Genomic DNA, 245,659 nt, shown 5'->3' on the forward strand with positions numbered 1-245,659 from the left:
AGTAACAAAAATTACTTATATATGGGATACATCAAAGTGAAGCTGAAATATACCAAGGAATTTATTGGTATCAACAAGTCAGTAAACACTATGACTCTGGTATTTCCAGATTTGCTCTCTTTCAATAGAATGTCAGGACTGATTGAAAATAATTTCAATCAACATTACAGGATATGGTAACCAGAAAGGTACAATGCAATACCTATACACTTTGACCATCTGTGCAACTTACGCAGAAGTCTACAGAAGAAAAGACAAGTTGTGATCGTGGACTACCAGTCGAGGAAGAAATAAGCATGCAGATGCCTTGTCCAGAAATTCCATGTGACACAGAAGTAATGATGATACCTAAAGAAGGAATGAAGACCACATGTGATACCTAGGGAGCTAGGTTATAAGCAAATGGCAATACTACTGAGAGTTTGGAACTTCTACCAGACAGAATACCAGTAGCATATGTGAACCATGTGTAATGGAGGGGAAATATTGTGATTTCCATCCCAGCTCAGTTGATGTAGTCACAAATTTTTAACATGTAAACAAAATGAGTCTGCATCCTCATCCCTTTAAGGGGTGTGAACCCTTTAGTGAGTCGGAAAGGGGAAAATTCCATTGTTTGAGAAAATTAATAATTAGTTGAGATGGATTCCTGAATGATAGAGCCCCTAGCTCCAGCAAAAACATTAAATTCATACCAGTCTGAATAATCCTCAAGAAATCCAATGAGAAACTATGGTAAGTGCATAATTCCACCCTAGAACTGCACAAAAATGCAGCCAGCAGCTCATAGCCAGTTAGAAAGGGGATCCCAATAAAGCCAGAAGCAACAGTAGCACTAACTCAGGCAAACAAATCTATAGCTTCCTAAAAAGACCAGAAAAGAGTCAAAGCCACATGTGGACTATAAGACTCTGTGTCTAGTCACAGCAAATGAAGGATTCCCCTGAGAAAAAAAAAAACAAGGAGACTCTCTAAGCCCCAGGCTGGAAGCCTTGAAAGTTCCAAAAGCAAAAGTGACCAGTGCAAGTAAACTTCAGATCAAGCTACCCTAGGGTTCTCTGCCACTCCGTCCTAAGACAACAAAGGGGGACCTAAAGAGCCAGCACTTCAAACCTCAAAGATTCAGGTGAGGTCTGATTCCTAGTCCATGCAGAAACAAGGAAGACCTAAGACTATAGCTAAAAAATAAAATAAAAAGTCTGGGGTAAAGAACTGGAAGGGAAATAGGTAGCTTGGAAGAAATGGTAAATCTTACCCTGAAAACCTTAAGAGACCAAACAGAAATGAATGGTTCCACAACACAGCAAGAAATACTAGAACAACATTTTAAAAAATTTAAAAGAAGAAAATGTAACATATCTGCTATCAAAAACAACTAATCTAGAAACAGGCCTAAGAGAAATAATTTAACAATTATCACATTGCCTAAAAAATATAATTTGGGGGGAGAAAAGCATGAACATCACACCTCAAGAAACCACAAATAAAAACTGTCCAGATCTATAAGAACCAGAGGGAAGCATTATGAAAAAGAGAGAATCCTGGAAATAATTCCCAAAGTAAAGATCCCAGGAATATCAAAGCTAAAATTCAGACCTCTCTATTCAAAGAAAAAAAAATGCTGTAAGAATCCATGAAAAAAAGCTCAAATTGAAAGAAAACAGTCAGGATCATACAAAACAGAGAAGCTTCTGTTAAAAACAACAAACATTTACTAAGCATTCACAATGTGCCAGATACCACACAAAGCACAGGGTATACAAACACCTCCTGTTCTCAAGAAGTTTACATTTTAATTAAGGAAGTCAACATATAAAAGGAAGATTTAAAAAAGGGGGGGGGGAGGAGATGATGTAAAAAATAGAAGGCAGCAACATTAAAAAGGACAAATCATTAAATCATCAATCATTAAAAAGAAATCTAGAAAGATAAAAAATGTTGAGCAACTGGAATGGGCTATGCAATATAATGGAAACTTTATAACAGGGAGAACAGAAGGGTCCCTTCAGAACCCTGTCTTCCAAGAGTATTGAGGGAATGAAATAAGAAAAACAGAGGGCCTGGAGGTTATTTCGTTCTGTTCTGAGGATTTTAAGAGGGGGGAAGAAAAGGCAAAATGAAAGAAATATGCTAGTGGAGGAAAGTGGTGGAACTTGTTATTTCTAATAATAAGCTACATGACAATTAGCATATAAAAATACGAAGGGGAGAGGGGCATCAGATGAACCTTATCTGAAAAAAAGGAGGGTTGAATATAGAGTTTGGTGTAAAAATTCATCAATTCAACTAGAAAAAAGGTGGAGATAGGGGGAGGGGAGAGGAGGAAATTTATTTATTTATTTATTTATTTATTCATTTATTAATTCATTCATTCGTTCATTCATTCATTCATTCATTCATTCATTCATTCATTCATTCATTCATTTATTTATTTATTTTGGACTTGTTAAGAGGAAAGAAAATAACCAGGAAGGTAACAGTTGCAAGCAAACCAAACTTCCTGATCCTGAAGGCCAGATTAATTGGGGGTGGGGAGGTGGGGAGGGTGGTGGAGAGAAACAAAGGCCATTAATTGGGGAATGGCTGAACAAACTGTGATGTATAAACATAAAAGAATATTATTTTGCCATAAAAAATGATGAGATAATTGAAGAAAATCTTGAGTGAACTGATGCCCAGTGAAGTGAGCAAAACCAAGTGAACACTTTATAACAGGACAACATTGTAAGAAAAACAACTTTGAAACACTTAAGAACTCTGATTAATAACTAACCATCGGTCTCCAGAGGACCTAATCATGAAACATGTTATCACCCTCTTGACAGAAAGATGACAGACTCCAAGTTCAGAAAGAGAGGTACATTTTTTGACAGTTATTATATGGCTACATCATTTTGACTGTGTGGTTTTTCCCCCTTTCAGTTTTTAAGCAGGGAGGGAAGATTTAGAGGAAAGGCAGGGTTATTATTGCTTCCCAAAAGGAAGAAAAGTTCAGAAAAAAGCACAGAAAAGCAGGATCATATTGAAAGTATTATGTGGAACTATATACTTAAAAATATGAAATTGAGATTCACAATTTCACATACAATACTCCTTTTGTCTTCTGTTGTGTATATGCACGTGTTCTTTTTCTGGTGCTTAAGTTCAAAATTTTTAAAAATTTAAAGAGTACAGTAAGTAGAACTAGGAGAAAGATTTGCAGAATATAACATTTATAGCACTTATTGAACAGTATATCCCAGATAGACATTATGCTTATGGAGAAAGTTGGCTTCACACTAAAATCTAAAATGTTTAGCTGGTAAATAAATTAATGTCTCTTAGACCGAAGAACTAAGGTTGTTAGACTGGGCAAGTAAAATATCATTAATATCAAGTAGAAACATTCCTCAAAAAATAAATTTAAAAAGAATAAGAAAGCAAAATTAGGTACCCTGCCTCTAGCATCTTAAATTCTAAGAACATTATCTCTCTAAAGTGCCAACCCTTGAATGCAGCTGCAAGTTGAAGGATTAGGCTAGCTACTGTCGGGTGGAGTCTCATCAGATTGATGCAGTTTCAAGAATTCACTGAAGAGATTCTCCATTCAGGATTCTTCTTTTTGGATGCTCTAGTATAACAAGGACCCCCTGGGAAAAAATCAGTTTTTTTTTCTTCTTTGTTTTAGATTATAATTGGTCAGTCAGTTTCATGGTGCATATTGTTTAAAAGTCAGATCTGTCTCTAAAATAATTATCTTGTTTAAATGCTAATACTGACACCTGTTGTATAACTGTACTCAATGTTTATATGGATGTTAGTACAGACTACTCATGCCCAGCAATTCACCTAGGACACACAAAATAGGAGATAGGTTTTTTTCTCCCTTAACTTTGAAGTAGACCACTTGCTTTATTGTTACACACACCCAGTTAGCCAGTCAGAGATCCTTATGGATCCATATGAAGAGGTTTGCCGAGTGACCTAGAATCCTTGAGTAATCTACAAAAAATACATAATCCCCTTTAGGGACTACCATCCATAGCTTCTTTGAGGTTTTTCTGGATTTGTTATCCTATTTAAGTTAGCCTGCTTGTCCCAGTGAAGGATGAGTTTGGACCTCTACTAGGATTCACTGTGTTTCAAAGATCCCTGGAGAAATTTTGGGTGCCCTTAAAGTTTTAAGGATACAAATGACTTTTTATTTTTCTCCCTAAGGAGTAGAACCTACTTAGTTCATGTGGGTCCAGAACAGAGGTGCCCCTCAGTGAGAGAGAAGTGTCCCAACCTCCATTACCAGCCCAATGATGGTTTGTTCTAAGAACTGGTACCTAAACTCAGAACAAAGGGCCTTCTCAGTGGCACCCTTAGTGTCAATAGGCCTATAACACAACAGTGAAACAAAGTAATTTTTTCATATGAAGGGTGAAGGAGTGATTTCCAGGTACCTAAAGGACCCTACCCCAATGGGAAGAGCCCAGCATGTTTTAGAGCTCTGAAGGGACCAGGATTTCCTTCTGATGAGAATCTTAATTTTTTTTTCCTTTTCCTTTTCTTCACTTTTTTTTTTAGTGGGTGAAAACCTTTGAAAGATGGGCAGCACCACAAAGTAATTTAGTAAAATGATATCTCTTTGTTAAATTGTATCCCCATGTATTTTACATTATAGAAAAGTGTTAATGTCTTGAATCGTGCCACTTGTACAGAAAATGTTTAACTAGAGGAAGAATATAAGGGAAAGGACATGAGACCCCCCCCCCCCCAGTTCAGATGATGCTGTCAAAGAATATACTCACAGATCAGGTTTTAATATGAGAAGAAGAATCCTCTAGAATGATGTATAGTTATTACTGGAACCCTTAGAATAGACACTGTTCAGGAGACCCAACCCTTGAGTTTGAGTGCAGGCTGAAGGAGCAGGCCAGAGGGGATACTATACTTGCTTCACTGAACCAAACATCTTTTCCTCAGCTGTTTATAGATTACTAGGGGCTGATAAAAGACTTTGAGGAATGATACAAGCTAAGACATAAGGCAGTAGTGCTAAAAAAAGATTCAAGTTCTAGTCTCATGAAGATATCATGCTTCGGGGACAACAGCAAAAGCTGGAAGTATGCAAAGAAATAATGTACTGGATTGTCACTGATCCAACATACACTAGGAAACAATAGGGGCTACCTACCCAGTACTTAATGTTCTATGGCCATTAAAACTCTACATGAGTTTGGATCCATAGGTCAAGGGAGAACCCCTAGAGCTAAAAAGAAACAGATTTTACTTACATAAGGTGACAGATGATGTTGCTAAGAAAACACAGCATCACAAGCTGGGGTCTAAAGTCAAGAGAATCTCAGTTCTATCCTGTCAGAAAAACAGCACACAAGAGCATGTTCCCAAAGCATAGGGCGACAGGACCAGGCAGAACACAGCACTTGCCTGGGGCCTTTTAAGAGCTCTGAAGGCAGCTGCTCTAGCAGTCACCTGAAGAGAAGGGCCACTGTAGTACCCAGGCAGCCTGCTTCAGTGGGCAAGCAGGAGATAAACCTGAAGATTCCAGATAGTCCGTGCAAGAGCCACAGCAGGACACAGGGACAGCCTAGCATCCAGTAACCTGAAACAAGTGTATCTAACAAAATAACCACAAAAGACAGGGTCAGCACAAGACCCAGACAGCTTGTGTACCAGGAACCCACCATTAGGCCTATAGCCAGTGCTAGTAACACCTGGGGGCCCTGTGGGCCAGTACAATGCTTATGTAGATCTGGCTCTGGGGAACTTTATAAATGGGCCAAAAGTCACTCTCTTATTGGAACCATCACAAGAAATGTGTAGCACAGCAGCCAGGCAGTCCCCACGACTGGAGACCTTGCAAGAGGCTCATTACCAGCACAATCTACAATACCCGGTTGGAACAGTTGGGATTTGTGGAGAGAGACAGAAAGAGAGAAAGAGAGAGAAGGGCTGAGACCAAAATCTGTGTTGAGACATCAGGAGGCAGATTCTGAAGTCAGGGTTCCTGGAGGAGGGTGGGGCTTAGTTCTAGCCACCCAATTCAGAACTGCAGTGGCAACAGAAACAAGACTGGGCCTCCCGTGCCCATCCAAGAATGTGGCAGTGGGCAGCATCTAGCCCTAGCACAAAATTCCTATTCAGAAACGGTGGGAGGAGACATTAGTAAACAGAAGAAAATGTCAAACACAATTAAGAAATATTACCAATTACAAAAAGCTAACGAGGTACACCAGAGAAGAGAATAACTACACAAAAAGTATAAGCAGAGCCATATAGGAAAGAATGGTTTGTATTTCTCAACTAATAATGGAGAAAGGATATGAATAGGAAGTTCTTAAAGAAAGCAAGTCATATGAAAAAATGCTTCAAATTAGGATTAGAGAAATACACATTGGGGCAGCTAGGTGGCGCAGTGGATAAAGCACTGGCCCCGGATTCAGGAGGACCTGAGGTCAAATCCGACCTCAGACACTTGACACTTACTAGCTGTTTGACCCTAGGCAAGTCACTTAACCCTCATTGCCCTGAAAAAGAGAGAGAGAGAGAGAGAAATACAAATTAAAACAACTTTGAGGTTCAACCTTACACCCCTCCCAAAAAGAAAATTATACATGTTGGAGGGCTGCAGGAAACAGGTACCTTGCAGGTGTAGTGGCCTATGTCTTTAGTTTCTGATGCTGAGGAAGCTGAGACTGGCAGAACATTTGAGTTCAGTTCTAAATTGTAGTAGGGGAAAAGCTGATCACATGTCTGAATGAAGTTTGGTACCAATATGGTGAACCTATAAGAGGGAGGAACCAACTAGGCTGCCTAAGGAGGGGCAAATCAAATAAGGTCAGAAAAATGGAGCAGGTTAAAAAGCTTCTGTGTTGATAAATTTTGGGATTAGGCCACTGAGTGGCTGATATTCTTCCAGCCCGGACAAGCTAGAGAGACCTAGTTTTAAAATAAAAAAAAGGCATAGGTACATTCATATGCTATGAATTGGCACAGCAAGTCTGGAAAACAACTTGGAACTACAGTTATTCCCAAAATGCTATTGAACTATACATATCTTTTGACCCATAGATACCACTATTCAAGCTAACCAAAAAGACATAAAAGAAAAAAGGGAAAAGACCTGTATGTACAAAAATATTTATAGCAGCTCTTTTTGTAGTGGCAAAGAACTGGAAACTAAGGAAGTGCCCAACAACTGGGGAATGATATATGAATGTCATGGAATTCTATTGTGCCATAAGGAATAACAAAAGGTTTCTGAGAAATAGTTTCTATGAAACTATTTACTCGAAGTATACAGAACCAGAACAATTTATACAATGTCAACTCTGTAATGACAACTTTGAAAGATATAAGAACTCCTACCAATGCAATGACCAACCATGATTCCAGAGGGCTGATGACAGAGAGGTGATGGATCCAAGATCAAAATGAAACATGCTGGAAATATGTTGTTTGGCTATATATATTTGTCACAGGGTTGGCTTTTCCTCCCTTCCTTCCAATGGGAGTGTGGGGGGAAGGAGGGTTAAAAGAAGGGAAAATAAATGCTTAATATGAAAATAAAAGTGTAGTCTTGTTTCTAAACCTCTTCCCTTGTGTTGTTACATACAGCTCCCATTTGCTTCCAACTGGCTAGCATTCATATGGTTCTTTAAGACTTGCATAGGGGCAGCTAGGTGGCACAGTGAATAAAACACCAGCCCTGGATTCAGGAAGACCTGAGTTCGAATTCAGCCTCATACACTTGACACTTACTAGCTGTGTGACCCTGGGCAAGTCACTTAACCACCATTGTCCAACAAAAAACAAAACAAACAAAAAAAGACTTGCATAAAAGCTTTACAAATATGTATTATCTTATTTTTGTCCTCACAACTCTAGGACCCTCTTACTATCTTCATTTCACAGATGAGGAAACTGACACAATGAGAAGTTAAGGAACTTGCCCAGGATCACAAAGCTAGTATCTGAGGCTGAATTTATACCCAGTCTTCCTGATTTCAGGTCTAGTGCACCACCTGGAAATTTTTCTCTCTGAAAAAATGTTAAAAGGGCTGGGGAGTAGTATCAACACTTTTATAAGACAGGAGAGGAGTCACTCTTAAGAAAAGAGCTCATAATAGTCTCAGCCATCGAAATACTTTTAGGGGCAACTTCAATCACAGAACCTTAATCAGGATAAAATTTCAAATAAAGGTTTTACCCTGTCAATAACTTTACAGCATAGAAGAACTCCAAACTATAAGTAGGTAAAAGAATAAGTCTTCAAAATTCATATTCTATCAATACTTTTTTCACTTCCCCACCATACAAGATTTTATAGAGGAGGAAAACTGAGTGAAGGGACCTGCTCATGATCACAAGCAAGTAAGAAGAGCTGGAATTTGAACCGGGGTCTTCCGATAATGAAATCCCAGTGCTTTTTCCAGCTGTCCAGGACAGCTCAATACAGGGTATCCCAAAAGTCTTAGTGCAGTTTTAAACCATCTTAAACTTTTGGGACACCCTGTATTTTTCTATTACCATGCTTTTGTCGCCAAGTTCATCTTCTTTATTGGAGATGGGAATGGGGGAGCAAATGCACTAAGCAAAGATTCTACAAATACCTCAAGGACTCACCTGCCTACAAGAAAACGTAGCAAACTGGGGAGGGGAGGGATTGGGAAGGGAGAGAGAAGGCAGGTTTTTGATGACTTAGAAAATAAATTATAATAAAAGAAAAAAAACAGCTTTCTATTCTTAGGGGTTGGACAAAAAATAAGCCCCGTTGGTAGCAGCCTCAACTGCTCCCCAGCAGTTGGTAAGAAACTCTAAAGCAGTTTCCCAGCTCCCCCAAGGAAGGATTGCTGGGGTCACTCCTCTCCTCTCAGCTTCTCTGCACCTCTCTTCAATGCTGGTCTCTTCTTGGTTCCGAGGACCTTCTCGCTCCTTTCTCCGCCCCTCTTGTAGGGCTCGAGGCGGGAGGAAATACCACGTGACATGTGACCACCGACCCTGCAGGCCCGAGGGTAGGCCATGACTTTCTAGCCAGACATTCCCTTCATCTCTATGGTTCTCCCTGTGGTCGAACGCGTTTTCTGCTTCTCTCCCACCCTAGAGTCTTCCGAGCCGGGAGGGGGCAGTAGACTAAAGTTCTTGTTACGAGAGGAGCCGGGCTTTCGGCCTGCTTGTGCGCGGGTTGGGGAGGAGGAGCGCCGGGAGCTCGGAGTGGGCGCCTGCGCTGTCTTGGGCTCTGCGCTCGGTGCCGCGGTGTGTGAGGGCCGAGGTCCCCCGACGCCGTCTCGGTGGGCGCCGCCGCCACCTTCGTAGCGGCGATGTTCCGCAAGGCCCGGCGGGTGAACGTGCGCAAGCGGAACGACTCGGAGGAGGAGGAGCGGGAACGCGATGAGGACCAGGAGGCGCCGCCGCTGCTGCCGCCGGGCGGGGGGGAGGAGTCGGGCGCCGGGGACAGGGCCCCCGGCGGCGAGCTCCAGTCGCCCCCCCTGGCCCCCGGCCCGCCGCTCCTCTCCTCCTCTTCCGCTTCGCTGTTACTGAACCCAGGGGCCGATGCCGGGCCCGGCTTCCCGAGCAGCGCCGAGCAGGGCAACGGCCTGAAGCCGCGCAAGAGGCCGCGGGAGAACAAAGAGGCGCCCCGGGCCAGCCTGTTGAGCTTCCAGGACGAAGAAGAAGGTAACCGTCATCCCCTCCGCCAGCGCCTCAGCCCCAGGCAGCCTCCGCGCGCGGGGGGCGGTGCGCGGGGAGCCCCCCGGGGGACCCAGGTTTCCCCGACCCCCCCCCCCCATCCCACACACCCCGAACTTCTTTCTGCTGCTTCTCGTGTCCCGTCGGGAACGTGACAGATTCCCCCTCCCCCTCCCTCTCCCCGAGATGATTTTAGTTCTTAATCTTAAATCTTTCCTTATTTCCTAAATATTTCCCACCTCGAAGAAGAAAGGCTACATTTTAGCCCAGCTCCCCGGGATGAGAAGCGCTTGGCCTCTGCCTCCTCTCAGCTGGAGCCTGGTGCAGCAGCAGCAGCAGCAGCTTACTGTGGGTGGCCCATTAGAGGCATGAGAAGGGGGAAAATACATAGATGTGTCACGAGAAGGAAAAATATAGCTATAGAGACATAGTATCTCTACTAGCTCTCTATAAGAATACACGAGAAGCCTGGGGTGCCTTTTTTAAAACTTCGCGTTCTTTGTACTTTTTTTTTTTTAAACTGAATCTGCCCAAGTCCATCTGATAGGTCGGCTGTGAAATTAATTTCCATGCTTGAGGCTAATGAAAGTGACTTTATATAGAATGAAGAGTCCAGCTTCCCCCCCCCCCCCATTGGGTCGTCTTTTGCTTCTTTGGAATTTTGAGGGCGAGATTTGTTTGAGCTAGAGATTGCTTTTTCTACAAATTAAATGAAATAATATTTGTAAATGGCATTTGCAGACCTTAGGGTGCTGTATACATTATGCAAGTCAGAAGAGTTATTTCCCCCCTTTTTGGCTAGGGTACACCAAATTGTTTTTTTAAATATAAAATTGATGAGCTACGGAGTGTAGACTCCCATTTGAAATACCAGAGGCATAAACTAGACTTGGAAATTAACTGACAGATTTTGAGTTAATGAAATTATTTTAAAAATTTAATAGTTGGGTTGTTAAATTATTAAATTGTTAAATTATTCTGGAGTCTTTTTTCCACTAGCATAGAGTTTTAAAGTGAAATAGACAGTTTCTTAACTGCTGTGCTATGGGGGGGGGGGGGGGAGAACACCAAAAAAATCCCGATTACTTTGACCTTGGTGTTTTAAATAAGTGAGAGATTCAGAACAGCTTCAGATTGGGTTAATGATTGCAATGCACAATTGTTGATCTGAGCAACATGGTTGTTTAAACTGAATATGACATTTGGCAGTTTTGAATATGACAAATACAGATGTCTTACATGAATTTTTTTTTCTTTTTAAAGAAACTGAAGAAGTTTTCAAAGTGAAGAAATCAAGTTATAGTAAAAAAATAGTAAAACTACTAAAGAAAGAATATAAAGAAGATCTTGAAAAATCAAAGGTTAAGACAGAACTCAATTCATCAGCTGACGGTAAATAGGATTATAATATGTTGACTGCATAGTTTGCATATTCAGTGAATTTGAAATAATTTTGGGGGGAACCACTTTACAGTAAAACACATTTATTACATAATAGTTATGAAATCATAGTGTGCCTATTTAAAGAAAATATTAAATTGTTGACCGCCACTGGAATTCTCTCATTCCCACGGCATTTTCTCATCCAAGTTTGTCAGTGAAAAATACTCGTGATGTGAAAACAGAGAAGATTGACACTTTAGTTCCCCTCGTCTTTCCCTCTCCCCTTATTTTGCAGATGTGTGCAGATGATCTTGAATTTCAAGTTGATATAATTCAGATTTTCCAAGTTATTTTTAAATGCATCTTCATGAGGATGATGGCTGATTCCATGGAAGCTGATGAAATCACCAAATGAGAGGGGGAAAAAGAAAAGGGCATATGGCAGAATTTAGTATATGTTCGCACATAGGTCATGGATAATGACTCTGCAGGAGACTGAAAAAGATCTCCTAGATTGGTAGGGGGGATACAATGACAAAGTGACAAAAATCCCAGAAGGTGAGAGTAATTAGAATGAGGGTTTGGTCAATAGTATCAAATGACTGTAGGGAGTTAGGAAAGATGAGATATGACCAAAAAATAATATAGTAGGTTTAGCTATAAGATCACTGGTGACCTTGTAAAGAGAGGTGAAAAGGGGGTGGCAGCAAATGTAAAGAGCTTTTTCAAGGAGTATGGCAGTGGAAAGGAGAAGAAGCTAGATGTTAGGGTTAGGTGAATTTTTTTTAAGAATAAGGTATTATCTGGCCCTGGATTCAGGAGGACCTGAGTTCAAATCCAGCCTCAGACACTTGGCACTTAACTAGCTGTGTGACCTTGGGCAAGTCACTTAACCCTCATTGCCCTAACACCCCCCCCCCAAAGAATAAAGTATTATCTGAGCATGTTTAAATGTAGCAGAAAAGGAACCAGTGGATAGGAAGAAATTAAAAATTAGGAAGAGAGGGAATGATTAAAGGGGCAGGCCCCCAGAGAAGATGGGAGAGGATGGAATAAGGCACAGAAGTAGAGGATATTGGCACTGGCAAGACGAAGGACTACCACTTTCTCTGAAGAATGAGCAAAGGAGAGAATGGCAGAAAAAATTAAGATGATATGAAGTGTAAAATTGGGGGAGTCAGTTAATAAACTTTTATTAAGTCACTACTATATGCTAGGCACCATGCTAAGTGGTGGTCAAAAAAAAAATGGTAAAAGACATTTCCAGCCATGTAGGAACTAAAAAGCTAAGAGGGGAGACAACATATGAACAACTAAGCACAAACAAGCTATACACAAGATAAAATAGGAAATAATAAAAGAAAGGCAGTAGAATGTGGAAGTGGAACACTTGTGGGTGATAATTAGGTCAAGTGTGTGACCAGCCCCCAAAGGTACTCGTCAAATCAGGGGGGTTGAGGTTGATGAACTGGGAAGCAGAAACATTTGGAGGACATCAGCAGGTAAAATTGACGTTCTCAAGAATAAGGACAGAGATGGAAGGAAACATTGTAAACCTTGAGAAGAGAAAATGAGAAAATTGTCATGAGGAATTGGATTGAGTGATGTAACTGGATGGGGTGAATCTCAAAGAAGGAGAAGTTTCTGGTGGTAAAGGAAGGCAGTGAAAAACAAGAAGCACACTTATTTCTCTTTGTGACTTAGGATGTTGGGAAAGCATGAGAGAAGGTACTTTTATTACTGGAGAAGATGGCCAGGGATATAGTATTTTTGGTGGGTAGGAGGAGCCAGATTTTTCATGATTGCAAGTGTATAGAGAGTAGAAAGGAGGAAACTACTTAAAGGTGACTCTAGTAATATAGGTATGGGGTGATAACTACTTGAATTAGAGTAGTAATAGCCCTGGAAATGGAAGAGAAGGGACTGATTTGAATATACTTTCCAAAGGAGGAAATAGTTAAGTGACTGATTAGGTATGGGTGGTGAGGAGGGAATGTTAAAGAAGTTTTTTAAAAATGGACAAGACTTTAAGATTGAGAGTAATGAAAACATCAAATCAAAAGGGAATATAGGAGGGGGCGGCTAGGTGGCGCAGTGGATAAAGCACCGGCCCTGGATTCAGGAGTACCTGAGTTCAAATCCAGCCTCAGACACTTGACACTAGCTGTGTGACCCTGGGCAAGTCACTTAACCCCCATTGCCCCGCAAAAAAAACCCAAACAAACAAACAAAAAAAAGGAATATAGGAAGAAGAGCCAGTTTGTAGGAGCAAAGATTATGGCTTCAGATTTTTAGTCATGGTGAGTTTGAGATTCAGATAAAAATATCTAGCTGTGGGGGGCAATGAGGGTTAAGTGACTTGCCCAGGGTCACACAGCTAGTAAGTGTTAAGTGTCTGAGGCTGGATTTGAACTCAGGTCCTCCTGAATTCAGGGCTGGTGCTTTATACACTGCACCACCTAGCTGCCCTGCTTGTTTTTTTAAGATAGAGACTCATCATATATGTTCATAGTAAAAAAGAACCAGTGGAGATGAAAAATGCTAGGGAGAAGGGATAATTGATGGAGCAAGGTTTCAAAGGAATAAGAAAGCAGTTGAATTAAAGGAAATAGTGCATACCTCTTTCTGAGACTGGAGAGGAGGAGGAGAGAATGGGTATAAATAGGTCTTTTGAGGAAGATAAGCAAGATAATACATTCAGGAAAACCTGGATCCAATTTAATTCAGTTCAGTAAGCATTTAAGTGCCTACTATCTGCAAGACGTTGTACTAAAGACTGATGATTTTTTTGTTTTTTTGCAGGACAGTGAGGGTTAAGTGACTTGCCCAGGGTCACACAGCTAGTAAGTGTCAAGTGTCTGAGATCAGATCTGAACTCAGGTCCTCCTGAATCCAAGGCCGGTGCTCTACAGCTCCCCCTGATGATTTTTAAAAATAGATTCATGGCAGGGGCAGCTAGGTGGCGCAGTGGATAGAGCACTGACCTTGGATTCAGGAGGACCTGAGTTCAGATCTGGTCTCAGACACTTGACACTTACTAGCTGTGTGACCCTGGGTGAGTCACTTAACCCAAATTGCCTCACTAAAACAAAACCACCACCACCAACAAAATAGATTCATGTTTTAAGCAACTTTCTATTTGGGGGATAAAGTACATGCATAGAAATGTGAATGCAAAATACATAAAAGTAATCTTTTGGGGGGCCAGGAGGTGACACTAACAGCTGCCAGGCATCAGGAAAGGCTCCTGTAGGAATGAACACCTGGGCTGAGCTTTGAGGGAAGCTAGAGATCCTAAGAGTTAGCAGTGATGAGGAAGATCGTTCCAGCCGTGGTGACTAGAGATGAAATGTGGTGTATTGGAAATCTCAAGTAGGCCAATTTGTTTGTCAGGTAGAGTGTTTGAGAAGGAGCAATAATGCTAAGGTCATCCTATTGAGAGCATTAGTTTTCTGTTTTTCTTAAAGTGGAGTGGGGAGATTTGGAAAGAGTTAAAAGAGTTGTGAAGTTGAGAATTGAAAAAGGCTCCTATTATGAAGAATATAATTTAAAACATATAATAGTAAATGCTTACATTAGCTATATATCAGATTCTTACATTTTTCACTGCTTAAAATATTAACTGTAATAGCATTATACTCATCTCCTTAGAAATCTTCTCAGAACAAAGATTATAACAAAGTTGCCCTGGGTAAGAAGATTAGATAATGGTCTGGCTTCCAGCACAGAGGTCATTACAAATGACTGAGGAGGAAGCATTGATACTTGTGTGTGCAGACTGACCAGGCCCAAGCCTTACTGAAGGAACATAGACCTAGAACTTGATAAGCAGAAGGTGAAGCTATAATCTAGTTTCCAGATTACTAGATGGCTAACATATAGCGCTTCATGGTAGGACCTCCCAACCCACAATACAGGTCATAGAATCATATATTAGACCTGGAAGAAACCTAAAAGGTCATATAATTCAGGGATTCTTAATCTAGGGTATAGAAAATACTTTTTAAAAATATTTTGATAACTTTCAATAGAATTGTTTTCCTTTGTAAGACTCTTTAATAATCACTGGGAGGGATGAAAAACCTTTTACCGAAAACTTAAGATAAAGAGCAAACTACATAATAAAAACTGGAGCATATGAACTATATTAACTGGTATTCAAGATATTCTGTACAGATCATGGTGGGCAGTCGAGGTTGGGGAAGCTGTTAGAAATTGGGGAGGCAGCCTTCATTATTTTCAAAGCACAGTTCATTAAGGAAGTCCTTTTCCTGCAGTGTATCCCTTTGCCTCCTCTAATTGTTTCTGATAATGAAGTTTGGGGTAAGGAAATGTATCCTTTTAGAATTATTTTTTCCCCTTCAGCTGAACCACCTTTGGACAAAGCAGGGCAGCCTAAGGATCCAAATCTAGAAGATGGGGCTATTATCTGTGAACATGGTGAAGAAGAAATGGAAGTGGAGAGTGAGAAGGAAGAAGAAAAGCCAAAAGTTGGTGGAACTTTTTCAAATGCTTTGTCGTCTTTGAATGTTTTGCGTCCAGGTATGTACTTACTAAAAATTTATAATTAGTGTTTTTGTTATGGAGTGGTCTCTGCCAGGTTGCTTGAGATCTCTTGTTTCAGGAAGAAAGGACAGAACTGCAATCAGTTTATTTTTTGTAACATTTTTTGAAGATAGATGGGAGACAGGAGGTTGTAGTCTCATTTCTAGATGGGGTTGGGGGAACCAGTAATGCTTGTCCAAGATAGTGTGCATCCAGCCAGTTTTATTTATCTATGCAGATAGAGGCTATGCATAACATGAACAAAAGTTAGCATTGAATTACTAGAGGATTGATTACCTTTTCTCTGTCCAAGAGAAATCAGAATTCTTTATAAAAATCATTCATTTTCAGATGTCCTTCACTGTCTCCTATCTATCTATCTCTTGTAACAAAAATGTTTTTTAAATGAAAGGGGGAAAAGCAGCTCAGCAAAACCAACCAACTATATAATGTTCTAAGCCCATAGTTGCCCCACCTCTACAAAGCAGGGAAGTACATTTTCTCTTTTCTAGGATGGAGCTTTTTCATAATAATTACACAGTGCTCAGTTTGTTTTGTTTTGTTGATGGTGTTGCTTTGTACATATTCTCCTCTTCTCCCCATGCTACCATTCAAAGCTGCTTGAGAGCAAGCAGAAATTGTGTTATTTTTTCTTTGTATCCCCAGTCCTTAGTACAGCAAATAATAGATGTTTAGTCAATGCTTGTTGATTGCTATTTTCCCTTATTATAAACATACATATTGTTATTCTGCTTTTGTTTACTTTGCATCTGTAAGGCTTTCTGTACTTTTCTGAATTCTTCATATTCGTAGTTTCTTATAACACTAATGTTTTATGATGTTCCTGTATCTCAGTTTGTTTAACCATTTTCTAATCAACAGAGTATCTACTTTTTCCTGGTTCTTTGCTACTACCAAAAAAAAAAAGTACTGCGATGAATATTTTAGTATATTAGGGATCTTTTTTTCTGTCTTTGACCTCCTTAGTGTATATGCACACCACAGGAAACTCTGGATCAAAGAATATGGGCATTTTAGTCTGGTTTTTTGTTTTGTTTTGTTTTTGCATAATTCCCATTTGCTTTCTAGAATAATTAAACAAATTTGTACTTCTAATATGGTACTTTTCTTAACTGTAAAGGGCACTGTGGTATTGGCTAAACCCAAACTAAATAGTTAATAAATAAATAGGAATAATGAGCAAGGATTGAAACCCTGCCAACTTCCTATATTGAGTCCATCAGCAGTTTGATCTGGATTGAATAAATAGGTGGTGTGAGTATTGATGATCAAGAGAAAAGGGTTATATAGTCAGCTAGTACTAGAAAGTAGTTCTAACAGATTTGAAAAGACTATGTGCCCCTTGCTGTGCTCCTTAGCAGTAACTTGTACAGTGGTCTACATATAATGGATGCTGGATAATTGCTTTTTAACCAACTTCTAAAGCTCTAAGAGTAACTCCTGATTTCTGTCCTATTTTACACACCCCTTTCTTTAAAATGTACAAATCTGCACTTCTAACAAGGAAGGCTTTCCCCACTGGATTATATTATTTAAAAAACAATTATTTGTTTCTAGGAGAAATCCCAGATGCTGCTTTTATTCATGCTGCTAGGAAAAAACGTCAGATGGCCCGTGAACTTGGTGATTTTGCACCTCATGATCATGAACCTGGTAAAGGCCGCCTTGTTCGAGAAGATGAAAATGATGCCAGTGATGATGATGACGACGATGAGAAACGTCGAATAGTTTTCTCTGTTAAAGAAAAGTCACAGAGGCAAAAAATTGCAGAGGAAATAGGTAACATTTTAATAAATTAGTAATCCCATTAAAATGCTAATAAATGATTTTTATAATAGCACACATTTTTAGCAACCATGGTGGTCTTGTCACCATGGGTATTCCCATACAATTGGAACAAATACCTTGTCATCCTATACATTCCATGATCCTCCAAAGCATATACCCAACACCCTCAAATGCTTCCTTTAAGTGTGGGGGTGTTTAAAAAACAAAACAAAAAAACTTTGATAGGTTTTAGTGCCGCTCTTAGACTGTCCATTTGGTCTGTCGTTCCCTTTACCTGACCTACGTACCTCTTTTTCTGATCCTGGATACTATCTTTTATACAATGTCTTGTGCTCTAATCATCATTGCTGTTATCCTAATACCTACTTTTTGCCTACCCTTTCTTTTATTTTTTTAATCTTTCATTTTATTTTATTTTTCACTTAACAGTTATTTCTTTTTTTCTTCCTCTTCCATGTCCTACACATCACCCACAGTTTTAATTCTTTAGGGGTTGTCTTGTTTGGAGGAATTCAGTATCAATAGACAAATAAAGTGGTAAAAAGATAATGTATCTGTGTCAGGAGTAAGCCTGGGAAGGCACTGCAGAATTTTCCAAATGCCATTTGTCCTGCTGTTTTACTTAATTTTAGAATTGGGAGATGTTGGAGGGCCTGTTCATATGGTTGTACATAATAATCTGGCAAAAAAACATTTTAAATTCATTTGTTTTTTCCTGTGTGGGTTGTTGAGCTGATCTCATTAAAGGAGCCCTTAGGATTTTTTTTTTTTTTGCGGGGCAATGAGAGTTACATGACTTGCCCAGGGTCGCACAGTTAATAGGTGTCAAGCATCTGAGCCCTGATTTGAACTCAGGTCTTCCTGAATCTAAGGCCGGTGCTTTATCCACTGTGCCACCTAGCTGCTCCTTGAGTCACCTAGCTGCCCCTGTTGCACCACCTAGCTGCACCTTAGGATCTTGATAATGAAGCAATGAAAAAGGGGAAATCTTTCTGAGTCAGTTTTGTGAGACAATTAAGATGTCTTCTACCAAATGTACAAAAGTCTTCTTGTTTCCTTCTCATTCATGAAGTAAAGCCAAATGTGTACATGGTGCATCATTTTCTTAAAAGTTTTTTATATAAGAGAAAGTTAGAAACTTGGATCATTAGTTCCTGATGTCCACAGTCACCTTTTAAAAAAAATACCAGGGGCAGCTAGGTGGTGCAGTGGATAGAGCACCTGGAGTCAGGAGGACCTGAGTTCAAATCCAGCCTCAGACACTTGATACTTACTAGCTGTGTGACCCTGGGCAAGTCACTTCATTGCCCTAAAAAAAAACCCAAATCAAAACAAAACAAAAAACCTACCATCTTGAAAGTTGGTTTCACGGTGCTTTTAAATTGTCATTGCCAGCGTGAATTTCTGTTTTGTGCATTTGGTTTGGTCCAAATACATCCCCCTGTGGCACTTTAGGTACCAAGTTATAGTTCCATTCACAGTGATAAGAGCAGATCACTATAGAAGTGCTGACAGATCCATTCTATTTGTATTTGTTTGTTTTATGGGTCTACCATTTGTATTTGTCTTATGGGTCAGCATAATCAAAGAATATATAACTCAGTAGCCAACCTATTGGTGATGAGATTCTGGAGCCTCTTTGTACTTAGAAAGACTAATTTTTGAAGAACAAACTTTGTAAGTGGGAGCATACGCAAAATCTTTCCAGCATCATTGAACCCACCAGAGCTTGCTGACATAAACTTAGAAGCCCCAAGGATACTTCCATATTAGGTAACAGTGTAGGACATTTATGTAAGTTTTTTCTATATAAATGAAAACCTAAACTAAGAAATTGAACTTAACATAGGTAAAATAAGCATTATTGTCAGATATTTCATTTTGTTCTTTTTTTCAAATGGTCTATTTGTTTAGGTATTGAAGGGAGTGATGATGAAGCCTTAGTAACTGGGGAGCAGGATGAAGAGCTAAGTCGATGGGAACAGGAGCAGATAAGGAAAGGAATTAACATACCTCAGGCAAGTCCTAAAAATTAATTTTATAAAGGTTTCTTATGTAATTTTTTTTTAAGTCAGTCAAAATCATTAGTTGTTTTTAAAAATTATATGGAGTATTCTTTCTCAAAGTTTGTCAGCAACCTATATTACATAAAGTTGTTAGCAGTGTCAAGAATTATCTGATTTTGAAGGGAATCCTATTAATACTTAGTACTCTTGAAAAAAGAATGTTGAAATTCAAATAATTCTATTTCATTATCTGAGTCTGGCAGCCATTCAGTGAGTTTCTAGTAAAATTACATGAGACCAATAGAGAAATATTTATTGGAATTTTAAAAGAGGCTGTTTTGTATTTTGTTCTTTCCAGCCAGAAAAAAGATTTTGTTTCCTCAGATAAAATTGTTGGATAGGGATAATACTCATTCCTGTAATGCTAGCTCCTGCTCAAAGAAGAAAAAAATGACTAATTTGCCCTTATAGAAAACTGAAGACTAACAGAAGGTAGTCCTAAGTAGTTGATTCAAAGTAATGATATCTTAACTTGGAATATAAAGACCTGAATTTGAGCTCTGACACTCTGTGACCTTGGGCAAATGACTTAAATCTCTCTGAGCCTTAGTTTCCTCATCTATAAAATGTGACTAATAATATTTGTATTATTTGTATCACCAGGGCTGTGGTAAATTGAAAAGCATAATATGTGCATGGGCAATTATTTAATAGTCATCTTCCTTCCATTTAAAATATATGTTGTATAGAAAAAAAAAGTATATTGTGAAAGATTTATGACTTAAGTAATATAAACAATAACTGATATCACCGTTCCAGGTAAAGGTGTACTGGCAAATGTTGGACAACCAATTGTTAGTATGGGTGGGGAATATACCCATAATACACCTTTTAAAGTTTAATTTGTGTTATTAACATTTTCTCCATTTTCTTAAGTCTGGACCATGAACAAAACAATAAATCGAGCCCTGATTTGTAGCATTGGCTCTCTCTGAATTAACAGTCTGGCACTTGCACACCTCTGGTTCCTTATAAGTGTAGTTCCCTCCTGGAAAAAAAGGTGAAGGGACTCAAGTAACACCTACCCACACTCCATGTTGTTAGGGACAATGAAATGTTCTAAAGAAAGCTGAGGCAGGGCTTCACTGGGAAGAAAAGGGAATCTGAGCAGGAAAAATTCTTGACTCTAGTTAGGAGGTTGGAGAACCGATAAGTATCATACAGAAAAAGGAGGAAAAGAGAGACAGCTATACACTTAGTCCTAAAAACACAGATTTTAGGTTCTTCCTGAAGAGGAGGGAGTTGGATGTTCTGAGGAGAAAGTAGCTATCTGACCTCAAAAGAATGAAAGAAGCACAGGAGCTATCAGGTGAGAGATCATCCAGTAAGGGTCAGAGGAAGAAGTGAAGAATAGAGGTGGTGGCAGTTAGGGAGACCTTGTTCAGGGGAACTGATAACAATCAGATCCATTGTCTTTCTGGGGCATTTATTCAAGACATAACAGAGGGGGCGGCTAGGTGGCGCAGTAGATAAAGCACCAGCCCTGGATTCAGGAGTTTCTGAGTTCAAATCCGGCCTCAGACACTTACTAGCTGTGTGACCCTGGGCAAGTCACTTAACCCCCATTGCCCTGCAAAGAAAAAAAAAAAGACATAACAGAACCTTCCAAGATTCATCAAAACAGATGATTTCCTACATGCTTTTGGTGATTCACATGGGTACAAATGATACTGCCAGAAGGAAACTTAAAAGTATTACCAGAGTTTATGAAATCATGGGCAAAGGGCCAAGGTTGTATTTTCCACTGAAGGCAAGGCATACAGAAGTGAGAAATTGAGTTAAAAAATGAACACCTGGTTAAAATGATGGTGTCTGAGAATGAACTTTGGATTTCTGGACCACAGCTTAAAATACTGGGATGGAGTATACATAGCAAAGACTGGTAAGAATGTATTTGCTGGATGTCTTACAGATCTAATCAAAAGGACTTTAAAAAGTAGAGATGAGGGAGAAAACTGCCCATGTATATCCACCAAGCTAGACACCATAGAGAGTAGCTACAATGAAAGTAGAAGAATAGTAGTTGGAACACCCAGAAGTTCATAGGAGACAAAAATCTAGGAACGAAGCCAATACTAAAACTTCACAGCTTGAAAACTTCACAGCTGTTCAAATGCCCACAGAGTAGGCAACAAGCAAGAGGAGCAAAAAGTTCTAACAAAAGGTGAATTTGACGTCATGGGCATCACTGAGACTTGAGGAGATGAAAGCCATGACTGTAATGTTCATCTGGATGATTATACTGTATTCAAAAGAACAAGGCTAGGTAAAAAGGGGAAGAGAGGAGGAGGGTTAGTATCTATCATGTGTTAAGATGGTATACTTATGTGGAAATCAGGAACCACAAGGAGGCATGGTAGAGCATCTACCGTGAAACCTCAGAATCATAGATCTAGAACTGGAAGAGACCTCAGAGGTCATCTAGCCCAACCCTCTCATTTGACAGATGAAGAACTGAGACCCAGGGGGGTTAAGTGACTTGCCTAATGTCATACAGTTAAGTATCAGAGGCAGGATTTGAACCCAGGCCCTCTGACTCCAGTGCCAGTGCTCTTTCCACTGTACCATGCTGCCTGGTGAAGATCAGTGGAGAGAAAAACTAATGTCATTAGAATATACTGTAGACCACTGGAACAGAAAAGGAAATAGATAAGGAGATAGGGACATGGATCACAAGCCTAGTGCAGCGGCTTGATTAGGAGGCTTCACCCATCCAGACATCACCTGGGGTCTGACAAAAGCAGAGCAGCTAATACCTTCTTGACTTCTTGAATTGTCTTACTGATAAATTTATCCTTAAAAAGATCGAGGAGCCAAAAAGGAGTAATTGTAGACTGCATATTTCTCGCAGATAGAGGTTGTTGAGATGGAAATGATGGAGACCTTGGGGAGGCCAGTTTGTTCTAGAATTTGGGATAGAGGAGGGGAAACCCAGGAAGAATCTGGCACGCTGTCTGGATTCTGAGGTAGGAGATTTCAAAGGAAAAATAGGTAGGATCCTGTGGACTAAAATTTAACAAAAGTGTCAATCTACAAACTCAAGAAGACATTTTGAAGACATAAAGTGAGAAGGAAAAACAGGCCGTGTCAGAAGATGGTGATACACAGGGAACTTAACAAGCAACTTAGATTTCAAAAGATCAGTATAAAAGATGGAATCATGAGAAAGTAACAGAGGGTGAATGGAAGAGCCTGACAGCCCTATGACAACCGTGCCAGCAGGGCCGTTGGCCAGAAAAGCAGAGGGCAGCACAAAGGGCTTCCCTAGCCATATTGGGAGAAAAAAAGAGGATTCAAAAAGGAATAGGGCTTTTGGGGTGAACTGGATGATGATGACTGACAACAGAGAGGGCAAAATTGTTCTCATTTTATTTATTTTTTCTGTAAAGGAGAAACACTGAAAATAACAGTAAAAATGAGGAACAGGAATTTTGCTACTCAAGATAAGTAAAGGAGATAGTAAGAGAGCACCTGGCTGTCTTTGATGAATTCAGGTCACTTGGCATACAAAAATCACATCCTTTTATACTGGAGGAATTGGCAGGTGTGATTGCTGAGAGGTACTACAAGGTTAGAGAAGAACAAGTGTCCTGATTTTTCTAAATGAAGAGAGAACAAAGTTTATAAATTATAGGCCAGTCAATTTGACCTTGATACTTGGAAGCATTTTAAAATGGATAATTAAAGAAATGATTAGTGAACGTGTAGCAAAGAAAGCTTTGATGATAAAGAACCAGCATGGCTTGCTTCATTAAGGCCAGGTTGTGCCAAACTTGCCCCTTTTTCCTTTTTTTTTGGACATTATTATTAAACTGGTAGATGGAAAGGTGTTATAGATAGTTTGCTTAGATTTTAGGAAAGCATTTGATAAAATCTCACTCTTGTGAGAAAAGTGGAGAAATATAGACTAGGTGAAATAATAAAGTTAGATGGATTCAGAGCAGGTTGAATGTCTGGTCTCAGAGTGATCATTAATTTGTTTTCAAGTTGACAGAACATCCCAGGGTTCTGTATTTGACCCTGTGCTGTTTAGCATTTATCATTCACTTGGATACTAACATAGGTGGCATACTCATTAGCTATACAGAGGTTAAGGGATATAGAACTAACACTAGGGCTAGGGGGCATCTAGGGGGCACAGTGGATAAAGCACCGGCTCTGGATTCAGGAGGACCTGAGTTCAAATCCAGCCTCAGACACTTGACACTTATTAGCTGTGTGACCCCGGGCAAGTCACTTAACCCTCATTGCCCCACCCAAAAACAACAACAAAAAAAACCTAACAGTGGATTACATTTAGCATCTCAAAAAGATAAGGCTAGTTAGAGCATAGAATAAGGTTAAAGTCAACAGGGTTCAAAAAATCAACTTCAAGTTCTGGATTGGGGAGAAATAGTTAAATAGGAGTTTGTCAGGAAACATTCTGAGGGTGTTGGACTATAAGCCCCACAGTCAGCAGTGTGATGTCAAAAAAGCTATGACAATCTTGGGCTTCTTTAAGAGAGGAACACCTTCCAGGAATAAGGAGATCACAAATAGCACCTCTGTGCTCTGCCCCAGTTAGACCACGTAGGATGTACTGTTTTTACATGATTTGCACAGTGAGTTAAGAATGATACTGATAGACTGGAGAGTCCTGAGGGAGGCACCCAGAATAATGAAGCACTGAAGTTCATATTATATGAGGATACACTGAAAGAACTGGAGCTAGAGGAAGAGACTCAGGAAGAATATGATAGTTATCATTAGGTATTTTAAGGGCTGTCATTTGGAAGGAAAGATTATATTTGTTTGGTCCCATAAGGCAAACTTTGGAACAATGGGTGACTGTTGCAAAGAGACAAATTTAGGTTAGATGTCAGGAAAAACTTGTGACGATTAGAGCTTTCCAGAAGTGGAGTGACCTGCCTCAAGAAGTTAAAGGTTTCCCCTCGTTGGAGATCTTCAGGCAGGGCCTGGATGACCACTTGTCATGTATGTTCATAGTAAGGCCTTTTGGCTGTGGGGTAGCTAAATGGCTGCTGCTAACCCTGGAATTCTGTGACTACTAGTTGATGTTTATATGTGACTTTAAGGTTTACAAAATGGATACACATGGCAACTCTGTAAGGTAGGTTAGCTACAAATAGTATCACTGAATACAACTTGATACAAGTGCTATCCTAATTTTACACTTGAGGAAACTGAAGCCCAGGTGTTAAGTGACACCCATGATCACCTGACAGGTAAAAGACTTTAAATCCAGATCTTTTCTGATTCCAGTCCAGTACCCTTTCTGCTACACAATGCTGCCTCCCACTAAGGAGAGCAGAAGAAATACTTTGGATTTGGTTTTTGTTTTGTTTTGTTTTTTTCATAAACCATACTGATAAAAATTATCTTAGTTTTGGATAAATCTTTTTTGGTGACTCCAGAATTTTCCAAGTCCTTAATTGGTATGCTATGCTAAGAGCACAGGAATCTCAGCAAGGAGACCTGAGTTCTAATCTTGACTGTCACTAAGCAGTTGTGTGAAATTGAGCAAATGATGTCACTTCTCTGAGCCTCAGTTTCCTCTGTTATATACATGGAGTTGGACTAGATAATTTCTGAGGTCCTCTTCACCTTTAGCAGTCTCTAATAATAATTCTGTCAATTCTTGGCATCAATTGAAGGTCTGTTACAATGGGGAAAAATCTCTGTAGGCTCCCTCTCTTATTCCCTGATGGTTTTTGTTTGTTTTTGAAGAAATGTGCAGCACTAAATTTAACTAAATTAAAATTTTAAATACACACTAGATAGAAATTAGAAGCATTTTCTATTGAAATAGTATTTTGCTCTCTAAGCATGTATTGATAGTTACCATTGTTAGTATTTCATGTATTGCATGCCTTCTTTTATAGGTTCAAGCAAGTCAGCCTGCTGAAGTGAATATGTACTACCAGAATACTTACCAGTCAATGCCTTATGGTTCATCGTATGGCATTCCTTACAGTTATACAGCCTATGGATCATCAGAAGCCAAATCTCAAAAAACAGATAATACAGTCCCTTTCAAAACTCCCAGTAATGAGATGACTCCTGTTACTATTGATTTGGTAAAGAAACAGCTTAAAGACAGGTAGGGCAGATCAGCTTCTTAAAGACCTGTCTTCTAGCTTTCTGTTTCCTCAGGCAAAATTTGGTCTGAGGTAGCAGATGCAGAATATCACCGATGAAGAGCCACTGGCCCATCTTCAAAAACTAAACAGAAGATGACATCATACTCTGTTCTGCTACCTCCTTGGATTACTTCTGTGGAAGCCTGGAAAAATTATAAAAATGTCACCATATGATCTTGTTGAAGACAGATCTGATTTTCTACCTTCTGGACACTGAAAAAGTGTAGTCAAGATTGGGGGGGGAATGCAAAACAAAGAATGAGAATTCGGTTAGCCTGCCAAATGTCTTTGAAAAGGCCTTAAACTGCTATATTTGAAAAGGGGAAAAAAAGCAGTACAGATGAAAAGTGCATTTAAAATTTTTTCATACTCTAACATTGGAACTAACCGCATTATAAAATAATATTGCAAGTGTCCTGACATCTTAAGCTTTTGGATATAAATTTGCTATATTTATCCCTTTTTTTTTTATTCCTAAGGTTAGACTCCTTGAAAGAATTGCACAAAGCAAATCGACAGCAACATGAGAAACATCTGCAAAGCCGAGTGGACTCTACCAGGGCTATTGAAAGATTGGAAGGGTCTTCTGGGGGTATTGGTGAACGGTATAAATTTTTGCAAGAAATGCGAGGGTATGTCCAAGACTTGCTTGAGTGTTTCAGTGAAAAGGTAAGAATGCAAAAATATTAATCTCTTTCAATAAATCAAAAGTAGGGAAATCTAGGTTTTATTTAGCACCTTTCTGTATTTTTCAAAAATTGTTGCTTTTGAATTTGGTTTTAGAAACGATGAGAAGTTATGCCACTTTATTTTCATGATTTTGTTAATAGTTTTAATAGTATAACCTTTGATGAGTAACTTTCCTCAAAGAATTTGAAGCACTTTTAGACTGAAGGTTTTTTGATTTAATCAGAGTAGATTACTGATTGGCTTGCCCTAAAGCATTAAGTCAGGTACTGATATGATGTGATTTTTTTTTAAGACTAGATTTAAACTTTGTTTATTATAATTCTATGCATAATTCCAAATATATACAAAATGATTTAATGATGTTTTTATTTGTTAGTATAGATTTGGTTATTTTTGTTTCCAATAGTATTTCGCTTTAAAGTACAGCATCATCCATTTCAAGAAGCATTCATTTTGAACTACCATTCTTTTTAAGTTGTCATTTTATTCTAAATGTTTGCTTTTAGAAAAATAGGGTATTGGACCCAATTTTAGCATTTCATTTTATCACTCATTGATTACATTTCTGATAATTTTCTCAGAATCTCCTTTCTTTACGATTGTCTTTTTACTTGATTTTTCTTCCGAATTAGAAATTACGATATAGCTAATTATTTCTTCTCTGAGATAATGGAATTTGCAAAATGTATTGCTTCATACATCAGTTGATAAGCACCACACAGTATTTTATGGACCTTTCATTCTTAGCTTTAAAAATGATGGTCCCCACCTCCTCCTTTTATCCCCTTTCCCCCTTGGAATGAGTGGTTGGCAGAAAATTATATAAAATCTCCTTCTTTATAAAGAGATTGAGAGAAAGCTTTTCCTTTTGTCATTGTTTGTGTGGATCAATGGATAATCTACTATATTGTGAAAACACGTGGCTCAGCAAAACATTAGCCCTTAAGTATTTGATTTCCCTGCTATTTGGATGTTATTGTAATATCTAAAACTAGGGATTATTAAGAGATAGTTTTCAGACTGGATTTGGTTCCTTAATGGGCCCAGGTGACCTGTGATAAGACCTAGTCCATGACTTTTAGCAGAAGTGATGTCTTGATTCAATTTTAGGGCTTTGTTATGTGCCTGGCCTTGCAACTAAATTTCTCGATGAGTGTCACCCTTAATATCTAGTATACATTGGTCCCTTGTTACGGCATTCTAGTGAGTAGGGGCAATACATAAAGGATAGCTGGAGCTTGGACATAACCATCAGAAAGCAGAGTGACGTTTTTCCTACTGATAGAACTAGTCTAAACTTAGAAATCATTGTGGGGAGCAGCCTTCCCTGACCTAAAGGTTACTGCTTCTTAACCTTTATTTTTCACTGAAAACAAATAAGTAATTTTGGGGTTGGCTTTTGTTACACAGAGAATTGCATATTTACACATATTGAGGTAAAGCCCTATTTGAGAACATGAAAGAAAAATAACTTTGACAGCTAAGCTTAGATTATATGATATTCTCATTAGTAGGACATCTTTTCTGTAGATAATAAATATGTGAACAAGTAATATTCATTAGCATTAAGGACACTTGTTTTTTTAACACTTTGTTACCTAAACTTAGTAAGTGTGAGTTGAATCAAACTCTATAATTAAGACAAATAAAGACATACAGTTTTGTAAACTACTATAGGATAACTTTTCAAATGTAGCTAATTTCTGGGAGTTTCAGGCTTCTTTTAGCTCTTTTCCCCACTTAAGTCCTTTCATCTATTTGTACTAAGTGCTTAATGAATTGTGCCAATTACAGAAAAGTTATAGTCTGGTGCTGTGTTTTGTAGAAATTATTCTTCATACTTCATATTGTGCTTACCGTAGGCCACACATGAAAAACATTAGATAAATTGAATTTACATTTATCTGATGTCTTACATATATATAAATATATATATCAGACTAATATTTTATTTTAATTGATCTCATGTAGGTAGTTTATTTTTTTTTGCCAATGAATATTGTTTAGTTTTGAATAATTGCATATATACAAGTTCATTATGAAAATGCTGCAGAATTAATGTTGTCATGAGTCATCTATCTTGAAACTATTTTTGGAACAGAGTTGGATTATAATCTTGAAGATTCAGATCACTGATGACACTGCAAGGACATTGCTTCAGTGCAAGACTACAAATTTGATCATTCCTCTTAAAGATGAAATGTACAACAGTATAAAGTTCTAATGCTTACAGCTTTGAAACAAAGTCAGAATCTCTAGCTTTTGTTCTAATTTCTAATTCTAATTTCTCAGTGTCTTGTTTTTCCTTCTACATCTAGCCATCATCCTGTCTTCCAGCTTAGTAAAAAGACATACTACTAAAATAATACTCAGTCGTGGGGTTTTGTTTGTTTGCTTTTTGAAGTTTGAAGAGGGGGAAAATTGTCTTGGTGAAAGTCATTAAAAGTAAATCTAGTTACACTTAAGCTTTGAGTTATATGGATTCTTATGTTTGGTAGGATTTCCTTTAGATTTTGTTAAAAGGCATCCAAAACTAGGACAATTACAGTATCAGAAACTTTGAAAAATATTTGTTTACATTAATCCCAATAGAGAAAGTGGTATTATTAGAAGTAAAGGATGACTTTTATAATTCTTTACAAAAAATGCTTTGTCTTCAATCCTGTTTTTTGTGAGCTTAAACATAAGTCTTTGGTTGTTTTTTTTATTGTTGAATCTATATACATTTTTTCAGGAAGTAGGGTGTTCTTTGTCAAAATGTAATGCAAAATTACTTTAATCTCACCTGTAAAAACAACTGGTTCATAGTCAATCCCAAATTATTGGGTTTAACTCTAACAGCATTAAGTGAAGATTTGGGCACATTGTTGCCCCATCATAGGACTTGTTCAGGAATAAAATGACTACATCATTTTCACCTTTCCGTGAACATTTGCTTTTTTTTTTTTTTTCCCCTTGCAATGGAATCATGCAAATGTGCAAAATCTTGTTTAACAGAGATGTTCTTTGTACCTGCCCTTTTTTGTTTTTTTGTTCCTTTTTTTAATTATCCATTTCCAGTCCATTTCATTCAACAAGCTGATTTAATGTTTGGGACCAATATAAAAAACAAAAACCAGAAACTCTTAAGTACTTTCCATTTGTACTTTATTAAGAAACCATAAGTTCTGGCTTACTTTTGTGTAGCAGTTAGCTTTTTGTGGATGCTTAATGACACTTTTTGAAATAATAAGATTATGAAGAAATAAAGTTCATATTTCATTGTATTAGACTGCATTAACATGCTTTTTATAAAAGCTTTTGTGCTAAAGGAGAACCAGTGACATATTTTTAACTATAAATGTTTTAATAAACTAAAAGCAGAGTTCATTGATTTCTTAAACTGCTAATTCATGTGAAAACTCACTGTCTTATAATAAAATAAAGGAAATTAATTCTTTGGTGGCAAGAGGTGGAACTTCTGACTATGCTTTTAAGCCATTAGTGGCTCATAACAGGAAATCCTGGTTTCTAACAGAGAGGTTAGTGAAACGTATTGTAGTAATTATCCTATTTGTTGATGGAGTTGCTTAAAAGTTCAATAAATCACTTGAGTTTTTTAGTGTCTGTAAGTTTTAGGGCAGTATTAGGGTTCTCTTAAATTATTCAATTGCCTTTTGGATTGATATAAGAAACATAGATGATAAACATATGGCATAGCACATTTTTTTAGCACTGCCAAGTGATAATTGTATTTTTTTGTATTTTTGAAAATTGGAACTTACTGCTGAGAAATTAATGATGCACTTAAAAAAAAATAAGATATTCCAAAAAATCTGGTAGGCAAATTTTATCGGAAAACAGATACTCAAAGAGACTTTTGGAATTGTGAACAGAATTTATATGTGAACTACAGAAACACAATTAATTTCTTGTATTTTTTAATTACATTTTTTATTCTGACTAGAGTTAGGATACTTTTTCAGAATTCTTGGAATAGTATGGAACCCCCGAATACTTAAGCAGCTAGAATTTGATGTTACGTAGTGTGTTGTATTTTTGCAGGTGCCACTGATTAACGAACTTGAATCATCAATGCATCAGCTGTACAAACAGCGAGCTTCCCGCCTTGTCCAAAGACGACAAGATGATATTAAAGATGAATCTTCGGAGTTTTCAAGCCATTCAAGTCAGTCCATCTTGAAGGTTTTTATTATTCATTAAACAACCTTGTTTACTTAGTACAGCTTAATTGAAAAGTAGATATCTCAGAGTACTTTTTAAAAACAAGTTTCCTTGCTCTTATGACAGGTAGATCTAAAAATAACATCATAGAATCAAAATGTATTTTTAAAATTCTGCATCACACAAGAACTCTGAGATTTTCACTATTACCTTTTGTCTTGTTATTATTTCTGTCTTCTCTAGTCATATTTCCTCTTTTTTTCTTTAGAGTTTGGTGACTACCTCATATTCATAATGTTTTAACTTGAAACCATCTTATCTTTTTTTCCCCCCACTTTTTTCACCCTACACATAATAAGACTAATATTATGTTAACTTGATCACACAAAGGAAGCTTGAAGATCTCAAATGCTTGATAGAAAAAAATTTTGTTTTTGCAGGGCAATGAGGGTTAAGTGACTTGGCCAGGGTCACACAGCTAGTAAGTGTCAAGTGTCTGAGGCTGGGTTTGAACTCAGGTCCTCCTGAATCCAAGGCCAGTGCTTTATCCACTGCGCCACCTAGCTTCCTGATAGAAAAAAATTTTAAAACACAATTTTATTCTGTTAAAATTGTTACAGTATGAATCAAATGTCAAAACTACAGCTTTGTGGAGTTCAGTCTTTATTTAAATATGTCTTGGATAAAGCATTTCTCCATATCTTTTTTTTTTTTTTTGGTCCCTTTCCCTACTATGCTAAATGAAGCATACTAAATGCTATTCAATACTTGAAATTGTAGGATGAAACACAAATGTTAATGAATTTTAGTCTTAAATATTTATTCACTTTGTAAAAATGTTTTTAAAATGTAGTGGAGATATTTCCATATTCATTTTTTCTACCATGATATGGCCTTATTCATATAGTGTATCAGCAATACTTTTTTCTTTTTGGTCAAAAAATAGTTTAAATTAAAGAAAAATAATATTGCTAACTTGAAGGGAAACCATAATTGTTTTTTGTTTTGGTTTTTGGTTTTGGTTTTTTGTGGGGCAGTGAGGGTTAAGTGGCTTGCCCAGGGTCACACATCTAATAAGTGTCAAGTGTCTGAGGCCGCATTTGTACTCAGGTCCTCCTGAATCCAGGGCTGGTGCTTTATCCACTGTGCCACCTAGCTGCCCCGAAGCCATAATTGTTAACCTCTGGTTAGGTAGCCTGAGCTGAGACTCATATATTTTTTACAGACAGACAGACACACATACACACACATACATAGACACATGCATAGTTATAGTTCAATCCATAAAAATACAGGTTTCTTAATTGTAAACCTTTGAGACCTTTTCTTTTTGGCCATGCATTCTAATATGTTTTTAGATAATCAGAATTTTTGCTGATGTGAAAATCTAATTTCTGTTGCCATTTCTTTTCTCTTCTTTTTTTTTTTTTTTTGGTCTGTATTCTCTGATATCACTAAACATTCATGGTGACTGTCTCTTTCTGAAAGAAGTGTTGGATTAGCAAAATAGACGTGTCCTGTGAATTTGGGAGAGGCAAAGAAAAGAAGTGGTAACTGCAGTGGCTTCCAGAGTAAACTAGCCTGAGCTGAGAGCCACAGATGACTTTGGAGCATCTGTTTTGCTATGTCAGTATTCTGATATTTTACAGATTTTGACTTTGCATCCTACCCTAAACATTTTGCACTGTACTGAGCTAGATTTCTATAACCTGGGCCCTTTTTCATTCAGTAATTACTAATTTGTTCATGGGAGAAGTTTCCTTCTTAAATAAAGTCATTAACATGAATTGTACATTTTAGAACCTCTAAGCAATTTCCATTGCTGCTTATAACTTGCTCATCAAAATGTATTCACACTAAAGTGTTGCTTGTAGTATGTGTGGGATGGTATGTGATAATTAAACTGAACGTTTTTTAAAATAAGAAAAAAGAGTCAAGGAGTGAACATTATCAGAAGATTTATGGGAAATGGTGAAAATCTCTCTAATACTTCCCAAAGAAGTGTTGACATCCATTAAAAAGATTTTGAAAACTTGTCATATAGATTGCCTGTGTAAATTAATACTTTTGTGTAATCCTTTCTACCTCAAAACAAACTGAGGGATAGGAGCAGAGACAAGGATCTTTTAACTCAGGTTTTCCTCAAACTTTTACTTTTGTAAAGCCTATAAATGGCAATGCTTAAAATGTTATAGTGCTATCCATACTTTAAATCATTTGTTTATTGACGTTTGTTTTTAAGAAGTATGACTATTTGGGTGTCAGGGAGTTTCTTCATTGAAATAGTCTGTAGATTTGGGAAATTTACAGATTTAGTCAAGCTATAGTCGGGGGCATTCATGATTAAACAATTCCTCATTATTTATCCTAGGAGATAGGAAAGGAACTGAATCTATTATTGCATCAATATAGGAAATTCCCTGTACTAATGCAGGCCAGTACCCTCTAGTATTAAAAGATTTTTTTAAAGCATGAGGAGATTAAGTGTCTTGCCCCAGGAACTTTTTAGAAGCAAGCTCTGACAGTGATAATCTAAAAAAACTTGCAGACCTATCTTATGGCCTTAAAAATTTTTTTTTTTAACTTCTACCTTCTTGGACATTTTGTGTGAACCATTTCTTTTTTTGTTTGTTTTGTGTGGTTTTTTTCCTGCTTTTGATTGTCATGGTTTTGGAGAAGACCAGAAAACAAGAGGTGGGAGGGGGTATCTCTACAGACTTTAACTGGTACCTTTTTATTCATGTGTTGTTATTTCTTTTCCCCCAGTATCTCCTCATTTATCTCCCTTCCACTGCTGTGTCATTTCCTTTCAAAGACTCATACTTTAGGAATTTGGAAATAGGTATGAGAAAAGTATAAAAGGAAGAATATTTTGGGATGGTGAAGTTGGACTTACTCAGATTCTGAACTTCAGGGATGAGTATTGCTTCTCTCCTTCATGATTCCAAAAGATAATTGTAATTAAGAAAACCAATAGTGTTAGTAGAGGCCAAAATTTAAATAGTAGTTAGACCACAAAGCTGGTTTCCTCCTGTGTCCTTCCCTTTCTTTCTTTGCTGTTTTTCACACAACATTTAAAATCTTCTTGCTTAAGAAAAACATGTTTTCTTTGTTCAGTCTGGCAATTTGAATTTTTTAATTTTTTGTGTTCATAATAGCATGCACCATTTTCAGTATTTAAGACCTGAAAAAAAGATGAAAAATATTGTATATGCCTAGAGTTGTTGCCTCTTCTAAAAGGGAATTCAGTTGTTCTACTGTTTCCTCTGCCCCTTTTCCCAGGAACACAGAGAACTATTCAGGTTTGTTAACTGGAACCAATCACACTGTATTGAGATTAGCAAGCAGTCTGTCATACTAGTTTGTTCTATGCAAACTCTTTCCCCAGTATTGTTGATAGGAGGCTTTTAATTTGAGTCATTGATGTCTTGCAGATAAAGCTCTGATGGCACCAAATCTTGATTCTTTTGGACGAGACCGAGCCCTGTATCAGGAGCATGCAAAGCGTCGGATTGCAGAACGAGAGGCGAGAAGGTAATGCTTTCTTTTCCATCCTTGTGGTCATTGTATATGAGCAGGTGGTATTTGTTTTAGCTGTTTTGGGGAAACTTGATACTGTTTATGTTTAGGACCCGTCGCAGACAAGCCAGGGAGCAAACCGGCAAAATGGCAGATCACCTCGAAGGTCTTTCCAGTGATGATGAAGAAACATCAACAGATATTACTAATTTCAGTCTGGAAAGAGGTTAGATATTTGTGTATTTAAATATGCAGTTTGGAAATTTTCTAATTGAGTACAGTGGATAGCGAATTGCCTCAAAGCTAGGAAAGACCTGGGTTCAAATCCAGCTTCTGCCTCATCCTGGCTGGATGACCCTGTACAAGTTTAGCTCATAGGACTATAGGAAGCTCTGTAAGATTGAAGGTTTCACAGAAGGTACTGACCTGTACTGGTGGAGGGAGTGTCCTCAGCTGGGAGCTCCTTTTGCCAGTGAAATCACAGTTCTAATCCCTATCCTCTTTCCTGTTTTTTAGTCTTTTGTTTGTTACAACTGTAGAAACTGGTTGGTTTGGTTTTTTTAATGGTGGGTTTACGTTTTGGTTTTGGCATTGTTGTGTTTTGTTTGTTTGTTGTTTTTTAGCTAAATGCTAAGCTATCAATTATTGAGGAGGTGGGAGAGAGATCTTATTTGTGTGTGTGAAGGGCAATGCTAAATTGTAAATAGTGCTGTTAAAAGTGGCCTGTGCCAGATCAGAAGAAGAGCCCTAAGACTAGTTCAGATTAATCCTGCAAAAAAGTTCCTGCTTAGGATAGTATTGTATGATTTAGTGAAACAAGAAGAATCAATGCTAAATGGATAAATTGTGTTCATATAATGCAAGGTGTTATCCATAGGGATGCTTAAATATAGTGGTCTGTTTTCCACTAAAATGTTTGCTCCAATTACATAGGCTTTTTTGTCATGGATTTAGTCATCTACAGGGTATCTATCCTTAAGGTGCCTCTTAGAGTATATGTAGCTAGCTCCTGACCCAGAGGAACCAAAGGAGGGGAAAGTCATTCAAGATGCTTTTTTTTCCTTGCTCTTCCCTGCTTCCTCCATATCTCCAGTGAAAAACAAGGATCCCAGGGCAGAGCTAGGAATCTAACCAAATCAGCACTGCGCATTAGTGTGAATAGTGTCTATCCTATTTTATATCAACTCCACAATTATTTCTACTTCTCTTACTTTCCTGGCATATGCTGATTAACCATGAGAATTCCTATATCTCATAAATCCTGAAATCCAGGTTATGGGAAGGTAGTATAATATCCTATCAGGCATGCCAGCCCCAACTAGACAACTAGCACCTAGGGTTTTCCATAACTTCTTTTTTTTTTTGGTGAGGCAATTGGGGTTAAGTGACTTGCCCAGGGTCACACAGCTAGTAAGTGTTAAGTGTCTGAAGGCAGATTTGAACTCAGGTCCTCCTGACTCCAGGGCTGGTGCTCTATCTGCTGTGCCACCTAGCTGCCCCCCTCATAACTTCTTTATTGATGATCTTCACCACATTGGTTTTGTTAGGATACCCAGGGGTGTTGTAGGAAGACATCGAGTAAATAAGGTGCCACTGCCAGACTAACATAAAGAAATACAATGTTTGGGGGCAGCTAGATGGCACAGTAGATACAGCACCAGCCCTGGATTCAGGAGGACCTGAGTTCAAATCCAGCCTCAGACACTTGACACTAGCTGTGTGACCCTGGGCAAGTCACTTAACCCTCATAACCCTGCCCCGCCTTCTAAAAAAGAAAGAAATACAATGTTGCCACTGCTTATTATAAAGCCAGATGATCTGTATTTCTGATTTTGACATCTGAAGAAAAGAAATGATGTGCCTCAAATCTTTCTCATTTGTGTATTGCTGTGGCCAAAACTTTATCGCATAGCCACCTCTTTTCGTGTTCCATGTGAATAAAAACGTGGTAGCCTTTTTTCCTTGCAAAAAAAATAGTAATATTGGTTGGTACAATTCCTCCAGAATACATGACCGTTCTTATCATGCATATAATTCAACCACAAGCTAAGTGATTTAATCTTTTCAAGAGGTAACCATTTAAAATATCCTTTAACCTGATTAACCCTACTTTAAAATTTTCTTTGAAATTCTAAGTTCTTAAAAATGCACTGACAATTAGTGTGCACAGGAAGCTCTCCATTCTAGTTTAGCCTCAAATTCTGAGCCATCCGGAGTATCATAACGGGTTTTCCATCGATTGCTATAATAGAATTGTATCACCAGGTACACAATCCCTTAGTCATTTCTTGTTCATTCTTGATCTTTCTGTGCATTTGACTCTGTGTAGGACCTCTCCCTTCTCCTGAATACTTGCTCTTCCCTGGATTTTCATGAAACTTTTTCTTAGTTCTCTTTTCTTTATCTTTAAAATAAAGGAGCAGGAACTGATAACCTGTTAGCTCTAGATCTCTGAATCCTGTGATCCTTTTACCTGTCCGACTGTTCCTCAGCCTTCTTTGTAGGCTCATGTTAGAGCACTATTCTAGGCCTTCTTCTTTTCTCTATCTATACTCTCTCTTAGTAATCTTATCAGCTCTCAGAGATTCAACTATCATCTTTGTGCAAATGACTCCCAAATCTACATATCCAGCTCCCATATTTCTCCTGAGCTTCAGTTTTGCATTTCCAAATGCCTGCTGAGCATTTTCATCTTATGTCTCTTTTAGACATCTCAAACTCAACAGGTCTAATATGGAACACAATCCCCTCCCCCAAACTCACCTTTTTTCTTAGCATCTCTATTTCTATCAAGTACACCATTGTCTTTTACAGTCCCCAGTTTTACAACTTACAAGATATCCTCAACTTTTCTCTCCCTCACCCCCCATCTAGTTATTTTTTACATTATAAAAATTTTACCTGCAGAACATCTGTTATCCATTCCTTTTTCTTCACTCATACAACCACCATTCTAGGAAGTTCAGGCCCTTACCACTTTTTACTAGGGCTTTTGCAAAAGCCTCCCAGTTGGTGTCTAGTTGTTTCCCTCAGTGGATCACTCTAGGTTAAAATAAAAACTTTTCTAACATTTGGAGCCCTTTGCATTCTGTCTCCAGTCTATCTTTTCAGGCTTAGATGATACATTATTCTTTGTCACACAATCTATGACATAATCATACTTACATACTTGTGCTATTGCCTGTCTTCTTTACTCTTGCACAGATGTCCTTCATGCTTAGAATACTTTTTCCATCCTTTGGAAACCAAGTGTTACTTTCTTTTTTTATGTTGGGGGGGCAATGGGGGGCTAAGTGACTTGCCCAGGGTCATACAGCTAGTAAGTGTCAAGTGTCTGAGGCCAGATTTGCTTGTTTTTTGTTTTTTGTTTTTTTGCAGGGCAATGGGGATTAAGTGACTTGCCCAGGGTCACACAGCTAGTAAGTGTCAAGTGTCTAAGTTCAGATTTGAACTCAGGTCCTCCTGAATCCAGGGCCAGTGCTCTATCCACTGCACCACCTAGCTGCCCCCCCAAGTGTTACTTTCCACAAGAAGGTCTTTCCTGATTCCCCCAGTTGTTATTGCTTCCCCTCACCCCAAAATTATATTGTATTTATTTTGTATATACTTAACTGTGTACTTGTTTTCTTTACTAGAATGTAAACTTCTTTAGGGTAAGGACTGTATCATTTTTGTCTTTGTATTATTGGTGCCTAGCATAGGGCCTAGTTCAAAGTAGTCTAGCAGCTTATTGAATTGATTATGGAATTGGCAAAAACAAAATATTGAAATGTTTTAATTGCTAAAAGTTTGTTAAATTAATGGAGTATTTAAAAATGGTAATAGCTGTTGAAAAGAAACCAATAGTAAAATAGTTGAGAGGAATTTGAGTTGTTCACTAAGAAAAAAAACGCCTGATGGCTGAAAGCATTTAAATTTTTTTATTATTATTATTTTTTTTAAGTGAGGCAATTGGGGTTAAGTGACTTGTCCAGGGTCACACAGCTAGTAAGTGTCAAGTGTCTGAGGCTGGATTTGAACTCAGGTACTCCTGAATCTAGGGCTGGTGCTTTAACCACTGCGCCACCTAGCTGCCCCAAGCATTTAAATTTAAGTATATAGTCAGTGCTATTTCACTTGCAGTTAAATGATAATATGCCATTCCCATCTTATATACACACATATACACATGCACTTTTTAGACTATTTTATCATAGTTCTTTGCTTTTAGGTAACAATAGACACTTTTATTTGTACTTCTTTAATAGCTAAAAAGATGACTTTCCAAACAAAGCTGATCAGGGTAAAAAGAATCTTAAATGAATTTGAGAACTTAATTTAATTTGCTAGTTATTGCCATCATATTGTGTTGCTTTGGAGTTTTGCCTCCTTCCTCATTATGTTTTGTATTTGTGTAGTACTTTCCAGTTTATAAGGTGCTTTATATCCATTTTCATGTGATCTTCACAATAGTCCTGTAATATTGATCACACAAACATTATCTCCATTTTATAGTTCAGGGAAAAACTCCTTAGAACAATTAATTGACTTCTCCAGGACCATGCATCTAGATTGTCTGTTCTAGTGCATGTGCAGAGAGCAAATATGATAACTTGTTCTTTGCTTTTTCACTTTTCAGTTTAGTTTTATGGTATGAGGCTAAAGATTAGAAAGGTATAAAAGCATCTGATGAAATGCCTCTTCCAATTATGGCATTGTAGATGTAAAATATGAATTTCTGCTATTATTCTACTTGAAATTGAAGTATCAATACTTTATTCCCCCTGGATAGATACATCACTAGCAGGGACCTCTTCCAACTCTGGACTAACCTTGCTGCCAAAAACCAAGGCCCCTTAATCCCCTCCTGCAACTTCCTTGCTGAAGTAGTTATACCTGGGAGAGACCATCAGAAGGGAAACTTTCACACTTATGTTCTTAAGAATTATTCATTCAGTGAGCATTTACTACGCATCTTCTTTGTGGCTGGTTTAATCTATAAGCTTTTCTGTATTCGGTGTTCCTCCTGTCCAGTGGCTTACAAATTTCCTTCTTTCTGCTCTCTTCCAAACCAGTATTGGCATAGGCACCTTTCCTCACCCCACCCCACCCCATATCTCCCTTGTTCGTAGCTTCCAACAACCTTTCTTTAAATATGTGTATGTGTGTGTGTGTGTGTGTGTGTGTGTGTATATATATGTATGTGTGTGTATATATATGTATGTATGTGTGTATATATATATATATATATATATATATATATATACATGTTTTTAAGTAAACTCATTGAAAGAATAATTTTATTTCTGGAACTTTTTGGGGGGGGGTGGGGCAGTGAGGGTTAAGTGACTTGCCCAGGGTCACACAGCTAGCAAGTATCAAGTATCTGAGGTTAGATTTGAACTCAGATCCTCCTGAATCCAGGGCCGGTACTTGATCCACTATGCCACCTAGCTGCCCCCTGAAAGAATAATTTTAAACTTAATATCCCCACTTCCTCAATCCCTGTTCATTTCTTCTTCCCTTGTGGTCTGGTTTCCAAACCTACCGTGATACAGATATGGGACTCTCCAAGGTTGCCAGTGACTTCTTATTTGTTAAAGTTGATGGTTTTTTCTCAGTACTTCCTAGACCTCTCTACATTCAACATTGCTGATGTCTCCTTATTTTTACTTCTTTTGGTTTCCTGGTTCCCACTTCTACTTGTCTGACTGTTCCTTCTCAGTTTCTTTTATTATTCATCTTCTTGGAAACCTTGCCTGTGTCCCAACACTTTTAGGTGGTAGCACTATCATCTTCCCAGGCACAAAACTTAGAGTCATCTTTTACTTTTCCTTCATCTCCTACCCATACCCAGTCCATTTATTGCCTCATTTACTCAGTTCTTCATCCACAACATTTTCATATCTTTCCCCTTAACTCACATGGTGAGTTCTAGTTCAGGTACTTAAATCTTTCCTGGACTGGACTCCCTGCTTCTAGTTTCTCCTCTCATCATCTGTCCCTTCACACAGATTCTTTCAGAATAATTTTTCTAATGAATAGGTCTGGTCATGTCCAGTGGTGAGTTCTAGTTCAGGTACTTAAATCTTTCCTGGACTGGACTCCCTGCTTCTAGTTTCTCCTCTCATCATCTGTCCCTTCACACAGATTCTTTCAGAATAATTTTTCTAATGAATAGGTCTGGTCATGTCGTACTTGTACTCAAAAGCCTTCAGTGGTTTCCAGACAAAATATAAACTTACTAACATAGCTTCCAAGACTTTCCAATATGCTTCTAGCCTACCCTTCCAGTTCTTTCTTTTTTTTTTTAATCTTCTATTTTTATATTTACTTAGATCTTCTGTTAAATTGTTTTTCTCTCTAATTCTCACAGTCATCTGAAGAAAAAAAGAGGAAGGAATAAACAGTTCATCAAAACTTACCAACACACACTTCACCAAGTCTGACACTATATGTAGTGTCCCATACCATTAGTTCTCACCTCTGCCAGGAATAGAGGGAAGCCAGATCACTAGACTGTGCATACCCTACTACAAGGCTGTACTCAAGGTATACTCAAAAGTGTATTCAGAGAGATCAAAGAAACAAGGAAAGGGACGTATGTACAAAAATAGGCAGTGTAGCACTTTTTGTTCTAGTAAAGAGGGGGCTTGAAAATATTATGGAATAAAAATGTAAGTGTAATGTCATTTTGTCCTAAGAAATTCTGGGAAGGGGACAAATTTGGAGAAAGCTGGGAAGATTATATAAACTGATAACAGAAAAATGACCAGAGCTAGGAGAAAAAATTATATGTGTTATGACTTTTTGTGTGTGTGTGAGGCAATTGAGGTTAAGTAACTTTCCCAGGGTCACACAGCTAGTAAGTATAAAGTGTCTGAGGTCGGATTTGAACTCAGGTCCTCCTGAATCCAGGGCTGGTACTCTATCCACTGCACCACCTAGCTGCTCCTCAGTTATGATGTCTTAAAGAACATCTGTGAAATAACGGAAGAACTCTGACTAATGTAACATCCAACCAGAACTCCAGAAGATGTATGATGAAACCTGTTTCCTACTTCTTGGCAGAGAGGTGATGGGCTAGTGGTACAAACTGAGTCATATGTTTTCAGACATGGCCTATACATAGATTTGTTTTGCTTGACTAATTTGTTGTTGGGGGGGGCACTTTTGAGAGGTGCAGGTTGAGATGGAAGAGGATAAGTTAACCCAACTACTGCCTTCAAAGAAGAGAAGAAAAAAGCATCAATAAAAACTTTGAATGTGCAGGAAACAACAAAAAGAAATTTAGAGGGAGACAGTTCTTTCCTCCATGCCTAGAATTAATTTTCTCCCCATTTTCAGAAACCTTTTCCTTTAAGGCTTAGCTAAAAAGTGGCATTTTTTGTGTAAATCCTTTCCTCATCAGTCCAAAGGGAAATGTTTTCTCCTTCTAATTTTCATAGAGCACCTTTTCTGACTCTTGTGTCTCCTATCAGTGCTTTGCACATTTTCATTCATTTTTTTCAGTCATGTCTGACTCTTTGCATCCTATTTGAGGTTTTCTTGACAATGATACTGGAATTGCCATTTCCTTCTCCAGCTCATTTTACAGATGAGGAACTGATACAAACAGGCTTAAGTGACTTGCCCAGGGTCACATAGCTAGTAAATATATGAGACTGAATTTGAACTCAGGAAGGTGTCTTTCTGACTCCAGGCCGAGAACACTATCCACTGTGCCACCTACCTGCCCATTTTGCACTCTTTTGGGGGGGGGAGGCAATTGGGGTTAAGTGACTTGCCCAGGGTCACACAGCTAGTAAGTATCAAGTGTCTGAGGTCGGATTTGAACTCAGGTCCTCCTGAATCCAGGGCCAGTGCTCTATCCACTGCACCACCTAGCTGTCCCCGTAGGCTCTTTTTGAATGTTTATTTAAATCAACTCTAAGACTAGAAATTAAATGCTTAAAGTAATGGTAAAGATCGACTGTTAAAATTTATATGGCACTTAAAAGTTTATGAATCACTTTATATAAAATATCTCATGTAATTTGGCCAATAGCACTATGAGGCAGGTACTAGAGGTATTATTCCTGTTTTATAGATGAGGAAACCGAGGCAGAGTGTAAAGGACTTGTATATGGGTACACAGATAGTAAGTGTGAGAGATGAGATATTAACCCAAGTTTTTAACGATGCTACGTCAAAGGGTCTTTTCAACTATAACACACTACCTCTCAGAAATGTATTTGTTTTATTTGTGGATGTAAAATGTCTTATTCTTGATTAAATTTCTTCAGGGTTCCAATACTTAGTAATAACCCTGGTGGTGTTTCTTTCCTAGATCGTATCTCAAAAGAATCCAGTAAGATTTTTGAAGATGTCCTTGAGAGCTTCTATTCAATTGATTGTATTAAATCACAGTTTGAAGCATGGCGTTCTAAATATTTCACTTCTTATAAGGATGCTTATATTGGTCTTTGTTTGCCAAAGTTATTCAATCCTCTAATAAGGTTACAGCTTCTTACTTGGACTCCCCTGGAGGTGAGTGGATGTAAAAACAACTTATTTATTTATTTTTGGTAATAAAATAGTATGTTTGATTAAATTTAATCTTTGAGTAAAAGTTCAAAAGTTTACTCAGTATATAATTTATTTCCTTCCTGGGAATGTTATATATGCAATGTTACTCTGGGAAGAGGGCATTGTGTTAGTTGCTAAGGATTATACTCATTATAATCTTGTGGTCCCAAATGATAAACTATTCATCACCTTACAGTTTTTCAGCAGTTTGCCCATTTATAGCCAGGCTATGAGTAGCTGTGGTATTGTCTTCCTTTACTTCTATTCCAATATGGTAAAAGTTAGAAATCAAGTGTTCTATCCACCTCGAGGGTAAAAATGTTTAGAAATACTTTTGAAATTACAGATAACAATTTCATTCTTAAGTCTTGATTAATACTTAATAAAAACCTGATATTTTGAGGATAACAGTAATGGGTACATTATATAACTATCATTTGGGAATATCTCGAAGTGGCCAAATTTTGAAGACATACCTTGATATTTAGTTGCTCCTAATAAAATATGATGCCTTATATTTCTGTAATGTTTTATACTCTTCAAACTGTTTGCATGTATGCTAATTAATTTGATTCTTGGCAAACATACATATGTATGGGGTAGGTAGGACTAGTACTCTCTTCTATTATAATAGAGGAAAACTAAGGCACAGACTAAAATGACTTGTCCAAGACCTAACATTTATTTTAAGTAGCAGAACTAGAACTAGAATCCAAATGTTTGTTTTTGTAGCTGTTGATCCACTGCTAAATTTCTGCAATATATGCATACAGAGTAAAAGTTGCTGTTACTGTTATGATAAGTTATCTTGGTAAAGTGTTTTGTGTACTGAAATCCTTGTATTATTCTACATATGATAGAATGATTTGACTATTTGATTCTAATAACATTCTAAATTCTTATTCAAGGCAAAATGTCGTGATTTTGAGAGTATGTTGTGGTTTGAATCATTGCTATTTTATGGCTGTGAAGAACAGGAGCAAGAAAAGGAAGATGTAGATGTTGCATTACTACCTACCATTGTGGAAAAAGTGATTCTTCCTAAACTAACAGGTATAATTTATTGACAGTGGCTTTTAAAGTGTGTGTGTCTGTCTGTCTGTCTGTCTCTCTCTGTGTGTAGGTACATGTGGGGAGGTGGGATCAGTTCTCAGTTTGTGAATAGGTGGTATTCCTAAGTTTTATTTGTAACTTGTTGAGAAAATCTTCTCATCTGAAATAACATTGTAGATGTACTTAGGTTCACCACCCTCTGGTTTAGTCCAAAATACAGGACATAAGTGATAATCATACTGTGCTTTCCTCTTTGTTTATCTGAGAAATAGTCCCCAAGTTTTAACTGGAAATTTGGTGTTCTGATGACAAATCGACCTTCCTGCTATCCTAGTCATTATTTATTTATTTATATTTTTATTCTGATGATTTATTTCATGTAAAAAGTAAAAATTTTTATACTGATCTTCAAAAGAAAACCATGTTAAGCAATTAAAAATGTTTACAGCCTTTTGTTTCCTTAGTTTGCTTTTTTCTCCTTGGTTGTTGTCAGCAGAACAGATATTTCTTGAAAAATTCCACACTGTTAGATAAACCCTTGGCATTCTTAAGTGTTAACGAGTATGGCATTTACCCAGCTGGGAAACCTTAATTGTGGTTTAGGGTAGAAAACAATTTTCTGCTAATGTCAACGAGTCGAATTGATTAATAATCTTGTTCTATAGTTAGTTTTTTTCTAATCATAGGAAGGTATCCTGCCCACTCCAAGATAAATCAGGAGACAGGAAATCAAAGTCACTTGTAAACCTTTGAGCAAGAAGACCAGACTACTATCTGATGACAATTTTTGAAAACAGGATTTAGCTCAGGGGATGGGGATGTCCTTGTCTTTAGAGAGGAACAAAATAATACACCTCTTCTTTGATACCTGCTGGTATCAAAGGGATATATACCAAGGATGGGATTATTTAAAGTAGGAGGTTAATGATCTTTGGGAATGGGAAGAGTTTAGGGGCATTTTCTTTGCATTCAGAGTGGATTAAGGTGATGGGACAGGCCAGACCAGCAGCAAAGAAAAAGAGGAAGCAAATCTCTAAGGGCAACAAGGAAAGAAAGAGGGAGTTCCTACAGCTCCACCAGCTGGGGGAGTTAAGTCCATAGAAGGTATTGAATGTAAAGAATATTTGTGAACAAGGATTTGTGGTTATTAAAATTTACTAAGTGGTTTTGTTTTGTTTTGGCTACTTAAATGTTTTGATATTTTTAACTTTGTATATGGTTTGCCTTTATCTCTGTATCCAATAAGACTCATTTTTACCCAAATAGGAATAGCTGAAAATACATGGGACCCCTTTTCTACAACACAAACATCTAGAATGGTTGGGATTACATTGAAACTGACAAGTGGGTATCCTTCAGTAGTAAATGCAGAAAATAAAAACACACAGGTAATTTATTTTCGTTTCTAGTTGAGAAGCATTATGTTTAGATGGCTTTTTATTTCCCTTTAAAATATGAATTGTTGTTACAGATTATACTTGATAACTGATCTCCCTTACAGTAGAAGAAACATTATTTATTACTGGCATCAGTATTTTCAGTCTTAAATAACTTCTTTGAAAAATCACTATCATAAAAAGTAATACTTAGCAATTTCCATCAGTTTAAAGTATTGTAACATAGTTCACACATTCAGAAATGTGATTTCTTATAAATTCTCACAATTTAACAAACCCAGTCAAAGATTATAATTGTAAATGGCCATCAACTTTTTAAAATATTTTCAGCTATATTTAAAGGCACTCTTACTACGAATGAGAAGAACTTTAGATGATGATGTCTTCATGCCCTTGTATCCCAAGAAGTAAGTAAAACTTTCTCATTTATTTGCTGCTACTTTGCTGTTTTAAAATAGTTGTCATTTGACTTTACTAATTTAATAACTTTCAGCAGCCCAAAGAGACTGATAGTGTAGCGGGCAAATTTTAAACTTTTTAAATAGATGATAATATTTGCTTATTAATCTTCCATCAAATAGCCCCCAAGTAAGTTAAAATGTATTCTTAAATGTAAACAACTTTCTTGAAAAATATAATTAATTGAAAACCGTTTGCTGCCTTTTAAACCTTTTTTGCCTGTTTTCTTGTGTCATCCATAGTTATTGATGAATGTTTTGTCATCTGGCTTTTAGAATAAAATATTTCAATTAATGTTTTTCTCTCCCTTTTGTACATAGTATCTTGGAAAATAAAAACTCTGGCCCTTATTTGTTTTTCCAGCGACAGTTCTGGTCTTCAGTTAAGGTAAGTGACCATAGCATTTTAGGGATTTGTAATTAATTCATAAGTGCTACCTCTCTGAAATAATTTTATTAGTTAATAAAATGACCTCCAATATACATAATTACATACTTATATGTAGGAAAGCTTCCATTTGAAACAGGCCCATTTGCAATTTTGTTATTTAAAACTCAGAAACTTTTCCAAGAGAAACAGTGGTGGTTAGTTTTCTTTGCTAACCCAGAAAAGTCTGTCAATTATAGGGTGACTGAACTAATTTTCTCCCTTTTTCCTGGGCATAGAGGTGCCCCTCAGAAATTTTTAAAAATTGATTTTAGTACCCTCACCACAATCCTTTTTCCATGTCACTTCAGTCTCTAAATATATGATATTTTTGTAATTTATCATGTATACATTATTTTTAAATGTGTTTAATGTTTCAGAATTACTTAACCATCATCCTGCTTTCTAAATTACCTCAGTGTAGCTGTTCACAGACATTAGGGAATGGGTTTGCAGGGAGGACTATTCTTAATGACCTCATTCATATCAATGTAAATGACTGATAATCACCTTTTAAGCTCCCAGAGTGAATTAAGGTATTTTGGATTTGATTTGTTGACAGAGAGAGGAGCTATTGAATGGTCCATGAGTCTTACTAGATAGTCTGACTCTGAAATTAGTTTCTATTAGCTGTTCCAGTTTTTTAAACTGTGATAAGAAGCATAGTTTATTGATAAGAGCTCTGAACTTGGAGTTGGGAAAGGTGTTCAGTTGTTTTCAGTCATGTCTGACTCTTCATGAGCCCTTTTGGCATTTTCCTGGCAAAGATAATGGAGTGGTTTGTCATTTCCTTCTCTAGCTCTTTTTACAAATAAGGAAACTGAGGCACACAGGCTTAAGTGACTTGCCTAGGGTCACACAGCTATTGGGTGTCTGAGGGCACATCTGAACTCAGGACGATGTCTTCCTGACTTTAGGCTTGACACTCTCCACTGCACCTCCTAGCTGTCAGCCTGTAGAGACTTGGGTTCAAATCTTTACTCGTCTGTAAAAGGAGGATGATGCTGATAATAGGAATTGTAACTTAGGGCAGTTTGTGAAAATCAGTTGTAATAAAATATATATAGCACTTTGTGTCCTTTCTTCAGCCATTGAACCTGAACAATCTCTAACAGCTCCAAGTTTTTTCAGTATCTTTTCATGAGTAGTAACAGCTGGTTCCCTATGTATATGTTGGTGGAGAGAATAGCCATTTGTATGTGTTGGCTATAAATTTGTGAAATGTTTTAAGTTTAAAAAACTGAGGCCAGAAAGGTTAAACTCATTCAATTCAATAAATAATTTGTTAAAAAAGATTTTATGATTGAGACTTTTCTAAATAAACTACATTTCATTTTATATTTCTTGTAAACCCTGACAAAATTCCTATTTAGTGTATTTTCACACTGAAATTGGGAACTTTGTGTAAGAGGAATTTATAATCAATATTGCTAATTCATGTGTAGGCAAGAGGGTTTTCTATATTAAAGCAGTAACAAAATTGTACTGAATATGCCTTATTTGTTACTAGTGAGTTACAATCCAAGATATATCAATTTATTTCACCTCAAATTCTTTAAAAATTTTTTTATTAAATTGTCCCCACTTAAAGTTCTCCATTGCTTCACAGTGGCATGAAAGTGGAAACTTGGATTCTCCACTCAATGGTAGCACAGCTCAAGTTTTGGTGAGACCTACCAAGCTGGAAAGGCTTCAGAAACCACCTGTTGAGGGCCTCTGTACCCTTAAATCAAATCCCCTAGTGAAATATACTCATTCATCGTTTCTTGACATAACATAATTCTAAAAGGCTTTTGCCCAACACCAGGCTTTTAAAGGTGTTCTCTACAGTGTATGTATATATATGTGTATATATATATATATATATATATATATATATATATATATATATATATATATATATATATATATATATATGTGTGTGTGTGTGTGTGTGTGTGTGTGTGTGTATATATATATATATATATATATATATATATATATATATATATATATATATATATATATATATATATATATATAGAACTTAACTTCTTATATTGCCTCATTTCTTCAATTTGCTTTTCTCCTCAGCTATTAGGAAACTTTCTCCAGTGGTATGGAATTTTTTCCAACAAAACCCTTCAAGAATTATCCATAGATGGTTTGCTAAATAGATACATCCTTATGGCTTTTCAGAATTCAGAATATGGGGATGATAGCATCAAAAAAGCCCAACACGTAAGTTAACTGAGATATTTAGTATTTTATTTTAATTCATTTTGAATTTTAAAAAAATTTTGTATAAACCTTTTGAGTATTTTATAAAGTCCTCACAACACCTTGTAGAGTACATAAAAAGCTATGATTGGAAATTAATTTACCTAGACAACTAGTTTTAATCCCCCTGTGCACTACATTATTTATAAATAAATTTTTATGGTAATTAAGGTGTTTTTAAGTAGTGCCAAGAAGATTAGTAATCTCTGGTTTTATTTTTGAATATTGATCTTTTAAGTAGTAAATAATAATTTGTTAAATACCTATACAATGTGCTAGGCAACAATGTTTTAATAACCACTTTATTAAATGACCGTTTAAACTAACTAAATATAGTAAAATGATCATAAAATAAATTGGTTATTTTAACATTTTTAAATATGTAATTTCATTTGTGTGTTTCAAACTCTGCAAGGGAAAATATTGTAGTCCTGTTTTCTGATGATTGTGCAGTTGACATTGAAAGATGCTATGGGACAGCTTTGTCCTTATATTAGTGGTATTTTCTTTGGGACAGTTTCATCAGTTCGGATTCTTTTCTTGGCTTTTAAGAAGTATTATGGTCTTTTCATTTCAGTTCTAGTAATCAGTTTGTTATCCATGATTTACAGAATATGATTGTTAAAAAATATACCATAACTATACCTACATCAAAAAATTAATTATGGCTTATCTAAGTTTTGGAAAGTCAACACTTTTGAGTTCCAAAAATGTATATGTACCTGTAATTTAACTGTGTGACTTTTACCAAGTTAAACTTTTTTCCCAAGTTTTTTTAAAAGCATCATCCCTTTAACATAAACATCTTTATGTAAAACTATATAACAGGATTTCTAGTTGGATAATTATTACCAAACCCAGATCACCACTTTTTTTTTTCCCTACCTTACAGGTAATCAACTGTTTCCCCAAACAGTGGTTCGCAAATCTGAAAGGAGAAAGGACTATATGCCAGCTAGAAAACTTTTGTAGATACCTTGTTCACCTGGCAGATACAATTTATAGAAACAGCATTGGATGCTCTGATGTAGAAAAAAGAAATGCAAGGTAGTTATTTATAATCAATTAATGAAGTTGTAAAGTAGGCTTCATTTTATCAACTAGTATTTAATTAGATATTTTAAAGTTGGAAGATGTCTACTGTTTGGTTTTGAATAATTGCATGTGCATGTACAAATACACACACACACATACACATGAGGCATGGCATAGTTGGCTTTGAAGTTTTGAAAACCTGAATTCTTATCGTAGGTATATGATTATGGTCAAGCAAATCTCTCTGTGCTCTGTGTTCTGTTATGGGAATTTCCACAGTGGAAGTTGTCTATAGTAGTGAAATCTTAGGTTTGGATCTCCTGCCCTAGAGAGAGGGAGACAGAGATAGACACAGAGATTTGGTTTTGATTCTACTCCTAATTAATTTGTAATTCTAATAAATTGTATCCATACATTAAAAAAATTATATATAAACATAGGTATATGAATTGTGTTGGTAAATTATGAAACCATATGTTTTAAAATTATGTCCCTTTCATGTTTGCAAGATAAAATTTAAGAATGACAAAGCAAACCATTAAGGCCAGATTTGACTAGGGTACAGTGGTGGAAAGGAAACTGTAACTACCCAGAAGTCACTGGGTAAGGGGACATCTTAAGGATCTTTTCTGGGCAGATTATCTACTTGGTGTGTTAACATTCATGATCCCAATTTTGACTAGACTGATACTTAGATATTAATAATAGCTAATATTTATGGAAAGCTTGCTATTTGAATACAAATCATATTTGCAGATGTAAATTGTATTAAATTCATCAGAAATCCTTCTAGTAATTGTGAACTCTTTTCCCAGAATAAATACACTTAGTTTTTATTTTTTTACTTTTATTTTTATGTACTCAAATCAACAGGGCCCACCTGTCATGATTTAATGAGACCAGTTTACTCTAATTATTCCAGGTTTATAAGGAAAAAAACTTAATCCTTTCTCAGTATGGATTTCTAAATGGAAAAAAAATATATGATTATAGTATGCAGTCAAGTTTCATACAGTTTTCATTTGGAAGAAAAAGTATGGACTATATACATAAGCTTTTTTCTTTCTTATATAACAGTATATTAATGGATGAATTTTAAAACTGATCTGTAATCAAAATGTTTGTCAATAAGTTTACTTATGAAAATTAACTAATCAAATACTGCTTTGTTACTTAAAATGTTTTTCTTTTTTTAGGGAAAACATAAAACAGATAGTAAAACTTCTTGCAAGTGTTCGAGCTCTGGATCATGCTATGACCGTTGCAAATGACCACAATATGAAAGAATTAAAGACTTTAATTGAAGGAAAATAGAACTTTCATACTGAAAAACCTAATATGAGCTTTAAAAATCCATTCTTGATGTACAATTTTTGTATATATGTAAAGTTTCTTAAACTGTAAAATATTGATTCTTGTTTTAATAGAGCATTATTATATATATAGTACTGCAACCTTAAACACAGGATGAGGAGCTCAGAATGATTACATGTGGGAATGCAAGAGTGTTTTCCTTATTGCCTATCATACCTCTCTTACAAAAAACATTTTATAACCACATACATATTAGCCATCTATATCATTCATTGTTCTCTGGTACACCAGTGTGTGTGTATCTGTGTGCGTGTGTCTGGAGTGTGTATGGGTATGTGTCTGGGGGTGTGTGTGTGTGTGTGTGTGTGTGTGTGTGTGTGTGTGTGTTTGGTGTAAAATGTATAATTATGCATCTATTTATACCACCTGGAAGTTACTTTCACACTGGAAATTTTTGGCATTTTTCTACTAAGTAAGGCTTTTGATAGCAGAAAACTCTTCCATAGCAAATCATCTTAGGAAATTGCTGCATTATTACAACAAAGGGCTTGGCATAAGAGTCACATAATTAAATGTTAAAACATCCTTCAGGTAGAAACAGAACAATGACAATATCCCCTTGAAACTGCAATGGTTGAACTGTGGAACTTGTCATTGAATTAATATGAGACTTTCCCCCCCTAAATTAGCTCTGTAGTCAAATGTGGGTTTAAAAGGAATACTAATAAATGTTATAGAATAGTTTGCAGTTGGAATATGTAAATTGAACTTTAAAAAACAACAAAAACCCATTATTTAAATTTGAACAATCTGACTGCCTCATTCATGCTTCCATTAGCTGACCAGCTCAAAGATAAATATCAGTAGTTCGTTGTTTAAATCAAAATCCCACATATGTGAGAAATATATGCAATAAATACAGAATTACACATTTCTGGTAAGTAGGTATATAAAATTTGTAGATGACTGCCCCACTATGGCAATTTAATATGCCCATGGTCTTCTTTAATGTTTATACCACAATGTAAATATTCAAAAATTTTGTTTCAAAGTTTACACTTATTCTGTGATTTTTTCAAGAAAAAAAACACATTTTTTAAAATTAAGGAACATTAGTTTATATATAATCAGACATAAAATTACTCTTTAGCCAACTAATTTTTAAATTTCCCTTTTAATGTATGTGGCTATTTTGGTTAGAATTTATGACACTCATTTGGTAAGAATATTATATTTCCAGGCAAAACACTGGACAAATGACAGTATCAGAAAGCACAGTGCTGTGCACGTGCTCAGTGAATTCTAACATGAATTCTGGAGGCTTTTGTAGGAAACATGCCTATCCCTCCATATACAACTTAATGGGGATTTTTGTACCTCTTTGTTGACCTACAGACATTAGAATCAAGGTACTTCTTTACAGCTTGTATAGTGTAAATGGTTATGTTAACATGTATGGTATGGATGACATGCACACCAATTGGAACCTAAACAGAATGTTTTTATGATCCCATTGGATTCCCATTTCCCAGTATCTGCTTTTAAGAATCCTTTCAATAAATTGACATTGAGACTTTTCTTTTTGTGCAATTCATCCAGTTACTTTGGCTTTAGGAGTTGGGAAAAAAGTTAGAAATGCCCCCATAACATTACTTTAGTAGTATAAAGTAGTTTTGCTTTTCCCCTTATCCATAGTAGTTTCATTAAGGACTGCTTTATAATGTGAGATCAGCCACCCATGCTGAAAGTCTCTAAATACTACGAACATAGCAGAGTTATAGTTACATTGTATTCTATAACATGTTCACATCTCAACATATTTTCCTTGCAACAGCCCTCTTGACTGGTTCCCATTTTAAAAACAGGAACTTCAAAGGGTAAGTAATTTAATTGATGTTAGTACTTCCTCCACCAACACAGATCACCACTTTTCTGATACTTGGTAGATCTCTGAGAATTTCTGTGATTTTAAAAAATTCTCCCTGCAGTCAGCTTGGTTTTAGGAACCTTGAGCAGAGATAGACTTGGTCTTCAGACAACAGCACATCCCTGGGCCTCTACTGAAAACCTTTCTAGCTTGATTAATACCGTCAAGATACCGCCACACCATAATGAAACAATAGGATTATAGTGGAGGATCTTTAGTAAGATAGGCACACTGAGGCATAAATGTTTTAGTAATATAATCTATGGTCACAACTAGCACTGTGCCTGATACATAGCATTCACTCAGTAAATTATTGTTGATTGACTGGTTTAACCTAGTTCTTCATTCCTAGTTTTTATGCCCTTTGCAAAAGACCTTTAAGCTCTAGTTTTCACAAAATTTGGTTTTAGCTCTTTGTATTTAATTGAAATTGTTTCATTCTATTAGGAAGTCCTTTTGCTAACTGAAATATAATTCAACCTCAAAAGTTAGGGTGTTAACTTTGGAATTACTCAGAAGGCAAAGGTTGTTTGGTTTAATCATAGCATCAGAGATTTAGAGTTGAAAGACACCTTAATGGTCATCAAGTCCGACTCCCTCATCTTACAGAGGAAAAACTAAGTGGCTTGCCCAGGTTCACAAAACTAGGAATTATTCTTGAAGCAGGATGCAAACCCAGGTCTTTCAGACTCAAGTCTAGCACTCTATCTACTAGAACATGCTGCATTTAAATGCAATGCATGTTGACTTCCAGGAATACCGTGTAGGATAATTAAGCTTATCACTAAGGAAAGGGAATAGTATACTTCTTTTAAAACAAATTATAACTTCTTATATTAAACATTCTCACAGCACCCAAGAGCAAAAGTTTCTTAATTCTAAATCTAGCAAGGTATTTTTAAAACAACTATTCTGAATGGTGTGTATATAAAAGTGCCAGACTTGAAACCTATTTTTACACCATTGGATTCTTCATAGATAATTGCCACATGTTAAGAAATATATGGGCATAATGTGAGTCCTTAAAATGAGTTTTAACATCAATAATATCTACCAAAAAATTGTATTCCGTTTTAGAAGCATTGTGCTTTTCCCTTTGTTGATATGATCAGCAAGGAAATGAACCAAGTTTCCCAGTCATTGTAAAGATGATCTAATCACATATAATACATTTTGATACTGTCTAGATAGCTAGCATCTGCAGACAAGGCACATGACTTGGTGTTTTGACTTTACTGAATCTTAATGCTTTTGTTAACCCACTCTCTTAGATCAAAGTTCTTTGCCCTCCGTGCAGTTGAATAAAAGGTCTGGTACTAATAGAATTCACAATTGCGAGCCTATCTAGATTCATTTTTTTTGGTAATGCTTTACAATTATTAAAGTACTTAAACATGTATTGAATGTTCTTGTAAGGCAATGGGCTGCATGCAATAGGGAAAACAAAAATACTCATTTGAATGTGTAAAAGAAACAGAAAATAGCGAGCAACATACAAGAGAAAGAAGACAGAGAAGTAGTCATTAACAAACTCATACTGTATGTTGGAAGACCCACCTTAATTTTTTCTAGACCCTGGGCACATGCTTATTTTTGTGACTTGGAAAAACTCTGAACCTGATTTGTGGAAGCAAGTTAATATCCCAGATAATTGTAAAGAAATTGTACTAGGTTGAGAAACTTCAGCTCCTATAAACAGTTCAACGTTTAAAGTATCCAAAGGTAGGAGAGGAAATTTCCTGGAGTGAGAACTTTGCAGCATCAGTATCTCCCATCTCCTAAAGTAAAGAAAGCTTTAGCTGTTTGCCCAGGATCACAGTCAGTGGTTGGGTTTGAGGCTTTAATATGCACTTAAACAAAAACCCTATATAATAGAAATTCACAATTTTATATAATATCCTCTTTCTGTTCTTTATACATTGAAATATGTTAATAATAAAGAAAAATTTCAAGAAAACCTTCCCACGCTTTAAAAGCTGGCTTAGTTGTGAGTGCTGCAAGGAAACTTACCTAGGACCTCTAGTCATAGCTGGTATCTTCCCTCGGGTCTCTCAAAGCTTTGTTTCTCTACTCTGTTGCACAGAATGATAATTATTGACATTTCTAGAACATTTTTATCATTCATAAAGCACTTGGCATTCAATAAAGCTGCTTTCTGACGTCCAGTCATATTTTGGAAGTCATTCTAGGTTCTCAGCCTAAATTCTTAAGTTATGCTAAACAGATCACAAACTCTGGGAAGTTTTATGGTATCGATACGATGACAGACTATATCTGGAAGAAAATCAGCATAATTAAGGGAAAGTTCATCCAGGCTGCAGGATGACTAATTTTTAACTGAAAGACCATTTATGAAATCCTAAAGGTGATCTAGTGCTGGAAAGTTGGCACAATTCTTTATATGAATTATCTTATTTGGTCTTCATGACAAACCTATTAAATGCATTAATAAATATTTGTTGAATAGAACCTTGTGAGATTTCATAAGCGTTAGTTATCACCATCCTTTGATGAAGTTAAGGCACAGAGAAAAATTAAGTGATTTGCCCTCCGTTGCCAGGTGCTAGTAGGTGTCATAGGTGAGATTAGAACCCAGGGCCTTTTCCCCCTATACCACATTACCTTTCTATGGCTTGAACGACCTTACATAGTTACCACCCTAGTTTAGGCTGTCATCTCATACCTGGACTATTGCAACAGCTCTCTAGTCTCCCTGCCTCTAGTTTTTCATCCCTCTCCCTCCAACCCACCTTCTACACAGCTGCCAAATGTATACTCTTTTTTAAAATTTTAACTCTTTTCTGAACTTTAACACTAAAAAAGGGATATTCCCTACAAATAACAAAAGATTCGCTATTAAACAACAAATCTGCATTTCATACTACTTGCTTTAAAAAAAAATCATAAGAGCAGCTAGGTGGCACAGTGCATAAAGCACTGGCCCTGGATTCAGGAGGACCTGAGTTCAAATGCGGTCTCTGACACTTGACACTTACTAGCTGTGTGACCCTGGGCAAGTCACTTAACCCCCATTGCCCTGCAAGAAACAAAAAGTATATAAATTATAAATGTTACTTTTGCAACTGTCATACTTAATCTGCTTCCTTCTGAACTATACATATTTTTTAAATGTTTCAAAGGCCTATTTTGGGCATCACAATAACTTTGCCCCTGTTAACTCCCGTTACTAACCTTACCCTTCCCTAATAACCTAGAGAAAGAAAAAAAAATAAACTTGTAACAAGCAGTTAAGCAAAACATCCACACAGTGGCCAAAAGTATCTATTTCTATGCCTCATGTCTATCACTTCTCTGTCAGGAAGTGAGTAAGTAGTAATATGCTTCATCATAGGTACATGGTTGGTACTACATTGTTAGAATTCTCTTTACAATACTTCTTTCCTTGTTTAAATAGTTCTGCTTCTGCTTACTTCATACTACCCAGAATTCCCTGAAATTTTCTCTTTCCATTTATTATGGTGCAATAATATTCCATCACATTCATATACTAGGATTTATTCAGCCATTCCCCAGTTGTCTAAGGAGATCTAAGATTGGATTCTAGTTCTTTGCTCTCCCCTCTATTTAAATCCCCCCCTTTGTTATGAAGTTTGTTTTGAATATAGCTTTTCTCTCCTGTAAATGATCTTAATGCCCTCCATTTCTTTTTTTCTCTATTTAATTTGATGTATTTATGCACCAAAATGTGTTCATGTGTGTTTAAACATACTTTTGTCCGTTTTAGGTAAGGCTAAGGGTCACCTGATGCTTATTCCTCCCACCCCTTCCTCCCTGTTTTTATGCACAGCTCTTTGCAAATTTAAATGCTTTGTAAATGCTGTTATTTACAGTCTTCTCCTATATACCAGTTGTGAGAAACAGTATTTAACACTCTCAATACCATTTGAAAACATTTGTTTTCTTCTCCCTTTTTAGAATAGGAGCACTAGATCGTCCAGCTTCTGCTCAAATATGTTTGCCATTCTAGGTTTCTTTGGACTCTTGAGTTTGTATTTCAAAATACTTACTCAGCTATTTTTTTTTCATCAGAAAGGCTTGATTAAATGCTTCATTAAAGGTCCATGGTCCTTCCCCCCATCATTGTGTCTACCCCATGGAATTATTCTCAACCTTGTTGGAAGTTATTTTTGGTTTTAAGCCTGTATCATTTGCCTTTTGGAATTCAATATTTTGTGATCAGACTTCCAGATCCTGTGTGATCCTAACTGTAGTCTTTGTAGTACTTGGACTGTTTCCTTCTAGATCCTTGAACTTTTTTTTTTTTAGTTTTAGGAGATAAGTGGATTCTTTCCCTTTTTATGTTTTTTTAAAGTATTTTATTTTTCCCAATTATATGTAAAGACAATTTTTAACATTCAGTTTTTAAAAATTTTGAGTTTCAAATTTTCTTCCTCACCCCCCGCTCCTTGAGATGGTAAACAATTTGATATAGGTTATATATGCTCAATCATGTAAAACATTTCCAAATTAGTCATGTTGTGAAAGAAGAAACAGATTTAAAAAAATCAAGAAAGTGAAAAATAGTATGCTTCAATCTGCAGTCAGACTCCTATCAATTCTCTGGAGGTGGATAGCATTTTTCATGATGAGTTTTTTCGGATTATCTTGGAACATTGTGTTGCTGAGAATAGCTTGAGTCGTTCACAGTTGATCACCTTACAGTATTGCTGTTACCGTGTACAATGTTCTTTTGGTTCTGCTCACTTCATTTTGCATCAGTTCGTGTGAGTTGAGGTTTTTCGGAAAGCATCCTGCTTGTCATTTCTTATAGTACAATAGTATTCCATTACTATCACATACCACAACTTGTTTAGTCATTCCCCGGTTGATGGGCATTCCCTCAATTTCCAATTCTTTGCCACCCTTGTGGTCTGCAAAGCAGACCTAGTAATGATACTGCTTAGTCAAAGAGTATATACAGTTTGATTGCCCTTTGGACACAGTTTAAGTGGATTCTTTCTGTCATCATTTTACCCTGTGATAAACATCTGGGCAGTTTTCATTTATGACTTCTTGAAATATAGTACTTAGTCTATTTTTTGGTCATGGTTTTCACAAAGCCCACCAATTCCTAAATTAACTCTCCTTGAATTGTTTTTCATGGCTTTTATAGATAGATATAGATAGATATACATATAGGTATATGTGCATGTATATCTGATATGTATTTTTAAAAGTTTTTAATTTTATTCAAATATTTCTTATTTTATAAAGTCATTTATTTTCAGTTTGACTTATTCTAGTTTTGAATGAGTATGTCACTTAGGTGAGGTTTATCACTTTCTCTTCTAGGCTACTTATTCAAATTCTTTTTTCCCTCATTTCATTTCTTCTATGTATTTAGTCCTTGTGGAAAGTCCATTTTTTATTTTGAGTGCAGTCTTCACAGTTCCTTTCTTTGGGGAGATCTCTAGATTTACAGTAGTTCTTTTTAAAATATTATTTAATGTTTTCCTTATTTCATCCTTCCAGCTTTAGCCTGACATTTTGGGTAGGGTAGTTAGTTGGTCTTTCTTGTTCTAGCTTTGAATTCTCTGGGTTTTCTTCACTGGCTTTCAGGGGTTAGGTCTCCCTGATTTATTTATTTATTTTTTGTGAGGCAATTGGGATTTAGTGACTTGCCCAGGGTCACACAGCTAGTAGGTGTTAACTGTCTGAGGCCAGATTTAAATCCAGGGCCAGTGCTCTATCCACTGTGCCACCTAGCTGCGCCCTGGTCTCCCTGATTTTTGAAGTTTAGAGTTCTGGATCTTCAAGGCCCTTGATGGTGTCTCAGGACCGTGTTGGTTACTGCCTATTGCTACTCTTTTGGACATTCAAGGACCCCACCCTGAGGCTATTTGATCACTTTAGGCTTTTTCAAGGGATCTCTCAGCTCTTGCTGCCTCCAGATTCAGTGTCTTGCAGGTTACTCAGTTCCTTGACTTATCTTGGATTAGACTAGAAAGCTTCCTTGAATTGGCTCTTTTGCTATTGGCCTCAAGCTTCTGCATGTCCTCTTGTGCAGTTCTAGGGTGGGAGAAGACGATTACAGTTTTTCATTGTATTTCTTTATCACTGGAGGCAGCTGATGGCATAGTTTATTGAGCCCTGGGCCTGGAGTCAGGACTGAGTTCAGATGTGGCCTCAGACACTTACTAGCTGTGTGACCCTGGGCTAGTCACTGGTGTGTTAGTTTCTTCAACTGTAAAATGAAAATACTGATAGTACCTACCTTGCAAGGTTGTGAGAATCAAATGAAATATTTGTAAAAAGTGCTTAGCACAGTGCCTGGCACATGGTAGGCTTTATATAAATGTTAATTCCCTTCCCTTCTCCACTATTTAATCTGGTGTGAATTTAAGGGTTTTTTCGGTGTAGGTATGTATTGTAGAAGCTGGGCAGTTTGCCTCCCACAGAGACAGCTGTCTTGACTGGAAGTCCGTATTATACTGTTAAAGCACAGCTCTGACCATATCATTTTCCTGCTCAAGAAGCTTCAGTGGCTCTCTGTTGTCCAAATTTAAAGCCCTTGGCAATCCCACTCCAAACTATCTTTCCAGATTGATTTCATATTTTTCCTTACTGTATCCTAACCAAATTTTCATATTTGGTGCTTCAGAACATGGAATTCCACATCTTGCTTCCTTGGCTTTGTACACAGTTCTCACCTCAGGCCCTTGAAATCCTTGGCTTTTATCAAGGCCAACCAAGGACTACCTCCTTCAAGAGGCCTTTCCTTATTTCCCTTCTCTTCCAGTTGCTAGTAATCTCTTCCTCAAATTTATTTATTTTGTATGTTTTGTATCCATATGTAAGTTATTTCACCTTCCTCCAATGGTCAGGGACAGTTTTTCTTTTTGTCTTTTTATCCCCATCTCTATAGCATACTGCCTTGCACATGGTGGGCCTAATAAATGTTTATCAAATCAGTTGATATTACACCAAGGTAGTTTCACTTATTCCCATTTGAATTTGTATTAATGCTATGTCCTTCATTGTCTTCCTTACTCAATTGTAAGCTTCTTCAAGGTAGAGATTATTTCTTATGGATTGTTTCTTTAGGCCTAGCACAATACCTACTAGGTACTGTGTAGGTTGGTTCTTACTGTGATAAAAATGATCAAAGTGTCCATTAATCAAAGATACTCTTGCTAATCATGCAGTAAACATTGAAAGATAGTTACCTGCAGATTTTATTTATGCTCAGAGCACAGGTTTATCAGCATTAAAAGTCAGAGTTCATGCTGAGTGAGATGAGCAGAACCAGGAGAACATTGTAAACAGTATCAACACCATTGTGTGTTGATCAACTTTGATAGACTTGACTCTTCTCAGCAATACAGTGGTCCAAGACAGTTCCAAAGGACTCGATGGAAAATGCTCTCCAAATCCAGAAAAAAAGAACTGTGGGATCTAGATGCAGATTGAACCATACTATTTCTATTTTTTTGTTTGTTTTTCTTTTTTGAGGTTTTTCCCTTTTGCTCTGATTCTTCTTTCACAGCATGACTAATGCAGAAATATGTTTAATGTGATTGTACATATATAACCTATATCAAATTGCTTGCTGTCTTGGGGAGAGAGAGAAGGGAGGGAGACAAATTTGAAATTAGAAATCTTATAAAAACAAATGTTGAAAACTATCTCTACATATAACTAGAAAATAATAAAATACTTTTATGATTAAAAAAAAGTCAGAGAGCCTCAGCTTCAGCAACCTTATATAGAAAGTGATGACATAAAGTAGCAAAGAACAGTGGAATTTTACTGAGAGCATGAGGGGAAGATAAGGCTATGCATGTCTGAGAACAAGAACAAACAGAAGGGGGAAGACAGGCATCTTACAGCTGACTTGAGCTTCCAGGAACAATATCTGGAATATCAAAATAGGGACTGAAATAGTGTAACCTTCATATAGTAATAGCAAGGAGTCTGAGCCAGAGTTTCTTTCCCATCACAGTCTTTCTTTTATCACAGTGGCAACAAGAAATCTGAGCTATAAATTCTCTTGCTATATCATAAATGTTTGCTGAACTGGATTGACTCTAGGCTCCAACAAAATACCATTTGGGGTAGAATAAGGAAGCATTTTTATCTTTTACATGGGGGGGCAATATAGTTTCCATTATTTTTAACAATTTTTTTTTACATGTTGGGTTCTGAATTCTACCCTCCCCCTCAAAAGGCAGGCGATACTATATCAGTTATACATGTAAAGACATGCAAAACATTTCCAAATTAACTATGTTGTAAAAATTAAAAGAACAAGAAAAATATAGGGAAAAAAGTATGCTTCAATCTGCACTCAGTGTTCATCAGTTCTCTCACTGGATATGAATCGTATTGTTCATCATGGGTCCTTTGCAATTGTTTTGGATTATTGTATTGATTAGAGCAGCTTAGTCCTTCATAGTTGATCAATTTTAATAATACTGCAGTTACTGTGTATAATGTTCTGGTTCTGCTTGCCTCACTTTGCATCAGTTCATCTAAGTCTTTAAGGGATGATATTAAAATTTATTTGACAGCCTTATATAAGCACACTGTTGGTCTAGATTCTGGGCAACACACCCAGTGGATGTTTTATAGTCTAAATCAGCCTTTCTTCACCAGGGGTCTAGAGACCCCCTTTGTGTTAGTGTAGCTAGCAATCAGGGCCTGGGTGAATCTAAATGGGAAAAATACATTGATCACATCTGAACAGGCTCCAATTTTGACTCTCTCGACTTTTCCATCTCTGTCTTTTCCAAAACCTTCATTTGATGGAATACCCAGTCTGACCATACTTCTAACCTAATTCTGCTCTTGACTTTTTTCTTCCCCCTGGGCAGGGCATTGGGGGTTAAGTGACTTTCCCAGGGTCACACAGCTAGTAAGTGTCAAGTGTCCAAGGTCGGATTTGAGCTCAGGTCCTCCTGAATCCAGGACCGGTGCTTTATCCATTGCACCACCTAGCTGCCCCATGCTCTTGACTCTTGACTGAACTTTTTATACTTTGCTTTCTCTTGGGCACCTTCCATCTGAGGGTAGAGACTTTTTGGTTGTTTTGAATTCCTAGTGTTTAACACAATGCCTGGCACTTAGTAAGCATTTAATAAATGCTTTATCTATAATTGTATTTCAATATAGTTGGTTTCCTTCACAGTCTTGTGTATTTTTATATTATTCTTCAGTAGACTGCCAAAGGGGTCCATGACACAAAATAGGTTAATAAGCCATGGTCTAAATAAACCATTTTGGTCTCAGGATCCCTTTACTTTCTTAAAAATTCCCGAGCACACTAAGGATTTTTTCATTTATGTGGGTTGTAAACATCAATATTTACCATATTATAAATTAAAACTGACAAGATTTCAGATGTCTATTTTAAAATAATAAATCATTATATATATATATATATAAACTTTTTTTTTTTTTTGGTGAGGCAATTGGGGTTAAGTGACTTGCCCAGGGTCACACAGCTAGTAAGTGTTAAGTGTCTGAGGCCGGATTTGAACTCACGTCCTCCTGAATCCAAGGCCAGTGCTTTATCCACTGCGCCATCTAGCTGCCCCATTATATATTAACATAACATTTTAATGAAAAATAACCATACCCAAAATTTAATTAGGTGGCAGTTTTGCATATTTTTGCAAATCTCTTCAATATTTGGCTTAATAGAAGACAGTTGTATTCTCATATCTGCTTCTGCATTCAGTCTGTTGCAACATGTTTTGATTGAGGAATGTCAAGAAAATCCAGCCTCATCTCAAAGATGTAATTGGAAAAGCAAGGAGTAGTTTAATATGCAAATAGCTTATTAGTATTGTTATGAAAATAGTGTTGAGGGGCAGCTAGGTAACACAGTGGATAGAGCACTGGCCCTGGATTCAGGAGGACCTGAGTTCAAATCTGGCCCCAGACACAACACTTAGTAGCTGTGTGACCCTGGGCGAGTCACTTAACCCCAATTGCCTCACCAAAAAAAGAAAAAAAAGAAAATAGTGTTGAATTTGCAGACCTCTAAAGGGGTTTTGGCATCAGTTCCCACTTCCCCCTCCCCCCCACCTTGGGGCCAGAGGTCCAGATCAAACTTTGAGAACTGATAGTCTAAATTATAAAACCTTTTGAAAAGCTTTTAGACTAGAACCTTTTTAAAAGATGGTTTGTCCTAAAGTAATGCAAGTTTTGAAGTAGCTCCCCTTTACTGATTGCGTGGCCTAGGTTTTAAATTAATATATTGAATGATTCAAGTTCAGTTGATTTTTTTTTTAATATTCTTAGTAAAAAGGTTTCTTTCCACAATGGACTTAATAAATTCATTTGCAGTTGACTAGAGCAGCTAATTTCATCCCTTTCGTCTAGGCTAATGTGGACACCACCTCCCATTTTCGGTTTTATCTAGTCAGCAAGCATTCTTTAAGTATTATTACTATGTGCCTGGCACTTGCTAAGCACTGCGGATACAAATATCAGCAGAAAAAAAAAACAATACCTGCCTTCCAGAAGCTTGTATTCTAATAAGGGGAAGACCGCTAAAAATGAAACTGGAAAAGGATCTGGGGAGGGCGGGGAGATAAAGAGACCTGGTTCTAGACAAAAACAGGGACAGTTCGAAGTGCATCCTGGAGGGGAACGAAGGGTGACCTGGATCGCCTCTTTAAAGAGAAGTTCTGGGAAGAACCAGCCAATCAAAGGGAGGAGCCTCTTCTAAAGTGTGAAGTTCAGGAGGAGGGGAAACTTCTAGGGTAGAGAAGTTTCTGCGGGTATCGATCGCAAAGTCAGGGAGTAGAGTCAAGAGTGCAGCCTCGGGAGGAACCGAAGACGGACAATAGTTTTGTTATCTGTCAAATTATGGGGTTAGACAAGGTGGGGAGAGAATTTAGAACTCAACGTTTTTTAAAAATGTTAAAATTGTTTTTACATGTAAATTGGGGGGAAACAAAATATATTAGAAGGTGGAAAAAAGATAAAATCATATGATGCCCTTTGGAGAGGGAACAATGCTTAAGATCTCCACACATAAGAGGAAAAAGGACAGCGCCTCCTAATTCCAGCACCCCTAGGAGAGGGAAAGAGACCCGAGAAGGTTGGAGGACTCGGGGTCTGGTCAGTCACAGATTGCGGGGAGGAGCAGGAGAGATCGACGCCTCCGGGAGGCAGGGCCTCGCCTAGCCGTTCTCTTCTGTCAGCACCCCACCTCGTGGGGTGGGCCCTTCCGACTCTGTAGGCTGCGCAATGCGGAAGAGATGGCCCCTCCGGAGCGGAAGTGACGCTTCAGGCGGCGGCGGCGGCGGCGGCAGCGGCAGCGGCGCCAGTGCCAGGGACACAAGCAGCCGGGGCGGCTGGGCTGCAGGAGCCGGCGGAAGGAGCGAGAGCGAGCCCACGGCAGGCGGGCTGGCTGGGGCGCAGCCGGAGCCTCAAGCCGCCTGAGGAGAAGCCTGACAACTCCTGAGGTGGCTCAGGTAGACGTCCGGGGAGGTCCGGGCGGGTCCGGGCGGGGCGGCGGCGGCTTCTCCGGCGGGCAGCGGGAGGAAGGGAGCCGGCTGCGAACGACCGCGAGGAGAGAGGGAGGTCGTGACAGCCGCTGTCAGGGGTGGCCGGGCGGGCAGCTAGCGGGCGCGCCTCCGGGGTCCTCTCGCCTCCCTCAAAATGGAGGGGTTCTCCTGCCCTGCCTGCCCCTCGGAGAGCTGGCGTCCCCGAGTGACAGCCCCGGGAGGGGGGGTCGGACGGCGCGACGGCTTGTTTTCCTTGTTTTACCCGATTTCTGGGGGGAGGGGGAGGAAGAGGGCGAGGGACGGGCAGCCCTTCTCCCTCTGTCGGACCTTTGCAGCTGCTTTCCCTGGAATCTCAGGGGTCGGGGGTCCTCGAAACGGAGCTGGTGACCTCTGCTCTCCCGCCTGTGCTTCAGCTCCCCCGGAGGTTTTGTTGGATAATCTTATCTGTCCCTCCCTCCTCCTCTCAGGAGATTCCTTATTTTCCATTTTAACCTTCCGAGTCAACTCCTTTTCTTCCTCTTCCTCCCACTGGGTCCAATTGAAGTTTCCTTTAAAATATAAATGTATACACTCATATTTATAATGTGTTAAGCAAGAAGCCGATAAATCATTTCCTAATAAATGAGCTCCGTAATGTTCCCTTTCTGCATGCATCCCTAATTATCCGTCAGAACAGCACTGGGGCTTCTAAGTGATTAAATTAAGCCCTGCCTTGTCATGGGAACTGAGAATCATCATTCCACCCCCCCCACACACACACACACCCGCTTCATTTATTTATTTATTTATTGTAAAGATGAAGTGGTGGTGGTGCGTGGTTTTTGGTTTTGTTTTGTTTTTTCCGTTATCTCTCTTCTCTCTTCCTTTCCCTTCCCCATCACCCCGAACAGACAGACAGACCCACGCAAAACCTGGCAGGCATTTCTTGGTGCTTTGCGGTCAGTACTGCAGAGAGGAGCATCAGCTTCATTTGCTGCTCTTGGCTTTCCCAGGGCTTCCTCTGAAGAAAGAATGGCGTTCAGCAAAGGATTTCGAATCTTTCAGAAACTGGATCCTCCACCATTCAGTCTCATAGTGGAAACTAGGCATAAGGAAGAATGTCTCATGTTTGAGTCCAGTGCTGTAGCAGTGCTCTGTAAGTCTCTGCATATATATTGTTAAACGTTGTGACATCGAGATTGATTTGGAACCATGCAACTCCAACCATTTTGTTTTATAGACCATTAACAAAAGTCCTAAATTGTCTTCGATTTAGTAACTTATTTTAATCTTTTTTTCATCCTAACACCTGTCCAGCGAATTTTCATTTTCTTTTCTTCCACGCTGAAGTATTTTTTTTTGAAGTTAGATTTTTATTGTACCTTCTAAGTAAAATTAATCATTCGTACTGTATCAAACACTCCGAGTTGAGGTTGCTGATATAACGAATCACGTTAATTTTTTTTCTCTGCTGTTGATATTGAAATCTACTGGAAGGGTCTCTGTACAATTTTGAAAGTATCACTCAATCCCCAGTCAGAGTATCTTACTAGAATTCTTTCTTTACATTTCAGGTTGCATAAACATTTCTGAAATTTAATGAGTTGTTATGTGGTTGCTGATCTTTGTGTTTTTTAAATAGCTAATATTAACCAGTTAATAGGAAATAGCTTAATAGACTATCAGGACAGCACCGATTACTAAAGTTATTGGAGAGGGAGGAAAAGGTTAAATGTTTAATTTGAATATTTGTCAGCTCTTCTAATGTTATAGTGCAGCCTGCAAATTCAGGATATTGTCAGTCACTCAGGTCTTTAGAGCTTCTTTTTGGTAACAGTTACTGCTCATTTAGTGAGATTTTACTATTCTGAAATCAGTTTAGGACTTTATCTGGTTTATTACATTTTTTTTAAAAGCCATATTTAAATATTGGCTCTTTTCAAATCCAGCCTCAGATACTTGACACTTACAAGCTGTGTGACATGGACAAGTCACTTAACCCTCATTGCCCCCTTTGCCCCCCCAAAAAAATTGGCTCTTGTTTTTCAGGTATTATTGAAACGTTGAGCCAATTGATAACATATCTTAAGAATTAAGACTTCATTGGTATTAATGATAGTAGGTTACCTTGATATTATAACAAAACTTTATTAGTTTATACTCTTTGGGAGGAGAGGCAAGAAAATATTTGAAATATAGCTTTATTTTACTGTACTGGAGGAGGATCTCTACTTTTAGACTCAAGTTCTTTAATAATAATAATAATAATAAATAATTAACATTTTCACTGGCATTCATTTATACCAATTATGATAAAGTAGAATCAAGGACAGGGGAGGATAAAGGTTCTATTATGTATCTAAAAGCTCAAAATGTTTTTTTGCAAACATCTCCTAACATTGCCCTTGCAAATGTTTTAAATTATGACTTGTCCTAATAATCTTATCTGAATGTTCCTATAACTTAGGGCTAAATTTTGTCACAGTTACTGTTTTCAGCCATCATGCAGTAATATTTAAAGGTGCCTTTCTTTATATCCCCAGCACTTAGCACAGTGCCTGGCACATAATTTGGGCTTAATAAATATTTCTTGAGGTCACTGGAAGGAACCTCACAGATTATCTAGTGTTACAAATGAGGAAACAAAAGTCCAGAGAGGTTCAGTGACTTTACCTAGAACTCCACAAGTAGTAAGTAGCAGAGTTGGAATTTGAACCCTGATTCTCTGATTATAAATCCAGCAGTCTTTCTACTTCACCTCTTCTTCCTCCATCTTATAATTGTGAGATTAATTTTTTGAAATCAAGTGTAAGACTTAATATTTATTCCTATTAAGTTCCATGTTAGACTTGACTGCTGTGTTGTAATTGTTGATTTCTTTGGATCCTAATTCTGGCATCCAGGATGTTAACTATCCTTTAGAGTATTGTAATCTGCAGATTTCATAAATATGTCATCTATTCATTCTGCTCTTACATAGGCATTATAGTTGTGGATGGGAATCATCCATTCAACAAATAGAAGGAATTATAGTTGACAAAATATATTTTATTCTTCCTTAGCTATCATTTTTAAGAATGATGAGATAGCAAGTGCCATATGCTAATAAAAAAGACAACTATGATTGTTGGGAGGAACTTTATCATTTTGAAAATAAAGTCTCTTTCTAGGAAAGATCAAAGACTTTATCCATATCTCCTTCCCTGTTCTAAATCATGTTGGAACTTGTTTTATGAATTGAATGTGTATTTGCAGACCTTTTTTTTTTTTTTAAATCTTGAAGGATTCATGTTAGATTTTTCAACCTAGGACAGAAAACCTAGAAAATCCTGCCTACTAACTATTAGAAGAATCTTCCCAAAACAGCCAGTCTAGTTCGTTCACTGCCCTAAAACTTTAGTGGTTCCCAGTTGGCCACAGGATAAAGAAACTCCTCCACCTGGAACAGAAGGTTCTCAGTAATCTGTATGTCCCTAAGTCAACAAGCATTTATTAAACACCTGCTATGCGCCAGGCACTGTGCCAAGCCTTGAGAATATATAGAAAAGTAAAAACAATTTCTGCCCATAAGGAAGGAGCTCACAATCCAATGGGGAAGACAGTATGCAGACAGTTATATACAAACACAGCATACAGGATAACTTGGAGATAATCTCAGAGGCAGACACTAGCATTCAGGGAGACCAGAAAAAACTCCTTGTGGAAGGTGGGCTTTGAACTAAGACTTGAAGGAAGTCAGGAGGATAGAGATGAGAAGTGAGCCAGCAGAAAATGTGTGGAGTCTGGACAGCAAAGAGGCTAGGGTCAAATGCCACAGATATGGAGGGGAGTAAAATCTAAGAAGATTGGAAAGGTAGAAGAGACCCAGGTTGTGAAAGGCTTTAAAATCCAAAGAGAGAATTTTATATTTGATCGTGAAGATGATAGATATTAGAGTTTATTGAATAGTATAACGGGCATCTAGGTGGCACAGTGGATATCATGCTGTGCCTGAAGTCAGGAGGACTGAGCTTCATGAGTTCAGATATAGCCTCAAGACACTTTTAAATACTACACTACACATCAGCAACAATTCAGTAATCTGTTTCCATTATCTAATAATGTGCTGCACAATGATTTAACCTTCTTATTAGAACTCTTCCTCTCACATTCCTTCCATCTTCTTACATTCACAGAAATCTGTCTCTTCCCAGAAGAAAGTGCATTATACATTTTCTTTCATATACATTTTCATTTGTTGCCTGGCATTCTAGGACAGTAAAAAGAATAGGTATATTCTTTGCTTTTTACTACTTTTTATTTTAGATTCTGCCTCTTTTACCATTTTAGCAACCTCTCCTCCTTTGATATTCACTTCATCTGTCTATCTTGCCCTCTCCAGATCCTGCTGGCTGTTATCTCTAAGTGCCCAGGTCATTCTCCCTCCTTTCTTAGAGAGCTCAAAGCTTCAGAGTCTTCCTCTCTGCTGCAAACCCCGCTCTCATTTGCAGACCTCTTAGTTCATCAGTCTCTTCAGCTTTCATGATCGATAGTCTTATTGCATCTTAGCCACATACTGGACAAGATAGTGTGTGTGTGTGTGTGTGTGTGTGTGTGTGTGTGTGTGTGTGTGTGTGTGTGTGTGAGTGATACATATATAGGCTTACATTTCATCTCACTATCATATGAAACATGAGATGTGAAACTGAAATTCCTCTCTCAGACCATTACCTCTTACCCTGCTGTCACTTCTTCCTAAACATAGTCTCTGTCTTCATTGGGAACCAAAGGCACTTCAGCCCCTCCTGGTCTTCCCAGCCCATTATCCCTGCTCTGGCTTAACTTTTCTTTCCTTGAAATCTTGATCATATAGTTAGCTATTTCAGTTTTACATTATCCTCTGCCTTCTTGTCCTTTTGTTGCTCATACCTTGCCAAAGGCCAACCTCAGGGAACATATACCACATACTTTCTCTGTTGCTACCATGTGCTGCTGAATAGTGCTGGAGGAAGTAAGATAAGTATGTTGAAAAAGTTCCATTACAAAGTAATTTACTCATGGTCATATCACTACTAAGGGTTAGAAGTTGAAATCAATCTCATGTCTTCCAAACTCTAAGATTAGTGCTACTCACTACACTATTGTTACCTCTGTAACAACCTCCCCATGGAGTAGGTTCCGTAGGTGTTGTTATCCTTGTTCATTGTTGAAGAAATTGCAGGGGCAGCTAGATGGCACAGTGGATAGAGCACCGGCCCTGGAGTCAGGAATACCTGAGTTCAAATCCGGCCTCAGATACTTAACACTTACTAGCTGTGTGACCCTGGCAAGTCACTTAACCCCAATTGCCTCACTAAAAAAAAAGAAAGAAAGAAAGAAAGAAATTGTAGTACATCGAAATTAAGTGATTTACCCATGATTCCTCAACTTTTAACTTTTTTTGTGTGTGTGGTAGGAAAGGGTTGGAACACTAAGAGCCATGGAGGAGTCCTATAAGAGTAGACACTCAAACTGAGACTTAAGGGATCTGGAGATTTTAAAAGACTGAGCTGGGAAAGGAGAAGGGCGCTCTAGGACAGGGGAGTGTCAGGGCTGGTAGCTATGTGGACAGGGGAATCCTGAAAGTAGAGACAAGACCAAATAGGAGGTTATTTCAGTAGAGGTGATGAGGGTCTGGAGTAAGGTAAAGGATACTAAGTAGAGAGAAGGCAGAGAACCAGTTTGGTATAATAGAAAGAACGCTGTTTTTAAAGTCAAAAAGAGACCTGGGGTCTTACCCCATCTTTGATGCTTAAAAGTTGTGTAATCAGGGCAGCTAGATGGCGTAGTGGATAGAACACTGGCCCTGGAGTCAGCAGTACCTGAGTTCAAATCTCACCCTCCCCCCCCAAATTACTTGGTATTTACTGAATTGTGAATATATTGTAACACTTCAGTAACTTAAGAATGTTCTTCTAGGGTTCCTCTAAGAACTGTTGTGTGTTTGTATCACTAGTGCCTAGCTATCCAGGTAACTGCTTAACAAATGCTTGTTCATTGAATTGAAAAATAGTGATGTGGTGGAAAGAGAGAGCTCTGGGGACAAGTCCTAACTCAGCCACTGTCATGCTGTATATCCTTAAACAAGTCACTTAACATCTCTGGGCTTAAAGGTTCCTTCTTTAAAATAGACTTGGATAGTCTGGCACTGTATTCTGACTTGATCGTTTCTGAATTCTGTAATGCACAACCTTATATGTATAATTTCAATGGCAATAACTTCATTTAGGGGGCAGCTAGGTGGCGCAGTGGATAAAGCACTGGCCTTGGATTCAAGAGGACCTGAGTTCAAATCTGGCCTCAGACACTTGACACTTAACTAGCTGTGTGACCCTGGGCAAGTCACTTAACCCTCATTGCCCTGCCAAAAAAAAAAAATCAGAATAACTTCATTTAGGGCTGCTGGGTGGCATAGTGGATAGAGTGCAAGACCTAAGGTAAGGAAGACTTGAGTTCAAATCCAGCTTCAGACATTTCCTTGTTATGTGACTTAACCTCTAAGTTTCCTCAACTATAAAATAGGGATAATAGTAACACCTACCCTGCAGAGTTGCTGGGAAGATCTAAATAATAGTGGTAAAGTGCTTAGTACTGTGTTTCACACTTTGTTGTTGTGCATTCATTTCAGTCTGACTCTTTGTGACCCCATTTGGAGTTTTCTTAGCAAAGATGCTGGAGTGGTTTTCTCTTTCCTTCTCCAGTTCATTTTACAATTGAGAAAACTGAAGAAAACAGGGTTATGTGATTTTCCCAGGGTCACAACAACTAGTAAGTATCTGAGGCCAGATTTGAACTCAGGAAGATTAGTCTTCCTGACTCCAGGCCCAGTACTCTCTCCACTTCACCACCCATCTGCCCGATTGGTTCCCTTTACTGCCCCTTCTCTCTTATTGTGAATTTTAAGTACCTCTCTTTGCCTATTCTGGGAACATAGTTATTATCTGCTAAGAGGATAACAAAAGGAAACTTTCCAGGATGGGTGTGAAAGAATATCATATATAGCAAGGTTGATAGTATTGTTAATTTTTTTTTAAAGATCTTTGTACATATGAAAAAGCATAGAAGAGTTTTTTGGTTCATTTTCTACATCAAAAAATTTGCTACTTGTAGGGCAGCTAGGCGATGCAGTGGATAAAGCATCGGCCCTGGATTCAGGAGTACCTGGGTTCAAATCCGGCCTCAGATGCTTGACACTTACTATGTGACCTTGGGCAAGTTACTTAACCCCTGTTGCCCCGGAAAAAAAAAAATGCTACGTGGTATAAATTGTTGATTTGTGATTGCTATAAGTATGGACGTTTCATATGAGTACTGGTTTGGTTTTTGGTTTTTTGATATTTTTTCATTATCTAAATTTTTAATTGAAAACCCTGTTTGAAAATAACTATTATTAAGTTTTCCCTGAATTTTTCTTTGACCTAAATTGATTCAGAATCTGATTTTTGTGTTTGCTTTTTCACTTAAAGGATCTCTAGCATCATTGGTATAGTGGGTACTTCCTCTACTGATATATTGAAATCCCTCTGCCATTTGGTAGATGGTCTTTGAGAATTGCTGTGAAGAAAAAATTACACCATGTTCATCCTAGTAAAGAGCCTCCCTGAACCCCGCTAGGCTGGTTCCTGAGCAGCAGACACAAAATTCATTATAGGGACCATACATCATACCTTTTCAGATAGGTAGAAGCTACCAGAGCAAGCTCCCATTGGATCTGACCGTCTGTTAGCCCCGAAGTGACTGCCTTCTTCCATTACAATCAGTACACTTTCTAGATACCCTTTTGGCCAGTTCTGTGCAGGTCCTTTGCAGCGTGCAATAGCTTGCTTATTTCTACCTTATTCTCTCTGTTGTTTGCCATTAATTTATGCTTATTATGTTAACTGAAATATATATTATAATTTCTTTTTTTCCTTCCAGATTGATGACTTTGGTATAGGAAATTCTTGATGATCCCACTCTTTCTACCAATGCAGATTAGTTATTCAGCTTATAGTCTTCATGTTGCCTGATGCCTATGGTAGCACAGCCAGAGTTGGAACTTAAACCAAGGTCTTCCTAATCCTAGGCTGTCCTTCTATCCGTGATGCCAGTATTTATTGAGGAAAAATTAGCATTACTGATTTCTATAGTATTATTTTATATTTCTGGTGATCTTTGAAAAAAAATTCTTAGACCTTGGTTTGTTTGGTTGGATAGGAAGTAAAATTATTTTTTACCCTTTTTATGTTGTCCACCTAAATGTTATTCCAGTAAATTGCTCAGTTAAGTTGAAAACTGATGCCTACAGCTGGATGGTTAAAGAAACAGGAACAAGAAACAGGAAGCCAATGGATCAGCATAATCAGAATGTGTTATTGTCAGCAAATTTTAGTTACAGCTATATATGTATTTTTTGAATGCTTCATTTTTTTCCCTAGTAAGACAGAGCTACCATTAAATTATGCTGTGTTTAATTTCCTACCCTTCTGAACTTTTACTAAGAAAAAATAGTTGTGGGGAAAGTAGAAGCAATGTGCTAGATGAGTGTATCTTACTATTCACCTAAACATGACTAAAGTAAAAAGACTGATCTTCATTTTTGGCTTTGTGACCAGTTTTATTGCTCAATCAGATCATATAGTAGGACAGAAAAAAAAACCAACTGAAATATAAAGCTACTAAAATACCATTTTAGATTCTTTTTTTAATAAATAGGAGGTTTGGGGGCAGCTAGGTGGCTCAGTGGATGAAGCACCAGCCCTGGATTCAGGAAGACCTGAGTTCAAATCCCACCTCAGACACTTGACACTTACTAGCTGCATGACTCTGGGCAAGTCACTTAACCCTCATTGCCCCCCCCCCCAAAAAAAAAAGAAAAGAAAAGAAAAAATAGGAGGTTAAAAATAAAATTTTATAATATGTATCAAAATTGTGCTTATGTATTTTGCCAGGATCATGCTTTTATCTGCCGTTTTTTAAGGTAAATGACCATACTGCTGGTTAATGATATGAAAATAAATCTATGAGCTGGCCCAGACCACTAGAGCTGTCCCTACTCCTACTGACAAGGGCCCACAACCCTCTTGTTGGGGCCCACACCACTGGGTTGGTACAACAGGTATCCAGAGGGGAAAACTATATAAGGTGAGACCAGGCGGAATGTCCTACTTGCTTGCCTTCATCAGTGGAGCTTTTCCATTTACTTTTTACTGTTTTCCCCAAGTGGTTATCAAACTCTGATCCCTCATATTTGCCCCATCTCTGTGCCGAAAGGAATCCTACCCCCTCCCAGCCTCTACTGTCATTGATAAGAACCTTTTCCATTAAACTTTTCTTTGTTGTTCTCTTTAAGTTTCATTTATAAATGTTCTTAGAATAATTTGCCTTAGTTGCATCTCATGGTAAATTTTCCACACACCTGGTTTCCCCCTCCTTTTTTAATGTTGAAAGTTGCTCCTAATTTTCCATCTTCCTTCATAACCTTATATTTGTAACTATTTTATATATTCTATTCCTTTTTATTCTTGACTCATGATTTCTGGTAAGGAAAATCAGGTATTTCCTCTTAGTCGATTTTTAGGCTTTTTTGACTTCTCCACTTAGTGACTTTAAAAAAAAAAAATGACAATTTTTAGACAGCTTTAAGAAAATCAGTACATTAGCTTTCCCCCCTCCCCCGCCCCCCGGGGGCAATGAGGTTAAGTGGCTTTCCCAGGGTCACACAGCTAGTAAGTGTCAAGTGTCTGAGGCTGGATTTGAACTCAGGTCCTCCTGAATCCAGGGCCAGTGCTTTATCCACTATGCCACCTAGCTGCCCCCAGTACGTTAACTTTTATTCATTCTCATTCTAACTAAATTTGTCTTTTCTTTTATGAACATGTCCCTCATTTGGTTATGAAGCCCATGTAGTTGTTAATGCTACCTTCTTTCATTTTCTATTATTTTTTAATGTTGTAAACCCCTTTATATTAAGACCTTGTTGTGATATTTGATATAAAATCTATATAAAATTGCTGCTAAACCGCTTTCTAATTTTTTAAAAGTTCTTGTATAATAGTTTCCTTCTCCAAATAGTTTGGATTGAGTTGATTAAACATTGGACTACTTCGATGGGTTGGGTTTTTTTGTTTTGTTTTGTTTTGCGGGGCAGTGGGGGTTAAGTGACTTGCCCAGGGTCACACAGCTAGTAAGTGTCTGAGGCCAGATGTTAACTTTGGTCTTCCTGATTCCAGGCTTGGCCCTCTATATACTATGCCACCTAGCTGCCTTCATAAGACAAAAGTGACCCCTTAGTGCAAACTTGCTATATATCACATTGCGCTGGGATGGAAGGTGGTTTTTAGCTTAAAGACTTCTTCTGATATATGGACACAGAGTTTTTATGAGCATTGGACCATGAGTCAGGGAACCTTATTCTAAGTTTGGCTCTATTACCACCTCTCCAAGCCTTAATTTCCTAATTTGTAAATAATGGATAATATTTCCCTATCTACCTAATAGAGTTGTTTTAAGAATCAAATAAGATAATAAGACCCATGAAGATGATTTATAAAATGGCAAAGAGGTATTTCTTATGTGCAAGCCCCCATGGAATACTGCTTAAACTTAGTGTTTTATGTCCCCATCTCTATTACTAACTTGTATTTGTAGCTACTCACATGTATCCTGTTTGTGATGTATATTATACACTTTAGATGACTCCAAATAGATAAGAGGCTTTACTTCTCGGTTTGCTACTTACTAACTGATCTTGAGTAAGTCATCATACTTCTTTAGATCACTTTTCTCATGTCTAACATGATGTCACTGGGATAATGTGATCTCTGAGGACCCTTCCAGAAATAATAGTTCATGAGTCCTATTATCAGCTACAAAGTTGTACATTCTCAATTCTTTTTCTTGGGTTAGGGATGTGGAATGTCATTGATGGGAATAATCCATATAGACAAGGCTACCTTTATGTCAAAGAGCAGTTATTGATTACCTACATATGATTTGAAGAGGATTAGAGAGGATCTCCCCCAAATGCTTGAAACTGTTACTCCTGGTATAGCTAGGTAACACAATGGATAGAGAACTGGGCCTGCAGTCATGAAGTCCTAAATTTAAATTTAACCTTGGATATTTAATAGCTGTGTGACCCTGGGAAAGTCATTTAACCTCTGTCAGCCTCTGTCTCTAGCTGTATAATGGAGGTAATAATAGCAACGACCTCCCAGGGTTATTGTAAGGATCAAATGAGATTATATTTGTAAAGCATTTTGCAAGATGCATGGCACATAGTTATTTAATCAATGCTTGTTTCTTTCCCTTAATATTCAGTGAGACTACACTGGGGCAAGGTTATGAAGTTAAAAGTTAAACATAGGGATTCTTGTATCGTCCTACAGGAAATAGGGAACCACTAGAGTTAATCAAGTAGGGAAGTGACATGGTTTTAGCTATACTTAAGGAAAATCACCTTGACAGCAGTTTGTCGGATGGATTTAGGTTGTATTGGGGCAGCTAGGTGGCGCAGTAGGAAGAAAATTAGGCCTGAAGTCAGGAAGACTCATCTTCCGCAGTTCAAATCTGGCCTCAGATACTTACTAGGTATGTGACTGGGCAAGTCACTTCATCCTGTTTGTCTCAGTTTCCTCATCTGTAAAATAAGCTGGAGAAGGAAAAGGCAAACCACTCCAGTATCTTTGCCAAGAAAACCCAAAATGGTGTTGGGAAGTCAGTGACTGAAAAACCACTCAACAATAACAAGAAAAAAGGTTATAAGAAATTTGAGGCAGAGAGATTATCAGGAGACTTTATAGCAGTAATCAGGTGAGAGATGAGAGAAGGAATTGGATGTGAGAGATGTTGTAGAGGTAGAACTGGTAAAAATTTGTCAACTGATTGGCTTTGTAGGGTGAGGGAGAGTGAGAATATGAATATAATGCCAAGGTAATGAATCTGGTATACTAGAACTATGGTGGTACCTTTGGGAAAAATAGAGAAGGTTTGAGAGAGCGGATGGCTTGAGGGGAAAGATGATCAATTCAATTTTATACATTTGAGTTTGAGATCTAGTAGGTAATAGAGATAAAGCTCAGATCTGAGACTTATTTGCATAGATATAATTAAACCCATGGAAGTATAGAAGGAAAAGAGAAAAGGGCTTTGGATAGAACCTCGAGGTACACCCATAAACAAAAACTATAGTTCTATGTCCCTTTTCAAATCTCTTCTAATACTTTTTGGCTTTTATCTTTTTTTTCCCCTTTAATGTGCTTATCGTTGTAGCTAATTTATATACAATTCTGATTCTGCTTATCTTGACTTGGATTATTTTGTAAGTTTCTTTCCATGTTTCCTTTCACAAGAAAGAAAGAATGTATTTTTTTTGTTGTTGCATTAATAGTAATCATTACAACAATGTGCCATAATTGGAGACAGCTAGGTGATGCAGTGGACAAAGCACTGGCCCTGAATTCAGGAGGACCTGAGTTCAAATCCAGATTCAGACACTTGACACTTACTAGCTGTGTAACCCTGGGCAAGTCACTTAACTCTCATTGCCCAGCAAAAAAACACACCAAAAAAACCCAATGTGCCATAATTTATTGGCTTTTTATTTTAAGAAAAAAATACATATTCTAAGCTTGACAAGCATGAATAGACGTGAGCCTTTCAGTTTAGAAGAACAGAATATATATATATAACTGACCTATTTTATAGTTTGATTTTTATTTTAAAAAACTATATTAAATTTAACAGAATAGTAATAGAATGTCTTGTGTCTATCTGCATTTCCTTTTTTTTTTTTTTTTTTAAGGCAATGGGGGTTAAGTGACTTGCCCATGGTCACACAGCTAGTAAGTGTCAAGTGTCTGAGGCCAGATTTGAACTCAGGTACTCCTGAATCCTGGGCCGGTGCTTTAACCACTGCGCCATCTAGCTGCCCCCTATCTGCATTTCTTTATGAACATCTTTGTGCTCTTGTTTATTTTTTAAATGATTCACTGACTTTTTTGTGCCATTATCACTACTCACCACATCTGCCTCTCCCCACAGAAGCCCAGCCTTGTAACTCCCTAAGTCAAGTCAAGCAAAATGAATGCACATATTGGCTCCATTTTAAAATATCTGCCTCAATCTGTACCTCCAGTCTGTCACCCCTCTGCCAGAAAATGAGAAGCATGATTCAGTAACCTTCTGGAGTCATGACTGCTCCTTACTTGGGTGAGAGTACTTCAGTCTGTATAAACTGCTATCCTTTACTATTTTATAGTCACTGTGTAAATTATTCTCCAGGTTCTGCTCAGGTCACTCTATACCAGTTTTTATAGGTTTCCCCAAGATTTTTTTGAATCCATCATTTTCAATTTCTTTTAGAGCAGTAGTATTCCTTTACACTGATATACCACAATTTATTTAAGCTTTCTCCAGTCAATCAAAGCTTTGTTCTCAACTCTTTGGTGTGACAGAAAGTGCTGTTATAAATATTTTTCATATCTGAATCAAAGAGTATTCACAGTTTAGGGACTTTTCATTTGTTCCCAAGGTTCCTAACCTTTCCACTTCAGCAACCAGTTTTTCCTTATAGGTCAAAATTAGGTTCATAGTAGTTGTTTGACTTGTTTTCTCTATATTTTCAGATGAAATTATTACTAAAGCAAACCATCAATTTCTCAGCTGCTCTGCTTTGACAGCAAACATCAGGGTAGTTGATGTCTCCTATCATGACTCCATTCTAACTTTGTGTTCTGTTCTTTGAATTCTTTCTCTATTTTTCCTCCTTTCTAGGTCATCTACAACTATATTTAATTTGTGTATTTATTTATTTTTCGGGGCATTGAGGGTTAAGTGACTTGTCCAGGGTCACACAGCTAGTAAGTGTTAAGTGTCTGAGGCTGGATTTGAACTCAGGTCCTCCTGAATCCAGCACCAGTGCTTTATCCACAGCGCCACCTACATGCCCCCATCATCTACACCATATTTAAATGACATCATTTCTTTTTCTCCTTGCAACTGATCCTCGACCAACACTCTTATGCATGTTTCTTCCTTCTGGTTCTTGGATTTCTTCACACGAGTAGATCATCTTATATACAAGTATACTCTACCAGCCTTCTTATCTGGTTCCTTTTGAACAGGGTACAATGGAGTTGCATTATACGTGCATTTAATTTGCATGAATTTAACTGTACTCTTTTCACCAGTAAGTTAAAGAAATAAAGGAAGAAGTGTACATTTAATTTATCACCATAGTTACAAAACTGCCTTGCTTGTCTCAGTCTCCATCTGAACTGAACTCCTTCTACTCTTGGCTATATACTTTTTAATTATTAGTGTGTTTTATAGAGGGTTTCACTGCCACTACCCCTCACTCATCTCCTTTCTACTCTTCTTCCAAAATAAAAGCAATTCCTTGTTACAAATAACTATAGTCAGGCAAAACAAACCCACACATTGGCTGTGTCTCAAAACATATGCTTCATTCTGCAAGAAGAGGAATTTTAAATGTAGTCACAGGTAAACTAAAATGCAGTTTCTTTGGACTTTAGCAAAGCATAATAAAAACTCTTCAAAAATTTGACACTAATAGAAAAATAATGTTTTGTCCCTAAAAAGGGAACTGGTTTAGAGATGAAAAAAAAATGTGAAGATCAGTGCATATTGCAAATGGAATATTAATGAGATGCATTAGGGCTGTTTTGTTTAATAGTTCTCTAAGTACTTTCTAGTGTAAGTACATTTGAAACTTACATGTTTGCTAATGAAATTCAGCTGTGCATATTGAAATGGAAAACAAATAGAATAATTTGCAGAAATGCCCCCCAAAGACTGTTTAGCTTGTTAGGGAAATGTCAGATGAGCTTTTTCATAGGCAATTTTAAATAAATCTAATCAGGGGCAATTAATACAAAATGTTCCTAGAAGATGTAGAACTCTAAACTGTATAGACTTTTAAGGTTAGGACCCAGAAAAAGTGTCTGGGACTCCTTGTTGACTTTTCCTTAAAAGTTGGTTGATTGATTATTGTTCCTCTGAAGTCTGTAGTTTAATAACATGGGCTTCACTTCAGGCAGCTATTGCTCTATTTTGTTTCCAATAGTCTGCCTGAAGCCCAAGTTAACAAAGAATCCTAGACACTCGATAAATGCTTGTTGACTGACTACCATTCTGCCTCTTTCATGACTTTGGTCATTTTAGTTGGCCTTCTCCCGATCTATTATAGCCATATTTGTTTTTCCTAAGTTGTGATAAGCACGAACATCCTGAGTACTTTAGGATCACTATTGTTTTGTACAAGAGCAGACTTAACTTTGTGCCAGGCATTGTGCTAAGCACTGAAAACACAAACAAAAAGATAAAAAACAGTCCCCTCCTTCAAGGAACTCACATCCTAATAGGAAAGACAAGTATGAAACTGAGTCCATACAAAATTTTATACACACACACGTACATATAAATACACAATATATATATGCATATACACACATGCATGCACATATATGTGTGTATGTATGCATACAGAGAGAGAGGGAGAGTAGATGAAAGATAATTTCAGATGGGAAGGCACTAGCACCTAGGGATACCAGAAAGAGCCTCCTTTAGAACAAAGCTTTTTTTTGGGGTGGTGGGGGGGGCGGCAATTGGAGTTAAGTGACTTGCCCAGGGTCACACAGCTAGTAAGTGTTAAGCGTCTGAGGCTAGATTTGAACTCAGGTCCTCCTGAATCCAGGGCCGTTGCTCTATCCACTGCGCCACCTAGCTGCCCCAGAACAAAGCATTTCTGAAGAATCTTGAAGCAAGCTAGGAAGACCAAAAGGCACAGGTGAGGAGAAAATAAGGATTGCAGACCTGTGGGACAGCCAAAAGAAATGAGCCAAATTAGGAGATGGAGTTTCATGTGTTAGGAACAGCAAGTATGCCCATGTGACTGGATCACATTGTGTCTGGAATTGAGTAAAATGTAAGAAGGCTGGACAGGTAGGAAGTAGCCAGGTTGTGAAGAGCTTTAAACACCAAGCTGAAGACTGTATTGGATCTTGGAGGTGATAGGGAATCATTTGATTTATTAAGGGGGGTAACATAGCTAGACCTATGCTTTAGGGAAACTACTTCAGCAAACGAATGAAGGTTGTATTTTAATAGGGTAAGATGTAAGGCAAAAAGGCTATTTCATTAGAGATGATGAGGATAGGCATGTGAATAAAGAGAAGGGGGCTTATATAAAAGATGTTGTGAAGGTAGAAACTACAAGATACGGATATGGATTGGACATGTGAAGGGAGTGTAATGGAGGAGTCAAGGATGACACCTAGGTTTTGAGCCTGGGTATGAAAATGGTTCTGATAGAAAAAATTTTGAAGAGGGTAGAGGGGTTTTTTGGGGGTTTTTTTTGGTTTTTTGTTTTTATTCTGAATAGAATTTTATTTTCCAAAATATATGTAAAAACAAAATTTTAACATCAATTTTTAAAAAAACTTTGTGTTCCAACTTTTCTTCCCCCCCTCCATTCCCATCCCCCACCCACAAGAACTCAATCAATTCAAAATAAGTTATACATGAGTAGTCATGGAAAAATTCCCATATTAGCTAGTTGTGAGAGAAAACCGTCAAAAAAACCAAAACTTCAGATTAAGGAATTGTCAAAGAGGAAATGAAAAAAAAATTTTTTTAATGTGTTTCCATCTGTTTTCAGATACTATCAGTTCTTTCTCTGCAGATGGGCTGCAATCTTCATAAGTCCCTCAGGGTTACGTTAGATCATTGCCTTGCTGAAAACAACCACATGCTTCCCAGCAGATCATCCCCCATTATTGCTGTTATTTTGTATACAGTACATTTCACTCTGCTTCAGCTCATGTAGGTCTCTCCAGGTTTTCCCGATAGCATCCTATTCATCACAACCTCTGTATAGTACCTTAAGCTTGACAGAGAATCTTCTTCACAAAAGCCCAGCAAAGTAGGTACCATACATTTTGCCTTTATAATCAATCATCATAACTATTTCCCTCCATCCCACTCCCTTCCCATGACATTTACTCTCTCTTCTTTTTACCTATTCCTCCTCAGAGGTGCCTTACATCTGACTATCCTCTCCCTCGCTCTGCACTCCCTTTTTTCACCCTTCCTTCCTTGTCCACTTCCCCTCCTATTTTCCTGCAGGGTTAAATAGATTGCTCCTCCTAATTGAGTATGAAAGCTATTCCCTCCATGAGCCCACTCCAGTGAGATCAGGGTCCCTGAGCTAATTCTGTGTTCTAAATTTTTCTTCCTCCCTCCCTCCTCAACCCTCTCTATGAGATCAAGCAATTCCATATGTCATACTGGTGCAGTAATGCAGAACATCTTCATCTTCCTTGAAAGTGTTTTGCTTTCTACTGCTCTCTCCCCCAGTCTGTCCTTTCCTCCTTCCCTTCTCCCCCCACCCTTTTCTCCCTTCCCCCCACCCCCCACAAAAGTATATTACTATACCTACTTGAGTATGTATGTTAGTCCTTCTTTGAGCCAATTCTGATGATATTAAGGTTCACTCACTCCCCAACTCCTTCCCTCTCTTCTACTGTCCTCCATACCTCTCCCCAGACCATCTCTCCCTTTCTCCCTCCCCCAGTTTATTTCTCCTACACCTCAACCCTATTTTAATGATGTCATCATGGATTAGCTAGGTGGCACAGTGGACAAAGCACCAGCCCTGGACCCAGGAGGCCCCCCAAGCTCAAATCCAGCCCCAGACATAAGACACCCCTCCCCGTCTGCCCTACAAAGAACAAAACATAAATGCTTTATAGATATCATCCCTTCATATTCAGTTCAGCCCTGTCTTCTGTGAATTTCTTGTGAAGAATTTTTGTTTTGTTTTGTTTTGGTTTTTGGTGAGGCAACCGGGGCCAAGCGACTTGCCCAGGGTCACACAGCTATCAATTGTCAAGTGTCTGAGGTCACACCTGAACTCAGGTTCTCCTGAGTCCAGGGCCGGCGCTCCATCCACTGTACCACCCAGCAGCCCTTGAATTTCTTATTGAGATAGTTCTTATGATTTCAAAGTATTATCTTCCCATGTAGGAATGTAAACCGTTTGATCTTTTAATATCCCTCATGAAGTCTTTTTCCTGTTTACCTTTTTATGCTTCTCCAGGATCTTGTATTTGAAAGTCAAATTTTCTATTTGGTTCAGGTCTTTTCATCACAAATGCTTGAAAGACCTCTTTCTCATTGAAATCCCATTCTTGCCTCTGAAAAATTATACTCAGTTTTGCTGGGTACATGATTTTTGGCTGTAGTCTCAGTTCCTTTGCCCTCTGGAATATCATATTCCATGCTCTCTGGTCCTTTAATGTAGAAGCTGCTAGATCTTGCTTTATCCTTATTGGAGCTCCACAGTATTTGAATTCATTTTTTCTAGTTGCTTGCAGTATTTTCTCCTTGACCTGGGAGTTCCGGAATTTGGCTATAATATTCCTGGAGGTTTCCCTTTTGGGATCTCTTTCAGGAGGTGATCGGTGGATTCTTTCAATTTCTATTTTAGCTTCTGCTTCTAGAATATCGGCAATTTTCCCTCACAATCTCTTGGAGGATGGCGTCTAAGCTTTTGTTTTGGTCATGGTTTTCAGGTAGTCCAATGATTTTCAAATTATCTCTCCTAGATTTATTTTCTAGGTCAGCTGTTTTTCCAAGAAGATATTTCACACTGCCCTCTATTTTTTCATTCAGTTGGATTTGCTTTACTGTGTCTTGGTTTCTCATAGAGTCACTAGCTTCCATTTGTTCAATCCTAATTCTTAGGCAGTTATTTTCATCAGACAGTTTTTTAATCTCCTTTTCCATTTGGCTTTTCAAACTGTTGACTTTTTTCTCATGACTCTCCTGCATTGCTCTCATTTCCCTTTCCATTCTTTCCTCCTTTTCTCTACATCTTCTTTCTATTTCTCCTATTTTCTCTTCAAAGTCCCTTTTGAGAGCTTCTATGGCCTGAGATCAGTTCATATTTTTCTTGGAAGCTTTGGATGTTGGAGCTTTGACCCTGTTATTATCTTCTTCGTCTGAGGTTGTATTATGGTCTACCTTACCCCCAAAGAAGTTTTCAATGGTCTTCTGCTTTCTCTGCCTGCTCATCCTGGCTTACTATTTCTTGGCTTTTGACTCTTAAGTGTGGTGCTGCTTCCAGGACACACTGTTCAAGCTACAGCGTGGCCTGGTGGGCGGCCCCCCCCCCCCCCCTGCTTCTTGGCTCCACTCCCATTCTCAGCTTCTGAGGGTCCCAGGTGTTTTGGGTTGGGGGGGGGGCAGGCTTTAATCTCACCTGGCCTGTTCTCAGGTCTGGAGATAACCTCAGGCCTATTTACTAAGAAACCAACCAGCAAAGCTTTCTGTGGTGTGGTTCTCAGCTTCCAATGAGACTGCTACCCTGCTCACCTCCCCCACCTGGGTCTCCCGCCACTCAGGATTTCTTCCTGGTTGCCCGCTGGGGTGGGACAGTCGAATCCTTCCCCCCAATCCACTGGTACTCCTGCACTACCGCCCCCCCTGCCCGCGCCAGCCATTCAGTCTCACCGCACGCTCGGTTCCAGAAGATGCCCGTGCTGTAGCCGATTCAGAGGCACTGGGGCAAATTCCTCTGGCGGGTGTCTGGTGTGTTGGCCCGATTGTGGGGTTAGGCTTTATTTGTGGCCCAGCACAGCCCCCTGAAATCTATCTATAGCTGGAGAAAACACTCAGCCCGTATTTTTGTGTGTTTTTCTGCCCCAAGGGTTCTTTTATTGCTATTTTTGGGGTTATTGTATCAGGAGCCCTGTGAGCTTAATGTCTTTCCTCAGCCATCTTGGCTCAGCCCCAAGGGTAGAGTTTTGTAGAAAGATAATGAGTTCTGTTTTGGACATTTTTAGTTTCAGTTTGCAGCCAATGAGATGGTGTGGAAGGAAAAGGGAAGAGGGTCTTGGACAGAGCCTTTAGTTAATGAACATGACATTTATAGTCCCAATTATAAACTTCCATGGAGCAACTTAGGTAGCTCTTTGGGGTTCAGAGCTGTCCAATCCCTGCCTAGAATCCATCAATAAATTTAGGATACACAAAGAAGGGAGGAAGAGCAGAGAGACTGAGAAGCAGGGTATAGACTAATGGAGTGGCAAACTACTGGGCCTTTCCTCTGATGACCAACAATAAGATAAGAATGCAACGGCTCAATTGGTAATATACCCCTCCCTCAACACCCCCACCATGTGGCTGCAAAGTACAGTGGCTGAGGCATCTTCTTCATCCTTCCCTCTGTACTCATTCCATCAGTGGTAGGAAGAACTGAAAAAAAAAGATAGGTAGGTAGATAGATAGATAGATGATAGATATATAAATAATCAGCATTATATATGTGTGTGTGTATGTGTGTATATATGTATGTATGTATGTAGTATTCCCCACCACTGCTGGTAGCATTTTATAATGCTGATTTTCCTTTTTATAAATTAGTTCAATCCCACTGTCTTCGGACATGTCTTTTCTTGAGATTAATGTGCACGGAGGGATGTCCCTGAGGAGTTTTGTTTTTCACAGACTATGTGCTTGGATCCTGCAGTTCTAGTTGGGAAGTTAAAAGATTTCCCTGAATGTTACTCAGTCACAGTTTAGTTTTTTGTGGGTTTTTTTTTTGAACCCTAAAATTTGCACTAGGGTCCCACTAAGTTTCTCGTGGAAGAATGAGCCCTTGGAAGATAGTGTTGTTGCTAAATATGGAAGTGTAGGTCCTAGAAGGCTAAATTCTGCCTCAGATTCTCCCCCAAAAGAGGGGACATATGATATTAAATGTGGATGAAGAACCAACAAAGGAGACCGAAGAGGAATAGTTAGATAGGTAGGAGGAGAACCAGTGGTACAGTAGAATGAACATGGGATTTGAGAGGACCTGGGTTTGAATCTTGGGTCTACTCTGCTGTTTACTACCTATAATAACCTTCAGTAAATCATTGAACCTTTTTAATTCATGGTATCTTCATCTGCTCATGGGGGGAGGGGGGGACGGTTGGACTAGATAGCATCTAAAGTCACTTCCACCTCTGAATCTGTTTTATGTTCTTGAGATAAAACTTCTGTGGTCAACAAATTCAGCAAACACTGGATCTGAACAAAGGCACTGTGCTAGGTCTGACACATATATAGATGAAAACCGACACAGTTCCTGCTGTGAAGTATTTCAGTATCCAGTAACATAGATAAAATGTATAAGGATAACCTAAAAAAAATAGAATTTAAATTTAGAAAGGCAAATGTGAGTTCGGGAAATTCATTTTTAAAAATGAAGGATTTGGGGGCAGCTAGGTGGCACAGTGGATAAAGCACCGGCCCTGGATTCAGGAGTTCCTGAGTTCAAATCCGGCCTCAGACACTTGACACTTACTAGCTGTGTGACCCTGGGCAAGTCACGTAACCCCCATTGCCCTGCAAAAACAAAAACAAAAAATGAAGGATTTTATGTCTATATATAGCTTTAAGTCCTACTGAATAAATTCTGGAATATTAGAATGAAAGGAAACCAAGGAATTGCTACTTTTCACAGCAGGTAGTACATTTTTGGAGTACATATTCCAAGTACTACAAATACTTAATTACTGCAAGTTTAAGAGGATAAATAGCTTTTAAAAGAATTAAAAAATGTATGACTTAAAGATCCATAATGAGGTAATAAAGGACTTGAATGAAGGCCTTTTTCTCTAATGGTGTGTCCTCTATGCCATATTACATCATGGACTTGGGATGGCAAGTTTTAACAAAACGTTTTTGTATGATTTGTTTTTGCTTTGTTTTACAAGGAAAAGTTATTTTTTTTCCCTTGTCTTTAGAACTCAGGCTCTTAGAGGGGGAACTTTTGGTTTTGGTTTTAGTTCTAGCTCTTCCACTAAGTAAATTGTGTAATTTTAGGCAAATAAGTTTTTTTCACTTCTGTTGGCTTCATGATTTTCATCTCTAATAAAGGAAGTTGTAATAAAAATAATCTCCAAGCTTTTTTCAGCTCTAAGATTTTTTTTTTTTGCTTTATTTTGTTCTTCTGAACTTAGATCACAAAATCATAGAATGTTAGAGTTGTAGGGAGCCTCACTGGCCAATTAGTACAAACCATACAAGAAAGGAATCCATGCTGTGACACATTTGATAAGTAGTCATCCAATTGTCCTCTGCTCAAAGCCCCCCAAGTAGGGGGGTATCTATCACCTCTTAAGACTGCCCATTATGCTTCTGGACAGCTCTAATGCTTAGGAAGTTTTTCCTGACATCAAGCTTGTGTTTGCATCTTCTACCCATTGCTGCTGATTCTGCCCCTCTGAGGTCAAACTGGGCAAGGCTAATCCTTCTTCCAACTTGACGGACAGCTCTTATCTCCTCTATGAGTCTTCTCTTATCCAGGCTAAAATTGCCCATTTCCTTCAGCTAATCCCTGCATGACATGTACTTTAACTCCCTTCCCCATTCTGATTGCTCATCTCTGAACTCCCCAGTTTATCAGTACTCCCTTAAACTGTGACTTTCTTGGTATGACAAAAGACTCATTTTACTTGCTAGATACATAAATCAATTTTTGCTAAAGTAATACTTATACATAAAAACAATGTTATGAAATTGTGATAATTTGGAATTAAGTTTCTTTATCTTAATTTCTAGATATTTACATGCAAATCTGTTTTCTCAATTTTCTTGAGTCTAATGGTTATAGTAAAGGGAGATAGTGCCAAGTTGCCCAATTAAGCTATGAGTAATGCTAGAATGACTACCCCAGCAGAAGGGGAGGCTAAGTTCATATGATAAAGAAAAAACTGATGTATTTCACCCTGTGTTCGCTTTGCAATCTTTATTCCAACTTATGCAACTTCTATTTTTATCAAATTGTTAGTTTCTTCAAAGTGAAAAAGTCATAGCTAAAATAGAAAAGTTGTAGATAGACCTCTCTATAGACATGACTGAAATAAATGTTCTTTCCTTGGCTAAAAAGACCTGGTAGGCGGGGGAAGTTGAGAGACTCAATTAATAGTCATTATTAGACACATTAATAGAAATATTTTAAATAAGCTTCAGTTTGAAGATTTACTAAATGCATCTAGTTTATGTAAGAATTAAGTTCCTAGTGGAAAGAAAGCTCAGGGAACAGCTAGGTGGCGCAGTGGATAAAGCACCGGCCCTGGATTCAGGAGGACCAGAGTTCAAATTTGGCCTCAGACACTTGACACTTACTAGCTGTGTGACCCTGGGCAAGTCACTTAACCCTCATCACCCTGCAGAGAGGGAAGGAGGGAGGGAGGACATTTGAGTGGTGTCATGACATGCTATATGACCTTGGGGAAGTAACTTCATTTCTCTTGACTTCAGTTGCTTTAGTCATAAAAATGAGGAGTTAGACTAGATATCTTTTTTTTTTTTGGTAAGGCAATTGGGGTTAAGTGACTTGCCCAGGGTCACACAGCTAGTAAGTGTCAAGTGTCTGAGGCCAGATTTGAACTCAGGTCCTCCTGACTCCAGGGCTGGTGCTCTATCCACTGCGCTACCTAGCTGCCCCTAGACTAGATATCTTAAGAGTATAGATTGAGAGCTGGAAGAACCCTAAGGATCATTTAATCCAATCCCACCAGGAGTAAACAGAATCTTCTCTAAGGCTCCTTTTCAGCTCTAAAATTGTATATTTCTATGTTCAATGAACCTTCAAGTGCTAGTGATACAAAAATGAAACAAGACAGTCTCATGTTCTCATGGATTTTACCATAAAGTAGGCTGACGTGTTTTCAGATAAATATAATTCATTAGACTACAAGTACATAGGTATAGTTTTGGGAGGGAGAAATCCCTTTTAAACTGGAGGGGGATTCAGGAAAGGCTGTACAATCTATCACATAATACTAATAGGTGTTTAATGAATCTTTGATTTGCATTCTTGGAGGAGGTAGCAACTGTGAGATTTAAAATTGGATATTAGATCATAAATCTCCCCTACTTAACCCTTCCCTTAATTTATCTCCCAGACTAGTAAATGGAAGAAGCTTCTGGTTTTCTAGATAGAGCCTTCATTGTATATAAGGTGTTGTTGATTAGAAGGATAGGAAAATAGAAATACAGTACAAATCGTCTTAAATCTAGGCTTAGTCTATATTCCTTATAAAAACTCACCAAACCAAAAAAGGCCACCTTTGGAGTGAGGGAGACCGTCTGTGCCTCTCACGTATACTATTATACAAAAAACTTTTTGCTGCCTGAATGAGGAAAAAACCAATAATGTTATGAAGGACCATTGAGTAAACTATTCCTCTAAGTCGGGATGTTATGCTGTCCCAATACATTCCAATGAGAAAAATCAAAGGGATAGTAGAATATTCGAGCATCTTGCCCTTTAAACTGGGCTGGCTTTTCTGTTTAAAGCAAGACTTTTAGAGGCTTAAAGTCTTTAAGGGAGATTAGACAAAGGGAAAGTCCGTGGGGGGGGGGGGTATTTGGAAAATCCACCGAATTAGCCGGCTTATGGCCAAACTAGGGAGGGTGGGAGGGTCCTTAAGGTCCCTTCGGGGTCGCCAAACTGTGAGATTTAAAATTGGATATTAGATCATAAATCTCCCCTACTTAACCCTTCCCTTAATTTATCTCCCAGACTAGTAAATGGAAGAAGCTTCTGGTTTTCTAGATAGAGCCTTTATTGTATATAAGGTGTTGTTGATTAGAAGGATAGGAAAATAGAAATACAGTACAAATCGTCTTAAATCTAGGCTTGGTCTATATTCCTTATAAAAACTCACCAAACCGAAAAAGGCCACCTTTGGAGTGAGGGAGACCGTCTGTGCCGCACCGCCAGGAGTCCCCCCAAGCCGGCAAAAAAGGCTACTCTCGTTCTCTCCACCCCGGAAGTCAAAAAACCCGGCAGGCAGTCTGACATGCGCAGCAGGCGGACTGTTCATCTCCTCCCCAAAAGGGTGGTCCTTGAAAAACTGGCGTCTTTCAGTTATCCTAACCGACTGTTAAAAACTTTCATATTTTACCACACCCCATACCTGGTCATTAGGGTTTCAATAGATAGAAATGTAGGGAGAGTTCATTCCTGGAAAGGAATAGTGTAGTGAGAGGTAGAAGAGGCACCAGATTCCCAAATAAACTTCTGGGTCATGTAATTCAGAAGATGAAGGTCTAGACAGGATCCTTTCCAAAACAGGAATTATGCACAAGAGAAAGCAGTTTTAACTGTCTCCACTGTTTAAAATGCCAGGAACCCTAAGGAGGTCACAACTCAATGAAGTAACTGCAGAAAAGACTAATCCCTAATCCTTAACCTGCTCACTCAGGACTCCCCTCCCCCAGCAGCCACCACAATCTGGCAGTTTGGTACAACCTGACCCGTAGACATACAGTAAGACTCAACTCAGCCATTTTTCTGGGAGAAAAAGTAGGATGCTTACTCTGTTCGGGATGGCAGTGTAGTAACTCATTCTGTTGAAACACTGGTTAGCTAGAAAGGAATCATAGACAGCAAACCAAAATCAATATTAAAACTTATGTTCCCGGGCAGCTAGGTGGCGCAGTGGATAAAGCACGGGCCCTGGATTCAGGAATTCCTGAGTTCAAATCCGGCCTCAGACACTTGACACTTACTAGCTGTGTGACCCTGGGCAAGTCACTTAACCCCATTGCCCCGTAAAAAAACAAAAAAACAAAAAAAACTTATGTTCCATATGCTGAGCATCTAAATTCATAAAGAAGAAACTTACTGAATTACAAAAAGGCATAGAAAATTCTACATAGTGGCAGGAGATTTTAATATTCTTTTAATTTTGGACAAATCTAAGATGAACAAAAGGAAAAATATAGAATTAAAGAAATAGAAGACAGGATGAATTCAAGGAGAAGTTCAGTTTGGCCAGAATATAGATATTTAAAGGAATTAAGTGAGATAATCCTAGAAAGGGAGGATAAAGCCAGCTTGTAGAGAACTTTAAATGGTAGGCAAGCTAGCAGATTTTTAAAAATTTTCTAGGCTATTTCTTGTTGCCTTTGGGAACATGAAGAAACTTTCCCTTTTGTGTGGCTTTCTGAGAAGAACTTGTCAGCCCTCCTTCTATTTAGCTTCTTATTCCTTCAAAGTCTTCTGGTTTTAATTTTCTCAAATATCAACATAAATATGCTTCATTTCTTCTCCTAGTATGTCAGTTCTGGGTCATTTGAAGTAGCAGTATTTAAGTTAAAACTAAAGGCCAATTTGGCATACCCTCCAAGCTGTCCCTTCTGAACATTGCCTTTGTAGAATATCACATGACTAACCACTGCTAATAACTTCAGCTGGATCCTCACGAATCACCTCTCAGCCCTAGGCACTGATAGTTTAGCCTTAATAGACTTCAATACCATAGTCATAGAAACCTGCAAAGGGGAAAATGACTTTCGGTACAGGAGGATCCCACATTCAGATAGAATGAGTGCAGGCACCAAGCTAGAGGTTTTCCTTTCTAGCTGTGACCTGGAGTCAAATGCTTTTCAGTGAGATTTAGCAAGCATAGATTAAGTGCCCACTATGTGTCAGGCTCTGAGTTAGGTACTGGTAATACAAAGGCCAAAAGAATTATTTTCTATGCTCAGGAAGCTTATGTTATATTTGAGGGCAGGGGTGGGGGGGAACAACATGTACTTGAAAAATTAAATACAAAATACCTTCTGAGGGAAGGTACTGGGAGTTGGGGGAGAAGGGTTCCAGCAAGAAAGGCTTCCTATAGGAGATAGCATATAAATTGATTTGGGGGGAGAAGCAAAAATTATGTAAGGTTGGTGTGAGACATGGTGTAGGGATAGGCTACACAAAGGCATAGAGATAAGAGAAGAAATGTTGTGTCTGGAGCATAGCAAGTTAGTTTGGCTGGAATGTCGACTATCTATAAAAGAGTAATAAGCAGTTAATCTGAAAGACAGGATGGAGCCAGAGATTATGAAAGGGTTTAAAAGCCAAAGAGAGTGGTCTATACTTTAGCCTAAATTCAAAAGGGAACTACTGATGATTCTTGAGCAAAAGAGTGACATGGCCAGACTTGCCACTTAAAATAAACAGTTTTACAGCTATGTAGATAAAGGGTCTATGTAGAGGGAAGAGTCTAGAGGCAGGGAGTCCACATGAGAAGTGTTAGGGCCTGAATTAGGGTGGTTGTAGTATATATAAGTAGAGAGAAGACAGATTCAGATACATTGTGGAGGGAGAATTCACAACACTTTGTAAGAGAGGTGAAGAAGAGAACAATTAAAGACGACCCAGAGGCAGCAAACCTGGGAAGAGGGCACCCTTATTTTGAAAGGGGGTGGGGAGTCAGGAAGAGGGGAGGGTTTGGGGGAAAAGATAATTGTGACAAAAATCCACTGATATTTTGAGAATCTATTGATAGGTACTGCTGCCAATGATAATAATCAATAATCAAAGCAGAGATATAGAGAAACAGTTTATTATGATCTGAGCATAGGCATCACTGAAATGAAAATCAGTGAACCCTGAACAAAAGTTTCAGCAACCTTATATAGATTTTAGTTACATAAACAAGATGAGAAGAATGAAATTTCAAAGAGAGGGAGATGATGCTATATAGACCAAAGAGCAGATGGAAGAAGGGAAAGATCTATATCAGATAAAAGAGGACATTAGCCAGTAAACACTAGAGCTATAGATATGTCGAACTGTAAATTTGCAGACAGACAGAACAGGAACTAGCTAGTTAACACTGGGGCTATAGTTCATGTCTCACTTTGATTTTGGAGGCTCTAGCTAGTTACATGACTTGCTCATCTTAAATAAATGATGGTAATAAAGTTGAGTGAGAAATTCTCTTTTCACTATAATAATTTCTTTCTTGGACATGTAGGACTGAAGTTTAGGAGCCAGACTGAGGCTGCATATATATTTTGGAAAGAGTCTGCATTAAAGTGATAGTTCAACCAATAGAAGCTGATGAAAACATGTAAAAATAGGTGAGATAAGGATGATGATTTTGCAAAGGAAGCAAAGCTAGAATACCCTGTCAGGTAAAAATAGAATTGGTTGGGGGCAGCTAGGTGGCCCAGTGGATAAAGCACCGGCCCTGGATTCAGGAGGACCTGAGTTCAAATCTGGCCTCAGACACTTGACACTTACTAGCTGTGTGACCCTGGGCAAGTCACTTAACCTCCATTGCCCCACCAAAAAAAAAAAAAGAGAGAGAGAATTGGGAGAGGACAATATCATGAAAACCCAAGGAGGAGGGCTGTGGTTAACGGAGTCAAATGCTATAAAGGTCAAGAAGATTTAGTCATTGGAAAATGACCTGACCTGAGGGTAAAAGTTACTGGATTTGGCAATTAATAAATCATTGGTAACCTTGGAGAGGCAGTTTCAGTTGAGGTTAGAAGCTAGGCAGCAATGTGTTCGGGAATATGAGATGAAAAAATGGAGTTTATAAGTGTAGACAGATTTTTCTAGAATTTTAATTCTGCAAGGCAGATGAAATGTAGGATGGTAGGATCATATGAAGTTTTTCTTTTTAAGGATCCCAGCCCTAACATCAAGTCTGAAGTCAGAAAGTAGACTGGAAGAATAAACAAACAAAGAAGGAATCCACTATAAAGAAGTATTATGGTAGCTATGAAGCTCAAGACACAAACCTAGAAGAAGAGAAAGACTCTAAACCATTTATAAGAAAAGCCTCAGATCAAAACACAACTTGAACACAAACTCAATTAGAATTCCTGGAAGAGATAAAGCTTGAATTTTGGTGTGTTTTTGATTTTAAAAGAATTTAAAATGTTTTTTATAAATGAAATGAGAGTCCTGTAAGAAAAAAAAATGGAAAAGAAATGAGAGCTATGAAAGAAAGAATTGGAAAGGGAATTAACAGCTTGGCACAAAAGGCACAAAACCTTGCCCAAGCAACAAATTCCCTGGAACATCATAGCCAATATATACAACTTCCAGGTTAAAGAAAAAACATCAGCTTCCAGAAAGACAGAATTCAAGTACCAAGGAGCCATAGTCAGGGTCACACATGATTTATAGCCACCATTAGAAAGAAGTGGAGAATTTGGAATACAGTGTTTCAATAGATAGAAATGTAGGGAGAGTTCATTCCTGGAGAAGAATAGTGTAGTGAGAGGTAGGAGAGGCACCAGATTCCTAAAGGATATAGATAGGTACATAGACAGACAGACAGACAGACTATAGGGAGAAGGGATGGCTGGAGGGGAGGGGATTAAGAGTATATGTAGAGGGCAGCTAGGTGGCGCAGTGGATAAAGCACCGGCCCTGGATTCAGAAGTACCTGAGTTCAAATCCAGCCTCAGACACTTACTAGCTGTGTGACCCTGGGCAAGTCACTTAACCCCCGTTGCCCCCCCCCCCAAAAAAGAAAAAAGTATATGTAGAAGAGTTGCATTTACAAACAGAAATGCTGCTTTTCCCCTTAAGAATGAAGCCAAGATAGGTAAATTAGGAGAAGGAGTAGTCTACCTTTCAGATCTTTGGAAAGGAGAACAGTTTATAACCAAACAAGAGATAGAGAATACTATGAAATGCAAAATGGATGGTTTTGATTACATTAAATTTAAAAGGTTTTGTACAAACAGAAGCAATGCATCCAAAATTAGAAGGGATACAGAAAGCTGGGAAACAATTTTTATGGCCAGTACTTCTGATAAAAGCCTCATTTCTAAAATATATAGGGAACTAAATCAAATTTATAAGAATCCAAGCTATTCCTCAATTGAGAAATGGTCAAAGGATATGAACAGGCAATTTTCTGATGAAGAAATCAAGGTTATCTATTCCCATATGAAAAAATGCTCTAAATCACTATTGATTTAGATGCAAATTAAAACAACTTTGAGGTACCACCTGACACCTATAAGATTGGCTAATATGACAAAAAAGGAAAATAATAAATGTTGGAGAAGCTGTGGAAAAATTGGTGGAGCTGTGAACTGATCCAACAATTCTGGAGAGCAATTTGGAATTATGCCCAAAGGGCGATAAAGCTGTGCATACCCTTTGACCCAGCAATACCACTTTTGGGTCTTTTCCCCAAAGAGACCATAAAAAAGGGAAAAGGACCCACATGCACAAAAATATTTATAGCTGCTCTTTTTGTGGCAGCAAGGAATTGGAAATTGAGGGGTTGCGCATCAATTGGGAAATGGCTGAACAAGTTGTGGTATATGAATGTAATGGAATTCTATTGTGCTGTAAGAAACAATGAGCAGGAGGAGTTCAGAGAAACCTGGAAGGACTTGAGTGAATTGACGATGAGTGAGATGAACAGAACCAGAAGAACATTGTACACAGTATCATCAACATTATGTGTTGATCAACTGTGGTGGACTAGATTCTTCTCACCAGTTCAATGGTACAAGAAAGTTCCAGAGGACTCATGATGGAAAAGGCTCTCCAAATCCAGAAGAAAAAAAAATAAAGGAACTTTGGAATATGGATGCTGATTGGACCATACTATTTCTTTTGGTTTTGGTGCTATTGTTTTTCTTTTTTGAGGTTTTTCCTTTTTGCTCTGGTTCTTCTCTTATAGCATGACTGGTGCAGAAATATGTTTGATGGTATTGTATATGTATGGCTTATATCAGATTGCTTGTTGTCTGGTGGAGGGGGGGTGGTAGGGGAGGGAGAGAGAAAGGTTTGAGATTGGAAATCTTATGTGGACAGGTAGGTGTTGAGGACTGTCTCTGCATTTAGCTGGAAAATAATAAAATACTTTTATTAAAATTTAAAAAAAAATGAAGCCAAGGAGGATTGACTGGAGAATATCTATTGTAATCAAATTGTTTTTATGCTTGTCTCCTACCAAAAAAAAAAAAAAGATCAGAGAACATTATTTTCATAAGTCTCCTATGGGAAAAACCCAAATCAGAGACAGACAGGAAAACATAGTAGCAGTTTATTTGTCCCAAGAACAAAGAGGCATGATCATGCAGAGTCTCTTTCCAAAGAAGGAGCTCAAAGACTCCTTTTTTTGTGAAGGTATATAAACTTTCTCTGCTCACTGGTTACAGAGCTTAGTTTAGGTCTCTATTGATAACAGGTTGTTACCAGTTTAATCAGCATGACACAATTCAACTTAAAAGCAAATACTTTGAAAAGAATGTATGAAGTACAAATCAGTTTAACAATTCAACTTAAAAGCAAACATTTGATAAGATTATATGATGCAAAAAAGATTTGTCAAGGACATGGATGCCCAGATGTTTTTACAAGGATGGTGAGAGAGCCATAAAATCTACTTATTATCCTGGGGAAAGAAGTCAGTAGATAGGGATTTATCTGCTAGCTATCTGGGTTCAGTTTGGAGTTAAGTTGGAGGGCATCTTGATCTCATTAATCTGAGGTTTCACAAATTTCCCTTGGATAATAACACATCTCCATCAAATCCAGGCAGTCTGTACATTCATCATAACGTTATAGATGTAGAGCGGGAAGGAACCCTAGAAGTCGTCTAGTCAAACCTCCTCTTTTTACAGATGAGGAAACTGAGGCTTAGGGAAGCTAATGTCAGAGGAGGAATTTGAGTCTATCTCCTCTTCTTCCAGACCCATTGCTCCTTCTTTGCACCACTCTGATGTCCAGATGATTTAGAGTGTAGAACTGGTGAGAAAAGGGAACTTTTGATAGATGTCTTCAGTTTTTTTCCATGAAGTGTTTGACATCTTCAGTAAGGGATTTAGAGGAAGGGGGATTGTAGGTAGGTGACTCAGAAAGAGAAGCTTTCAAACAGCCACATAGTGTAGTGGGGTAGAGTGTTAAGCAGAAAAACTTTTCTCTTCATAAACAACAAGTAATTGGAAGATTAACATTAAACACTTTTTATACAAATAAACTCAGATCTAAATAATTTTTAATTATGTAAAGTAATATTTATTGTTCATGCATAGGTAAAGCCAATATAATTTTTAAAATGACAAATTTTACATAACTCATCTATTTATTTAATGTCATCCCAATTAAATTACTAAAACATATCTTACTGAGTTAGAAAAAATAATAAAGTTCATTTGAAAGAACAAAAGGTCAGAAACTTAAAAAAAAACAGGAAAAAAAAAGATGTAGATTCAGCAGTATGTGGTACATTTGTATTCTGAATAACTGTCTCATTTCAAAAGACTGAGTCCTTTAAATTTTAGATCCAGTAGAGAACTATTGTTTAAAGTTAGTTGTTTTTCCTAACATTTTATAACTTTTTTTTTGTAGCATCTGCAGAAAAAGAGGCAATCAAAGCCACATATTCCAAAGTAATGGATGCATATGGACTCTTAGGTGTACTACGACTGAACCTTGGTAAGTCTATTAAGCAAAACTTTTCCATATAGGGTTTTTTTTTCTATCCCTATTTTTATAGATTTTTAACAAAGAAAAACTGTGAAGTAAGATCTACTCTAGTCACATTATTTCTAAGTTTAGTGATATTTAGATGAGGGGTTTAGATTAGATGATGTCTAAGGCCTTGTCTAACATTATGTATAGTGTTCTTCAGATTTAAATGATACCATGTGGGGCGGCTAGATGGCGCAATGGATAGAGTGCCGGCCCTGGAGTCAGGAGTACCTGAGTTCAAATCTGGCCTCAGACACTTAACACTTACTAGCTGTGTGACCCTGGGCAAGTCACTTAACCACAATTGCCTCACTAAAATAAACAAACAAACAAACAAAAAAACAAATAAATGATACCATGTATTTGGAATCTCTTTCAAATATTAGTGTGACCTGACTAATTATTTGATCTTGATTGTATAGAATAAAGCTTTCAGACTTAAAAGGGACTGCCATGTGAACAATAAACATATATACCTATTATTAAGATGGAAGAATAGCTTCTCTATTAGAACTCTCATAAGGCATTATGATTAATGGTTCTTCATTACAGCATAATTTTTTTTTCCTTTGTGAAAAAATTGGCAGATCCAACTGGGAAACTGCATACCAGTAGAGAAATTTTGTTTGAGACTCCTTGAAAGATTTGGACTGCATGTCCGCTGATTAAAGTACTTTCCTTATATATCTAGCTTAAAGTGTTCTTTCAGGAACATTATATTGATGTTTCCTGGGACAAGACATCTAATACTAGGCACTTCTTTCTTTTCTTTCTTTTTTTTATTTTTAGTGAGGCAGTTGGAGTTAAGTGATTTGCCCAGGGCCACATAGCTAGTAAGTGTTAAGTGTCTGAGGCCGGATTTGAACCCATGTACTCCTGAGTCCAGGGCCGGTGCTCTATCCACTGTGCCACCTAGCTGCCCCTAGGCACTTATTTCTAATGCCTTAATTAAAGGTTGAAGAAAACTTCTTAAGGCTGCTATGAATAATTTAATAAAAATTGATACTACTCTCTTTATATTTTAATATTTCAAAGCCATGTAAGTGTTAAAATTAAATTTTTCTCTTTTTGTGAGTATGTTAGTGAAACTTAGAATTTCCCAGATGTTCTCAATAAAAAATAAGAACTTTAGAAATGAGGAAAAAAATAAGACTACTGAAAGAAAATTTAAAATTGTGTTTGAAAACAACTTGGAATTCATCAAATATCACTTTGGTCTTATAGGTGATGTAATGGCACAGTATCTGGTTCTAGTCACAGGATGCATGTCTGTTGGAAAAATTCAAGAATCTGAAGTTTTTAGAGTTACTTCCACTGAGTTTATATCTTTAAGAATTGATTCTTCAGATGAAGATCGCATTTCCGAAGTTCGTAAAATTTTGAATTCAGGAAACTTTTATTTTGCATGGTCTGCAACTGGATCAAGTTTAGATTTGAGTCTTAATGCCCATCGTAGCATTCAAGACCGCACAACTGATGATAGATTTTTCTGGTGAGTCCATGTTTCCCATTATATTCATGTACTATAAAATTTTTCTGGTTAATATTAGAAATTTGATTAGATTAATTTAATTTAATTAGATATTGTTTATATTATCTGATCTTTGATATAGAATATCATTTTAAATTGAGAAATGATTTTAAAGTATCTAAACTTGAAATGTCATCAGTGGAATTTCTGTGATATTAATAATGCCCTGGCTTGATAATTATAATAATACCCCACTTATCCAGCAATCAGATTTCTGGCAATTTAAACCTTCTGGAGCCAAAGTCTCAGTTTTATTTATTTATTTTTTTGGTCGTGGAATATCATGTTACATGAACAAAATGAATTTGAGAATATGAACAGAATTTATTATTTTAATAAAACAAGTTATATTGAAATGATATATGTAACTACGGTGTCCTTGGTAATTGGACATAAATGATAAGAAAATTATTACAGTTATTGTTATGCAGCCAAAAAATTTATATCGTTTTTCTCATCTTGCTTTCAATTCTCCTGTATCTATAATCAACATCACCATGGACACAGAGGATTCAAACCAGAAAGAAGACACACAGAGAGGTGGAAATATCTTTTTTCCCCCACGTATATCTATCTCTCTTTATATATGTAAATATGCATATCTACATATACAGATGTATATGCATAAGTACATTTTCCATATATCTCAAAAGCCTTCCCAGGATTTCTTTATATGCTCCAGTTATTAAGATAAACATACTTATTCACTATCTCCTTTATTGATACTTTTCCTATGAAGTATTACATTTGGCACCTAAATTTTCTTTTTGAGGATGACACAAAAAGACTGTCTAGTATTTAGTAAACTTTTATATTTGTGTAGCACTTGTATTTCACATCCATTATCTTATTTGGTTTTTACAACAATCCTGTAAGGGCTGTAGGGAAAGTAATAGTCTCATTTTTAAAGTGAGAAAAGAGAGATCAGGTGATTTGTCTAAACTTACAAAGCATGGAATGCAAATCACAAAATAGCCAAATGTATGCCCATCATTTACCCAGCTTTTTTTGCAGCCTCATCCCATGTTTCCTAATTGGACAGTGTACTCTCTTAATGATGGATACATGTTGGATGAATGAACTCAGTTATACTGTCATTCATTTTGTCTACATCCACATTTTAAATAACAATGTGTATGCAAATCTACCCATTGAAGAGCACTTGGGTTGAATTGAAACTTTGCTATATATTTTATTTTCAATAACCTAATCTAATTTTTTTCATTAGGAATCAATCACTACACTTACATCTCAAGCACTATGGTGTGAATTGCGATGACTGGTTATTACGCCTTATGTGTGGAGGAGTTGAAATTAGAACCATTTATGCTGCTCACAAACAGGCAAAAGCTTGCCTTATTTCGCGTCTAAGTTGTGAACGAGCTGGGACCAGGTTTAATGTTCGGGGAACAAATGATGATGGTCATGTTGCTAATTTTGTAGAAACAGAACAGGTATTAGATTTTTTTTAAAAATCTCTTATTTCATTTAATGTTTCTAGAAGGCCTTAAAACAATCTAATTACATATTTTCTATGTAACTCAAAACATTTTTCATAACTGTAACAAAGTCATTCCATGGTCTTTCATTGCTTTACTGGTCATTGTACTATGGGTAAAAAGTTTTCTTTAGTTTTTCCAAAATGAGAGCTTTATAATTTTCCAGTTATATGTCAAGTTGTACATAATACCACAAATTACTTAACTATTTCCTTAGTTTAGGTATTGTCAGATGAATACTGAATCATATAGTGCTAGTGAATTTTTTAAAAGATTGATTTTTGGTTAAATCAAACACACTTTGAAACATTTTTTTTTAATGACACAGGTATTCCATGCTACTGTTAGAAATTCAAACTGAAATTTAGCCCAAAATATTTTATAATCCTGGATTACACAGGTGTTTGAACATAAAAACATACGCTCAGCAAATTAGTTTTGCAAAGATATAAAAAGCTTATTTTTAAAGTATAAAATTGTAGGACTAAAGAAAACCAAAGCCAGAAATCATCTATGGTTAGGATACCAAATTGGAGAGTTCACAAGGATATTGTTTCTCTTAGAAAAGTAATCAAAATACTGTATTTACAATGCAGCTTTATTAGTTTTAAGAATTTTCAATCCCTATTTTTTACTGCCTTAAGTTGTTTTTGCAAAATTATATATTGATTTTTAAGCAGATAAAGCTATTAAATTTTAGCTTATTAAACATATTATGGAACATTCCTAAGCATCTTGATTATAAAAATAATTTTGTCCAAAAGCTCAGGAATTTTAAATTAAAAGAATCAGTTGCCTTATGAGGTAAAGGAAGTATAAAATTTATCTAGCATGCAAAAAAATTTGAATTTTAAAAAATATATGAATATGGTTGACTACGAAACTTTGTTTTTTCCTCCTCAGGTTATATATTTAGATGATGCTGTATCTTCTTTCATACAAATCCGTGGATCTGTACCATTGTTTTGGGAGCAACCTGGTTTACAAGTATGTTTTTGACATTATGAAACATTTTTCTTGAGGAAAAATTCCCTTGAGTCCAAGAGCTTCTTTCTTCTCTCCTTTCTTTCTTTTTTCTTTTTTTTTTTGGGGGGAGGAAGGACAGGGCAATGAGGGTTAAGTGACTTGCCCAGGGTCACACAGCTACTAAGTGTCAAGTGTCTGAGGCTGGATTTGAACTGGTCTTCCTGAATCTAGGGCTAGTGTTTTATCCACTGCGCCACCTAGCAGCCCCTTCCTGTCTGCTTTCTTTATCAACAGTACCCTCAACCCCAGATCATTTAGTGTTATTTTTTTGCTATAATTTCATTTCCTTTTGGACATCTTCCTCTAGTTGGAACAAAGCACAGTGCCATTTCTTCTAAATATTTTAAAGTAATACCTTTAGGGTTTATGCTCAGCAATTTATAAAACTTAATAGCAATGTGATCTTGTAGAAGTCACTCAGCCTCTCTGAGCTTCAGTTTTTCCATCAGTATAAATGAGGTAAAAGTCACAGTAATTACTACAGAGAATTATTATAAGGAAGGTACTTTGTAAATTATAAGGATCTGTACAAATTTGAAAGGTAAATCAGTAAAATCACAGCGGTCCTCAAAGTGGCATTTTGCCACAGTAATTTTTGTGACGTCTAGTATACTGACTGAGTCAAAGTTCAAATTGTATAATGTGATCTTTGTCATTATGCTATTAAGCTGTCCTTGATAATTTCATTTTCTTTCTATTTAAGGGATGTTTATTCATCAGAATGTGGTGGATTTTCTTTTACTTAATACATGCTTATTTTACAGTGTTTTGATCTATTTTGCAAAGGAATTGATTAAGTGGTCTTCCTTTCACAAAAAGACATATTTCTGTTGGAAGCTCATAGTCTAGATTACTGTGATCCACCTACCATTGACATAAGTGTTGTTAATCTAAATGTTAGAGCCTATTCTCTGACAAATGAATCTCCTGTCAATACTGACATTCTTGCTTTAAATGAAACCAAGTCAACTCAGCAAGCATTTACTAAGTGCTTCCTATGTGCCAGGCACTGAGCTTAGTGCTATGTATACAAAGAAAGGTAAATGAAAGAATTCTTGCCCTCAAGAAGCTCATAGTCTAATAGAGGAGACAATATAAAAGCAACTATTTACAAATAAGAGGTAGGTAGGTAAGTAGATAGATAGATAGATAGATTATATAGATAATTTGTATTCACACACATACACAGGATAAATTGGAGATAATCTGAGAAGGTGCTCACATTAAAGGGGATCAGAAAAGTCTTCTTGTAGAAGTTGAATTTTAGCAGGGACCTGAAGGACTAGCAGGGACTAGCAGGAAGAGATGAGTGGGGAAAGAATTCCAGGCATGGGTGTTAGATAGCCAATGAAAATTCCTGGAGTTGGGAGATGAAATGTCTTGTGTAAGGAACACCAAGGAGGTTAGTATTACTGGATTGCAGAATACATGGTGGGGAGTAAAATGCCAGAAAATTGGAAAGGTAGGAAGGGGTCAGGTTATGATAGGCCTATAAAAGCCAGAGGAATTCATATTTGGAGAATCAGGGAACCACTCAGTTTGACTGGAATAAGGAGAAATGTCACTCAGGAAGACCTACCAGAAGGCATATGTCATCCAGACTTGAGGTGATAAAGGTGTGAACCAGGGTAGTAGCAGTGTCCATAGAGAAAATGGGGGCATATACAAAGGTAGAGTTGACAGTACTTGACAACTGATTGGTTATGTGGAGGTGTTGTTTAAAGAGGCATAAAGTGAAGATGAGATCTAGCATTTGAACCTGGGTGACTGGGAGAGTGATGGTGCCCTGATTCATGATAGGGTAGTTAAAAAGTAGGGAGGGTTTAGAAGAAAGATAATAAGTATAAAAAAGAAGTTATAGTTAAATAGAAAGATGGCCCAGGTCCTTCCTGGAGGTGAAGTAACTGAGTTTTGTCCACATTGTTTCATGGGACATTTGATCTTCTGATGATGATGAGAATTTGTGGGGGGGAAAACTACCATGAAGATAATTGATCTAGTTTCTATTGTAAAAGATGAAGTAGAGAAATCATATTAAGAACTTGATAAAATCCTCTGAATTAAATAACTTTTTAAAAACAACTCAGTAGGGGGCAGCTAGGTGGCGCAGTGGATAAAGCAGTGCCCCTGGATTCAGGAGCACCTGAGTTCAGATTTATGCCTTAGACACTTGATACTTACTAGCTATGTGACCCTAGGCAAGTCACTTAACCCTCATTGCCCTGCAAAAACAAACAAACAAACAAACAAAACAACTCAGTAATTTCAGTCCAGTGGTTGGCATAAAAGAAAATGGTACAAAATTAGAAGCCAAAGGCTTGTAGAATATTTAGATATTTTATACTTCTATTTAATTAATATTGTCATCAAAAAAGAGGAAGTTAGAAGGAGCAAGGGTGCAGGAAACACCACAGAAAACGAAATTTATTGTATCCTAAGATTCATTATTAATTTGGTAATTTTCAGATAGGCTATCTGTAAGACCACTGACTTGTTAGAGTAGAGAGCAAATTAATGCTAAAACAGAAGAAAAAAGTAATAGGCAATGTATGGTTAAGAAGATTGAGTTCAAATCTGGCCTCACACCCTTCTAGCTATGTGATACTCCTCATTTGCAAAATGAGAATAATAATAGTACTACACACCTCAACCCACTTTTCAGGGTTATTATGAAGATCAAATGAGATAATTGCAAAATACTTAGCACAGTGTCTGGTACATCATAAGTGCTATATAAAGGTTAGGTACTATTCTTATTATTATTAGCAAAATTAAAGCAACTCCAACCTGACCGATTCAAACAAGTTGCTGATTCTGAAAAAAAAAAAATGGGAAAAGGATTGAAGAACTGACGGACACAAGGGTAATTTTCTTGCCATATGGAGAGAGGCAGCAGCCACTAATTTTGATGTATAATCTTAATAAGTACTTGTAAAATTGAATCTTACAAAAGAGGAATGTAAGACAATTTATCATTATTATCCCTTATAAAATAATGTGAAATTGTAGAGGAAAAAAACATTGCTTCCTGAACTATCCAATTTCTACTTATCTCTAAATTCCCAGATCTAGTGTGTTCTGTTTTAACCATCCTATTCCATGTGAGTATAAAAATAACCATATAATAATAAATGATGAGTGTGCTTCATGTCTATAGTCCAGTGTGAATCAATGGGAAAAATACGCTGAATTTCAAACCAAAAATCTACTTATACAATCCTCTTTTTGATTTTACTCCTTCATCATCTACTCTTGCTCCTTTCTTCTGACAACCAGAACACTTAGTCAACACTTAATCTGTCAACTTCTCTCTCTCTCTTTTTTTTTTTTTGTGGGGCAATGGGGGTTAAGTGTCTTGCCCAGGGTCACACAGCTAGTAAGTGTCAAGTGTCTGAGGCTGGATTTGAACCCAGGTACTCCTGAATCCAGGGCCAGTGCTTTGTCTACTGCGCCACCTAGCTGCCCCTGTCAACTTCTCTTAATCCCTCTCCCTGACCTTGTTTGTTTTATTAGACTATCTAGGACTGCTAGTATTTCCTTTGTTTTTGTTTTTTGGTTTTTGGTTTTGGTGAGGCAATTGGGGTTAAGTGACTTGCCCATGGTCACACAGCCAGTAAGTGTCAAGTGTCTGAGGCCGGATTTGAACCCAGGTCCTCCTGAATCCAGGGCCGGTGCTTTATCCACTGTGCCACCTAGCTGCCCCCTAGTATTTCCTTTGAAATGTAGATGACTCTTTGGTTCTTTATGAATGGAATGTAAAAAACCTGCCATTTATCCACTTTATGTAACATCGTCCTTCCTTGGGGTCTAAGGAACAAGAAGGGAGCATACGAAAGAGTCTATTTTTTTTTTTAATTCCCTATGGCTTATATTTGACCACTAGTAAAAAATAACAGCCTCAAAAGGATCTGTATAACTCTGCTCCACTGTGGTCCTTTGAAAGAAAAGCTTTGCTTATTCAGAAGCAATAGATTTTTCTGAAAGATTTTTATAGAGATATTAGATGAAAAAGTAGACAAGTCCATGGAGTTTATGGAAGATAAGTATGAATGGCTAGTCATTCTAGGAGTAGCCCCAGGAGGATAATATTGTCAAGAGGCCTGGGCAATGTTCTGACTCCCTGGAGCCTTGTTTTCTGTGGTTATTAGCTCCTCAGCCTCCTTTCATATGGTCATCCCAGTGTTTACTTTCTGCCCCCCCCAAACCTTCCAAACTACTGAAGTGCGTTTCTCAGCTTATGGAAGCCATACTGACTGAAATAAAGGATATTTTCTTCCTACCCCAGATACTAGGGGTCCAGGCTATTATGCCTCTTGACCTCTTTTTTTTTTTAATAAAGTATTTTATTTTTTTTCCATTACATGTAAAGATAGTTCTCAACCTTTGTTTATACAAGCTTTACAATTTCAGATTTTTCTCCCTCCCTCCTCTCCCTCCCCCCTCCCCTAGACAGCAGGTAATCTGATATAGGTTTTATTTATATATATATATATATATATATATACACACACACATAATAACATTAATCCTATTTCTGCATTAGTCATGTTATAAGAGAAAAAAAATCAGAGCAATGATGGAAAACCTCAAAATAGAAAAAAAAACCCAACAGCATCAAAAACAAAAGAAATAGTATGGTTCAATCAGCATCTATACTCCGCAGTTCTTTTTTTTTTTTTTCCTGGATTTGGAGATCCTCTTCCATCACAAGTTCCCTGGAACTCTTCTGTGCCAGTGCATTGATGAGAAGAATATAGTCCATCACAGTAGATCAACACTCAATGTTGATGTTACTGTGTACGATGTTCTTCTAGTTCTGCTCATCTCACTCATCATCAGCCCACGCAAGACCCTCCAGGTTTCTCTGAACTCCTCCTGCTCATCGTTTCTTATAGCACAATAGTATTCCATTGTATTCATATACCACAACTTGTCCAGCCATTCCCCAATTGATGGGCACCCCCTCAACTTCCAATTCTTTGCCACCACTCATGACCTCTTTTTACCTATTTATGGTTCTTTTCAAGTCTTTGTGTGAACTCAAGAAGTCTTAGATTTGGAAAGGATGTTCAACAGAGTATTCTTTCCCATAGGGCAGCTAGGTGGCACAGTAGATGGAGCACCTGGCCCTGGAGTCAGGAGGGACTGAGTTCAAATCTGGCCTCAGACACTTGACACTTACTAGCTGTGTGACCCTGGGCAAGTCATTTAACCCAATTACTTCAAATATCCAGGGCCATCACCAGCCATCCTGATATATACCTTACTATTAGACCCAGATGGCTCTGGAGGAGAGAGTGAGGCTGGTGATTTTGCACAGTGCTTCCTCACTTAAATCCAATTCATTGCGAGTCATGACATCTGTCATGGGCCTCTGCGAGAACAAAGAACAAGCAACAACAACTAAAACAACAACAATTCCTTCCCATAACATGGAGGACTACCAGACACTACCATCTTTCCTGCCAACATCTTCTGAGATTCTTTGGGCCTTACCATCTGTTCTGCTTTTATATCCTGTAGTCCTCTAGCACTGTCATCTGACCTACTTAATGAAGCCTAAGAATCCCCCAAACCTTGCCATGTCTTCCACCTTAGGACTTGGGGGGGGCTTTCTGTCTACCCTGAAGCTGAACTTTGTTCATGTGTTGTTTTCTATATTTAAATTGTGAATTTCTTGAACACAGGGGACTATCCCATTTTTCCTATTTGAATTGTCAGAGCTTCACACAATACTTGATGCAAAATAAATTTAAATGCTTTTTCATTTGCTCATTCAAATAAAATATATTTACATGGGAGAGAAGTGTAAGCCTAAAGTTAAGTGCTCTTCAAAGTCCAAAGATCATTGCTAATATAATTAGGAAAGGTTATATAGAGAACCTATTATTTGAGCTAGGCCTTGGTTCCACTACTACCTCTGACATTTGCTACCTGTATGACCCTGAGTAAGGCATTTAATCTTCCTTGCTCATTTTCTTCATCTCTAAAATGAGAGCATTAGACTAAAGAGTCCCTTCCAGTTCTAGGTCTGCCAATTTATTTCACGTTCTTTTCTTATATGATTAAATATAACATTTTTTCTCAAGGTGGGATCTCATCGTGTTCGAATGTCAAGGGGATTTGAAGCCAATGCACCTGCTTTTGACAGGTAAAATTAGCTTTCATTTTAGTTAGGCTTTTGGCGTGGGGGGGGGTAATTGTTTCATTTTTGTAAATTTAGAAACTAAGTATTTTTTAGGCAGGGGTTTCATTTTAGCTAATTTATATGTAAAGTAAAATCTGTAATTCAAATTTTATTTTTCTGTGAATGTTCATTTAAAATGGAAGCTCCTGGCATTCAGAGCTATTATCTCTAAGGGTAGCAGAGCTGGGTCCCTTTTCTGTTACTGTTTTTATTTTGTTTTATCTCTGTCTCTTTTTCATTGGTCCACTGTTTCTGTGCTGTTACCAGTAGCAGAGGTTTGGGCTCTTTCTTAAGAAGGAGAGCCTGTGGGATTGAAGGTGGAACTGACCTTCTATGAGTTAATTAATGAATTAATTTCCATGCAAGGAAAAGGTTTGTAGGGATGTAGCTATGTGAGCTTGCCTATTTCTACCTGGATAAGATACTTGATGGCCTGTGGTATCTGCTGATACAAGGCATAGTCCACAAGCTCAAGAGGGAGCTTACAGAGGTAGAAGTAAACCAGCATCCTGCACTACTGAGAAATAACTACTCTTCACATTTATAGAGCACTTTAAGGTTTACAGAGAACTTTTCTCATAGCAACCTTTTGAGGTTGGTAGATCGAGTATAATTGTCCCTATTTTATAGGTGAGAAAAATGAGATTTGGATCTATCATCACACAAATAATTAACAGAGACAAGATTCAGGGCCAGGTCTTCCTATTACAAATTCCATTCCTGTTCCTTCCACTATAGAACACATTATCTTTCATAGTAGTAGGGCCAATGTCCGAACCCACGTCCTCTGATTCCAAATTCAGGACTCCATCAGCCAACATTTTATTAAGGGCTTACCATGTGCCAGCCATTATGCTAGACATTGAGGATCCCAGTACAAAAGTTAATTCATCTCTCCCCCTAAGTGTCATTTTACATGGGGAATCTGTTTAAAGATAGTTAATATAGGCTCTATACAAAGTAAAGACACAGTTGTAGGGACAGAGCACTGAAAAAGGGAAGAAGTCAGGGAAGGCCTCTTGAAGAAGGTGGACTTTGAGCCCCTGAGCCTGTCAGGGAGCTAGCAATTCAAAGAGATGTGGCTGAGGAAGGAGCACATACCACATATGAGCGACAAAAACTGTGGCAGGAGATAAAATAAGGAATAGCAAAGGCCAGTTCTCCTGAATCGGAGAATATATGAGGGTTAGGATTATGTATAATTAGCCTAGTAACATAAACATAAGCCAGACTGTGAAGGGCTTTAAATGCTAAGCAGAGGAGTTTGCATTTTATCCAAAAAGTAGTAGGGAACCACTGAAGCTTTGTGAGTAATGGACTGATGTGGCCAGACTTCACCTTTAGGGATGTTTGGCAACTGTGTAGAGGATGGGTCAGAGTGGAGGCTGGGGGCGGGGGTGGTGGAGATAATATGATAGAAAGGAAAAAGCATTGGATTTGGAATTAGAAGACCTGGAATCAAATCCTGTTTCTGCCACTTTCTTAACCTATGTGACTTACAGCCCTTAACCTCTCTTAGCTTCAGGTTTCTCATTTGTAAAATTAAAGGATAGAACTGGATGATATCAGTGGCCATGTCTAGCTGGCTCTAAATATGTGATTCTTTTATCTGCAAAAGGATGAGGTGAACCCATGGGAGGCAGTAAAGTCATCAAGAGAGTTCAGTGTAGAAAAAGAAGAAAGGCCTTAGAACAGAGCCCTGGGGGTGTACCAGTGCACAAAGGCAGAGAAATGGGTGATGATGCTTCAAAGAAAACAGAGAAGGATTAATCAGATAAGTAGGAAGGGAGCCATGACAGAGCTGTCTCATGAAAACCCAGGGAGAAGAGGATCCAGAAGGAGAAGGAGTGGGGTGATCATCTATGTCAAAAACTACTGACAGGTTAGGATGGATAGGATTGAGAACAGTCTGTTGGATTTATCCATAAAAAGATCATTGACTTTGGAAATAACAATTTCAGTAGAGTGACAGGGATTAAGCCAAATTGCAAAGGGAAAGGTGAGTGAAAAGTAAGAAAGGAGGTAACAAATAAAGCTTTTTTCAAGGAGTCTAATGGTATAAGAGAAAAGATATAAGATGGAAATTTGAAGGGATGATGAGGTCAAGGGGAGATTTTTTTAAAGATTAGAGATGCCTGCATATCTTTGAAGGCAACAGAGGAAGAGTCAGCGGCTAAAGAGAGGTTTAAACTGGAGAAAGGGGAGGTTTACAAGGGCAACCTTTCAGAGGAGATGAGAACAGGGGTAAAGCTATAAAAATAATAGTAATAGCAATAATAATAATAGCTAGCATTTATATAGTGCTTTAAAGTTCAAAGAGTGCTATACATATATTATTTCATTTGAGAGGGGTTGATGTTAGAAGGAGAAATGTCATTTCATCCTTACTAGAGCAAAAGAGACAATTTGAAGTATGGAATTGGGAAGGAGCGGAGCTCACAGTGGATGGCATCTTTTCTCTACCTTGCTACCTGCTTGTTTTACTGAAGAGTTCTTTGAGTGTCAGATTTCAAGCCATGGGAAATTATATGGGCAAAAACATTCTTGTGGATTCCATATCACACTATTTCTTAACTGGAAGTCCTTCTCTTTTCCACAACTACCATCACTTTGTTTTAAGCCCAAAACTCATCTCCCTGAGCTATTATAATACAGATAATACAAATTCCTCTCGTCTCTCTCCTGTCCAGGTAAATCTTCAAACAGCTTCTGAAATGATTCCTCACTTCTAGGCCCTCATCTCCAGTTGCATGCTAGATATTTCCCTGGGAATCCAAAATTGGCTCTTCAAATGTTTCACATCCCTCCAGAATCATTATTTTGTGTGTGTCCCCTCCCCCAATCCCTCCTCCAAAATTCCATACGTCTTTTTTGTTTGTTTGATTTTAATGTACAGCCATTCACTTGGGTTTGCAGCTTTGGAGTTGCTTTTGATCATTCACTTTTCCTCACCTTCCTGCTATCTGTCAAGTGGGCCTCCAAAACGTCTCTCCTCTCAGCTCACTAGCCACCATCACAGTTAAGGCCTTCAATCACTTGAGGACTATATTGCCTTATGACTGGTTCCTCTAACATCAGTCTCTCCTTATTCATAATACCCCACAGCTGTCAAAATCATCTTCCTAAAACATTACTTTGACCTGGTCAATCTCCTGTTTAATCTTCCATGGTTCCCTATTACCTATAAGATAAAATACAAATTGTTAGCAATTAAAGCCCTTCGCAGTCTTGTTCCAGTCTACTTCTCCAGGATTATTTCACATTTCTACTCTTCATTCAGCTAAGTGGTACACTGGAAAGAGTGCTAGGCCTGGAGTCAGGAAGACTTGAGTTCATATCCTTCCTCACACACTTGCTGTGTGACCCTGAACAAGTCACTTAACCTGTCTCAGTCTCAGTTTTCTCAACTATAAAATGGGGATAATAATAGTACTTACCCCCCAGGGTGGTTGTGGGAATTAAATAATAATTGTAAAGCTCTTAGCACAGTGCCTGACACATAGTAAATGCTATTATAAATGTTAGCTATCATCATCATTGATTCTGTTTTGGCCAAATTGACCCACTTGATCTTCCCCACATTTAGCATTCTGTTTTTTGCCACAGTGTCTTTGCCCAGATTTTCCTACATAGTAGAAGTCACATTCCACACCCCCACCTTTTAGATGATTTAGCTTCCTTCAAGGTGCTCCTCCTATAGAAGGCCTTTCCTAATCCCCCTGGCCCTTCGTGTCTCTCCCTCCTCAAATTATCTTTTATTTAATTATCTATTTCTATTGTTTATTCCCCTAGTAAAATGTAGCTTCTTAAGGGCAGAACTTTTTTTTCTTTCTTTTTTTTTTTTGTATGTGTCTGTCCCTAGTGCCCAACACATAGGTACTTGATATATTTGTTAAATTATATTAAATTAAAGCCTCTTAAAGTTGGGCTTTAGCCTGTCTTTCTAGACTTTTTTCATACTGCTCCTCTCCCCGTACTCTGATTCTTAGAATTGTTTGCCAATCTTATCCTAATTTCTTCTGTTCCCATGAATTAATGAGAACATTTTGCCCATATGGCTCTTTGAATTCTTTTCTACCTTCAGTGCCCCATCCAAGTTCTCATACTTCTTTAAGGTCTTCCCTGACTCTGCCTTCTTCTCCTTTCCCCAGCCCCTAACTGAAAGTGATCTTTCTCTCTAAATTTTCTTGTCACTCTTTTTTTTAACTTTATCACATTCCATCCTGTGTTTAACTTTTTTGTGTATGTGTTTAATTTCCTTTTCTCATGGGCATGGAAGTTCTGTTGACTATTACTCATATTGGTATTCCACGTGCTCTGTACATAATAGATACATAATAAATGGTTAGAGATTCAAATAGAAATGAATTTGAAATGGTTTTTGCCCTAATTTATCAGTTCCATGTTAGACATACTGCCATATGAGTGTTTTGTATAGATCGACATATCTATATATTGAATTTAATTATATTAATATATTGAATTAATATATTGAATTTTAATTATATTAATAGTATTGGATATACTGATTTTATCTTTGTTTCTTCAATAGGCATTTTAGAACACTTAAAAGTTTATATGGCAAACAAATAATTGTAAATTTACTTGGAACTAAGGAAGGTGAGGATATGCTAAGTAAAACTTTCCAGGTATGTATGATTAGCTCTTCTTTTCTCTGGTTCTTAAAAATCTAAGATTTAAATAACCATTATAAAATAACCTGAGTAGGTGCTTAAGCATGTAAGTCACTTCCTGAGAGAAGTATTGGAAGCTACATTAATGATAATTGCAGGCACTTATGTAGATTACTATAAGATTTAAGGTTCTTTTTTTATATACATTTTGTTTCATCCTCCCAACAACCTTGTGAAAAAGGGCCATCAGGAGACCTTTAATCTTCATACAAAGCTTGTCAAAGTAGAGGGTTAGAAATTTTTTAAAAGAAGATTGTCAGAGTTGTCCCTGATCCCTTGATTCTTCTCATCCCTTCACTATGTTCCAGATATGTTTAAAAACGAAAGAATGTGCTGTTCTCTTTGCTCTGCTTATTTAAACACTTCTTTGGGACAGTGAACTCATAGATATAGGTATATCATCCATTCATACTTAGTGCAATTTGTATAAGGCCTTCCATAAATTCACAGAGTATATACCCAATGGGCTGGATACTTTACCTTAGTTTTTTTTTTTTTAACATTTTGTGATTCAAATATCCATATAATGAACTTTGTGCTATTACCAAAAGGTTAAAAGAGGAAAGGCAGAGAAAATTAATCCCCTGACAGTGGAATTAGTCAATTTCTCCCATTTGTTTTCACTTTCTTACTTCCTTCTTAGAAACCACAATATTTGGCTTTTCCATATTGTAAAAATAGAAATAAATCCTTCTCTGAATAGTACAATAGTACCTCAAAATAATGTCTTTGGTTTTTTGGTTTGGGGTTTTTTGCATCTTAACTATTGGGAATGCAGTTAGACAGCATTATCCAAATTTAGTCAGCAAAACTTCCAAATATTGATTATGGGCATATTCTGATAGAAACTTTTAGGTATGCGAACAGAAATAGAAAAATAATATAAAGTGGATTAGAACTATGGGGGCAACTAGTTGGCACAGTGGATAAAGCACCTGCCCTGGATTCAGGAGGACCTGAGTTCAAATCTGGCCTCAGACACTTGACACTTACTAGCCCTTACTAACCCTCATTGCCCCCCCCCAATAAAAGAAAAAGAACTAATTATAAGGAATAACAAAACAAGGTTCAGCTTTGTTGTACATTAATCCCTCTGGGAAAATAATCAGGATGGATAAATAGCAGTGTCAGAATCACTATCATGTTAACAATGGTTAGCAAAAAGATAATTTATTCTTTTTTTTGTTTTGTTTTTGGGGTTTTTTTGTGAGGCAATTGGGGTTAAGTGACTTGCCCAGGGTCACACAACTAGTAAGTGTCAAATGTCTGAGGTCATATTTGAACTCAGGTCCTCCTGAATCCAGGGCCAGTGCTTTATCCACTGCGCCACCTATCTGCCTCAAAAAGATAATTTATAAACTTGAATTACAGTTGTAATATAAAAATCAGAATTGTAGAATAATAACAAATTTCAAAAATCATGAAGGTGATAATACCTTTCTGTTACCAGGGAAAACATACTTAAAATCATTTTAAAATCTCACTATCTCTTAGAACCAGAGAAAGAGCTCAAGAATTTCAAGTAAAAATAACTAAAATAAAAGCAAGCCAAACCAACTCTGTAAGAATGTTGTTCACTAACATAACAAAAAGAAAAAATTTGCTTCTCCATTTTAAAGAGGAGAACTATATAAAAGTAAAAATAGCTAGGATAATGGCTAATTAGTGAAAAATTAGAAAATGTTCCCTAAAATTCAATTTAGTCTAATGATTAGAAGAGGGAATTATTTCTCTATTTCTGTATTAATTAATAAATGATTATTAAACACCTACTATGTGCTAGGCATTGTGCTAAGCACCAGGGATATAGATACAGAAAAGAAAGATGGTCTCCACCCCAAGGAGCTTGCAATTTAATTAGAAGACAGTGCACAAAAGGAAGCTGAAAAGTAGAAGGTACCAGATGGTGGAAGTCCCAGAGTAATGTAGGCAGGTAAGAATTGAGGAGATGGATGCAGCTAGGTGGCGCAGTGGATAGAGCACCACCCTGTATTCAGAAAGGACCTGAGTTCAAATCCAGCCTCAAACACTTAACACTAGCTATATGACCTTGGGCAAGTCACTTAACCCCAATTGCCTTACCAAAAAAAAAAAAAATAAGGAGATGCTCTGAGCTGAGCTCCCACTTCCAATGGAAATTTTGAAGTTCATGGCTCCACCGTCTAATCAGAAGGACAGAGAGGGGTGGTGGTAAGATGGAGTAATAAAACTGATAGAATCTTAGATATTGAGGTTTTCCTAGGAATGAGCTTCCTGGGTCATAATAGGAAAGTATTGCAGCAAGATGAGAAATGAGGAGGAAGTTAAATGTAAGAAATCAGCATTGAGTAAACAAGGATAAAGATTCCAAAGTATTTTATATAACTTAGAGTTTTTAATCTTTAATCATTTAAATGGGCAACAGAAATAACATTGACACAGACTATAATAGTTTCACCTAAAAGTTTAACCTGTGTAAATTAATTGAAAACCAAGAACCCAGAAAGCACCTTGGTGTGCATATAGCTGATTTACTTACCAGATGAAGACAGATGGTTGCAAAAGGTACTACCATGTTAAAATATAAACTCATTTATAAAATTTTATGGAGATCAATGATGGATAATTATGAGCAATATTATCTTATAAAGTAGAAAGAGGCAGTAGAGGGCAAAACCAGTTTAAAAGCTTAGCAGGATACCCAGCTAAGCAAAATCATCCCAAGGGCATTCAAGCATAATAATGAAAGGAGGATGATAAACATAAGAAATACGGAAAAGATTTGCAAAAACCACTTGAACAGACTTTTCTATGTCAAGGATAGTCGAACCACTGTTCTTAGATCCTGACATGGAAGTCCTGTAGTGCTTATTAATGGGCCATAAATGGCACTAAAGAGCACAAAGATAGAAAAAAACCATCCAGATTGGATTGAATATCAATAAAAAGAAAGGTCCATATTGGAAGCAATACAATTGTGAGAATACTGAGTGACCAATATACAAGGTAGCTAAAGGATAAAAAAATACTAAGGACATAGAAAAAAAGCATCTCATACTTCATTAATACTAAAAAAGCTGGCCACTCACTTATCTATAAAAAGTCTTGGAATCATCAGTATGGGAATCGAATAAGCAGCCATTCCACAAGCAGTAGTCAACAATAGACTACATCTTTACTGTTTTACAATTAGCTTAAAGATGTAGGGAATATAAGATCTCATTGTGCCTATTTTTGATTACAAAAAAAGCACTTGATCTAGTAGAACAAAACAATTTAAAGTCTCTTTTACACTCCCCCCCACCCCCCCATCCCCGCCCCGCCCCCAAATGCCTTATATCTCCTCATCAAGATCATTTAAGATTCTCTGGAAGATTTAGCAGAAATAACTCTGCAGTGATCCTTTAATAAATATCAGGCAAACTAATACATGGATTTGCACTGTGGTGCACTCACTCCAGGGAGGAGGTGGTGAAGTTCTCCCAATTCAGTGGAGAGAGGCCCTGGAGTCAGAGGACCTTGTTTCATATCCCCCCCTTACAGATTACTGTGACCATAGTCAGATCATTTCACCTCTCTAAATCTGTTTGTAAAATGAAGGTGTGTACTCTGATGGCCTTTGAGGTCCCTTTCAGCTCTAGATCTGACTTTTTTATTATTCAGTGAATATTGGAGAGCCTCCTGGGAGAGAGGTATAATTATTTAAAAGAGTTTGGCCTATCTATCCAAGCAGGAAAAACAAAGAGGATGAAGAATGTTATTGCCCAGATTTTCACACTGCATTTGGATGAAACTTCTCTGACAACATGTATACCTAAAACAGGACAGATGACAAAGAGCTGTACAGAGTTGAAGAGGAAGAAGAACATGGGCTGGATTATTTTCAGGAAATTTCAGGGAAATTATAGGAAATTTTCAGGAGTTCAGGAAATTCAAGAATTTTCTGGAAATTATTGGGCTCTCTTACTGACTCCTAGCTTCCAATGAAATCAAAAGACTGTCTTTTTTTTTTTTTTAGTGAGGCAATTGGGGTTAAGTGACTTGCCCAGGGTCACACGGCTAGTAAGTGTTAAGTGTCTGAGGCCGGATTTGAACTCAGGTACTCCTGACTCCAGGACCGGTGCTCTATCCACTGCGCCACCTAGCCGCCCCAAAAGACTGTCTTTTAACAGTAACATTTTTACCAATATTGTTATATGGCAGTAAATCAGTGAAACCCCTGATTTTGAAGAACTGAAAATGAGTATCTCACAGGGCAGTGGAGAGACACCTCATGGGTGTAAGCAGGCTGCAATATATAACCATTGAGGAGCCCCAAAAAGCAAGAGTAAAGGATATCATCAAGCAATTGTATAATGTAGAAATTGTATGTTAGGAAGAGAAATGGACTTGCCATGTGGCAAGAGTGGGAGATAATAGCAATTGGACAGCCAGAGGGCAGAGGAGAAAGCAAGGAAGATCTCCAGCATGTTGGGTGGCTCCCCTGTGTTGAAGTTGGGAGAACATAGACAGTAAGAGTCACCCAAGATCAGCAGTCTTGGATAGGTTTTGATGTTTGTAGTTGGAGCTGATGTTTAAAAGCTTAGCAAGATATCCAAACAAGCAATTAGTCGATGAGATCACAAACTCATTTGAGTATTTTAGAATATATAAGTGAAGGAGTATTAATTTATATTCCATTAATTCAGCTGAAAGAAAGGCTTTTTCCTTCTTAGAGGAGAAGCATTTGACTCTTGTCTTTACCTTTAGGTATATCTAATTATTAAACTTTCTGAACAAATTGGAGTGCCGGTGGTTTAAATCAGGTCTTACTTTATTAATCCTGGCAAGAATAGCATGTTGGGTTCTGTGATATTAATCATGTTATTGCTGAAGGTGTTATAGACCACATGAGTAGTTATAGTTAGACACTGGACTAACAAGTAATTTTTCAGTTTACCATCAAGATGCTGATTTTATGACTACTATGTAACGATTGGAATGACGCCACCTGCTGGAGACTTACTGTAGAAGAGTTCTGCCCATGAAGCGAAGGTCTTTGAGGGCAAGACCAGGAGTCTTTTCTTTGGCGTCAGGAAGTGACGCGGGCTAGTGGGAGGAGGAAGGAAGAGACTGGCGCTCGCTCTCGGTCTCATGCTCTTTCCTTTGGACTCTGGTGGAGAGCGGAGCTAGAAATGTGCTCTCCCTTTAATAGATAGGAATCTAGGCCTTTTCTTTTCTCTTTACCAAATTCTTATTCTCCTTAATAAATGCTTAAAAGTCTAACTCTTGCTAAAGCTTATAATTTATTGGCGACCACTCATTAGATATTTTAGACAGACTAGCTAGAATTTTAGCCCTTAACAACTATAAAAATTAGAATGGTTTGAAGATAGGTTCTGATTAGAATTTAAAGTGACAGATTAGCTTTATATCAATATATAAATAATCCATCAGTGTTTGATTGAATCTTTGTTGATGAGTTCATATTTTAATAGAGTATTTCCCCTTTTTTTCCAGAGCCACTTGAAAGCTTCTGAGCATGCTGTTGATATACAAATGGTCAATTTTGACTATCATCAAATGGTTAAAGGAGGAAAAGTAGAGAAATTACAAAGTGTGCTTAAGCCTCAAGTCCAAAAATTCTTAGATTCTGAGTTTTTTTATTTTGATGGAGTTAAAGTTCAAAGGTTTGATTATTTTATTTCTGTATTCTTTGTTAGGATTGCATTATAATTTTAACTGCTATTACATTTTTCATTAACATAAATGTTTGCATCAACATTTCACTTATGGTGAGAAGTTGAACTATTCCTCTTGTGATCTAAAATAATTCTGATTTTATCGTAGGTGAAAGAATATATTGATAAACTCATTCAACCTAATAATACCTCAATTCTGAGTTTTCTATTTGATAGAAAGTATTAAGTACTGATTCTTTGGAAAGAGGCATATGCTACTTTCCCTCTCAATATAGGGCAGTTTGAATATACGAGATGTGAGTTCCACTTATCTCAATATAGGTTCTACAAAGTAAAAATATTACCATGAATATCTCAGTTTTATTATTTTAATTAGCTTAGTCACTAGTATTGTTGTATGGTTTATAAAAATCAGATTTAGTCTGTTCCTTGTTTAAGGAACTTGTAGTTTAAATAGTATTGGTCAGGTTTATGTAGCATAGGACTTCCCTACTGCATAGGCAGCTTAGTGTCAAGGGAAAAGACCAAATAAAATGGTCTTTAGCTGATCTGCATCAGAATCAGGTCTGTTTTAGTCTCCCTTCCCACCACACACACACACACACACAATTTTTGCCATTAAGTAAAGTATATCAAAGTGAAAAGTTAAGATAGAAATATTAAATTAGTTTGGTTTGAGTTTGGGTTGTTTTGGGTTTTTTTTACTAGACTGTGACTTCCATCAGTTTAGGGAGTGCTTTTGATGAAAATATTAGTAATATAGCCATCATCTCCGACGAGCTTTTGTCAGATGCCTGTGAAAATAAACTGTTGCCATAGTGTCAGTTTTTAATTTAATCATTTTGGCTTTGGAAATAAAAAGGGAAACTGCTATGGGATGTAAGTTCAGAGCAAAACTTATTGGTAATCATTTTTCCAAATTGAGACTGTTGTGGATGATATTCTGATACCATTTAAAATTTATTTTGTATCATTAGCCTGGAAATTGTTCAGGCATAGCTAGAAATTTGAAAACTTCCTAACATGGTATATGAGTATATATAAGTATTTTTGAGTATGTATTATCTATGCCAAACAAAGTAGGAGTGTTATAAAAGAAAAACTTGCTGTGAAGTGGCAGAAGATAATTTTTTCTTAGTGAAAATGCCAGGCCTCTAATTTTTGTATAGCTCTCTAGCTACAACCCACTTTTTTGTCTTATTTTTATTTTTAAAATTTTATTGATAACCTTAAATTTTTATATTGGTAATTTTTGAATGCACCCCTTCCTCCCCCTCCTCAGGGAACCTATCTCTGCAATAATTTTTTTAGAGCCAATTAAACTTAACCAACTGATAAATCAGCTGTGTCTGACAGTCTATTGAACATATCCATAATTCTCCCACCCTTCTTTGTATGGATAATGGCCAAGATTGGTCATTATGGTTACAGTACATTCAGTTTCTTTATTCATATTGTTGTCATTGTACAAATTCCTAGTTTTTCTTACTTCATTTTTTCTTAAGTTCATTCAAATCTCCCTATTCTCTCAATTCCAAATATTTGAGGTTTTTTAATGACACAATGATTTTCCATTAAATTAATTTAACAGAATTTTTGCTTAGCCATTCCCAAAATTGATGTAACCCACTGCCTTTTTTGTGTGTGTGTGGGTAACCCACTGACTTTTAAAGATGAGTATATAATAATACTATGAATTAATTAGATTACCTTGATTTTCATCTAACCTTTGCCTTTGTATTGTTTATATTGATGAATCTTATTGATTTGCCTTATTTCACTTAATTTGATACAGATCTCAGAATGGTACTATTCGAACAAACTGCTTGGATTGTCTGGATAGGACAAATAGCGTACAAGCTTTCTTTGGCTTAGAGGTAAGAAAAACTTAAAACACTGATATCTTGAGTTTGTAATCACATGACTTTCCATTGATTTTCTTTCATTTTTTTTTTCCTCTCCATTTATTTATTTATTTATTTGGGTGGGGGCAATGAGGGTTAAGTGACTTGCCCAGGGTCATACAGCTAGAAAGTACCAGGTCCTCCAGAATCCAGGTCCAGTGCTTTATCCACTGCACCACCTAGCTGCCTCTCTCCATTGATTTTTTAAAAATAAAAGTATTTTATTATTTTCCAGTTACATGTAGAGATTCCATTGATTTATAATAATCAATTATATTCCTGTTCAAATATTTAATATATAAGCTGTGCTGTAGTAGAATGAGTTTGAAAAAAGAGTGGTAGGCTTGACCATTATGTTGTTATGTGACCTTCAGTGAGCTACCATTTCTCTGTTTTGGCTTCCTTATCTATAAAATTAAGAAGTAACAACATGATCTTTAAGGTCCCTTTTAGCATTAACATTCTGTGATCCATCTGTGAAGTACATCTTCTTTAAATATGCTGATAAAAAATATATATATATAGTCATCCTTTAGCATTGGGATGAGGGGGTGAGGAGTAGGTTTTAGGGGTACAGGATCCTCACCAATGTCAAAAATTGTGAATAACTCTTGATGATTCTGACCATATTTATTTAACTCAAAAAATAAGTAAAACACCACACTGCACCCATATAATAGTTGCAATTTCTAAGGGAGAGAGATTGGTATCTCACAAACTGTGCAGATTCTTTGGAGCTGCTGGTATGGGTACAGCACCTGCTTCACAGATTTCCTACCAAGATAGGGCAGTCACTATGAGAGAAACAGAGAGACAATGAGTACCAAGCTGGTAGTTCTTTAGCACACTGAAACTTTTAACAAAATTTAACTGTTTATAATAAATTTATGTATATGTACTTATAGTATTAAATGATAAAATAGATCAATAATATACAGTATATATGTCTTAGTAAATTTTTCTTTTAGTTTTCTTTCCATATGCATGTCATCTGTGATTTTCTGCAGTCTGCTACAAATCTCCAAAAATTCCCATTTAATTATCAATAGCTAACCTGAGAATAACCCAAACTGGGGAAAGTAAAACTTGGGGATGTGGAGACATGACTATAATAGACTTTGATACAAAATTATTTAGGATTTAATATATCATAAAACCATAGATTTAGAGTTGGGAGGAGCCTTAGAAACAATCTGGTCTACTCCCTTCGCTTTTGTTGTTGAGACCAGAGGTTGTGATTTTTACAAGTAAGAGGCAGAATGGGGCTTTGCATGTCATTCCTGCTTCTAGCACAACCCTCACAGCCATCATCTAAGAAAGCAACTCTTGTAGAAAAGGGCCCAGCCATGTCTACCAACCGACTTCTAATGTAGTACTTTCTTTTTGTGTGCATTCAGCTAGATAGTTCCTTTCCTACATCCATTTTCTTATATTATCAACAATTTCAGTGATTACTTATTTTAACATTTTTGTAAAACATTGTTTTTCTTATGCTCTCATTATTACCTGTAATACATTTGTCCTCGGAATTTGGAGAGGGTCCATTTTCTTATGAAGAGACCTTAACCTGGTGTTGCAAATCTGTGGAAACACCATGACAGCAGCTATTCTCGCTCTTAAGTGTCCTGTGCTGTGGCTATCTGCACCAACTGCCATTCATAGGACAGAGGACAGCCTATCTCAAGCAATGAGGCACTCTGAAAGGAAAGACAGGATGTGGCCGGCAAGTCAATTTCATCACCATCTTGACTACCATTTGCCTTCAGATTCTGGTGGGAACAGTCCAGGATCCTGAACCCAAGAGACTTCGGAATAGCAGTGTCCTCTTCCCCCTCTCCTAACCACTAGACTTTCTTCCAGTCCAGCCCCACAACCGTCATCTAAGGAAAAAGTCATTGTGGAGAGGGAGCTCATCTTCCTCATCACCATGAGCAACAGTTGCTGACCAGCTGCCACCCAAAGTCAAATAGGCACCAGTACCTTGGAAGTGGCAGCATCTCTCCAGTCTGTCATTCCTTCTTTTAGCTCTGTCCTCACAGCCATCATCTGTGGAAGCCTCTTTTGTTCAGAAGGGTCCAGCCATCTCTACCAAGGGTCACCTGCGAAACAGGCAAGACAGGCTAGCTGAAGTAACATGGCACCCTGAGAAGCCACGTGCCAGAAGGTAGCTTGTACCAGACAAATCAAACCACTGCCACCACCTTGATCACCATCTCCCCACAGATCTTATTGGAGACAACCCAGGACCCTGATCTCAAAAGTCTTTGGAATAGCAGTGCTTCTAACCCATTTTTCTCAGCCATTGTCCTGAAAATCAGCCCTGTGGTGATGCAGCCTGGCAATTGCTCTTGCAGGTACTACAGCCACAGCTACTGAAGACTGAGAAAAAAAAAAATGGCACAACATCAGAAACTGATCATATTTTATCACTGGAAATGATACTAAACAAGAGGTATCATGTCTGTTTAACTGCTGCACCCTTAGGACCATGGGACTTTTGAATCTGACCTTCATCTGAAACCTGCCCCATCTGTTGTCTCTCCTCCATTAGAATATGAGCTCCTTGAGAGCAGAAACTTTTCTTTTTTGTATCTCCAGGGCTTAGCGCAGTGTTTTGTACAGTTAGTGCTTTTAAAATGCTTCATTTATTCTTCCATTAGGATGTGAGCTTCTTGGGTGCTTGGCACAATAGTAAGTACTACTGAATGAATACTTGGTGCATGTTGCCTAACGGACAGTTACCTAGGGTTACAATCTCTAGACATCCTTGAGTCTCTACCTGTTATCCCCCACATCCAGACATTTGCCTAATCTCACGAATCTACTCTCCCATAACTTTTTTCAAATATGTAGTTCAGCACACTTTCCTTTCCTCATCACCTCTGATGCATTCTATTACAAAAACCTCATAATTAGACTTTTTCATCTTCAATCCATCCTCAGCATAGCTACCAAAATAATTTTATAGCACAACTATGTCCATAGCACTGTCCCACTCAAGAATCTCTCCAGTGGTTCCCTCCTGCTTCTGTTCTGTAGCTTGGCATCTAAAACCCTTCACAGTCTGGCTACTGCCTCTCCAAGATTATTTTACTCCATTCCCTTTTACATTCTATTGTAACCTCTAGCCAAAGTGGCCTGTCTGCTCTTCCCCAGTTCTGTATTTTCATGTATGCTGTTCTTCCTCTGCAGTTATTAGAATGCCTAGCTTCCTTCTGGGCTCAGCTCTTGTGCCATCTCCTGTGGGAAGTCTTTTCTGATTTCTCCCTGGTTTTAAGGGTTTTCCCCCTTCTCAGATTATCCTGTCTTTAATTATCTATTTGCCTTTTATCTCCCTAGTTGGTCTTAAACTCCTTGAAGGTAGGGAGTGGTTTTGGTTTTGCCTTGTAGATCCCTCCTTGCATGTAACAGGTGCTTAGTAATTATTGAACTGAGAGTGTCTGCCCACTTTCTTGGTTTTTAAAATGAAGTGTTAGGTCTACTGCAGCCTAAGAGTAAGTGGTTTTATTTTGCTTTGAACAGTTAACATTTACATTACAATAGGATCTTATTCAAGTTTGCAAACACTTCATTCAGTTGGTAGCTTTACCTCCCTAAGCCTAGGAATTGAACCTACGAATTTTCATTTAGAGTGTTTCTTGTTCTTCCATAAATCTTACCTGGAGGACCTATTCAGTTAGCTGGAGTCCTTCCTCTGGGTCTTTTAATGTTTTTTTGTAGGTTTCAAATGGCCTTAAATTAGGGGTCCCCAAGTAAAAGTTTGGGATTTCTTAGCAGATTTGACTAGTTATCATTGGCATATTCCCTTCTGTGCCAAGATTCCCAGCTGGTCAGTCAACAATCAGTAAACATTTTTTAAGCCCCTACTGTGTGCTAGGTACCATACTAAGCCCAGAGGCAGAACCCTTTCCATCACTGTTCCCAGGAAGTTCAAGGCCACATTCACTTCTTTTTCTTCATTCCCTACTCTCCAGGCCCTTCCAGAATTTCTGACAAAAAAAAGCTAGGGACCTTGACCTCAGCAGGTCGGTTGGACCTTATGCAGTCTGAATGTTTATCTTCAATTAAGCAACTTTCTCAAAATTAGCCATGATACCTAGATTTCCACCCAGGATAGGAGGATACTAAACAAAATGCTGAATACATGGGATATGGTCAGTGAAAATGTGCGTGGAGGGGGCGGCTAGGTGGTACAGTGGATAAAGTACCGGCCCTGGATTCAGGAGTACCTGAGTTCAAATCCAGCCTCAGACACTTGACACTTACTAGCTGTGTAACCCTGGGCAAGTCACTTAACCCCCATTGCCCTGCAAAAAAAAAAAAAAAGAAAATGTTCGTGGAGCCTCCTGTGGGGTGTGGGAAAAGGATGGGTCAGGGACTTACCAGGGGTGCCCTGCTAGGTCTCCTTATAGCAGGAATATCAAACTCTGTTGGCAGCAAAACTCCTGAGTGTGAGGGAAAAATCCATCCTCTTCTCAATAATTCTTGGGAACTCAGCAGTAAAGTGACAAAGGTTCTTTATTTTCTTCTCATGAGAAGGAGGCACCCTAGTGTGCAGCTAGTGGGTGCCCAGAAAGGGGGCTCGCAGTCCCTGTTTTATACCCTAGTCCCTAATGCGAATGGACCCTCTCCTTTTTCGTCACTGATCTGATTATTCAAGGGTTACAATCTAAGCGCAAAAACTAGCTAATCTGAATGCAGTATTCCCACCCCTCTTCCTTGTATGGGCATGACTCAGGAGTGGACCTTATACTTCCTTATATGGACACAACTCTGGAGCTGACCTTATTGAGACCAGGGCTCTTGGAACCACGTGACCTTGCTAACCTGAGCGGGAGGAGGGGATCTGAGACTTCTGTCCCACAAACAGATCAGGGGGAGTATGACTGATCGTTATATCCACATTGAGAGGAGACAACTACCCATTTTCAGGGCACCTTGCCATCCAGTGTCATGCCACCTTGTCATGCATACTGGAGGCATGGAAAGAGTTGAAGAGGATGCCTTAACATCAAGTTGTGAACATTTCCTGCCTGATCTCCATCTTCTGAAGGAAGGAGAGGAGAGTGTTTTACCATCCTGTCTTTTGCCTAGTCTCTAGCTTCCCTTGGAAAAGAATAACATGCCAGTCTCCTGCCGCTATGGTGAGGAGAGAGAGCTCCATTGTGACCATTTCATTTTAGCGGCGTATGTCTCCTGCCTGGGCTTCAGCCTCCTATGGGAAGAGGAGAAGCATCTGCCCATCCCACCAGCCTCCCTCGGCTCAGGGAAGGAGAGAGAGCACCAATCCATCAGATTTCCAGCCTAGTTTCCTGCTTTGGGATGAAAGTATCTGCTCTTCAGTTTCTAGTTCTTGCTCCCTCAGCTGAACTGCTCTAGACTCTGAAAGGACCCTACCCTGAGGTCATAACACTATTGACTTGGATAATCTTCCTAAAGTTTTCTCTTAATGATTAACTGCCTTCTCTCTCCCCTCTCCCAGGACTCTGACTTTCCCTTATCTGATCACAGTCTGTTGTTATTCTACCTCCCCTACTGCCCTCTAATTTCAAACCCTTTTCTTCATCTATTGGGTGACCTCCAGTCCCTCACCCCTTATTTGCTCCTCCCCTGACTAGACCCTGCACCTCCCTGCCCTCCCCCCTCATCTCGGCCTCTTAGTTTCCCGGGTTTTCTTTGAGTCCCAGCTAAAATCTCACCTACAGCATTTTCAATTTCTCTTCATTTTCATGTCTTCTCTCTGTTTATTATGTCCTATTTATCATATATTTATGTGTGTGTCTTCTTTGCAGGTGATTGTTTGCATATTTATTCCACATTAGCTGGCGAGCTCCTTAATGGGCACAGACTATCGCTTGCCTTTCTTTGTCTCCTCAGTTCTTAGTACAGTACCTGGCACATCACAGCTGAATAAATGTTTATTGACTGACTGAGATGGAGTGTCTTATTCAAGAAACAAAGAGGGGTCTAGTGTTACTAGATTGCAGGTTGTAGAGGGGAGGAAGATGTTAGAAGACAAGAAACGTAGGAAGGGACCAGGTTAGGAAAGGCTTTAATATCCAAGCAGGACTTTATATTTGACCCTGAAGGCAATAGGAAGCCCCTGTAGTTTACAGAAAGGGGGTATTGGCACAGTTGGACTTGCTCTTTAGGAAGATCACTTTGATAGGGGGGTGAAAGATGGACGACTGGAGGGGGAAGAGACCTGATGCAAGGATACCAACTGCAGACTATTGCAGTAGTTGAGACTAAAGGTGATGAGGGCTATCACCAGGGTTGTGCCAGTGTCAGAGGAGAGAGGGGAGCACATACAAACGATGTTCTGAATTGATGGGAATTAGCCACAGATTGGATGGAGGAGGAAGGGTAAGAGGGAGTGAAGAGTTGAGAATGGCACCTAAACTAAGCCTGAGTGACTTGGGGGATGGTGGCATCATTGGATAATTATAGTAAAGTTGGGAAGAGAAGAGGGTTTGTGGGAAAAGATATGAGCCCAGTTTGCATCATGTTGAGTTTGAGATGTCAATGGAACCTCCACTTCAAGATGCCCAATAAGGCCATTGGAGGTATAAGATTGGGAGAGAACTGGAGAAATAGATCTGAACATCATTGACATAAACACTATTCCTATAAATCAGTGAGGAGGCTGTTTCTTTTTCACTTTAGAGGTAGTATCATAATATAACCTAGAGGTAGATTGTAATATAAAATCTTTTTTTCTGTAAAATTTCTACTTTTCTCTTTCAGATGCTAGCCAAACAACTGGAAGATTTTGGCTTAGCTGAAAAGCCTCAGATGGTGACTCGTTTCCAAGAAGTTTTTCGGTCAATGTGGTCTGTGAATGGTGACTCAATCAGCAAAATTTATGCAGGCACTGGAGCTTTGGAAGGCAAGGCTAAGGTAAAAAGGGCAAGAAAATGGATATTGAAGTGCATTATATGCAATAACTTTAAATTTCCAGTGTTGACAAATCCAATTTTAGCTCAACATGCATTTAGATACATATTATGTGCTAAGCACTAAGAATAAAAACAAAATTGTAGTCACATTCAAAGAGCTTTTCATCAGGTACATATACATAAATAAATACTTTATGATATAGCATACATATGTGAAATAAATACAAAATAATTTTCTGTATATATGTGGTGTGAGGCATACTAATAACTAGAAAGGGGGACCATCAGGAAACTACACTGGAGCTGAGCTTTGAAGGGAGCTGGTAATAATTCCAAGAAGTAGAGGAAAAGGAAAAAGAAATCCAGGTGTTGGGGCAACCTTATGGTAAGGTAAGCCATATAGGTAAGAGACAGAATGTCTTATAGGGTAAGCAACAAGTAGTCCAATTTGACTGTGATATGGAGGGTGTGATGGAGTCATGTGAAATCAGTCTGGAGAGATGGGCTGTGAAGGCCTCTGTGCATTTTAGCCCTGGGGCAATAGGGAGCCACTTTTTCATCAGGGGAATGCTATGGTAAGGCTCATACTTAATACCATTCCTAAGAACAATTTCACATATATGTGGGAGATCGGAAACAGGATGACCACTTAGGAGTCTATTGTAATAGTCTAGGCAAGAAGGGATAAAGTTCTAAAATAGGGTGGTAGATGTCTAGTTAGAGAAAAGGGATTGGATGAGAGGATGAGAATCTGTAAGACTTCACAATTGACTGGCTATGGGGAATTTAGGGAATGAGAAGAGTTACAAATGATTTTGAGGTGAATCTGAGTAATGAGAAGGATGGTGGCTCTTTCTACAGAAATAAAGATCACAATCTAATCTAATGCCTTTACCACCATGTCTTTGTTCACCTAGCCAACATTACGTCATAAGTATAGTGATGGACATCAAAGGGGAAAGGGGAAAAGAATAAGCATTTATTAAGTGCCTACTATGTTCCAGGCACTGTACTAAACACTTTATAATTATCATCTCATTTGATCATCACTGGGAGATCGGTGCTATTATTTTTATCCTCATTTTACAGATGAGGAATCTGAGATTGAGACAAGTTAAGTGACCTGCTCAGAGTCACATATCTAGTAAGTGTCTGAGGCTAGATTCAAACTGAGTTCTTCCTGACTCCAGGCCCAGAGCTCTATCTGTTGTGCCATGTAGCCGCCTCATTGAATTTTGAGCATATTGAGTGCCTAGCTGCCCCAAGACAGGGAAGGGGGACTCTTGCAGGCTTTTGCCCATTAAACTAGCAATATGAAAGAAGATTCAGTCATTTCTGAGAAAGAATGGTGAAGGTGACCTGAAATACTTCCTATCAGACAGCATGCTTATTCTCACCTGCCTACTGTATCAGGGGACACCAAAAGGCATGCCTTCTTTCAGCATCCCCAGAGCACTGCTTTTTCTGGTGCCTCACTGGCTGTCCTATTCTCTTCTTCAAATGTCATGAGTGGGTTTGCCCAGGCCTTTGTAAGAGACTGATAGGGAAGGTCTGTAGCTAAATCCTGACACTAAAAGTCAGGATGTTTGCTTCTGGCACAGGTCGGGCATATGGAATGGAGAGGTTATGGTGGAGGAGCATAGATCTAGGCTACCAAACCCTTTTATTTTAGGAATATCACCCCCTTCCCTTGCTGACCCCCACTGGGGAACAGGTTATAGAGGAATTCTTCACCCTTCTGACCTCAGGTATGCCAAACTCTCCACCTTAGCTACCTAAAAAGAGACAAGATTAACTTTAATTCTGGGCCTCTGATTTAACTGGCTAAAAGTAAATCAACCAAGTGTTCACATCTGTCTCTACTTGCATAATGTACTGAAATAATTTATTTTCATTTTCATCAGCTGTTGATCTAGCCTCTTTAAAAACATTAGCAAGAGTCTGAGAATATTGGCTTTTGCAGTACCTTTACTCCCCTTGTCATGTTCCTCCTAAACCATCCATTTAGCTAATCCTGCAGGGTAAGGGTCCCCTCCTTTTCCCACTAAGAGGAGTCACCCTGTGCAGCCAATGGTGCAACATCCCCAGTGGGCCAGACCACCCCACTCCCAATATCTGACCTCTGGCTTTGGAGCCATAGCATTGCCCTTCCCCGACTTGAACCTCATACATCAACCATTAGGATCTGGTCCAGCTGACTGACACCAAAGAGAAACTTAGCTCACTCTGAGCCAGTGATTAAGGTTTCGGTACTACAAAAAAAAAATCCAATTTAAAATGTGCTGATATGATTAAAAAGGATACAGTCACTGGTTCATGAGGTTCCCCTTCACCTTCACCTTAGTGGCAGTGCTGGTTCAGAAGGACAATCCTCAACAGCACCACCTTCTCATAGGCTAGAGTTCTTTATGCCTTATTTGACAAGGAAGCCACACCAGGGATCGAAACCCTCATACATTGGGAGGGAAAAAAAGGCCCAAAGATCATGGCCTGTCTCTTTCATGTACCAGCGCAGTTTAGCTAACACAGTAGCAACTTTTAGCACATCTCTTTTCACACAGTCACCACATTAATTCAGGCCCTCCTTAGACTATCATGGCCTCCCTGTTGGTCTCCCTGTCTCCTAACTCTCCCTTCTTTAATTATATCTCTGCCCAAATAGTCTTCATAAAGACACGGGTTTGACTGTCACTCTGCTCAAAAACCTTAAGTGGCTCCCTCTTTTTTTCTAAGTAATGTGCAAACTTCTTGAGCCGGTAATACCCACATATTCTTAGCCTCATCTTACATGTGATATATGTGCAAACCAAACTGAATTCCCAGGTGTTGCTTGAACTCAACATGCAGCCAACCAACCCTCTACATTTGTAGTAGCTGTCTCCCATGACCTTAGAAGCACTCTTTACTCATTGTGCTTCAGAATCCTTATTTTACTTCAATTGTGACCTCCATCAAGACTTTTCTGTTTCACCTGGCTCTTAGTGGTATTTCCCTATTTAGATATTTCTGGAAAACTCTTGAGTTTTCCTGTTCCCCTTTCACTCTCTATTTTATTATGTAATTATTATGTATGATATGTAAATATGGTAATATTTATGTTAAAAATCATACTCATCTTAATTGTCCTAAAGTCTAATCTCAGCTGCTCTTTCTTTTGCTTTTTCTGGGTTCCTTTCGATTAACTGCCTGACGATGGTGAGTGTCTTTTTGGAACATGTTGTATATAATAGAGAAATTCGATTTTTAGAAACCAGATTGAGTGTTTGTCCAATTACTTGTATAATCCAGTTACTTTGTACAATCACCCTTCATTCAGTGATGTGATTTTTAAAAATATATTTTACTATTTAACCTGAAAAGCACACATCTTAATATTTTAGAAATACTCTCTTTAAAAAAGCTAAAATTGAGCACTGGTATTTTCTGAAGGTTTTAAAATGCAAGGACCAGACACCAAAATGTTCTTACAACAAAACTAAATCAAATAGCATAGTTGATCCCACATACACTTTTATGTAACTGATGACTGTTCACTAAAGATTATATTAAAAAGTCATCTTTTTTGTTGGTAAAAAATTATATTTATGGTTAAATAAACCAACTCCATGGATAGTTTTTTAAAAAGTCATCTTTTTTGATGTGTAGCTTAGCATATGTTTTTAAATAGCAAAGTGATTGTAGTAAGAGTGCTGGACCCAAATCAGCAAATCTGAGTTGTGTTCCTGGTTATACCACTGCACTAATTAGCTGTGTGACTTTGTGCAAGTAATTGAACATTGGTAGGCCCAAGTTCCCTAACAATGAGGCAGTGAGACTTAGGTCATTTTCGAAGTCTCTTCTAGCTTAGAAATTCTTTGGTGGCTAGTAATATATGCATTCCCTCCCCACACTCCCACCCTAACCTCCATTGATGAACTGTTTCAGTTTAGAGAATTTAGCAAGTCATCTCTAAGTTATTGTCTTAGAGGGTTTCTTGAAGAGAGACACTCTTAACTGGGAGTGACTTGACCATGGTCACACAACTAGTATGTGTCAGAGACAGGACTTGAACCCAGGCCTTCTGATTCCAAGGATTCCATGCTATTTCTCTTTCACTATTTATCTATGGAACAAAATAACAATATTTAAGGTAAAGATTACATAAAATATTTCTGTAAGCAACATCTAAATTTCTTTTTGGAGTTAAAGTAATATAGAATGTTTACATTAATAATTCTTACTTTAGGACAGGGCTTCTTAACCTTTTTCCATTCGGGACCCCTTTTTGCCTGAGAAATTATGGGTATTAATAATAATAATGGGTATTATAGATCTATAACATATGTATATATAACCTTTTACTGTTGCCAAATTTTTTGCGGCTCCCACATTCAGTTATGTGATCCCCATATGGAGTTGCAACCCATAGTTTAAGAAGCTTTGCTCTAGAGTATCTTTTTAATTTCTTTGTTCTTTAACCCCAAAATGATGTTTTGGTAGGGTGTATATATATTTGAGGTCCTTGAATTTCAGAACCGAGGATTCTTTTTCCTTTTAAGCTTCTTATTTTGTAAAGCAGCCATACTTTTAAGCTATGTTATAATGTGGAAGTTTCTGCACAGAATCCATTATTGCTTGCAGTTTTTGCATTGTTCATGTTTAACTCATTGTACTGAACTTTTTTATCACCTTCTAATTCATCCTAATAAAAAGATGACAGAGGTCAAATCATTACGGTTAGAAAATAAGTGGTAGACATTTCCAAAACAAAAAATTTACCTTATAATTAGTTTCCTTACATAACTAAACCAAGTTTCAAAATGTCCTTTTGAGTTACAGTAATTATTTTTTGCTTAGAATTCTTGCATATTCTTTCCTCCACAGTCTGGAAAGTTAAAAGATGGTGCTCGTTCTGTAACCAGAACAATTCAGAATAACTTCTTTGACAGCTCCAAGCAAGAAGCCATTGACATTTTGCTTTTGGGGAGTACTTTAAATAGTGACTTAGCAGATAAAGCCCGAGCACTACTAACTACTGGAGGCTTACGAGGTATGCACATTTATCATCTTACATTTAAACTCTTGCTTTGTTTACTGATGGAATTAATATCTTCTGTCCTGAAAACACAAGTAGGCAAAAAAAAAATCTGTAAAGTTTATATTTTGCATGAGTATTTCTAATAATTATTATGTTGGGGTTGATTAAAATATAGTGCTAACAAAATAAATTAAACATTTCTTTAATGACACAGAAGTGTCAAACTCACCAATTAAACATTTCTTTGTGGTTTTCTAAGTCAATATGCATCCACAGGGATCCATTTCTATTTGAATTTAACATAGAGAACCAGGAACACTAAGAGGTTAAGTAACTTTACCAGAGTTACACACCCACCACATGTCAGAGATGGGACTTGAACCCAGCTCTTCTTGACTTTGAAACTGTATTGACTTTACCACACTGCTTCTCTTACTTGTTTAGAACTCTGGAAATTATGTCTTCTATTATAGTACGCCAACAAAATTATTCTTTCCGTTTTTCTTGTTTGTAGAAGTGGAAATTGAGCCTCTACCAAGTAATACTCATTTATAAAACTAAAGTTTTTAGATTATTTCTAAGGTCTCTTTGAACTTTAACATTATCTGCAAGGAAATCACTTGCATAGTAAGGTGAATTTTGGGAGGTTGTCAGTAGCAGAAAGTGACACAAAGGTAATTTATAGCCAACTCAGTTATTTGTTGTGAAATCCCATGGAGTTTGAATAATTTAAATTGATTAACTATCTAGAAATCTTATTTTACCCATTTGTGTTAACTTCCTCTTCCACCATACTTGGAGAACTGGTTACAAGTAGAAAAGTGATTTTCATCACTTCTTTCTTCCCCGACCATCCTCTGGTGGTGCTAAATCCATGAAAAAGCAGGTAGCTGAAAGGAAGAAAAGGGAGAAACAAACGGATCCATTTGTTAATCCCTGGATATTCATAAGTTGGCTGTAAATAGTACCTTGAAGTCCTGGAAAGAATTTAATCATTTCTTCCATATGAGCAAGTCGTTGATTCCATGAGAACAAATGTCTCAGTCAGGACTCCTTTCTTAAAAGGTTTAAGTCATGGCAGAATCCTTCAGACATTAAATCACTCTTAAAATGACAAAGTAAGTCATTTTAGAGTAACACTCACTGCCTTCTCATTTTCTACTTTGGCCACAAGAATTCTTGTGCACACAAATGTCAGCAGCCTATGGAGCAAGCCAAGGAATAATATGGCCTACCAGTTATGAAACTCTGAAATACATCAAGATTAGTAGAGGACTATAAGTTATTGAACTGTGGAGATATCTCTTTGATGAAAAACAATCACTTTCTGTCAGTTATTTTTAACTTCTTGCTAGTAAAAAATAATTTTTTCAAAATGACTGTGTTTTTTTTTTAATTGAGGCCATCTCAAAAATATTTTAGAGCATGTTTTCTCACATCACTATGGATTTTATGACAATAACTATTTTACTAATGTCTTTTTATTTTCTTCTTGATGCATCCAAAGTTTCTGAACAGACATTGCAGTCAGGTATAGTACAGCAAATTAAACAATATTAAAAAAATGTTTTTCTTCCTATTGTTCTCTAAAATAGGTTATTTGAATAGCATGTAAAACATTAACTTTAAAAATATTATCTTACTTTGTTTTATACATTTCTGTAGAATAGGTAAATATTTGTTTTCATCAAGGAAAAATTTATGTGTTTGAGAAGATGAAATAAATACCCTTTTTTATGATCAATTATGAAGTGTTCCAGGTTCTTGTTCTAACAAATGCTTCAGTTAACAAAATCAGCTTTTACATTTAGTTTTTCATTCAATCAAAATTAAATCAATGTTTTAGGTATTATTTCTTACTCTGTTTAATAGATAAATCCTAGAAACCCAGTAGCCATAGTATATCACAATAGAGAGTGTATTTATGAGGGAGTTGAAGAAACAAAAATAATTCATCTTGGATCTTCCTTTAACTGAAAAATAAGTTTTGTGTTGTTTTTTTTCTGTGATTGAAGACCTATGCTAGCCAATTGTATCATTTAGGATCTTTTGATATAAAAATCACTTGGCTATTAAATTATATGACGTAATTATTGTCCTAGTGACTGGTCATAGGTACTTTTTGCCATGAGTTATCTCAGCAGTTGGATGAACCCACCCCTCGCACTTAGTCTTGTGATTACTTAGCTATGACAATGACCAGAACGCTTAAGATATAAATTTAAATGAAAATTTAATCTTATTTTTCTCTCCTTTCAAGTGTTGTTGGTATTATATATTAAGGTTTTCCTCTCCCAGGCTGCTTTTCTTTACTTCCTGTCCCTTCCCTTCTCTTTTCTCCTCAACAGCCCCTGAACAGTCCCTATCTTCCCACCCTTTGAGCTGAGGACTCTTCCTCATAATCCACTGAAAAAAATGGAGCCATTACCTCAGAATCCCCTCTCCTCATCTCATCTTCCACCCTCCATCCTCTCTCCCCCATCCATATATCCTCTCCCACTGTCTTCTCTTTCACTCTGATCTCTGATGAAGAGATAGTCCATTTCACTGAGGTCAGTTTCCCTAGATGAATGAATGAATAATAAAAAACACTTGTTAGTCATTTCACATATGCAAAGCATTTCAAAAATAAGACAGTCCCTGCTCACAAGGAGCTCACATTGTAATAGAATTAACAAATAAAGAGTTTTTAGCTATAATGTCAAATGGAAAGGCCCAGTGGTTCTTAGGATATAATACCAAAGCAGATACTAATGAATCTTCTTTAGTGTCATTTCCATTAATAAAACCATATCTGCAGAGAAAACTTGGAACTCCAGTACTTGAAGTGTGCCTTAAAGGAAGCTAAGGTTCTTTGAAGCAGAGATGAAGAAGCATAGCATTTTTGACCTGGAGGAAGAGGAGGCAGCCTTTGAAAAAGCACAGAGAGGGAGATGGAATGGGAGGGAGACAGCATGTAGACCAGTTTGGCTGGAGCAACATGTTTGTGAGTGGGGCGTATGGGATCAGCCATGCAAGATACATTAAAGACAACTTGGGAAGAGCTCTAAATGCTAAACAGAACATTTTATTCTAATGGCAGTCAGGAGCCACTGAAAGCAGGTAAGACCTGCCATTCAGGAAGATCAGTTTTGTAGCCATGTAGGGCAGTTTTCAAACTCCCAGCCTGAACCAGATTAAAATGAAATAGGGAAATATTTCCATAAAATTTTTAAAAATACAATAAAACACAGACAATGCTAATTTGAGGTTTTCTAAGTCAGGAAGAGGATAGATTGGAGCAGGGAGGGACTTAAGGCAAAGAGAAAACTGTGAGAACACCACTGTAATAGTCCCAAGAAAGAGGTAATAGAGGCCTAGACCAGGATGGTAGCTGTGTAAATTATACATAAGGGAATCAATGTGAGAGATGCTGTAGAGGGAGAATTAACCAGACTTGGCAAATGATTTAACAAAACGCTTACAATAAGAGTTTTATGTTTTTCATATAGGCTGAGTGGGCAGTTGGTTCTTAAACCACTGATGTAGTTTCCTTGTCTCCTGAGGCAGAAAAGCCCAGCCTCTGGGGAGGTATAGCGTTCCTTAGGTTTGGACAAATTCCCAACTACCAGATACAACACCTTTCTGATCCAGCATCACTATGTGGCAAATGTGGAAATAGAAAGGAAGAGCTTCTGTTTTAATTAGCAATTGTAGAATCATTGAAATGACCTGAGCTAAGCTTGGCCTAGAACAGGAAATGAGGGAAAATAAAGAGTCTGATATAATTCTAAAACCGAGAGAGAATGACAGACAGCCTTTGGGGAGGCTTTGAGAAGTGAAGGAAAATTCCATGTTCTAGAAAAAATCCCTGTGCCACTGGTTAATTTCTAGATTTGGTTAAAAAAAAAAGTTCCTGAAAATTCATTAAGTATATCTTTGTTAATAGAGATATCAATATATTTTTAAGTGCCTCAGTAATTCTTGTGGACTGCATACACATTTGGATAAATGTAGTTGTTGACTGAGAATGTTATTCAGGGATTTCAAAATCTTAACTCTTGTGTGAAGTAAGGTTGTCATAGTCCTAAGGTGTATATAAAGCAGCAGTCGGTACCTGATGATTTACAAGCCAGACAGGCTAACTTAAATTTGTACTATACATGTGTATACTATATATATGTACCCTCTGTGCTTACAAGCATTTGCTCATAATACTTGAATTAAGCAATCATATTTTGAGAACTATTTAACCAGTAAATTTGTTATTTGAGTTGTACTCTCTCCCTTTAAAATTTGCAAAATAGCATCTTGGTGTATGTCTAAATGAAGAATAATGAATGGCACGTGAGTAAAGTATGTATACGATTCTGAGTTGTTCTTCCCCTAGTCAGTTAAGTATTAATGGCCCCCTTTGGCTACCAAGGTCCCTAAATTTCATTTATTTTAAGTCCTGTGGTAGAGTTGGAGTCCTAGAGTTAGAAGACCACATTCTGTATACCAGCTTTACTACTTACAGCTGTGTGATTTTAGACTAGACACCTCACCTCTCAAGCCTGTTTCCTCCCCTATAAAATATAGATAACACTTGCACTACTATTTTACAGGGTAGTTGCGTGAATCAAATTTTATTTATACATATATATATATACACACACATATATATACATATATATAAGCTCTTTAGAGCTACAAAAAATGGCAGTTATTATCAGCATCTATTTTTTACTTAGTGTTTAAGCTTAACAAAAATGAAGTACAAATGACTCAAATAGAGATGACTTTTCTCACAACACTTCTGGGAGGTATGTTAATGCAAGTTTTGTCTCCATTTTACAGATGAGGGGTTTAGAGAGGGAGAAGTGACTTGCTCTTAAGTCAAACAGAGTTCAAATTTGAACCCAGGTTTTCTGACTTCGAGTACTTTTACTATACCACAGAACAGAGGCAAAAGGAAAAAAAAAAGATTTGTCATAACCCTAGATAAAAAATGGTATTCAGTTTTTTAAAATGTATAAGCATTTAGTGTTATTTTTTTACATATCTATTTTGCTTTTCAATTTCTGACATTTATTTTTAGTAGTTCTCTAGATGTTTTATTAGTGAGCAGTAACTTGCAAGGCTACCGGCATCAAGAATATTAAATGTCAATCATTCTTAAAGAAAAATCTATTCACAAAAAAGAAAGAAAATTCTATTCTCAGCACATAAAATTTAGCCACTATCTGCTATTATTAAAAAAACTATAATCAAATTCTGTATTAACTTACATGCAGTTCTCAAACACGTCAGATTAAAAAATAATGTGCCAATTCATTTGAACAGAACTATTGATTAGGCATATTACTTGGCCACAGTTTTAATGTAATAGCTTTTATTTTTGCTTGTGATGTCCCTTTTGTTATTTCATTGATTAAGTGCCTTGTGATGGAATTTGCTTTTCCAATTGATAGTTTTGTGTGCCTTTGCATGTACTTTATGCTTATGTATATGTTTTGATGAGAACTTCATCATCCTGGCATGTTGCCTGGGTTGTCCTGGTTGATTATAATAAATATATTTCTGTAGCCAAAATGAAAATTTTTTTTGTTGTTTTTACACAGCCTCTTCAAAGGTACTAAAGAGTATGTGTGAGAACTTCTATAAATATTCAAAGCCCAAAAAAATTCGAGTATGTACTGGAACCTGGAATGTGAATGGTGGGAAACAGTTTCGAAGCATTGCATTTAAGAATCAGACACTTACTGACTGGCTACTAGACGCCCCAAAGTTAGCTGGTGTCCAAGAATTTCAAGGTTTGATACTTAGAATATTGATTTAATAAAAGCTTGATCCTGATTTACTAATCTGGAAAATATAATTTATAATTAAAGAGAAGTAATTAATCTTCAAAAGAAATTTTAGTATTATGACAGCAAAGCAATTTGTAATTAAATTATAATTTAATTTCATAATTAAAATACATTATGTATAAGTGTATATTTTGGGAACTTTTTTTTCTTCATTGAAAAATGTACTGTTTTAACAATAGCTTTGGAGTTTTTTGTTGTATATTCCATTGCCACTTTGGGATTGTTTATAGATTAGAAACTTCCAGGTCTGATGTTCCTGTGGTGACTATTTGGAAATGAGTATTATAGATTGCTAGAAGGAATATTTTAAAGTTGTCACATATATCAGAAGCTAGGTGTTTGTTTTCACTTCTTTTTAAATCTGTTATCATCCAAATTTCTTTGATGGTTTCTGAGTTGTTGGGTTTTTTCCCCAAACCATAGTAATTCCTGTCCGTCCCCCCGACACATACACACACACAAAACAATATTTACTTTACAACTCTAGGTTTACAGATTCACATTCCATTTCTGAGTACCCTTTTCACTGTTTCGGAATTCCTGCCTTATATTTAACAAATTCTTTTTCATTTTAGATCTCTTCTTGTAATTTTCCTTCCATCATTTGGCACACTCTGAGTGAAACATAGTTCCATCCATATGATAACACCTCCCTAGCTATCCTTTTCAGGAGCAATTGCAACTTCTTTTATATCATCCCAACTCACTGGTCTTTGTCAGGGAGCTAGAATATTCATTGATCTCTATTGTCGCTTCCAGGCTTCCTCTACTGCCATCACTTAGCAACTATTCCTTCTTTGGAGGTTCATTCTATTCAAATTTACCACCCACTCAGATCCTAGTAGTTGTTATCTACCCAAGACTTTGGTCCCCCGCCACCCTTCCTCAGTGAGTTTAGTGCCCTCTTTACTACAGTTTTTGCCCTCCTACTAAAAGACTTGAACAAACATGTTGATGGTCCCTCAAATACTCTAACTTTCCAGTCCCTTAATCTACTAAGCTCCTATGATCCACCCTTCAACTTCACCTCAGCTACACACAAAAATTGTCAAATTCATCACCCACAAGTGTACTACTTCCATATTCAAGTCCAAAATTCCTCTGTCTTATCATAATCTGTTATACCATTTTCCCCATCTACTTACTTAATAAAACTCATTCTTCGTCCTCACTATCACCACCAGTCCCTCCACTATTCACTTTCCCTGAAAGGCTTTGCTCAGCCTAAACTCTCTTCACTTCCCAATCTTAACCTTTTATTATACCAGTCTAACATCAAACACTCCTTTACTCTCACATTCTTGTTCTTTTGTCCTATCGCCAATTGAATCCAACTATAGATTACTTCTACCGTCTTCCTTCATTCCTACTCTTGTGCTGCTGAGTGGAACTGGAGGAAGTCACAGAACTGTGCTGAATCCACTAAAATTGTGCTATCTAATCTCAATTTGATCATTATACAGCAAGCAATCCTTCAGCTCCTCTCTAATTATTTCTTTATCCCACTCACCACAGTGGCTATTCTAAACCTCTTTTTCTCTCCTCAAGTCTCCCTCAGCACTTCTTTTAGTCTTCTGAGCTGAAAGCCTTTTTAATTTTTTTTAAATATGTAACCATTAAACATAAACTCCTTCTACTCTTCCATTCTTATATCCCATGCATTTACCCTCTCTTCTCTTTTCCTCCCCTCTCTTCCTTTTCTTCTTGCCTAGGCTAACCCCTTGAATGCGTCTCCTCCAACTGATTGCCATTTCTTTCACTCTAATCAATCTCTCCCTATATAATGGTTGTTTGCTGTCTATGAACATGCCTATGCCTTCCCCCTCCTTATAAAACCCTAACTAGATCCTAGCAAAGGTGATCATATGATCTTTTCTGCTTTTCAGCTAAGCATAAAAAAGCCACTAGTCTTCTTCCCCTCTACTTCCTCTCCCTCTTTTCTTAACCTTCTGCACTCTGTCTTCTGACTTCATGGCTCAACTCAAACTGCTCTTTCAAAACTTACCAGTGGTGTTATAATTGCCAGTCCTTGACCTTTTTGATTTCCCAGCCGTAGACATCATTGACTACCCTCTCCTCCTAGATCCTCTCCCTTTGTTTTTAAGGATGCTCTTCTCCCTTACTTCTTCCCAGTCTCCTTTGCTGGACCTTCATCCATGTCACACCATGAACTAGAGTTATACCCCAAGGCTTTGTCCTGGGCCCTTTTTTCTTTCCATACTCAATAATCTCATCAACTCTTTTGGGTTTAAATTTATCTTTATACATATGACTCCTAGGTCCATGTAGCTGTGTTTTGCATACCTTAAAACTGTATATAAATGTTAGGTAGTATTAGTGGTGGGAGGGTTGTAAGAAGAGGAGGAGGAATAGACATTTCAAACTGAATGTACCAAATTCGATTCAATTCAAATTCAGCAATTCCAAAACAGAACTCTTTATCTTTTCCTTGAAATCTACCACTTTAATAAATTTGCCTATTGCTGTCAAGGGGACCACCATCCTTTCATCTTGTTTCAGGAAGAAATTTAGGGTCATTAAAATAACTGCACCATTTCTCAAGAGCAGTCCAGCTGTTCTTTTCTTTCTATTTAGTTCTAGGTCCAGTTCACTGTCCATCTACATTCTGTTCATTCCCTGTGTTCTAATGTGACAAGCCTATGTGTTAGCTATATAACTGCATAACATAATCTGTACAATAGACACTTTTCATCCTTCTGGTTTTCATGGGTGAATGGTTAGGCTAAATTTTTTTTTGAATGATTTTGGATCTCATTTAAAGGCTCTGTGGTATTTAAGGTTTTGATGCAATCAGGAGTATCTAGAGGACCTCACCATCTATGAGGAATAATTTTTTTAGTTTAACTGTGTTCTGGAAATCCTCCTTGGGGTGAACATATATTTCCTTGTTTTGTACCTAGTGTGATATTAATAATCAAGAAGATTGTTGAACAAAGTTATGTTACGTCTTTAAAGGAATCTCATATGAGTTTGATATGGGAGCCATTTTGAGAAGAGAGCCTTTAAGGCTTTTTTTACTTTACTGAAATATTTCACTCTGCTCTCCTTTTTTATAATCTACAAACAAGTACAATCAAATATTGTCTATGCCCATAATTAAATGGTGTGACTGTAAAGATTTAGTTTGCTCTGATAACATTTGTGAAAACCTGACTGCATCCTTCTCATACCTTCATCTCATGAAAATTTTTTAGCAATGGAAAAGTAGTCAGGTTGATAGTTGTTGAGTTGGTAGTTATTGAGACTTGCTTTAGAAAAGGTGTTCTGATTGTAAAAAGAGGTTGTTATCTCTACTTGAATAAAATATCAAAATTAAAACATGGGGCTTTTGAACAGGGATTTAAAGTAATTTCATTGTATTTGAAATTGTATATCTTCATGGTGGACAGATTTTGATCAACTTAGGTTTTAATGGAATCAGTTATATTTGGGAATTTTTCTCATAAATATGTACATATCAAAATCCTTTTCAAATATTTAATTGTAGATCGAAGAAGTAAGCCTACTGACATATTTGCAATTGGTTTTGAAGAAATGGTAGAATTAAGTGCTGGAAACATTGTGAGTGCAAGGTAAGCCCAAAAAAATAAATAACAGAGGAAAAAATATATAATTCTACAAAGGATACTTAGTTTTAGTCAGATTGGGGTATTTTTTTTGTTTCTTTTTGAGGGCAGTGACAGTTAAGTGACTTACCCAGGGTCACACAGCTAGTAAGTGTCAAGTGTCTGAGGCCGAATTTGAACTCAGGTCCTCCTGAATCCAGGGCTGGTGCTTTATCCACTGTGCCACCTAGCTGCCCCTTTAATCAGATTTGTAAAACTAATTTGGCTATGAAATACTTTGAAATTCAAAGCAGGTAAAGCCATAAATAGGGATTTTTGTTTGTTCTTGGCTCAGAGGGTAACAATGAGTTTGGCCCTAACTAGCTATACAGGAAAAACCCAAGTGAGTGAAAAATGCCTAGTGTCCAGACTATGAAATGCAGTTGTGTGGATAACATATGCAGTTTGTCACTACAGAACATATACAATCAGGCAGGAGTCAGAGGGGATATCTAAACCAGTATTTGCCTTATTGTAAGAAACTCCTTCCTCTACAAGAGATTGGTCATTCTTCTTTAACTATAAATATAGAAACCACTGATGCAGATCACTAGGAGAATCATACATTTAATTCTGGAAGAATTCTTAAAGGTATCTAGACCAGTTCCCTCATGTTATAGGTAAAGATACTCAGCACCAGAGGGGAAAGTTCCCAAGGTCACACAGGTAAGTGATAGAATTACGATATGAACTCAGGACCTCTGACTTTCGGATCCATCATTCCCTTTACTTCCTCTTAGGTGATAGTGGAAAAGGAACAATGGGAACTGTGAGGACTGAAATAAAAGGAGGGGATTGTTGTTACTCTGATGTTACAGTGGTAGTTATATGAGATTCCTGACTCTTGACTTAACAAGTTACTGTCACTTATTACTGCTTCCTTTCCCACTCATGGCCCAAGGTTTCCCTTTTACTACTGTTTTTAGTATCTTATATATGCTAACTTGAAAATTATTTTGGGTCTTCAAATATTGGAAACTTATTTTTAATGCCATATACTTTTAGTGATATCATTTAAATAGGGGTAGGGTGCACTTAGTGTGATTTAATGAAAAAAAATATTTGGACTCTGAGGACCTAGGTTTAAACTGTGTGTGTTCTTTATTATCTGTGTTCTTGTGTGTGACCTTGTACAAGTTATTTAACATCTTTAGGCATTAGTTACCTCATCTGCAAAATAGAATGTTGTATTAGGTGATCTCTGTGTTCATTTCTAACTCTAAATTCTATTATTTTAGAGTATACTGTGTACTCAGCCCTTCACTAGCATTGTAGTACATATAAGAATATTAAAATTAGTGGTGACATGTATTTGTAAACTCTTCGGGGCATACAGAGTCCCTTCTGTATTGGGTATGACAAATAACATCTGTTAGGAAAGACTCTAGAGCTTTAATATATCGGTATTCCTGGTGTTTAGAGTACTAACCATTGTTTAAATCAAATAGTGAAAATGAAGTTCATCTGTTAAGTCCAGTAATAAATCCAATTGAAAGAGACCAAAACAGATCCCAGTTAAATAAGCCCTATTCTGTAAGGAGTTATATAATAGATTTCAGTATACTTACTGTGGTTAAAAGGAACAAATAAAACTTTCTGAATATGAACCCATTCATTTTGCTGCAGAATTATCTCTTTAAAAGTAAACTTATTATCAAAATCTGATAATAAATAAATGCAACATATTGAGTTGGTTAATTTTGCAGAACTCCTTTTTTTTCTTTATTTCTTTGTTTATTACTTTGTTGCACTTTATTGCTTATAGTTGCACAACTGACTAGTTTGGGGTAAAGGGATAGAAAGGATATATTGGAAACAAATGTGGTATAAAAATAAAATACTATATTAAATATTATATATTAATACTAATTAATAGTAAATACTATATGTAGCACATACATATATACACATGTATTTTTAGAAAGCCATAACAGTGTCATTGGTTGAAATTTCAGAATATATCACAGTTAAGTCTCCGTCCCTAATCAAACATACTTTGTAGAAAGGATCCAAGAATGTGTGGCTTATGCTTAATAAGTTCCTCCCCAGAAGAAAATAGAAATACATAATGGTCTCTCTAAAGTGTTGTTAATCATAGTGAAACTGATGTTTTTCTTCAACATTCTGGCATTCATTAATGGGAATGATAGGTCAGGATCCCAAGGTGTGGCTGGATTTTGCTGAATCCCAGAATAAAACCAGTCATGGAGCCTACTATAATTCCATTTTAGTAAGTTTGAACGTTTTATTGTTCAGCAGCCATGAAGATAGTGCTTTTTGTGAGAGGGAGGAAATGCTCATTTTGAATTCTCTTCTAATGTACTCACTTTGTGCTGTCATGGCTCCGGGATTACAGACCCTGCCCTCAAGGACCAGATAGATGATCTCATGGTTTGGAAAGAAACAAACACACAGTGAGAAATTCGAGGAAGGATAGAACATTTTTGCTCAAAGTGAGACAAAAGATCAAGAAAAGCTCAGGAAAAAATAACTAGAATATTTAGATTTGTGCTATTATTACTGTGGCTTTCGTCATCATCTGTGGTGTTATAATACAGAACAAATGTTGTGAATTATCAATGCAACCTTTTAAAACCATTGCTTTCTTATAATAGTACGACTAATCAGAAATTGTGGGCTGTTGAGCTGCAGAAGACTATCTCCAGAGACAAAAAATATGTGTTGCTGGCTTCTGAGCAATTGGTAGGCGTCTGTCTCTTCGTTTTTATCAGACCCCAGCATGCTCCTTTTATAAGGTCAGTAAATAGCAAGTACTACCAATACTGCATTGTGCCATAGAATAAGTCAACATGCTAGGGCTAGGAAATGTGGCCTGCTTCAGAGATGCTTCTGGAATGATGGTTCTGGATTTTAAAACTAATGATTGTTTATTTATTACACTACTTGTAATGGACCCTAGGCTTTTTTGTAGTATCACAAAATTCACTTATTAGACATGTAACTCTTATTTTTATGAAACATAATACAAACATATATTTGCTCATTTCTAAAGAACTATTGCACTCGAATAGCTTGTTTTAGAATTCTTTGTTTTAAAGGGATGTTGGAGTTGATATTGTGAAGACTGGAATGGGAGGTGCTACTGGAAATAAAGGAGCGGTTGCAATACGGATGTTATTCCACACAACAAGCCTTTGCTTTGTCTGCAGTCACTTTGCTGCAGGGCAATCACAAGTCAAAGAAAGGAATGATGATTTTGTAGAAATAGCCCGAAAACTGAGCTTTCCTATGGTAAGCTTATGTTGCTGGTTGCTAGAGAATGTAGCTTATCACAGTATATGTGTTAGGATTTGCAAAAATATCTATACTAATTTTTTCAGGATTCACCTAAGATTGTCTTATAATATCAAAATTATGAACATAAATTTGTACTATTGTGTCATATTTAGATAAAGCAAGGTCACAGACATGGACCAGAGAAAATAGTGTCTGAGGGAAAGTAATGTTTGCAATGTTTTCTTCACAGTTGTTTTAATTTCCATCTCATTTTCTTCTAGGGGAGGATGTTGTTTTCACATGACTATATATTTTGGTGTGGTGATTTTAATTATCGTATAGATCTACCAAATGAAGAAGTTAAAGAACTAATAAGGCAACAGAACTGGGATTCACTTATAGCAGGAGATCAACTTATCAATCAGAAAACTTCTGGACAGGTACATCTTGAAGGAGATGGCTACCTTTGAAATCATTAGTAGTTTGCATATGTCGAAAAAGGGACTTTTTTTTCTTTTGGTAGCAAACATAGTATCAGAGACTTGAGTGGGAGGATGTTTAAACTGTTAACAGAGTGTTAGAAAATGATAAAATAATTTTAAGAAGGCTTATAAGAACTTTTGCTTTATATTTACAGAACTGCTTCTTTCTCCTTTTTGGAGGAAAAAAAGTAAAATTTTATTTCTATGTATTCATGGATGTGGCTGGGAGGGGTGGGCAGGGAATAAATTTTGACCAGAAGTTAGATATTTTAGACTGTTTTGTTTTTGTTTTGTTTTGTTTTGTTTTGTTTTGTTTTGTTTTTGGCTTAAAGATCTCGTGGTCTTCTCCCTTTTTTGGGTAAAAACCTAACCTTATTTCATTTATTTCTTATGTCTATAAGCTCTAGCCATGCATGTTGGTACCTTGTAGAAGATTTTTTTCTGTAAAGTTTTTAACCAGAAAGATCCTATACTTGAAAATGACCTTCATTTCTATATTTCTCACATTATATAGGCTATTGCAAATACGATCTTTTTCAGGAGCTCTTTCTTGATTAAAATGCAATCGGGTGTGGATTCATATTTAGATTTAACACTGAGAGAAACTTCTCAACTGTATCTAGTTGTTCAAACTATGGTAGGAGGAATGCAATACAACTTAGGCAACTGGGTTCTATTCCTTGTTTTCCCACTTCCTAGTTACATGGGTCCTGGACGAATCATCTTCACCATTTAGAGCTTCACTTTCTCACCTACAAAATGAAGGGGTTCAATTTTATTTCCAAGAAACCTGTGTACTATAATAACTTAGTCTATATCAAAGGGAGTTCTAATAGAATTCCTTATGTTTGATTTTGTTACCTTGCTGTACTTAAAGAAAAACAAGCAATATGAGAATCATTTCATCTTAGGCAATTTTAGTAATTTTTACTCTGTTGAGTGAGAAAAGTGATTGTTGGGTACATAGAGAAAATAGTATTATATCAATCACAAATATTTAACTTGGTTCATTTTTTAATGTAACTTACAAAATATATTTTTTGTTTGCTGTAGATCTTTAGAGGATTTTTAGAAGGAAAAATAACTTTTGCTCCTACATACAAGTATGATTTGTTTTCTGATGACTACGATACCAGTGAGAAATGTCGTACTCCAGCCTGGACAGATCGCATTCTTTGGAGAAGAAGGAAATGGCCTTTTGATAGATCAGGTTGGGGAATTAACCATTCAGTTAAGTGGTATTGAATAAGATTAAATTAGTAAGTAGGAGAATATAAAGGCAGTTGAGAAGAACAAACATTCTATAGATTTCATTTGCCCATCTTTTTGGAAGAGTAGCAAAATATGAAATTAAGCACCCCTATGTTGAATTTAAGGTTTTTTGTAATATTAGGGAATTGTTTCCATTCATATTTTTGTGATATTCATTCTCATGAAGTCAAGAAAAAATTAAATGCTTTCAATAAGACTGTTGAATATCAATACATTCATATTGACTTTATTAATGTCTCTAAAGTCATGTGTATATATGTTTTGAAATGGTATATTTCTCTTTCTTGTCAAAAACTTTTTAAATATCTTGGGATAGGAAATGGCATCTTTGGAGCTTTTTTGCTAAGTAATAGAAGTTCAACTCCAGAGTTCTTCATAATTGTAGCTTTGTCAGCTGAGTGTCACTGATGATAGTTGCTACTAAGCTGAAAGGGCTTTGAGAGTGGTTCTGTTAAGAGACTGTCTGCTAAGTGTCAGTCTAAATATGGAAAGGCTCATTTTCAGGAGCTTGGTCACTAAGTGATGGATTTTTTTTTTGGCCAGTGTAGCTGGTGCAAAAAATTCTGAATTTATCCTTCAGCCTTGTATGACCCTCTTCTACTTTTGTAGTGATGCTAAGAATCACAGGTTTTAAAATATCTAGAAATAGTCATTTAACTATTCTTTTACATTTCTGGTGGAAATGAACCATATTATTAGGTATATTTTACCTATAAATGAATGACAAATGGAAGTGACAGCTAAAAATGGATAGATGACTCACAAATTTTCTTTGGAGGGACAAATGGTGTGATTTCATCATGTGCCCAAAGAAAAAAATTATTTCATATGATAATTGGTTATTTTGCCATTTAAAATATGTGATAAGTATAAACAAAATGACTACCTCAAAGATAATTGCAGTTTATATACCAAAATTTATTGCTGAAGATAAAGAGGAAGAAAAATTCTATGAAGAACTTTATAAGATCCTCCAGACTAAGCCAATATGTTCACTGATACTAGTTGACTTCATTGCAAAGAAGAGCAAAGGAAAGGCCATCCATCAAAAATATACTGGAAAGCATTACAGAGGGAAATGGTGAAATATCATGAATAGTATCAACCTCACAAAATAACCAGGCGGTCATCCTGAGACCCAGTGAAGTCAGGTCATACCAAAGTGGATGTTTGAATGAAATTTAAGGGACAACAGAGAGATGAAAAGCAAAATGGTTCTTTCAACTTTTCTATATTTCTATATTTTCTATATTTCTGTTATCATATGTGACAATGAAACCACCACATTTGGAGACTTAACACTTCAGTCCACCTGAAGTGGAACTGAGGATGAAAATAGGAGTAGTATAAGAATACTTATTAGAAATCTGTGCTAGAAGTAACACAGTTTTGAACACATTGAAGGATTGATTTTTTTAGACATCTGAAAGAATGGGAATACTAAATAACTGGAAAAATAACAGCATTTCCTAAACAATCAAAGTAACCCATAACTGCTATTCCTCTGGCATCAGGATTACCTTGTTTTTTTTTTTTTTTAAAAAAAAAGCATTTGAGGGGCAGCTATGTGGTGCAGTGGATAGAGCACTGGCCCTGAATTCAGGAGGACCTGAGTTCAAATCTGGCCTCAGACACTTAACACTTAGTAGCTGTGGGACCCTGGGCAAGTCACTTAACCCCAATTACCCCGCAAAAAAAAAAAAAAGAAAAAAGAAAAAAGGATTTGATTTGGGGGCAGCTAGGTGGCACAGTGGGTAATGCACTGGCCTTGGATTCAGGAGAACCTGAGTTCAAATCCGGCCTTAGACACTTGATAAATATTAGCTGTGTGACCCTGGGCAAGTCATTTAACCCTCATTGCCCTGCAAAAACAAAACAAACAAAAATGGCATTTGATTTTTGGAGCAAAATGTAGCCTCCGCCTTTCCAGTAAAGGATATTTTATCTATCTGTTAGTATTCAAGATTGTTTGAGAGGCAAAACCACAGAAATAATTGTATTTAGCAATCCTGTTACTATTAAGTGAAGTACATGATAGTGAGAAATAAGCTCACCAAAGGTGTGTACCTTTAGCACAGAGCAGGCTTTCCTAAGTTCAAATGGAAAAAGGATTCACTTTATTTGGAGGATCCTCCATATGCTTTTGTTTGTACGTGGTATTGTGCTGATTGCCTCAAACTCCATAATACTACTGAATTCCACAGGAGATCTATGACCACTGGAGTTTGACCTACCTCTACTCTAGAAAAGTCATATGGATGAAGGAAACTCAATGTCCAGAATGTGATGTGTGGTTGGATAAGTGGCGCATTGCATTGGTCTTTTACTCTATATGTTCTAGACAGCCACTACAGATGGACAGCACTTTGGGGTGTATTCCACAGTGAAAAGACAAGCAAAATTTGGAATAAAAGTACCTATATTCAAAAACTGGCTCTGTCATATGTTGCTTATGTGACCTTAGATCAGGTCATTTAAGCATTCTCTGCCTGTTTTCCCATGTGGCATAAAATAAGGCAGTTTGACTAGGTAATTTCTAAGGTTCTTCCCAAGTCTGAATCTGATCTTGTGAATAAGAGGGAGAACATCTAGATTGCATTTGAGAAATTACATAACACTTGTTCAGTTATCCTTAGGTAATTACTGACAGGAAAAAAAATCCATCTTTTTTATACTGTTATTCTTTTGGAGAGGACACATCCTTTGGGGAATAGAGAGCCAGACTTACAGCCAGGAATACCTGGATTCCAGTCCTGTATTTGATGCATATTGTTTGTGTGAGCCTGGACAGGCCACACAACCTCTTATTGCTCTGGCAACTCTCTAAGGCCCTCACTTCCAGAGAAAATTCTGATCTGCTTTGGTAAAAGGAGTTTCCATGCCTGAAAGTTCCTTATACCAATGAAATCATGAGTCTCGTCCTTATCCTCTATTCCTTTGGTCATGCTATATGGCTGAACTTCATAAAATACTAAAGAAACAGAAATGTAGGCAATCTAGTGGGCCCATTGAGAGATACCAAATATGCCTTTGTATTAGTGTTTTAAACATTAAATCATCCAAGAAATTTCATTGAGGTGGTCAGAGGTTATATAACAAAAGTTATTTCATTCAGTTATATCTTGACATCAACAAACTATTCAGAAGCCTAGAGGAAGGCTTCCAGCATGTTCAACATAATAGATAAATAATTTATGGAGGATTGATGAGAGAGCATGGAAGAGAATTCACACAGGAGGAAAGGCATGAGTAATCTGCCCTATGCTTTCTATAGGGCATACCCACATTAAGAAGATCTCAGATTTACTGAAATCATGTTAAAGAATAACACAGTCTTAACTGAAGCCTAACAATACAACCTTTACTTAAAATATACTGTTATTAATCAATGGCTATCTCTATCTGGAGTTTTTCCCTGCTAAGAAATTTATCTTCCATTTTCACCCTAGATAATACCTTAGCTCAATTGAGTTAATAATTAACTGTCTGATTATGATTGTCATGCATACTCTCATTGCTGTCAATATGTTCTTACAATACCTTCACATCAGATCTTCCCACCTACCTTCTTACCCCACATCAGTCTGTCTTTAATCCTGTCACCAGACTAGTGTGCCACACATTTTGTTATGTTTCTCTACTCAAATCCTCAGTGCCCCTGCTGCTCATCAAGTAAAGGGAAAATCCTTTTGCTGGCATTGAAGACTCTCTACAATTTGGTACTACTATATACACCTCCTCAATCTTATTTCATGGTACTTTCTTCAATATAGCCTATTGTCTCTTGAACACTTACTATATGCTCCTCTCTCTGTGCCTTGAATTAATGCTCTTCCCTCTGACTAGAATGGCTTTCCTCTCCTGTGCCTTTTCTGTTCCCATCCCTCCATCCAACTGAAATACTACCACCTTCAGGATGTTTATATGGTCCCTTTCTCCCCCTTTCAGAACTCAGACAGTATTCTGTTTTAAACCTCTCTAGTGCACTTACATATTACTGTGAATCATCAGGTTTTTTCCTCTTAGTAGACTGTGAGCTAAATGAGGGTAATGACTGTTTTAACCTAACTTTATATCATCATATACTATATCCATTAATTGTGGGTTCCATCCTAGACCACTCCCCCCCTTTTTTTCCTTTTTTTATACTCTTTTTTGGTAAATACATCAGCTCCCATGGTACTCTTTACAGATCACTCAAAATTTTTCTATCCAGACCTAGGTACTCTCCCTGTCAAACAATGTATGTTTGGACATTGGATGTCCCATGGGCATCTCAGATTCAACATGTCTAAAACAGATCTCATTATCTTTCCCCACCAAACCCACCCCTGTACCACATTTCCTTCTTTCTGTGGGAGGTACCAACACTCATCTAGTCTCCCATGTTTGTAACCTTGGTGTTATCCTCAAGTCTTCAGTCTTCCTCATCCAAGTTGCCCCAACTTTTCATTTCTACCACCATAAGATCTCTCATCTACAATCATTTTCTATCACACTTTCTTTCTACCGTTCAAACCCTTGTCACCACTCACCTAAACTATTGCATTGGTAACTATGTGGGCAATGGATAGCACACCTGCCCTGGAGCTAGGACAACCTGAGTTCAGATCTTGCCTCAGACACTTGCTACTTGTGTGGCTCTGGGGAAGTCATTTAACCTCTGTTTGCCTCAGCTTCCTTAACTATAAAATGAGGATCGTATTAGCACCTACCTTCCAGGGTCATTGTGAGGATCAAATGAGGCAATATTTGTAGAGCATTTAGCATGGTGCCCGAACATAGTAAGCACTATGTAATATTAATTTGTCTCCCTGCCTCAAGTGTCTTCCCCACTCCAGTTTATCTTCCACACAGCTGCCAAAGTGCTTCCTTAAATGCGGATCTGACTATTTTACTCCTCCTTTACCTCACCCCCATTCTCCATTGCCATGTATATACACTCAAAAAATCCAATGCATTCCTTATTGCCTCTTGGATCAACAAGCATTATTAAGTGCTTACTATGGACCAAGCACTGTGCTAAGTGCTGGAATACCAAAATAATAATAATAATAATAATAATAATAATAATAATAATAATTCCTGCCCTCAAGGAACTCACATTCCAATGGGGGAGAGAACATACAGACAACTGTACATATGAGGTATGTTCAGGGTAAGTTGGAGGGAAGATAATAGCAGGATAAATGGTAAATGCCAGTTTGGCTTCAAAGCCTTTCACAACCTGTCCCTTAATGTATCTTTCTAGACTTATCATATGATATTTCCCTTCCCACACTCTATAGTGTGTCCAGACTGGCCTCTGTATTCCTCATACCCCCATCTTTGTGCCTTTGCACTGGCTGTTTCCCATGCCTGGCATGTGTCTCTTCTCACTTCTATTTCTTAAATTACCTTATCTACTTTAAAACAACTCAAGCTCTGCCTGCTACAAGAAGTCTTTCTTGATCCCCAACCCTCATTGCCTGTGTCCTTCCTCCCTGAGTATGTCATGTTATATTTTTACTGTATATATCTATTCTGTATATGATGTATCCCTCGAGAGTAATGACTGTTTCGTTTTTTGTGTGTATTTCTGTCCCTCGCATCTAGCGCAGTACCTAGCACATAGTAGGCATTTAATAAATGCTTATTGTTTGATTTCCCCCAGCCCCATAACATCTAGCGTAGTGCTTTGATAGACACTTAATAAAAATTTGTGGGGTTTAAACTGACAAGGAATGTTTCTGTCACACATGTAATTGTAACAAAAGTACATCTTTTTACTACTCCATAGTCTATTTTATCTAAATAGCTGCTCTTTTGTTTTTGGCTTATGGCGGTTGCAGCTGAAGATTTGGATCTTCTGAATGCTAGTTTTCGAGATGATAGCAAAGTCCTTTACACTTGGAATCCTGGCACTTTGCTGCACTATGGAAGAGCTGAGCTGAAGACTTCTGATCACAGGTTCAGATATCTTGAATATTCCTATTGCTATTCTAATTTGAAATCTAATTATTTTCCCTCTAGTGTCCTCAATATATTCCCAGGACTGATTGAATACGTTTCATTTTCTTTGCATTTTAAGACCTGTTGTTGCACTGATCGATATAGATATATTTGAAGTGGATGCTGAAGCACGACAAAATATTTATAAGGAAGTCATTGCAACCCAAGGGCCACCAGATGGCACAGTATTGGTCTCCATCAAAAGCTCATTACCAGAAAATAATTTTTTCGATGATATCTTGATTGATGAGCTTCTTCAGCAATTTGCAAACTACGGTGAAGTTATCCTTATCAGGTAAGTGCAATATTTATTAATTATCATTTAATCATGAAGCTTTTATTATAATTCAGGAGTAATTAATGATTTGTGGCCTAATTAATTTTTCATTTTAACTCTCTTCAGATTAAACTGATCTTATCTTTTTCAGGATAAATTAGACTATGTAATGTAGGAGTAAGAATGTGAAAGCTGCTTTTTAGTTGTCAGTAACCTTGCTAAACTAAGCACTTGAATTTGTAGTTTCAAACTAAAAGTAAGGCATTCTGCTAGAGAAATTTAGAAGTTTTAAAAACTGAAATTCATACTTAAAGCTTAAAGTAAAATTGGGAATATACTTTTTTTTTGGTGAGGCAATTGGGGTTAAGTGACTTGCCCAGGGTCACACAGCTAGTAAGTGTTAAGTGTCTGAGGCCAGATTTGAACTCAGGTACTCCTGAATCCAGGGCGGGTGCTTTATCAACTGCGCCATCTAACTGCCCCGGGAATATACTTTTTAAAAAAATTTATTTTATTTTATTTTTGGGGGGAATATACTTTTAAGTGAAAACTATGCCAGAGCTTAGACATGAGCTATTAAGATAGAATTTCTAGTTCTGTGGGCCAGGCACTGTGCTAGGCAATGGGGAATATAAATACAAAGAATTAAACTTTAATAGACAGTAAATAAATCATTATGATAACTTTTTTTAAAAGGTAAAGTATTAAATTTGAACAATTTTAAAGTTATTTAGTCAATGAGTATTAAGCTCTATGTGCCAGGCCCTGTCCTAGGTGCTGGAGATAGATAGACAAATCCCTGCTCTTAAAGAGCTTACAGGAGGAGTCAACATACAAACAACAAGACATATACAGGATAAATTGGAGGTAATCAGTATAAGGAAGGCACTACCATTAAGGGTGATTGAGGAATTTTCCTCATAGAAGATGGGATTTTAACTGGGATTTGAAGGAAGCTAAGTGGTGGCAATAAGGAGGAAGAGTGTTCCAGGCATTGGGGTATAGCAAGTGATAATGCCTAAAGTCTGAAGATGGAGTGTCTAAGGAAGCCAGTGTCACTGGATCGAAGAGTGGGAGGGAGGGGAAGAGGAGAAGGGAGGTGGGGAAGTGAGGAGTAAGAAGACTATAAAGGTAGCAGAAGACCAGTTGTGAAGAACTTTGAGTTGAGGCCATGGATGCTGATGAGATTACCAAGTGAAATAGTATTGAGGGAAAAGAGGAAGGCTCAGGACAGAGTACTGGGGGATACCCACTTGCATTGGTTGTCACCTGGATGAAGATCTAGCAAAGGAGGCTAAGTAGGAGTGGTCAGACAGGTAGGAAGAAAAAACCAGGAAAAGGGAGTCATGGAAAACTAAAGAAGAGGCTGTCAAGGAGAAGCATGTTATCAACAGTGTCAAAGGCTGCAGAGGTCAAGAATTTTTATTTCCCATTCTCATCTTTCCCACTAACCTGACCATCTGCCCTTTATAGGCCATGTGTCTGGGTGTCTTTATTTGTAAAATGTATTTTCCCAACTGTGAAATAATATTTAGAGAGCGACTACAATAAGCAAAACTTTGGGCTTCCTAGGTGAGTTCAGTTCTTTCAAGTGTGTTTGCTCAGGCATTTGTTAATAGATCAGCAGTGTCTAGAATAATAAGCTAGACTACATGGTCACTATTTATTTAGAGATGACATGCATACACATATACATGTTTGTAAAGATAGGTTTCCCACACCCTTAAACATAATATGGGAAAATTAAACATGGTTTTTGTAAAGGTAAAAGTCATGTGACTTAGCAGCTTAAGTTCTATGGATATATAACTATTTAGATATAGAAGTAGATATGACACTTTTAGATTTTTAAAATAACTTTTAAAGTCTATACCTGAAGACTTTTGAATAGCTGGTCATTAAGACTTTGAAAAGACTTTTTGGTTTTGATTAGGTATTAGCTAAGAGATAGGAAGCAAAGAGAAATGGGCATGTCAGTCAATCAATAAACATTTAAGGGAGCAGCTAGGAGGTGCAGTGGATAAAGCACCAGCTTTGGATTCAGGAGGACATGAGTTCAAATCCGGCCTCAGACACTTGATACTTACTAGCTGTGTGACCCTGGGCAAGTCACTTAACCCTCATTTCCCTGCAAAACAAAACAAAAACAAAAACATTTAAGGCATTGTGCTAAGCTCTGAAGATACGAAGAAAGCTAAGACAGTGCCTGCTCTCAAGGAGCTCAAAATGACAGTTTCATTGATTCATATCATTACTTATACGTGTCCCTTTCTCTCCTCTGATTCAGCCGTCACCCTAGGGCAGGCCTGTATTGCCTCTCACCTCAGCTATTATGGTAGCTAGCAGGTTGGTCTCCCTGCATTATATCTTCCTATCCCAGCCTATCCTCTACTCAGCTGTCAAAATGACCTTCCTAAAGCATGGGTCTTGACCATGACAATACCAACACCACCACCACTACCACCCCACCCCTGTTGTACTTTTAGTAAACTCCTGTGGCTCCCTGTTGCCTTCGAAACCAAATACAAAATCTTTTTTTTGGCCTTTCAAGCCCTTCCTTGCCTTTTTTTTTTTTTGTGAGACAGTTGGGGTTAAGTGATTTGCCCAGGGTCACACAGCTAGTAAGGGTCAAGTGTTTGAGGCTGGATTTGAACTCAGGTCCTCCTGAATCCAAGGCTGGCGCTCTATCTACTGTGCTACCTAGTTGCCCCCTCTTTCTTACCTTTCTGGTGTTCTTATACTTACTCTCCTCCATGTATTCTGGGATCCAGTGGCACTAGACTCCTTTTTGTTCCTCACACAAAGCACATCATCTCAGTCAGTCAGTAAACATTTATACAGTGTCTGCTATGTGCCAGGCACTATGCTGAGCACTGGTGATACAAATACAAAAGATACACACACACACTCACAGGATAAATAGGAAGTTATCCACAGAGGGAAGGTACTAGAGTTAAAGGGGATCAAGAAAGGCTTCCTATAGACAGTCTTATTTTAACTGGGACTTAAAGGGAGGCAGGAAAGCCAGGAGGTGAATGAGGGGGGAGAACATTCCAGGTAAGGGGAAGAACCAGAGAAAATGTCCAGAACCTGAAGATGGAATGTTTTGTTCAAAAGGAAAAACAAGGAAACCAGAGTGTGGGAGTATGGGAGGGGATGGAGATTAAAGGAAGACTGGAGAGGCCGGGGCTCTCTATATAAAGGCCCTAGAGATGGTGCAGTGGATAAAGCACCGGCCCTGGATTCAGGAGGACCTGAGTGCAAATCCAGCCTCAGACACTTGACACTTACTAGCTGTGTGACCCTGGGCAAGTCACTTAACCCCCACTGCCCAGCCAAAAAAAAAAATTAGAATTCCAGAGGAGATGGGAGGCAGGGAGGTGTTAAACCTTGGAAGAGGCAGATCAATATTAAAAACGTGACAAGTAATCAACTTTAAAACCAACATGCAAAAAAACCAAACAAATAAACAAAAAAACCACCATGCCCCAAAGAGTGATAAGCTGAAAATACAGGATGCTTGAACCATCATAGATTTTTAAGGAAAGCTAGGGAGAAATACTGAAGAATGTGAGGATATGATTTTCTTACTATAGATAGAATACCATCTACTAGGTAGACTATTGTATGATCCAGAGTGGCAGTTTTTATAACCTTGTATGTGTGTGTGTGTGTGTATACATATACACAAGCACATACACATATACATACACATACATACATGCATACATGAATATGTTTAACTCTTTTCTGTTATCCAGAAGGATACTCCAGAAAATTTACATAGGATTTGAAGAAAATTGAAGCACTTGATATAGTTCAGATGATAGTAAGTTTCAACTTATTAGCTTTATGCTGAACAAATTGAATATCAGGTAGTTCTTATCTCATTGCATAAGGCCACAGTTAGGCATTTATAGCAATCATACCATAAGCTTTGATCAGAAAAATTATAATCTGCTTCAGCAGCTTTCATTTTAAGCCTTTCCTTCTAAATGTCCATGGTTTGCACATTTAACTCTTAATTTCTTTCTTTATCTAACTTTAGAAAACTCTAAGCATTTCCAAATCTAGAAGTGTTTCTCTAAGAAAAAGACTGGTAGCTATCTTTCATTTTTGTTTCATTTTTGTTTCTTTTCCTAATGATAAAGAACCATATTTAATATTTAGCCAGTAACTGTTACCTTTGAAATTAAGGATTTATTAAAATTCCCTTTTAAAAGTTTTTATCTTTTGGTATTCATACAACCATAAACTTATACTGAATAAGTCAGTGAGGTGTCAGATTATTACAATAAAGATAACTGACATTCTGTATAATTATCTTAAAGGTTTGTGGAAAACAAAATGTGGGTAACATTTTTGGAAGGAAGTTCTGCCCTGAGTGTTCTGAGCCTAAATGGTAAAGAGGTAATGTAACCTTTGTTCAATTTAGTAAATGTTTATATTATATAAGTCACTATCTTATTGATTCTAAAGGATCCTGAAATGGTCTCCTAAGCAGATTTAAAAATATTAATTTGATGTAGTCATGACAATTATTAATAGATAGTTATTCTTAGTCTTACAGGATAATAGAGATATTTTCTGTTTATCTCCAAGTCTCAGACTCATACCAGACTTGACAGCATAACTATAAAATATAACTGCCATTGATATTGCATAATAAGAAAATATGGGTATCATAATAATAGCAGACTATATATATATATATCTCCTCATGCATGTATATATAAATAGATCACTTTAAGGTTTGTAAATAACTTTCTGTCAATCATCTTATTTGAGACCCTGAGAGATTAAATGACTTGCCTATGACTATGCAGCTAGAAAATATTAGAAGTAAGATATGAACACTTGTTTTCCTGACTTCCAAGTCCAACACTCTTTGTACTACCCCACACTGCCTCTTATATAATTGGTTTTCTTTCATTATAGTTTGTTGTGTAATTGAAAATTTTAAATATTTTTCAGGGGGCATTTGTATATCACCTATAGAATATGCAGTCAACTAGCACTTAGCTGGTGATATGAAATAGTGAAAAGGAAGCAAGGTAGGAAGAAAATCATTCAACTCAGTTTATATCATTATGTCCCTAATTCTTATAGATAATAATTTTTAATTTCATCAATAAATAATTTTGGTAGCTTATTAAATTGTGATTAGACTATCAAAACTATTCTTTATTCAAGAATATTATTGACTTACCAGACACAAATCATACTATTGACAGACACAGAATTGTCTCATCTTCTCCAAATTAGCTGTCTATAAATTTATTCTTCATGCTTCCAGTCAGATTGTAAATTTCCGAAATATGTTGTCATTAGATTGAACTGAAGACGACCAGAAATACTCAGAAGAAAAGGATTTACTGTGACACATAGGCACATTATCATTATTATGTAATATTTAAGGTAATAATTGAGTAATACTTTTTTTATTATGTTGGCACAGTCTGATGGAATTTTTAGTATATTAATGGTTTGTATCATAAGCTACTACTTATAAGTAGCTGTTGAAATATAGAAGAAAAGCCATTTTTATAAGTATTATTCATCATATATTTAAACAGGTTAGCTTTCACTAAAAGATTTAAAAGAAATACTTCAATGGATCCATGGTATCAGTGTAGATTTTCCCTACACTTAGATAGCTCATAAGTCATTGACATTTTCCAACCTCTGTAACTCGTCTTTGATTTCCTGGAAATCCCCCACAGGGAGTAATGTGGCATGTTGAAGAAGAGTTGTACACTTGGGAGTCAGAAAGACCTGGATTGTATTCTGATTCTTGAAATTTACTAACTTTGTGACCATGGGCAAGTCACTCCACCCCCCCACCCCCCACCCCCCTACCCCAGGGCAATGAGGGTCAAATGACTTGCCCAGGGTCAAACAGCTAGTAAATGTCAAGTATCTGAGGCCAGATTTGAATTCAGGTCCTCCTGAATCCAGGGCCAGTGCTTTATCCACTGTGCCACTTAGCTGCCCTTAGCAAGTCACTTTTAACCTCTCTGAGCCTCAGTTTCCTCATCTATAATGTGAGAATAGAATACTATTCTACTCAAAGAGTTGTTAATTGAAATGAAAATATGTAAAGTTCTTTGTAAACCTTAAAGTGCTATATAAGCATCAAGGTTTTTTTGGTTTTTGTTTTTAAGTACCATATTGTTCTGTGACAGGGGGCTTTCTCTATTTTTCCTAATATCATGTGGATACCAGGGGAACAACAGACTATTCACCTGTTATCCCTCACTCATGTTATTTGACCAATCCATCTATTTTTTCTAGTCATGTATCTCTTTTATTAGCTTTTATAGAATACTTTTGCACAGTTTGGTATTATACTGCAGCCTATTTATGTCTTTCCATTGCTGTTGAGAGGACTTGCAATTTTTATCCTTTGAAAACTAATTTTTGCAGCCATTCGTAATGCTAAAATAAAACAGAATAAAAAATCCCAACAACAAAACAAATAACAAAAATCACCAACTTAAGGAGTTATAAAAGCTAGTTTCAGAAAAGACCATAGCCGCAGAGCCAGAAGGAAATAGATTTATCCAAAGCAGTTAAATTCAGGATACTTTGGAGAGAGGATGCTAGCAGTTTGAGTGTATCAGGAAAGGTTTCCCATAAAAGGGAAGGAGGGAGGATTCTATGAGGCAGAGTAGAGAAGGGTGCACATTTCAGGCATGGAGGACAGCCAGTGCAAAAGTATGGAAACTGGAGATGTCATATCATGACTGAGGAAGAGAAAGGAGGCAAATCTGGCCAGAACATGAGAGTGGAGGAGAAAGATATAGAACAGCCTCTATAGGGAATGGGACAGAGAATTAATTAGGGAGTAAGATATATTTCCTTGCTATGGTGAAGACCCTCTGAGATTAGATAATATGAATTTGTGGAGAACCTAGTTAGCTTGGTTGCATGATTTCCTCCAGTTCAACACATGAATAGAAGCAGATAAGGTATATGGTAAGAGTCTCCAGGATTAGATTTTGGCAAGGCATGAACATTAATAGGCCAGGGGGATAAGGGATTTGAGATTAGATGAACTGGTTAACTATAGGGTTGAGATTGGGAAAGAAGGAAAGAGATGTGATAGCTTGAGAGAGTACCTGAGTGTTAGAGAGAAAAGAAGTCCTAGTGAAATTGAAGAATAGGTTAAGGGCAGATAAAGTATAGGGGGAGATAGAATTATAAGAAGTTATAGGTATGATAAAAATATTTCAAAAATTTCATTCATTGAAATAGGACACTTAAAGGGGGATCATGCAATAAAGAGTGTGACAACTATGTAAACAATAATTGTGTAATCATTGTGTAGTGAAGGAGGTCTCAGGAATTAAAGAGATTAAGAAATTGGAAGGGGAAATTAGAATGTTTAGAAGATGTTGGAGTGAAGAGGAAAACCTGGATTCCTTGAAGAAGGAGAGCAAATGCTACAGAAGGAGTCCAAGTGTTTAGAGTTCACAATGAAAGTGGGGTGGGCAGGGCCAGAGTGGGACATGAGAGGGATATCTTTAATGCAGAAGATTTCATTTTTGTGTTGATAAATTTGTATTTTTCCTTCAAATACAGGTTTTAGATCGAATCATAACTATTACCTTAAAGAGTCCAAACTGGATTGCTGATTTGGAAAAAGAAATGAATTTGGAGAAAATTAGTATTGTATTACCATCATCAACAAGTTCAACCTTGCTTGGTGAAGATGCAGAAGTTGCTGAAGATTTTGTTATGGAAGGTCTGTTTATTGAACAAGTACATTTTATAGCTCGATATCATTCATGGGATCATAGATCTAGAATGAAAGGGAACACAGAAGCCAACTGGTCCAACCCTCTAATTTTATAGTTAAGGAAACAAAGGTCCAAGGAAGTGACTTGCCCATGGTCATACAGGTAATTGTCAGAGGTGGGACTTGAACCCAAGTCCTTTGGCTCCATAGCTAGTTGTCTTTTTTCTATATCATGCTGCCTTCAGCAGGCTCCTTCCCCTTCATCAAAAAGGAGTATCTTCTTTGTAATGCTTTTTTTTTTTAAAACTTGTGCCAAGATACTTCCAGAAATTTCATTGAATTCATTGTTATTCTTTCTTTTCCGCTTTTTTTGGGGATTTATATTAGCAGTGTCCATTTGTTTTTATTTCATACTGTATTTCTTTTTCCAATTCTTTTTTAAATAAAATGAGACCTAATTTGAACGCTAATGAGTCATTTGAAAATACAAATAAGATCATGTTATTTTGTTATTGTGATAAAACCAGAAGTTGGCACTATGACCACATTAATTTTAATATGAATTTCAAAATGGCAAGGAAGGCACTTCTTTCCCACTGCCACCTTCCCCCTCATAGCCCATTAAGTGATCCCTTTTGATGTATTTATGAGACTACCCAAATAAGTAATCAGTATGGGCAGGCATGGATGAGCTTGATGTGTATTGTTAGCATGATTAATAAAATCACAAATCCATCAAAATATTAGAAAAAAGAAATGGTTAAACTGTAAGGGAGACACATAATGATATGCATAAAACCATTGCATAAGTTTGAGGCAGAACTTATTTACCCAGAAGGTGGGTGGGACAAAGAAATAACATAGAAATGTAAGTACGCCTTTACCTTCTCAAATTCATAGGTTCTGCTGAACATTTGCTTCCTTACGCTATCTTCTATAATACTATATCATTCTAATTAGTAATAAGTCTATTGGTTATTGATATATGGTATTCAAACAACTTTCTATATATCTTAATGTGTTTCTAGAATTGAACTTGTTTCCTAGCCTTTACAGGATTTTGTAAGTAAATTTGTCAAGCTTAGAACTAAAAGGATTTGAAATATAGAATGTCTTATTCCATTAGCTTCATTAAGTCATTTTTAGGTTTGTTTCAAATAAACCTGCATGTTTAATTGTATTTATTTGTGCAGTTGATAGCTGGCTTGCGTAATTTTGTCCTTCAAATTCTGGTCTCTGAAATTTAGCTCTTTGAACCATAGAATATGGGAAGATTGCAGAAAATAAGACTTGAAAAAACAAAATTGCAATCTCAGTTAACAGACTAATTTCTGATGGAAGTGCAGGATATCCAGTTTGTTAGTAAAAAAATTAATGTTTTTTTCCTTAGGTGATGTTGATGACTATAGTACAGAAGTAGAAGAAATTCTTCCTCAGCATCTACAACCAGCTTCAGGCTCTAGTCTTGGAACCTCCCCGAGCTGTTCCCCTCGATCCAGCCCCTGCCAGTCTCCTACAATAGCTGACGCTCCTCCACCTCCCCTTCCTGCAAGACCAAGCCGAGGTCCAACAAGACTTCTTGGACCTCCTGGACCTCCCGGACCTCCCGGACCTCCTGGATCTTCTGTTGCTCCTGTTGCTCCTGTTCCTTCCATTCCTTCTCAGAGCAAGTATCCTTGTACATTAACTTAGTCTTGTGTGTGTTTCTTCCTTCTGTAGTGAAAAAGTAGATCAGACAGACCCCTCTCTGCTGCCTCAGAATTTCCACTGAAGGTCTGGAATATGCAGGGGGTCCCAAAAGACTTAGTGCAACTTTAAGTTATTAAGTTTAAAAATCCAAACTGTACTTTTGGCATAACCTGCATAGTACTTTATACCTTGTGTCTATACCTATTTTCTTAAGGCCAAAGGTAGGAGAAGAAGAATTGTAGCTGGGGTATGCACAGGGAAAAAGAAATTCATCCATATCACCAGAATCTAATTCTTTCATTACATGTGTTCAGTCCTTCACCTGACCTTATTATCAGATATATGTTATGTGTAATCCTACTATAAATTCAGTGATTTGCATTTGCATTTACTTTTCTGTTATTATAATGTTGACTTAGGCCCAGTGCTCCATCCACTGCACCACCAGCTGCCCAGATGGTAAAACAGGCAGGAGACAAAACTTCATGAGAAGCAGAGGTTTTACCAAATGAGGATCTTCTCTTTGTATGCACTTTTCAAGAGGAAAACATTTAGGAATAAGAAAGGAAGAGTAGGAAATGTTTCCTTCCTACCCTGGCAATAAACTATAATCATTCTGGGGAAGAGTAAGATGTCTATAGATCAGTACCAGATGAATCAAAAGAGGAAGCCATTGCCACATTGAATGACCACCACAGCTTGCTCCCAGAGAGTACAAAGATCCTGCCTTTAAGAAAGGTCACAGGGCAGCTATGTGGCACAGTGGATAAAGCACCAGCCCTGGATTCAGGAGACCCTGAGTTCAAACCCGGTCTCAGACACTTGACACTTAACTGGCTGTGTGAGCCTGGGCAACTCAGTTAACCCTCATTGTCCCACAAAAACAAAACAAAACAAAAAGGTCACTAGCTGGCCAAAGAGAACTATAAGATGATGGGAAAATTAGAAGAAACCCCATCACTTTCCTGAGGGAAAGGAGCTCAGTATTATAGATTTCTACTGATTTCATTTACAAGGTAAATTCAGAGAGAAGGGTTGGGAGCCTATTCACCTGAAACCAAGCCGGAAAAGAAGTCAGTCCTGGGAGGTCAGGCAGACCATGGCTTTTGTGCTTGGTAGGTAACCAGTTCCAGGATACTGAGAAGCAGAGAGGGGAAACTACAGGACCATTAATTAATGCTTTACAGAAAAGAAGAAAAAAGAAGAAAAGGGCTTTATCTCCTTTTCCCTACAGATTTATTCAATAAACAACAAATTTAGCCAATATGTATTAAACATTTGGTCTAGGGAATACAAAGACAAGGATAGAAGTCTCTCCCCTCAAAGAAGATACATTATACTGAAAGGATACCCAGTAATTAGAAATAAAATAATAGTTAAAATGTTTAGGTGACTTTTAGATTTTCTTGAATAGAGATTTCTAAAAAATGTATCTTATTTGTATTGGTGCTTTTATTTTTTATCATGTGCATTTCCAAATATGTACCTTTTCCCTCCCCTTCCCATGAGTTATCCTTTGTAACATATTTTTTAAAAGAGGAGAAAAAAGCAGTTCAGCAAAATTTGCCGACACATTGACCACAGCTAAAAGCATATATACCACGTTTGTCCTCCATAGTGAGGGGAAGGAAGTACATTTTCTCAGTTCTTTTCTGGGGCTACACTTGTTCATTTTATGTACACAACAGAACTGACCTTCAGAAGATAGACATATTTTTGTTTAAATTATTCTTGAATTTGATCTTAGAACCAAAGAATTTTGGATCTGGAAAGTACCTTCATGAACTTGGTCTGTTTCATTTTATCAGTGAAGAAATTGAGGCTTAGGGAAGTTACAATTTGATGATACTTACCCAAACTAGTTACAGAACTGGAATCTCAGTCTCTTATTGAGCTTTCCACTGCCTGCCACTCCTTTATTGTCTTTGTTGTTGTTGTTTTTATGGTGGGGCAATGAGGGTTAAGTGACTTGCCCAGGGTCACACAGCTAGTAAGTGTCAAGTGTCTGAGGCCGAATTTGAACTCAGGTCTTTCTGAATCCGGTCTGGTGCTTTATCCACTTCGCCATCTAGCTGCCCCTACTCCTGTATTGTCAACTAAGTCAGTGAACTTTTAGCACATCAGAAAGTCTTAGGAGCCTGACACACATGCTAAGTAACTCCATGAGCAATGTCCTTTGGTAGAACTTTTGGTAGCAACTCCTTTGGTAACACCAGAATCCTCCCGTGCCATTTTTTTCATAGGTGTTCTTTAGTGACCTAGATGGTGGATGCAACTCTAAATTGGCTTTAGTCATTCTGTTCCTTCATTTTTCCACTTGCAAAATGAGTGTATCTCGCTCTTTTCTACCCTACTGAATTAGCCTCCCCCCCACCCCCAAAAAAAAAAAGTGTCTTCAAGCATGTCAGAGAAAGTAATTTTTCAAATGTAATATATTTTGTTGTTATTTTAGGTTCTCCTGTTGAGACTCAACCAACAGTACCACAAAAAGAGTCATTCCAGAGCTTGGAACCCAAACGCCCTCCTCCTCCTCGTCCAGTCGCCCCACCTACACGTCCAGCTCCACCACAAAGACCACCCCCTCCTTCAGGTGACTGCACTACTGTACATAGTGTGTGCCAGCGATTTGTTTCTATCCCAGTAGGCTTTTCAAGAAGTACACTCAGTCCTTTTATATTATAGTATATTGGTTGTTTTTAAACCTCTGGCTTTTTATATGTTCTCTTTTCTGTTAGCCTTTTTCTGAAATATATAGAAGACATAACCAGGTATAAGATGAGAGTTTGCAAATTAGATTTTTCTAATATGATTCTTTTTCTCTCCTATTTGTGTGTGTGTGTGTGTGTGTGTGTGTGTGTGTGTGTGTGTGTGTGTGTACACACACGTTTATTTTTTTCAGTAATTAGATGTGGTTAGGTACCTAGATTTTCTTATTGAAATCTAGAATTGGTTTTCTTTTTGTGCAAACCAATCTCTACCTAATGTAATTAGTTCTGTAACTTCTCTACAATTTATTATTTTTGAGATTAATGTTATATGTATATGTGCACAAACATATATATTTAATAAAAGAAAGTTCCTCTCTGAGGAAAACACCTCTGGAAAGTGTTACAAACATTATCGGAAGTATATGCATATATATATATATATATATATAATGACTGCTATCCACAACTCTTAGATCCTTTTGTATAGTTCCTAGATAATTTACTTAAAATGATGAATGCATTGTTTTAAGTAGCATTTAAACATCTGATTCTCCTAACTCTCCAGTTCTGTCGTTGACTTCATTTTCCTTTGTGCTGCATACTTTTCTTATGCTCTTAAAGGGAGTAGGAGTCCTGCACCTGCTAGAAAGGAATTTGGAGGTAACAGTTTATATTTGTTATCAAGTCTGGATTTTGGTGTGTTCATGTATTGACTGACACAGGATTGTCCTTTCCGTCAAAGGACATTTGAGTCCTAAAGGTTAAAATATTGTTTCATGCTTCTAAAGAAGGGTTGGTTGTTTTTTTTTTTTCAAAATTTTAGCCACGAAAATAACTGATTAGGCTATCAGTTTTCTAGTTACTGGCTGGCTCACTCGTAAAATTCAAGAACAATTCCATTTCAGTGAGGGACAGTGTGGAATAGTGAACAGAGAGCAAGACTTAGGGTTGGGAAGAGCTAGGTTCAAGTCCCATCTCTTAAACATAATGATTCTTTGACCCTGAACAAGTTGTTCCTCTTGGTGTACTATACAACTCTCTTAGACTCTAAGTTGTAGAATGGCTCCTAATTTTCTTTGGTAGAGAGAGTTTCCTCACTGAGGGTTACTTAGACTAATGAAATCGCACATTTGAACCAAAAAAAAAATATTATGAAGTTTTATGCAGAGGAACATCTTAAGCATTAATAAATTTTTCCGATAGTAGATTTTTGGTTTCAAAGTTTTTATTCCAGTACTGAGATGTAGGAATTTAAAAATATTTTTATAAGAGTGTTACCATCAACAATCATATTCCTTTCTGTTATCTTCAGCTCCTTTAAAATTTTTTAAATAAACATACATTAACTTTAACAAAATCGCCCTTTCTTCTTTTGGGCAATATAGCAATTCCAAAGAGTATTCATGTGCCAACACAAAAAGCAAACATTTCAACCTTTTCAAATTTCTTATCACCATAGAAGATTTGAGTTGTTTGTAGTATATTTCTTCTGTCATTCAATTCTGTTAAAAATCTTTAAAATCTTTAGATTAAAATGTGAAATCTAATATGCTAAATTTTTGCATACCTTTATTGTGGCATATCAAGTCATGGCTTTCATCTGCCGAATTTTTAAAAATTATGTGTTTTTGTTTTCTTTCATCAGAAATTATGTGATTAAAAATTAATCACTGATAGAAGTGTTACTTTTAATTAGATTTGCATCAAAACCACACAAAATATTTCAATTAGAAGAAAAATTTTAGCTAGTTTAATTCAATTTTTTCCTTTAAAAGGATAAGAAAAGGTAATAGAGTATAAAAAATTTACATATGATATTATACTCTATATTATACATATCAGGGTGAACCAAAGGAATTTTACATTATTAGAATAGCAAAATAATTTCATTAACACATTCTGTACAAAGTACAAATCTGGAAAATTTCCAGTTTAGTAACACAGAATATTAATGTTACCTATATACTGTGGCTCCCATTTATTATTTTCTAGTTAAATTTCACATACCAAATCCTTAATTCAGGGCAGAAAACATCATAAATACCAAAAATTCTCTGCATTACTTAAATAGAAATATAGAATTGAATAATAGTGAAGATCGTTTATATATTCATCACTCAATGGAAAAATGAACCTACTAATGCAATGCAGTTAGGGAAGAGTTCTTAAAGTACCTTTTCTTTTTTTTCTTTTTTTTTTTTTTTTCAGCGAGGCAAGTGGGGTTAAGTGACTTGCCCAGGGTCACACAGCTAGTAAGTGTTAAATGTCTGAGGCCGGATTTGAACTCAGGTACTCCTGACTCCAGGGCCAGTGCTCTATCCACCGCGCCACCTAGCTGCCCCTTAAAGTACCTTTTAAGAGTTTAACAAACTTATAAAAATAATTTATTTTAGTTCTCATATGTAGTCTCTTAGCAATTCAGAACAACATTGAAACATCTCTCAGGCATTTAGTCCTTTTAGATAAATTGGACATTATTCTCATTTAATGTTGTTAACATAGGAAATGTAACTTCATCTTATAATATAAGACATGCAGTTGAGTATTGGTGGTTTTCCTTTTTAAGATGGGACAAGCATGAAGTCAAATCTTTTTGCCTTTGCTATCAAATTCTTTGATGCTAGTCATCATAGAGATAGAAAAGCATAATCTCATTTCTGGCCATTTGTTTGAGATTAGAAGATGGAAATAGGTATCCATTAGTATTATTTCAACTTGGTTTGGCATAACTGCTTTAAAAATATTTAAAACAACAAAAATTATGTTTTTTAAAAAGTAAGTTTAGCTTAGAAATTCTTTTAAATTGTGCTTCTTTTGTGCTTCCTTTTCACATTTTACTGCTTGTGCTATGCAATATACAGCTTCTATTCTTTCTCTAAAAAGGTGTTGGAGGCCCTCCCAGCCCTGGGGTAGCTAGGAAAGAGATGGAAGGTAACCAGACTTTTGCATTGTAGAATTGTTTCATTTTGTATCTCTGAACATCACTTTCCTTTGTCTGAAGACATTTAAAAAATTTCTTTCTTCAAGTTTCTCCTTTTGGTATACTAACTTCTTGTTTTTCCTTATTTTAAAGCTATTTTGTATACCTTTTAAAAAATTTGTCCATTTACCTTTCATTAAATACTAATGCTACTTTACTAAAAGTCTTCTCACATTTTTAAGTACAGTCCTTTCCTTTTAACCACTACAGAATATTGCTATAAGAAAAGTACTTTGAAAGTTTTTTTTCTACACAAGTTAAAGATTTATGAATATATGTAATAATGAGAAGATTTTAAACTAGTTATTGTACTTAAGCCATCAGAATAGAGATCCTAGAATATAACATATAGATAACATAGGTGGCTTACATAAATGGCTTTCTAATGTAGGATGGCTCCAATTTTGCTTCTAACCTTCAACTAGAAATTCCATTTAAAAAGGCTATAGATTCTGGTCTTACAGGTTATAATTATCAGAAGAGAGGAAAGTGGGCAGATTCGGTCCAAAGTCTTAGTTTGCTGACACCCTATTCTGATTGTTTTTCTCCATCTGGCCTATTTATTTTTCATATTTCAGCTTGCATGTTTATTTACACTTGAACCTGCTTTAATACTATTTGCTATTGCTTTATCGATAAGGCAGATTCTTCTGGGAGAGTTAGTTATAATAATACTAGTAGGTCCTCATTATAAGATGACTTCATCCATAATATTATTTCAGTGCATGAACCCCAATGACAGTGTGTTATATAATGAGACTCCAATTTAGTTTTATATTGATTAGCATACAACCTGAACAAAACAGAACTTTTTAACACAAGATTGTAGAAGGACATTATACTGGAGAATCAAGTCTTAAGAAAAATCTTCCCCTGAGTAGGTCAGAAGAGTTCTGAATGTCACTATGAAAATTCTTATCTTCCTCACTGTTTTACCATAAAAGTTCATCTGTGTCAGAGTCAAAAGCCAAAATTTTGTGCACTAATCTTATTTAATGGATTTTTTGAAGTGCAAATCCCAGTTTTTCCATATTGCTGAATGGTCTCTGGAAAATACTGTCAGACACCAGTTATCAGAATTGTGTTAGTCTAGTCCACTCTAATAATTTTATCTAAAGCAGGCTCAAGAAATTTCATTGATTTTATGCACTTATTTTTTTCATTTATTGAGAAGCAAAATGGTGTCATGAAGTATTATTGTTGAGACTGATTTTCTTTTCCTTCCCGTTCAAAGCACCCAAAAGCCCTGGAACAACAAGAAAAGATGTTTTAGGTAAAAAAACAAAAAAGCCCTTCCATTTAAACTTAAGCCATAAAATGGATGTCTAGAATGTGTATATGTGTTTTGTTTTGTTTTTTAATGATATATTTATATCTTTATTTTAGGACGTAATCAGCCCTCCCCTCAAGGAGGAGTAACAAGCCCAGGAACTGTTGGATACAGTGCAGCAAAGCCGGTATGAATTAAATCCTGCCTGATTTACTTCTGCTTTATCATGGAATTTGAATATCAGCATATTGAAAGAAAGTATAAGACAAAAAATACTACCTAAATTAATTTACAAATGGGGTTAATACTATGCCAATCAAATTACAAAGGGAATACTTCTAGGCCTAGACAAAAATAATATCAAAATTAATTTGGAAGAACAAAGAGTCTACCATGTCAGGGAAATAGTGGGGGAAAGTATGAATGAAGTGAGTATAGAATAATCAGCTTCCAATTACAAAGCAATAGTCATTGGAACTATTTCATTTAAAAGAGAAAAGCCAATGTGGGGATAGACTATACAAGCAAGAAACAAAAGCAATTGAAAAATAATTGTTAAGCATTTAGATTTAAGATTATAAATTACTGTGGGAAGAACTATCCTTTTTTACATAATTTTCTGGGAAAACTAGAAAGCACCTTGAGAGAAATTAGGTTTAGACAAAAACCTCGTGCCACATGCCAAAATATGATCAAAATGGCTACACAACCTGTACATAAGGGGTCACGTCATTTAAAAAAAATTAGAAAAGAATGATATTAAGTATCTTTCAAAATAATGGATGGGGAGAATTTATAAAAAAGGGTAAAGAAGACTATGAAAGATAAAACAATTTTGACATCAGTACATACAATTAAACAGTTTTCACACAAGTAAAATCAATTAATATATAAAGAGAGATATCTATGTAAAGGGAGAAGTTGAAATCTGATAAAATGAAAAATCAATAAAGTTCACAGAGTGCTGAAAAAGAGATATACTCCCTGCCTTGTGACAAAGTTGTATGTAGGAAGACCACTAGGACAGATACTGTATACGTTATCAGATTCAGGCACTAGAGTGAGATGTCTTTGTTTATCCTTGTCCCAAAGTAGGGTTGAATAGGAGATAAAATAGAGTGTGAAACAGCTGCATTGAAAAGACAAGGCATCAATAAAATGTATTAACCATACATAAGGGGACACATCTTGCCCACAAGGTGATGGATTATAGGTGTGGCATTAGGCATACATTTTCAGATATACCCAGTGTGTTGTTGTGTTTTGCTTAACTGTTCTTTGCTGCGAGGGTAAGGTTCTATATGGGGAGCCTGAGAGGCATTGAGAAGTGATGGCAATATTTTTTAAAAAACAAAATAAAACAAACCAAAATTGAAAAATACATAGGAAGTAAAAAAGATGAGAAGATTATAAAAACAAGTAACTAAGGACCTCTACTTTGTGCAGTAGAGATCTTGGAACCATTAGTAAAGTGAAGAATTGAGATTATGAGGAATTTGGGAACTAATTTGAGTAGAAATCCAGGAACTGGGATTGTAATAGAGCAAAGTAACCATAAAGTCTGGGAATTCAATTCAACAAACATTTATTAACAACATACTGTTTGCCAAGGCAGTATGCTAAATCCTAGGGATACAAAAACTAAACTGTCTTGCTTTCAGAGCACTTACATTCTACAAAAAGAATACAACATATGCACATCTAAGACAATATAAAGTAATTTCAAGAGGTAGAGAGAGCTAAAGGGGTGGGGGTGGGGGTGGGGGTGGGGGTGGAAGGTTTAGGAAGGCTTTGAATAGTAGGGCAATCTCAAGCTGAGCTTGGAAGAAAGGTAGGGGAACCAACCATAAGAAGCAGAGGTGAGGAGAGAGTGGCTACCATACCTAAGAAACAGCTGAGAAGCAGGACATTAGGGTAAAATACTTCAACCAATGGCTATGTCTAACTACTAAAATTTGATATACTAAAAGAAATATTTTGCTGCATCTCAAGGTTTTTTGTTTTCATAGATCTAGCAAAGCATAATGAAAGGTAGTCTCTGTGAACAAGATCTAATAAGACCTTTTATGATCTCAGTGCCCTTCCCATCATGATGAAGTCCTTTTCCCCATGTCTTCTGCATGTTAGCCATCCCTTAATTTATTTTATAAATGTTGAAAACAATTTTTTTTTTTTTTGGTGAGGCAGTTGGGGTTAAGTGACTTGCCCAGGGTCACACAGCTAGTAAGTGTCAAGGGTCTGAGACTGGATTTGAACTCAGGTCCTCCTGAATCCAGGGCTGGTGCTCTATCCACCGTGCCACCTAGCTGCCCCCATGTTGAAAACAAATTAATTAAAACTCCTGCAATTTTCCAGTAACCTTTAACGTGATTTTCCTTTATAATGAATGCAGTCGAGCATTGCATCCATTTATTTTGTATTGTAAATCTATTCTTCTCTTGCTCTCTACCAAGCCTCAGCCTTGGATTACTCCTACTCTCCACTGACTTGTCTCCTATTCATGTGCTTCTGACAAGAGCTGGAGAAAAATCACAAAGTTGTTTTGTTTGGTTCCACTACAAAATTATGTTGCACATCTCGCCTGAGCCTTCAAGTTATAAGGCAGTCTTTTTATACCTCCCTAATCAATTCACTATCCTACTCAACACGGCACTTTTTCCAAACCTTTTCATCACTCCTCCAACCTCCCAAGGCTTCCCCTTCCCAGTCCTCTCAGCTGAAGAGGAAATACTTCATATTTCACTGAAAAAATGAGGCTATTTTGCCAAGAGTTCCCTCTTCTCCCCTCCTCATCCACCATCATGCCAATCCCTTCTCCTACTATCTCCTCCTTCACCCCTGTCTCACATAAAGAGGTAGCCCTTCTCTTTACCACAGCAAATGTGTATATACAAGTGAACTTATTCCATCCCATCTTCCCAAGTAGATTACCTCACTTCCCCCCTTGTGAGTTCCACACTCACTTATGTTCAATATCTTCCCTGTTTACTGACGACATCCCTACTGCTTACAAACATGCTCATGTACCCCACCCCATCTCCCTAAAACGATCACTTGATCTCTCCATACCCACTAGCTATCATCTAAGATCTTTTTTTTTTCCTTGAGAGGACCTTCAACAATCCATGCCTCCACTTCCTTTCCTTTTACCTTCTTCTTAACTCTCTGTAGTCTCTAGCTTCAACCTCATCCTTCAACTGAAACTCTGCTCTCCAAAGTTACCAAATTATCTCTTAATTGCCAATTTCATGGCCTTGCCAAATCTAATCCTCATCCTTCTGGACCTCTCTGCAGCCTTTGACACTGTCAACCAACATCTTCTCCCTGATACTCTCTCCTTCCTAGGTTTTTTTTGAGTGAGGCAATTGGGATTAAGTGACTTGTCCAGGGTCACACAGCTAGTAAGTGTTAAGTGTCTGAGGCTGGATTTGAACCCAGGTACTCCTGACTCCAGAGCCGGTGCTCTATCCACTGCACCACCTAGCTGCCCTCCTTCCTAGGTTTTGATGACATTGCTCTCTCATGGTTTTCTTCCTACCTGTCCACCTGCTCCTTCTCAGAATCCTTTGCTAGATTGTCATCCAAGCCTTACCCACTAACCATGGATGTTTCTCAAGTCTCTGTCCCAGGTACTCTTCTCCTTCTATACCATTTCATTTGGTGATCTCATCAGCTCCCATGGACTCAATTATCTCTATGCAGATGATTCTCAGATATTTATTTAGTCCTAACCTCTCAACTGACCTATAAACTCACTTCTCCAACCACTTATTAGATATCTCTAACTGGATCTCCCATAAACATGTTAAACTCCAAAACTGAACTCATTCTCTTTCCTCCAAAACCCCTCATCTTCCTAACTTCCCCATTACTGTTGAAGGTACCACAATACTAGGCACCACCAAGACTTACAACCTACATTTAATTTTCAATTCTTTATTCTCTCTCAAACCCAGTATCCTATTCCACATCCTATCCATTCTGCCATATCTACTTATATCTTTTTTATATATCCTCCCCTCTCTTTCAACACTGTGACCACCCTCATCAGATGAGGTTTGAACCACTGCAATAGCTTTTTTTTTCTTTTGTGGGGCAGTGAGGGTTAAGTGACTTGCCCAAGGTCACACAGCTAGTAAGTGTCATGTGTCTGAGGCCAGATTTGAACCCAGGTCCTTCTGAATCCAGGACCAGTGCTTTATCCACTGCACCACCTAGCTCACCCTGCAATAGCTTTTTGATTAGTCTCCCTACTTCAGTTTGTTCTTTACTCAACTATCAGAAGTCCCAGGTGGTATGATTTAAGGAGAATCAGGTTCTTCACTCACCTGGACTTTTCCCTGGTCCATAGATGACCCCAGACCAACTTGCTAATCAACCAGCTTTGTGTGTTGTTGTTGTCAGCTCCAGCGAGCCTGTGCTCCTACCCGACCTGGGCCACTGCTACTCAAGCCTACCTCCTGGTTCCCAGCAGGGGTGAAAAACCCGAGTTCTGCCTCAGAACCAGCATAGACCCCTGTAGTCTCCCCCCTGCCCAGGGCTCAGCCCACTCACCAGACTGTGAGCTTAGTTCCAGACGACACTGGTGCTTCAGCTGATTCAGAGGCTCTGGGGGTCTTCTTCTCTGGTGAGGCCTTCCTGGGACTGGATCTGTGTCAGCGTGACTGTGGGGTTGGGCTCCACTCCTGTCTCAGCACCGAAGCTCCCTCCTTCCGACCTTCCAAGCCATCCTTGGTTAGAAGATCCTCTACACAACTGTCAAAGCAACCTTCCTAAAGCACAGGTCTAATCATGTCACCCCCTAATCAGTTAATGCCACTGGCTCCCTGTTACATCCAGGATCAAATATAAAATCCTCTGTTTGGCTTTTAAAGTCAACAGAATCACAAACAACTTGGATCCTTCTTATACCTTATTCCCTTCCATGTGCTCTGCTCTTCAGTTACACCAACCTCCTTGCAGGTCCTCACTCCACTTTCCTGCCTTGGGCATTTTCCCTGGCTATCTTTCACGCTCTCCTTCTTCATCTTAGCCTCTTGACTTTCCTGGCTTCCTTTAAGTCTCAACTGAAACCCTACTTTCTATAAGAAGGCTTTCCTGCTCTCCTTTAAATCTCTCTGAGATTACCTTCACAACATTATCACTATCTCATATACATATACACATACATATGTACATATATGTATGTATCTATGCATGCATGTATGTATGTATCTTCTTTGTATATAATTGTTTATATGTAGTCTCTTCTGTTACATTGTGAGCTCCTGGAGATCAGGAGCTGTTTTTGTCTTTGTATTCCCAGCACAATTCCTGGCATGTAGTAAGCACTTAATACATGCTTGTTGATTTGATTTGACTTGTTCCACAGCTCAAATGTGAGGAGAGGGGAAGTATGTTTCATCATTAGTCCTTTGGAGTCATAATTGGTCATTTTATTACTCTGACTTCTCACATTAAAGCAAATGCTTATAATGAAGTTTATGCTTATTTGAAATAAATTAATTTCACAAGTTTTGCATTTATCTTCTTTAAGACTATCCCACCACGTGCTGGAGTTATTAGTGTACCACAAAGCCTTGCTCGTGGCACTGCTGGGAAGATGACTCCTGAAATCCAAAGTAAATCATCTGAATTACCAAAAGGTAAGAAGTACATTTGAAATAACCAGTTTTTCTCCCCTTGTTTTCCTTAGCTCTTCAATTGGTGTTTGCTGACTAAAAGAAAACCATAACAATAATGAAGGAAGAACTTTTCCAAACCCTGAAATTATATGCGTTCTAATACATTTTTTTTTAATTTATTTTTGCACGGGGCAATGGGGGTTAAGTGACTTGCCCAGGGTCACACAGCTAGTAAGTGTCAAGTGTCTGAGGCCGGATTCGAACTCAGGTATTCCTGAATCCAGAGCCAGTGCTTTATCCACTGCGCCACCTAGCCGCCCCTCTAATACATTTTTACCAAGGGCCACAGACTGAAAGTGCTACTTCTTATTTGAAGGAAAAGAAGGACCAGGATATCCCACAGTGCATTTCATTGAAGGGATTAAAACCTTTGGTCTCTAGAAATCATCTAGTAACATTCAAACTTTCACTATATTTTTAGGTTCAGCTTTACTCCCTGAACCACTAAAGCCTCAGACGGTCACTCCTGCTGTACCCTCCTCTACTCCACCCGTTCAAAAGATGCAGGAGCCTCTTGTTCCTATAACATCACCTATGCCTCAACCAACTTCTCAACAGAATCTCGAAGCCCCACCACAACCACCACCTCGTAGCAGGTCATCCCACAATTTGCCCTCAGAGTCTTCTCCTTTGCAGCAACAGCAAGTAAGTAGCTGTTAAATATGCTATCTTCAGTATAATAGTCTCTGTACATGATCTTCATTAACTTAATTTAGTAAGCTGAGTTTTTCCATAAAGACAGCATTTTGCAATTGTATTTGTGTTAAATAGATATTGACTAGGTGCCTGTTTTGTGTAGTACATACTAGTTGAGATAAAAAGATTACATGTGACATTGTCCCTGACTTCATGGAATTTGTAGCCTAATATGGATATATGATACATACACAAATAACTTTAATTCAAAACACATGATAAATGTATGAGATTTATAAACAAAGTAGGAAGTGAATTCTGAAAAGGGATATTTCCTTTCCAAGTAGGAGAATCAGGGCAGATTTCATGGAAGGGATAGTATTTACTTTAAAAAAAAAGTTACCAAAATTGTAGTACCAACCATAGAATTAACATTATTTTAACAGAGAAAGAAATTTGGTTTTATTTTGTATGATTTGACATTTACCAAAATTACACCTTAAGATAGTTCATGTGATTTATGAAATCTCATAAGTTAGTTGTTATATAATTTGGAGACTGGAAGATTTTTAACCTTTTAAAAGGGTTATGCTTTTGTTTCATAGGAAAAGAGATTTGAACCATTTAAAATTTAGTATGGGCAAATACTTAAATAGATCACTGATCTCATTGAACCATTAGTTCCCCATATACATATTACAACCTATCCATACTTATGCTTATTTATTTTACTACATCTCATAAATCAGTCCTCACTTTTCATCAATGAGTCAGACAGACAGAGAACATGAATGAATGCCAATTCAAACATTTGCAAGGTTGTCGGTTTCAAATGAGCAGATATCAGCAATAGTTTGTGGGGATGCTGTCCCAGGTGCTCTGTGGCATTCGAGCAATCCATTATAGTTATTTATCCAGCCTAAATGAATTGGACAGAAAACAGACATAGTTATAAAAGTGAAACATACCCAAAACTAGGCACATCACTGATGTCTCATCAAAAACAAAGCCTTCAGGGCAGCTAGATGGCGCAGTGGATAGAGCACCAGCCCTGGAGTCAGGAGTACCTGAGTTCAAATCCGGCCTCACACACTTAACACTTACTAGCTGTGTGACCCTGGGCAAGTCACTTAACCCCAATTGCCTCACTAAAAAAAAAAAAAAAAAACCAAATCCTTAGTCTTGCATGATGTAGGAGACCTGGATGTAGTGATGAAGGAGGCTAAAAGGGTTAACAGACAACTTATCAATAGTATCTAAAAGGGATTAGCAGAAAAACCTAAGACCCAAACTCTAATTTAGATCTGAGCTCTAAGAGGGATTCAGACCCCAGTTAATGGATAACATAAGACTTGAGTCTTCCTTAATACAAGTCAGGGCCTAGGTTCTTGTTACCCACATTAAGCACTCATAACAAGAACAAGAACATAGGCAGGTCATAGAGACCCTCATTATGACAATGATACACAGACAGGGTATAGAAAGTCTAACTGATAAATGAAAATGTTTTGAAACCAGCAATGGGAATGAAAAGGTGATGTGGGCAGAAAATGCCAAATTTTTCCCCAGATTTACCTTATGTTGTGTAAACCCCCAAAACACACCTCCACGGGAAAAGGTTCCTGCCTCAGGGATTGGCTGAAGTCCCCAGGAAGTCCAAATTAGGTTAAGCCCTCCCCTGTACCTCCCTAAGGTGGAGATGATTATAATGAGACTGATAATCAATTTATCCATACTATAAATATAAACTGTCTTTTCCCTATTCGAGAGACACCTCCATGATGCTTTCCCTCTGGTCACTCGCAGTATTGTAATAAAACTTGGGAAACTGGAAAAAAATGCCTTCATTTACCCCAATTTTATAACATTTTTATGACAGGCTGTCACACCTAGGTATGTAGTGGGTGGGCCTTGATAATCCTCACATTGAAAAAGATTGAGAATCTTTAGTGTAAGTGAATACATACAATTCATTTTGTGCACATAGATTCAATCAAGTTAAAATTCATTATTGCATTTAAGTTTCTATATATTCCAGGGCAACTTCTAAAGTAATGGAAGTTTCGTTTGGTAGTTTAAACCACCAAACCTTAAATTTGTAATATTTGATTTTCCCTTGGAAATGTATAAGCTGAGTAAAGGTTTATTCTTAAATTTTGGCATTAACTGAAAAATTCATTTACACATGAGATTTCTCATAACCCATTTTACAAAATCATATCAGTTTCATATATGTTCATAAAATATTCCATATCATATTTCTGTTGTTGAAACTTCCTTAAACGACATATCTGTGAAACTTGCCACATCTATTAGAATAGTTGAGAGGCAACTTGGTATGATGGAAATAGTGCAGGTTTGAAATCAGCAGAGACATGGGTTTGTATCTTTTCTCTGACATATACTGTGTGACCCTAGACAAGGAGCAAATATGGTTATCTTCATTTTACTCTAATAAGGAAGGGAAGCGGGGGCAGCTACGTGGCACAGTGGATAGAGCACTGTCCCTGGAGTCAGGAGTACTTGAGTTCAAATCCGGCCTCAGACACTTAACACTTACTAGCCGTGTGACCCTGGGCAAGTCACTTAACCCCAATTGCCTCACTAAAAAAAAAAAAATAAAATAAGGAAGGGAAGCATATAATACATTTTAGAATGATTTCTTTTCAAAACTATGGAAATAAGAGTAAAGAGAGAAGGTTCAGTCCTTCAGAATACAATAGATTTGGGCAGTGCTGGACACAATGCTGGCTGTATCTCTAGAAAGAAAATTTTTCTAGAAAGATGCACCAGCCAATTTATTTATTTTTTTTTTTGCGGGGCAAGGGGGTTAAGTGACTTGCCTAGGGTCACACAGCTAGTAAGTGTCAAGTGTTTGAGGCCGGATTTGAACTCAGGTACTCCTGAATCCAGGGCCGGTGCTTTATCCACTTCGCCACCTAACCGCCCCCAATATATTATTAATAATAATAGCTATGGTCAAATTGCATTTTAAGGTTTGCAAAGCATTTTACATATTATCTCATTTGATCCTCAAAACAATTATGTGAAGTAAGAGCTATTATTATCCCCATTTTACAGATAAGGAAACTGAAGCACAAAGGTTAAGTGACTTACCCAGCATCACACAGCTGAGGCAGGATTCAAACTAGGGTCTCTTTGACTCTAAGATACTCTCTCCGTTGTGTTGTTTTGTTGCCATTTTTTTTCACTTTATCCTATTTTCTTCATCTTCCTATTTATAAATTTTAACCTAGCAAACAAATTTATAGACAAACCCAAAATAAGGTAAGGTATCCTATCTGAAAACAGCAAAACTCACTTCTTAAGTTGATAAGTATTCTGTGGACACCTCCTGGGACATATAAATCACCTAGAATTTCACAGAGACATCTGTTTATTTCTGCTGGATGAGTACCTTTGCAGAATTTTCATGATGTATATTTTCTGTGATAATAGGTCTGTGAGGGTGCATGTACTTTGAGAATTAAATAAAATGTAATTAAAGGACTGAACATATTCTCTCCTCTCTTTTCTCAGTAAAATGACTTCCTTTCAATATCAGCATTATTGTAAAGTTTTTAATCATCCCCCTTTCTGCCCAACCAGACCTCTTCTATATGGTTATACAATAAATAGCCTATCTTGTGACAAGTCTGTATCAAGCAGTAAGTCCTAGAAGATGAATATTTTGTGCTTTGGTTGTAAGCTTCTCTTTGTTGCTTGCTGAGTTCAAACATCACCCCTTGAAAAGGGAGTGTGATGATGTAGGCTTTTTTATGTAGCCTGGTTTCTCTGTTAAAATAAAATTATTATAGATTGGGGGGGTGGGAGCTGTGAGCCCTTTAAGGCTTGCTCCTCTTCAGTTTTTAAATCTATCTGGAAAATTATACTTTTTAGTGATGACTTTGAATTGACCAGTATACCAGTCAAACCACCAAAAGCTGTTACAATTCCTTGACATCATGCTACTTCTAAAGCAGATTTCTCATACAGTCTTAAGAGTTTGTGCAAGGATTTTAAAGTTATTTCTTGAGCCTATTGTTGTGCATAACCTGTGAATGTTGCTATTCTTTCATTTACTATGTGGTATGCTGTAGTACTGAAAACAATGTTAAAGATTGAATTGTTAGGGCTGCTGTTTAGCCTCTGATTTTCCTCCTAACTCTTTCCTTTGATGTTTGTCTCCTTTCTTAAAGCAGGAGCAACCGTCAGGGTAACAGGTATCTGACTATTTACCAATCTTATATGTGCTCGTCATCTGTCCTGACAGATCAGATGTATGAATCTCTTTTGCTTCATACATCTACCCATATTTTTTTTTAATCACCTACCTATCCACATTAATAAATATGACTATCATACCATAAACTTGCTTTTCCTTTTCTTTAGCATTTTAGATTTTTAGCAGTCATTTTAGTTATATTTGCTAGTGCTGTTTAACAATTTTCCCCCCACTTCATCTTTTATGAACAGTTAACAATGCCTTAAAGAATAATCTTAAGAGAGGATAACCTTTTGGGTTTCAGAAAGCTTATTTACCTAATCCTTAAAGGCCTTCAGAGTTAATGTGACATAGATATAAAATTAATTTTTCTGTTATGTTCCTTATGGGGAATAGAATTTTTTGACAAGGAAGATTTCATTCCCTTAATAAAAAAAATTAAAGTTGTAAAGTATTAATTAAAGATCTTTCAAGTACCTGTTCTTTCATAGGAAAAAGTAGTTCTAGTAAGACCTAACTCAGATGCTACTTCAGTTACAAACCTCAGTGCAGTGAGTGGTGTTGTGGTTGTTATTGTACTTTGAAAATTGCTTGCCTAATGATAGGCAGGAAGATTGTGCCTATGTCTAATTGCATATGACCTTCATTTTTAGTTCTAAATTTACTTCTCTTAAACATGAAGAGTTAAATTTTATGATATTCAGCAAAATGTTTTGATACAATTCTAAAAGGTACATAATAGCTTCATCTATATTATCTACAATGTGGGTCCTTATATGTGCTGAGAGTAGGGGTCCCAGTCCCAGTCTAGCCATATAGTTTATTTTTTAAGGCTTTTTCTTGCTTATCTATGTTTATGTATCCCATGATACAAATAATTATGTGATTGATTAAGCAGGTGACTTCCCACTCCCCACCCCCAAACAAAACACAATTACAATAATTTTTTAAATCTCCAAATTGTTCTTCTTCATTGTTCCATGCCTGTATGTTACTATATACCAGGGTTTGGGCCTTCACCCTTATAAGTGATTTGACTTATCATAAAATACTTGCCTAGGACATAGAAATGTATCTTAAAATATGTGCCTTTATTTTTTAAATGTCTTTTATTGAATCCCCACAAAATGTCCGCTGGGCAGCTGGCCTAACCATAGTCTCTACTTTGACCTCTTCTGCTAGTTCACCTTTCCCCACACTACATATTTGTCTTTATATTTTGAAGTTGGCATAAAAACCATGTGCTATAGAAATGGGATGAGGAATTTAATGATAATTCTTAGATACTTTGAAAAGAAATTAATAATGAAGAGATGGATTTGTTAATTTTTTAGAACATGGTTGCTATAAGGCTAAAACCACAGGGCTTATTTTCCTCATAGAGTGGTTAGTTTTTCTTGGTTTCACAACCATTCGTAGCTCCTGCCAGCTGTCCTACAGTTGATGACAAAAGGGCTCTAGTACAGGACAGTGAACAGATTAGTATTATTAAGTGGTTAGTCTTATTCTGCTTGACCCACAGAAGCAAAGATAATGAATAGAAGATACAAACACATGTATTTCAGTTCAATATAAGGAAGATCTTCCTAAGTGAAGATCCTCAAAATGGGATGTCACCTCATGAGAGAGTGACTTTTTCATAGCTTGAACAACTTAAGTAGATGTTGTAAAAGGAAATTCATTATTTAGGTAGGGTTTAGGTAATCTCTAAAAGCTTCTTCTAAATGATTCACCTTTCTATGAAACTTTTCACCAGAATTTAAAAACAATTTATAAGGCTATGTCTTTTGTATACTAAGGTGATAGTATAACCCACTATCAATAAGACCATATAGTCAAGAGTTTGGTGGGCTTAGATCTGTTTTTAAATTACTCCTTTCTTTAAAAAGATTGTTATTTTGTTCTTTAATAAACTTTAATTTTTTAAATCTGAGGAAGATTCCTAAGAGGAAATCTTCCTCTGTGGCATTTTCCATAGACTTAGTTCTAAAAATGAAACTTTGCCTTTAAAGTCAAAAGCTCCTTCACAAAGCAATTAATCAGCTCTCAAAGATAAAGGTAAGAAATGCATTGACTTGGGCTTATGAATATAAATATGCTAACACTCATTTCCATTCATTATATTAAGTATTTCATATTAACATTTACATTTTTGTATATGAAAGAACAATGAAACCACAACATCATTTATTTATATGGCTTAGAGATTGCTAAAAATGGCATCACCAACATAAGATTGTTCAGAATGTAATTTCCTCATTCCATGGCTACCATTTGGGCAGCCAGTAGGTTAAACAAAGCACAGCTCCTAATGCTATTTGTGTAACTCTCCATTTGATTGTCAGTATTTACATGAATGAAATGTTACTATTTTTTTATTTGGTGGGGAAGTCAGAGGGAGCTAATAATATAGTAGAATTTCAGCCAGGTTTCATCCACCACATCATTTCCTAAAGAATAATGAACTGTCATAAGTTTTATATTTTAGTATTCAGATTTCTGAATTTACCCAAAGAAATGAGGAACATTAAGAGAATATGAGGAATTGGGGGCGGGGGGAAATGTGCGGGTAGTATAAAAATCCATCTAAAATATTCAGTGTCTTCTTTATTTCTATTTCAGTTAAAAACAAATGAAGAGTATGATATTAAGTGTGGAACACAATTAAGCAATGACCTTTCATTTAATCTATTTGCTCCATCAAAGCCTCAGATGTCTATTCAAACATCGTCAGTTCTACCTTTAAACCAAAAGGAGTTGATTAAGTTGCCTTCCACATCACAAAGCTTTGCTTGTCTCTTGAATACCACTGAAAGTTTCTTGCCAGGAATGCCACCTATTCCGCCTCGGAGCAAATCACAGGAAAATATGAAAAGTTCCTCAAACCCATTTGTTGCTGGCTTAAACACGACAAATCCTTTCACTGATAGAACTCCTCCTGGAAATCCATTTAGAACTGACCCTCCAGAATCTGAAGTAATTTCATGGCTCCCAAAAGAAGAACCATCTAGCAATCCTTCTCCCTCTTCACATCTCCTCAGTCGTAATGTAAGCAAGGCTTCCCTTCCCCAGGACGGATTTAAGGACAGTTTTGATTTGCAGAGCACTTCTTCAGCAGTGAAAAGCATCAAACCAAAAGGCTGGGTAACTTTTGAGGAGGATGATTTCAGTGTAAAACAGAAATCACAGGACAGTGCAACAGAGTTGAATAGAGTCAGTGCTGAGAAATCAGCTGGTTGTCCAGACTTACTAGACACTCAATCTACTTCATTTCCTGACTCAAACTTTTCCTTGGACTGGAATAAAAATTCAACTGTTTCTTTCTGTATGTTGCCATCAAGAAAACCACCTGAGCCTCCTGCTCCAGTAGTAGCACCTGGCCCTACAACTCCTGTAGATCCTTTCACCCCTTTGGCATCTAAGACTTCATCAGCAGTAGATTTTACAGAAAGATAATGTTATGAGATGAAAGATCTTTTGGGCAAGATACATCCCCCAAAATGGGCATTAAAGTTATACTATGTGCAATAATTAAGTGCACTGATATTTTCATGAAATACCACTATTTAATGTGTACAATTTTGAATATGTATATTTTGGGAATACACAAAGATAATTCTCATCATCAAGTTGAGTTTGAATGTGTTTATTGGGATAGGTAACCAAAATAATTAGTTATTAATCCCAATTTTAAAGTGCTTAAAACTACTTTTGGGAATAGTACTTATTCTTGAAATTATCTCTTATTCTTCCCTTCTAAAGAATATGGAAAAACCCTAATAATTTTCACCTGATGTAATCATCAGCCCTTTCATACAGATTAGCAACTGGTATTTATGAATATTTACCAAAGAACTGCCAAAATAATACTGAAAAACATTTGACAGGTATTACTTTTTTAAAAACATATAACAAATTATTTGCATTATTTGTTAAACTCATTTTATTTATATGGTGTAGATTTTTAATTACTTTCAGTGCCCTCTTGTTAGTGTCTTTTGTTACCAATGAAGAAGATTGTAACTATAACTGAGACACTTTATATTTCATTTCAGTTATGTAGAATATTTTCATTTCCTGTTTCTTAAACTTTTCTTCCCCAAATTGGGAAAAGAATTAAAGAACTTGTTTTTTCTGCCCCCAACTTAGCAATTTCTATTCCAATACCTCAGTGGAGCCAGAAGTTCACTGTTATCTGTGGTTACCTAGGTTGCCTTGAAAATCTTGTGGTTCTATGAAAACATCTGGGGAGGGCTTATTTGATAGCATTTTAACTCCTGGTCTTAAACATGAGTCTTTCCTTGCTTTTGGTTAAGGCACATTTTATTCCAAACCCATCCTCACTGCTTTATTTGCTGCCTCTAGCAGACAAGGCAGCAGACCTCAACGCTGATGAAGCTCTTTTGAATGGAGGATGTAATCTAGTACTTCTTTATCCCATTAAGAAGCTCTCCACATTACTAAGGCCAAGCCCCAAGTCAGCTATGGATTTATCTCCTGCAATGCACTGCCATTATGCAATTGATCTTGCTTCCATTCTTTTATCAAGAAGTGTGCAAAATTTATACAAAATGTGGTATTTTGATAACATTGAGTGAACTCAAGCAGAAAATTCCTTTCATGACACTTCTGTCGCAAATATAAACTAAAGTGATCCTTACCTTAAAAAAATATCACCAATATGCTTTTAAAAATAAGTATAGTTTATAAATGATCACCTTTATTGCTGTGTTATAGTTTGTTCATTTAAAGATGTGCATTAGTTAGGAAAAAGAAAGCAGGTGGTATAATCTCAGAGTTGTGATCATAGCCAGAAATGAGGTAAAAAAGCACAGAAGATTGCATCACTTAAAATATAAGCAAACATTATGTAAAAGACTCATCTAAATTCTTAAATGCTATCAAAATACTATATTTGTAAAAGTAATTCACACTTCTCTTAACAGCCAGGATGTGCTGTTTAAATAGAAAAGAAACCCCAGTGGATTTTATATTGTGCTTTTTTGTTGTTGTTGTTCTTATCTGAACAACAGTATTTGTACATTTTAAAAAGCAGTATTACTATAAGCAGTGTGCTTCAATATGTGAATTAACTTGTTAAAATTGTGGCTGCTAACATCTGTGTAATGATCAGTGTCTGGTTATATGCTCTATATTAGCAAAACAGTTCTTTGAACTTTGCTAGTGCAAATTGAAATTCTGTAAGCAGTGCTTCCTGTCGGATATCTAATGATAAACTACAGTCTAAAGTGTACATAACATGCAGCAGCTCAGCATATAACAGGATAACCAAGTTTGCAGATTACTAAAAAATTCTAGAGTTTATTGGATTTAAAAGGTATCCTGCAAGTAGCTAAAACAGTGTAACGTGTATTAGTAAAAATAACTAGCATTTCTTTTAAAAAAACAAACAACTAAGTACAAAATTGAAACACTAAACTTTTCACTAATTCTTTGTCCTTTGTGGTAAGTTGCTATTTATATGTAACAATGTTATTGCTTATGTGGCACACTATTTATAACTATACACTTTACAAAACTATAGTATTAAAATGCAGTGGTATGTGACATTCTGTACATATCCTGTGAAATGTGGCATCTTAATTAAAAATACCTGTCTTTACCATGTTGATCACTTTGCTTAAAACAGACGTATTTTAGGACAACAGTTCAGATTCTAATATACTCCCTGGAGTTTTCAAAACAGTTTCTGTGATAATTAGTGAATAGATATAACCTACTTATTCAGTAGTAAAATCTTCATCAACCTCCACCCTGAATCTAAAAATAAAGAGCAAATTACTTTTGGATAGCCAGAAGAGCCCCCATGCCCTTTATTCAATAAGAAAGGTCTTTAGTTAACACTTAGACCTTCATCGGTTCTTATTTTAGGAACAAGCTTGATTATTTGTTTTCTTTTTTGGTGAGGCAATTGGGGTTAAGTGACTTGCCCAGGGTCACACAGTAAGTGTGTAAAGTGTCTGAGACCAGATTTGAACTCAGGTCCTCCTGAATCCAGGGCCAGTGCTCTATCTAGCTGCCCCATAAGCTTGATTATTTAGATAAACCAAAGTAGTTTTGAAGGGTGGAAAAGAACATACAGCAGTGTAAAATGGCAACCCGACTTTGACAGAGGAAACATTATATTCCAAGGTACTAAAAGAACTAGTTGATATGATTTTTTTTTAGCCCGTCTTTGATTTTTGAAAGTTTTTGGAGAAGAGCAAATGGTATCCCCATTTTCAAAAAATACTGGGATTTGAAAATTATAGAAAATATATTTATTGAATTAGTGGCAAATCTTAAAAGAATCTTTAAGGTATGGATTATGAGAAAAATGTGATCACAAAGAATGGTTTATCATGGTTTATCAAAAATAATTCATGATGGACACTAATCTCATATACTTCATTGAAAGTCATTAGACTGGCAGAACAGGACAATGCTCTAGAAAATAAACTAGGTTGTTTTAATGATTTTCATATCCCTGGACCTATTGGTTGCATTTTAACTGAAGCTCTCCTGTTCAGTATCTGCTGAGAAATTTAGCATCTTCATCCCACCTATTGTATTCTTAAGAGTCAGACGCTGAAAAGTGTTAGTCTATTTTGTTTCATCTGATCCCCTTGGCATTGACTTTCACATATTTTGATGTAGACACTCTCACTGTCTGCTCCTTTTGTCAGGAAGAGAGACACAACCTTGGCAGAGAGGTGCCCAGGTCAAAGTCAAAGGAGAGACAGATGCAAGACAAAGACTGCACTGTTCTTCCTATACCCACCTTGCAACTGTGATGGGCTAACTGAGGCTGGAAAGAGTCAAGCAGACCAAGCCAGCATGAGTTTTGATTCACGCTGTATTGTAAATTCCACAATCAGAAGTTGAAATTCAGAGGCCATGCCATGTGTTGTGATTTCCAGAGTTAGAGGCTTTCCACACTTTTTGCTGCTTTGGCTAAAAAATTGAAGCAATCAAATGTTCTAGAACTTAGGATCATAGATCTAGAGATGGAAAAATCCTAAATCTAGAGATGTAAGGGTCTTCATGACCATCTAGTCCAACACTCAAGTACCTGAACTGGGATTTAAATACAAGTGCTCTAACTAAATATAGCTTGCTTTCTATTATCCCGCACTACTTCCCTACCTATGGTGGCCTGGGGGTGGGGAGGGGATTGATTTGGAGTTCTGAATCTGGAGTGGTTGGTATACTGTGCCACTTGTTATAGATGTCCATTATGCTAGTTTCCTAGTTATTATGTAGTTTGTTTAGAAATTCGTGGGGGGAGGGGGCAGGATGGGTGTAGAATTCTGTAGAAAGTCCATAACTTTAAGCCAAAGTGAAAAGCTCTTATTGGAAATCAGCCAATTCATTTATTTTTTTTTTTCAGGCAATTGGGCTTACGTGACTTACTTGCCCAGGGTCACACAGCTAGTAAGTGCCAAGTGTCTGAGGTCATATTTGAACTCAGGTCCTTCTAAATCCAAGGCTGGTGCTTTATCCACTGCACCACCTAGCTGCCCCCTCTAACTAGCTTTTGAGAGCCCATTGTTCATTTTTTTTTTTTAGTATTTACACCTCAGAAATCAGCAATAAGTCAGGACTTGATTTTGTTGATTGTCTAAACTTAAAGTGTTAATAACACAGATTAGATTTACAAGTGTACCCTTTTTTGAAAATGGGTTATTAAATATTTACTGGTACCACCATGTATTGCTAGCTCTATAGACACTGCTTGAGCTCAGCAAGAACTGAGAAGTCTCAGGGAATAACTGGCATTTATATAGATCTTTAAGGTTTGCAAAGTGCTTGCTCTACATCCATTCTTTGATTCGAGTTTCACTTTTGAGTTCCAAGTTTTTCTCCCACCCTCCCTTCCCCCATCCCGAGGCTAGCAAGCAATTTGATATAGGTTATACATTATTATCATGTTAAACATATTTCTTTGGGGGGGGGTCTTTTTTCCCCCAGGGAAATGAGGGTTAAGTGACTTGCCCAGGGTCACACAAGCTAGTGTCCTGTTTGAGGGCAGATTTGAACTCAGGTCCTCCTGAATCCAGGACCAGTGCTTTATCCACTGCGCCACCTACCTGCCCCCCTTAAACATATTTCCACATTAATCAGAACAAAAGGGGAAAAAATAAAAGAAAGAATAAATAAGAACAATAACAAAAAAGCAACAACAAAAGTGAAAATAGTATGCTTCAGTCTGCATTCAGATTCCATAGTTCTGTTTCTTATTGTGGAGAGCATTTTCCAACATGGGTCTTTTGGCATTGTCTTGGAACGTTGTATTGCTGAGAAGAGTCAAGTCCATCACAGTTGATCATCACACAATGTTTTTGATACTGTGTACAAAGTTCTCCTGGTTCTCACTTCACTAAGCATCAGTCCATTTAGGTCGTTCCAGGTTTTTCTGAAATCCTTCTGCTCATCATTTCATACAGCACAATAGTATTCCATTACATTCATATATCACAGCCTGTTTAGCCATTCCCCAATTGGTGGGCATTCCCTCCATTTCCAATTCTTTGCTACCACAAAAAGAGCTTCATTTTTGATGGAATCCACACCAGGATTCCCCAGGCTTGTGAGAGAGGGATTTACCAATTCACAGCTATCCACTACCTGGTGGTTAAATTTATCTATCCCCCTTCCAGCTGACCCAGGTAAAACAAAATGGGAAATGGATTTTAGGATATGAGTAGGATTCCCCCCCCCCCCCCCCAGAGAAAAGGAAACCTGTCTGTAACAATATAGCTATAACAATAGCTAGCATTTACAGAGCATACTGCATATGTTATTTCCTTTGGTCCTCACAACAACCCCGTGAGGCAGGGTGTCATTCTTATCTCCCTTTGACGGATGGTGGACACATGAAAGGGGACGGAGAGAGACAGAGAGAGACAGAGAGAGACAGAGAGACAGAGAGAGAGAGAGAGAGAGAGAGAGAGAGAGAGAGAGAGAGAGAGAGAGAGAGAGAGAGAGAGAGAGAGAGAGAGAGAGAGAGAGAGAGAGAGAGAGGGGGGGGGGGGAGGGAGAGGGAGGGAGGGAGGGAGGGAGGGAGAGAGAGGGAGGGAGGGAGAGAGAGGGAGGGAGGGAGGGGAAGGAATTAAGGTGCGGGTAGTAGTCGGGGTCGAGTTTGGGGAAGGGGGAGGGGTGTTTCTGCTGCGGAACCTCGTCAGTTCTCGGAGCCAATCACTGCTCCTGCTCGCCTTTCAGAAGGCTGAGAGGGCGGTACCAGAAAGCCACAGCGAGAGGGCGGGGAGAAGGCGCGAGGCTGCACGTTGAGTAGTGACGTCACTTCCGCGAGCTGGGAGGTGAAGTGCTATCTCGTCGCGTTCTCCTGGCGGCGTTGCGGAAGATTCCGGACAGCTCCTGGTCTCGGTGACGTTGAATTGGTGGTAACGGTTCTGGGCTTCCGCGGCTCCAGCTCCACTTGGGAAGACGAAGGGAGGGCTTCCCCGGGGCGGACATGGCCCCCGGCTGGGCCCAGCGAGGCCTTGTTTCTCCCATTCCCCTCTCTCGCCGGACGGTTGTTGAACTCGGTCGCCCTTAGCAACCAATATTTCCGGTAGAGGGGGTGGTGGTTTCCTACACTTTGCAAAGTTTCCCTCAGTTGCGGGGAATCCCTTCTTCAAACCAATCTTTTTTTTTTTTAGTGAGGCAATTGGGGTTAAGTGACTTGCCCAGGGTCACACAGCTAGTAAGTGTTAAGTGTCTGAGGCCAGATTTGAACTCAGGTCCTCCCAACTCCAAGGCCGGTGCTCTATCCACTGTGCCACCTAGCTGCCCCCAAACCTCTCTTAATGCAGACTCCGCCGCCAAGACTTTGACACACTTTGAGCCCAGAGTCGGGAGGTTGGGGCCTGCCTTATTAACTCCTCGGGTGTTCTTGTTTCTGATAGATAGCGCCGAGCTGCGCGTGCGCGGGTCCTGGACGGTTCCGGAGTCTAGTCGGGTCGTGATGGTTTATCTCCATGTGAAGCGGGGAGATGAGAGCCAGTTTTTGCTGCAGGCGGCCGGGAGCACCCCCATAGAGGAGCTCACCCTGCAGGTCACCAGGATCTACAATGGCAGGCTCAAGGTGGAGCGCATCTGCTCAGGTACCCGCGACCAGAAAGACCAGCTCACCCCCGGAGGCTTCTTAGGGGCGTCACCCCCACGCAGAGCTGGGGTTCTCCTGTTGTGTTGTTGCCGGGTTTTTGTCCTCCCCGGTAAAAGGATGGAGATCCAGTTCCAGAATCAGCAGGTCCTGAGTTCAAATTCAGTCTCATCTGACACACAATAGTCATGTGACCTTGTTCAAGTCAATTCTCTAAAACTGTTGGAGTCAGGAGGACCTGAGTTCAAATATGACCTCAGACACTTGACACTTACTAGCAGTGTGACCCTGGGCAAGTCACTTAACCCCAATTGCCTCACCAAAACAAACCAAAAAAAAAGGAGTTGGTTAAGTGCCAGCCAAAATATAGACAGACAGACATACACACACATATATGTAGACACATATACATACATCTAGAATAAGATATGGGGATTAGATCTGTATCTCCATATAGATCTATATAGATATAGTTCCAAAAAAGACAAGAAAAGTCCAGCCTTGAATCCTGATATATACCAGCTTTGTGAACATGAATGAGAGTTGAAGTACCCTAGGGAACTCCCTAAGACTATAAATTATAGATGAGTTGCCAGTCATGCATTGTAGAAGGGAGTTTCCACACTGAAATCATACATAGAATTAACTGTAATTCTCACCCTTAAAACTACTTTATTGAAGATTCACTTTAATTCAGGTATTTATCAAATATGAAATAGACCTACTGTGGCCTGGGCCAGGTTCTGAAAAGACAAAGGGAAAAAAAAAAGACAAATTTTACAGTCTCCTGGGAGAAAAGCATGTATGCTAGCATATACAAAAATTCACTCTTTGTGAGTATGTAAGAGTACTTACTCTTCCATAAGTGGGAGGCAGGAGGTCAGAAAAGTCTTAAGTTGGAGGTGGCAGTTAAGCTGGGCCTTGAAGATATCCCCAGCTTCTAGTACAGTGCCTAGCACATAATAATAGCTTACTAAATGTTTGATTAATTAAATTGAAAAGAATCAATACTCTATGGGTATGACTGGGCCTAGGGAGTCCAAGAGACAAAGATGAGGAGGGAGAATGTTCCAGTCTCAGGAGATCTTTGTTAAGGTAGGAGATAGAATGTTGTGCTAGAGGAATAATTAGGCCATGTTTGATGGTGGCCAAAACAGGAAGACCCAAGTTCAAATACTACCTCAGACACTTATCTGTGTGACCCTGGGCAAATCACTCTCCAACTGGTAGGAGTGAGTAAGATTCTGGATAAAATTTAGTGAGATTTCATTAAAGCATCTTACAGTCTCTCATGCTGTTCCTGTGGATGAGCTAGAGAGACGTCAGCTAGATGACAGATGGATTTAGAAATGGTTGAATGGCCGGGCCAGAAGAATTCAACATCATCTTGGAACAACATGTCTCCAGTGGAGTGCCTGACCCCTGGGATTTGTGCTTGGCTTTATGCTCTTTAATGTCTTTAGTACTAATGTGGATAGAGAGAGAGATGACACGCCTCTCAGAATTTTCAGGTGAGCTAAAGCTGGGAGAGAGATCTTCCAACCCAGATCCTGAGATTCCCCAACTCCTTCCTCACTAGCAATTCCAAACCTGCTAGAGGCACATACGTGTGAGATATGTGACTATAGTGAGGAAAGCACTAGCAACAGAGAGGAACAGGAAAGGCCTCTGGCAGAAGGTGGTGCTTGAGCTCACTGTGAAGGAATTCCAAGAAGATGAAGTAAAGAAGGAAAGTATTTCAAGCATGGGGGCAAAGGCCTGAGTCTAGAGATGCAAGCACTATGGGTGAATCATATCATGCATGGAGGGAAATAAAATGTAAGTAGATTGGAAAGATAGGAAGGGGCCATTTATGAAGAGCTTTAAGTGCCAGACCAAGGACATGCTACTTGGTTCTAAATTTAATAGGGAGCCACTGGATTTTATTTATGAGGAGATGATATGGTCATTCCTATGCTTGAGGAAAATCATGTTGGCAGCTGAACAGAGAATGAATTGACATGGGGAGAGAACTGAGGCAGAGAGACCAAATGATTCAGCAAGATATTTGACTAAAGTTTGTCATGACATCAGATGGAAAAATATGGTTTGGATGGATTCATCTGCAGTTGGTTAAATCATACCCAAAGAGTGTTAATTCTGTTAAATTTAATTAAACATTTAGTAAGCCATTATTATGAGCTAAGCACTGCTAGAAGCTGGGGATATGAAGACAAAAAATTAACAGTCCATTCTTTCAAGTAATTTGGTTGTCACAACATATCTACCTACCGTGTACAAAATAAATACAAAGTAATTTGGGAGATGTTGGGGGTCAGCCAAGGCCTCCTGCAGCAGGTGATGCTTGAGCTGAGCTTTTTTTTTTTTTTTGAGGCAATGAGGTTTAAGTGACTTGCCCAGGGTCACACAGCTAGTAAGTGTCAAGTGTCTGAGGCTAGATTTGAACTCAGGTTCTCCTGAATCCAGGGCCAGTGCTTTATCCACTGCACCACCTAGCTGCCCACCTAAGTCTTGTTTTTTTGGTTTGGGTTTTGTTTGTTTTTTGTTGTCGTTGTATTTGCTTCTTGATGACTTTAATGGCTGCAAGGGGAGATACTTGATATAGGGAGCCTAATCAAAAAGCTGTTGCATCATCTGATGCCAGAGCCATTGCTTTTTCCACCGTACTTTGCTGCCCCAGGGTAGCTAGGTGGCACAGTGGAAAGAGCACCAGGCCTGGAGTCAGGAAGACCTGAGTTCAAGTCTGGCCTTAGGCACTTAGTAGCTATGTGACCCTGGGCAAATCACTCTCTTTGCCTCAGTTTCACTGTCTGTAAAATGAGCTGGAAAAAGAAATGGCAAACCACTCCAGTATCTTTGCCAAGAAAACCCAAAATGGGATCAGGAAGAGTTGGACACAACTGAAAAAGCAACTGAACAACAAAGTGCTGTCCCTTCTTTTTTTTTTTTTTTTTTTTTGCAGGGCAGTGAGGGTTAAGTGACCTGCCCAGGGTCACACAGCTAGTAAGTGCCAAGTGTCTGAGGTCAGATTTGAACCCAGGTCCTCCTGAATCCAAGGCCGGTGCTTTATCCACTGTGCCACCTATCTGTCCCTGCTGTCCCTTCTTTATGCATGAGCTACATCAGTGAAATTACACAGCATTGGTGTTCAAGAAAATGAAGAAATGTGGAGGGGTATGAGAGATGTTCAGGAAATGCTATCTTGATATCTCCATCTGTCCCACAGTCACCTCAAGCTCAATATATCCAGAACAGAACTTATCTTCCTCAAATTCACCTCCTCCAGAATTTCCCACTTTATATTGGGAACACCACCATCCTCCCAGTTATTCCATTTTAGAGCCCAAGTCACCCTCATCTTTTCCTCGTCAGTTCAAATATACCACAAATTTTGGTCTTGTAAATTGTAGCCCATAGAACCCCATGAGCCTGCCAGACTGTGCCCTTGATTCTGTTCATTAACATCTTGGGTGATGGTAGAAAAAGTCCCAATTTAAGGACTAGAATGAAGCATAAAATCACAGGTGTAGAACTGAAAGGAATCTGATGTGTCATCTAATACAACCACATCATTTTACAGATGAGGAAACTGATTTCACAGAAGCCAAATGACTTGCCCAGAATTATGCAGGGAAAGTGACAGGGCTAAGCTTCACATTCAAGTCCCAAGTCCATGTCTGGCGCACTTTCCCCTGGATGTCACATAGCTAATTGGCTGACACTTGTTCATTCTGTATATCTCTGTGGCTCCAGACCCTGCCGTTCTTCCTTATTTCCCTTACCACCATCATCCAAGTTTCCGTCCTCAGAGATGCTGACACTACCTTGTCTCTCCTCCCTATCTTCCCCATCAGCTTCTGATTAGATGCCAAGTCCTGTCACAGAATTTCAGACTTGGGAAGAAGCTCAATTGTTACTCCAATCTTTAACCTGAATAGAAATCTCTCTAATATCCTCAGCAAATGAATGGGTGAAAAAACATATCATAAACACTTTGTACATGCAGAGAGCAATGTGCTGAGTGGTAAGGCCTAGAAACAGAAAAATAAGAATCCCTTCTCCCAAGGAACTTACCTTCCACAGCAGTAGCACATCTAGGAAGTTCAGCCACAAAACAGATGGTAATGTATTTTCTAAGTGGTCACCCAACCTCCATTCAGTACCTTACCAGGCAGTCTATTTCACTTTTGGAAAGTATAATTATTAACTTCTACATGGAGTCAAAATCTTCCTCTCTGCAACTTCTGCTTATTGTTCTTAGATTTCTCTTCAGAATTATATTTTGAGTCTCCTCCCCCCCCAGGATGAACAGTTCTTAGTTCCCTCAACTGATTATACTCCTCTAGCAGCTTTCACATTTGTTCCATCCTTTACATTTACACCATAACTACTCTAGCTCCAGCCCTCATCTCTTCTTATCTGAGCTATTATAGTAACCTCCAAACTGATCATCTTGCCTACAGTCTATCCTCCTCTAGTCCATTATTCATTAGTAAAATTATTCAGACAACAATGTGTTGACCATGACCCTCCACTGCCAAAAGGTAGTATAAATTTCTTTTTTTTTTTTTTTTTAGTGAGGCTATTGGGGTTAAGTGACTTGCCTAGGGTCACACAGCTAGTAAGTGTTAAGTGTCTGAGGCCGGATTTGAACTCAGGTACTCCTGACTCCAAGGCCGGTGCTCTATCCACTGTGCCACCTAGCTGCCCCAGTATAAATTTCTTATCCATAATCAGGCTCCAGTCTACCTTTCTAGCTTTAAGTTGTACTCTTCTCTTTCACACATTCTGTCTTGTAGTCAAACTATTCTGCTTTGTAAAGCCCTTTGTTTTTATCATCACCTTTCCTGTCTCTGTGCCTTTGCTTTTTTTCTTCATCTTGGGTGAAAAATCCTCTGTAAATCAGTTTGGAATTCTTTAATATATAATTTTTTTCTTATTCTTTACTTCTCTTTGGCTTTGTAAGTTGGAGGTTAATTGAATGAGTTGAATTTGGGGTTCATCCCTGTTGGTACCCTTTAGGTTTTGTTGTATTGCAATATAAATTCTGAGAACTTCTTGCAGAGTTTGTTAAAATGTGGTTATCAGGCTCTCTTAAAGTTTTGGGGGATGCCAATAATTCTCAGGTTCTCTGAGTTCTGTCCTCTACTTCCATTATCTCTGCTTGACCAAAGCTTTTGAGTACCAGCTGGTTTGGGGGGGTTTTTTGGGGGGTTTTTTTGCAGTTGTTTTGCTTTTGTCCTGGTGCTCCTGCCATTTTGCTTTGTGATACAATAGTTCTACTCAGGGAATCCAGTTTTATTTATAGTTTCTACAAATATTTCTAACTCAGTGAAATAGTTTCATTGACATTTTATTTTGTTCTTCATTTATGTCAATTTTTTCCTTTCTTTGTTATATTTTTTTTGTGGGGCAATGAGGGTTAAGTGACTTGCCCAGGGTCACACAGCTAGTAAGTGTCAAGTGTCTGAGGCCAGATTTGAACTCAGGGCTTCCTGAATCCAGGGTCAGTGCTTTATTGTGCCACCTAGCTGCCCCCTAATTCCTTGTTATGAAGTAGACAGGCAGGACCTGGATATTATCAAAGTGATTCTAGCATCTGCCAGTTAGACTGGATGACTTTTAAATCTTTTCCAGCTCTAGAGTTCTAAAAATACATATACATACATACACACACACACACATACATATGAAAAAGGCCTTCACAAGCTAATATGTGGAAAGAACTCTTCACTGGGACCTTGATTCCAGTCCTAGCTCAGCCATTTTCTAGCTTTGTAACTTAGTCACACCTATTATTCTCACTGAACCTTAGGTTTTTCTTTTGTAAGATGCAGGATGATGATGGCAGTGATACCTCATAGTGTTACTGTGGAAACCAAATGAGACTGTATCTAAAAGACCTTTTGGTTACTATGTTTTTCAGAGAATGTGGTGGTGATGGTAATATAGCTCTGAAATGTTTTCTAATTTTCTCTTTTGTCCATATTTCAAGAAATTGAAGAGCTAGCAGAACATGGCATATTTCTGCCGCCTAATATGCAAGGACTAACAGATGAACAAATTGAAGACCTGAAATTAAAGGATGAATGGGCTGAAAAATGTGTACCAAGTGGAGGCTCAGTGTTTAAGAAGGATGAAATTGGACGAAGAAATGGTCATGGTAATCAAGCCATAAATAACTTTTTTCTTCTATGTGTCTGAGTAAGTTTGGGCAACATTGATAATTAGAAAATGTAGTACTTCATTTCAGTTAAAAAATAGTCTCAACATTTCAACACATAAACTTAATTTTATGTGTTCTTGTCAAAAGATACCAGTCTGATAATACACAGAGGACTAGGTAAGTGGAGTTCCAGACTTTTTGTTATTATAGAATGACAATCATATCTTAAATATAATGTGGAACAATATTTGGTGGGGAAATTTTGAGGCTTGAATTGTGTTAAGGTTTGGAGAAGTGTGTTTGATTAAATGACCTCTTGTTATGTACAGAAACAGGAAAAATAATGCAAATATATTTACAGTGCTGACCCAGAACTTTATGAATATGACTCATTAACCTTTAATCATATCTGGAATGCAGGTGTCCTCTTAATATATGAGAGGTGGAGGCATGAAATTGTAAAATATCAACTAGATTATAGCTTCTTTATGAAAATTAAGCCCTTATATGTAAAAATTGAATTTAGAAAAATTCAATCACTCAAATATTTGTTAGGCATCTATTGCATACTTGGCATATTAAAAATATTATATTCTATGAAGGGTATGAAGATTGAAGATACAGTCTGTTTAAGGAGTTTATGACCTAAATGACCTTCGAAAACTGGTAATCTTAGAAGTATTTTAGTTTAACATACATTTATTAAGTATACTCCTGTTGGGCAACTAGGTGGCACAGTGGATAGAGCACTGGCCCTAGAGTCAGGAGTACCTGGGTTCAAATCTGGCCTTAGACACTTAACACTTACTAGCTGTGTGACCCTGGGCAAGTCACTTAACCCCAACTGCCTCACTTAAAAAAAAAAAGTATACTACTGTATACAATACCCATTCAGCTGAGGTGATCCAAAAGTGGAAATGAACAATGAGCTCTGCCTGCAAGTAGCTTATATTCTGCTAGAGGGTGCTGTTGTGTCCTTTCAATTTCATCTATAAACTTGCCCTCTTTTCAAAACTAGGTAGTACTCTCTAGAGAAAAGAAGCTAAATTCAGAAAGAATACTAATTCATTAAGTTGTGGTATATTATTGGGATGGAATCACTACTATATTAGAAGAAACATTGAGCAGGATGATTTCAGAAAAACTTGGAAAGGTTTACATGAACTGATACAAAGTGAAGTGAACAGAACCAGAAGACCATTGTACACAGCAACAAAAATATTATACAATGATCAATTGTAACCAGCTTAGCTATTCTCAGCTATGCAATGTTCTAAGTCAATTCTGAATGACTCATGATGAAAAATGTTGTCCACCTCTATGGAAAGAACTGATGGAAGGGGGCAGCTAGGTGGCGCAGTGGATAAAGCACCATCCCTGGATTCAGGAGGACCTGAGTTCAAATTTGGTCTCAAACACTTAACATTTACTAGCTGTGTGACTCTGGGCAAGTCACTTAACCCTCACTGCCCTGCAAAAAAACCCAAACAAGCAAGCAAAAAAGAACTGATGGAGTCTGAATATAGATCAAAGTATATGTTATAATTTTTTTGTTTTTGCCTGTGTTTTCTTTCACAACATGATGGAAATGTACCTCGTATGACTACAGGTGTATAATCTATAGTGAACTTCTGGCCTTCTCACTGAGGAGGGAAGAGTGAGGGAGAGAATTTTGAACTCAGATTTTTTTAAAAAAGAAATGTTAAGCATTTTTATGTATAATTTGAAAAAATAAAATTTTAGGGAAAAAAGAATACTAATTCATGAGGAAAGAGTTATAACAACTCATTTTTAGCAGAGACTTTTAAATTGAATTGATTTCTACTTTTGGGGGTAAAATTACATGTCACAAATATTTTCAATATGGAGTTGATTATGAAATATATGCGGGTTCAACTTGGTTTTCTCATGTCTCTGTTTCTCAACTGAAAAATTTTAACTTCCTTTTAAATAATGGAATTTTGACTATTCTCACTGCTTCCTGTTGTTTAGTCTACAAAACTTCCTTGATATCATTGCTCTCAAATTTTGCCATTTTGCAGAAAACTATGTGATTGTGAAGAGATCCTTTTACTCAGCTATTTACTCTAGCTGCTGCCCTTAACATACAACCTTCTTGAATCTACTACTAAAACTCACTACCTGTCCTTAAACTTGCTACTAGACTGCCACTAGTTAGAATTAAAGCATACAGCATATTTAAAGCTTCTCATAAAATCTTGTCACTTCTCTTTTTTTTAAGCTCCAGATGAAAAAATGATGCAAGTTTTGAAGAAAACTGTAGAAGAAGCTAAAGCATTAATATCTAAGGTAATGTCACATGTACTAATCCTTCCAACTTGGAATGCTCCCAAAGTTATCCATCTTTTGGGTTTGTCTACTTTTTGTTCACAAGCATTAGAAGTAACAAGACATGGGGGACAGCTAGGTAGCACAGTGGATAAAGCACCGGCCCTGAATTCAGGAGGACCTGAGTTCAAATCCGGCCTCAGACACTTGACGCTTACTAGCTGTGTGACCCTGGGCAAGTCACTTAAGCCCCATTGCCCTGCAAAAAAAAAAAAAAAAGTAACAAAACATGATGAGAATTGATGAACTCTGAGTATAGATTTAAGTATATATTTTTTTCACTTTCTTTGGTTTTCTTGCCTTTTTTTCATAACATGGCTAATGTGAAAATATGTTTTGCATGACTTCAGATGTATAATAGGTATATATTAACTTCTCATTAGATTAGGGAAGGGATTCAGGGAGGGAAAAATTTGAAAATGAAAATAATTTTTTTTTTAATAAAAAAAATTCCAAGACATGTTTGGGGTGCTCCCTAGCTTATTCTTTTCATACTTGTAACTGTCCCATATCCTCCATCCTCCACAATTTAGAGGTATTTCTGTTACTTTTGGTAAATGTGTAGTTCACAAATGAGACAAGTATGGATTAACACATTTTATTTTTTAATTACTTGAAATAGATATCAGTGAAAAGTTTAAGTAGTACATCCATAGATAATTTTTGTGTATGCTTAGTGTTGAAGTATTTTTTTTTGTTTGTTTGTTTTTTGTGAGGCAGCGAGGGTTAAGTGACTTGCCCAAGGTCACACAGCTAGTATGTATCATGTCTGAGGCCAGATTTGAACTCAGGTCCTCCCGAATCCAGAGCCAGTGCTTTATCCACTGCACCACCTAGCTGCCCCCATGTGTATGCTTAGTCTTAATTAAATTGTTTTACTGAGGGAAATAAATTCATCTTAATATTAGTTTGGATGTGTTTTTCAGTTTGAGAAGCATGGGTAATTTGAGAATCTGGAGAGGAGAAGTTAAAAGGCATTTTTTTTCCTAATGGAACTGTAGATGTTTTCAGCCATTTGTCTTTACTTTTAATTGAGTACAAAATGTAATCAGAATATGGAACTTATTTTATTTATAGTTGTATTATGCTTAAGTAATAGTGCTTGCTTATTTTCAGAAACAAGTGCAAGCTAATGTATGTGTTACTATGGAGATGGTGAAAGATGCACTGGACCAGCTTCGAGGAGCTGTAATGATTGTTTATCCAATGGGATTGCCACCATATGATCCAGTTAGAATGGAATTTGAGAATAAAGAAGATTTGTCAGGAACTCAGGTATGTAGTTTTCATGTCTGAGATGGATTTATCTCCTCTGAAAAAGAGAATGGAGTTATTAACAACATGTAGAAGCTAAGTAATGCTTTATACAATTTCTTATAATCCCACACTTTCAAGTGTGTTTAAAAGTCTGTCACTTTCACTTGTGAAGTACAGGGTGTCCCAGAAAGTCTCACTGCCATTTTAAACTTTAGTACTTAATAATTACTTACTTAATACCAATTTAATATTTAATAAATTTATTAAGTTTGGACAAGAGAGAGCTACTAAAAGTTTTTTAGCAGGAAAGTAAATGATTTGATCAGAATCGTGCATTCATTATATCCATCTCTAGGAACAATGTGTAGAACGGATTGAAGAAGCACAAGAAGAGAGCAAGGGAGACTGTGGGAATAGGCCAGGCAAGTGATCATGAGTGTCTGAGTGTGGTAGCCTTGGGAATAGAAAAAGGAGATCCTAGCAAAAGATAATTCAGACTAGAATCTATGTGACTTTGTGACTGACTCAGTGGGGGTAGACAGGTGGGAGTGGGGGATAAGGAATCATCAGAAGAGTTGCAAGGTTTGAAGCCTGGCTAACTGGGAAACCGTTGGTGAAATTAACCAAAATTAGAGAAGAAATCATAAAATAGGATCTGGAAAAAAATAAATAGATATAGGGAATGGGAAATGGGAAGGAGCAGAAAGTAGAGGTCAATAGAGAAAAAAAACTAAAACCAGAGAGAGAGGAGTTTCAAAAAGGAAAATGTAGCCACCATGAGCTATTGATGAGGTGAAGAAATTGAGAAAAAGCCATTGACGTTTACCATTTAGTGTTTACTAATTACCTTGGAAAGAAAAGTTGTAGTATAGTAGTATGAGAATAAATCATATTGTTTAGGATCAAGGCATCAGGGTAAAATGAAGACAGTGAAAATAGGCTACTTTTTCTAGGAATTTGGCTATGAACAGGGTTAATGGAATGTAGAAATGATCTGGGACCAGAGGCATAAGTTGAGAGAGAAGGAACTTTTCTTCCTCTGAAATAGGAAGAAAGAAAAAAGACGAGTGAAGGAAACTGAAATTGTTTTTAGTTATTAAGGGGGAAAGTAGAGGAAATATATGACTTCAGTATTGTCAGTAAAGTTGGAAACTAATTTATCTACCGAGAGTTAAAGGGGTGGACGTTGGGCAAAGATGCCTGCCCGAACAGAGGCACAATGCCGACTCCCATATATCTACTCCAGCAAAATCCTGATATTCTCACCAGACTAAATGATGATTAAGAAACCCAGTAGAAACCACAGTGAGTGACTTTTTCCACTTGGAGCTGTACAAAAAGCCATCCTCAAATCTATGGGAAATAGAAATCTAGTGCCAGTACAAGCCACACACACCCCAAAAAAGCCTGCAAGGTTTTGTGTCCAGAAGAAGCACCAGAAGTCCCCAAGATTGTCAGAAACTCACACTGGAAACACTGGTTGGTTGTTGTCCTTTATTCTCAGAGGACCAAAATGACATCATTATGTTGGGGTCAAGGTACAGTATGTCCAGCTGTGGCTGATCAGACCTATACACGCTTGGAAGGCTTTACCACACATTTAGAGTGTTCATGGCTCTAAATTTGTGTTTCTCACATTTCCTTTGAGCTACTTCTATTCTGTTTTGCTCATAGAGCACAACACCTTCTTTGATCTAGGCATACTATGCCGGGAGGTCCTGTGCTAGTGTCTTTCATGTCTTGAGAGTGTCCTTGTATTGTTTCTTCTGACCTCTGTGTGAGTACTCACCTTGTGTAAGTTCTCTGTAAAGCAGTCTCTTTGGCAAGAATACTTTTGGCATTTGAACTGCATGACCAGCCCTTCAGAATTGCGCCTTTTGCAGTTGAGTTTGAATGCTTGGCAGTTCAGCTCAAGAAAAGGCTTCAGTGTCTGGGACCTTATCCTGCTAGGTCATCTTCTGAATCTTTCCAAGATAATTCAAATGGAAGCAGTTCAGTTTCCTCGCATGGCGCTGGTAGACTGTCCAGGTGTCACAGGCATACAACAATGAGGTCAGGACAATTTAAACCTTCAATTTGGTAGGCAGCCTAATTTCTCTCCCACAACTTTTCCTTTGGAGCCCCCTAAACATTGAGCTAGCTCTGGCAGTGTGTGGGTCAACCTTATCATCTATGTGTACATTGCTGGAAAGGATACTGCCAAGGTAAGTGAACTTATCCATAGCATTCAGAATCTTTCCTTTTGCTGGAACTGATGGTTCCACATAGAGATGGTGTAAAGAACCTGTGTTTTCTTGGTGTTAATTATCAGGCCAAAATTAGCACAAGCAGCAGAAAATCCATATGCTGTTGCATCTCAGCCTCAGAGGCTTCATTAAGTGCACAATTATCTGCAAACAGAAAGTCGCACACCAACTCTCCCTCTACTCTAGTCTTGGCTTTATAGCCTTTTCAAGTTAAATAATTTACTGTCAGTGCAGTAGCTGCCCTTGATGCCATTTTCATCCTCCTTGAAGACATTCGACAACATCGCTGGAAACACCATGCTAAAAAGCATGGGAGTGAGCTCATAGTCCTGCTTCACTCCATTGGTGATTGGGAAAGCACAAGATGAAATTCAGTTTTATATTGACAGTAACAATCCAAAGTGCTTTTATGATGCCCTGAAGGCTATTTACAGGCCAAAGACTTATGGTACATTTTAACTACTCAGTGTTGGAGTCACATTGATTGGTGATAAGGACATGATCCTGGAGAGACGGGCTGAACACTTGCATAGTGTTCTCAACTTTTGTTGGAGTTAAACACTCCCTTCTTAGAGACACATGGTTTCCTGCCAATAAACCCTGTGGAGTTCTTGTTTTTCATTTATCAGCTTCTGAATTTCCCCATCATTTTCATCCAACCATCTTGATGTTTGCAAATATTCCGGCCCAGATGAGTAAATGCAATGCTGCATACCTTGGAAACTACCAGGAATAGCAACAACCAGTCTGAGTATGACAGCTCTAAGACCAGGACACGCTGGTTGCCCAAGGACTCTGAGTTTCCCTAGCACTCTATCTTAAGATGCCATAGAGCACCCTGAAAATCCAGCATTTAGAACCTCAAAAGATCCAAGTGGAGTGGGAGAGGGGAAGTGGCTAACCCTGTGAGATGAGATCTTTGCAGAAACCCTGGACAAGACCAAATAGGAGCAACCACGCTATCCAAAACCAAGCAGGCAATGGAACATGGCCCAGGAACAGAACCCCAATTCAGGAAATAAAGCTAGAGGGATAGGTTAACCAGAAAGAACTGTGGCCAGTATTAAAAATTATAGTAGATCTAAAAATGCTCCAAAATGTAGTGAAGGAAAAAGTAACTCCATAATCACTTTCTCTGTGTCTCTCACAGAGAAAGAAAAAATCCTTTTCATCAAGAATGATATGAATATGTAGAAGAAATGAAGCGAGATAAAAATGAAATAAAAGCCCTGGAGGAAAGAATTAAAATAATAAATATCTTAGAAAAGGATAAAACTGAACCAAGTAGCAGACTCCCTGAAACCTAGAATAAACCTAATAGCTTGAAGGGAGAAGGTAGATAAGAGGGGAATGAAAACACTGCCAAATAACAGTGAAGGCTCAGCTGGAGTTAAATAGCATGAAAAATTTAAAAATAAAGAATAAATAAAATAAATAGAAACAAATGGTTTCATGACTTCTTCCAGCAATGCTTGGCAACCTAGTATTAGGATCAGAGAAAGTAGTAGAGTTACCCTAGGTTAGTAATTGGTAAAGTAGTTAAAGGGGAAAGTTAAAGGGATAACAACTTGTGCTACAGAGAGGGATATTGAAATGAATGACTATAGGATCTTAAGCTGACTTGGGAGATAAAGGGGATAATGAACTGAAAAATTAGGCCAGGGCCAAGGAATTGGATCCTCGGAATGGGTGGAGTAAGTGGAAAGACAGGAGTTTTCAGTTAGAAGAAATTTTAGCATTTGAAGTCTTGAATTTTAGGTGCTACTAATAATAAAAAGGTCAGCAGCAGTGGCAGAGACAGTAACTGGTTGAAGGGAATTATAATTTAAGTTCTTTATAATTGAAAAAATGAAAGGACTATGAAGGCCAAATATTGGCCCTCTACAACTCAGTGTCATTAAGTCCTCCATAGGGAGTGAGCTTAGTGGGGGGCGGGGGGCTTTCTCTGTCTCTTAATAGTTAAAACACAGTTTATTTTACATCCCAAAGTCAGCATTGACTTCCTGAAAGACTCAGAATCAGCAGGTGTTTCTGGGGTGGGGGTGGGGTGCATACCCGGGTCCTTGCTCCTGGGGAGGGTCAGAGCTACCATGCCAAGTCATCTGGGGAGTTGGAGGGAACAACTGCAGTCTGGTAAGATAGGAGGTCTGGTCTCTAAAAAACAAAAGGATTGAACCAACTCAGATTCCCCTTGTGCCTTAATGTGCAAAAAAAGCCTGGTTTTAATGGTCTGTGTATGTCATATCTAAAAAGTCTGCAAGACAAAGATAATAACTCCCATTTATGTGAGACTTTGAGGTTTTTTAAACACTTTCCTAACAAGAAAGCTGTGGGTTAGGAACTATAATTCTCCCCATTTTATAGATGACAATACTGAGGCTCAGGGAGGTAAAATAAAATGACTTGCTGAGGATCATGCAACTAATGAATGACAGGGCTGAGAGTTGAACCTGTGTCTCTGATCTCCAAATCCAGTGCATTCTCTGTTACCCTAGGAAAGTTGATTAAAATTAAACGTGGCTCCAAAGCAGGAAATTAATGCTCATGAATTTGAACAGTGAGTTTAAAGTGCTGAAATAATAGAACGAGTGTTTTAGATGCTGGCAGAAATTCAGGATTTTAGATGTCTCCAGTAGATTGGTGTTTGTTTGGAGTGATACATAATAAGCCAGGCTGTGCTGTGTCTGTTTGAATGGTGTGGCCACCCAAAGTTGAATCTTTGCTTAAAAGTAAATATCTTCTTGTTTTTCAGTTACGTTCAGCTGTAATTCTCTCCTCCCTCTCCTCATTCCTTTAAGAATTTAAAAAAGGCAAAATAAAAAGTAGTTTAGCAAAATCATCAACACATCAGTTGAGTCTGAGAATATATGCAATACTCCCTAACCACAAATGCAAAAAACAGGGCAGAGGGAGCTCGGCGTGATGTGATGCATTTTCTCATCTCTTTTTTGGAAGCAAACTTATCCTGAAGCTGATTCTTTTAATGCATTACAGGCTGGGCTTCAGATCATTAATGAATCAGATGCACAAATGTGGTGGGCAGCAAAGGAGTTAAAAAGAACTCAGAAACTTTCAGACTATGTGGGGAAGAATGAGAAAACTAAAATCATTGTCAAACTTCAGCAAGTAAGTGCTTATACTTGAATGATTCATTATTTGTACATTTTAACTATAACTAGTTGGTTACTTTCTCACTGGTGAAATGTTATAATCTGAGATTTTAAAATCAGCAATGCAAACATTAATAGTTTTATTGTCTACATAAAAATATCTATTATGCTCACCTACAAAGGTGGAAAAGGAAAGTATAAAAGTAGCTTAGAGTTAACTTTTAATTTACTTTTTTTTGCATGCAAAAACTAAATTGTTTAAAATGCTGTAGGAAAATAATTTTTTTTTTTTTTGCGCGGAGCAATGAGGGTTAAGTGACTTGCCCAGGGTCACACAGCTAGTAAGTGTCAAGTGTCTGAGGCCGGATTTGAACTCAGGTCCTCCTGAATCCAGGGCCAGTACTTTATCCGCTGCGCCACCTAGCCGCCCCCAAAATGTTTTTTAAAACAAAATGTGGGCACTGTAGCCAAAACCTGATGAGTGTTTGGGAATGTTTGGTGACAGTTTTCAAAACTTTTAAATTGATTAAAAATCATCAATACAGAAGAGGCTGCTTTCAATGTGCTCCATGCTGTTGAAGTAGATTGATATGTTCCTAGTATGATGGAGATCAGAGGGACCATATATGATCTCTTAAGAACTATATGTTCTTAAGTCCTGAAGAAGTAATGTGACTCATGACCTGGGGACAGTTGTTGACCTTGCCCTAATAGAGAAAGAGGCAACTCAATGTCATGGAGAACACTGAGTTTGGAAACAGGAAAATAATGACCTCTGAGGTCGTTGTCATCTTTAAATCTTTGATCCTGTGAATTTTCAACCTTCCCTAAAGACTGGAGTTGCCATAGTTCCAGACTCCCCAGTACCTGCAGGGCAGGTCCCTGTGAGGGCTTGATCTTAATTGTTCTGTTTCAGGGCAACTCCCAGTGTCAGAGTGGGTGATTTCCTAAAGACTCCAGGAATCTCAGGGCTCAGAAAGGACCTTAGATAGCTGCTTATCTAGTCTCCTCACTTTACAAGTGGAGAGACTGAGGCCCACAGAAGCAGAAGAAAATTGCTTATTTAAGTAAGTGTAAGAGGTGGGACTTGAACTAAGTTCTTCTGATTCCAATTCTGAATGTTCATACCCTACTAACCAAGTTTGGTCTTTAGTAAAGGCTATTTTTTTATACTTTATACTTTATATTTTTTTATACTTTACTATATACTACACTGCCATCTTAAGGTTTGTTTTATAAAGGATATTAATAAATGGGGTACAGAAAATGATTCAAGAAATATATGATGAATCACAAGCACTATTCCAGGTAATTGACAAAATAGAAGAAAATGAGATGGACTGACAGGCACCAGGTACAACAGAAGGACCGCTCAAGCACTGTTACATTGTACCCAGGGAATGTGAGAAGATCTAGAGGGAGGTAGGCCTTAAGCACGTTAGGGAGATCCTCTGGGGAGGATTTATGGAAGGAAGTGAACAAGAATCACACAAGATGAGCAGTTTGACAGTTTGTGATCTGTGTGCTTTGAAGGGAATTATCTCCATCTATGAGATCACAGACTCATTGAAACAGAAGTAAATTTGACTTTAATATGCATTTTACCCTTTTCCACATTTCAACAGAAAGGTCAAGGAGCTCCAGCCCGGGAACCTGTTATAAGCAATGAAGAACAAAAAGAGATGATGCTGTATTATTACAGAAGGCAGGAGGAACTCAAGGTAAAACAAAAGAAGCTGCTGTTCATCAGAAGTCTGTTAAGACTAGAGGGCCAAATTCTTTCCCCAGGATCATCTGAGGTAGAGGGGAAGCAATATCCCTGGGGAGAAGGTGGATCAGGTTTTCAGTTTGGTAGAAGGGGCTCAAAATTATCTTCCTTTGCATATGAACTCCCCTTTGACATCTCCCAGAAGCCTTGGAATCTGAATGTGAGGTTGTCAGTGCCCAGCCTTAGGGAGAGCACCAAGCACCATTTTTGATGCTTTCTCATACTTTATTACACGTCTTTCTAAAGTACTTCAAGTAAAAACACATTTCTTTTCCCAGAAATTGGAAGAAAATGATGATGACTCCTGTCTAGATTCTACATGGGCAGACAACACTGCATTAAAGAAACATTTTCATGGTGTAAAAGACATAAAGTGGAGACCAAGATGAAATTCCTTACTGAGCTGGTATTATTTTAAACAATTAACTGGCCTTTAATTCTTAATAAAACTGACAGAAATATACATTTCAAGTTGTTTAGCTTAGAGTTTAAAATATGAATTATTAAAAGTTTTTATGAATGATCTTGTCTCTTTTCTAAATTTTTCTGAGCAAAGCTTAAGGGCCATTTTTTTTTCTTTCTTTCTTTTTTTTTTTTTTGGTGAGGCAGTTGGGGTTAAGTGACTTGCCCAGGGTCACACAGCTAGTAACTGTCAATTATCTGAGGCCAGATTTGAACTCAGGTACTCCTGAATCCAAGGCTGGCACTCTATCCACTGTGCCACCTACCTGCCCCAGGGCCATTTTTCTAGTTCTTCAGTTTTTTATTTAGCATCCTTACCTGTTTAGTAGGTTATTTTTGAAAGAGTAATTCATCTAACAAATATTTATTGGATCCCTACTACATAGTAAGCTCTGTTGGGGATATGAATATTATATTAGGAATTATATTATATTAATTATATATATTAATTATATTAGGAAATATAACTGTCTAGTAGAAAACAAAATATTTATACATAAACACATATATAAAATTATAAAGTACAGGGGTCAAATGTGAAAGGACAACAGTAACAGTTCAAAATGGTTAGTCAGTTTATAGGAGAGAGAAATTACATCTCCCTGAATAGATCAGGGAAGATTTCAAGGAGGAGAGAACATGGAAGCTGGACTTTTAAAGGTTGGGAGGTAGACGAATTGGACCAGTGCAGCTGAGAGGAAAGGGCTCTCTAGGTAAAGGAAACAGCATGAACAATAGCATAGAGGTAGGAAAACTGAGGAACCTTCAGGGAATAGAAAGTAGTCTAACTTGACTGAAGGATTTGGCATAGCAAGAGAGGTCACATGGAAACAGGAAGACCTAGGTCAATCCAACCTCTGACATACATTGGCTTTGTGACCCTCAGTAAGCCATTTAACCCCCACAGGGCTCTAAGCAGATCTAATACAAGGTTCTTCTTAACCTTTTTTTTGGGTCAGGTACACCTTTTACATATGAATCCTTTCTCAGATTAATGTTCTTAAATAAATTGCAAAGGAAGCAAATTACATTGAAATTAAACATTTTTTTTTTAAACTTCACATTCCCCACATTAAGTACCCATGCTCAGGGGGCAGCTAGGTGGCGCAGTGGATAGAGCACTGGCCCTGGATTCAGTAGTACCTGAGTTCAAATCCAGCCTCAGACACTTGACACTTACTAGCTGTGTGACTCTGGACAAGTCACTTAAACCCCATAGCACTGCAAAAAACAAAAACAAAAACAAAACCACACACACACACACACACACAACCCATGCTCAAAGACTAAGTTTTCAAGAAGATACCCACCTGCTTTGCTAAGAGGGAGTTTCCTCGTCCCTCTACAAAGAATTGATGGGTCTAGTCCCTATTCCTATGTTATAACATTGGAATGTAGTAGATAGTCAGCTTTAGAGTCTGGAAAACCTGGATTCACAGTCTGCCTCCGGCACATAATAGAGCTTCAGTAAATCACTTAACCTGTCAGTGCTCCAAGCAATTCTTAAGACACTATGTTGTAGGACTGTTGCTAGTAAGCTTTGGGAGGAGTTTACTCATTGAGTATTCCTGCTCTTTTGAGAGCCAGGAACCAGCGAAATTATAAGCACAGACCAATAAAAAATGTATTGTCACAGGTAATCATAGGGGATGAGACTGGACAGGTAGGTTGGGGCCATGTCATGAAGGCCTTCAAACTTAATTCCACAGACAGTGGTAACCCACTGAAAGCTTTTGAGCAAGTAGTTGATCTATTTAGTTCTGTTCTTTAGGAGTAATAATCTAATAACAGTATATATAGTGGATCAGCCTCAGCACAGCTGCCTAAGTGATTATGGTACACCCCTAGTCAGTCAACCCTAGTGGCTCCATTTTACTTCCAGGATTAACTTTAGAGAATTATGATCTGGAAAGTTCTTCTGGCCACTCCTACAGACCAGCTGTGCTGACTGGCTTTCTCTTTCTCAGACATGACCCTCCATTTGCTGTCTCTGTGCCTTTGCCAGGACTGTCTGTCCCCTGTGCCTGTAATGCTCTTCCTCCTTGCTGCCATCTTTCAGAATCCTTCAGCTTCCTTCAGGACAGCTCAACCACCCCCTTCTTTCTGCTGGAGGCCTTTCCCACTAAACTGTACATACTCTTCAACCCAGTTTTTCTATTGTTAATCATATACCCCCATTTACAAAGGGAAATGACCTATATGCACATGCATATTTACAGTGGTATTTTTTGTTATAGCAAAGAACTAGAGACAAAATAGATGGTCATCAATTAGAAGCAATCAGCTAGCATTTATTAAGTGCCTGCTGTGTACCAGGCTCTATATTAAGTAATGGAAATACAAAGAAAGGCAAAAATAATAGTTGCTGCTTTCAGGAAGCTGTAAGGGTCAAATTTAATATGGGAAGGGTTAAGTGGGCGGCTCACCGAAGTACTGGGGTAAGAAAGGAAACAACCTGTTTCAAAAAACAAAACAGGTTTATTAATAGGAACAAGTTCAAAACACAAGTGAGGTTAATGGAGTTAGGGAATCTAAATCTCTGGGGTAAAAAGTCCCCAGGCACCCCGAACCTGCCTCCAGCCCAGCCAGCTCCAAAGAGCTAGCTTTGCCTCAAAAAAACAAACAAACTCACCATCGCCCGAAATCTGTATCTGTAAGGAGAATTAGCTTGCAGTCTCTTCTATTTTGGTCTGAAGGTAAAACACCAACAGCTCCTCTAACTGCCTAACTTCCTTCCCCGTTTCTCTCAGAATCCTCTCCTCAGAAAAAACTCTCTAACTGTGTCTAACTGTCTCTCCCACCGGAAGGGGCAGTTCTTAGCCATGCTGTCCCCATTATAATCTGGCCAGGCCCATGTGGATATCGGGGAAGCTATTAGGGGAGGCTTAGTTACTTAGTTTCAATAAATGTTCCCTGTGGTCAGAGTTCCTCTTGTTTGTTCAATTATCTCCCAAAGTACACTCCCTTCTTCTCTTAGGCTTTTAAGCTTACATTTTTTTTTCAGTCTGACCATAATGAAGCAAAGATAGGGTTATGAAAACCCCAAATCACAATTAATTCCTTACAAAGCTCACAGTCTAAAGGGTGAGCCAATACACAAACAATGATGTATAGATACAATAAATATGGGGTAAATTAGAAGTAGTCTCAGAGGGAAGGCACTAAAATTAAGGAGGTCTGGGAAAGGCTTCTTACAGAAGGTGGGTCTTTAGGCGAGGCTTGAAGGAAGCCAGGAGGTGAAGATGAGGAGGGAGAGTGTTCCAGGCATGGGGGATAGCAAGAAAAAAATGTTCTGACTCAGGAGATAAAGGGTCTTGGTCAAAGGACAGCCAGGGAATCAGTGCCACTAGCCCAGACAGTACTCGGTAGGGAGTGAGGTGTTAAGACGAGCAGAAACGTAGGAGGGGCCAGGTTATAAAGGACCATAAAGCCAAACAGGATTTTAGATTTGATCTTGGGAATAATAGGGAGCCAATGGAGTTGATTGAATTGGGGGGGGGGGAGATATGGTCAGACCTGACTGAACAAATTGGTGTATGAATGAAATGGAGTTTTGCTGTGATTAGAAATTCACAAGTGGTATTGGCCAAGGCTAGCATATTAGAGAAAGAGCCTGCTCTGCACCCTATGCAAGACTCTCTAGTCTGTCATGTAGATGAACTTTAACAGATGAGGAAACCGAGGCCCAGTCACACAGAGATGTAGTGAACACGGACTAGAACCCAGGTTTCCTGACTCCTGTTTCTCTCTTCTCTGCCTTGGTTTCTCCTCACCTACCAAAGAAAGATGACAACTTGAATTAGATAGAAACTCACACATACACAAATGCTCATTCATAAAATTTGCAGCATGTATTGCCCATTTATTTGTGATCATGTTCACACTTATCTAAAGGACAGCAGATTGTATTAAATTCAACTTGACCAACCTTAAGCACCTCCAGTGCCAGAGAGCATCTGATACAGATACGGTGCCAGGTATTGCGGGTACAAAGACAAAAAACAAAATAGTCCCTGCCTGCCTGCAAGGAGGGGAAATAAGACATACATGTCATTCAGTGAGAGCCAAATACACGCAAAGCAACCAAAAATAAACTTACCCCACTATCTCTTTGAATATGTTTTATATATACATTCAGTCCAGTAAAGGAGAAATCATGCTGCCTCATTATTCCAGTATTTCCAAAGATAACAGAAAAGACCAGACCATCAGAAAATGCAGAATGGACAATGCTAAAAAACAAACCAACAAACCAACAAACCCTGTACTTTTTAATAGCTTAAATCCTTAAACCCACCACAGTTACTTCTGCTGGCTCTACATTATGTAGCACGGGCCTTGTTGCTGTTTCTCTCCCTCATAGAACCCTTTTGATTGTACTTGGCAAACATGCCCATGTTCTCTAAGAAGTTTTAATATTATTTCATGGCTCACCAAACGATCCCATCCATGTGCTCTGGGTGCCCAAGAAGTCATTGACACAAGTCTAATAGATACGATTATTAGTCCTGGCGATTATATTTCTTAATTATACCTAAGTATTATATCATGTTCATAGGGTACAATAAATGCACTCCACAAATGATACTATGTTCAATACAGTTTTTCCATCTTCTATCCCCAGCTTGTCCTTCCCAACACCATCTCTGCCCTACCTCAAACAAACAAAACCCCACAACCTATACATTAAACAATGTAGACACACAGTAGCAACATTATTCTTGTGAGTTCTAGTTTCTGATTATCTTGTTGGCAGTGTGTTTGGAAAAACTCTGATAGAATTAGATACTATAGTTTGAATAATATTACTATAACAGAAGAGGAAACATTTGAGGCTTTTGTTATCAGAAGTGTGTTTCCTTTGAGTCACAAGTGTTGGACAGAGCAAGATAAAGCAAATAAGGGAATTCGCATTCAAATTTTGTCACCAATTCTAAGAGCTGCTTCATTTTCCTGTATTCTTAAGAAAGAAATCCCACTCCTGCTAACTTTAAAGCAAAATACCATTTTTGCAACAGTTTTAAACTGGAAGGATTGTCAGAGATTATCTAGTCTTTATTTCTCAGATGAAGGAGTGGAGAGAATGCTTAATTTGAAGTAAAAGGTCCTGTGTTCAAATCATGACTCTGTCACTTATTACCTAGGGCTCAGTTTCCTCAATTGTAAAATGAGGGGGACTGGACTAGATAATTTGAAGGTTCTCTTCATCTGCAAATTCATGAAGTCCACACATGCTAAATAACTTGCAAAGATCTGAGAACAAAGTAAGTGCTTATTTATTGGGGAGTAATTGAACAAATTGTGGTACATTTATGTAATGGAGTATTCAGTCCAATTCTGTGTGACCTTATTTGGGGTTTTCTTAGCAGAGTTAATGGAGAGGCTTGCCATTTTCCTTCTCCAACTCTTTGCAGATGAGAAAACTGAGGCAAATAGGGTTAAGTGACTTGCCTAGGGTCATAGAGCTAGGAAGTATTGGAGGCTGGATTTGAATTTAGGTCATCCTGGCTCCAGGCCCAGTGTTCTATTTGCTGCACCATCTAGCTGAATATTACTGTGTGGTAAGAAATGATGAATCCACAAGAAGACAAGAACTTGAGTAAAGTACCATCACCAGAACAAGGAAAGCAACATACACAGTGACTACAACTATATAAATGGAAAGAAAAAATAGCAAAGAGATGAGCAGGCACCTCCTCCTACTGCTCTGCAGAGGTGAAGGTCTGTGGATGTGGAACACTTCATAGAACAACAAATTTTTTTATTTGTCAGTTTTGTGGAACCTTTTCCTTCTTTTTAATTCTTTGCTATAATAAATGGCTCTCTGCAAAGGATGAGAAGGAAAGATACACTGGGTGATGTCGAAATAAAAGAGATCAATAAAAATATTTTTTTTAAAAAGAACTTGCTGGTGGGTTCAATTATTGGCCACTGGATTTTGGTTTTTGGTTTTTGTTTTTAGTGAGACAATTGGGGTGAAGTGACTTGCCCAGGGTCACACAGCTAGTAAATGTTAAATGTCTGAGTCCGGATTTGAACTCAGGTACTCCTGACTCCAGGGCCAGTGCTCTATCCACTGCACCACCTAGCTGCCCCGGCCACTGGGTTTTACTAGTTAGCTGTTAAAGCAGCTCATAAATGAGTTAAAGTCCCAGAGTTCTAGAATGTCGTAAGTTGATGATAAGACTCAGGCCCAGGCAGATTAGTGACCTGCCCAAAGTGCCACAGGTAATAAGTAACAGCTGGAGCTCAAATCCAGGTCCCGCAATGCCAAACTAGCCATCTTTCCATTATACTACATTGCAGCTACTTTGCCAATTATTGATTAGGATTTGATAGAAACAATGTGGAATGGGGCAGCTAGGTGGCACAGTGGATAGAACACTGGCCCTGGATTCAGGAGGACCTGAGCCTCAGACACTTAACACTTACTAGCTGTGTGACCCTGGGAAAGTCACTTAACCCCAATTGCCTCACCAAAAAAAAACAAAAAAAAGAAAGAAAGAAATAAACATATGTGGAAGAATCTGGCCTGAGATAGTTTCTGAATGGGGGATTTTCACTGAGGTGGGTTCTTGCTTCTTAGCTTATACAAACCAAAATAGAGATGTTGTAAGGCAAGATTTGTCTAGGCACTTTCTCGCTTAACTCCCTCCTCCCAAAAGGTAAAGGGTAAGAAGCAGATTTTTTTTTTTCCAGAACATATCTTCCTCTTCTTGGGTGGTTCAGAGTCATGACCTGTTCTTGGTTTGGACCCTATTCCATAGACAAAACTTCCTAGAGCTATCATTCAGTCAATAAACATTAAGCACCTGCTATGAGCCAGGCACTGTGCTAAGCATTGAGGATACAAATATGCAAAAGATAGCCCTTGCTGTCAAGGAGCTTACAATCTAATAGGGAAAGACAATACACAAAAGGATGCAGAAGGGGGTGGGGTGAGAAGGTACCTGGCTTGGGGCATAGCAGAGACCAGTCCAAAGAATGCAAGCTGGTGGGAAATTAAGAGATGACTAGCCTGGGAATCCTCTTTACATGAAGGTTTGGGAAGCATTCTTAACTCTAGCCCTTCAATCAAAGGGACAGAGGTGTGGGTCCCAATGCTGATGAAATTTCATAGGATGAGTTTCCTGATGATAGGGTTTCCTAGGCACAAGGTAGGATCCTACAAGTTTGTAAGAAACAAACCAACCTATGTAGCCAAACCTGCCTAAAGTTATAGTAGTTATGACAGTTTTAGTCTAGGTCCTAATCTATCTAGGTCATATCTGTGCTAAAAATTATGAATAAAATTATAACCATGAAGGTGGGTTTTTTCCCCCCATCTTCAGCTCATGGAGCTCCTGCTAGGCATGCTAGGGTTATGGACAGAGATGTAAATATCTGACCTGGTTAAATTCTGTTTAAATTCAGCTAGCCACTGGCATCCTCTGACCTCCCCAATACAGACAACATATAGACATGTATCATAAAGCAGTTATACCAATCAGGTTACTTCGTCAAGAGAAAATGCTTTCAAAGACAGGAAGTAAATAAAGGTATAAACTTGGTATAAATAAAGGTATAAATAAACTTCAACAGAGAGGAGAGAGGCTGACATGCTTCACCAGCTCCTGAAGTCTGTCAGAAAAGAACAGTTCAGTCACTTCACATCTAGACATTTGACTAGTTGGAAGTGTCTTGCCTGTCCGTGGAGTCATCCCAACAATATAGTCTTGGGGCAGCTAGGTGGTGCAGTGGATAAAGCACCGGCCCTGGATTCAGGAGGACCTGAGTCCAAATCTGACACTTGACACTTACTAGCTATGTGATCCTGGGCAAGTCACTTAACCCTCATTGCCCTGCAAAAACAAAAACAACAGAAACCCCAATATAGTCTCTTTTTTTGTTTTGTTTGTGCAGGGCAGTGACGGTTAAGTGACTTGCCCAAGGTCACACAGTAAGTGTTAAGTGTCTGAGGCCAGATTTGAACTCAGATCCTCTTGAATCCAGGGCCGGTGCTTTATCCACTGAGACACCTAGCTGCCCCTCTCCCCCCAATATAGTCTTAATCCTCCTTCAAAGGGCTTGCACATCATTTGTCTAAAACACTCAATTTCCCAGTTTGAGTTCCCCCTCATCCAACTGCCACAATTCAGCTTGTTAAGTCCCCAGAGCAAGGGAGGACTTGGCTAATACTGCTAAAATTACCAACTCAAAATTTGCAAAGGTAGCTCAGGGTGGGAAGAAAATGCTGTATCTCTGGGCCAACAAATCCCAGAAAGCCAATTGGGTTTTTATTCTGCCCACAGTAGAGTGATGACCTTTTTTTTTTCTTTTCAATTTGGACCTGTTTTCTGTATGCTCTCTGTATATTTTTTTTCTTCAAAAGAAAATTCCATATTGAGACAAACCACAATTTCCTCAGGTAAGTCAAGGGATTTAGGTTTTGTTCAGGTAAGATAATTAGCTTGTAATACTAGATTGTTAGTTAGCTCCTTGAAAGCTGGGGCTAATGTCATTTTTTTTCTTGGTATCCTCAGTGCCTTACATAGTGAACATGAAAGGCATTTAAGTATTAATTAAAGTGAATAAAAGGACAATCTTTACGTGTTTTTATTTTGAATTCAAACATTGCCTACTTCCTAAAGGATTTAAGGAGACTGTATGGTTTTGTTTTTATTTTTCAGTCATATCCAGCTTTGTGACCCCATTTGGGGTTTTCTTGGCAAAGATACTAAAGTGGTTTGCCCTTTCTTTCTCCAGCTCATTTTACAAATGAGGAATCAAGGGAAACAGGGTTAATTGACTTGCCCAGGGTCACACAGCTAGTAAGTGTCAAGTGTCTAAGGCTTGATTTGAACTCAGGTTCTCCTGAGTCCAGGCCTAGCACTCTATCTACTGTACCACTTACATGGCATCAAATGGATGGGAAATCCAATTTTAATATAAGCCAGCTCTGCCTTCCTTAAAGAAAAAACTAAACTAAACGTGACTTTTGGTACATTCAAGTTTCACAGCCCAGTGATTGAATTACACAATCAGCGGTCTGTAAAATTTTTAGTTTTTCCTGGAAGCAAATGATTTATCGATCCAGTATGCTACTATGCCAACCTTCCAAAGGGAATACTGGTATTCTTGAGTATATTTTCTTTGTTTATTTTTCTGCCTATTAAAGCTGTGTTGGCTAGGGTCTTTGTTTTATTTGTTGGAAATTGGGTCTCCTATCCCACTCAGGCTGAAAATGCAAAAATTACTCACAGTCCCAATCCCACTACTAATCAGGATAGAAGCCTTGGCCAACTCCATTTCTGGCCTGGGCAAGTTTGAAACTTGCTGGTTGCTTTTTTTTTTTTTAAGTGAGGCAGTTGGGGTCAAGTGACTTGCCCAGGGTCACACAGCTAGTAAGTGTCAAGTGTCTGAGGCTAGATTTGAATGCAGGTCCTCCTGAATCTAGGGCCAGTGCTCTATCTACTGTGCCACCTAGCTGCCCCTGGCTGCTTTATGTATTGATAAATCAATGGATCCGAGATCTCACATGTTTGGGTATTCTCTCCATTGGTACATGACCCAACTATATTTTCTCATCTTTTGTGATTCTCTCACATTTTCGCCATAGATTGTCTACCCAATGTGCTAGAGGTCTTCCTCTAGGCAAGGTTATGCTGGGGCCAGAACCTGGCTCGTTAAAATTTCTACACCCCCCAAAAAAAATTTCCACACCCAAGAAATCAGCACAGTCTGCAAATCAGAACTTGATTTATCCTTTTTATTAACTGACTAGACATAGGAAAATGATAGAGAAATGTTAACAATGAATATTAAACTTTTAAAAAAGTGTCGTGGGAGCAAGACAAACAGTGGGGAAGGAGGTAGGCAGGTGGGTGTGCTGGAGGTTCAGGGGTTGGAAAAAATTAAAAATAAAATGTTAAAAGTATGTTGCAGGTATATTTCCGCTGTACAGAGCCTTTTTGTGGTTGTTAAACATTTAAACCAAGGGCAGCTAGGTGTCGCAGTGGATAAAGCACCAGCCTTGGATTTGTGAGTACCTCAGTTCAAATCCAGCTTTAGACACTTGACACTTACTAGCTGTGTGACCCTGGGCAATTCATTTAACCCTCATTGCCCCACAAAAAACCCCAAAAAAACAAACAAAAAAACCCCATTTAAACTAGCCTCGATTCCCTCACCAGCAGACCCCTGCATCTAGGGCTCTTTAAATTTTGTCTGTACCTCTATACATTTGGGGTTTTTTTGGTTTTTTTTTTTTAAGTGAGGCAATTGGGGTTAAGTGATTTGTCCATGGTTACACAGCTAGTAAGTGTTATGTGTCTGAGGCCGGATTTGAACTCAGGTACTCCTGACTCTAGGGCCACTGCGCCACCTAGCTGCCCCACCTCTATACATTTGTAACCTCTTGCTTTGGTTACATGACTAACTGCCGTTTTCAGAGCATACATTTATGGCATGGTTTCAGTTGTTGAAGCAAATAATCTGAGTCAGCATTGTGATTAGTTCCGTTAAACACAACGTTTTTATAGGTTATTTTCAAATAGCAATTTAGAGGCCTATTTATTGCCTGATAAAGAAATTCCTCTGTGTTATCCAAATGTCTGTTTGACACAAGAAGTCCAGGTCTTATATATTCCTGTGGAAATCCTCATAGAAAATTCTTGAAATTTGTATTATAGGAGAGAAACTTCACATTATAGGATTTCGCATTAATGTTTCATCTTTGGGACAGAGTACTTATCAAAGGAAAGGGAAAACAAATCAAAGATACATGTGATGATGTTAGATCATATCAGTTAGCATCATGCAGCTGCAGATATTGCAAATAATGAAAGTATAGTTGTGTTATAAAAGTCTTAATTTTGTCTACTACTAGAAAAAGGTTAGTATTGAAACTCCGCAAGAACTGGATTCAAATGTGACCTCAGACACTTACTAGTTACTAGTGTGACTCTGAGCAAGTCAGAACCTTTGTTTGCCTTAAATTTCCTCATCTGGAAAATGGGGACATAATAACATAATACTGTAGAGCCCAGGGTTATTGTGAAGGACAAATGAGATAATTATAAAGCACTCAGCACAGTGCCTGGAACAGAATAAGCTTTATATTCACATTAACTATCATCATCATCATTATTATTGTAGCAAGTGGTGAGTGTGTGTGTGTGTATAAGGGAGGAAAAATAGACACTTCTAGCCTCTTCTCCCCCTACCCCTTCTCCAAGGGAGATTGTCATTCCTACCAAGAGGGGAAGCAGGAGGTTGGGGTCAGAGGCTCTCCTGTGCTCTCCTCGGGGGAGAGGGATAGCAGACTAGAATTCTATCTATCTGCTACCTTAAATATTGTTCATCTAGGGGCTGATTGAGTTCAGGCTAACTTTTGATCCCTTTGTTATTTGTGGGGAGGGGACCTCAAGTTCTATATTCAAGGCCTGATCCCTTGCCTACCTAATACCAGCTCCACAGCGAACACACATAGTGCATAGCAAAGAAGCCCATTTGTCCAAATCATAGCAAAACAGACATCAGTGGAGGTAAATATAAAATATAGACCAGACAATACAGAGTGATGCAGCTCTCCCATTGAGAGAGATTACTTGGCTCAACTGAGAGCAAGTGTCCCCAAAGTCTGTAGGGTAGTGAGCTACACAGGAACGTGATACAAGCTGCCAGCTCCTTTCATGTCTTCCCAGGGCCTTTTCCTTCAGCAACCTGCCCCAGCCATCTTCTCTCTCAAAGCTAGAAACCAGCTCCATACTATGCTGGAAGATGCTTACTTGAAGGGAACGAGCCACAAAGTAGAACTGACTGAGAATTGAAGTCCTTGCTGCTCACAAGCTCTGCCCCACCCCTCATGCAGAGCAGGGTCTTCATCTCCACCAGTAAGGAGAGAGGCCCATAGCAATGGGCTTTGGGACAGGGGTTATCATCGTCGTCATCATCATCATCATCTATTTCTTTCTTTCTTTCTTTTTTTTTTTTAGTGAGGCAATTGGGGTTAAGTGACTTGCCCAGGGTCACACAGCTAGTAAGTGTTAAGTGTCTGAGACCGGATTTGAACTCAGGTACTCCTGATTCCAGGGCCGGTGCTTTATCCACTGCGCCACCTAGCCGCCCCTTTCTATTTATTATCACCTCTCCTGTGGTATATGCTAGCATTTGCACATGGGCTGGGTTATCTTGATCTTGTTCTTATAGTTTTTAAACTTGAGGCCCAAGAAATTGAGCTTAAGCATTAGGCCTTACTTAAATTCAATTAGCTATAAATTTGGTATCCCAGTATTTTGCTCCCACACAATCAACAAGCACTTAAGTCCCTAAGTATCAGATACTATGCCAAGTACTGGGGGTATAAAAAAACAGTCCCTGCCCTCAAAGCTCTTACATTTGATTAAACGGCCTGTACATATAAATACAAACAAAATATTTTTAAATAAATATAATCTGGGAAGGGCAGAAGCACTAGCAATCAAGGATATTCAAGTAGGCACTTTTAGCTTGCCTCTGAGTTGAGCTTTGAAGGATTGGAAGTTCCTTTAGGGCAGGGACTGTCTCTTGACTCTTTTTGTATCATCCAGTGTTTAGCACAACATCTGGTACATAAGTAGGCAGTTAATAAATGTTTATTGACTGACTATTGACTGAGGAAGCTATAGATTCTAAGGGGCAGAGGTGAGGAGTAAGTTCATTCCAGGAATGGGGAAGATAGGTAGTCATCAGTGTAGTGGTGGAAATCAGTACCACATACATATTTATGGCAGTACTAGAGAGTGCTCAGAGAGCCCTAGGAAAGGACAGTGGATGTACACAAGACTTTCCCAAGTGAAAGAAAACCTATCCTGAGTAGTCTCAGACACAAGAATAGAATTAAATGCATTAGCAAGGCTGAGAACCCCATACCACCTACCAGGAGCCTAGACTTCCTGGCATGCTGCCATATTGGAATGGTCAAGAAAAGGCACAGCAGATGGTCCAGTCACTGTGTTCAGTTCTGTGTAGTGGACGGTAAGCTGCCACCTGCCATTCACTTACTTCACTATGCAGTGTTGCTAAAAGGGAAGTTAGTATTGGGAAGTACTTGGCCTGCTTCATTTTCATCATTAAGGAGGAAATAGCTTTAACCTCTCCTGGGACTCAGTGTTGTTTGATAACTACACAAGATAGGTTGGGAGCAACTCCAAGGGTTTCCATTTGGTCCTACACATAAACATCAGCACAGCAGTTGCCTTAAGGACTAGGAACAGGTATTGATTGATTCCCAAAAGGGAGCTGTGTCTCAAGTAATGGAGAATGACTTTAAGAAATGATTTAGGTTAGGGAAGAACAGAAGTGCCTTTACTATCCCCTTTTCCTAGATTTCCTGGTGCAGTTTTTTTAAATGTTTTAGTAATATATCTTTCTTATAAAAAAATTAAGCAAAACCAAAATGACTATATGCAGTGATTGAGAGTTCAGAATATTGAAGTTATAATCTAAGAAAATTGGAAGGCCAGTGGTGCCTTTGACAGAAATAGTAAAGTGTGGGAGAGAAGAGGGTTTAGGAGCAATGACAATGAGTTCTGTTTTAGATGTGCTGAGTTTGAAACATTCCTGGTAGGGGCAGCTAGGTGGCGCAGTGGATAGAGAGCCGGCCCTCGAGACAGGAGGACCTGAGTTCAAATCCAGTATCAGACACTTAACACTAGCTGTGAGACCCTGGGCAAGTCACTTAACCCCAATTGCCTCACAAAAAAAAAAAGAAAGAAAGAAATATTCCTGGGACAACTGGTTAGAAAGATCTAATAAGTGATTACCAACACATGATGTGCTAAGGGGAGAGACTGCTGTTATACTTATATCTTTGTGTGTGTGTGTGTGTGTGTGTGTATCACACAGATATAAGTATGTGTGTATATATATACCCAGAGATATAAGTATAGCCCCAGTCTCTCCCCTCCCCTTAGCATATATGTAGTGTGTGTGTGTATAAATATTCTGTGATAGGGTCCTTAGGGAAACCCTCACAGTTAGGGAGTGTGAACTGGATGATAAACTGGCAATGGAGACTGAGAATGACAGGAAGGAAGAGAACCAGGAAACAGTAGTGTCATAAAAACCTTACTACTGCCTCCCCCAATTTGCCCTTGCTTTTATCAGCCCCTCCCCCTTTCTCTTATGCCCTTCACTTCCTACTTTCCTGTGGGGTAAGATAAGTGAGTGCATATGTTATTCCCTCTTTGAGCCAATTCTATTGGGAGTAAGGTTCAAGTGCTCCCCTCCACCTCTCTCCACTGTAAAAGCTCTTTCATGCCTTTTTATGTCTTTTATGTCAGATAATTTACTCCATTTTACCTCTCCCTTTCCCCTTCTCCTTCTCCCAGTGCATTTCACTTTCTCCTTAATTTTAGTTGTTTTAAATATCATCCTATAATATTCAACTCACACCCATGCCCTCTCTGTATACTCCTTCAAATTGCCCTAATAAGCATAAAGTTCTTAGGAGATAAAAGTATCATCTTCCCATGTAGGAATGTAAACAGTTTAACCCTAAATCACTTATTTTTAAATTTCATTTCATTTCATTTTTTAATGTTATTTTTTAGGCAATTGGGGTTAAGTGACTTTCCCAGAGTCACACAGCTAGTAAGTGTTAAGTGTCTAAGGCCAGATTTGAACTCAGGTCCTCCTGAATCCAGGGCCGGTGCTCTATCCACTGTGCCACCTAGCTGCCCCTACCCTGAATCACTTAAGATTCCTCTTTTCTATTTCCTTTTTTGCTTTTCTTGAGTTTTGTATTTGAAAGCAAAATTTTCTATTCAGCTCTGGTCTTTTCATCAGGAATGCTTGAAAGTTCTTTATTTCATTGAATATCCATTTCCCCCCCTGAAGGATTATCTTTCTTCCTCTTTTTTTTTTTCTGGTGAGGCAATTGGGGTTAAGTGACTTGCCCAAGGTCACATAGCTAGTAAGTGTCAAGTATCTGAGGCCAAATTTGAACACAGGTCTTCCTGACTCCAGGGCTGGCACTCTATCCACTGCGCCACCTAGCTGCCCCCCCCCCGCCCCCCAAAGGATTATATTCAGTTTTGCTGGATAGGTGAGTCTTAGTTGTAATCCTAGCTCTTTGCCCTCCAGAATATCATAAACCAAGCCCTCTAATCTTTTAATGTAGAAACTACTAAATCTTGTGTCATCCTGACTGTGGTTCCATGATATTTGAATGGTTTCTTTCTTCCTGTTTGCAATATTATCTCCTTCTCCTGGGAACATTGGAATTTGATTATAATATTCCTGGGAGTTTTCACTTGGGAAATCTCTTTTTTTCTTTTAAATTTAAAATTCAACAGTCAAGCAATAAACATTTCAAGACTTGAAGAATGGGGATGAGAATTGTACAAGAGACTGAACTTCTGCTATGTTGTGGTTTTAAAAAAGAAATATATTTGTGCATATCTGTGGATGTACATATCTATACCTATGCTTTGAAACATTTCTACTTGTTTCCCTTTTCACATCACCCCTCTCTTCCCTCTGTTTGGTCCTCTACTTCTACTCTGTCACTTCTCTGACAAGAGATCGGAGATATGTTTCATTATTAATCTTTTGTAGTCAATGTGCTTTTTAATTTAATGTGATCAAACTTGCTTTTTTTTTTCCTTCTATGATCATTTTTCTTCCTTGTTTACATAAGGATTCTCCCCCTAGCCATAGCGGTGAAAAATATCTTTTTCCTTTAATTCCTTTCATGATTTGACATTTTACATTGTCATGTATCCATTCAAAGTTTATGTTGATATATGGTAATGACATAAGATGTTTGTCAATTTGCTGAATTTCTCCTCAACTTGCTTTCATATTTTCCCAGTTGTTTTTGTCAAAATTCTTACCACAGTAGTGCCTTTGGGATTTGGTTTTAATTTTTCTTCCTTTATGGTATGATTTGAAATTTGGCACTTATAGGTCCCCTTCATTTCTACTTTTATTCATTATTTCTCTTGAGATTCTTGCTCTTTTGTTTCTCCAGAAGAATTTAGTTATTATTTTGTCTTGTTTATAAAATAACCCCTTGGTAGTTTGGTAGAGTACTCACTGGCCAACAGCTTGATACCATGCCACTTAAGTTATCAGGATTTTTTTTGACATATAATTAGGCATGGGGCAGCTAGGTGGCACAGTGGATAAAGCACTGGCCCTGGATTCAGGAGGTCCTGAGCTCAAATCTGGCCTCAGACACTTGACACTTATTAGCTGTGTGACCTTGGGCAAGTCATTTAATCCCAATTGCCTCACAAAAACTCCCCAAAAAACCAAAAAAAAAACCCCGCAAAGACATATAATTAGGCAAAATAGTTTCTAACAATTTCCTTTATTGCTTTTTCACCTCTTATGATTTCTTCTTTTTCATTTTTTATATTGCTGATTTGGCTTTTCTCTTATTCTACTTTCAAATTAATCAGGAAGTTGTTTAGTTTATTATTCTTTTTAAAAAAACTAATTTTATTTGCTAATAGTTTTTGTTTTCAACTTTCTCACTTTTCATTTTTAGAATTTCTATTTTAAATTCATTTAGGTACCTTGGACTTATTTTAAATTTGCATACTGGGTCTCTTGCTTCTCTCTTTTATGATGAACATATTTTTTGAGTTGTTTTTCAGTTATGTATGTCCAACTCTTCATGACCCCATTTGGGTTTTTCTTGGCAAAGCTATTGGAGTAGTTTACCATTTCCTTCTCCAGCTCATTTTACAGATTGAGGAACTGAAGCAAACAGGGTTAAGGGATTTGCCCAGTATCACACAGCTAGTATCTGAGTGTCTGAGGCCAGATTTGTACTCCAGTTTTTCTGACTCTAGGCCCACCACTTTATCCAATGTACCACCTAGCTGCCCTTCTTTAGTTGAATGTGTTTTGAGAAGCCAATTTCCTCCCTAAGAATTACTTTAGCTACTTAGTCCATGAAACACCATCCATTGTGCTCCCCATCAATTATCAACCAAAGTTAATTAACTTTCAGAAAGAGGATTTCTTAATCAGATATAGCAAAGATAGTTGCTAGGTATAGTGGACTGTTTGACAAACTTGGAGTACAATCACTCTCAGGAATATCTTACTTCAAATTCTGACTCAGAAACTTATTAGCTGTGTGACCCTGGCTGAATCACTTAATCTCACTCAGCCTTACCTTCCTCATCTTTAAAATGAGGACAAAAAAAAAAATGTACTTCACTGGCACGTTGTGAAGCTCCCTATGTAAAATGCTTTGTAAACCTTAAAGCACTATATTAGTGTTGGTTATCATCACCATTATCATCCCACCTCCCCAGACTGGGAGCACACACTCCCCAGGTACACATAAATTCCCTTGGGATAGTGGGCTCAAACTTAGTACATGTAGCCAGAGGGTGAATTCATAGCTCCTTGTTCCTGTAAATTCTAGTCTCCCCTGTGTAGAGTCTTCAAGAAATTCTCCTTAGGCATAGATCTTCATTGTGCTCTGAGGGTCAGTACCATTGTAGAGTGTTGTAGTTGCCTTTCCTCTGTGTGTCTCTCAGCTCTTACTGCAGGCACTGCTATTAGCTACTAACGCTCCAATGGATGCTGCTACTGACCCCCGTGGGAACTCCAAGTCCTCCCCCATTTCAATTCAACTAGATTATTATGAATCTGATCAATATAGGGGTGGAGAGAAACTTCATCCCCCCTTCCCACAATGTAATTCTTTTTAGGAGCCCTTCTCTATCTTCATCAGGGTTTGCCAAAGTGCCCCATACTTTAAGAGTTGAGACCTGGGTTGCTATGGAAATGACCAGGGCACAGGCTCAGCATATAGGGGAGTATTCTCAAGCCAGAGTGGGACAAGGAAATCTACTGTTTACCTACCATTAAATCTGGCCCCCTCCATTTCTGGTTGATAGGAGATGCCATCTGGAACATATGTTATGAAAGAGGTCTGTGTGCTCCTTCACTAAGGGTGGGGAAAGGAAAATGGATGGGAATGTATAGATAGATGGTATTTGTTGTGGCTGTCTTTGATCAGGAAGAGATTCCTGCCAAGAAAATTTGAGACCATAGCACTAGTTTGGTTAGAACCCAACAATCACATTTTAAATATTCCCTCCATTGGTTTGGCTGATCAAATGCCAAATGAAAAAATACTACTGAAAACCCTACTGTATTTGAGAAAGGATTGATGAACTGTGTATGTGAGAGAGCAAACACCTCTCTAGGTGCTAACTTCCAGAAATGTTCACTGTTGGTTATGGATTAAACAAACAGTAACCCTGATGGATAAGTAAAGATCAAACATAAATGACCAAAGGTCCTTCATGAACCTTTCCATGATCCCCATTGTGGGAAACAACCCTTCCACTCGGACCTTATATCGCTCTTTGATTGACACCTCTTGTTTATCATGTTTAACAATTACAGTTGTTACTGCTAGTAGAGTTGTGAATTGGTTCAACTGTTATGGAAAATAATTTGGAACTATGCCCAAAGGGCTATAAGATTGTGCATACATACTCTTTGACCCAACAATACCACTACTAGGACTGTACCCTGCAGAGATCAAAGAAAAAAGAAAAAGGACCAATATGTACAAAAACATTTACACCAACTCTTTTTGTAGTGGGAAAAAAATGGAAATTAAAGGGCTACCCATTAATGAGGGAACAACTGAACAAGTTATGACATATGAATGTGATGGAATACAGTTGTGCTGGAAGAAATGATGAAGAAATGGTCTTAGAAAAATCTGGGAAGATTAATGTGAAGTGATGTAAAATGAAGTGAGCAGAACCAGAGGGAAAATGTACACAGAAATAGCTATATTCCTGTGAAAAACTTAGTATCTGATCAGTATAATAATCTACCACAGCTCCAAAGGACTAATGATGAAAAATATTATCCATTTCCAGATAGAAATTTATGGACTCAGAGTGCAGATTCAAGCATATTTTTTCTTTATTTTTATTGCTTTGGGGGGGGTGGAACATGGCTAACACAGAAATATATTTTGCATGACTTCATATGTATGATTGATACAGTAAATATATAGCCTTCTCAGTGGTTGGAAGAGGAGTAGAGGGAGAGAATTTGGACCTGGAAATAAAAATAAAATAAAAAATAAGCAAACATTCAGGGGGTAAAACAATTATAGCTGCTACTAGACTCTGGGGCTAAGATTACCTGTAACCCAGTATTATAGTGATTTCTGTTTTCTATCCATCTACTAGACCATGAACTCCCTGAAGTCCTAGAGCCTATCTTATCTAAACTCCTTAGTTCTCTCTGGCATCTTGCACAGTGCTTTAAACTTAGTGCTTAACAGTATTTATTGGTTAGGTATCACTGCGTGTTGGAGCATGCCCAGCTCACCTAACATGGAGATGCTCTACTTCTTTTTTTCCTTTCTTTTTTCTTTTTTTTTAGTGAGGCAATTGGGGTTAAGTGACTTGCCCAGGGTCACACAGCTAGTAAGTGGTAAGTGTCTGAGGCTGGATTTGAACTCAGGTCCTCCTGAATCCAGGGCCGGTGCTCTATCCACTGCGCCACCTAGCTGCCCCTATCTCTACTTCTGAGAGAAGACAACTACATTCTTTTACCATTAGCATCCTTCAATTAGCTGCACAGCCAGATCAGTCCAAAACTTTATAACTGCCAGACTGGAACAGTCTTGGGTTCTTTTCTGCTCTGCATCTAGAGAGGGTAAAGGTCACCCCCCCCATCCCCTTTAGGCTCTTTGACCCTGAGAAATGGACCTGGGGTTTCTATTGGCTCTGTTTCATTTGCCCATCTCACTTTCAAGTGCAGGAGACAGAGTCCCCACTGGACCCAGAATCATCCAGCCTTGGAGATTTTAGAGCCAGGATTCCAGGCTGGAGGTTAACAGATGCCTAACCCAGAAGGGAAACCCTGAGAAGACAGAGTGCCTGGGACTAGAGCCCAAGGGGACTTTGGACTTGGAACCTGGAACCTGATCCCCCTCCCCTCCCCAAAGTATGAGGTGGTATTGGGGAGTGGGGTGGGCTGGGATTATGCCCCAGTGTTGCTGAATATTTCTTTGCTTGATTGTTTAAGTAAGAATACTTCTTCATTATTGAATCCTGAATAAGTATTGAATCAAGTTGTTATTGTACCTTTGAAGTAAATACTCCTTTTTAAAGCTATTCTGTTAAGTGGCTAACTGGAACTGGAGGACCTCCGACAATTGAGGGAACATCATTGGTGGGGACTGGAGCCAATGGCAGAGAGCTTAGATACCCCAAACCTCTTTATGAGTACAAGAGAGTGCTAGGGGAGAGAGGGATGTAACAAATTTGGTTTCCAGGGAGGGGGTTAGAGGAGTCGATGTTCCAAAGAAATGCAAGTGGAGCAGTTAGGTGGCACAATGGATAAAGCACTGGCCCTGAAGTCAGGAGGACCTGAGTTCATATCCAGCATTAGACACAGACTAGCTCTGTGACCCTGGGTAAGTCACTTAACCCTGATTGCCTTCCTGCAATGCCCCCCCCCCAAAAAAAACCCAAAGGAATGCAAGTATGCATCAGAGGTATAGGAGAACTATAGCAGAATGACCACTCCAGTCATTTTTTTTTGCTTGCCCTGGGAATAAAGTCTCACCATGGAAGTAGATTTACAATGGATGCCTTATGATGACATGCAATTTTCCCTGTGTGTAGCTGTTGAACATAGGGCCAAAACAGGAGAGTATGAAGTTGAGGGAAGCAATCCCAAGTCATCGTCCCTTGTTCCTTTCCGGTAACTAATCAACAGCTTAAGGTCTACTATACTCATTTCTTTCTTCATGGTGTGTTGACAGATGACTGTCACTTCTCCAGTAGGGGAGAGGACACACACAGTGGAGCTGGATATCTGCCACTGCCTTCATGAGGCACCACTGTTTACAACTCTTTCCAATCAGTACTTCTACAGAATCTTAATTACATTACAGGTCGCCTGCTGGTCTTTTCAGTGGAGTTTGATGTGGTAAGGAAGCCAAGATGGGTGTATCTGGACAGGTTTATAATCAAGAATGCCTGGGTTTCCCTTGTGTACTTTGGAAATTGAGTTCGTTTTTTAATCTTAAAGAAATGTTCGCAACAAATGAACTCAAGGTTCATGAGCTTTTTCAATAAAAGGAAGTTTATATAAAGCAGTGGGAAATTTAGCACTTCCTTGGAAAAAACATATCACAATTATGCATCCTTCCAAGATCTTGTTATTACAAGGGGGGGCGGAAACTTTCATTACCTAGAGATAGGGAAAAACACAAGTCGAATGCATTTTTAAATCCATTACTATTATTTTTAGAAGTGATAGCTTTTCGGGGTGGCTAGGTGGCGCAGTGGATAAAGCACCGGCCCTGGATTCAGGAGTTCCTGAGTTCAAATCCGGCCTCAGACACTTGACACTTACTGGCTGTGTGACCCTGGGCAAGTCACTTAACCCCATTGCCCCATAAAAAAAAAAAAAGAAGTGATAGCTTTTCTACAAATAATCTCTGCCATACAGTTCTTCCTATCTGTGCTCCACTAACAGCTCATTCCTGGATATCAGTAATTAACCCTAATATTGAAGTTTCAGTTTTGTTTCAGTCTACCCTCTTTAAAAAAATAACTATAATAATCACTTAAGAAAAAGAAAGGATGAGGTTTAGACTCCTTACTAAGAGAAGCAGCCCATCAAGATTTTCAGAAAGCATTCTGTTGATAGTAAAAATACCTCCCTCCTCTCATTAGAGAGGTGGAGGTCTATGAGGGTAGAACAGTGCATGTGCTGTCAGATAATCTTGCTATATGGTTTGGCTTTACATAATTTGTTGCTTGTCAAAAGGGAGGAAATCATTATGGGAAGTATATTGAAAAATGACTGTGATGTAAAATCAAAAGCCATCAATAAAACTTTAGTTTTAAACTGAAAGTGTTCAGTCTACTCTCCTCCTTGGTCTTTTAAATTGGAATAAGTGCATACTGGTATTAAGATGTTTCAAAGAAAACACACCACCCCAGTCTTCAGCTACTCCTAAAGCTAAAGCATCTTCTTTAGTATTGTAAGAATGGATTTTTTTCCATTACAAGAGGAATTCAGCTGACCATATTCATGACAGCATTCATTCTTTGACTGCCAAGATGAGCACAGTGATTGGCTGCCATATTTTTAGTCAGGGTTAGGAGAGACACTTCTGGATCTCCCATAATGGAGAAATATATTCCCATCCACAAATTTCCTTTAGATACTGTCACCAGCAAAGGGAGAGTACTACAAAATATAGGTAGAAAGCATCTCTTTGTTAATGTACTTTAAACTACATAGAGGGTGGGTATTCCCAGGAAGATCCTAGTTAAGCTGTATTAATTGGGGTGAAAAATAAAAAGATGGGAACTTTTTTCTGTTCTCTCCTTTTACAAAGTATATAAGTATTTATTGACACCCATGAAGTCCTTTTGTTTGAGTTTTGAAGATGTATCCTAGATGGGTTTGTGAACTTTTCTTGGCCAGACACCCTATTGAACATTGCAGAGCACTCCTATAGAAATATCGGAGTTTAGAAATGGCAAGTAGGGCAGCTAGGTGGCGCAGTGGATAGAGCACCGGCCCTGGAGTCAGGAGTACCTGAGTTCAAATCCGACCTCAGACACTTAACACTTACTAGCTGTGTGACCCTAGGCAAGTCACTTAACCCCAATTGCCTCACTAAAAAAAAAAAAAGAAGAAGAAGAAATGGCAAGTAGACTCTGTCCCAGAATTCACTATTTTGGTGATATCTTTTTCAACTTGGCTTTGGAGTCTTGTAGCACTAATCACTCTCCTGTACTTCAATTCTAAATTACCTCCTGCCTTCCCATCTCCTCTTGGATGTCCCAAAGGCATCTTGAGCTCATCATGCCAAAAGTTGAACTCATTATCTTCCACTTTTGGTCTGGGCCAAGCCTGATTTGGCTGGCCCAAAAGTTCAAGTCTGGGATTGGAATAAAATGAGACACTTGTAGAATATATGTCATTTAACAAAAGGAAGTTTACTTAAAAATAACAAGGGAAAGATATTCAGGGGAAAATACAGCATTGGTTTAGGAGGAAGAAACTCCTCTCTCTCTCTCTCTCTCTCTCTCTCTCTCTCTCACTACATATATATACACACACACACACACACACACACACACACACACAGATGATTTCTATGGAAACAAGGAATCCATCAAGCCTGAAGAGCTCCCAACTTTCTTAAGTAAGCAGGAAGCTAGGCCAATGGTTCCAACTTTGACAAATTAAATCTTGAAGATAATTTCATTGCCTTTTAGGGGAAAACTAGCCTCACCTGCTTTGAGTAGATGTTATTCCTATCACACCCCTAAATTTCTTCTAAAACTTCCTCCAAATTTCCATATTTCTATTAAGGGTATCACTATATACCTAGTCTCTTTGGAATCCAAGAGTTACTCTATATTCACTCTCCCTCTAACTGCATATCCAAACAATTGCCAGGTATTTTCTATTCTACCTTTACAACATTTCTCATTATCTGCTCTCTCTCTCTAGTCACACAGATACCATATGTGATAGGATCACTACCAGGTCTCCCCTTTACTGGTAACATACACACACTGGTCACCATATAGATTAGGCTAGTTCTTTCTCTAAAATGTAAAAGTTTTCCCCAAGTTATGATTGACCCAGGAAGATAAGGCTCAAAGCTATGCCACTTTGGGCACAACTTTCTGATGGCCTCAGGCCATATCTACATGGCTTTCTGCTTACACAAGGGCATAAAAGGCACAATCATTTGGAGTGGAGTCCCTTCAGAATTGGCAGCTGTCCCAAGGCTGTGAAAATCACCACACCCTGCTCTTCTTACCTTTCCATATGAAGGCTAGTAGTGCTATTTAACCAAGCCGAGTGCTATTTTATCCTTTCGATTCTATGGCTAAGTAAATCTCTTTTTGTTAACTGTTGAATGACTCAGGGACCTAACCTCCTAACACAGTCAATCAGTCAGACAGTCAATAAACATTAAGTTCCTACTATGTGTCAGCATTATGCTAAGTGCTGAGGATATAAAGAAATAAAAAAGACAGTCCCTGTCCTCAAGGAACTCATAGTTGAATGGGGAGGAAGATAACAAGTGAAGAACTATATACAAACTATATGTATATAGGTATACACATACTATAAATTGGAAATAATCATCAGACGAAAGACACTGGAATTAAGAGGCATTGGGAAAGGCTTTCTATAGAAGGTGGGGTTTAAGATGAAACTGAAGTCAGGGAAGCCAAGAGGCAGGGATGAGGAGGGAGAGTATTCCAGGCATGAAGGACAGCCAATAAACTTGGGAGACAGGAATATCTTGTTTGAGGATCAACAAGGAAGTTAGTGTTACTGGATTGGAGAATGGGGAAGGGGAGTGGGAGACTTAGGAAGACCTCATTTGGAATCTTGCACTTTGGTATATGAAAGCAATTGAATATTGCTGTACTGTGAGGAATGAATGATGACCACGAAGAATTCAGAGAAACAGGAGAAATGTGTATGAAGTGATATAGAGTGAAGAAAGCAATATCAAAGACAAATATGTATGACTAAAATATTGAAAAACAAAAACCCAACATTGGGACCAATTCCAGTCAAATATAGTGGTCAGTACTAGTATATAATTAAAGGACCTATGATAGCCTTCTTTTTTGTTAACCATCAATTGACTATTTTCCAGGAACTATACTTTGTGGGGTATTTGTTGGAAAGTGTCATGTTAAAACAAAATGAATACTAAATGTCATAATGTATAAAATTATATAAAATAATGCCTAAAATGATATAATTTTAATAAAATTGTAAAAATGTAAAACAAAAAAATTTTAAGAAAAATGCTTGACCACAATAATAAAGAGGTAGAAAATAGAAAGCTCTTTGACTCCTGAAGATCATTACTCAAGTGACTGACAAGGAGCTGGTGCCCAAATCCAGTTGTCTATACCCCCTTATATTGAAGTTTTGTGACATTAAAATCCAGGCTGCCTGTTCTATATAAAACCAGATGGCTAGCTAGAGGAAAACCTGGAGATTCATGGACAAGGCAGTGGGTATTATATGGTGCCAAATGATCATTTCATGCTTCATTCTTAAAAAGACAACTGAATTCCACACTATGACACTAAATTGCTAAGATAACAAATGTGAGAATATCCTTTTTGCCCTGAGTCACTCTTCAATCTGGTGGCCTTTTCTTTTTGCATTACTGAGAACTTTTGGTTGGCATTTTTGAAATGTCAAGAGATGAATGTGGGCTCCAAAAAGTGACCATTTAACAAGTACATTTCTTTAAGGAGAATCTATAGGAATATCACATTAAACTGTGACAGATACAAGTTACTGGTTTATCAGCTTGGGCACCATCTTTTACATGGAGTCTTTCCAGATTTCTCCCACCCCCCAGCTGCTATTGCCCAAATCACCTTGTACTTAATTGCTTTATATTTATTCTCTTTATATTCATTCTGTATATTCTTATATGTACTTGTCTCCCTCATTAGAATATAAACTCCTAGAAAATAATGATTTTTCCCCTTATTTATAGTTCTGTCCCTGGTACCTAACACAATGCCTAGCACAGGTAGGCCTTTGACAAATGCTTGTTGATTGATGCATTGTTAATTTTGACTCCTATTAATGTCCAATTTGGGGTAACTAGTTGGCATAGTGGATAGAGTGCTAGACTTAGAGTCAGGAAGACTCATCTTCCCGAGTTCAAATCTTGCCTCAGACACTTACTAGTTGTATGATCCTTGGCAACAAATTTTCTAGTTCTATAACCCTGTTTGACTCAGTTTTCTCATCTGTGAAACGAGCTGGAGAAGGAAGTGACAAACGACTCCATTGTCTTTGCCAAGAAAAGCCCAAATTGGGTCATGAAGAGTCTGAACAACAACAATATCCGATTCTCATGCCTTGTAGTGTTATAGATGTGAGGAATATAGAACTAACATCTAATTTCTCACTCTTGACTAGAGCAAAACAAAGCATGAAAAATTAGATAAAAAGAAAAATATAACATATCCAAATGGGCAAAACAGGAAATAAGTTGTATATTTTTTTTTCCAAAAAGAAATTGAATGGATAAAGCACCGGCCCTGGATTCAGGAGGACCTGAGTTCAAATCCAGCCTCAGACACTTACCACTTACTAGCTGTGTGACCCTGGGCAAGTCACTTAACCCCAATTGCCTCACTAAAAAAGAAAAGGAAAAAAAAAGACATAGAAGTATGAAACTTCTGTATAATCCATGAATCTTTGGTCTTTCTCATTTCTTGCTCCTGAACCATCTTTTCCCACTTTTACATTGAAGTTCTTGTTTGAAGTCACTCATTCAGTGTTATTGTTATGTTGATTTGGATGATTTTATCAAATTCTTTATAAACTTTCTCTACCACTGTGTCCTCAGGAGCTGATATTGTTGGACTGGCTACAATTATTTTCATGGTGGTTTGTTACAAATACTTGTTATAAGTACAACATACATAATCAATCAATCAATCAAAAAATAAGCATTTGTTAAGTGCTTGCTACATGTCAGGCACAGTGATGATCACGCATTCCATAAAATAATATTTCTTGTAGCTTTTGGATGTATAATAATATCCACTCCACTAGCTCCTTTGTTTGTCTGTCTAAAGAGTACCTGTGACTCATCCTTCCATTTAGCTGTAATTTTTTCTCCTTGCTTTATAGCAAGAATGTCAAAACTGATAAGATCTGGCTTCTCTAGCAATGTGTCTTTTCATGGATAATTGAAAAAGGAGCTTCCATTTAAAACCAAAATGGGAAAGGGGAAGGGGATAAAAATTTGTTTAGCACTTGCTATGTGCTAAGCACTTTACAAATATTGTCTCATCCACACCTATCAGATTGGCTAACACAACAGAAAAGAAAATGACAAATGCTGGAGAGGATGTGTGAAAAAAGATACACTAATGCACTGTTGGTTTCACTGTGAACTAGTCCAACCATTCTGGAAAACAATTTGGAATTATGCCCCCAAAGCTATTAAACTGTGTATACCTTTTCACCCAGCAATAGATCTATATTCCCAAGAGATCAAAGGAAAAAGAAAGGATCTATATGTACAAATATATCCATAGCAGCTCTTTTTGTGATAGCAAGAATTGAGAACTAAGAGGACATCCATCAATTGGGGAATGGCTGAATAAGTTATGATATAGTGATGGAAAACTTTTGTGCTATAAGAAATGATGAAGGGGGTGGTCTCAGAAAAATCTGGGAAGGATTATATGAACTGAGGCAAAGTGAAGTGAGCTGAACCAGAAGAAAAATGTTCGTAGTATCGGCAATATTATAAGGATAATCAACTGTGGGAAAAACTTAGTAACTGATCAGTACAATGATCCACTGCAACTCCAATGGACTAATGATGAAAAATGTTATCCAACTCCAGACAGAGAGCTGATGGACTCAGAGTGCAGACTGAAGCCTTTTTTCCCTTTATTTTTCTTGCTATTTTTAAAATGGCTAATGCAGAAATATGTTTCAGTGGAGGGGATGGAAAGACTTATATGAACTGATGCAAAGTGAAGTGAGCAGAAGCAGAACAATTTACATAGGAACAACATGTAAAGATAATCAACTGTGAAATAACTTAGTAACTCTAAATAATAAAATGACCCACCACAATTCCAAAGGATTCATAATGAAAAATACTATTTACTTTCACATACAGATTGAAGCATTTCTCTCTCTATTTCTCCTCCTCCTCCTTGTGGCTAACATGGAAATTTGTTTTCCATGACTTCATATTTCTAATGATTTTTCTATTTCTTACCTTCTCAATAGGTAGGAGAGAACATGGGAAAAAAGATAATTTGGTATTTAAAATACAATTGAGTTTTTTAAAAAACCAAATATTATCTCATTGATCCTCACAACAACCTAATAGAAAAATTAAAATTAGATGATAATTTAACAACTTTATGACTCTTACCTTATTTTATAGATTCAGTGCCATATCTATTAAACTACAAAAGGTTAACTTTAAATAAGTAAAAAAAATAGTAGGGGCAGCTAGGTGTTGCAGTGGATGAAGCACTAGCCCTGGATTCAGGAGGACCTGAGCTCAAATCTGGCCTCAGATGCTTGACACTTACCAGCTGTATGACCCTGGGCAAGTCACTTAACCCTCATTGCCCAGCCTCCCCCCAAATAGTAACAAAAGGAGCAAAATATCAAGAATCTCAAGAGAAATAATTTAAAAGCTAAATAGGGGGAAAGGACTAACAGTATCAGATCTCAATCTGGACTACAAGGCAATAATCATCAAAACTGCTTAGTCCTATTGATCGGTGGAACCAATTAGGTATATGAGAATAAGATGCATACAAACATAGTAATATTGCAGTGTTTAGTAAGCTAAAGGACCCTAACTGCTGGGGCCGGAGCTCACAAATCAATAGAAACTGCAGGGAAAGCTAAAAAGCAATCTGAAAAAAAATTAGTTTTGGAACATCTCCCACTCTATTCCGGTATCCTTTCCCTTTCCTTTCCTGAAGAGGCATCCTATGTATTTTTTAAAAATCAGAAGAAGAAGAGACAGCAAAACTCATTAATTCATCCAACAAATCTGAAAATATACAATGTTCCAGCCTGTGAACATCCCAGTTCTGCAAAGAAATAAGCTGGGAGTATCTTTTTTTTTAATCTCCTCTTCAGGGCCATGCTTGTTCTTTGTAATTTTGCAACATTTACTTTTGATTGCTTTGTGATGGTTATTCTTTCCATTGTTAGTTATTTTGTATATTGTTTTCTTGGTTCTGCTTAATTCCATCCGTTTCAGTTCTTGTAAATCTTCAGAAGGTCTTTATCATATTTGTCATTTCTTGCAACTCAATAATATTCAACTACATTCAGGTACCATGATTTGTTTAACCATTCTTCAATCAATGGGCATGTACTTTGTTTCCAGTTCTTTGCTATCTAGAAAGTGCTGTTCAAAATATTTCTTCATATCCATGACTTCCTAGTGTGAGAAAATAATAGGGTTTTGGGAATGCCCAAAATCCTCCTGCCCCCCCCCTTCCAGGGGATTGATTGATTTCCAATGATTAAGTTACTTAAAGTTAATTCAATTAAAACCACAACCACACCTGCCTGGCCCTCAAGAGGGTGTGTTCTCAGAGGGTGTGAACTCTGACCTCAACACAGGACCACCCTCAAGTTCAGTGAACCAATAGATTTGCATGATGCTAGCCAATTAGCTCGAAGCAGTGTGTAAGGACCTACTCTCCTCTGGACCCAGAAAAAGCTTCTATAGGCAGTCTCTCAGGTAGACTCTGGGAGGTGCTCTTGGAGGCAGAAGACTTGGAGGAAGAAGCAGGCCAGCCTGAGTTCTATTTTTCCTTTAGGCTAAAAGGCCAGGCTAAGCTCTATTCTCTCCTCTAGGCTAAATAGGCCTTTTCCTAACTTTCAGAGATATGTATACTCACTTTACTAATATTGAATATACTTTAATAAATGCTTAATGCCACCAAACTGGTGCTAAAGCTTCTGATTTATAAGTAATAACTATATTAGGAACCCCAGCTAATTTTCCCCAAACTTGGGACAGAAATAAGGTGACCACATATAGTTTTACATGCCCCACTAGTTACATAAGCCTAGTAGTGGAACTGGGTTCAAATGGTAGAAACGTTTTAGTCACTTGATTTACAAAGTCCCAAATTTCCAAAATGGTCAAACAATGCTATAGTGTGCTATTTTCCCACAATACCTCTGACATGGCTATTCCTATCTTTTGTCATTTTGCCAATGGCTGGATGTGAAGTCAAATTTCAATTAAAATTTTTCTTATTAAAAAAAATTCTTATTAGTGATTTGGAGCATTTATTAATAGAGTTATTAATAGTTTGCAATTCTTTTGAAAAGTTTGTCCATGTCCTTTCATCATTTATCTATTCAGGAGTAGCTTTTGATTTTATATGTGTATATACATGTACAAATACATATATATATATGCATATGTGTACTTAGATAAAAATATACATATATTATCTTTTCCATTTCATATAATCAAAGTTATCTACTTTATATTTTAAAATTGCTTCTATCTCTTGTTTGGTTAAAAAATACATCTCTTGCCTATAGCGTTCATTTTCCACTGGCTGGTTTTGATTCATTTCATCATTATCATGCCCACTCTACCCCCATCCCAGGATAAGCTCATCATCAGGAAACTCATCATCTTAGAGATTGTGTCAGCTTTGGTACTCACACCTCATCAATACCTTCAGTAGTCTCTGCCCCTCTGATTGAAGGGCTGGAGGGCAAAGCAAAGAACTCTTCCTAAAGCCAAAGAGAAGTCAGAAGCACAGTCAACTCTATTTCCCCCACCAGCTTCTCTGCTTGGTTTCAACTTCATTATCACCATCCCCTTACCTCAGGGTATCCTTTGCTCCCCTACCACCACCACCACACACCACTACTTTTCAGCTTTCTTTTGTCTCCCCCATTAGATCCTTGAGGGCAAGGACTGTCACTTTTTCTTATTTATATCCCCAGTGCTTAGCATAGTAATTATCACATAGTAGATACTTAATAAATGTTCATTGTGTGGTATTTTATTTCATTTCTGTGAAACATATGTGATCTGCTTTTCTTCTAATTTTTATAGTATGATCTTTAATAATAAGGTCACACACATATGCATTTATATATTATTTATTTATTCATTCATTCATTCATCTGCCCATTTATTTCTTTGCTTATTTATCTATTCATTCATTCATTCATTCATTCATTTACTTACTCATGTATTTATTAGTTTATTTATTTGTTTGTTTGCCTGTCTGTCTAACTATCTATCTATCTGTTTCTTTATTTGTTGTTTGTGAAATATGATATTAGTTTTTGGTCTAAATGTAATTTCTGCCAGACTGCTTTCCAGTTTTCCCAGCAGGCTTTATCAAATAGGGAGTTCTTTTCTAATTTATGTTTTCTGGTTTATCCAACACTGGATATTGTATTTCATTGTTCCTGGTTTCCCTTGGTCTGGCCTGTTTCATTAATATATTTCTTTATTTTTTTAACCAATACCAATGTTTTTGATAATATACTATAAAATAGTTTGAGATCTGTAAGTGCTATTTCCCTTTATCCCTACCTTTTTTTTTAACTATTTACCTTAATATTCTAGATCTTTTGTTTCTCCAAATGAATGTCATTATTATTTTATCAAGTTCTATAGCATATATTCTTTTTTTTTTTTGGTAGGGCAATTGGAGTTACGTGACTTGCCCAGGGTCACACAGCTAGTAAGTGTCAAGTGTCTGAGGTCAGATTTGAACTCAGGTCCTCCTGAATCCAGGGCCAGTGCTCTATCCACTGCACCACCTAGCTACCCCGATATAGCATATACTCTTGATAGTTTAATTAGTATAGCATTAAACCAGAAATTAACTTTGATAGTATTGCCATTTTAATTATATTGACATGATCCAGCCATGAACATTCCTCCAGCTGTTTAAGTTGATTATTATTTGTTTAAGGAATACTTTGTAATTGAAACTATATAAGTATTTTGTGTACTTTGGTAGTTTGACCCCGAAATATTTTATGCATCTTGTAGCTTTCTGGAATACGATTTCCCTTTCAATTACTGCCTCTTGGATTTTGTTATTTCAACAGGCAGAGATGTAAAGAAAATATATTCTACATCTAAAAGATGGTTTGCATGAATACACTTAGATAGGATAGAGCCAGACAAGATTAGAGAACAACTAGTAGTCCAGTGTGGCTAGAACAGAAGAGATTCATAGTGTCCCACCCTTTAGGATGTCAATTGCCCCCAGGAGCTTTGATTCCCCTTCTCCTGGAGAAGAATGTTTTTCATACTCTCTCATAAGTAGTGGCCACTCTAAGCATCAACTCACTGAAATTTATGCCCATTGAAAAGTCTCCCTCTCTCATTAAAGAATCTTTCTTTCCCACATTATAGTGTTCTTTCTCTTCATTGCCCTATTCCTGAATTTCTTAACTTCAAATTCATGTCTTCTCTTTTGTATTTGTTTGCTAATGTTATTGTTTACTTGCCCAGTTGGCTGGTCTGTTCTTTATTATCTTGAGGAAATTATTTAGTGTTATAAACTTTACCCTAAGGGTTGCTTTGGCTGAATGCCCAAAATTTTGGTATGATGTGTTATTGTCCTTTTCTTTCTTGAAATTATCTATCATTTCTATATTTTGTTCTTTAATTCACCAATTCCTTAGGATTAATTTATTTTATGTCCACTGAAGCTTGTATCTTTTCTTCAAAGCCTCTTTTTTAATGATAATTTTGTTACATTGTGGCCAGTAAAAGATGCATTTAATATTTCTGCTTTTCTGCATTTATTTTGAGGATTATAAGCCTTAGTGAATTATCAATTTTTATAAAGGTGGCATGTACAGTTGAGAAATAGGTATATCTTTTCTATTCCTATTCAGTAATCACAAAATATCATTTCTAAATTTTATGAAATACTATTTGAGACCTTAACTGTTTTCTTCTTTATCTTTTTGTTAGTCTTCAACTATCCTATTTCTGTAGTTATCTGTTATCTGATTAACTATAAATAATTAAATTCTATGCCATTCAGTGTATATATAGCTATTATTATTTCATTAACTCTGGTACCTTTAAATATAATGTGCTTTCCCTCTTTACATAATTTAACCATATATTTTTTCCTTGCTTTTTCTATGATCATTAATCCTACCTCTGCTTTTGTGAGTTTTCCTGACACTTAATCAATTTTACTACAATTCCACATTTTAATTCCATTCAAATATTTATGTTTCAAGTGTGCTTCTTATGAACAACATATTGTGAGAAGGGTGGTATTAGTAATATCATTTTAAAGTTTATGTATACCTTTAAATAAAGGTGTGTGTGGCAGAATCACAGTTTCATATGCAATCCTCTTTTTCTCCCCTTTGTATATGAAAATGTTCATGTTTTGTGACTATAAAGATCATAAAATTATTTTCAAAATAAAATAAAAGTTAAAAAAACACCTCATATTGCTGAATTCTGCTTTCTAATCAGTTTTGCTATTCCATTCATTGTTTGATTGTTAATTTTGTATTTCCTTCCATCATGTCCTCTTATTTATTTTCCTTTCTTTGCCCTTCCCCTCTTTACAAAGAAAAGAGCACTGAAAAAAGAAGGAAAAGGTGCAGCTAGGTGGCACAGTGGATAGAGCACCGGCCCTGAAGTCAGGAGAACCTGATCTCAAACCCAGCCTCAGACATTTGACATGTACTATCTGTGTGACCCTGGGCAAGTCACTTAACCCCAATTGCCTCACCCAAAAACCAAACAAAAAAAAAGAAAAAGAAGGAAAGTATTCAATACTTACTACTATTTTAGAAAATGTATGAGAAGTTAAACTAGTAACAGACTAGGGGGTGGGGGAAATCAGGTGGTTGGTATGTTTATTCCTAAATATGCTGGAGACACCCTTACATTTATGTATTTATTTTTATATGATTTTATATGTATATGTATGTATACACATGCATGTGTGTGAATATGTTTGTGTGTGTATGTATATATATCTCACTCCTGATGAATTATAATCTAATTGAAGGCAGCAACTGTCTTACTTTTGCCTTTGGATCTCCATTTCCCAGTATAGTGCTTAGCATATAGTCAGTGCTTAGTTTATTGATTGCTTATTGATTATTTGATTAAATATTGTGTAGTAGACAGAGCTTGATAATTAATTCAATGTACAGGCTAAAGACGAAGAGCAAAAAATTATGTCAAGGTTTCAAGTCTGGGTGGAAGAGAAAGATGTGAACTTCATCTGGAAAATGGAGAGATCAGCCTATATGGCCCATACATCCCCTATGATGGCACTGCCATTAACTGGGGAGGAGCAAAGTTTTGGGCAAAGATGCTGAATTTAGTTTTGGACATGCTGAGTGTAAGATACTGTCTGGACATACAAGTGATGTCCAGCGGGTAGCTGGAAAGGTAGAATTGGACTTCACAACACAAATCAATGTCGAGCAAATATACATACAAATATACATGAGTATACATATACATGTGTTTGTACATATAAATATATGTGTGTATATATATGAGTTTGTGTATATATGTATATATGTGTGTTTATACAAGTCGTTTGTATAGAGGTAATAATTGAAGTTAAAAGAGTTGATACAATGGCCAACCTCAGAGAGAGAAGTACTCAGGAAGGAAGACAGAGCCTGGGGGACACCTACACTTGGGAGTAAAGAGAAGAAAAATGAACCAGCAAAGTAGGCTGAGGAGTGTGGTAGGAGGAGAAATAGGGAAGAAGGATCATGGAAACCATGGGAGTAGGAAATAAAAAAAAGAAAGGGTGGAGAGGACACCAAAGTCAGATACTGAGAGTTCCCTTTACTGACCCTTCCCAAGCAGAAAAGGAGTATCAATTAATACCATTAGAGCCCAGTGAATAGGCAAACAATTTTTGTTGAGAGCAATCTTACATAGTTTTGATCCTTTCTCTCCCTAGAAATGATACTGAGGTGTTAACCATTTACTTCCAAACAAAGGACAAATGTTTTTAAAAGAATACAAATGGAATTATTTTATCTAAGGAGATAGAAGAGCCATACTATACCTCAATTTTTTAAAAAATCCTTTTTTACATAATACTATGTACCTGAAACAAAGGTCCATTTCTCTAATTGCAAGATTTTTCTGGAGGTATCATGTGGCTGCAAGTCAAGATTGAAGATCACCCAAAAGTCAGTGGAGAAGCTTATGTTGAATGTGAGCCAGCTGCAACACATTACAAATGCAAAATTATATTGTGCAAAGAATATCATTAAAAAAGTGTATGAACGAAAAAGATGGGCTTATCTTATGGGTGAGTGCAAAGGAAAATCAGTGTATAGCTCACATTCTCAATTATTTTTCTTATGTCACAAGTGCATTCTGTGACAAATTTATGGGAAAACATAGACAAAAGTCACATGACAGATGAGCAGGCATGGATGAGTTGTGATTTACAATGTTGGAGGGAATCCCCAGACCTAGGAAATCACAGGTCATTTGAACTATTTGAGTGTGCGGATGCTATGTATTTATGCTTTCCCTAGAAACTTCTTACATTTTTTCTACTTCCATCATGTCCTCTTATTTATTTATTTATTTTTATTTTATTTTTTTGCGGGGCAATGGGGATTAAGTGACTTGCCCAGGGTCACACAGCTAGTAAGTGTCAAGTGTCTGAGGCCAGATTTGAACTCAGGTACTCCTGAATCCAGGGCCGGTGCTTTATCCACTGCGCCACCTAGCTGCCCCCTATTTATTTTCTTTTAAGGCAGAATTCTGCCCAAGATCTATGATCTTGAGAAAGAAACGTCCCATATGAATGATCTGGCTTATATGGACAAAAATATTTTAACAATCTAAAAATTCATCCCATGCCAATGCTGTCATGCCTTTGAACTAGCCTGTAACCCCGCCACAGCACACCTTCCCATTTCTATCACCTATGACAAACTGAGGTCACATAGCTTTATGAATGAAGTTTGGACAGTCATGGTTAGAAGGTGACATCAACTTACAAATTCTTATTGGATTAGAATCACATTCTTCTGCTATTTTATTGTGGGTGATTTAAGAAAAAAAGTTTTAAATATACTTAGTGAGCTAATGCCATCATTATTTTACATGCCTCTCCTACTGAAGCTCCTTCCCTCCCTTCCCAGGAAACAGCCTAAATATTTTCCAGTTTAGTGTGTGAGATTGGTGCTGACTTACACATTTGAATTAGAGTCACTTCCTCTTTTTGAAATATTTCCCAGGCTGGGTTTTTACTTTTAAACAATAGGAAATGACAGGCTCTATTTTCCTTTTCTTTAAAGGATTTGATACATGGAGCCATGAGTTTTAAACATAGAAAGTATGGTGAACTAATAAGTATTAGCAATAGGAAGTGACATTTTTCCTCCTTTTGTTCTGCCGAATCCCACAGCCTTTACGGGTTTCAGAGCAGGAAGGCTGAATTTTCACCTAAGGAAAAGAAATCCTGATTGAACTCTTTGCTGGGCCATTCTGAACAAAATGTGATTAGGCCCTAAATACTTTTTAGGCAAAAAACAAACAAACAAACAAACCCTAGAAGCTTATTTCAAAGAGGTTTGCTAGTAATTATGATTTATGAATTTGACCTCAGTAAAATGATTACATTTTTATAAATTTCTTTCGAACAATGTCAACTTTGGTTTCTCTGGCTGAGCTGAATTTAACAAAGATATTTCAAAGGCCAAACTTGAAGAAGCACCAGCAAATTGGTTAGTTCCCTTATGCTGAATAAGAGTCACATAAGATGACTTGTGTCACTGGAGGGAATCTCCACATGGATGACATTACCAATCTGCTGAAGCAGTGGAGTACTGAAGTTATTCAAAAACATTAGCATTATTTACTATCACCTTTAGTAATTTTAAAAATCCCTCCCCCCTGCTTTTTTTTCTCTTAAAGGAATGTTCTGACATTTAATCATCAGCTTCTTAGATTCTTGTGTTTTTACACGCCTATATATGGATTCTTATTGCCTTGTGTCTCCCAGCTAAAATCCTATCTACTATGAAAAGCCTTTTTAATCCCTCTTAATTCGATTAAATAATTAATGTGTTCCTTCTATGCCTTCCCTCTATTAACTCCAATATATCTCATGTATATCTTGCTTGTACATAGTTGTCTTCATGTTGTCTCTCCCCAAGGACTGTGAGCCCCTTGAAGGTAAGGACTGTCTTGTGCCTTTCTTTGTACTTAACACAGTGTCTGGCATATAGTTGGTTCTTAATAAATGCTTACTGACTGGCTTACTATTTTTTGCCATGTATTGGATGCATCTCTGGGATACATGGAGTTCACTGATCAAAGGATACCATGTGTTAGTATGTTAATAGCCCAACAGAGGGGTAAGTCTTGGTTAATGGTGGGATTTTGAGTATAACAGTCAGTGTTTATAGAATAAGATTCCTGCCTACAGATGAGCTGCCTCTTCCAAGTGTTTCTAGTGTTATTCAAGCAACCTGGTTATGTGAGTGAAGCTCAGTGTTCGGTGCTTCTCCCTGCAGCTCTCTAAAAATCTAGTCATTTCTACCTCCCAGGGCAGTATTATTTTATTACTTCCTTCAGCAATTAATATAAGAACAGAAATCTAAAGAGGGTTGTGTAGATCTGCAACATTCCTGCAACTTATAGTCTTTTTTTTTTTTTAGTGAGGCAATTGGGGTTAAGTGACTTGCCCAGGGTCACACAGCTAGTAAGTGTTAAATGTCTGAGGCTGGATTTGAACTCAGGTCCTCCTGACTCCAGGGCCGGTGCTCTATCCACTGGGCCACCTAGCTGTCCCGCAACTTATAGCCTAAAACAACTCCCTGAGGTAGTGAGAGGCCAAGTGACCTGTCCAGGGCCAAACTGCCAATATGTATGAGGTAGAAGTTGAATCCAGGTCCTTGGGATGCTGAGGCCTGCCTTCTCTTCACTACACCACTCCATTTCTCATCTTTTCTTTTACTGAAGGTACTACAGTTATTTATGCTTTTGTGTACTTGTGCAAGAAATGGATGGTTCAAAAGAGGCTCCTTACTACTGTGGTGGTCTCAATGAAGCAGTTATGTCTGGGGTTGTTCCTTAGACATGATGTGGTTCCTGGGAATCTGTGGAATATAGAATGCTTATTTTCCTAAATGAACTTCACTCTCATAAAAGGACCATGACCAAATGGTAAAGTTAATAGAACTTGGCTTCTGGACCCATTTTGTGCCAAGGACCATTTTGGAAATCTGGCAAAAACCTAATACTACTAATGGATTGATACCTATACTCATAATTGAAGGAAATACTAAAATTCTGTTAAAGGCTAGCGAAGACAAAGATTAAGTGTTGTTATGTGTTTTTCCATTCCAAGTTCAAGCAGCCACTGAAAACTATCTATGGGTCCTGGTCTGTGAACCCTACATTAAGAACTCATACAGGGACAGCTAGGCGGTGTAGTGGATGCACTGGCCCTGGATTCAGGAGGACCTGAGTTCAAATCCAGCCTCAGACACTTAACAATTTACTAGCTGTGTGACCCTGGACAAGTCACTTAACCTCAATTGCCTCACCAAAACAAAACAAAACAAACAAAAAAACCTCATACAAAAGAAAGTGATAGCTAATATCATATCCAAATACACTATAATTCTTGTGGATTCCCACTTAACTATACTTGGAAAACACTAGGCTTTACAGGAAGAATGGCCAGTGTGCAATTTTCCAACGAAGCATGTTTCTCACAGACATATGGGTATACAGACTGCACAATGTTGCCCCATCAAGTAAGTGCTGACTCATTTCTTTGAGGCTTCTGAGCAATTGGTCTCCTGTTGTAATAGGACCCAACAATCAATTGCATGAAAGGATCTTGAAGAACCTCACAACTGTGTGGCTACCCTATCTTTGCCTCTGGGTGTCTTCGCCCCCTGCATTTGTGTTGTGCTAGCTCCATCACTTTCAAATATGTCTCAGTTGTTTTCCTTCTGGGCTTTCTGCCCACCTAAACACATCCACAACAGGATGTTTAAAACCCCTTTCATGACCAACAAAACCAAGGCTTTTTCTCTGGTACTAAATGAAATTCAAATATCACAAAATGTGAAGCACTACAATTCCTAAAGCAATGTGACTGAATTCTCACAATAGGGCCTCAAGAAGCATCAGGCCCATCATCCAGATGCCTACACAGGGGCGCCAGCAGGGGCTCTGTATGATTCTGATGCTAAGAAGGAAATGTGGGCTATAGCAAAGCCTTCCATGGCTGGTAGTGTTCCAATAATGGGGTTTTCTTCAGTGGGTAAGAAGAGTATCATTTGATGAACACAGCAGCTGAAGGACAATCCTACAGCCTCCATCTTCTTTCCAGCACCAGGAATCCTACCATCCCATTGAGATGCTGCTGAAGAATAAGAACTGGTAAGATGGAAGTATGGTGGGTGTTGAAGAGAGATACTTTCACCTGCACTGGGAAAGTGACAGGTGGGTTCAACATTGCTTACAGTGGAAAGCGAACTGTGATTTAGAAAGAACTAAAAAGTATAAGGGCTAGGGCAGCTAGGTGGCTCTGTGGATAGCGGACCGGCCCTGGAAGACCTGAGTTCGAATTTAGCCTCAGACACTTAATAGTTGTGTGTCCCTAGGCAAGTCACTTAACTCGGTTTGCCTTCAAAAAAAGTTTTGGGGCTACCTCCATCCCCTCTTTTGTGAATACAGCAAAGGAGTATCTTGAAAATACGTGAAAGGATTTTCAAATGGAAATATTAACTAAAAGTAGGCTCCCTGGGATTTCTCACAGGGTTTAGCATATACTGCCTCCCACTTCTACCACATCCTCTCCTCTCAGATTTTTTCATAGAAGTTAAGGTTGCATAGTTCCAGTCAGTGAACTAGCATTTCTTTTTTGCTTTTTTTTTTGAGGGGCAATGGGGGTTAAATAACTTGCCCAGGGTCACACAGCTAGCAAGTGTTAAGTGTCTGAGGCCGGATTTGAACTCAGGTACTCCTGAATCCAGGGCTGGTGCTTTAATTACTGCACCATCTAGCTGCCCCCAGTGAACTAGCATTTTTAAAGAACCAACTATGTGGCAGGTACCATGCTAAGCTTTTGGTGTTGCTGTTATTGTTGTTTACAATGGTAAAACCAAGTGGAGAGAAACTGGGATTGCTATAGAATTTGGGTCTCTCTACCATGATCAAAGTAAAAACAAGGTTTGGGGTGTAACTTTTATACACACCCAGCTGTGGATATAGTATAATTTCACCCACAACTCAATGACTATGAGCAGACAGAATGTGTTCCTGCCAGCTTTCTCTCTCTCCCAAATTAATGTCTGATTATTTTATGCAGGCAGCATCAGAATCCACAGGTGGAGGAAGCAATATGGT

At 37.7% G+C, this 245,659-nt stretch overlaps 3 protein-coding genes and 1 long non-coding RNA gene across 15 annotated transcripts; 3 read left to right on the plus strand and 1 right to left on the minus strand.

Annotated features, from left to right (window-relative positions):
- Positions 1-9,193: 9,193 nt before the first annotated feature.
- Positions 9,194-52,059, plus strand: PAXBP1 (PAX3 and PAX7 binding protein 1). 2 transcript variants are annotated; one of them, XM_043992081.1, is made up of 18 exons: positions 9,194-9,663; positions 10,939-11,067; positions 15,424-15,600; positions 17,182-17,403; positions 19,327-19,430; positions 25,361-25,578; positions 26,098-26,287; positions 30,335-30,476; positions 33,907-34,006; positions 34,102-34,217; positions 42,300-42,499; positions 43,447-43,591; positions 44,858-44,979; positions 45,319-45,395; positions 45,768-45,834; positions 47,947-48,093; positions 49,025-49,179; positions 50,364-52,059. In XM_043992081.1, the coding sequence occupies exons 1-18, from the start codon at positions 9,309-9,311 to the stop codon at positions 50,479-50,481; spliced, it is 2,784 nt and encodes a 927-aa protein (XP_043848016.1). In that variant the 5' UTR covers positions 9,194-9,308; the 3' UTR covers positions 50,482-52,059. The 2 variants fall into 2 exon arrangements, with proteins under 2 accessions (XP_043848016.1, XP_043848017.1); XM_043992082.1 differs by having other exon boundaries at positions 9,195-9,663; positions 30,353-30,476.
- Positions 52,060-63,676: 11,617 nt separating this feature from the next.
- Positions 63,677-183,871, plus strand: SYNJ1 (synaptojanin 1). Of its 8 annotated transcripts, none has more exons than XM_043995321.1 (33): positions 63,677-63,855; positions 64,881-65,023; positions 96,059-96,145; positions 97,406-97,673; positions 98,941-99,166; positions 100,115-100,198; positions 106,327-106,388; positions 110,977-111,073; positions 116,597-116,766; positions 118,574-118,655; positions 125,430-125,582; positions 130,445-130,610; positions 132,106-132,129; positions 136,181-136,372; positions 139,938-140,022; positions 142,671-142,811; positions 143,115-143,307; positions 143,574-143,732; positions 144,828-144,984; positions 150,878-150,995; positions 151,117-151,332; positions 155,646-155,724; positions 158,899-159,061; positions 160,446-160,721; positions 163,197-163,334; positions 164,074-164,112; positions 166,336-166,383; positions 167,667-167,705; positions 167,819-167,889; positions 173,239-173,347; positions 173,808-174,031; positions 178,225-178,245; positions 180,870-181,006. In XM_043995321.1, exons 2-32 carry the CDS (start codon positions 64,900-64,902, stop codon positions 178,240-178,242), a joined length of 4,008 nt encoding a protein of 1,335 aa, XP_043851256.1. In that variant the 5' UTR covers positions 63,677-63,855; positions 64,881-64,899; the 3' UTR covers positions 178,243-178,245; positions 180,870-181,006. The 8 variants fall into 8 exon arrangements, with proteins under 8 accessions (XP_043851256.1, XP_043851255.1, XP_043851254.1 ...); XM_043995320.1 differs by having other exon boundaries at positions 63,678-63,855; positions 178,222-178,245; XM_043995314.1 differs by lacking the exon at positions 178,225-178,245 and having other exon boundaries at positions 63,679-63,855; positions 180,870-183,871.
- Positions 117,994-123,361, minus strand: LOC122749124. Its single transcript, XR_006355661.1, has 4 exons — positions 123,066-123,361; positions 120,663-120,781; positions 120,189-120,379; positions 117,994-119,476 (listed from the first exon to the last, which is right to left on the minus strand). It is a non-coding gene; the product is annotated as an uncharacterized LOC122749124 (long non-coding RNA).
- A 3,623-nt stretch (positions 183,872-187,494) lies between the features above and the next one.
- CFAP298 (cilia and flagella associated protein 298) lies at positions 187,495-205,754 on the plus strand. Of its 4 annotated transcripts, none has more exons than XM_043999119.1 (8): positions 187,495-187,651; positions 188,156-188,353; positions 194,348-194,515; positions 196,761-196,828; positions 197,984-198,142; positions 203,365-203,496; positions 205,106-205,201; positions 205,527-205,751. In XM_043999119.1, the coding sequence occupies exons 2-8, from the start codon at positions 188,215-188,217 to the stop codon at positions 205,635-205,637; spliced, it is 873 nt and encodes a 290-aa protein (XP_043855054.1). In that variant the 5' UTR covers positions 187,495-187,651; positions 188,156-188,214; the 3' UTR covers positions 205,638-205,751. The 4 variants fall into 4 exon arrangements, with proteins under 4 accessions (XP_043855054.1, XP_043855055.1, XP_043855056.1 ...); XM_043999120.1 differs by having other exon boundaries at positions 187,535-187,647; positions 205,527-205,752; XM_043999121.1 differs by lacking the exon at positions 187,495-187,651 and adding an exon at positions 187,673-187,821 and having other exon boundaries at positions 205,527-205,752.
- The last annotated feature ends 39,905 nt before the right edge of the window (positions 205,755-245,659 follow it).

Source organism: Dromiciops gliroides, chromosome 3, assembly GCF_019393635.1.
Source record: "Dromiciops gliroides isolate mDroGli1 chromosome 3, mDroGli1.pri, whole genome shotgun sequence".
NCBI classification, from domain to species: Eukaryota; Metazoa; Chordata; class Mammalia; order Microbiotheria; family Microbiotheriidae; genus Dromiciops; species Dromiciops gliroides.

Excerpts from the sequence above, each read along its gene's own strand:
- PAXBP1 (XM_043992081.1), top strand. The coding sequence starts at position 9,309 with ATGTTCCGCAAGGCCCGGCGGGTGAACGTGCGCAAGCGGAACGACTCG. Across the intron at positions 42,500-43,446 it reads TTACTTGGACTCCCCTGGAG|GCAAAATGTCGTGATTTTGA; the intron begins GTGAGTGGATGT and ends TTCTTATTCAAG. Across the intron at positions 44,980-45,318 it reads CAGAAAATAAAAACACACAG|CTATATTTAAAGGCACTCTT; the intron begins GTAATTTATTTT and ends AAATATTTTCAG.
- SYNJ1 (XM_043995314.1), top strand. The coding sequence starts at position 64,900 with ATGGCGTTCAGCAAAGGATTTCGAATCTTTCAGAAACTGGATCCTCCA. Across the intron at positions 160,722-163,196 it reads TCCTTCCATTCCTTCTCAGA|GTTCTCCTGTTGAGACTCAA; the intron begins GCAAGTATCCTT and ends TTGTTATTTTAG. Across the intron at positions 166,384-167,666 it reads AGCTAGGAAAGAGATGGAAG|CACCCAAAAGCCCTGGAACA; the intron begins GTAACCAGACTT and ends TCCCGTTCAAAG.
- CFAP298 (XM_043999119.1), top strand. The coding sequence starts at position 188,215 with ATGGTTTATCTCCATGTGAAGCGGGGAGATGAGAGCCAGTTTTTGCTG. Across the intron at positions 188,354-194,347 it reads GGTGGAGCGCATCTGCTCAG|AAATTGAAGAGCTAGCAGAA; the intron begins GTACCCGCGACC and ends CCATATTTCAAG. Across the intron at positions 194,516-196,760 it reads TGGACGAAGAAATGGTCATG|CTCCAGATGAAAAAATGATG; the intron begins GTAATCAAGCCA and ends CTTTTTTTTAAG.